Raw genomic sequence first — 288,358 nt, 5'->3', positions numbered from 1 at the left:
ACCATTGGCGGACTTGTTACAATACCGGCAGCAACCATGGTGCTAATAGCGCCATTGGTTACCGCCAGTGTTGTAATGAGGGCCATTGTGTGTATTGTGGGTCTTGTTTGAAAAGTATGATGTTACTGCTCAGGGTTTAGGCATTGCCGAAAATTGATGTTATTTACTGTCGGATGCCACCAGTGACAGAGGGGTGGGTAGTGGGACTGGAGGATTGTTCCCACCCCCCAAATAAAGATTTGCCTCTCAGACGATTGATCATGAAACCTTGAAAATAACACAAGAATATTGCATTTCCTATTATGTTGCTGGCAAAGTATAAGCGGTTCACATCTGTAAAAACCTAAACAAGGGCATTGAAATATGTCTTGCACAGTGCAATCAGAGGCGGATTTAACAGTCAGACAAGAGACATATTTCCATGGGGCACCCTTGCTCGGCATTTCTCCTCTCAAAGTCAGCCAGGTCTGCACAGGCCCTGCCAGTGAGGCCTTATCTTTTTAATATGTTTCAGCAGCAGATTATTTAAAACAGGAAGTGAATGGTGATGGGAAAATGTAACTGGTACTTTTTTCTTCAAATGATATAAGCTTTTAATACGCTAGTTTTGAAATTATGGGGTGTAGAAGAAGCTGTGTGAAACAATTGCTTGGTTATGCATTTCATTTCCCTTTGTGTCAGTATGAGGCTTTTTGTACCTTCTCATTAATTTGCATTATGGAGCTTGTAGGCTTCCATTCAGGATGGGGAAAGTAAAGCTACAATGAAATCATGTTACTGCCATTTTGTCCACTCCACAGGATTTGGGAAATGACCACCTTTGATTGTACCTTTATTGGTAAAGGCAAGTGGATTCCAAATCGTTAATTGTGGGAGAGATTGACACTTTTCCAGACACGTAGTTCAAAAGTGAAGAGAAAAGGTGATTTTGCCTGTGTTTTGCTATCTACTCTTCCAGTACTTGATGGAAAGAATTCAAATTGCCTGTAGGGGTCCATTTTCAAAGAAGTGCAAACAGGAGTGGTACCCTCAATGCAATTTTGGATTCAAAACAAAATGACCTCAATACTTGTTTTCATCAACCCGTTTCTACAATGATGTACACATTGACCGGTTGTTTTATCATATGACTTGTGCATTTTTAAAGTAATCTGTATAAAATTTAATATTCTTTTATTATTGTTTATTATTTATTATAAACCTTTACAAAAGAGGTTAGCAAAGTAAGAAAAAGAAACAAAATAAACAGAAAAAGAAAAGTAAAGAGAAACATTGAATACAGAAACTTACAATATTAAACATCATTCAATTTTCATAGCTTACAATAATTGGTATAGAAGTATACAATTCATAACAATAACATTTGTTTTCCTATAAATCATCCCCATTACTCAACATTTATTTTAAATACAGAGTATCAGCAGGGTATAAGTACCATTTAAAATTCTGTACATAAAGTGACTTGTGTGCAAAGTCTCAGAATTGTATTATTTTAGGTATGTAAAACCAAACTTCAATTCATATTTGTACCAACTTGAGCTGGGTAGATGTCTAGTCAAGAACCTACATTTCAGGACACGCTCAAATTCTGGCTTTCCCTCTAAACCAAAGTGAGTAATCCTGGCAAATCATTTAATCCCACTGTGTGTTTGCTGCCAAAATTAGTTGCCCTAGTAGGCAGTATTATCCACTCTCTCTCCTGCATGCTAGTACTTCCACACAACCTCAAGTCAATTAAAATGATAAAATATGTTTTCAAAAGTCGTTTTGTAAGAAACAAAATGTCCTATTACTTGCTTCAATATTTATCAAGGAGGAGGAGGGCTGTCTTTTACAACATGATGGCTGGACCACAATCACCTCCTCTGTGGCCTGCTGAGAGTAGCCCCAGTATTCAGGGAGGTGTTGTTGAGCGCACACCATCTTAGATGGAATAAGGAATGGGGGCTTCTTTGCTCAGCCTCTGCAGATGAGGAGGTGGCATCATCATCGATTCTCCCCAGCCAGGCCAAGAAGACATGCTGCGGCTGGTGGGAATGGTTGTAAATGGGAATGGTGGCTAGGGGGAGCTGATGGAAGGTGACAGGGGGTGAAAGGTGAATGAGGAGTGGATAGAATAGAAACAGGAGGGCAGGTGGGAAAAGGAAGATATGTAGATTGATATTTCCACACTATTTTTTCTGCTTCTCTTTTGCTGTGGGCTGTTGTACAGCTCAATTATGACATTATGTTGAAAAAAGGTACACAACATGAGTCTGAGGAAATGATTAATTGGGATTCGTCTCCCAGACTCTTGCTAAGGGTTCTTCAGTATACAGCTTTCATTTTTCATGCTTTGGCAATAGTTTTCCTTATGGATATAGGGGAGCGTATTGAAGATGAAGGAAGGTCAAAGTAGTGAGGGAGCTTATTAAAGGAAAAAAAGGAGCAAATATAAGAAGAAAGCAGAAGACTTTGGAAGGGATAAGCAGGTGGAAGGAAATAGCAGATTTCCCATTTAAACAAATTGAGTAAACCTGGGCTAATCACTTTGTCAGCAAAACCTGATGAGGTGAACATGCCTTTTCCCAGCCAGAGTCAGACCCCTAAACACACATCTCCAATAGTAGAAAAAGACAACTTAAAGAGCATGTAACATTTGCTGCACTTGTGACAACCGTTCACTACTCCCCCATAAGCTCCACACCCATGCCCCACCGAGCCTTGCCCAAGAATCCCTTTTACTTAAATCTGCCATAGAGTACAATCCTAACAAGCATCTTTATCAGACATTCATGTAGTCATGCAGGTAAATGTGTCAACCATGGTCCTAACAACCTGTGTGTGAATCCCGGCTTTTGCATCATATAAAGCAATCTAATAGACTAAACTAATTTAAGGGTGCAAAAGGAACCTCTGAGGAAGAGACGTCCAGGAGAGCGAGCTTAACGCTAGCTGAATGCTGCAAGGTTGGAGTCTATCTGACTGAGAAACCAGGGTCAGACAGAGAGCCGGAAACCGGGCAGCACCACAAGAGAGCTGTAGTAGGCCTGGGGCCTAGCAACAGCTGCTGAGACCAGATTGCCAGGGAGAGCCGAAGTCCCTGATCTTCTGAGAGAAGCAGCATCAGGGAAGTGAATGCTACCACGAAGATACTACCACTGGAAGGTACCAATACTGCGAACCAGGGCTGGGCAAGCCTGTGAGGTTAAAGGAGCCTGAGAAACCCGAGTAGGCAAGCACCCTGTATGAATCAGAGCAAGAGAAATACAAACAATGTGTATAACAGTTCAGAGAACCTATATGGTTATGGCAGCCTGAGAAATCCGAATGGGCAAGCACCTTGTGAACTGAATCGACAGAGATATGAACTCTTTGCATGCAAGTTCGGAGAACTGACAAGGTTATGGGCGCCTGAGAAACATGAACGGGCACGCGCCCTATGTAAATCTAATCCAGTTGAATACAAACACTTTGCATTCAAGCTAGGGAAGCAGGCGAGGTTACAGGATCCTGAGAAACCCGAATGGGCCAACACCCTATGTAAAGCATGATGATGAGACTGAACAAGTCTGGCAGAGAGCCATAGGACTTCGGAGAGTCCAAGTACCTCACAATTGGTATCAAGAGACTTGGTGTAAGAGGAAACGTACTGAGAAACCTTTCTGTTGAAGAAACATCTACAAGAAAGATATGAACTGTTGTTGAACTTTATGAACTATCGAGAGTATTCAAGTGTTGTGCCAGGCAGAAGTTCAACCCAGATGCCATCTCCTGGTCTCATTCTCTGGTTGTTTGCCAGTTAGTTGGTTAGGATTCAGATGGAAGACTTTTATATTTAGACTTTGATGAGCCCCCTTAGTTTTCGTTTTGATAGGTCAGAACTTCCCTCATAGAAATAGGGCCAACCAGGAGTTCTTATTTTATTTTAATAAAACCCCTTTTTACCATGTCATTCTGTCATCCGACTGCTTCTTCGTGTTTGTCACAGCTGCCATGATTGCTATAGGTTAAAAATGCACAAAGGAAAGGGGTGTTTTTTGTCTGGCACATGTAAAACGGGAATTGTTGGTGATACTTGAGTTTTTGGAACTTTGGGCCTGGCTGAACTGAAGACGATGATTTCTGCCTGATTCCTGTTGCATTGCCTTTCCAACAGTGGCTGAGTGATGGGTAGCTGTTCTACGTCATGTATCCCTGATAATGATTCTGTCATTCTCAGAACATATCTGTCTCCAGAGCATTCCTTCCGGTCAGGGGTTGCTGACTGGTGCAGTGAGCGGCTGGCGATAAAGGCCCTTGCAAACCACAAATAGTGTACAATGAAAAAAAACATTACTACATTTTAATTTGACATCTGAAAGTTTATAATTCACCAGCCGGAAAACGTTCTTGTTTGCTACTTTTGCATGCTTTGGGCCACAAGAAAAGTAGGAATTATCTTAAAAGCAGGATATTTTTGGAGTAAATGTGTTGAGCAGACATAACCATTAGCCACACGTCCAAACTACTGAAGGCAAGAGCTCTGCAAACATGAGTCTATGGGCATAATTTACAAAAATAGCGCTAACGGCGCGCTAAAGTAGTAGGCCGTGTACTAGGATTGTGTGGCCCAAATGTACAGTGCGTTAAGCTGATTCTCAGAAAAAACAGCGCGCAGAAGCCAGCAGCTCAAAGTAAAACTTTTTACGGTCAACATTTCTACAACATGCCCCAAGTGCAAAACAAGTTCACACTGTTGAAGATATTTGCGCCAAAATCTTTGGTCACGCTAATGTTAAAAAAGTAAGTTTGAATTTCCGACTCATCTTCTTCACAGTGCCTCCACTAATCTGCATCCCTAAATGCACATTACGCCAACACCCACCTTTTCTCGTCCCAGTAGCTCCAAAATCTGCGCACCTCAAATTTACATTAAGCTTACACCCACTCTTCTTCGTCCCAATACCATCACCAAACTGCACCTCATAAATGCACATTATACAAACACCCAGCATTCCTCATCCCACTAACTCCCCAAATCGGTGCACCTTAAATCTACATTAATCCTACATCCATTCTTTTTTGTCCCAGTACCAGCACCAATCTGCAACAATTTGCACTCTGTGAAAAACCAGAGAGTGTTTCACACACTAGTCCCCAGAGAACCCGTACTCAGGTGGCCAGGGAAAGGCCACTGCTTTTGGATCCCGACCCTGGGGCCGGACAAGCGAGGCAGGATCACCTGGCTAGTTGATCCTCTGGGAGTGAGGGAGTAACACCCGATGGCGAGACATGGAATCCCCCTATTTTCAGAACCCATCTAACCCCCCATCCCTGCTAATTTTATGGGGAACTACAGATCACATAATTCCTCCACACATTATATTGGCAACCCTGCTGAGCCGGGGAAGATGAGGAATTAGGTCAGGCAGATAACCTCCACTGACTTGCACTGGCTATGTCCCTGTAATGATGCCAGGCAGTGTCAGGCAAGTAATCCTAACTATATACACCTGCCACTTGTTAACACTCCTGCTCAGACGAATAAAAGGTGGTGCACACAGGCACACTTTGAGCGAGGCTGGGTACGAGAAGGAACAGTTCTTTTGGGGTTGATGCAATCCAGGTGATGGAAGTCGGAAAGCCAAGGTATTGATCTGCAGTTGCGAAGATAGAGAGAGAGCCAGGCAAGAATCCCCCACTTTCGGGAAGCCATAAGCGTTCCAAGACTGAAACCTAGAGAGCGGAAGAAAGAAACCATCAAGGTACTTGAAAGCAGCACGTTACCCTCTCGGGTGAACGACAGAGTTGGGGAGGAGCAGAGCAGGCATTGGAAATGGCCTTGACTGCTGCATGAAGAACGTTGATGAAAGAAGGCTAATTAACACAACCAGTGAGTTATTGAAGGCAACAAAAGTCTGGTTTGCATTGAAAGCAAAAGTAACTGTAATTCAAAAGTTGAAGGTTGTGCGTATGCCGATAAAAAGTGTAATAGAAAGGGCAATTGTTGAATTGTAAGAGGAATGGATGAAAAGTAACAGCGTGGTCCTGTGAGGGGAAATCACACATTCAAAGGTCTCTGTGAAATGTTCTGAGCTGATTTAGATATGAATACCAAGTGATGTTAGATATGAATTTTGGAAAAGGCCAAGAAGGCAAACCAAAGCGAATAGGAAACTACAAGTACCAAGAGGCATTGGTGTTGTAAGAGGAGGAAGATTGTGGATTGTAGAATTATTGAGAGAGATGTCGAAGTGGTCATGCATAGGTCTATGTAAAATCCTTGCAGTTTCAAATGTCTTTGACAGTGTAAAGACACCTGAGACAAAACGTGTGGAAGGGAACCTCTATGAAGTGAAAGACAGGCTAGAGCCCGGCAGCGGGAAGCCTATGCAGAACTGTGTTGTAAAGCAAAAAGTGAAAGACAGGCTCGAGCCTGGCAGAGGGAAGCCTGTGCAGAACTGTGTGATAAATTGAAAGGTTAAAGACAGGCTTGAGCCCGGCAGAGGGAAGCCTGTGCAGAACTGTGTGATAAAGTGAAAGATGAAGGATAAGCTTGAGCCTGACAGAGGGAAGCCTGTACAGTAAAGGTCCAAAGTGGAACTGTATGTTTATGACAAGGCAGACAAAGCCTAAGGAAGTGATTGAACTACAAGAAGCTTGAAGCTGAAGTCTGAACTGTTAAATTGTCCCTGTAAGCCAAAGTGTGCAAGACTGAAAGAACTGTGCCATCCACCTATACTTTTTAGGAAACTCTTTAGACCCTGTGGAACTGAACGTGGGGAAGGGAGTTGTTATATAAAGCCATTCTGAGATTTCTTTGGAGACACTATTTTCCTTTTGAATTCCCTTAACACATTTTTCATTTTAAGGAGCACAGGGTTAGGTTTTCTTAGTATTGCCCTTTTTATGTTGACAAGACAGACTGGGACTCCTTTTTTATTTAAGGGTCGAGATTACTCCCATTGTAGAGTTAGGGCCAGTTAGAAATTCTACCAACCCAACCAAACTACCAAATTAAGGTTTTCGGAACTTGTATCCATTGTGCCAGTGACTACTATCGATACCATGGCTTTCTTACAACCCCCTAAATGCACATTACACCCATCATTCCTTTTCCCAGTAAATCCCCAAATCTGTGTACCGCAAATCTACATTTAGCCTCCACCTACTCATCTTTGTCCCAGAACTAGCACCAATCTGCACCCCCTAAATGTACATTACACCGAACACCCACCATTCCTCATCCCAGTAACTCCCAAAATCATTGCACCTCAAAACTACATTAAGCCTACACCCACTCTTCTTCGTCCCAGTACCAGCACCAATCTGCGTCCAATAAATGTACATTATACCAACACCCACCATTGCTCATCCCAGTAACTCCCCAAATCTGCACACCTCACATCTACATTAAGCCTATACCCACTCTTCTTTACCCCAGTACCAGCACCAATCTGCAACCCTAATCGCACATTACATCCATCATTCCTTGTTCCAGTAACTCCCCAAATCTGTGTACCTCAAATCTACATTAAGCCTACACCCACACGTCTTCGTCCCAGTACCTGCACCAATCTGCACCCCCTAAATGCACATTAAGGAAACATAATCCATTCCTCGTCCAAGTAACTCCCCAAATCAACGCACCTCAAATATACATTAAGCCTACACCGACTTTACCGTGTCCCAGCACTAGTCTGCACACCCCCAATACTTCATTAAGCCTACACCCACTCATACACATCACAGTATTTACTTAAGGTGTCTCAATAACTGACAGTACTCAGAGCAACACTCTTTGTACACAGCTTGGCTCTGATGTTCTTGAGGAAGTTGTAGACCGCCTCAGTAGGTATCCCGAAATCCTTCAGAATCTCATAACACTGCTATCTTGCCACCTGGCGAAAGCATGTCTCCTTGTGTTCCCTTGCACTCTGGAACACAACTGTTTTCATGCAAATCAAGTACAGCAGTAGCTTGCTGCTGAGCACCTATAACTCTTACCTGGCATAGCAACATGACAATTGTGGTTCAGTACCAAATGCAACAGTAAGGGAAGTCAGGAACATCACACATTCCCAAACAGGTGAAGAGCATTCTGTTCAGCTTCCTCACTAGGACGGATGCATCATTGCTACGATGTCAGTATGTGCAAGGATACTTGGAAGCTATGTCCATTCCAGTCCCATGTGCTCACTTTACACTGGCATAAACTTGTTCTCATACCCTGATTTCATGGCCTTGGTCCCCATGATGTACACTATTGGAAAAATTAAGCTCTTACTTCATCATGAGGTACCTGTGTCATCATGACCATCAGCTGCTGCATGTGGCCAGGTTACAGGACCTTCAACAATTTATCAACAATAGAAATGTGGGATTGATGGTTTGTGGTGGTAGACTTGCATCCTTTATTTATTATATTTATATCGCGCAACCACTGACCCAGAGGCTTAAGGGCGCCCAAGGACAAAAAGACGCCAAAATGGTCAGAAGCGAGCAAGTCTATTTAAACAAATAGGTCTTAAGTCTATCCGTAAACAGGAAAGTAGAACTTTCTTCCCTAATATCTAAGGGGATTGACTTCCATGCAAGAGGGGCTGCTACAAAGAACACCCCTTTTTTTACCTGGGACATCCTAAAAACTGGGATTCTTTTTCAGTGTTATTATTCGTTCTGAGATTATGCACATTTGATTGTAATTCCAACACTTCACTCTGATACAGTGGTGATGAGCCTGTCAAGCACTTGTGGGTATTCAGAAGAAGGTGGAAATCAAGTTTAGCCCCCACCGGGAGCCAATGCAGGCTCCTTCATGCCTCTGAAACATGGTTGCTCCTTTTAAGCTCCATGACGGTTCTAACGGCATTGTGCTGTACAAACTGCAGATGGACCATGTCAAATTTAGAGAGGCCAGCTGGCAGACTACTTCAATAATCCTTTGCCATTCATGTGAAATAGTCCCCCTGTGAGGAGAACAAGAGCCCATTGAATCCCAGCAGATATACATGAAGTCTGAACCCGACCATTGCTTGGAAGACCCATCTCTTATTGAAGGCCAATGTCCAAGAAAACAGAGCAGAGACACCAAAATCCCACATGCCAGCATTAATTTACAGTCAGCACTACATCCTACTATCTAGGTAAGTCAATGTGCTGAGGTACAACTGTAACCCCAATCCACCTGTACCCCTGCCACGAGGAACACCTTGGAAAACACATCCACAAGTGTGCTCATATCCTCATCTGCCAATGGCAGAAGGGTACTTGTGTAATTGCATGTCTGCTCACAACATCATCAAGGATCATCCACAATGCCATATAGGCTCAGTACTCCGTACTCAAAGATTTATTATTCAAACAAGATGGTTAACTTTACTTTCATAAGACTTTCTTGTCATCAGATCCAAACATAAGGTGTTGTTGCTGAGTGATGTGTGAACAATGAAGGCAGTGGACAAGTAGTGGAGGTACCAATTCAAGGGGAATGGAAGGAGGCAGGATGTTATACACCTGATGCGCAAAGTGAATGTGTATGCACAGGTTCACCAGCATCATTACAGATGACATGCCTTAGCTATACTCTGTGTAACACTGTTACAGTGTGCACACGTCATGCAGTTAGTCATGTCATCCAGTGAAACACACCTTGGTTGTACTGTCACACAAATCTGCCTTCCTTGACACATCACTTTCCACTGGTCATCAAATGAATGTGTTGGCCAGTGCTTACCTGAGGTGCCCAGGTATGGTCATCCCACCTCTGCCTTTGTCTGCACATCTGAGGAAGCACCATCCTTAAATTCAATCAATGCCAATTGAATTGTGCATGGTGTGTATACACACAGGTGGAGGAAGGAGCAGAAGTAGCACACATTGTGGAACATGTCCAAGGAGTGAATTTGACTTTCATTAAATGGCCTTGAAAGGCAATGCATGAGAGGACAATGGGCCTCATTACGAGTTTGGCTGTGCAGCCAAAAATTGGAGTAATGCAGTGGTACCGCCACATTACTTCATCGCTGAACTACGGGTTTGGAGTTAAGGTGGCGGTTTTCCTCTGCTTTACCACCAAAAAACAGCAAAATCTGCAGAATTACCGCCAGTAGTAATTCTGCAGAAATCCCAATGAAGTCCTATGGACTCTAATTAATGGAAACTAACACTGCCTACCACCATTTATAATCTGGCTGTAATTCCACCAGACCAAGCGGTTGTAATGGTAAATCTGTTTTGTGGTATTTAGAGGATTTACCACCAAAATACCATCAAACTCGCAATGAGTCCCAATGCCTCTTACCAACAAAACCACATCCTACTCTTTAAAGACTAACATTTGTGTGAAATAAAGTTACTCAACAGATTTGTGGTAGTTGGTGATGTGCAAGGTGGAATGGATGCAGATGGAGTTCAAAACATGCATTGCTACAACAATCACATCAGTGCCTAAGTGTGTCCATGAATATGAGGGGGATGGAAATACCGACTGCCTTGCAGTAACAATGCACTGTCAGTGGTTGCAGTGTGCGCAATGCATCTAACTAGCCCCAAAAGGTCAAATCTGACTGTAAACACATAGAACACACAGAGAGGCTCTGTTCAATAAATTAGGAATTTGACGGCGAAGAGCCTTTACGTTTGCACAGAAATGTAAATGGCTCCCCACTGCCATATGTTCATTATTTGCACTGCGGGCTGAAAATGTAAAGGGTAAAAGGTGGTGTAGAAACGTGTATGCCGCCTTTTGTTGTCCACATATGAAACGTGCAGTGAAAAGTGAGTAAACGCTGCCAAGCATGCTAGGCAATGTTCACATTTGCTTGTGATCACCACTTGCCAGCATGGCAAGCAGTGCTCACAAATTAAATTAAACCGTCCCTGACATGCTCACACGTCAGGAAGGGGTTTAATGTCAACTGGGAACACCGCTTACCATGCACACATGGAATGCAATGTAAGACAATCTTGAATGCCACAAAGAGGATCCACAATGACAAACGCGACCCTTTAACACACACTGTAAACAAGGAAAGATCATCACAGTCCGCATACAACAAAAAGACTCCCACCTATTCGATACAAATCTGTCAACTCCATGAATGGACACAGAAGTTCAGATGGTTCAACATTACATATGTGTAGCCTAAAGTGCATCACTGTGAGACTTGTATTATTAATATTATTATTGTGGTATTTATTGAGCGCGGACCTAGCTTCGAGAATCAACAGAGCACTTTACAGAGCTATACAAAAATACAGATACACAATTGAGTGCTTTACAGAGGTATACAACAGTACAGATGCATAACGAAGCGCCTTTCAGAGGTAAAAACAGAACAGACATACAGTGGGAGTAGGATACAGAGGGGCACAGAGTAGGGGTACAGCTGTACAGGGTGGCAGGGTGGTCTGGGCGGATGGTGTCTAGTGAGTCAGATGGTGCGCGGCCAACATGATGGCCTAGCCGTTGAGGAGGAGAGACTCCTTTAAGAGGTGGGTCTTGAGTTATTTTCTGAATTATAGGAGCATGGGGGTGTGGGGGCGAGTCTGATGCTGATGAGGAGGAGGTTCCATAGTCTTGAGCCTGGATTCAGAACACACAGCCCATATTGGTAATATGCATATGTAACACAGAATCATGCCTTCACAAAGACCCGATGCATGGACACATGGTGCGCAGGAACTTGTCAACTGTAAGCTATGAGCTTCTGAGTGAGCCATCCAAACTCCTGAAATGCATGGCACATAAGTAAGCAAAAGTCATTGGGGGTCATTCCGAGGTTGGAGGTAAGGGATTACCGGCGCCTGTAAGGGCACCGATGGCGGTAATCCCTTACCTCCGTATTCCGAGTTCCCTTTGCGGGTCCCTCTTTACCTCCTGCTTTTAGCAGGAGTAAATTACGGGACCCGCAAAGTGACCTTGGAGTAAATTACGGCACCGTAATTTACGGTGCCGTAATTACCTCCTTCCCCATTCCCATTGAGCCCTATGGGGGCAGAAATAGGGATGGGGAAGGTCTATGGTGAATGGGGAATTACCGGTCCATCCAACCTTGGAATGGACCGGAAATTACTCCATTCACCATGCCGGTATTCCATGGAGTAAATAGCTCCATGGTTGCCAACCATGGAGCTATTTACTCCATGGTGTAGTCCTAACTCGGAATGAGGGCCATTAACTCAACCACCCTAGATTATCATGCATATCAAACAACAAATGCACACAGACATCAGCAACTGAGAATCGAGTGCGCGTGGCAACATGAAAAACCAACTTCAAGTAGGCTAACGTTGAAATATAACTGTGTTATAAACAGAATCAACAAAATTTAAATAGTACCAACATAAATAACAGGACAATTCTTTTAGAAAAATAATAGATTCAATAGAAAACAAAAATAAACAAACTCATTTTTCTGAGTCAGCATGCTACTGTCTCTGAATCTCTGCCAAGGCTGCTCGTCCCTCACACTCCACATGCCACAGACAGGCTTCGGTGGTCACCAGAAGGGCCTGCAGGTCCTCCCTTGTTATTGCCACAATATCCTCTCGAACCCTGCCAGACTCTTCCAAGATTGAAGCCTGCACCTGCTCCATCCTCTCCTGTGCTGCAGCTCTGGCCCAGGCAGCTGACTCCTCCATTGCTTGGTGCCTCTGCTCCCTCTGCTGCCTCATGCTTTGGAGCTTGTCTGACACTGTGGCCCAGATTCTTTGCCTTGCCTCCTGCCTTTCATGGATGATGGTATCTGCCATTTGCCTCCTTCTTGCCATCAATTTCCTGTATGCCTGCCTTCACTGGTGCACCAACTTCCACCGCCTCGCAACCCGCCATTGACGCTGGTACTCCTTACGATATGATGAATGACTTCTGTAGGGGAGTACCACACCACCTGTTGTCTCTTGCGCCATATTGTCCTCCAGTGCCTGCTCCTCTGACTGTTAGATGGCAGACTCAGGGATCACCTCTGTCTGGACTTCTACCTCCACCAAGGGCAAAGGAACATGAAAACATCCTGATGGATGGACTGGGGCAGAGGATCCTGTGTTTTTAGATAACATGGAGGTCCAACTTGTGGTTGCCAGGGGCACAGATGTGGAGGAGGAAGAGGGGGCCATTGTTGTCACCTAAGAGGCCTCTGCAGAGCTTTGTTGTTGCCAGGTGTGCAGATAGGTGGCAGATCTACCCATGATGGCTATGAAACTGGCCACGAATGGCCACAACTGCCTCATGGGCTTGCCACCTAAATCCAACCAACAGCAGTGGCAGCATTGCATCATGGATGGCCTCATCAGCCGTCACTGTGCGTCTTATTTCGGTGGAGGCATCACAGAAGGTTGGTAGACCTGGCGCAGATGGGCCTGGGACCGAATGATGTGCTGAGTCCACTACGGTTTCCTGTTCATCCTCCTGTTCAGGCCCAAGTGTGTAGCCTACCGAGCCACCTCTGATACCCCACCTGCCAGGCACAACAACCTCCTCTTCCACCTCCACACCCAACCACATGAAGAGGTGTATGATAGTGGGCGTGGTCTGGGTTTGCGTAGGCATTTGGAGGCCAAGTAGCGTGTGGTCATGAAAATTCACAACACCAAAACCTCACACACACACATCCATACACACACACAACAAATTATTTAAAGTCTGTGTAAGGACTGTCCAAGATGTCCTTGTAAATTGTCAACTTTCCATGATAGGTCCTAAACATAGGCACATGCTACCTTTACCTGTGACCACATGACCATGACAAGTACTCTTTACACATACATTTCGCACTGATACTGTGGCACAAGATCATTGTGTAGGCAGTGTAACATAAAGTGCACATGCCACCATGTGTCCCTGACTTCAGAGTGATAGCTTAATCACACCACACCACACCAACATGCAGTCTGCATAGGACGTGCCTCCACTACATCATGTACACATGATTTTTCAATGTGTACACATGACTTCTGTTGTATGTTGCATCTTCTTTAGACATGTGCAAAAACACTTCAAAATTGTGTTTAAGTTGTGCATGGGCATAAAAGGCACATGGCGATGAATATTAATCTGCTGCAGGTGCAAACCACCTAAACCTTTTGTGATGAAATGCCATGAATGCATCCTCTCCCAGTTGTAAGGGAAGCATCGTATCAAAAGCAAGACAGACACACTTTGAAACATTTGGAAAACCTTTACTGCTCTCGAAACAAGGGGTTGGAAGAATGCCTATCTTTCCCTACGTCTAGGATGGGAGCACGCGACCAGTAAATTATGAATTACACAGTCCTAGTAGAGTCTATCAAAACAAGATGGCCTGTGCTAACACAATCTAATGCCAGCCCTTGCTCTAATGTAACAAAATGTGTGTGGGAAAAATGTGTATGCAAAAGGAATAATGTGTAAAACTATAAAGAATCAATGTGGCCAGCCCTCCTCCCCACGTTGAACAGCACAGGGAAAGGCGCCCCCCATAGACAGAATGACACGCTCTGGCTCAGGTTCTTCAAAATTAAAGGCAGTTCAAAACATGGATTGCGGCCCGCATGGCCTTCCACGCTAGTCTTTTTTTAAAGCATAAATATATAGTTAAAGGGGCGTGGCTAGGAAGCCATGTGAAAGGACGTGTCTGTACGGGGGCTCCCGAAGATCCGTACATTATCCGACTGAAAACCATGCAAGGACCGATGTATTTTGGCTGAGACTGATATGACTGCGTACATGAATCTCAGGTGAACGTGTGGACACGTTTCGATACGGGCCTGCACCGTGAAAGCGCAACAAGAAGCTAAGAGAAGACTTGGAGGCGAGAGTGCGATGAACGAGAAAATGGCCGCCGCCGCTTAACGAAGGAACAAAGGAGTGATTGATCTGGGCGCCTGACGATCGCACTGGAGCGTGGTGGTGGTGAAGGAGCATGACTCGGGTGCATCGTGGTCATTAAGGACACCCGGTCCCGCGAGGCCGACGGCGTGGACCTGGGAAGGGAGCAGGGCCTGGCCGAAGGTACTTTGTAACCGGACGTGCGGATAGCAGGGGAGCGTGCGGTGTGACCTGAAACTGTGCCCCTGACTCTTCATGGCCTAAAGTGCGCTTCAAAGGGTGAGACGCGACCTGGCCTAGCTAGGTAGTAGACAAGATGGCCGGGGGAGCCGGAGGACAAAGGAACTTTGTGTCGGAGATGTGGCGATAGCGATGGGACACCCGAAGAGCGCACTGTGACACCCTGCCCCAGATCCGAGCGGGGATAGAAGGACGGGAGACATGTCTAATAAGCTCCTGAGAGCGAAGAACAAACAGCCCACGCTCGACGAATACGCTAAGACGCCTCCCGGCCCAGACGGAGCCAAAAGCAAAGATAAAACTCAGGCTAAGGAAATGGCTGCCGGGGGTGCGAACCAGGAGGTCCTAGCTGCGATCGCAGACCTGAAAGCGACCTGGGAGACTAAGCTCCAGCTCGCTGTGGCTGAACTGAAGACCGCAATGGAACTCCAGGTTGGGGCGGTGCAGGAGGACGTGAACCTCCTAAGGCAGGACGTGCGTACTCTGGCAGAGCGCACAGAGACTTTGGAAAAAGAAATGGGCCCTACCGCGGCGGACTGCGCTGTGCATAAGCGTGAACTCCATGCCCTGGTGCAACGTGTGGGCAATTTGGAGAGTAGGGCGGAGGAGGCAGAAGGACGCGCCCGGAGGAACAACATCCGTATCGTGGGCCTGCCGAAGGGAACTGAGGGCCATAATCCAACGGAATTTATCGAGAACATGCTACTGCAGGAGATCACGGGAGGCACCCTGTTGCAGGGTTTTGCGGTGGAGAGAGCGCACAGGGCCTTGACTAGGAAGCCACCGCCGGGAAACCCGCCCAGGCCGGTGATAGCCAAGATCCTTAATTCCCGGGACCGAGAAAGGATCCTTGAACACTTCCGCAAGGGAGGCACAATACAACGAGGAGCGGCGAACATAACTGCCTATCCCGATTATACCCTGCAGGTACAGCGCAGTCGTATGAACTTTGGATCGGTGAAGAGAGATTGCGGGAAGCGGGGTTTAAATACATGTTGCTCTACCCGGCCAAACTGAAGGTTTTCTTTCAGAGCAAGCTGCTGTTCTTTGTCACTCCGGAGGATGCCATGGAGTGGCTGGATGCACAAAACTGCCCTCAGGAGCCAGATGTTCAGACGGCTGGTGGAAAATAAAAGATGAGATAAGTAACGCTGTAGGCCCGGTCGGGTCACGAACATTGGGACTTGAATATAGTCATTGAACTCGCTGGAGAACATGCGCGTGTCAGTGGTTATGAAACATGGTCCGTGAGCACGGACATGGTTGCGAAGGAAAGGAGCCTCCAGAGGCCGCTCTTTACACCCCTTTTTTGTGTTTAGTTTAGTCACTGTTAGTGGGGTGACACCCTGTCGGGTTCTCTATTTGGGTTTCCCAAGGAGGACCGAACACAGGGATGCCTGAGATCCAGGGATGGAGCTGGGCAGTTGTTTGGGGTAGGGGTTTGGGGGGGTGTTCTAGTTTTTGTATGAGCCTGGGGGTGAAATCGGGATTGGGTGTCCGCAAAGTGGGGAGGGATTGCCTCGGATGGGGGGAGGAAACTACTGATAGGCCATGGGAGACCTCAGGATATTAACGTGGAACGTTAGAGGGCTTAACAGTTATCTTAAGCGAAATAAAGTCATGTTGTATCTTAAGAGGCAGAAGATAGACGTAGCCCTGCTACAGGAGACACATCTAAAGCGAGAGAAACTGGAGCTGGTAGGGAGGAAGTGGAAGGGGACAGTGGTAGGATCAACGTACTCCGCCTATGCCAGAGGAGTGCTGGTGTGGGTGGCGCCACACGTCCCATTTAAGCTAATTGAGGAGGTAGTGGAGGAGGATGGGAGGTTGGTTATGGTGAGGGGGCTGGTAGAGAACAAAGTAGTGTGCATTGTAAACACATATGCGCCTAACCAGGACACTGCGACATATTTTAGGACGCTGTGCACCAAGCTCAGTGTCGGGATGGGGGTACGGTGATATGGGGTGGCGACTTTAATTGCGTGTTGAATCCCAGGGAGGATAGGTCGGATGACAAGATGGCTAAGCCCAGTCCGGCGGCTAAGGTATTGCAGACGCTGCTGGCGGATTTTGGCCTGGGAGATGTGTGGAGAGCGAAACACCCGGGCAGGAGGCAATACTCGCATTATTCGGCCCCGCATCTACTGCACACGAGGCTTGATTACTTATTCGCCACGCCAGACATAGTCGCGGAGTGCGACCATATAGACTACAGGGCGAGAGTCCTCTCTGACCACTCGCCCCTGGTCATGCGATGGCAGCTGTATCCCCCACGAGCGCGTATACCAACATGGCGCCTCAGGGCGGAGGCGCTCAAGGACCCTGCCTTCAGAGAGGATATGAGGGAAGAGATAACTGCTTATTTTGAGGTGAATACAGGGAGCATTAAGTCGGCTGGCACCTTATGGGAGGCCTTTAAGGTCGTAATGCGGGGGATCGCCATTGCGAAGTCTAAGGGATTGATGGGGGGAGTCCTGGCGGATCTGCATAGAGCTGAGACTGAGCTGGAGGAGGAGCTGGAAGGTGGTGGGATAGATGCGGAGGCGGTCTCCAAATTGCAACAGAAGTGTGCGGAACATTGGGATAGGCTCTGTAATCTGAACTATAGAAAGTATATTGAGAGACTGCATGCGGGGGGAGATAAAACGGGCCGACTCCTAGCTTGGCTGTACAAGAGCGAGACCCCACGATCCCCGATCAGATTGGTAATCAATGAAGAGGGTGAGGAGGTAGACACCCAGGAAGGCGTAAACAGGGCATTCGTAGAATACTATAAGGTCTTATACGAAGATTGTGAGGGGGGCAGCCAGGAGGAGATAGACGAAGTGCTGGAAGATGTAGGCTTGCCCAGGGTCAGTGATGAGGAGCGAGAGGAGCTGGATGCTCCGATCACCCTGGAAGAGTTGAAGGAGATTGTGAGGCAGTTGCCCACTAGCAAGGCCCCAGGGGCGGATGGGTTCCCCAGTGAATTTTATAAAGTATATGCGGAGGAAGTGCTCCCGCCCATGCTGGAAATGCTCAACGAAGCGTACGAGGTGGGACGGCTGCCGGAGTCACTTAGGGAGGCGATTATAATACTGCTCCCCAAGCCAAATAAACCGGGACATGATTGTGGCTCCTACAGGCCCCTGTCGATGCTGAACCAGGATAGCAAGATCCTGACAGCTGTCCTGGCTACTAGAATGCGTAGAGTGATCAGCAAGTTGATCCACCCTGACCAGACGGGCTATGTCCCTAACAGGAACATTACTCACAACCACAGACGCCTCCACAGGGTGGTCGAATGGGGATGTAGTGATGACGGCGAAATGGCGATAGTGGCATTGGACGAGGTTAAAGCGTTCGACTCTGTTCGGTGGCCTTGGCTGCTGGCGGCTCTGAGATGGTACGGGATGGGACCAGGTTACGTTAGGTGGGCTGAGATGCTATACAGTGCACCACTGGCCAGGGTCCGCACGGGTGCAGTGGTGTCAGAGAGATGGCAGTTGGGCAGAGGCACTAGGCAGGGGTGTCCCTGGTCCCCAATGTTGTACATCCTGGCCCTAGAACCCTTGGCAATTTACCTCCGGCAGCAATATGACCCGGTCGGCATCGATGTAGGAGGAGAGTGTCACCTTATATCCCTGTATGCAGATGATATGCTGCTTTACCTAAGATACCCAGAAGAAAATTTGCAGTATGTTTTAGAGGTGATGGGGAGGTATGCCTGGTTGTCCGGTATAGCGGTAAACCCCCAGAAATCCACTCTATTTCCGCTGGGAGGCTATGTGGGGACTCCGGTGGAGAGGTTGCCAGTGTTGCAGATCCCGTGGGCGACGAGTTCCTTTCGATACTTGGGAATTGACGTGTATCACACGACTGAGGAAGAGCACAAGCACAACACTGAACTTGCTGTGGGGAAGATCGAGAAATGCATGAGGTTCTGGGAAAGATTGCCATTAGCGATGATGGGCCGGGGAGCTATGCTTAAAATGGTGGTACTGCCCAGGCTTTTGCATTATTTTAACAACATCCCTTACATGATTCCTAAGAAGTTTTTTGTGAGGCTACATGGTGTTTGCAGGGAATTCCTGTGGCACGGCACGCGTAACAGAGTCGCACTGTGGAAGCTGCAGAACTTCTACGAGAAGGGCGGAGTTAAACTGCCGAACTTTGAGGCATATTATGTGGCAGCGCAGCTGCAATATGTGTCCAGGTGGCTCTCTGATGACGAGACCCCTGAACACAGGCTGTTTGGGAGGGATTGTTCCCCTTTTTATCTGCGAGAGGTGATCTGGGTGACTAATGCATGCATGAGGGAGCGGCCTGGAATGCTAGCTTTGGGACGGAACATGTGGAGACGGGCCTGCCGGATGATGGGTAACCCTTTGCCGTGTGTGTCGCAGTTCCCATTGGTCGCACTGGCGAAGGGAGACGGGCAGCTCAGAGCAATCATCCGGACATACTGGGAGTCAGTGGGGTTGGTCACCATGGGAGATATTTGGCAGGATGGGACCATCATGGAGTTCGAAGAACTAGAGGCAAGGTCGGGATTGCACAGGGGTCAATATGTGACATATCACAGTATAGTGCAGGAGATCCGGAATAGGTGGCCTGAAACTACCCTGGCCGATGAACCGGACGCCACGGTGGAGATACTATACGACACATCGGAGGGTGGGCATGAGGTCTCTAGGTTGTATGAGATGTTGATGACAAAGGTTGGGAGTGATTTAGTGCACTTGAGACTGGAATGGGAAATGGAGATGGGGGCCCCGATGGCAGATGGGTTGTGGGAGCGTGCCTTGGGGTATCATAAAAAAGTATCGAGGAATGCCAGGTTTAAGCAAATACAGCTTTATATAACGCACAGGGCATACATGACCCCCTTGAGAATATCCAAATTTCGGGATGTTGGACGCCAGGCGTGCCCCAAGTGTGACGAGGAGAATGCAGACATGATACACATGTTCTGGGCGTGCTCAGTAATTGCAGGCTACTGGGGTGAAGTGGCGCAGAAACTGGCAGGGAAGGGTATCACGCACAAAGTGGATTCAGCCTGGGCCTGCTTACTGGGGGGATATCCCAGAGCGCGTAAACTCAGACATGTTGAGAAATTGAAAGATCTGGCTTATGTGCTTGCTAAACATAGGATTGCAATGGGATGGAAGGAGTGTCATAAGCCACGAGTGGAGGTCTGGTGGAGGGATCTCCAAAAATGGGCGGAGGCCGAGACGGCGGTGTGGCGGGATACCAGTATTGCAGGGGAGGAGGAGGAAATGTGCTCCCTCGCGGCATGGAAATTGATGATAGCCGAACTGTTTGGAACGGGGTTGGCTCCAATTGAATCTGAGAGCGATGACGCCCCTCCGTTCACAGCGGATGCCGATGGCGGACACCATACAGGCTCATAGGGGGGAGGGATGGGGATTGCAGTGCTTTTTGTTGGTATATGTGTTTATTTATGTTCTGCTGTATTGTCGTTTGGTTTATATATAAAATAAAAATATATTTTAAAAAAAAAATATATATATATAGTGAAACAAAAGGTTCACACCAGTCTCTCTCAGTCAGGCTCGGATGTCTCAAAAAACAGAGTTCACGCCAGTCTCCCTCAGTCGGGCTCGGCCCGTTTCAAAACACAAAGTTCAGGTAGGTCTCACTCTGTTGGGCTCAGAACTTTGAAAGCACAAAAGTTCACATTGGTACTCCTCTATCGGGCTCAGACCTCAAAACGAAAATCACCTAGGTCCCCCTTTTTCGGGCTCAGACCTCTTCAAACAATGTTCAACAAGACTTGCAAGGGGTTTTCCTTCCGCAAGCTTATTACACTTCGGGTCTCCCTCAGTCGGGCTCAGCCTGCTTTTGGATGTCGAAGATTTTCAAATGGCCGTGGCTTGCTTTACAGACCTCTGCAGGAACACTTCGACTGACAGTTCATTCGTTTTCTCATTACAAACAATGCACCTTTCACAGAGACTTTCGAGTGGGCAACTTACTTTCACCGAACCACTCTGTAACTCAGTACCGCTTAGCAACACTTATTTCACAGCTATAGTTTTACTTCAAAGTTCATTCACAGGTCTGCCAATTCAATCTTTAACATACACCAGTCTCTCACGTCGTTTTCCAAAACTCACTGGCTGTGTGTGCCTCTTTCTTGTTTCTCTCCAGAGGTCTCCCTCATTTGGGCTCAGACCCCCTACAAAGGTCACAGATGGGTCTCCCTCAGTTGGGCTCAGACCCCCTCCAAATTTCACAGATGGGTCTCCCTCAGTCAGGCTCAGTCCCCCCTCCAAAGGTCACAGATGGGTCTGCCTCATTCAGGCTCAGACCCCCTCCAAAGGTCAAATATGGGTCTCCCTTAGTCTGGCTCGGACCCCTTCAAAAGTTCACAGATGGGTCTACCTCAGCCGGGCTTGGACCCCACTTAAAGTTCACAAAATAAAGGTCCCAGAATCCTTAATTCTGATTTTGCTCCCACTTCGCTAGCTCCCCCTTTGCCCTTTGGCACTCTGGTGGTTTGGGTAGTTGCAGGAGGTTATGGGGATTCCTGTTAAGGTAAAGGTCTCACCACCTGTCCCTCAAAGGCCTGGGCTCACCTGTTCTGCCCTGGGGAGGAGATCTGATGTGGGCACCGCCAAGTAATCCCAGCTCCCCTTTTTTAGGCTACATGGATGTACAGTTCCCTTTCCACAATGCAGCCTCCCCTGTACTCACAGTCCCAGCAATCAGGGAGTCCTTCTTCCTTATAGCGGAGAAGAGAAAGAGAGGGCACATGTTAAGGAGGATTCCTAGGAGGGAGGTGAGGTGCTCTTTGTCGATGGTTCTTTTGACAATTAATCAAGACACTGGTGAGAGGCATACAGGTGCGGCCATTGTGGGCCTTGTGGATAGGGAATACCAGGTCAGGATGAAGTAACGGTTTCCTTCACATTATTTCGCACAAGTGTAAGAACTACTGGCACTCATAGAGGTGCTGAAAATGAGCAAGGGGAAGATAGTCACTAATTATTTGTACTCTGCGTGTGTAAACTGCATGGTACATTCAGGCTTGTCAAGATGGCACAGAAGAGGGTTTAGGAGATCTGATAGGACCCCTGTCCAGCATGCTGTGCTGTTATCCAGACTAATCAAAGCGTTAATAATGTCAACAGAGATGAGAATAGTTAAATGTGCTGCGCATACTAACCGTACTGACCCAATTGTGCATGGAAATGATGCCGTGGACAGAGCGGATAAAGAAGCAACGTGTTTGCCATTTACAGATCCTTGGAAAATGGAAACCAATCCCCAGCAGGTGCAGTTGCCAGCCTTGTATACTGCAGTCCCTTTGCTTCAAATTGTAGAGGTATAGGAAAGAACACTAACGGATGAGAAGGAGCCGTGGGCAAATATGGTATGTACCCTCTCTCCCACTGATTTTCTGTGGAGACACGAATTTACAGGAAAGGTAGTGGTACCTGTAGAGCTGCTTCTTGTGGCTCTAAAGCAACTACATTACCCGTTGCACACTCCTCAGCGACAAATCGCAGCAGAGCTCCAGGAGGAATGTTTCATACCAAACCTGCAAGAACAGGTGAGTACATTAGTAGGGAACTTTATATAATACAGAGAATGTAATCCTGGAAATACAATGAAAACGTTTAATGGAAATTTGCCTCACCCTTTGGGGCCTTTTCAGAAGCTGCATATAGTTTATATGATTATGCTACAAAGATGCAATAATTTCCAGTATCTCATTGTAGTGGTTTGTCAATTTTCCTGATGACTTGAGGCTTGTCCCTGCATAAACCCTGATGCTAAATCTGCAGCAACATTTTTGGTGAGTGAGGTATTTGCACAGGTCCTGAATTCTGTTAATAGAACCCACTTCTTGAATGCCTTGTTTTCAGAGATCACTTTGCTGTTGGCAATCAAGCACAGGTTGTGTTCGGTGTATCATCCTCAGGTTAATGGGATTCTGGAGCAGTTAAATGGAATTCTTAAAGTGCGGTTGTCAAAGCTTTGCAATGATCTAAGAAAGAATTAGATGTCAGGTTTACCACTGGCCTTGTTTTATTTAAGAAATCAGCCTGGGGAGGAACATCATCTCAGTCCTCATGAGATAGTGACAGGGTGCAGACTACACCCACCACTTTCGCCTGCACGCACAGTATCAGATGTCCACAAGTCAGCAGAAATTCTTGATGAGGAGGTTAGGGAATACTTTAAGGTGTTAACCAAAAGTGTCAGACTTGTATCTTCACAAGTTGTGTTTTCTCATCAGCAGTCAATAGGAGGAAACGTCCAAATACCCAAAGATCTACATTCGTTGCAGTTGCTCCCTGGGAACCAGGTCTTCATTCGCTCCTTCGTACAACGCTGGAAAGAGAGGCATTTCCATGGGCCATACCATGTGATATACGCAACTCTGACGGCTGTGAAGGCGGAGAACAACAAGAGCTGGATTCATATCGGTGATGTGCATAGGGATACCAGTGCCTCTCTACTGGCGCAGGAGCAAAAGCAGGTTCAAAGTTAAGTATGCACTAAGATTCACATTTTGTTCCAAGTGGAGAAGGGGGGACGGATAAAGCAAGGGACTGTTATTGTAAATACTAAGCAGAAATGTGGACTTAAAATGAACGTTGGGATGTTTGATTGTATGGTTTTCTCACTTTCCTTGATATTCTGGTCAGGCGCGACAAATAGTGTATGTGTGAATATTTTGTACGTGTCTATGGAAGATGTCACAAAGTGTTATTTAGACCACAAAGACGTATCGACTCTGAGCTCATGAAGATTACAGCAAAATAAATTTGGATCAAACAGTGGATGCACATGGCTTTGCAGCTGATAATGTCTGGTATAGCCATATGAGGAGGGTGGTGCCAGTGAGATCTATAGAGTCATGCTACACTTACTCTCTTATCCACCATGCTTCAGGTGTCCCTAGACTGCTTATTCCTGAAGAAATAGAGTTAACAGAAGCACTGTGTCTGGTGCACCTCACCTTGTGCAGGGTTGAGGTCAGTTTCAAGGGCAATCAGGGACAGCTTCTGTCCTATCTATTGACGAGGAGTGTCGACCAAAGATCATAAAGAGCAGGAGAATGTACGCTGTACACAGAGAGTCCACTTGAATTTGAAAGGCTATATTGTTGTAAATAACGGATGGGAGTAAGGGGTGAAGAGTTGCAGGGGTGGAGGAATGAGGGGATTATCGGAAGAAGGGGTGGCACAGATCAATCAGGATTGTGGAAATATTTGTAATAAGTACCTGAAATGTCTGACATTGGTTAAGGAGCCAGAGAAACCTGTTAAAATCCAGTTACTTACAAATTTTTCTCTGTGTTTTAAGGGCATTGGCACTGTGCCTGTTGGCACAAATGGGAACTGCAGCCACAAGCTTCGTATTGCTGTTCTGGCTTGAGGTACATCAGCACTCCTAGATGTGTTTTGGTCTTGTTGACAGTTTTCTTATCAACAATTAACTCCAGCCTGGCGAGGTATGTGCAGTCTCACTATACTGCATGTGCCTATTTTCATTGTACCCCAGAAACATTTGATAGTTTCCAGCCCAACGCCTAAAGCCACATCTGTACCCATTGTATCCCCTATGCCCCTTGCGTCTCTTCTTTCATTAGACATGGACAACCTATTGACTTTGTCTGGATGTGAAGAAGCCGAATTGTTGAATCTCACTAAAAGATCAAACTATATCTCTCTGGCATCCACAGAAGCCCTGATGAGAATACCGGAGCAGTACAGATTGTTCAGTAGTACTGAGATGGTCTTTGCTACTCTTTTAGCCCCAGTGTTCAGGCTATCGCTAATGTGAAGTGGCTTCTTACTGTTTATGAACTCTTCAGAATCAGCTTTCAGTGATATAAAGGAAGAACTGCGAGCCTTGGGTGCTTATTGGCCTTAAACAGGTACAGCCTTGACATCTTGACAGATATGGAGGGGGTGTTTGTCAAATATAGGGAGCATGTGCTGCACCTACGGGCCTCCTAATGATTCAGAAAATGGAACTCTGACACAGACAATTTCCACAGTGCAAAAGCTTAGGGTGGTCATGGAGCAAGATGCATGAATTACAAAAGAACCTTCAGTGGACTCGCTTTTCTCTTGGGCATCTTCTTGGATGAGCATAGCTGTGAAGATCCTCATGCTGACTTCTGTCTTTCTGCGTATTATCTTTTGTACCTGTCAGATGCTCTTACGATGCTGTTCCGATAAGATACTGGAAGCAGGTGCCATGATGACTGTGAAACTGTCCAAGACTATGACCACAGCCATTTCATATCACATGGGTGTTCATACTGAGTTAGATGTGGATCCAAGCTTGGTTGGTATTCCAGGTGTTGTTCTTTGTCCTCCACCAAATTGGGATGATTGTGTGGAAGAGTGGGTAGATTGCGGGAAAGGGTGATGGACAAGTTGGCTTTGTTATTATTTTGTGTATGATTGATACATTTTAGATTCGCATACATGTAGCAACATAATGAAAAGTCTCCCGATACAATATGAACACAATGTAGTTGTGTGGCATCCCACGTAGCACTCAAAGATTGGAAGTTAGGCGCTTTATATGCTCACACGAGAAAAGAGATTTGCACATAGGGAAGCCACAGTGATGGGAAACAGTAGTCTTGAACACACATGCACAGCCATATATACATGGGGCCTTTCAGGGAAATGTTTTTGGGACAGTTGGGGTACATGGTGATTACACAAATACGTAGGAAGGCTGTATACCGCAGTTCCCTCATAGTTGGGATTTGGGTAGGCCCAGGAACCTGTGTTGGCAAAATAAACGCTGTGCGACCTGGGACGTTGGCTGATTGAGGTCAAAGTATGGGGGAAGGTGGCTAACTGCATTCAGGCAGCTGTGATATTGTCAAATGGGCAGTTGTGGCTGGGTCGAAATGAAGTGCTAGACGCTTATGGGTTTATGACTTGGTGCTATTGTGGATAGGAGATTGTGAGGTTGACATCATGGAAGGAGACGCAGACAACATATTCAATGTAAGGAAAATACCTTTATTAACTTAAATGTCAGGATGGTGTACGGCCTAACTTGCCCTAGGCTAAGGTGGGATTTCCCTACCTAAACCTAAAAAAACTAAGGATAGTCTATGTCAGTAAGTTAAATCTAAAACTCTGTCTGTGTCCAAAAACCTATGCTTGCCCTCACAACTAAAATCAAAATAAATGTGCACCGATGTGAACCATAAATTAAACAGTGTTCCAAAAGTAACGTTCTGAGCTATTTCCAGCTCAAGCTTATTCTTCATCTTCTCCTCCTTAAACATCAAAAGATTAACCACAATATTCAAGTTACCTTTTCTTGAATTTAAGGTTATATAGTTCCACATCTTTTCAAATGTCAGAAAACCCTTCCCCAAGTTCAGTACAGTTTCTTGGCAGCAAGTCTCAGGGTTCCCTTCTCCAGGTTCAATACAGTTTCTTAGCAGTGAGTCTCAGGGTTCTCTTCTCCAAGTTCAATCTCAAAAGATGTCACAAAAAGAAGTACCTTGAAGCTTTGTCTTTGAGCTCAGTTCCAACAATTCTTCACAGCTCAGGGTTCCCTTCCCCAAGCCTTATAAGCATCAATAGTAGTTTTCCTCTTGACACAATAGTAGGTTTCCTTGTTAGCATGGAAGGAACATCTGGTATTGGCGCAGTCGTCAGACCACACGGTCCACCCTTTATAGTTCACGCAACCAGGAACCTGGAATTGTCTTTTAGCAGTTCAATATTCAACATATAGTAATTCTTTGGTCTTGGTGCAGTTGTCGGATCACAGGATCCACCCATTACAGGTCACACAACCATTCTCTTTGTGCAGCTCAGTATTCAATAAACAAGTGGTTTCTCAAAGGCAGCTTCCAAAATCAAAGTGTTCTTCAGACTTTACTTCAATTCTGCAGTCAGAGTCCTTCATTCGATTTAGTTTCCTATTTTCTTTCAGTATATGATTAAGCATTAGCAGGTTTGCTATTTTCATTCAGTTCATTAATTAAGATTAGCAGATTTACTGCTTTCATTTAATTTGGTATTCAATATTCGCAGTTTTGCTCTTTTCATTCAATTCTGTATTCAATATTATTATTTTTTTTTCTCATTTTTGCATTCATGGTAAAAAAAATCTTACACAACAGTTTCCATTAAATACACATATCAAGATATTTAAAAATAGAATTCTTCAGTAACATGTAAATACCTGCTAATAAAACTACATTAAAAAACACCACTTCGCTTAAAAGAAATTTCTCCCTGAGTTATGACAGCTGAAATTTCTTCAAATATATGTTTAAAAAAATGGACTAAGGCTAAAATTAAAGACATTTGTGTGCTTGTCATTAATCTGTTGCATAAAGAAACTCCTATGACTTTTTAGATCGAATTGACATTTTATTAATCCAGTGCAGTCAATAACTAAGTGGAAAATTGTCTCTGTGCATTGTTCTGCGCAAAGCCTGCAAGATATAAGTTGATAAGGAATGTTCAGTTGGGTGTCCTATTATTTCAAGGGTTGGCAGGCAATTTAATCTAAATTTCATATACCATTGGCGAACCACGGAAAATGGACATTTTCTCAAACATAGTCTCAGGTTTCTGCTTGGGATATAAATTATGCTCTGAGTTTTTAATCGTTTCAGTCTCTGCAGATGTTCCATATCCCAGATTTTAACCCATTTTTTAACAATTATTTTCAGGTCTGTATGAGATGGCATTTTGTCTATATCCATTACTAGCATAACATTCTGCAACCTCTCTTCTTGACTATTGGAGTCACCTTGAGTAAGAAAAATTCAATAGAAGGAACAAGAGAGTAAGTGCAGAAGCGATTGTGTATAATCCTGATCATAGAGGTACATGTTCTTACTTTTTCATCTGACCTTTTTCTTCGTATATATGGAAAAAAGCCTAAGTAATATAATTAATCAGTTTCCGCAATTCTGGTCTGATTTACTGTCCAAACATAGCTTTTTTTCTCTTTTGTTGGAAATCACCATTGTCTTAGAGTTGAGCAGATTGAGTGTTCATGTATTCACCTCTTAGTACTTTGCCACTCCATCCAAAGCACACTGAAGAGCTGTGAGTTTAAGATCAAGGAGGAGCAGATCGTTAGCATATGCAATGAAATTAGTAGTAAGCCGCCACATCTATGGGTAAACAGGGTCCACTCTGTGCTGCATTCCCATAGGTCTGACATATAACAGTGTCGGGGCTAGCACACATCCTTGTCGTACTCCTTTATTTATTGCAATATCTCTAGAAAGATCTCCCTCAGCACTTAATCTTATTCTAACGCTCTTATCATGAAGGAGTAGCCGTAGTATGTTTAGTAAATCATATTACATTCCCTGCCTCTCCAGTTTTCTCCATAGTATGGCATGATCTGCATTGTCGAAGGCAGCTGAGAGGTCCAAAACGGCAACATATAATGTCTTCCCTGTCTTTCCTCCTGCCTGAGCTAGATATGATGAAAGAGTAAACCCACTGAGAACAGTGTTCAAACCGTTTCTGAAACCCATCTGTAAGACTTTCCTCCATTGCAATCCATTTGGTGATTTCCCTAAAGAGGATATTAGCAAAAATCTTCGAGAATGTGTCAGTTAGGGATATTAGACGATAACGCAAAGGATTGCTCATATCACCTCTTTTAAAAATTGGAACTACAATGGCTATCTTTCAAGATGGAAATATGAGTCCAGTCTTCACAATATGAGAGAAAAGTAGGAATAGGATTTCAGACCATAGAGAGGGGTTTAGTTTCAATGGATTGTTCATAAATCTGTCTGCTCCAGAAGCCCTGGAGTTTTTCAGTCTACTGATAACCAGTGTAATTAGATCCTTATCAAGATCAAATTTCCAACTAGATTTGTTCTTATTAACAACTTTAGAACTGTGGCTTAAAGTGTTTCTACTGTTGTCCCCAAATTTGGTCTTGTAGAAAGCCTCCCAATCATTCTCCAATATGGTTGAAGAATGTTTACAGATCTGATTATTTTTTGTAGATTCTCGGCCCATTCCAGACCAAGTGGGCACCGGTTTAGAACAGAATAGTGAATTCAATTGCCAAAAGCCACACCTAGCCAAAAGGTGGACCAAATTCACCCATTGCTTCTTTTGAACTCCTGTGATTTCTATCTTAGACCAGCAAAGTTATCTATCCACTCATCTATGTTTTCTTTATTCAGGTCAATATAGGGGCAAAAAGAATTAAAGTCTCCTACCATAAGTTCTAATTGCTTCGAAAGAAGCAATAGTAGAATGAACCAACACAATATATATGGCATTTTTTAGAGCCTCTAAATCGTCACTAGCTGGATTATAGTAAACATTAATCACTAGAGTCGAGACACAGATTTCACTTCATTTGTCTAAGATTGTAATACATAATAAAAAGTATGGAATAGTTATCAAGCACACAAAAACCATCGATAATAGGAGTAACACACAACCAAGTTTCCGGTAGACATACAAAATCCTGCTCACCAAAGAGTATGCTCATTTCCCCATCTAGGAAATTTTTTTTGACCCCTTGTGTTCCATGAAATCATTTTTTACTTACATTTGTTTTCATCATGACACTGGTTCGAATTTGAGCATTGTTTTGGCAGAGCCCATCCAGCTGGTTCCAAGTCAATAGTGACTTGCCTCCCTCCACCTTTACTTTCTAAACATTTTATGTTTAGTTTATCTATTATGGCTTTTCACTTATCCGAGCAGGGACAGATAACTTTTTCTCATAACCATCATAGCCTCTTTTTAAAAACTCAGCTTTACAATTCATAACAATATTTTTAACCATAAGTGAATGAAAGTGTACTTCATATTTTCCTAATTCCTTGTGATCAAACAAATGCTCAAACCTTCATTCTGTGGACAATATGTTGGATAGTTCTGGTAACAGAGATAAAAGGGAAACAATTCTTGACCTATTTAATGGCATTTTTTCTTCACTAATGATTCAAAAACAATAGATAACGACTCAGCAGACTGCTGCCTTAATGGGCTTCTTTCACTATGCATTCAATTCTTGTTTCATTTATTATATTATTGCATGCATTCTTTTCTCCATGAACCGAACTATCTATCAAATTCAAACCATCCTTGTCATTTGAGCCATTTAGATGGACTCTTTTCCCAACTGCAACACACACTTCTCTTCCCTCATTTTTGCTGTTATTACCTGTGTTGGAATTCACTTTTTCCCCTTCTGCCCCCTCTCCAATATTCTCAATTAATTCTTCAATTACATGATCATCGTCATCATTCCTTATTGTTGTACAAAACCATCTTTTCAACTCTTGTTTTTTGTGTGCATGTTTCTTTCGTAAGTTGTTTGTTGTTTTACCCAAGCCCTTATCTTTTCCACCTAATAACAACTCATCATGTCTACCTGAGACATCAATACTCTTATTTCCTACTTCATCACTCTTCAGACATTCATCATTCAGTTGGACTTCATTTATTACGATTACCTCAGCTATCAGGTGTGTATTTTGGGGCTGCTTGGTAACAATTCTTGTCTTAGGGGTGTTCAGTCATTTTCTCAAGAACTTTCTAGATCCTCGATTTTTATATTTAATGTGTCCCTTAATATTCTTTTTTTTGCTCTCCACTAGCAGTCTGATTGCTGCCTATTTTTAATATGGTACTAGGGTCTGGCGTCTTAACCCTGATTGGGGGATCTAACACAGTGGCTCCTAATGGTATGGGAATAACTTCTTTGTTAGCCTCTTTCGTTAGTACATTAGTGGTAGAGGATGATTTCATAGTCAGTAGGAGTGATTTAATTTCATTAGGAGAATTTGTGTTCGTTTTGACCTCCAAGACTACAGTATTATAAAGTCTAATAAAAGATTGTAATAGCAAATTCAGTGCAATGAGTGGACTACTGTCTGCTTCCAGTGTGCCTTTTAATGTTGGTATATTTCCCATAGCAGAAGGCCAGGTGATCCTTCTAATCTTAGATTGATTGTGGGAAGTAATGAAGCTTTGGGCATAGATTTCTTCACTGAAATGATTAGAATTCACAGATTTGTCACTGTTATCAGCCCTGTCATGACTAACAGGCAAATCAAAGAGTGTTGGCGATGCACTCATACAGGTGGAAGGTATATCCAGAACCTGAATTTATCTTCCAAACTCACACATATATCTATAAGGGACATACTTGCACGCCTTTCTACATCACTTAGGACAGGTCCAGAAATGTCACAGCTATCACCATACTCATTTCCATTAGCTAACATTTCTGAGCCATTTACTGCATGCCTGGCAGAGAAAGCTTGACTGAAAGTTTTCCTTAGCACCTATGGGAAAAAATATGTCATTTTTTTACGATCCTGTTGGAGCTTCATATTTTCCCTTTCAATAATTTGCACCACTTTCTTTTCCAATAGGGTCTTATCCGTGGACCTCAGATTATGTATTTTTTGCCACACATCATTTTAGACAATGTGGGCCTCATTACATGGTAGGCGGTAAACCATGGCGCTATTAGCGCCATGGTTCATGCCGGTAATTTACCAGTACCGCCTCGGAGGAAAGGGGAATTACTGCCCTATTCCAAGGTTGGGAAGGCGGTAATTCCTCCTTCCTCCATTGCCCTTCCCCATTCCCATTTTTGCCCCATAGGGCATAATGGGAATGGGGAAGGTGCTAATTATGGTACCGCAAATTGCGGTACCGTAATTAGCACCCCGGTCTCTTCGCGGGTTCGTTTTTTAACGCCTGCGAAAAGCAGGCGTTAATGTACCAACCCGCAAAGGGACCTCGTAGTAAGGAGGTAAGGGTTTACCGGTACCAGTAAAATACCGGTACCGGTAAACCCTTACCGCCTACCGTGTAATCAGGCCCATTGACTCTTTAAATTAGAACAGTATATTATATCTGTGTAGAGCTCACTCAAAGGGAGCCCTCTGTCACTATTGTACAAGGAGCTTGAACCAAGTTATTCAAAGCCGTTGACAGATGTATTCAATAAGCTATTAACTTGCAGAGTTCAAAGGCTCAAGGCCCGCAGTCGCTCTGCAAAAAGTAATGTACTTCAAACTGGCCGTAATCAACGGACAAACGTATCAACTCTTCTTTAGAGTAAACATTGTTCTTCAATTAGCATTTCAAGTAAAATCAATGAATTAACGTGCACAGCTCAAAGGCACCAGGCCTGCAGTCGCTCTGAAAAAACCAAGGTAATGGATTTAGCCATGGCGTCAGATTGTTTTGTTAATTGGTGTATTTCTCCTCAGAGCTCTAAGATTTGAACCCGCAGACATTCTTTGAAGATAAAATGGAAGCACAGTGGACTGGATAGCCACTAATTAGTTCACCACCATCAAGTAATAATACTGGTACACAGAGTTCAAATTCTTCATAGATTGATAAACATATGAAGGAGTATTTCCATACCAATGCAAAGAGTCCTCCGCTCACAATGCCATAGATCCACTGTAACACTGTAACATTCTCACCACACTCCCGCTATGCTTTGCGTCTGCAGGAGATGTTTTTAGCAGCGAGATCCCTCCTTCAAAAGGCAGTAAGAACAGACTCAATCAGGGTCTACGAAACAGAAAACAGTATAGCACACTGTCCCACACTGAAACACTCTCGCCACACTCCCGCTATGCTCCGCATCAGCAGGAGGTGTATTTAGCAGTGAGATCCCTCCTCCTTCAATAGGCAGTACGAACAGACTCAGTCAGGGTCTAAGAAACTGAAAACATTGACGTGCACTGTCCCGAACTAAAACACTCTCGCACACTCCTATTCAATATTAGAAGTTTTGCTGTTTTCAGTTGATTCAGTATTCAATATTAACAGTTTTGCTGTTTTCATTCAATTCGCTATTCAATATTAGCAGTGTTGTTTTCATTCGATTCGGTATTTAATATTAGCAGTGTTGCTGTTTTCATTTAATTCAATATTCAATATTAGCAGTTTTTCTGTTTTCATTTGATTCGGTATTCAATATTAGCAGTTTATGCTTTTCCTGCCACTTGCCTTTAGCTCATTCATTTAAGTTCACCGTTCCACTTGTAATATAAGTATTTATTCCCTCGGTGCTGTGTGCAACCTGTGTAGCCTGCCTGGAGTGCCTGGTCTCTGGGTAACTTCCCCAGCACTTACTGGTTGTAAGCGTCTTCCACTAGTGGTCCTCTCTGCCTACTGCTTCAGCTTCTACAAGCCCTGATCATGTGGGGACAGGAGTCTGGTCAGGTTCTAGGTCATTTGGTCAAAAATAAATGGTCGACAGGACAAATGGTCGACACCAAAAGGTCGACAGGTCAAATGGTCGAAATTTTTATTTTTTCACTTTCCCTCCCAACCCCGTTTTTTTTTTGCTAAAAACCCCTTTGTTTCCCTAAACGAAACCTAAAAAATATATATATAAATAAATAAAAAATTCGACCATTTGACCTGTCGACCAAATTGTGTCGACCATTTGTCTGTCGACCATTTGTCTGTCGACCATTTGACTAGACACCGTTTGGTCAGTGTAGGCAGCTGTAATGCCTCTGCAAGGTCAGGTGCAGCATGCTTGGCGTTTGTGCCTTGCTACAGCTCTTTTTGCTCCGACTTCACACGGGAGGCTTCCTTCTGCGTAAGGGAGGCTTCCCTTGGTTTTGGGATGTCGGCCCCAGCATTTCGTCTCATCCTCGGGTCCCACCATGGCTGCCTCTGAATTCCCTGGGTTTCATAACAATCTCGATCCAAGTCCCCTAGGTCTCTCTCTCTCACTCCTTCATGGCTTTGCCTTTTATACACCTGTGGTCCTTCAATGGACTGCAGGTGTATTCCATCATTAAATTCTGCCTGACTCTGATAAAGAGGCCATGCTTAACCTTCATACCATCTTCTTTGTCCCAGTACCTAAGTGCTGAAAGTGAATGGTGTTCATTACTCCTAGCTGTCTCTTCCTCGTCCCAGTACTGTTACAATAACCCATACAAGTCAGGGGAGGGCTAGATTGGTCGACATTAGGATATGGGGGATACCATGTCTTGCCTGAAGGCGTCCCCCTCTCAGTCCCCAAGGATCCTCGACCCAGATGATCCTCCTTCACTTGTCACCGTCCAAGGGGCAAGATGCAAAAGCAATGGCCATTCACTGGCCACCGGCTTGGAGGATTCCAGGGATGTAGGAATGGGAATACCGTCAGGTTTCTCACAAGATGAAATGTTCCTGAGAACATGGGCATTTGTTATTCAGTGACCAGGGAAGTAACGGCACCTGGTAGGATCGATTTGAGGGCAGAGTTGGCAAATTATTTATGGGTTCAATCAGGTTCTCAGCAATGACCAGGATGTGGCCAGAGGCCATGCATGCTGACATTTATTTATTGTGCATTTGTTAGGCGCTTATACAAGAAGGAAATTGTGTTTCAATGCACCCACATGATAACAGGGAACAGGGGATTGAAAAACAAAATATACACTGGAGAATAAAGAGAAACCTACTGTGCCTTATCAGTATTCAGAAGGTGCAAGTGCAGAGAGAGCAGAGGAGAAGATGGAGTGGGGGTAGGTGCTGCTGTGTCCATGCTTGTGGGTGAGTAGCAGATGTTAGTGCCAAGCATAGTAAGTGGTAGGGAGCGTTGAGCTGCAATAATCGGGTATGTGCAGGCCTCAATAGCATTGGCCAGTGCATGCCGAGGCAGGTGCTGTGTGTACGCAGAAGCTGAGGCCATTGGGTTTGGGAGGCCAGGGCCCCGAGGACACAGAAGGGACCTGGTCACCAATCACAGCAACTGTGAGGTTAGCAGAGGAGGGAAGAAGGGAGAGAGGAAATGAAAAGAAAGTGTTGAGGAGCTTCTGGAATTTGAGGAGGTTTGTCTCAAGACGAAGAGGAAGGGGGAGGTTGTTCCACAAGAGGGAGCCAGCAGAAGCAAGAGATTGGCCTCCTGCCCTCTGTTTTGGCGAAATGCTTCCCATACAGAGAGTTGGTTCCAGAGGAATGTAGAGCTCTAGAGGGAGAATATTTAGTAATAGCAAGTTGTAGGTAACGTGGTCCCTGACCCCAGACAGCCTTGTCGATGAGGCAGAGGGACTGGAATTTAATCTGTGCAGCAACCGGGAGCCAGTGAAGAATTTTAGGGCAGGAGAGCTGTGGTCCCTGGGCTTGAGGCCAAGGATAAGTCTTGCTGCCCTATTCTGGATTAGCTGGAGGGGTCGTAGGGAGGAAGAGGGTAGATTCAAAATAAGGCTGTTGCAATAGTCAAGCCTAGAGAGAACCAGAGCTCTGGTAACATTGAGCTTCTGGGGGAAAGTGAGAAAAGGAAGAATTCCTTTGACAAGGAAGAATTGAAAGTTGGAGTTCTTTGCAATGTCCTGGATGCAAGGGAGGAAAGATAGAGAGGAATTGAAGATGAATCCAAGGTTTCTGGCTTCACATGAAGGGGCAGAGCCCCTAGCGGATGGTCAGAGTGAAGGGAAGAGGGGAGCAGGCGTCCCAATAGAAAGGATATCAGTCTTGCTGGCATTGAGACAGAGATCATTGGACGTGTACCAGGACTGAATGGCCGATGGGCAGTCTGGGATGATGGAAAAAGCAAGAGAGTGAGCAGGAAATTTGAAGAAGAGTTGAGTGTTGTCTGCATCGCACTGGTAATTGCGGGAGAAGAGGAAATGATGCATGCCAGCGGAGCAAGGTATGTTTTAAAGAGCCAAGGGTAAAGGTTGGAGCCCTGGCGGACCCCACAGGTGCAGAAGGAGGTAGGTGAGGAGAAGGTGCCCAGAATAACCTGGGATGGACAATCACTTAGGAAAGAGTTCAGTCAGTCCAGTGCCCGCTCCGAGATACCCAGGGCATCATGGAGTCGTTTTATGAGGATAGAGTGGTTGACTGTGTCAAAGGCAGATGAGGGATCAAGTAGAATGAGGACAGCTGGAGATTTGGAATCAAGGGATGCAAGCAGTTCTTCATTGGTGTTCAGAAGAGCAGTTTCCGTGCAGATTGATGGCTGTGGAGAACGCCAACAAGTTCGGTGTGAGAGGTAAAATGGGGGAAGGCCAGCTTCTCCAGGAGTTTCCCGAAGAAGGGGGTGATTGAAATAGGGTGGTAGTTTGCTGGACAAGTAGGACCTGCTGAAGGTTTTTTCAGGAGGGGGTGCACAAGGGAGTGCTTGAGGAAGGAGGGGAAGGATTCTGTAGCAAAAGAGTGGTTGCAGAAATCCACAAGAGTGGGGGCAAGAGAGCCAATGTTGTCTTTGATGGTTCTGGAGGAGCAAGGGCAAACCTGTTTGGAGGGAAATTTCATAGAGCAGACAACTCTAGTAACCTCATCGGTGTGACAGGGGAGAAGGAGGAGAGAGAGGAAGACGTGAGAGACCATGGGAGGCAGGGGGGTGGGAGAGGGGTTGGGGGGGTGGCAAGGGTGCTCAGGATGCCAGTGGGTTGTAGAGGGCCTGGGAAGGCAGAGGGAAGGAGGAGACTGCAGAAGGGTTGGCTAGTTCCCTGCAGATTTTAAAGAGTTCCACCGTGTTGTTGGGAAGCACCAGATACCTGAGCCTGGATGTGGGCCCTTTTCTTGGTGCAGATGGAGAGTCTGTATTGCCTTTGGAGCAAGCGGCATGCCAGTTTGTCAGAGGGTAGCCTGAGATTTGCCATTTCCATTCCACAGCGCTGGACCTGCGTTTCAGGGCTGCAAGTTCAGAGTCATACCAAGTATTATGCTTAGGCAGGTTTCAAGCGGATCCTCATGACTGGGGCAAGAGTGTCCAGAGTGTTGGTAATGGCCAGATGAAGTTTGCTCAGAGCAGAGTCAGAAGTAGAGTCTGGGGTGGGGGGGAAAGGGGGAATGAAGGTGGATGCGAAGGCAGCAGCAGACACTTGTTTCATCGGACGGATGTTCATGAACGAGGTTGGCAGGGCTGGAGGAGGTTCAGTCAGAGGGCCAAGGGGACCCAGGTAGTCAGTAGTCATTATAGATTAGCATGAAACAAGAGATACCTGGGGTACCAGAAAGTCTGGGTGGATAAGATGTTTATCACTGGTTCAACGGAAATGTGTTTATTTCCCACCCTCCTCATTTTGATGAAGTGTCCTTGTAAAAGCCATGTGCATCACGCCCAGGGTTAGAGGTCCCTGACCAGATGGAACATATAATAAATTAGGATTGTTCTACGTGAATATGTAACCATATGATGATGTCACGACCGACTATGGAAAGATCCCAAAATAGGGTGTGCTATAAATATGAATTCATGCATATGTATATTGAAAGTGGTGGTGCTTAATTGAATGTATCCAATGACAGTGTGGGAACTGAGGGAGATTAGATATGCTTGTATATGGTTATGTTTGGGTAGTGACTTTGTAATGGAATATGTAAGAGTGTGTTAAGTGTTGCAATAAGGTATATAAGGTGTAATCATTGTGTTGATTGGAAGGAATGTGGCTAGTTCTGTCTCTAAGGAGTCTTTTAGCCCCTCCTGGAGGTGGGCTTATTTTGAGTAAGGCAATTGGAGGTCCGGCCCCACATAAGCTATTGGATAAGGTAAGTGGCCAATCCTGGGAGGGGGTTGGTCAAAGACCTGGGCATGAAGCACTGGATTGACCCTCTTCAGGATCTTGAGCTGACATGGTGTTATGCGATGGCGGCCTGCAGAGAGCACCTCCACGGTGGCTCCAGCCTCAATGGCCAACCTTGCTTTCATCTGGCTCCAGATTTTCATGTCATCCCAGCACTTCTTGATGTTGTCACTGGTACAGACATCCACCTCCTCCATATTGACCGCAGCCGTTATGTCTTCCCAGATCCTACGACATCCAGAGGCCCCATGCTGCTTCTCCAGATGGAAGAGGGATTATTGCCAAATTCTGTTGCAGAGAAGTTGGCAGCCCTGATCCTTGCCTCCTTGGGTATGCTGGATGAAGTGGCAGACATGGTGGCAGTTGAGGCTGGTGGGGTGAAACTGGGTCCTGACTGTACCTGTAAGAAGGAGCTGCGATGGTACAATGGAGGTGTGTTAGTCCAAATGAGGCTGATGAGGTGGTCACAGAGTCTGCCATGGTACACGCAGAAGAACATGCTTCGGAGGACAGTCAGGCACTGCAAGCCAATGGCAATAGTCAGCACCCAATCACAGGATACCAGGCAGAAGGAGTTGTCCAGGAGGAGGCACAAAAAGGCTGAAGGCACGTGGACAAGCAAGGCACAGGTCTCTCCAGGAGCACCACGAGGCAGCAGTGTGAGTTAAGTAGAAGAAAGGCCCATAGCATGTGCGTTCTGTGCATTAATCAGTGGCGGAGCCATGAGGTTGTAGGAGGTGCAGTTGTCCCCTCTGGCTCCACCCTGGTGCCCGGTGCGCCCTCCACCATCGGGGCCGGTTTCCGTAGGGCTGGCGGGCACCCCACTCGGAGCGTCCGACAGGAATTTACAAAATTTGCAAATGCATAAAAAAAGAAAAAATGGGGCCCACTAACAGGTGCTGCCCCTGCTGCAGCCCTTTTGGATGTTTGGTGCTACTTTAACTTAGGTGTTCAGTGCTGAAAACATTTGTGTCAGACTTCCCAGGTCCCCAGACTACCTGGAGCCAGCCCGTCTAAGCGTTCTGTGTGTGCGCACGCAGTCAGGAGTTGTTCAAATCCAGCTGAGTCAGAGCCACTGCCACCCGTAGTCACAGCAGCAACGCCTCGATTCTCCTGTGGCCTGGCCTGCCTGCAGACCCACCGTAAGTTCTCATTGCATGTCTCATTGCATGCACAGAATTAACCTCTTGTGCTGAGGTGTAAAAGACAAGTGAAATGACTTTGTGAAGTGGGTGCCAAGAGAGATTAAACACCTGCACTGGCAACTCCGGGCACAGCGCAGGCTTTCTGGCCTATGTCCCTTCCCTCTGGCGCAGCTTAAAAAGGACGACTGCTGCAGGTGCGTGTACATGGCCGCGAGCACAGGCGACAGAGAGCAGGAGGAGCGCATGCCACCCCCTCTTATCTGCATCCTTGATTTTAAAAAAAGGATATAATGCGTTATGTTAAATGTTAAATGTTAAAGGTATTTGTACCACGCACCGTCACCAACGGAATTGGTCCCCAGGCGCTCTGGCGGATCTGTAAACGATAAGGTGGGATGGGTTAGTAAGGTGAAGTAGGGAGTAGGATAGTGAGAGGAGTGGTGTTCTGTTGGCAGCTTCAACTCGGTATACACCGGGTGCTGATCTTTGGTGCACGTATATTGGATCGGTGTCAGTCCACGTGTGCTGTTGCTCCGGCTTATGTGTTGTTGCAGTGTTGTGAAGTGCGTGCGGCTTGTTGTGCGAGAGATGGTTGTGTGAGTTTTTTGAGTGAGATAGGTATGCAGAGTTTGAGCTTATATTGGTTAGTAAGTTACCTGACCTTTAGTTTGCTAACATTCACAATTTTGTTTAAGTGTGGCACTTCACAATCCTATCTAGATGCGGCGCAGGCCAGCGTTTAGAAATCTGTCTAAATGTGGGCATGCCAACATTCACAATTCTATCTAGATGCTACGCAGGCTCGTGTTCACAATTCTAAGTGTGGCACATGCTGACATTCATGTTTCATCTAGGTGCGGGCATGCCATCCTTCAATCAATCCCATCCAAATGCGATGCAGGCTAATGTTCACAATTCTAAGTGTGTCATATGCTAGTCTTCAGGTTTCGCATAGGTGCAGGCATGCTAACACTCAAAGTTCCATCCAGACGCGACGCAGGCCAACATTCACAACTCTATCCAAGTGTGGACATGCTGACATTCAGGTTTCACCCAAGTGCGGGCATGCTAACATTCAAAGTCCTGTCTAGATGCGACGCTGGCCAATATCCACAGTTCCAGCCAAGCATGGGCATGCTAACATTCAAAGTCCTATCTAGATGCGACGCAGTCTAATATTCACAATTCTTTCTAAGTGCTTTTGCCGGTATGGATATGGTTCGTCCGGTACATACGAGTAGATGAGTCACTTGAGGGCTTTCGTCTGGGTCTATGTATGTGATCAGTCGCTGGAGCCTTCCTTTAGTGGCTATTTTCCATGATATCTTATGCTCTGTCGAGTGGTTGGTTCTTTGGGTTCAGTGTTTGTCCAATTTGAGGGTGGCCGAGGTTGGAGTTATTTTCAGCGTTGTTTTAATGTCTGGACATTCTAGTGCCTCTCTGTTGTGGTTACGCTGTGAAGAGCCATGATTTGAGGAGTTTCCTGAATGCTAGGTGGTTTGTTGTGTTCCGTATATTCTTAGGTAGGTCATTCCAGGTTTTGGGTGCCTGGTGAGAGAAAGAGGATCCTCCGAGTTTTTTTCTGTTGTAGGGTTTTGGTTCCAGGTGTATGTCGGTGCTTGATCTTAGTGTTCTAGTCGGTTGATGTAGGCGTAGTTTGTCGCTTGGAATTCTGCGCCTTGTTTGTGTATTGCTCTGTGCGTGATGCACGTGGACTTGAACTTTATTCGCTGTTTTAGTGGTAGCCAGTGTAGTATTTTTAGCGCGGGTGTGATGTGTTCTCTTCTGGGTAGCTTGAGGAGGAGTCTGGCTGCTACATTTTGGATGCGTTGCAGTTTTTCAGAAGTCGTCCGGGCATGCCCAGGTATAGGCTATTGACATAGTCTACTCTGGACATGATAAGAGCGATGATGTTAAGTGTTTTGTTGGCGAACGACAGGAACGGTAGGATCCTTTTTGCTGCTCGCAGGAGGAAGAAACATTTCTTGATTACCGAGTTTACTTGTGGCTCTAGAGTGAGGTTGTTATCCATCAGGACCCCTCGTTTTTTACAGTTGATGATGGTTCTGGTGTGGTGCCGAGCTCTCTTGGCCAGGGGATGTAGTTGATGTCTCCTCCCTTTTTTGAGACAATCATTATCTCTGTTTTGCCTGGGTTGATTTTGAGATGGTTGAGGTTCATCCAGTTGAATATGTCACAAAGGCAGTTCTCTAGTGTGGTGTTTTCTTCTCGGGTGTCTTGTATGTTGAAGATTATTTGAGTATCGTCGGCATAGTTGTAGCATGTGAGGCCGTGTTGTTTGATGAGTTTGATTAATAGGTACATGTAGATGTTGAATAGAAGCGCTTTTATGTGGAAGAAATGGTTTCAGACTCGCAAACTCTGCTTCCAAACAGGAGCAGTGGTTTAAAAAAGCATTGAAGTGTAATTTTTGGTAGCAGTACGAACATGTGTTTTTTTCTATTTTATGATTTAGCATGACAAGCCCTTTATAGCCATCATGGTGAACTGTGCACTCACCGTCCCAGGTGGGACTATCCATCCATTATTATACTATAGCATAATATACTATATATTATACCATACACACTTTAGTTTTCAAATGTATTTATTTATTTATTTATTGTCTCATTTATTTCAGCGCACAAAACCTGTGTGCATCTAGGCGCTAATTAGCTAATTGGCTCGGATGCACATTATTTACAGTAACGCAAGGCCCCATGAAATAGGCATGTCAGACTCCCTGCTTGAAGCGCTCATTCTGGATTATTGTCTCTGCGCCCTTTGCCTTCGTGCAATGTGCACTATATTTTCTCTGCACCCGCTTTCACCATTTGTACTAAAGTGGAATTGTTAAACTCTGTTGGCGACTTCCCGCGCTCACTGCATTTTGTCCTCAGAGTGGCTGTTGGCGCCTGAATTTGAACTGGCCGGTGTCTGCACAGGTACACTACACTGTATAGGTGCTTCCACAGCTTTCCTCCTCCCACTGTGTCCCAGGTAGCTTGACACTCGGCTCGAGCAGTCAACAGCAGCGCTGGATAACAGGTCTGCTTTCAGAGAATGAGGATTCTGTCTAGTCTAATTTTAGCTCACAGCAGGCAGGGCATGAGTGCCATCAATACATAACTGGTTTGGCACAACAGCAGCAGCAACAACTTTCCTTATTGTGGCCCATGTTTAGTTTGAGAGAGGGTAAAGTGCTAAACCGAATTGCTATGGGGTCACTAAGAATCAAGAAGTCTGCTCTGCACTGTAATGTGTGGATCCCAAACACTTGCGTTTGCAGATTAATTGCAGTTGAGAAAATGAATGCCTTTGGGTCATATTTTGAAAGTGTTTTCTATGTGGGAGACTGTGAGCGTGAGTTAAACTGAGTAAGGTGGTACATTGCACCATGAGATCTGCAATAGTGACAAAAGGTGAAGCCTTCAGGAGTAACTTATATGTGCATAACATATTTACAAATTGTGCAGCAAACAATCTTAACTTGTATTCAGATGTGCATAAGAAGGAATGTTATGAAAGGGGTAAGAGTGCAGGCATTGCTAATGTTTTTGAACATCCAGTTGTAATTAACAGGGATATTTGCAAACATTGTCAAATACATTCCCAACATACATATGCACAGGTTGTGGGAATTTTGCCAAATAAATGTTTCATTTCTGCATATTAGACATGTGTTCGTCTAGTCTTTATTTACAACTAGCTTAATTTAATAGTTGTGTAAATTGCACTTGTAAACACTTAATTTCTTTAAATATAAGGCACTTACAAATTTACATCCCTACATTAAGATTATGTAAGGAAGATATTAACGTGTAATGTGACAGCAGTATTGGTTTAGCACCCTGGAAATAATAGTTCTGTTATTTGATATTTGTATAGCGCCTGCTGCTTATTGTTATGGCTTAGAAGAGCTTTGCTGGATCAAGGCCCTTTGGAAGTCTGTGCAAACATGAAAATGAAAAGAGCATTACATTGATTGCATGCAAATAGTAATTAGAATTCGATGACTATTCAATTACATGCAGAGCCAGAGATGACTAGTTCAAAACATTTTGAGAATCATGCAGCGCATTGTCTTCAGGCGCAGTTATGACTGCATTTCAGGGACGATGTTGCAGCTGGACCTCATTTTTCATGGGGCATCGGTTGTATTCTATGGGTATATCAGGTATAAAACCCTGCCAGTTTTGCCTTGAATATGAAGCATCCCAATTAGCAGTTTGCAGACAGTGAAGGAGAAAAATAATGCTGAAAATTATAGTAATTGTTTTAATGTATAATTGAACACCAAATAAAAGCTGCAACATACAGATATAATGGGCAAAAAGTATGCCTCCCTATCAACATTTCCTAGTTATACCCGCAAAAGTAAGGAAATGCTAGTGACCCAGCCCCACTCAGACCCCAGCGCCCTCTGAGGAGCACTTCGCCCCAACCTGGCATCTAATCCTGGCTCCGCCACTGGCGTTAATCTGTACACACTGCGCACGCTATGCAAAAGCAATGCAAACACGGAATACTACGAATAGGGGGAAAATGCAACGCTTAATTCTAATGTCCACAGTAGCAGAACACTTTACATTTCGGACATGCAATGGCAGGACGGCACACTTTGCATTTCAGACACGCAAGGGCAGGATCACTGGAATTGTGCAAATTCATTGTGCACATTGCTTTTCAACCAATACCTGGCAACTCTCGCCCATTACATTGCCATTTTCTGCTCAGATTTCCAGTGCTATGCTGACGACACTCAACTCATTTTCAGACTGCCCTCCCGCACTGCCTCCAGGCCACCCCTTGCACTGGGGTCTGTATCTGTACCCATAGAACCCCTCTCCCCTTTTTCTTCCTGCACTTATCAGACCTACCCTGTCAACTGCCTTAAACCCAGCACTTGCCACTTGCTTATTTATTTATTATTATTTATCTGTTTCTCCTTTGCTCCGCACTTTCCACTTCACCCCCTTCCATGCACTTTTCCCCTCACCGTCTCCCATGCACTTGCGCATTCTCAATGTCACTTGGCCTAGTAAAATCGCTGCTTTGTTCTCCCCTGTTCCCCTCCCTTGCCTTGTCACGCTCTGAAACATTTGTGTAAGAGCGCAATAGAAATTCAATATCAATATCAATTCCTTCTATCATGAGTGATAGTGGGGATGAGGGAAAAAGAATGGCCCACCGGCCAAATGTGGGAAGAAGACACGAGTACCACCACATGGGAAAAAGGCACCAGTACCACCTAAGGCCATAGAGCTAGAAGTGTAGAGCACACTGAACCTCCCAGTACCCAGGAACAGCCACAGGTTCGTGAGAAGGGGCTACCCAGGAAGAAATGCTTCTCCAAAGAGGAGTTGCAGATCCTCACTGATTATGTAGATGAAGATCATGAAGACATGTACCCTTGGGCTGGCATTACTCTTTCTGTGACCCAGAGGTAGAGGATGAGGCAGGAGGTCACATATAAAATTAATTCCTGTGGGGTGCACTTTGGAAGAGTTCAACAAATGGATGGGTGAATTCACTAGGCTGTAGAGGAGGTCCCAGATATGACCTGCACCCCTGCCCCCCATTGCGAGTTGCCAGTAAGGTACTCGCCAAGGTATGTGACGTACAAGGAGCAGCTGAACCAACAAAGGGCTGCAATGGGCCCCTGCCCTGTTAGAAGATCAATACCTGTTGAAATGCCCATAACCAGGCAACCCTGGGCAGCACAGTACCGAATCAGACAACCATACCTGCCATTGGTACGAAACGACGAGTATTTATTACAGACTTAATGGAAGGCCAATGGAAATAGACTAAGGGCCTGGGCAGCCCCGAGAATAACAAGAAGTGGCTACTGAAAGCTATGCATGCCAGTACCGACAACTGCGAGGATAATTGTAATGGACGGAGGGGAAAGACACTGTGAAAAAACGTGAAAAAACGTACGAGAATGGCGCCATGAGACAAGATGGAAGCAACCGCCTTATTGAACGTGTGTGAATAAGCTTGAAGTGCAAGATGCTAAGTAATTGAGTCTGCTTGCAATGCTTAGTAGAAGTTAGAGCGGCAAGCGCTGACGGTATACATCTACCTCAATACAGCACAATGTACACGTGCAACTCCATTTTGTATAAACAGAAGTACTCCCAGGCGGCCAAGGCCTGACTGACCAAGTTTCATATCCAGCCCAGCGGAGGAAAAGAGCGGGATCGAAACTTAACAAAGGATGGCTCATGCCGGGGAAATGAAGGTCAACCAGAGAAGGGGAGGTGAGCATGAGCTCACGAGGCTCCAACTTCAGAGCATGCCAGCCCGCCCGTGAAGGTCAAGATAAGAGAGGCCTATGCAGGTGGCCAAGCACATACAGAATTAAATGCACAAAAGGTTGGAAACTGAAGCAGATTCACTGTGAACCAACACCTGACCAGACAGGCGCGAAGATGTACCACCGCCTGATGTCATCCAGAACCAGAGGGTGCCATAACCTTTCCTGATAAGAGACTGCAGATCTGAGGCCATACCCAGCCAACTAATTGACACATAGCCCTAAACCACTGATTGATGGAAGGGAGGCAGGGTGAATCTTGGGACACCAGGCACCAGGGTGTCTATTCTGCATGCTGCTAATTAAAAGTGGAGATTTATGTTTAGGGGTGTAACTCGCCCAATCACAAGAGACCATGGCCCTCATTACGACCCTGGCGGAAATAGAAAAACAATGGCGGAAATGCAATACCGCCATCGAATAGCGCTCGGTGCGATTATGACCCGTCACCGTAAAGTACGATGCCATTAGCGACACCGTAGTGAACGCCAACGCTAACTGCACCAAGTACGCGCACGCGCGCCATGCAAAACCGTAATTACCACCATGGCGCAACGGTACGCGAATTCTGACCCTAGCGGACATTTACCTAACGCCATCAAGCATGGCGGAAAGTACCATTCCGCCATGGTGAGAATTACGGCATCGTGAACCAACCGTAAATGGCCCTACTGAGTGCCTGTACACCACTCCCTGCCCACATTGCACAACTCCTCGTAGGTGCAATGAAGTCACACAATGCAACCAGTGAAATGTACAAGTCACCCATGCATGCCAACGAACAAATGAATGTAGGGGCTCCAAGTGCCTTGTGAGTGGCCATCCATATTTGGCATGTCACCATTGCCGTACTGATGCAGCACAGGCATGTGAAGGTTCAAGTACAGCAATATGAACTGAAATATGAGACAAAACAACAACAGGCCCCCATCGCTTGACACCAGTGTAAGGCAACATTCAAAGCAGTATCCTGAGGGAGACTGCACCAGCCCTGTACTCTTGCCAGTAAACAAACCAACCATCAGCATAAGCATGTACCACACAAGTTGGCAGAGTGACTGAGCAGCCAGGCTCATCTCAAGAGGGGCCAATGGGAGCTGCAGGGCACGAATACAGAAGCTATTCCAATGGACATGACCTCAGTCTCCCTCCAAGAAACGCACGCAAACACAGGCACCTGTGACCAGCCATATTCTGATAATCACATCATTCCACCAATCCACCTGGCTGACCGGCATCTGTTACACAAAAGCTAATCCCCCGCCCCTGAGCATGACATCATTAAAACAGTCATAATGGCAGCCCCTATCCCTGACCTCACTGGGCTTCGTAGGCAAACGCGGCCAGTACAGTACCACGCAACTATACTCAGAAGCCGGAACCCAATGCAGATCTTCTCACAATACATCGCTCCACAAATAGGAATATGCTACATTACTTGCAAAGAATAACGCTACACGGTTAATATCAGAATAAAATTTTAATGCACATCAAAATCACCAAGCCCATACAGCTATTAGGTCATAAACTCCAAAATATATTTCATCAATGTGGGCTGCATCTGCAATAAATGACCAGCTTCTTCTTGTGTGACGCCCTGTTCCTTCATGGTACACAGGGGCTACATTCACGTTCAAAAAGGCAACATGGAAGCGCCTAGAACCGCAGGGCCGTCCCATTAGGTAGGCACTAGTCCAGCTGAAAGGTCGATATGTTGCTCTTAGCCACTAGTACTGCGTAAGGGCATGTGGCCCATTGGCGATCGTCCCATAAGATCGTAATGGTGCTCCACTGATTAACTCGAAGCAGCAGGTGTCGGGAGTAAAAGCCATCTGCAGGAGTGGCATACAGATGGCAGCGGCAAAAGGGGAGGAGATACCTGTCACCCAAATGAAATGAAAAAGAATAGTATGGGCATCAGAACTTCATTTGAATTACTCACTTCAATGATCACACTAAATCTACAGCCATATGCATGCTAGCCCACTCAAAAGGATTATTTCCACCCAAAAATCACTTGCGAATCATAACTATATAAATCGAGGTGAAAACACTATTACAAACGAGTCTTTGTGTGCATGCGTCTGTTAAAACAGAATCCATTAGATGGGATTAGTAACGTGCATAGACACAAGTGTTTGAAGGCGCGTCGAGACAGGGAGGGTTCAACAAGGGCAGATAGACGATGGTCCCACTATGGCAGCTCTGCATCACATAGCGCAGGGGAAGTGGATAGATTCCAAAAAGCCATGTACATGGCAAACTCTCAATTAAATCATCTGTCCATGCATCCATACATCATTCCCTCATCCCGGTATAAAAACGCCTGATTATTTACTCACATAACATGTGAAATTTCCATTGAGTCTGTGCGTAATGCAGTCTGCAAAATCCACTGTGCTCCAGCCCGGAATTCTAGTGTTGTGAAGTAACATGTATTTGGGAACGTCCTGCCTTATCGTCCACTACGCTATTGCGCATCCCATACTATTCATATCAATCATTGCATTCTCGCCATGGCCCTTGTCCGAAGGACATTAAACAATAGAACGTTATATTTGCAGTCAGACCTGTGGGCGTCTCCTCGCCGCTAGCTGAAAACCGAAAGCGCTGTCCTTCGAATTCCTCATTTGCAACATCACGTCGAAAAGGCATCTGTGACCGCTTGAAATCACAAATTCATCCATGTAGTGCGGCAGTGTGTGAAAATGGCAACTGGCTTCACTCACAAATGGGACGCCCCGCCCGTCGGTGAACCTCGGTACAGTGCTGCATGAGGGTCCACCGTTAATCGAGTACTACATTCCACTGACCCTTCACAAGTTTGTTCGCGACTGCAAAGATAGTATGTGAAACAATGGGACCATAGCAGAATGAACATATAAACCAATATTTCACTGCCATCGGGATTAAATACATGATTGTAATAGCAAGATGCCATGCGTCAAATTGCAGCGTTGTGTGCGGGACGTGCTCGCCCAAAGGGGATTGCAGCTGGCACAGGTGGAATGAATCACCACAGGTGGAGGCTATACAGCCTGAAAACACATAAATTGCACACCCAACCCCCTCCCACAACCACACCCACTCCAAAATGCTACCGGCAGGACTAGCGATGTTGGCCCTGGGGGACCTGATAGCACTGCAAGTACTCCAACTTCAAGAAGAAGACGAACACTAACTACTACAACAACCGGCCGCACAGAGGAGACGCAGGAGGAGGAGGAGGAGGGCAAGGCAGGGCCAGCAAGGCCCACCAGCACAGCCACTACCACCACGCAGGCAGCCCGCAATCCCACGCCTCCGAGCTCATCCGTTCAACCTCACTGATGAGCAGATCCACACCCTCTACCGTTTGGACCGGGACACCATAACCGCCATTGTGGACATGACACACGCTGACCTTGTCAGCATGATAGATAGCCCAACCGCCATCCCACCCCTACTGAAGGTGGTGTCTGTACTCCACTTCCTGGCCACAGGCACCTACCAGCACACAGTCGGACAGTTGCATGGCATTTCACAGCCACTGTTGTCACGGACACTATTGCAAGTGCTCGATGCCCTCCTGAAGCACGCAGACGACTACATCTCTTTACCACGCTCGGAGCAGGAGATTACAAACACAAAAGTGGGATTCCATGCACTTGCCGGCATACCGGGTTGCATTGGTGCCATCGACTGCACCCATGTGGAATTGGTTGTCCCACATGCCATGGAGGTCCAGTACCGCAACCGGAAACAATATCATTCTCTTAATGTACAAATGGTGTGTGACTCCAACAGGATCATTACACATTGTTGTGCCCGATTTCCTGGATCAACCCATGATTCTATGGTCTTGAGGAACTCTACAATACCACGCTACATGGAGCGACACGCAGGGAACAGATCCTGGCTACTCGGTGAGTCTCATTTCATGCATGATAATGTGGGGTATGTGATGCGGCAATGACCTGTCAGGAAGGGGGGGGGATGCGTACGTAGCAATGTCATTCCACAAACATCCTTTATTGTCCACATACAGATGATCCCGGGTATCCACTGAAGAGATGGCTCCTTACACCACTCCGGAACCCACAGAACCAGCATGAGGAGGACTACAACCATGCCCACTCACGTACCCGTGTAGTCATAGAACAGGCATTCGGCCTACTGAAGGCTCGTTTCCGCTGCCTCAGCAGGTCTGGCGGGGCACTCCTGTACCGCCATGAGAAGGTTGCAAAGATGGTCATGGCATGTGTCATGCTACACAACATGTGCGTACGTAGAAATGTGCCCATGCCCCCTGACGCAGAACTGCAAGCACCTGAAGATGGTCATGATGAGGGTGGGGATGTGGCAGCACCTCAAGGAGTCCGCGAGGCACAGGAGGCCCGTGAAATCCGTCAGTATATCATAGATTCATGCTTCTAGCACTCACGCCTGGTGGCTGATACATGGACACGGGACTTGTGGCACTGTGTGTGTCTGGAACATGCACAATATGGACTGTACGCCTATAAAGGCCTCGTACATAAAGATCAATGTCCACACATCTCATTGGATGATTGTGAAATGTTTATAGCATATGTGAAATTATGTTACACACCCCATCGACCCGCCACCCAAGAAAGCCCAACACACCCCCTCCACCCTCCTACCTCCCCCCCGAACACCAGTGTCCAAAGATGCTCATTGTCAGTGGGCAGACGCTATTGCAAGCCCCCTCTCCGGGTATCAGGGGCACCCCTGCCTGTGGAGCGCAGGTTCCTCCCAGATCTACGTTGGGGGCTGCCCTGGACGGAACTTGCAACGGATGATGTCTCTGCCTGCTCACGTCCATGCATGTCCCTAAGGGTTTGTGAGAGCTCAGTGAGCACACGGCGCACAGCGGCAAGTTCAGCACATACGTCTTTGGACGTCGCATGCAGTTCCCCCCTCAGGCTCTCGGTGCTTCTCTCCATTTGTACCCTCAGGCTCTCGGTGCTTCTCTCCATTTGTGCCCTTAGTGTCTCTGTACTTCTCTCCATTTCTGCCCTAAGTGTCTCAGTAGATGTTTCTATGGCTGCCTTAGTACCCCCACATTCATCAGCATGCTCCTTGAGGAGCGTGGCCAGTTGCTGCTGTTGCACGATCACCTGGTCGAGGGACTGTTGCCTCTGCTGGGCCATGCCCATTTGCGGTGGTGTCACAGAGGGGCTGATCACCTCATGTTGCCTTGCCACAGGGCTTGTGGGGGATGGCCAGTCGTCGTCTTGTGGGTGCCCCTGCGTGGTATCCTCATGGTGTACGGGATGAAACAAACAGGGGGATTGAGACAGGTCATGGATGGATCCTACATCGACAGCACCGTTTTCTGTGTCGGAGCATGCTGCCATTAATGCAGTGTCACCTATGGTGCTGCTGCCACCAGAAGCAGTGCCTTCTGTGGCATCCATTGGGGGGACCTGTGGTGCTGCTGTTGTGGGCATGCTGGCTGCTGGGGTGCCTGTTGAAGTCCCCTCCTGTGTGCTGCCACTTGATTTGTGCTGCTGCCGTGTCTTGATCCGTGCAGCTGAGGTGGAGGGTCTTTGGCCGTTGGTCTTGGCCCTCTTTGCAGGTGTGCTGGTAGGGGTGTCCTGAAGCTTGTCGTTTGAATCGGACCCTGTGGTGGAGTAAAGGAGGGCGAGCGTTATTTATGGGTCTGTGGAAATTGGAATGGCAATGTATCACATGCATTGGGGTGGTACCTGAGGGTGATTTGGGTCAGGGCCTTGGAGGTGGTTTCATTTTTGTGTGGATTGAGGATGCAGTTGTTTTGCAGCCTGCAGTTAGGGTGTGCATGCTGCACGTGTAGAGGGTGTTTTTAGGATTTTTGATTATTTATGTATTTAATGTGACTTTTAAAGTGCGCTATCAGGCCAATGTATGTGGACGTTTTCCTGGACATGTGTTTCTGTTGCACTATGTGGACACATGGTACTTCACATGATTGGACATTGTGGATTTAGCATTGTTTTATTTGGCCCACCTACCTGATTCTTCGGATGTCTGCACTCCTTTCTCCATCCCTCCGACTCCCTCTATACTCTCCATTCCAATGGTGGAGGCACAGATTTCTTCCCAGGGGGTCAACTTGATGGGTGATTCCGATCCTCCCCCGGTAGCTGTGGCAATGTTACGGTTGGCTGATAGTATGCTCCGTACGCGTATCCGCAAGTCGTCCCATCGCTTTCTGCATTGCTGTGGGTTGCGGGGTGCGGTCCCCACCGCACTTACCCGCTGTGCCACCAGGGCCCATATGGCCTTCTTGTTCGCAAGTGCCGTCCTGGTCATTTGCGTCGAGAAGACGACGGCAGCATTCTCCTGGAGGGTCTCTGTGAGCACGGTGAGTTCCTCATGGGAGAAGTGGACCTGCCGCATGCGGTCGCACGCTTTTTTCGCAACTTTTCCCATTTTGATTGTTTTCACTAGGGTGGCTAACGGGTTGGGATGTGTCTAAGGGTAGGATTTTTAATGGTTGTGTTGGGATTCTGATTTTATAGGTGTACGGCGTGCTGTTTCCCGTTCCGGCCCCATGTTTTTGCTTCCGTTTCCGTATATTTACGGTCACCGTATTTTGCGATTACCGCTCATTACGGTGACCGCTATGATGGGTGGCGGAATTGCACCTAGGGCGCCGTACGACGGCGGTGAGGGGGGTTTTGGGGACATTTCCGCCATCGCGGACTTTGCACTTCCGCCATGGCGTAGTGCTCGTGCCCGATGGGTCAGAATTAGCCGCACTTTACTCTGTCGTGCAATGGCGGAAACGCTATTTACGCTATGGCGGTCAGGTCAGTTACTTTCCGCCAGGGTCGTAATGAGGGCCCATGTAATCTAGGGTCCTATAGACATTGTAACCAAAGAGACGTCGTACTTATAGTGACGTCAATCACATGTGGTGTAGAGGGATGGGCATAGACGCCCACCCGATAAGAGTTATCCAATCAGTATGCCTTATTTTCATATACAGATATAACACCTACACTCAAGTTACCTTTCCCAACCAATTATATTGCATGATGATTTTTTATAGAAGTGTACATCATTGATGATGGAATTTGCCAATAAAAAAGGCTGTTTGACTGAAGTTCGGGGAAGTCGGGGCGAGACAGTTGTTCGTGATGCTCGCTGATATCCATAAACTGAGGTCTGTATTATTAAACTGACTTCCCTTTGCCAATTTACTGAGTCCCTAGTATTGATTTGTGCTGGAGTATGTAAGTCCTGCACCCTGTCCTCACACGGTGCAGCTATCTTGTATTACAAGTTTTTGGGGGTCGAGTACTGACCAATGGGCCCGTCAGTAATTTCCTCTCCCCGAGATCACTTGGTAGCGTGAGGATGGTTTCGGCCATCGATTATTGATAATCGATTAATATAGTTATAAGACACATTTAAACCGACGGCACGAAGTAACTCTGGGCCTCCGGTTACATCGCGAGTCCTTTCGCTATTCCGGTTGAGTAGGCCGAGAAGCTTCCCGTGGACAGTGATAGTGTATTTACTCCAAAAAATCTGCAGTGGTTCTAAAGTAACCCGCTTTTCCAAGCATAACCATTTTCATTCCCACGGGAAGCGGATCGGACGAAAACCATAAAGCAGGAAGAGGAAGGGGCGGTGATCCAGGAGATCCAGAGAGGAAAAGAGACAATCGGTGAGTGAAACAACGAAACTCGTTACCTTGGCAAATTACTTATGGGCATTAGAGCAAGTGGGGGAAAGGTAACGGAGGGTGGCAGAGAAAGATAAAATAGTAAGAGGTAGAGAATACAGTATATATATATATAGTGGGTTAATGACTCCAGTATAAAAGGAAGACAGATATAGCAGAATACCGGGGGGGCACCCGAGATTAAAAACTGTAAGGAATACCGGAGGGGCACCCGAGATTAAAAACTGTAAGGAATACCGGGGGGCACCCGAGATTAAAACTGTAAGGAATACCGGGGGGCACCCGAGATTAAAAACTGTAAGGGATACCGGGGGGGGGCACCTGAGAGAAAAACTGTAAATTTGCCTTGTTCCTGCGCTTTAAAGAGTGGTCAGAAGGAACTTGAACCCAGAGCCCACAGAGAGGGGGACGCTAGGCTACGATGACGTTTAAAGACGTCATAAAGGGGTAGTTCAAATCCCATGATGGGGTAATAATTAGAAGGCAGGTACACGTTGACCAGCTGGTGTCTGTCTAGTCTGTCAAGCGTCCGTCCTACATGTTCTGTGTATACTGAATGGATTATTGTGATATTAAATGATGGCAATGCATTTTGGTTTTCGCGATTCGGTAAATGAGAGCGAATCGCCACTGAATTGATGTGTCTCGAGTAAAACTGTTGGTGTAAAAAGTTTGTGGAAAAGTTGGATTGGAGCTTGCGTATGTGGTGCTCGCTCATAGTAGTGTAAAAATTGAAACACTGTGTGGTCATTGTTGGTGAAAAAATTAAGAATGGAAGAAGTTACCCCATTTGCACACTTGTGCAAGCAATTGCCAAAACATGCAGCAAAGCTGAAGAAATACAGCCAGGAGTGGGTTAAGGGCACCGCAAATAAAATTTTTATGCCGTGACCCCAGAATGGGTCATTGTCTAAGGCTGTCTTACAGCACATGACCACGTTCCTACATGCCACATATAGTGGGAAGAAACTCGAGAAACGCCTTGCCGTTCTCGAGCTTTGGAAAATGTTTGAACAAGTAAAGGAAGAAGAACCTCCTTCAGACTGGATATTAAATGTATGTACGGAGGGGGGTGAGATGCCTACCACGCCACCTGCCCTGCCGGAACCAGTTGTGGAGGGAAGTAAGTCGAAAGGCTTTTACCCACTATGAAAACTTAACGCAGCCACGGGTTATAGCAACCCTGCATATGAGTGACCTGTGTGTAGCAGTGACGAGACGAAAGAGAAGGAACAGGAAATTGACTCGGCCTCCACGATCCCGTGGGACAAAGAGAGGCGAGATAAGGAAAGGAAGACCAGGCACAAACGAGCGCACCTCTCGATAGAGAGAGAGAGGGAAAGAAGCGGAAAGGAACCGATGAGATAACATTTGCAAAGGACGAACGGATGGGAGGGCAGATACTATTGAAATTAGATGGAAAAGGAAGTGATGACGCAAGGCCGAGTGAACGGTCTGTTGAGGCGCAAAGTAAGGAAAAGAAGAAAGAAATGGCTATGAGAGATGAGAGGGCAAGAAAAAAGGATAGGTTGAGGCGAGACCAACTATATCGCGAAGAGCAGGGTATAACGCTCAGTCGCACGCAATATGCAGCCTATGAAAAGTGCAGGCAGAACATGCTAAAGTTGGAGGAAGAAAGGAGGGTGCACGAAAGGAAAGTGAAGAAGAGAGAAGATGAGGAAAGTAGAAGGGCAAAAGATCGTAGAAAAGAATGGATGAGGGAAGTAGATAAGGCTAGAGAGGAGGCGAAGAAGCGAAGAGAAATGGATGAGGAAGCAGAGCGTAAGTGCAGGCAAAGGGCGCGAGATTTAGAATATTTGCAGCAGGAAGTGAAAAAACCCAATCCTGTTGTAGACTGGGAAGACATTGAAGAGTTTTTTCCAGCAAGTGATGCAGTACCAGGCACAGGCGGGACAATTATTGATGATGACACCAGAAGCATCGGGGAAGCGATTGATAAAATATATGATGAAATGGGACTGGAACGAATCTCCCAAGAGGGAAGGGAAGATGAGCGCTTAGAGAGCACTCAGTTATATGACACTGAGGTTGTCACCCAAAGTAGTGGGAGTAGGGGACGTTCCCTAGATAGACTCGAAGTCGAGCAGAATGAAGATGATACAAGACGCTGTGTCAACTGGGAGTATTCAGAGTCTGACTCCGAAGGGGAAACGGAAGAAACTGTGTGTGACGAAGGGAGACGGTGCGAAAAGCAGCACCCAGGGAACCAAGAGGTACGATGGTCAGATGCTAGAGGGTCCACAAGTAGGACATCAAAGTCCGCTGGACACTCCAGCCGACACAACGAGACACCCCATGGTCAGAGGGGGGCATCAGCCCCTGCCTATGCGGACAGGCTAAGAGCATTAACAGGCAGGTGGCAAGGCGGAAACGCCACCCTGGAAAAAGACCAGAAAGATAGAGAGGACTGCACGTTCCAATTCCCACTGCTAGAGAAAGGGGGAGTAAGACCGCAATATATTCCATGGCCACACATGGACCGAGAGAATCTCAAAAATAAGCTTCCAATGTTGACATCGGGAGCCGGGAAGAGGATACATGAGCTAGAAAAAATGACGGGGGTGTCACCCTAGCCAGAGGGGACATCAAGGGTCTCCTAATTGCTATACTCGGAGAAAGAGCAGACAATGTGTGGAAAAGAGCAGGCTACCCCAGGGTAACAATAACTAACACCTCTCATGACGGAGCACCGTTTAATAACTGTAGAGCAGCAGTATGGAAAGCGCTACGTACGCTATATCCAGACACATCCGATATGGGTGCTATCATGACTCCAAAATGAAGGAGTCAGAGGATCCGTTGCTTTATATCCAGAATTTTCAAGACGCGTGGGTGCTTGAAACGCATGAGTCTTGGACGAAATCTATCTCTGTATTCTATCATATATTGTGCCAAGGGTTACCAGAACCGGTGCAAAAACAACTAAAAAAATTGGTAGGAATAGAAGCTAAACTGTGGGCTGAAATCCAGTTCACAATTGCCCATTATTGTAGACTGTTGCAAGAAAAGAATTGAAAGAAAGAGGCAACGCGTAAGGGAGAAGAGGCGAAGCTAGTGCAGAGAAAGCTCTCGAAGTATGCGCTCGAGGGAGCCATGCTAACAAGCCCAGCTGATTCGAGTGCGCAATGTGCCACTAACCCGCCGCAGAACAATCAGGGTAACGCGGGATATTATCCGAGAGGAAGGGGATTTCGAGGAAGAGGATGTCAGGGTAATCAGGGAGGCTTTAGAGGTAACCAAGGAGGTTTTCAAAATGTTCATGGTGGTATCCAGAGCGCACCAATGGGCAGTCCATCTATGCCAGATGGACAGATGGCCCGACCACCACCAGTGTGTTGGCTGTGTGGAGTGACAGGACATGTGGCACGCATGTGCAGAAGCCAAGGCATGTGGCAGAACAATCAAGGGATGGGGGCAGGCACAGTGAATCAACCGGCTACCTCACAACAGGGCAATGCACAAAACTATACCGTGCAGCAGCAGGCAGCTGGCTTGCAGCAAGGTGCACAGCAAGTGGTCCAACCACTGAACATGGGGAATGTACCACAGGGACAACCCCAGCAGACACTGACGCAAGTGGATCCGAGCACTAGCACTAGTGGGGGAAACCCACAGGTATACAGTGGACCGAACCTATACATGAAATAGAACGGCTCACAGGGATCTCTGATGTGCTCTATCCTATCGGTGACACCAGACCCTAATAGGGAACCGAGGGTAAATGTCACCATAGGGGGAAAAGAGTATTCCTTCTTAGTTGACACAGGCGCGACGCATTCGTGCACAAGAGAAGGCAAGTTTTCCTTGTCCGGCGAGGCAATAGACACGCAGAGTTTCACTGGAGCTCATAGTAGAGTTCCCTTTACAGACACTCTCCCGGTCTCAGCGGGTGAGCATGAAATGAATGTGCCTTTACTGTACTCCCGTCAGTCCCCAGTAAACATCATGGGTCGAGATCTAATGACAAAGCTGAATATGTCAATCTCATTTACTGAGGATGGAATAGTGTGCTCCATGCCAGGAATGCATTATTCCAACGTATGCAAAATGATCAGAGCATACTCGAGACGTGCAGCTATGAGAGCTTTACCGCTTTGAAGAGGTCTTCGAATATGGCGTGCGAGTGCTTATGGCGGGATTTCCGGGCCTCACAGGCAAAACTATGAGGACCCCTGACGAGTTTCTTTTCAGACCAAGGATACCCATGCATCAAGAAGAGGGGCAAATATTTCCTTTGGAGATACAGTTTGCCACAGTAAAGGGAAAGGTGGTTTTAGTGGAAGGATATGATGACAAAGGAAGGTTATGGTGCGCTGTTATCGCCATTGAAGAAGGGTATCGAGTGACTGACGTCACAGATGATGATCTGTTCGAAGAGCACCCTGACTTAGAGGAGACACAGGTGGAAGTAAGTCTCATATTCTGGGTCAAAATGATCAAACAAGAAGTGCCACAGTGAATGATGCGAGTGATGGTACGACCAGAATACTTTGAGGAGGACATGGCCCAGTTGCCAGTCACAGTATGGACAAAAGGGCCTTATGACGTAGGACTCCTGAAGGGGGCAGGAGAGGTGAAGATTAAACTCAAGCCTGGAGAGATCCTACCAAAAGCGCAACAATACCCCATGTCCAGAGAAGCGGAGGAGGGGATTGCAAAGACAATCTCTGCCATGATGGAACAGGGCATTCTGGTAACGTCAGAATCACCTTGTAACACAGTGATCTATCCTGTGAAGAAATCGAAGGGAGGATCTTGGTGTTTAATCCAGGATTTACGAGCATTGAATGACATAGTCGAAGCCGAGTTCCCTCTACTCCCTAATCCATCCACCATTTTGTGCAACATACCCACGGACGCAAAATATTTCACGGTAATCGATTTGAAGAATGCATTTTTCTTGATTCCATTGCACCGTGACTCACAAGACCTGACGTCATTTACTTTCAGACAAATGCGCCTGAAAAGTACAAGGCTGCCACAGGGGTATTGTGAATCTCCGTCCATTTTTAACAGAGTCCTGCAAATGGACCTAAGCAACATTGTGGTAGACAGTGTTGTATTGCAGTATGTAGATGACATTCTGATCTGCAGCAACACTGAAGAGCAATGCCGACACGACTCTGTTCAGTTATTGACTATATTAACTGAGAGGGGATACAAGGTGGACAAGGACAAGTTGCAATACTGCCAACAGGACGTGTTATACATAGGTCAACTAATCTCACATGAAGGGAAAAAGGTAACAACAGAAAGGGCTGAAGCTATCATGAACACGGCTAAGCCGCTCACGGTAAAACAAATGCAGAGCTTCTTAGGTCTATGCAATTATGTCAGAGCATGGGTCTTCGATTACAGCTCGTACACCAAGCCCTTGATCCAGGCCTTAAAGAAAGCCCAGGCAACAGAGGGAAACATTGAATGTACTGAAGAAATGGAAAAGGGGTTTACAGAGCTAACGGGGCCAATTTGTAAGGCCCCAGTTCTCGGAATCCCCAATTATGCAGAGGAATTCTATCTCTTCTCTCATACCGATGGCAATTTTATGACAGCAGTGCTTGCTCAGCGAACATCGCTGGGGTACAAGCCCCTAGCGTACTACAGTGGGAGCTTGGATCCAGTCATGAGGGGCCACTTCCCATGCGAGCAGAATTTAGCAGCTGCCGCGTTTGCCATTGAGAAAGCGTCATCCATTGTGATGGGATGCTCCATGACATTATATGTTGAGCACTCATTATTTGCCATATTGGAGAAGCCAAAAGGCACCTTGACTTCACAGAGAGCATCCGCATATGAGGTGATTATCTCAAATCCATCGATCAAAATAGTGCGATGCAAAACTGTGAACCCTGCTATGTTTATTGCTGAGCCAGTCACAGAGGGAGAACCTGTGCATGACTGCGCCAATTATGAAGAGTTTTATGATGAAACCCCCAGAGTAAGAGAGAATGCTCTGCCAAGCGTAGAAGTCGTCTTCATTGACGGGTCATCGAGAATTGACCAAGAAGACGGGCAATGGTATACAGGCGTGGCCGTGATCAAACACATGGCAAATAGAGAGTTCCAAGTACTTGTCAGTGCACGAATACCATCCCGCTATTCGGCACAGGATGCAGAACTAGTGGCATTGATACTCGCCATTGAGAATCACGCAGACCAGGAAGTAACAGTGTGCAGTGACTCTGCCTATGTGACGCCCACCGGGCACGCAGGCCTGGCACGATGGAAAAGGAGGGGCTACCTCCGAGCGGACGGCACGCCAGTGCAACATGCAGCCTTGTTGGACAGGCTGGTAAAAGGACTACAGCTCCCAGCGTGCATAGCGATCGTTAAGTGCGCCGCTCACACCAAGGGAACAGATTTTGTGACACGTGGAAACCATGAAGCGGGCATGGAAGCCAAGTGCATGGCATCCAAGGGTGAGACAATCATGGACGTGGAGGTAGCACGTACCCATGAACGAATGATGATAACCCGAGCCACTCCAGAAGCCTATAGCACTATGGGGCAGACACAGTTAATGGAACTCCAGAGGGAGGCACCTCAGGATGAGAAGAATTTATGGAAGCGTTGAGGGTGTTCTTTAAACCCCTCTGATGGGTTATGGAGGCAGGAGAGCACTGGTAAATCAGTAATGCCTGTCACCCTTCTAAAGGTAGCGTTAGAACAGCTCCACTACCCTTTCCATATGTCAAAAGAAAATCTTGCGGTAACGCTCTCAGAAGACTGGTTCACGCCGAATCTAGCGGAGCATGTTGCATTCTTTATGGTCAATTGCATAATTTGCCAGCAATTCACCTCTGGGCACACATTGAAGGTGATGAGAGGAATCATTCCCAGACCTGAAGGGCCTTTCCAGCACCTGCATATCGACTATGTCGATATGATTCAGGTTTGTAATGGGTACAGGTATTTAATTGTCGTAGTGTGTCCATTCTCTAGATGGATAGAAGCAGGGCCCTGTACACACCCTGCTGCTGCCTGTGCTGCAAAATTCCTGCTGAGGGAGATTTTCCCCAGGTGGGGGTGTGTGAGGTTATGAGGTCAGACAACGGGCCCCATTTTGTAAACTCAGTATTTGAGCAGATTAGCTAGTTGCTTGGTATAAAGCACAAGTTCTCGTCGGCGTATCACCCAGAAGGAAATGGCATATGTAAACGGCTCAACGGCCTGTTGAAAGAAAGGATAGCCAAATTGAAGCTCACATTAAAGAAGGGATGGCTGCACTGCCTACCACTGGCATTATATGTGCTTCGTAACCAGGCAGGCTCCGACCATCACCTCACGCCGCACAAAATTATCACTGGTAGAAGAATGAGAACCCCTCTTACTGCCCGAGATAGGGCTAGATGTGATGCCCAGTCTTCTAGGGAGGTTCTGGGAGAAGAAATGAAGAATTACCTTGACTGCCTTACCTCTAGTACATCTGTAATTTCAGGCCAGCTGCAGCGACGGCGTAAAGGGAACAGCACACCACAAACCACAACAGACAGTGCTGAGACAGGCGCAGCACAGTCTTTGTGCGCCACTCATCTTTCCTGGTGACAGCGTTTTGGTGAGGAACTTTACGAGGAAGAAATGGGATGAACAACAATTTAATGGCCCTTTCATCGTAGAGGACTGCACCCCATCCACTGTCAAGCTCCAAGGAAGGAGAGCCTGGATCTTCCTGAATGACGTCAAGCCCTTTATAGGAGAAGGCACTCCTACTACATCTACTGCCGAGGAATCCGCAGACAACGGAGAAGAACCTCAGCACGTGCAGACAAGATCTATGGCGAGGAAGAAGGACGCATGAGCAGACAAGTTACAAGAACGAGGACAAAAAATATAAAAGTGAGACTTTCAAAACAAGACAGCTCTTCAAACCAAGTGAAAGGTGATAAAGGGACAATTAAATAAACATCAATGTAGCCAACAAAGAACTTTTGTGAAAATCTTGTCCACACTGAACCTTTTCTATAGGCATAAAAAGACAATGGCCCTCATTACGACTCCGGCGTTAACCAATGGCGCTAATAGCGCCATGGTTAATGCCGGTAACTTACCGATTCCGCCAATGGTAAATGGGGAATTACCACCCCATTCCAAGGTTGGCGGGGCGGTAATTCCCCATTTACCATTGGCCCTTCCCCATTCCCATTTTGGCCCCATAGGGCTCAATGGGACTGGGGAAGGCGGTAATTACGATACCGCAAATTGCGGTACCGTAATTACCTCGAAAGTCCCTTTGCGGGTCCCTACTTTAACGGCTGGTCCAGACCAGCCGTTAAGGTCGGGAGCCGCAAAGGGACCACGTAATCAGGCGTTTAGGGTTTAACAGCGCCGACATCTTTTACGGCGCCTTTAACCCCTTAACGCCAGGGTCGCAATGAGGGCCAATAAGAAGCGAGCAAACAACCTGTGCAGCCAAAGGTGCAGGGTAAATGAAGAAAAACACGTATTCATATCAGCAAAAGCGTTAAGCTCATGAACATTTAAAAGCCACACAAAGCATTGAAAAACCTAAGACTCTGGTAAGCAGTAAAGGCAGGACACTCTCATAAGCTAAAGCTCTTATCCTGAAAGCATCCAGTATCTAGACTTTGTTCACAAATTTATGGTACACCCCAGCAGAAGCCTTAAGTGGGATGTACTCACCTGCTTCCAATTAGTGACATTGACTTATCCATCACTCATAGGGAGAGAAACAAGTGTCACAGAATTCATCCAAGATCCAGAAAATAAGAAAGTAATCAGGCAACTATTGACTGGCATCGCAGAGGTCTTCGCCGAGTTGCCTGAGCACAGTGACTCAAAGGCCAATGCTCCCGCCTCAAGCAGTCATTGACGAAGTGACCTACACGATATTCTTTCGAATCATTGAGGAGTGCCCAGAACTTGTCGGGAGGACCACAGATACACTGACGTTCATCAGAGATCCCCGAAACAATCATTTTCTAAACCAGATATGGAGTAAACTAAATAACGTGGTAGCGATCCACGCAGCAGGCAAGTGCAAAGACTGCTCAAAGCAAAAGCGAGGTGTGTGATTGAGACTCTGCAAAATGAATAAATGTCCTTCTCCCCTGAGGACAGCCTAATAGCCCACAATGTCCTCTTCGGCTTAACAAATGACTTTCCGGAAATGGTAGGGAGACCTGCCGAGGTTGACGCCCTCACCTTCCTCAGAGACCCTGCCAACACGAGAAAGATAGCAAGACATTTCTATAGCATAAAGCTACAAATGGAACTGTCCAGCTTTCAGAGGGAGTTTCTGGAAGAATTCCAGTGAAATTAGTCGGCAAGGGACAGATCGAGGAGGTAAAAACAGATTGCACTGCATGGAAGACCTGTGACCTAAGAGCCAAAGAGTCAGAGCAAATGTCGTTAACACCCAAAGACAGCAGAATTGCCTTCACAATCTTCTTTCACCTCATCGAGAACTTTCCTCATCGAGAACTTTCACCTCATCGAGAACCTCATCTAGACCCATCACTGTCGATATGCCCACTTTTCTTAATGATCCAGCAAAGAATGCCCAATTTAACAGGCTCCTAAGAGCTATTGCATCACAATAAAGAAGCAATTATGGACATCCGCTGCTGAGGCGAGCCTTAGAAAGGAGAGATCCAAGATAAAACCCTTTAGAAGCCCCAGCCGGGGGCAGAGCAAGGAAACAAAGACATAGTTCTTCATGTTCCCAATGTAGAGCGAATCAAAGGGGGATAACTACATCTTGAACTTCTTTTCCTATTTTTCTTATTTTTTTTCTATTTTTCATCATCATCCCGCAGTGGAGTAAATGGGGGGGAGAGAGACTGTTCAGCAACTCGACCTCGAAGAACCAAGCGAAAGGAGCAGAGCCACGAACTTCACTGCCATGTTTACCTTTTTAAACCTTTTTCTTATTTTTTCCTACCTACTCATATGTTCACTGTTATTTTTATTTTTGTTTTTATTTTCTCAATGGTTTATCTGTGTGTGATGTGCAGCGAAGCCATCCTTTTATGGTGTCACTGCAAACAAATTCCTGCATGTCCTCAGGGCCAAGAAAAATTGGGAAGGTGCCCTGGGAATGCGTTGTATACACAAATGCAAGAAAAATGTTGTGTGCAAAAAACGGTAGTCTAACCTTTTTCCATAGTCTAGCAAAGGATCTGTACTCCATAACTAGAGACTTCCGCCATCACTCACAAGAGGGGGGACATTAAGCTGCACCCGCCACTTTAGTGTTTGCTGAACTTTTTAAGTAACTAAATCAAGATAAGAAAAGAAATAAACTATTGACTATGGACTTATTCGAGATGGGGGCCCAAAACAGTAACTTAGTTGTGCCACCAGTGGATGGGTGCCCCCGCGTTCCAGGAAGGAGGTGCTGCAAACTGTCCTTCAAGGCAATCATATGTATATGTATAGTGATTATTGTAACATTTTTGACGTTAACGATCAGAACTGCATTTTTTATTGATGCACGAAGCATCCCAATGTCCGTGCATCCACCAGGTAATGAGCGTCTGGGCCCCAAAAAGGCACCCAGACATTATATTGTCATCCCTGTTCCAAGAAAACCTGATGATAAAGCAGACGATTTACAGTTGAATGTAATTAGCAGTAATACGTACACACTTGAAGTAATGAATGGTAAGAAATGCTGGAGACAGCGTCAGCACAGAATGAATGATAACATAGCACTGTCCACGGCACGCACCCATACACTGAATGCACACAAGCAAGTGTCAATGGCTACGCAACCACAAGCCAAAGCAACTGAAGAAGAGAAGTCACCCGTGGAGCAGACAGCACCAGAAAAAAGAGAACCAAGCGAGAAACCGAACAAAGCTGACATAGCAACATCCCTCAATAAAACGGAGGAAACTACGAAAGAACTTACTGAGAAAACACAAGTGGTAGTCGAGTATGTGTTTCCACTCATACTTAGAGCAAAGAAGCTACACGAAGAGCTGAGGAAGAAAACTGCAGCAACTGTAATAATGAGCACACCTGCTCCAACACCAGAGATAACGACCGAGCTTACGACACCACCACATGTTGGAAGGATGATGAGCCACATGTGGAAGGAGGTCTACGAGAGAATGCACGAGGGAAGGAGAAGAAACACAAGACCTCCCCATAGTACTGCAGGGCAGGAAATGAAACCTGCCCCTCCAAGGATAATACCTGAGAAACTGCCTGAGCGAAAGAGCAGTACAGACGCATTCAGAGACATAGTGTTGGCCAACTACAGAAAAACGTTAAGAATCAAGAGAAGCCCATATGAAACGGACAATGAACTAAATGACTACTTGGACAGCACAGCTCATCTTGGAAACAACATATGGTACCAGCACATGAAGGAAGATGGACGAAGGCAATCAGAAGGAGAATGTTTCGTCTGTGCACTCCTGCCATACAGCATGGGAAAGTCCAAGATCTTCGTGGCTGTAGAAGAAGATGTCCCCACAGCACACTATATGTCACACGTAGCTATGTGCAACATCAGAGGAGAATTCATGGGAAGAGATGCCTCATTGATATGGGCCAACAAAAAGGACTACCCTGATGAAGACGGGTTTGTCCAGGACATCAAAACAAGAAACAGGCCGCACACCAAGAATCACGTTATTAGATATGAAAACCCTGACATTAAAGGGTCAGGAATAAACTCAAGACTGAACGTCCAAGGGAAAACGGCAGAAGAATCTCAAATTTGGAAAAACCGAGGACAAATGCAGATCTGGGGATCAGTAGTTTCCCCTTACGGATGGGAGGAAGGAATCGTAATCTGCCGAGCTTGGATGATCCTTGGAGCCTGCAAAGAAGTAGTACAAAACTCACAGAGGTTATGTAAACCTCTATGGCCGAAATTGGTGAAGCTGTTAACATGGGTCGAAGACAGAGGAGGACCCTTGCAAATAGTGCCACTGGAAAACCCGAAACTGTGCTTCAGAAGTAATGGCACAAGGAAAATGGGCGAGACTAAAAACTGTGGACGAATATATGAGGCACCAGGAATGGCACAAGGAACCACAGTCCTGATGGACCGCTATTGGGCGCGTGGATCCAAAGCATACATAAAACTGCCAAGAAATTGAGGGGGCATATGTACATTGGTCACTGTCCATGTTCCCGCACTGGTGATTCCAAAAAACGATCTGAATCTGGACAGCTTCCCGAAAGCAGATGCTCATCTGAGGAGGAGATCTGCAGAACTGATATCCAGAATGAAGAGAGAAAACTACTTTTCTGCCAAATCAGAAGAAGCATTCTATGCGATTCCATACGAACACAGGCTGTTCAGCCTCACTTCAAAAGTATTCACCACAATGCTCCTGCCACACATCCAAATTGGAGTGAATTCTAAATGGTTGCAGATAACCAGATGGGAGTTACTGCAGACCATCAACATCACAATAAAAGGATTCAATGCGATCAAAGAAGAGCTGAGAGCGGTTAGACTGATGACCCTCCAGAACAGAAATGTGCTTGACATGATCACAGCAATGGATGGAGGTGTTTGTGCAAAAATCGGAGAATCATGTTGCACTTTTAAACCATCACACGACGAAGAAAATGGAACCCTCACAAAGGCCATAAGCATGTTAACGACCCTGAAAAACCGGAAGACTGAGGAAACAGATGAAGTAGATGATGACAGCTGGTTTGGGAACCTATTCTCATGGGTCCCGCAATGGATGGCTGACATATTCAAGTTTCTGGGAGCATTGCTAGCAATGGTGCTGCTAGGATTCTGTGTTATCAAGATAATCATCACACAGTGCCAGAAAACTGCAAAGAAGGCCATTGGGATGAAAGTAATGATCGATGTTAAGCCAGGGTGGAAGCCCAGAGACCTAACAGATGAGGAGATAGGGAATTTTGTGAAGGCCAGTAAATTTGCAACTGAGGGAACGAAATTCACTTATCCCAAGAAACAAAGAAGGTATGAAGGCAAATGGATTTACTGCAGTCCAAATGGACAATGCCAATTGATGACCTGGAACAAAGATGAGCATGTGAAAACAGCAGAAGCTTGAAAGGGGTGATAAAGATGGACACCAAAATTGAATACTTTCACACCATCTTGTGTAAACCCAGGAGACGATGAGCAAGAAGCTGAGGAATCAAAGAAATTGAATATAAAGGAGGAAGTAGGAGTGGTCGATGAACTGACCAGAGGGGGGAGTGTAGAGGAGGTCCCAGATACAACCTGCACCCCTGCCCCCATTGCGAGTTGCCAGTAAGGTACTCGCCAAGGTATGTGGCATACGAGGAGCAGCTGAACCAACAAAGGGCTGCAATGGGCCCCTGCCCTGTGTACATTAAAAGATCAATACCTGTTGAAATGCCCATAACCAGGCAACCCTGAGCAGCACAGTACCAAATCAGACAACCGTACCTGCCATTGGTACGAAACGACGAGTATTTACAGACTGTCCACGAGGAAACCCCGAAGGCCTTAATGGAAGGCCAATGGAAATAGACTAAGGGCCTGGGCAGCCCCGAGAACAACCAGAAGTGGCTACTGAAAGCTATGCATGCCAGTACCGACAACTACAAGGATAATTGTAATGGACGGAGGGGAAAGACACTGAAAAACGTATGAGAATGGTGCCATGAGACAAGATGGAAGCAACCGCCTTATTGAACGTGTGTAAATAAGCTTGAAACGCAAGATGCTAAGTAATCGAGTCTGCTTGCAATGCTTAGTAGAAGTTAGAACGGCAAGCGCCAACGGTATACATCTACCTCAATACAGCACAATGTACACGTGCGACTCCATTTTGTATAAACAGAAGTACTCCCAGGCGGCCAAGGCCTGACTGGCCAAGTTTCATATCCGGGCCCAGCGGAGGAAAAGATCGGGATCGGAACTTAACAAAGGATGGGTCATGCCGGGGAAATCGAGGTCAACCAGAGAAGGGGAGGTGAGCATAAGCTCACAAGGCTCCAACTTCAGAGCATGCCAGCCCGCCCGTGAAGGTCAAGATAAGAGAGGCCCATGCAGGTGGCCAAGCGCATACAGAATTAAATGCATAAAAGGTTTGAAACTGAAGCAGATTCACGGTGGACCAACACGTGACCAGACAGGCGTGAAGATTTACCACCGCCTGATGTCATCCAGAACCAGAGGGTGCCATAACTTTTCCTGATAAGAGACTGCAGATCTGAGGCCATACCCAGCCAACTAATTGACACATAGCCCTAAACCACTGATTGATGGAAGGGAGGCAGGGTGAATCTTGGGACACCAGGCACCAGGGTGTCTATTCTGCATGCTGCTAATTAAAAGTGGAGATTTATGTTTAGGGGTGTAACTCACCCAGTTACAAGGGACCATGTAATCTAGGGTCCTATAGACATTGTAACCAATGAGACGTCGTACTTGTAGTGATGTCAATCGCGTGTGGTGTAGAGGGATGGGCATAGACACCCACCCGATAAGAGTTATCCAATCCGTATGCCTTATTTTCATATACAGATATAACACAAGTGAACCAATGGTTGGCGTGAGAGGCATGGACAACTATGCTGCCACATCAGGTGAGTGACATGTGTGTCTGATATATGCAATTTCAACATCACAATACATGCAAAACAATAGTGCTGTAATGTTGACCGGGGTCATTCTCTTTCAGCCCTATTCAATCCTGTAAAATATCCAGGGAAATTTAGATCACATGATTTGAACTGTCAAAGGTGGTTGCTTTATGACTGGTTACATCTTTTTATTGATGTTTCACCACTCATTACTGTGTACTTAAATAATGGTAATGGCGATACACCAATATGTGGCTATTGCATGAATGACACATGTAACTGCACACAATTTCATGCATGTAGATAGTGCACTTTTAATGCTTGAGTTGACTCACATGACCTCACACTTAGCAGTGGATGATGCCAGAGTAATTAATTTGCTGGGTCAGACAGCCAGTGAACTTGGATGAGGTACAATGTCAGTGACAAGTTGCACGGAGGGAGGGTTCTTGTTGTAGTCTCCTCAGACATGATCAAGATGCATGTGAGCATGTCAAACTAGAACTATGTCCATAGCCAATCTGGAGAAAGGGGTGCTGGGTGATGTTGTCAGCACAGGTTCCTGCATACATGTCATGCCGGTAGGAGAATATGTGATACCTTAAGTTTTTGAAAGTATGCATGAGTGAAGTGCAGAATGGGCTCAGAAATATCGTACAGAATGCCAGTATTCCCCTATCACATGTTCCAATCATATAAGTGCATGCATGTTCACATACTCCTGCAAGCCGTGTCTTGATGCAGGACCTAATGTCCACTGACATGATGTCACTTAGTATTCCGTGTTATGTACCCATGCCTTCCACATCTGAAGCTCCCATTTGTGTGTGCTTTGTAAGAAGGGAATATCTTGCGCACACACATAACCACAATGTGCATGTGAAATCATGTACGCTCCTTTCAGGGTGTATGGTGTTATCAGCCAATGAAAGGCACAGTGTGGTCTGTGATGTGCCCGTAGTCAGAGCCGACCTTTCACAGGGTGCAGTGCCCCAAAGCTCCCATACTGAAATGCCATACCCACTACAGTGTCAAGGCCGTGTGCAGCACGTCAGGTGTGTTGTGAGTAAACAATCCTAATTTTCCTGCAGTGTCTGTGAGTGGCTAATGCTCAGGTTCCACACACCTTTTTAGAAGAGCCAAAGGGACTCACAGGGAATGTTACATAGAAAGGAACAAAAGAAAAGAGTCAGTAGCCTCCTAATCATCGTACAGCCTTTCCAGACATGTTCAAGCGCAATGAATACCTTATTTCATGGTTAAAAGGATTACACAACCAACATGAAAGTTACATGTAGTGTGTAAGAGGTAGCATTGTGCTTCTTCTAACGGTGACATAGATGTGAAGCATGACTGAATGGACAGTTTTAATGTTTGATGCTTGATGTTTATATCGGCAGAAGTAGCAATGTGTTGTCTGTTCTCTGTCATATGAACAATTAACATATTATTTAACTAAACGTGTGCCAATTCCCAATTAGTGGGTAAGTATGTTCTGTTTCTACATAACATGCTACCATTTGCATTGCCCAGGCTCCCATGAGCTGGAAACAAGCAAAGCACATTTTTTTTAAAATCTATTTATAGTGCTTATGGTTTAAACCAAAAATAAACCTTAGACAATGTCATGCTAAATTCATGTTCTATGATGTCATCATATATAAATAGGTTAAAATCTATCTATTACATGAAAATCTAAAATGCAGATCCCATACTGTGTTAGATAATAAACCTTAAAACCTACAGATTCCAATGCATACCAAATTAAATAGTATGTCCTACTCAAAATGTAATCAAATTCATGCTTGCCCTTTGGTTTAAGGATAGTGATTAGCTGAGCAGCAGTGACACACTGGAGCCCCAGTCATTATATAATTAATGTTACCCTCTGCCCTTTCAGTACCCCCATGCCTGACCATGCTTGTGTATAGTGGGTTCTAGAAGGGCCAAGCCACATGATGCAGGGCGTGAGGAGGTCTGGCGAGGATTCTCTGGTTGTATGCATCATGCCTCATATAGGAGGCAGGGGCTTGTCACATTGCAGCCTTAGAAACTCTTCTAACTTTTTTTTTAACGTGCTTTAGTAAAGCACTTTGTATCGCATCATGAATAAACAAAACAGAAATATCATAGAAGTCATACATGGAAACAGGAGGGCAATTGATATCAGGCACATAACACAGGGAGACACGAGAATGTACAAGAAACAATGGTAATATCAGGCAAAACCAAACAACGAGCGGGGGCAATATAGCACGGAGCACACAATAGCCACCTATGAATCAAGGGGATCATCCACATCTGTGCGCCGTAAGTAGGACTTTCCAAATGTGTATGGGCGGTTCCCACCCAACTGCACAAAGGCCCAGTGATCTTCAGTATCACTGGCCCAGGTAATGGTACGCAACCACTGCCCAGTCGTCGGTGCGGTAGGTCTTAGCCAGAGTAGCAGTATGCATCGCACCCCCAGTTGAAAGCATAGGCTAGCAAGTTTATGCATATGCCCCGCTAAGTCTTCAAACACATGGAAATGGAATTGCAAGGGGGTGGCATCCAGTTTACAGGCACACATTTCAGAAAGGGTAGCACAAACATATTTCCATTACCCATCTAGCTTGGGACAACTCCACACCATGTACAAGTAACAGCATTATCTTCCCCACACCTTGGACATAGACCCGCAATTGATTAGGAGAAGCGCTTCAACCTGGCCGGGGTGTAGTGATATCTATGAAGCATTTTAAGATGTATTAGGTGGAACCCGGAGTTATAAGAGACCGCGCGGGTTTGCATGCACATTTTGCCCCAGATCTCATCAGGGATATCTAAATTCATGTCTTGCACCAATTTGGACCAGATTTTCGTGAGGGCCAGTTGATTGTGTCCTTGAACTAGCCCATGTAGCGTAGCGACAACAACCCAGGTACCACATGCATCCATAATAAATTCGAGCATAGAGTCATTGGTAGGCATAGCCAGAAACTCTGTCCACAACCCTGTGATTGCCATGTGTAAACCAATGTAGCAAAGCCATTGCGAGGATTTGTGGTGTGTGAGCACGGGTATATCCGCAGCAGTAATCTATCTACATGTGTCCCAACTATCAAATCCATGTTATACCCACTTCTACTCTGTAGCAGCATCTACCCTGGGAAGGGATGGAATGCAGTTCCACAAAGGGAAGCCACCAATGAAGGGGTGGCCCACACCTAGGAGTTTCCACATTTTACACCAGTCAAAAGCAGTGAAGGTTGCAGGGTCGAAAGGGCAGGAGTCTGCAAACAGCGTGGTAAGCACCAGAGATCTAATCTTCCGTTCTACCGCAGAATATCTTTCGAGCTTAACATGCGGATTAGGTGCATTGTTTGCGAGACAGAAAGCCAGGTACTGTACTGAGCTTGTGCTGCCAGCCAGTATATCGTGAAATCAGGAGTGGCAAACCCCACCTCCGCACAGGGCTTAGTGTCCCATTTGAGACGCACCACACCAGAGTGCCACAGAAAACTATTAATGCTGACTTTGAGCTCTTTTAAAAAACTTTGCACCAGGCCATAGCGGAACATTTTGAAAAAAGTACAGAAGCTTTGGGAAGACTACCATTTTGAGCAAGGCTATTTTAGCTGCAATAGTTAGCGGCAATCCCGCCCAAGCCTTGAGCTTAAGTATAATTTATGTAGTGGAATTGCAATCAAACAAGGTGGTGTGGTGTCTGGTTACTTTGATCCCTGAGTACTTCAACTCCCATGGAGAGCAGGAGAACCCAAGTAAGTTGTGCAGCTCAGTCACCGCATTCGGACAACGGGAAGATTTCAGACTTGGTGCAGTTCATTCGGAAACCAGTTAGCTCCCCAAAAACAAGAACGTTCTGCATAATCGGGACTAGGTGGAGTTGAGGGTCCCTCACATAGAGGATCGCATTGTCTGCATAAAGGGATACAATTTCAGGCTCGCCAGACAGTCAGACACCTCTGTGTCTGTGCTTATCTCTAAGTAAGTCTGCTAGTGGCTCTATAATTATGGCAAAAAGAAGGGGCAATAAGGGGCAGCCTTGACAAGTGCACCTAGCTAAGGGAATTGGGGTTTGCGAGCATCCCATTTGAACTAACCATGGCAGAGGGAGAAGCATAATGACACAAAATTGGGGCCAAAATTACATTTGAGCAAAACAGCATACATGAATTGCCACAAAACCGGGTCAAACGCCTTTTGTATGTCAAGTGTGGCTACGACCGCCTGAACTGTCGGATCTATCTGAGCAAGAATAATAAAAAGACGGCATAAGCTAAGCACTGCGGGGCGTCCAGGGATAAAGCCCGATTGGTCAGGGTGAATTATGTGAGGTATGTATGGTGTCAAGCAAGTGGCCAGAGAATAAGTAAAGATTTTGACATCAGAGTTTATCAGTGATAGGGGCGGGCGGAGATGCAGTGTTCGGCAGGCTAGTTGTTCTTTAGCAGCACCATGATGACCACTTCCCTCATTGTGGGAGGGAGTATTTGTGACTCAAGGGCCTAAACACATATCTTATGGAGATAGGGAACCAGAGGTACCTCAAAAAGCTTTTAGAATTCAGTGGTAAGGCCGTCTTGACCAGGAGCTTTCCCAGAGGGTAGGGTGTCAATAGCACGAGCAATTTCATCAAGAGAAATGGGAAGATCTAGCTGGAACCTAGCCTATGCTGACACCTTTGTGAGTAGAATATATTCTAAGAATCTATTGATTTCCGTGTGTGAGCAAGTGTCTTTGTTTGAATATAAATCTGAATAGAATATTTTTAAATACCTGATTCTCCTCGGTGAGTGTGTGCACTAGGGTGCCCGAATCATCCCGAATGAGCAGGATACAGCAACTACCCCCCGCCTGATGAACCACTCGAGCAAATTATCTGCCCGGCTGCTCGCTCTTCCCACAGTTCTTCTCCGCCAACGGGGCGCTGAGGAACTGCAGCTCCCTTGCCACATTATCCCTGAATTCATTTAATGCTTCCTTAACTTGCTGTTGTTCCAGGTGGGAGAGGTTGTCCTCACTATTCCTAATATCTCACCTAATAGTTGTAAGGACCCCATGTTCAGTGGGCATTGCAATACCCTGGAAATAGCCTTTGAAGGACTCCCACTGCATACCACTCAAAGACACAGACCCATCATGTGTCTCAAAGTAACGTTTTACATGATCCCTGAGATTAGTCTCAAAAGCCATATCCAACAGTGCTTGGGATTTAAAACGCCAATTAGGGCAGGGTTTAGGGTGTTCATCAAGCTGAAGAGTGACTAAAACAGGGGAATGGTTTGAGTATGTTCTCGGCAATATATACACCTGGGTGACACCACTAAGCACAGTGTCTGAAACCAGCCACAGGTCAATTCAGGAAAAGGAGTCATGTTCTGAGGAGTGAAAGGAGTATGCATGGTCCCCTGGGTTAAGGGCCCATCATGCATCCACCATGCACAGTTCAACCATTCTATGGCACACAATTTGAGCGGCCTTTGTAAGTGCCCTATAGCTTTGACCGACCTGTCCAGGTTTACATTTAAAATAGTGTTGAAGTTACTGCCCCACAGTATAGTTACAAGGGGGTAGAGAGTGCGCATGTCTGTGATTTCAACATAGAACACTGAGTCATCCATGTAATAGCGGTATGTATTCAACAGCATCCTTTCACTCCCAACCAACACCCTGTGGACCATGACATATTGCCCCAGAGGGTCCGTGTTGACCTTCCTATGCTGGAATGGTAGAGAGCTATGAAGCAGGATCATCACCGTCCTAGACTGCATGGAATATGTGATGAAGAACCTATTTTTACCCCAGCTATGGAGTGGGTCTCCTGCAGAAACAAGAGCTTGGCCTTGTGATGATGAACATTAAGCATGAGCTCATGCATTTTAATGGGATTCCCCAATGCTCGCACATTCCAGCTGAAGCAGGTAAGTTCGCCCATCCCTGTCACGCCGAGCATACCTCCTCCCCCGATAAAGAAGCACTGTCCAAGAAGCGCAGTCCATAGAACATCCATAGCAAAACCAAGTGCATTTTGAAACACACACATAACCCCTCTACCTACCACCCTCATCCACCCCTAATCAGGAAGATGTATCCCCCAAAATACTCAACCCCCAAAACTTTGCAACATTGCATGGGGAGGCAATGCACGGGTAGTAATCCGGGCTCTACTACAACCATTGAAATACAATAACAATAGTCAACAATCTTTCTCCTGAGGTAAATTGAAGATGTTAATACAGCACAATGAAGAGCCCCGTGGATTTGGTGCTGCCCCACCCCTCAATAGCATTCAAACTATGACAGAGCACTATCAACGGAAACCACCAGCAATGGGAGTCTAAGCACATTATGACTAAGTCTCAAGCCGAAATGAGGAACGTCACGACCCAACAGAATGTTCATCCAGAAATTTCACAGCCTCCTCCAGAAGTGTAAAGAAGTATGCCTTGCCGCCATTCTCAATATGCAATTTGGCTAGGTTCAACATTATTTCATACCCTGCTCACAGAGCCTCTTCTTTACTGCCATAAATGATTTCTTCACCTGCTGCGCAGCCACAGAGAAATGTGGATAGATATGCAGCCTGATGTAGCCCAGGAACAGCTCCCCTTCTCACGGGCCACCCGCAGGATAACATCCCTGTCTCAGTAGTTTAATAATCAGGCAATAATTGGAGAGGTGGTGCTCCTAGTTTGGGTTTAGACACCAAGGATCGGTGGGCCCGCTCCACCACAAACTAAAATGACAGTTTAGGATTGTCGAGTAGGGTTAGGATGGTACGTTCCACAAAAACTTCCATGGAACCATCAAGGTTGTTTTCAGGTACCCCGATAATCCAGATATTGTTATAGCGCAATCTGAATGCAAGTTTGTCGTTCTTCCTGATGACCATTTGGGTTTTTTTAGTCAAGGAGGTGACATCAGACTTCAGTTGATAGACGTCCTCTTCTACTGCCCCACTCTAGTCTCTTCCTCAGTCAATCATAGGTCAGTTTTCTAATGGAGCTAATCATGCCACGCATGTCATCCAATTCAGTAAGTATAGCTGAGAAGCCCTTCTTCATGCAAGCCATCCTGCATTGCGTTTCTGTGGACTCACTTGACTCCATGTTTTCTTCGGTCGCTGTAGTGCCGCCCGCAACTCTAGGTGGCCTTAGTAAACATATTCATGGAGCTCTGTTTACTCCCATCCCCCTTTGTCATCTACAGTTCCTGAGTGCACCGTTCTGCTGTATTCAATCCTTCCATGAGAAAAAGCACCCCTCCAACACAGAGGGAGCTATAGAGCAATACGACAAGGAGGAATGAATCAGTAGTGCCAACGTTTGTATCAGGCTGAGGGGATACAGCAACAGCAAAGACGTAGAAACATATGGTACACTTATGAGGGAGCTGGCCTCAAAGGTTACAGATCGTGCACCCCAGGATTCCAGCAACCCACTTTCAACGAGCGCAGAGCAACACCCAGGACCTCACACAGGGCACCTCCCTGGGTAATAGTGCAGTAGTCAGTGCAGGCACCCCACAGCGCTCATGCCCCAGTCAGCCAACATATTAGAGACAGCATCCGAGGCAGGGGGCGAGAGGCCGGGTGCAACCAGGGACGCACAATGCGCATCACAGTATGAGCCCCAACATGAGTCAGGAAACAGCCAGTTTGCAAGAGCCCTGCATAAGGTCTCTGGCGGCAATCTCCTACAGGGGCCAGGAGGCTGCAGGCATGCAATGTCTTTTCATCCCCTCCATGGGTGTATTCACGCTGAATCGGAGGGTCTGTCCATTTCAGGAAATACTGGGCACTGGGCAAGTCCAAGCAGGAAGGAGCAAAAAGAGCAGAAGATCCTGCGCCCAGGACATGCAGTGCACCAGATGGGCTCCGATAAGGGTGAGTCCTGACAGCTGGCGAGGCTTGAAGGATCAGGATGCCCTCACACAGGGGCAGCGATGTTGGGTGCATGCAGCCCAGCGCAGCGCTGTGGAGGCAGCACAGATCAGCTGCAAGTCTTCTCCGTCCCCCGATCAGCGGGTCCGTCCTCAGCAAGTGGAGCATGATGCCAGTAGGCAAGGAGGGGGCTGTGCTTTCAAAGCACCAATGCGCACTGTTTTGGGCTCTCCCAGGCTCCGGGGGTTGGTATGCAAGCTGGCCCTCTTCCCTGACCGGGCTAACATTGCAGGCGTCATCTTTTGGCATGGCAGGGCGCCTAGGGCATCTGGAGCAGGCTGGGGACACAGTTCTGATGAATATCAGGTGCCGCGGGTGAGTGCCCACACAATAAGGTATCAGATGCATCGTGCGGGTGGCAGGGTGAGCTGGTATCAGGAGATGGTGGCAGCCGTTGGGAGCTCTAGCTTGAAGTGGCCATCTTGGTCCACGCGCAACAGCACACCCTAAACACTCTTGTACCTTTAATGTAATCGAGTAGAGCCGCAAGTGTCTGCATGCTTACTCATCTCGCACAGGTACAAAAATCGTATATCAAACTATATGGGGATCTGAGTTAGGGTGGGAAAATCGAGCACTAGACCAGTCAATCAGCCACTTGGTTAACTTTCCACACTCATACACTTAAGATTGGTTTGGCTAAGTGAGTCCTCCCCAAGGGTGGGTTTACGATTTGGCAAGTAAAGAGAGAACCATTTAAAGGGAAGGAATAGCCTTCCCCAAGCTCCACATGAACATTATTATCCATTCCCAAGGAAGGGGCATTAGCCAATCACCATACATGCTTCATAGGGTGACACACCTGAGCTCTCTTAGGCCAGAGATGCTGAAAGGTGGGCTCAAGGCCCTATACAGGGAATGACAAGTTGCAGAAGATAGAGAGCAGACGAAGTAAGAGCAGGAAGGACTCAGGGAAAGATCCTGGGGAAAGGAATACCCAGGAGACTGTGGATAAGAAGATAAATAGGACTAGGGAGAGGAAGACTCATGGGTCTAGAGAGAGAAAACCTCAGTGGACTGGGAAAGGAAGCCCTACGAATATGGAGAGAGGAGGACTCAGGAGTCTGGTTAAAGAAAGACCAACAGGGCTGGGAAAGGAAAGGGAGAGATGCACCAAAGGGGATGGGGAGAGAGAGACCCAGACTTTGGAGAAAGAGGTTGATGAGTAAGAAACAGAGGTTGGGGGCTGAAGAGAGAAGGAGAAGACACCGAAGCTGGCACTGAATGAAGAGGCATCTAAGTTGAAGGTGGTTAAGTAGTAGTTAAGCAGATGGTGGTGAGCAAAGCTAAGTGAGGAGGTGATAAGAGAAGTTCAGCAGTGGGTAGTGAGAGGAGTCACAATAAATAGGGTGAGACAATCTAAGGAGGAGGTGATGAGGGGAGGGGCCAAAAGGCAGTGGTGAAGAATCAAGCATTGTAGGTTTCCAACAAAGTGCAAGGGGAGAAGGAGGCACATAGGAAATCTAATGAGGAGGAGAAGACAAAAGCTGAAGATGAGGAGGTAGAAAGAAGAGTTTGAGAGAAGGACAGTGTGAGATCCTCTACTCTTATTTATAAGATGTTTGAGCAAAGTGGGTGGAGGAACAAGCATGTGGCATAGCAGCAAGAAGGGATGCGAACCGCCAGAATAGAGGGAGGACAGTGGAGATAGGCTTTGAAAAGGCATATTAGGGACATGCTAGGATAGTTATCAGGAAAAGCATCTTCAGTTGGGCAGCAATGGACCTAGGACCCTGAGAGATCAAGACCACAAGAGAGACAGTAAGAACTACAAAGATAGCCTAAGATGCATCCCAACTTCCTATGACTCCAGACCTTGATTGTAGGCCCGCTCCCCTGTGGCCCGATCTGCAGAGCCAGGCAACAGACTCTTGGGCAAACTTGAGACCTGGGAGAGGTCTCACTACCGTACTCTTAACTGGACAAGAATACCACCAAGAAAGAGAGACTGTGATTGTTAAAGACTGTGCTGGACGAGGAGAAACCTGGAGTATTGACAAGAATGAGCGTGAGACACATTTTACTTGGAAGTCTTTGTTTTGCATAAACCCACCTCTACAGACCCCACAAATGGTCATTATATTTCTTTGACATTGTGATGTTTAAAGCTGTATTGCTGGCCATAACCAATGCTCGTTCTCCTTCTCCAGAGCTACAGAAAGGTCTGAAGGTGTGGAGTGCTCTGCAACCCCCCTGCACCCAGAGTACTCGTCACTAGGGGTGGGTGAAATTGTTAGATTCCGCTCTGCCAGCCGTGAAAACGGAATCTGTCTGATTTTGATCCATTTCGCCTCGCTCCGCCATACCACTGTTCTGCTGTACACAAGGATTTGACTGACATTTGTTCCCTTGTCCACGGGCCACAGTGGCGTCTCTGGGGGAGGGCCTGGGGGGGCCCTGGCCCCCCTATGAAACCCTGTGCCCCCCCATGTACCCCCCTACCTGAGATGAGCAGTGACCATGTTCTCCCCTTACTTTTGTCTGTGCCCCCCTACTTTTGTCCCCCACTGTGCCCCTCCTAAATTTGATTCCTGGCGACGCCACTGGCCACCAAATGTGAAATGTTTGCTATCGCGGACCAGCTTCCCTTATCCCTACAACGAACCCCGCTGAAGCAAAGCCTCTGCAGTTTCGCAACACATTTTGTTTTTGTTTCAGACACAATGTTTCTCATTTGTCCCGTATTTTGCAACGGGATGGACGGTTCCCTTTTGCACGCACGTGTTCTTCCGCCCATTTTGGTGTCAGGCCACGTGGGACATTCATTCGTGAACACGTACATGTGCTTTGCTTAGGTTTCGGACGTGTTGTTTCTCAAACGTGTTTGTCCAGTATTTTGCACAGGATGCACTATTTTCTTTTACGCACATGTGCACCTCTGTCGATTTAGGTTTTCAGTTTCCTGCGACCGGCACATCCATGAGTGCCCACATGCGCATTGCTTCGGGCTTCACCACCAATGACTCAAACTCCGAATATCTGTTTCGTGTAGCAGCGCACTATGCCATGAGTAATGCGACCCGTGCCAGCAAATCCTTCCCTCTACGTTTCGCAGCAGGGCTGAGTGAGAATGCGAAACATCGGTTTTGCATGCAACATTGTGTCCCACGCTTGGCTACCTTGTTTGTAGCACTGCCTATATAAAAGCAACCTTACCGCTTACCAACTACTATATTTGAGAGAGGAGTTTTGGCAGCAACAGCACCAGCAGCCAGGACCTTACACAACATGACCACAACCAGCAAGACCAGCAGCAAGCAGGAGGAGCAGTGGCAGCAGGCATCAACTCATGATGGCAACAGGACGAGAATCCCCACCACATGCAGCAGCACAACACCATAGGAGGAGCAGGACCTGTTTCCTGGAAGTAGAGCAAAATCATCAGATGACACTTTGGGCCTCATTACGACTCAGGCGGTAAGGGGTTAACGGCAGCGTTAACAGCGCCGCCCCTTACCGCCTGATTACGAGGTCCCCTAGTGCCATGGTGCTTTTAACACCTGCTTTTAGCAGGTGTTAAAATCCATGGCGCTAAGGGACCATGGAGTTAATTACGCCACCGTAATTTACGGTGGCGTAATTAACGCCTTCCCCACTCCCATTATGCCCTATGGGGCAAAAATGGGAATGGGGAAGGGTAAATGAGGATTGGGGACTTACCGCCCCGCCTAGGTCGGAATGGGGCGGTAAGTCCGCCAACCACCATGGCGTAAACATAGTTTACGCCATGGTGGTAAAGTCACGGCCCAGGCGGTAACTTACCGCCTGGGTCGTAATGAGGCCCAAAGTTGTCTGCCTACTGTCTAATGTGGGCTTCAACAAGAGCATGTTTGGCAGCCCATCACCTGTGCCATATCCCCCCCACCATCATGGAATCAGACTCTGATCAGGTGGCCATCATCATGGACTGCAAGATAAAGCAGAGGAGGAGGAAAAGGAGTAGAAGAGGCTGGTACCAGGGCGCCACTCCTTCAACTTCCTACTTTGCAGTCCTCAAACTTCCATTGTCTGTCAAGGAGGACTTACAACACCCACCACCAGTAAAGACGGGGAAGAGGGAAGCCACCACCACCACCAGTGCACCAACAACCATCTCTGCCACCACTGCACCAGCAGACAACATCACCACCACTACTGAACAGTAGCCACCCCCACTGCACCAGCAGATGACACAACCACCAAATCAGACTCTGAAGAAGCAACCATCATCGTTCTGGAGGATAATTAGGAGGAGTCATCTTTCACAGAGCATGACATTGCTTCACCAGTCAAGAGACCGGGTAAGCAGTGCCTGCATCACTGACAGCGAGCAAGAGGAGGAAGAGGAGGACCCAATGTCACCACCAGCACAGAAGCAGAGAGGGGCAGCAACCACCACCACCACTAGTCCAGAAGACGGCACCAGCACAATGGCACCAATGTTTGCCAAACACGCAGTCACCCTCCATACCACAGGACCACCGCCGTCAAACCATCAGCTACCACCACCACTGCCTGACCATCAGCTCCCACCACCATTGCCTGACCATCAGCTCCCACCACCATTGCCAGGGCATCAACTCCCAGCACCTCTGCTGCACCATCAGATCACACCACCACCACTGCTGGATCATCAGCCACTGCAAAACCACTGGTCCCCGGCACTGGTGCTGGAGGTAAGTCAAGAACCTGGAACCACTTTGCCCTTCCACCTGGAGTCGACATGATCAAAGCTGCTGCAACTGTCATCTGCCTCCACTGCGGCCAAGAAGTTCAAAGGAGAGAAGTTTCTGGGACATTTACATTTGGCATATCAGACATGTCCCTAAACCTGCAGAGATGTCACAGGATCTCCAGAAATTCCAAGGGCCCAGCAGCACCACCAGTGACAATGACCTCAGGCAGCGCAGCCACCTCCAATGCAAGAATGATGACCTCCACCACAATCAATGGCACAGCAGCAACAAGTGACAGGGCTTCTCAAAGTGCCTCAGCAAGGAGCCTAAAGCCCCCAGATATGACCACAAGCATGTTTCTGAAACACGCTGATCAGGTTCCTGATGATCCTACTCTATTGTGTTATGGGATCCCAGAAGGGCCAACACAGGGCGGCAAGCCATTCCTTGGTGGATTAGTTCAATCATGCCAGTTCTGTGGGTTGCTATTGGTATGTGGCGAAATGGTGCTTCAAAATATGTTGACAATTGCTCATGAACATATCAAGAAGCACTACCATAAAGAACACCAGGCTATGCGGAGTGATGAGTGACTCATCAAGCAGACGAGTGCTCCACTCCCGGCCGACACTCAACAGAGCAGAGGAGAAGAACAGGACCAGCAGGAGACAGATGATTGAGGAGTGAAGCAGACAAGTGCCCCACCCCTGGCTAACACTCAGGAGAGCAGAGGAGAATAGCAGGACAAGCACACGCCAGATGATACCTAGGCGCGCGCGCACACACACACACACACACACACACACACACACACACACACACACACACACACACACACACACACACACACACACACACACACCTATGCTTCGTGACCCACTGCATTACACACACAACAAATTAACATTATGGTGGGTGGTGGCTGGTCCGCACAGGTTAAATCGTTCACTTGTGCACAAAAATCCCAAAGCTCCTTGTGAAGCCTAAAAAAATGGATGAAAATATTTTGGTTGTTTTGCTTGTTGCATGGCATTTCCTGCTAGCAAAACCTCAGTGCTGGTGGAACCGTAATGCTGATTTCACTGAACGGGTGGAAGCAGAATCCAGTGCTAACTCTGCACTTTTTACTTTGTGGGTGGATGTTTTGGCTAGCACTACTGTTAAGGATTCTAATCGGGTGTCACACACCAGACCAGGACTCTTGCCACTAACCTAAGATGCAGCGCACAGTTAAAACACTTTTACTTTATTTCCTAAGAAGTCAGATTGAGCTGGTACCCAACCCGTCTCACAACCCCTTTTACAAATACCCTGGGCCACAATGGACTATGAACCAGGCCGGTGGCAATACAATATTTATTTATTTTGAAATTCCAAATGAAACCACACACATTTAATATGGGGCAGCAATCACCAGTGGGTTGCTAATGACACTGTAAAATGATAGTATACACTTAGTTTGACCTTCTAATATAACGTATACGAAGCACAAGGGCCCAAGAGTAATATTACTTTTCGGGTAGTTAGCGCCCAGTTAAGATTCCCCCCTGCAACGCTCCTTCAAACCCTGATTAACTGAATTTTGGTTAGATAGAGGGGAGTAGCAAAGAATCAGGTATACTAGGCAGCAAACAGAATTAAAATCCAACCTTCCCCAATGAAATGGGAGGCAAAAACCTTTGCAATTGCACAAAATAGGATTCGGAATGAGCAAATATTTGTTTTCATGTGTGGTTGAAAAAATGAGGTAAATATAAGTATGCAGTATCACAGATGTAAGAAAACTAGCAGACTACAAACAATGTCCTAACAACAGGCATTCAATTCAGAAAATCAACTTGAAAATGAAAAACAGAGTGCAGTCAAATCACACGAATAGAAATTGCATTTGCTAATTTACACAGGTTTAAATTTCAAAACGGTTTGAAAAACGGGTGAAATAGACAAAGTCAGAATGCGTCATTTATCGTGAGGGACAAATGCACTTCACAGGGATAATGTGAAAGTGAAAAGGGAACTTTAAATGAATGACTGGATGATATTCTTAACAACACACTTATAATGTTCCCGTTGTTACCTCCATCCCCATTCCCATTGAGCCCTATGGAGGAATGGTTCCTGCGAGCCCTATGGGGAATGATTCCTGCAAGGAGGATTTACCGGGTCCTCCTATGTCGGAATGACCCAGTAAGTCCCCATTGCAGGAACCCGGTAAAGGAGCCCGGTTTGGAGGCAGCCATGGAGCTAATAGCTAATAGCTCCATGGCTGCCTCCAAACTCGTAATGAGGCCCTGTGTGTGCATGCTTGCTGTGAATGAAATGTCTGTATGTTGAATGTGTGATGTGTGAGTGACTGAGTGCATGTATGTGAGTGACTAAGTGAGCTCGGGAGATGCATGTGCATGTTGGGGGAGAGGGCATAAATTGGGACAAGGCAGATTGAAGGAATGTTCTGACAGTGGCATACTGAAAGTACTGAGAACAGCCAGCATAAACATATTTAAGGTGTCAATACTGGAATATATTTGCACAGGCAGAAATGAAATGTGTCTTACAAGGCAATGATAGCATAGATTATCAAGATATACCTTATTTTGCTTTTCAAACAGCAATCCTGAAAATGTGTTGCTGAAAATGCTCCGGTGTACTTATTGTGACCTAGCATGTAATGCTGTTTCCTCCCACCTTCACTCGCTCTGTCACGCTCACATTCTCTCATTGACACCCATGAATGCATCCCTTCTTGCTTTCTCTTAAGATCTTTTCTCAGTCATACCTTCACTCGTAACCTTACCTGGTCTCTCACACTCCCCTTATCAAACCCTCACTCTCTTTCTTACTTTGCCACTATGACCCTATGTTGCTTCTCACCTCTTCATGAACAACCTGGCTGACATCCACTTTCACCGACATCAACCTTTGGTCACACCATTACTCTCTCCCTCTCAGTTCTCTTCCTCTTGGTCACCTGCTACTCTTCTCACATCCTTCCTTCAACCTTTACCCCCCCCTTATCACCAGATGCTATAAATGCAAACCTCAATTGGCAACACAAAATGCCACAATGCAATAGTCAATACCTGCAGCTCTCCAATGTTCTATGCTATGACTCCTGTGCTCCCTCTGTGAGGAATTGCCATCTGGCAAGGGAGAAAAAGCCCTGGCTTTATTATTTGTATTAAATAATAACATGATGTGGGTAATTTCATCTTAGAAAGGGTGGTCTGTTCAAATGTTCAAAAGACCTACTTTCAGAAAAGTCTCCTGCTCTGCAGCTCCTGCTCTCCAGTGCAGTGGCACAAAGCAGGTTCAGAAGTCACAGGTGCCCTGATTGACAGCTGCAGCTGACAGCAAAGTAAATGCAGAGATTGAATTTAAATCTGCACGACTGATCCCAAACCATAATAAATATGAAAAGCGATCTCCTGATGGCACGATAATACGAAAATATAAGCCATACCAAAGTTTAGATGTGGTGGCTGGTAGATCACATAATTATTTAAAGCCACATATTAGTTGTAATTAGTTGTAACATGTCAACAATGTGAGCCGAGATCAGCAAAGGAAGCGCTGGGGTTATTCTAAACAGACTGCCTGGCTGTACTCACTAGCAAAACAATGGACAGGAACACTGTACCTCCTTTTTAATCCTTTGTGACATGGTCGGGGAACACATCTCTCCAGCAGTGCAGATTACAGCAGCAGCATCCTCGGGACAGGCTTCAAATGGAACACTACAAACGGAAGAGCCAGCCTCACAAAAGGGTATTGCATAACAAAATACCTTTGAAGTGCAGATTTAGAGAAGGGGCGGGTTTAGGCAGTCAGGCAGAACAGAGCACAAGGGAGGAAGGTTCCCTTGGTTTTCTGTGGGCTTCTCTCTCCACAAGCAAAGCACTTTGGGTATGCTTCCAAAAAGGCAAGATTCATTTATTAATTTGACAGTAATTTTACAGGGATTTTACCCCCTTAAAGCAGAGTTATTTTTGTCTAATGCTGGGTGGTCTTTTGCATCTATGAGGAAGGGGTCTCCTACCCCTTCCAATTCATATGGACCATACTGGGAGAGCAGTCCTTTCCAAATCGCTATGCCAGAAGTGAAGACAAGTGTTCCAGGCAGAGTAAAGCTTTTCTCCCATCCCCAGGGGACATTACGGGTAACTTTGCCTTCCAACACCAAGGCCTTCCTAGCAAATCTCCATAGGCTAGGAGAACAGCGATTGAAAATGACTCACCTTGTCCTCAAGCTCCCCGAAGTGGGACTAACATCATCCAGAGGGCCAAAACAGTGAAGTTTCCTGTTTTCATCGCTTGAAGTGCTTCGAACTGCATTTGGACTTTGTATACCACCTTAAAACTTTCTGAACATATGGTGCGTTCTTTGCTACTCACCTCTGAACTGTTGTTGCTGCATCATTCTCGACAGTTCATCAACTCAGCAGAGCCTTGTCACCTGTCCGGCTCAAGCAGCAACGCACCACACAGATGACTTTGAACTGCAATGTCATTGAACCAAGCATCAAACTGCCAGGACTTTGCATTGCAGCTGGATTTTAACTGCTGAATCATCATGTCACTCATTGCCCTGCACCAACGGTGCTCATCATTTCGAGTTATACTCAATTGGCAAACCGTTTTTGGTGGTCAATTGACTTACATCCCTCAACACCACCTTCGAAGCACATGGAGAACTGCTCAAACCCGACACTGACTCACCACATGGTATCATCATGACTTGCAGCAGCCGAACCTGGTTCCACCTACAAACATCACATCTCAAAGCCTGGTGCGACCCCGTCAAACCATCTAAGAACTGGAAGGAGGCAGTATTGAGACCCCACATCCCTGTGGTCCAATTCTGGCCCCACAATGACAGGTCAATGCCCTAGTTGCATCTTTTTCCTAAGGAAGATATCCTTTTGAGTGACATTATTGCAATTCCTGCCTTTGTCCTCGCTGCTAAAGTATCTTGAGTGCCTACATACAGTTCCTCTGCATTTTCTGTATTCTTTTTACAGGGGTGGTTTTTATAGTGTTTTTTTTAATATTTAGTTGTATAATTGATTTAGTTAAAGTATATTGTGATGAATCCTGCAGAATACTCAAAGAATCCCAGCCTAAAGACTCCTCGAGGTGGCCTGAGGAAGGCGGTTGCTACCTGATACTAACCCGGGGGTGGTATTAGCCTGGTGGATCACCTGGAAGGAGAAGGCTCCCAATGGAACAGGATGATTCCGTTAGGAGAGATGCAATATGTATCCTCTTCAGAGAGGGAGATTGCTATGTGCCAGAATATTTAATGGCATGTTGCAAGAGTAAAAATTCCCTTCACAAAGCTACCTGCCTTTATAGTAGTGAAAACTCTTGTGATCAGCAGAGGACCAATATTTGTGGAAATCAGAACCTTAATGCTCTGACTTCTGATTAATATAATTCTCCCTTAAATCTGGACCAGTCATTAACCCCTTTAAAACCCTTCTTTGAAGATCTATTCACTACCCAGAGTAAATCCAATAAAGTTGAGTTTTGCATTAATTTAGGAAAAGGTAATCAGAACATTGGGGACTTTAAGTCTCACAATGCCCTGAGTACTGGGATGAGGAAGTGGGACGTGACTCAGAAGCACTAAACTGCAAGGTGCAGTCAAGTGGTTCTAATGACCCACCCTGAGTGGGACTTTTGAATATATAAGGCCCTCTCAGGTGCAAGCCATTAGAAGATCAAGGAGTTGGAGTAGTTGTAGAGGCTGCCAGCGACAGTTGATTGGAAGCGGAAGCGAGACACTGGAGACGCCAGTATCTTTGATGCAGGTGTTGGTCCTGAGAGGGTCTCCAAGATAGATGGACTTAATTGCAGAGGCTGTGCAGCAGTTGTTGTAGCAAGCTTTCTCCCTGGAGGGGGAAGCTCTCTGTATAGTGTGCTGTGTCCTGGTGGCTGGCGAGCACCAGAGTCCACTGGCGTGCTGTGTCCTGATTGCTGGCGAGCAAGTGCACTGGGAGCGAGAGAAGCTCCTTTCCCGGTCGCTGCAGGACACAGGAAATCTGAAACAGGTTCCCATGCAAGAGGCAGACTAGGGAGCCGAATGAAGAGTGGTAGCGGATCGAACAGACACGTTTGCAGACACCACTGAGTTTACCATTGACATGTGTGCTCCATAATCGACCGCTGGCCACAGATAGCAGTTTTGAATATCAAACTAATATAAAGAAGTCACATTGGCATAATATGAACTTTATAATAAGACAAGAAAAGAAAGGTTATAATCATTGCCATAAAAGGCAATATTATTGCCAAGAAAATGAGGGGGCAATATTGAAGCAAGCAAACAATAACCACCACTACCAAAGTAAAGAGGGAGCAAAACTGCAGTAAGCTAACAGTACCCATCATTGCCAAAGTAAAGAGGGGGCAATTCTTCCAAGAGCATATAACCGATATTGACTAAATAACAAGAGAACATTATTACAGAAAGATTATAACCATTATTGCCAGAGTGAGGAAGAGGCAATAGTTGAACAAGACATCAACAAGCATTACCAAAGCCAAAGAAGGGCAAGTGTATTAAAAAACATTGTCAGCAGATACTTGATGTGAGAGCAGGAAAACAAGAGTTGCAGGAGAGAAGCCATCATGGTAGATTGTATCAAGGAGGAGAGGCGCATAACCTGTATTGCAAGTGGAAAATACAACACTGGAACAAACAGCAGCACCAATGTGTCTTCTGTCTTCCCAAAAATAGTTGTGAATTTCGATGTTGTTGAAAGGAAACGCCGAAAGAAGGCAGCACACAGAGTTCATGATAAAAAAAAAACGACATATAAAGGCAGCATAAACTAAACCACCTATGGTTGCTGTGCTGTTTCAATAGGCATTGCAGAATCTGCAGCATTTCAATGGAGAAAATAGAAAGTTTGACTTTAGGACGTTTTTGTTTTTTTGGTAGTATTAATACACTGATTTGAAAAATAAGACCATATTTAAGTTAATTTTGTCTTACTCATGTCTTTGTTTCCTATTTTTGAAATCTGGAAATAGTAATATTTAGATTGTTATCAAGTACATTTTCATTCTTCTGTTATTTTATTGTACAGTGGCATAGCAACTAATGCCTGTGGTTCAAGCATAGCCTTTGCTCTTCAATCCACCACAGCTTCCAACAGGGCTCCTACCCCTGGTGTAGACCAACAGTTTGGTCCTCTGTGGGAATAGTCAACCCCACCCCACAACTGGTTACTTTACCAAATCCCCGTTTATAAGCCAGCATATAAATATCAGACTAGTGACACCCTTCTTTTAGATACAGCTCACAAGTATATGTCTGCTTTGAATTAATAGGAGGTAATATGTACTTAACCAAAGTGCGCACTGGGTGCACTACTGTATCTTTATTTGTGAACATTGTCTCTTTGTTTTTTGCTTTTCACAAAATGGTTTAAATATGATGTAATATTTACCACACAACCAGTACTAACACACCATTGATTCAGACGTTGAAAGTGTGCTGAAGTACTGTAAAAAACACTATGTTATCTATAACCTGTTCATTTGCTGAAACATGAATATGATAGATGCATGCCCAGTTAGAGGGCAGTACCTGCGAAATAAAGCATTTTTTTAGCACAACACTATTGCTTCAACATATGTGCCTGGAAAAAATCGAGAGTAAACTATTCGACTATAGGATACTTAGCTGACTGTTGAAGCTTTAAAACAAAATAATAACTGATACAGCGCAGTAGACACCCTAACTTAATAGTGGTGTTAACCAATTGACATGTGGTTGGAGCCCCCCCCCTTTTTATTTTTTCATCTTTGATTATCTCCTTTTTTGCCCCTATCTCTTTTTGTCCTTCAAATCATTGAGGTGCACTGCTGCAATGAATGGCATTTTTGGAATTCACAGCATGTCTCTATGAAATGTTTCTATTTCCATGGTGGATGAAGGTGAAAAAAGTGACTAATTCAAGTCACGCATTGTATACAAAAATAAATATACATCGCTAACAGCAAGATGGTAACTCGAGCGCTTTTGTGACTTTTGTATTGTATTATATGCCAGGCTTTGGTGCTACTTTATAATTCAGTTTATGGTACTGAGAACATGTACTGCTGTGGGAACTCTTTAGACACTTGTTCACATGGTTTATGTATGCTAATTGCCCATAATTGTATTTATTTACTTTGCAACGCTTTACTAGATACTTTTCACAGAGCAGTTAACACCATTAAATTATATATAGGAACATAATATATCAAATTTGCAAATAATCAACAACATGAAAAGTCTGGCAATATTTCATTCAAAAATCATTATTTTTAGAGTTAATTGCAGAAAGTTATCAAGGCAACAATGAGTGCAGTCTGGTAACATTGCAAGAGACAAGCCCAACAGCATCTTTAGAGATCATAACACGGTTAAGAAGAAAGTGGCAAAAGTATTAACGCGTAAACTCAGCATTGCCAATGCAGGCAATAAATGTATGTTTTAAAGTTTCTAATATTCCATCATTTGAATCACAATCTAGAATTCTGCATCATTCTACATGTTGCTCCCTTCCTTGCTTCAATTATCTCATTAGTCTTCTGAAGATTAAAATAAAATCTCATAAAATTATATTGAATATCAGTGTCAGAAAATACAGCTATTTATTTAAACGTTGGGCTCAACGGCGGTAAACAACACATTTTGACATTATATTCAAAGTGCTTAAGTGATGTACTGGGATGCATGTTCAGGTCCCATGTCCCCCCAAATGATTTAGAGTGAGAAAAATATAATAGTGCACAAGGAAATGCATGTGTTCAACTGTCTGGGGGTGGGGCACGCAACACGGGAATACCAAATGTGGTGTTTTCAAATAGTCATTGAAATATAGGTAGGCTCGAGCATAAGGAATGAGTGATATTAGAGAATACAAGGTGAAATGTAGTGAACAACAACATAAACATAGGTCCTAGTCCCTGCCGTGAGAAACACAAGGGTACCACCATATTTAAAGCAAGGCCTAGGTTTTGCCACAAGCCATAGCAAAAGTAGCTGCTTGACATGGCAATCACTTTCCAATCACTTTCCCATCCCAAGCAGGGAAACCTCACGTAGATGCCGACAGGCCAGTCACATACATGGTAATTGTCTCATGTTACAGGCCTACGAAACCCAAAAGGAATGTGGATGACCGCGCATGGACAGGGCTGCGTCATTCCAGGAACAACTAGCCCATGAGAGCCCGGGCAGAGGTTTCAAGCTGCCAAAGGTTCTGACTAGACTTAGGACTCTAGCACCCCCCCAAATAATGACCATCCCTTTTAAACTGCCAGATGGCCACAAACAAGATACCTAAATTCTTCAGAATATAGCTCATTAGTGGGGTCTCCAAGAGGCCCAGGAGGAGCTCCAAAGAGGGGCAGCCGATAAGGGGGGAGCAAGGAGTGAAACATCTTGTGATTTATACTACGAGGAGCACAAGGTGAGGCCAACAAATGTAGTCCTGCGACAGGGAAGCATGATGGGGACACCCGTGCGTCTGGGATCAAGAGAAGCCCTTATTTATTCTAAAGGCCCAATTTCACCTCGAGAGCATCTGCTGAGCTCATGTTAATGATCAGGTGCACGCCATGAGACTATGCCCACGGGGAGGATACCATACCAAGTAACCCTCTAATCAAGTAGCGGGGCACCAATGCGATGGAGTAGAAGGCAAGGTGTTAGAGGGCCGGGGTAGTTCTACATGTGACCAATTGGTCAAGGGACTGTAGGAGACCGGTAGTATGTATATAGGTGGTAGCTAATAAGGGTGGTGGGATAACACTGTATACTGGTTAACAAAATAAATATTGTTTTCCTAGCAAATTGGTGCACCAATCCTTTTTCCTTAGAGGATTGTTTTTCCTTAGTCTGGTTGTCTGGAGGTTTATCTTACAGGTGCCATCCCAACATAATTTTAGAACCAATAAATACAGTATGGCAGTTGATTTCAATCAAAACATCTACTCAGTCATAAAATCAACTAGAATGTTTCCTTCCACGCAAGGGCCATACAAGATAGAGGATCTATATAACGAGTCCCCTTCAGCCTCACTCATTTTCTCATAAATATGGAGTTTCTTCAACACTGCAGACTTTTTAGGGATATCAATCACAATATTTCTTTGTGGCTTCAACACTCCAACAATTGGGGACACTTAACCATGTTCTCTAAAGTTTGCCCTCCATTTTGTATAAGAAGGCAAAGTTAAATGAAAGAGAAATGGTATTACCGTATACAAAAGAGGGCACAACATTTTTCGTTTACTTAGTTACATTTCTAACTCATTGGTGAAACCCCCCATAGTTTAAAGCAAATCATTTACTATAGGCCATATTAGCTTTATTGCATAATCTTAGAATTGTGTGTTGCTCTGACCCACAATTTGTTATGAAAAAAACCCAAATAGTTTGCCTCATCGATTTCTTCTAAATAAGAAGAATCCATAAGCCAACCAACTAAAGCATGACTTTTACGCCTAGTTACTTCATGCATTATTTTGGATTTATTAATGATGACTTCAAAGTAGTTGATGATGTATGAGTCTAAAACAATAATTTGTAACCACTGAAAGTTTTAAATAAAAGTTTACAAAAAAATGAAAAAAGATGAAGCTGTGAGCCAATAGGTGTATGATCAAGTACAAGGACGTCTGTGTAGGCTAAGCAATAGGTTTGTGTGCACCCAACCTTGATGGGTAAGTTCTGGGACCAGCTAAAAATACAAATAAATTAGCCACATAAAGATAAAGAAGAGAGGGAGCAATGTGGTTTGGCTTCACTGCCAACAGTTACAAAAAAAAGGAGAACAATTCAGCAATAAAGTCGTTCGGCAATAATTTGCTCATGGTACCCTCCAAATTAAAGACTGTAACAATCCCACTTATATTTACAGATACCTTTCTCTTTTTGTATACAAATGCACAAAAATGTAGACAAAAATCATTACCATATTTAGAACATCAAGTGGAAAAATGAGGTGCTTCCAGACTTCTTAATATAAAAAAACAGACAAATGAATGTAAGGGATTCAGCCTGCAAGTGGAAAAACACATCATTAACACAATTCCCTCATGTATTAACAAAGGCAATTATTTTATGAAATGAATGTATAAGGATTCAAATAGTTCAATACAAAATATGTCACAATCAGCAATGTTAAAAATGTTTCCTTATTTATTATTGGAATTGAGACCTCAAACTAAGGTAAGTAGTTTTCGTACTATTTTCAGCATTTTGCGAGTTATCTCACCCCTTTCCATAACACATTTACTGGGTAGAAAAAGTACATCTGTCTGCATATGTTTCAATGATGAACAGGCAGCCAATATAATGTTCCATATCCCGTTAGGACATATTCCTAATGTTACAATCCCAGCTACAATTGTCTCCCATAGTTTAGATCAGCCGTTATTCAAATCACTGTCCACTATGCCCTGTTTGAGTTTTTTAGTGTTTCCTTTCTATAAGGATGCCATCTGCAAGAGCTGACTAATTTCATCTACACAGTTAATGATTGGTGTACCAAAGAAGTTGATATATGGATGAGATGTTTGAATCCTTCCTTATTCATAGTACTCAGACCCCAAAATTGAAAACTTAGTTGTGTTATTATTTCAGCTCCACAACATCTCCCAACATGCAGCCTGAAGCCAGATTGGTCTATCATCTAGTCACGTCACTGTGCTAAAGTGGCATAATGGAATCTGGTCTTACTGCCAACTGAGCTTATTGAAATGAACCACTGCTGTGTTTACTGGGCATATGGAAATCTGGCCTTACTTGACTAATTAAGCATAATGGACTAGCACTGCTGGGGTACCTGGAATCTTTTATGACTGTGCTACTCAACCTATGTAATGTTGATCTAACGTGCCTGGGACATAGACGAATCTGCACTTTATTTTCTAAAGCTGCTGCATTCAGACACTGAGGTACAGATTCACCTTTCACAATCTGACAGCCTGGGTACTTTTATTCCCACCAATAGAGGATTAAAGCAGGGCTGTGTTTAGGCCCCTACCCTTTACAATCTGTATGTCTCTGATTTTGAAAAATGCTTAAGAGCTCTGAATAACCATCCACCTAGATATGGCACTGAGGCCATCCATTGTCTCACCTACACTGATGACACTGTCATTTTTGATCATGCAGCCGTGGGCTGCAACGTTATTTGGAGGAAATGGCTGTCTATGCAAGAGAAAATGGTCTCAAGGTTAATATCTCCAAGACAAAAATTATGACTATAGGGAAGCAAAAGCGTACACACTCCCAGGTGTGTCTGGAAAATAGATGGTCAGCCCCTGGAACAAGTTGCTAAATACAACTACTTGGGCATGACAATCAAAGCCTCAAAAGATCAGTCTCACATTGGAGAGATAGTTACCAGCAAGGCATGGAGCAAACGGTTATCTGTGAGTAGACTAGTTGGGGGGGTCTATAGAGGCCAAATTGAGGGTCTATAAGCAGTCTATTATCCCAGGGAATATGTATACCCTCGAGGTACTCCCGGAGAGCTCTGTTTGTTGACTGGTACGGTTTGCAGCGAAAATCCTTCGCTCATTGCTGGGATTGCCAAGCTCAGTACCAGTGCAGGCAGCCAGGTTGGAGCTTGGTCTACAGTCACTGACCTCATTGTGGAAACTTGCTGTGTGTCAGCTGTGGGCTCAGATCACCCTGGATGCTAATTGTGAACTAAATCTTCTGATTCAATCAGTGGAACACTCTCAGAGGGTGTCCCGGAGTACGTGATTCCGGGGAGTATGTGGTTCCGGGGGCTTGAGAAAACTGTGCTGTCGCATTTTTCGGCCATTGGGCTGAGCATCGTCCCTACGACAATGATTGAATTTCATCTGGCCAGAATTGAGAAGACACGAGCCTATGACCGGGCCCTGTCTAACTGGGCATAATGGACCATGCATATTCTTTGCTTGGTGGTCATAATTAATTCTGGCACTGCTGTGATACCTGGGCTTTAAATCTGGCCTTGCAGGGTTAAGAAAATAGAATCTGGCACTATTATACTAACACGACGATCTGGAATCTAATATGCCATGGAATCTGTACACACACTGCTAAGGTTGCATAATGGAAATTAGTACCCGACGAGGGACAATCAGATAGTTACATGCAATCTGATTGTCCCTCGCTGGGGCTTTAACCGACCGGGAATCCCTCTCTCGGAGTTCCTTTACTTTGTCCCTGGCGGGAGGGGGGGGTTGTGGCAGCCCCTCAACCAATGAGGCTCGGAACGGGGTAATCCCTGCTCCGAGCCACCACTTGGCTGGTGGCTGCCATCTTCCCCCGCTGGGGATTCAGGTAAGGGTTTTCTCCCTCCCACCCCCTATCCAAACAGTCCCCTCCCTTCCCTTCCAACCCCAACCACCTTCTTTTTGGTCCTTTTTTGGGAGCAAACACACTGGGAACACTTCTGTCCCCAGCGTGTCCGCTTCCGATACCCGACAGGCCATCATGGAAAGGAAGAAGGGACTACCTGTAGTCCCTTCCCTCCTTTCCATAGCGGCCATTTTTTTTGTTTAAATTTTTACAATGATTTTGAATGGCCGCCATGGAAAGGGAAAACCGACTCTGTTTTCCCTTCCCCAGTGGCCATTTTTTAAAAACTTTTTTTTCTTTTCCGAAATACCACAGCGTTTCGGAACAGAAAAACAATGCTCTTAGTACCCCAGTCTTGCAGGGCGGGGTACTAATAGCAATAGGCCCCTCATTACTGGGGCATTACCGAGTCAGGTATAGCCACGGCGGCCCATAGTTACAGGCCCGAGTGATGCGACTCAGTAATGCCCACTGCGGTTCATGGCTTATTGCTTAACTAGAACTGCTGTGTTAATGAGTCACAATGGAGCCAAACACTGCTGTGCTACATAGATAGGTAAGGTTGACTCTGGCAATGCTGTTTTTAAACGGCAACATTATCCTTGCTATAACTGTGCTAAGCACCACTAATGAAATAAGTCACCGAGTAGCTAAGTGAACATAACAGAAACTGCTGCTTCTGTGCTAAATGGGGATAAAGGAAACCACCCTCACTGTGATAAGTGGGGATAATGATAGTACCATGCTAAGTGGTCATAATGCAATATGGCACTGCTGTGCTAATCACAATGGAATCTTGCCTCTCTATGTAAACTCTGCATATACAATCGGGCACTGAAGTAGTAATTGCTGGTTGTGTTTTGAGCCAGTGTTGGATCTCCAGTAACCACTTGCATTTTTGTCTTTTTCAAAGAGGACATGCTAGTGTGTTTGTTTCTTGCTACTTTCCACCACTATATTCAACCCTACATCCACAAGACAATTCTTGAGTGATAAGTGTTCCCCTGCATCCACCCCATCATGAAAACTGGGCATGATGGAATCTGGAACAGCTGCACTCGCGTAGTATAACAGTAACTGTCCTTACTGTGCTAACCTGGCATAAGGAAGCGTAAAACGTCTCTGGTGAGTGGGTATAATAGAATCTAGCTATGTTTTGCTAATGGAGCATAATGAAATCGGACACTGCCATGCTAATTAGACACTATAAAATCCGACCATGTTGTGCTAACTGAATATCATGCATCCACACACCGTGGTATCCCTACTATGCGTTTCCCTGACAATGGTGTCAGTACCCCATCATTAAATGGCAATGGTGTGGGAAACCAGACTTTTGCCTGATGGCAATCCCTGGCATGGGCTGGAGTAACAAAACTGTTCATGTCAGATACAGTACCTGCACATTACATGGCAGGCATTGCTAATGTGTGCAATAACTGCCATATCATGTGGAAAATGAAGACTATCATATCAACACCTGAACATGACGGGGTTCCCTCTACATATGATACCAACGCCTTACAAATAGCTACTCTATACCTGCATATCTTTCAAAATGATTGGCTTTGTCAATGCATGTTTGCATGTCATCGGGGAGCATGAGCTCAGAGAATATGCAATATCAATTCCACCTCACCTGTGTTGAAATGACACCAGTGTGACTCAACGTTCCTAATGAAAGCGTAGGCCAGGGGTCTGCCACCTGCAGTTCTCCAGATGTTTTAGACTACATGATCCCTCCTCACTGACAATGCTGTCTACAACTGATGAGATCTGAAGTGCAAAACACCTGGATAGGATATGGTTGCAGACCCGTGGTGTAGGCAATATCCAAAACACATCTGTTTTGAATGATTATACAACCCTCATTCAAGAGCCCTTCATCAGAATGTAGACATTACATTGAAGCTCGACAGCCTTTGGCATCTAAAGTACGCTGTAAGCAGGGTTGGATTGGCCCATCAGCCTTTCGAAATCGTCCCTGGGGATGGGGGCCGGTTGCTGCCTACGCCTGGGCCGGTTTGGAGAAAAAAAAGTGAAAAAAATATATTTTTATTTTAAAATCTTTTTATTTTTATTTTTTCTTTTTTCAAAAAGACTTTCATCCTTCTTAGGTCAATAAATGAGTACCGACAGGTTGGGCGATATTGTATGCATATTTGTTCTATAAAAAAGAGCTTAGGTGTAAGTGCTATTCAATAACATATTATCATTTGGCCATGGGCGTCTGCTTGGATTCACAGTAATTTTACAATATGGATCTATACACAAAGATATTAATGATACATATGGTGATCCATTCTTGTATGAAATTTATATCACAGTGAAAATATAACCGCATTTTTCGTAGTGTACTTAGGAACAATTTTATTTGATGCCACTTCCTGTTTTGTCAAGTGGTGAAAGGTCGTGTTTCATCGCTTCCGGGATGTCACTTTGGGGTGGGGTCAAATGGCATCACGATGTCATCAGAGGTCAAGGGTCGTCAGGAGACGAATGGGCTACTTTTTAGAGGCGAAGGGTGGGCCACTTTTTTTGGGTGACCGGGCATATTGCTTGTCCCAGTCCGACCCTGGCTGTAAGCGTGGTTTCATGTATTTGTTATTCACTTGGTAGACTTAAATTCAAATAGACATACTCACTATACAACTACACGACCCTTTCACTGCCCATGGTTTGTGGTGTGGTTTCCACTGGTTGGTGTTTTCCTTCTGTGTCCTAGTACATACTGTATTATCCATTTTGTTTGGTAAATGTCTTCCCACAAAGTACTTGTGGTTTTTCTCCATTTATTTTTCTACTTTCAATGTTTGAGTTCATCTCTTGTTGGTTTGCAGTTTCCAAATGCCCAGGATAACCTGGAGTTGGAATCTATTTTCTAGTTTTCAGTCTATTGACTTTTGTGTATGCCTGGGGATAGTGTATTTAGAACTTGTATATGCTCGTCTTCTAGCACCTACGTTACTGCCTTTTGGAATGTTTCTGTGTGCCAATCTCTGAGTTGGTTTTAGAAGTTCCTGGAGTCCTTTTGCGAGCGTTTCCTCTTCATAAAAAAAGTGTTGGCCTGGCAACGTGTTCACGTAGTTTGGAGCCAGTCGCATGAATAATGCTGTGGTCGTGCTGGTCTTATTTTTCTTGTTTTACTTTCCGCCGTTGCTTGCGTGGATTCAGTATTTCCGGTGGGACTGAGGAATTTTTACCAGGTATGTGGGCATGTCCTGTGGTGAGTGGGTTAGACACACTGTTGTTTGTCTCATTGCTACTCAGCATAGAAAGTTGTAGATAAATTGTAATGTGCAAATGGTAAAAAGTTCAGAAAATATGTCTGCCGCCTACTAGGCAGGAAGCTCGAAAAATGACTTGCCCAGGTATGAGGTCACAGGGTACATTACTGAACTTTCACAACTTGTGTGCTTAGCAACAGACACGGTTTGGAGGCGGCGACATCAGGGGTGTTCTGGGAGCCAAAACATTATTTTGAAAGTGGCCCTATATTACACAATTTCAGCAAGGCCAACCCTTTTCTTATGAGAAAATTTAGAAATAAAATAGGTTACAACACAAAAGAGGCCCGGGGTGCAGAGGCCTACCGGGAAATCTCCAGATTTCCCTATAGGCCAGTCCACCTCTGGCCACCATGGCCCTACATGAGCGGTGCCATTAGGGGCTGCCTCATGGGCCTTATAATGGGGCCTTTGTTGCTGTTAGGGGAACTTCCAGGGGGAAAGTGTAAAGGGGCACAGCTGTTAGGAAAGATTTCGTAATTGTAGGTAATTTTCCTTCCATGTGGCAACCCCTAAACTTTTTGCTGTTGTTTTTCACCTTGTTCTTGACTTCGCCAGAGAAGTGCAGCCTTCTGCCGCACTCCTCTGGGCTTTCGCTCTTTTCTTACGGGGAAACTGACATGCCCTTAAGACAGTCAGTACCGGGGAACGCTGTTTCCCGTAGTTTCTTTTATCATGTTGCGGCTTTAGTGCAACATGACACAAGAGGGCACTGTAAGCTAAGTTAAAGCTCTCTTGGGTCTCTAGCCTTCTACAGGCCCTAGATACTCGTTTAGGATGGTATTTGATTGGTGCAAGTCATTCAGGGACTGGAATGGTGGCAGCGATCGATTTGTGTATTTTGAGCTCCTTTTGGCGTTCTGAGCGCGGTTTTCGCACTGAACCCAAAATGGTGGCCTGGCTCCCAAAATGGCCAGACCACGAGGCTCCTTTGTCCTGTCCACTGACCGTCTTGCTCCCTTCACCTTCCCCAGGTCGAGCGACCCGGGGCCTTCCTTATTTGGGCATGTACTTTCCCGCGAAACCTGGTTGCTTTCGCGGGCTTCTACATGTCTTTTGTGTGCCTCCAGGGTGTGGGCTGGGATGTCTGGTCCCAATACACATCCTGGGTGCCAGAGAGTCTAGGCTGGTGTGAATGCCTGGGACCACCGTAGTCCGTGATTGGTCCACGTATGGTATGTGTGTTGATGAGCGGATCTCCCATTGGCTCCCCTCCGTTTTGGCGCGAAGGGAACCGTGGTTAAGAGGGGGCTGGAAACACCACTACCATGTCGATCTCCTGAGTTCTCACGAACGAAGGAATACAGGAGCCAAGTATCCTGCAACCAAGAGGCTGGACCGAGGAATCGCTGGTGACCCGCTGAAGGACTCCTCCTTTGCACTGCTGTCGTCCTGTGAAACCCTTTCCTCCTTTGATCGAACCAGAAGGCCTGTACTGGTACTTCGACCTTTGGAATAGCAGGAACAGCTATTCTCGGGGACTTCATCATCTCCTGCCAGTAAGCCTTCGGAAGCGTCTCTGGGCCATCCAGTTGCCTGACCAGCTTACACGGGAGTCCTGCTCTGTAACCGCCGCCAGGTTGTGTTGTATTTCGAGTCCTTGTCACTCTCACACGCTTAGTACACTTGGCGTTCCCAAGTCTGAAGTGAGTAGTGTACATTTGGCTCGGATACACACGGCCGCTCCGTTGCCCTGCGGTGGTGACAAAACTGTGCAGGTTTCTTCGATTGGGACGTCTTTTTTCTCAACACGACGACGAGGCGTTCCCTGCTCTTCTGAACCTGCCAGCTGCTGAAACTAACGTGGAGAAGCCTGGGTCTGCTTGCATCGGGGACCGGTGAGTAGTATAGCTAGGATCTGGTCGCCCTCCTGCAGTAGCCCATTGCTTTTCCCCGCTGTGTAAAAACAGCACCCTTTTGTCCGTACTCGCGCTCTGCTTCTGCTCACTGTGGAGGCTGCGCTTGAGTCGCAGAACCTGTTCTTCTGTTGTGCACTAACCCGAACTGCCTGACTTCCTCCGAAGAGCTTCTCCTTTTGCCCGTTGGCACCAGCGTGTGCAGGTACTTTGAGCACAAGGCTCCACTCTTCGCAGGGCTCGGACTTCCATCTAGTTAGGTGCCTCTGAAGGCGAACTGAGTCTAAAGCATTATCGTACTGCCTGTTTTCCTTCCCTTTCAGGTGGACTACACATTTCGTGCATATAACGCTTGCGACTGTCGTATTTGTACATATATTGTGTTGATATGGTATGTGTTGGCTTAATATTGTGATATTGTGATTTTCTCGCTACGGTCGTTGTTTTAAAGGCCTTACAATAAATGTGTATATATTTTTGATATAACAACTGTTTGGAGTAGTTTGTAAGCGCTCTTGCTTTGTGTGCTCATTGCGGGCTTTCAGTCACCCTCACCCCTCTTGAGACCTAGTCTTGACCGCCGCGATCGCTACCTTGATTGGTCTGGCTCATCCAGAGGTTACCCTGTTCCAAGTAATTAGGTTGGCCTTCTGAACTTCTGCGCCACCAGGACAGAGTTCAGAAAGTCGTCTTAACAAATTGGTGTACAGCGGTGGGATACGACTGAAGGTATCCAGTGTTGCGCATGAACTAGGGCATTTCAGGTTATTCCAACCAGTACACGTAGTGAATTGTTGTAGTATAACTGTAAAAAGGCCATAGTCCTATCAAACAGTATGGAAACAAATACCTTGTTAACTTTAAATGCTTCCAAATCAGAAACGCTGAAAAAGATGTGTGCGGAGAGAGGTGTTTCCTCTCAAGGCACTAAATTGGAAATGATCCAAAGAATCGTGGCGTGGCAAGAAGCGCAGCTTGACGCTATAACTTCTGAGGACAGTGCGGAAGGTGGTGGGGCTGCTCTCACTGGTAGAACCGACGGTTCTGCCGCTGCACTGATCCATCGCGACCACGAGGACGGGGAGGACGAGATGTCTAATGTTTCCTCTGCCAGTGTTGACGGGGAGGCTATGCTTGAATTCAAGAAGCAAGAGCTGCGGTTTAGGCAGCAGGAGCTTGAATTCAGCATAGCCAAACTAAAAATCAAACAGGCAGAAAAACAGAAAGACAGGGATCACCAGTTGGAACTGGCCAAGCTTCAAGTTGCAAATGGGTCCAAGGGTCCTGGACATGGGTCTGGGGCCTCCTCTCATCCACGGTTTCCGAAAGATCTGCTCAGTGTGTATGAAGAAAGGAATTACATTATGGACTGGCTGAATGCGTTTGAGTATGCATGCGAAGTTCAACAAGTTGACAATGCTGATAAGATTGCATGGTTACTCAGCAGACTGCCCCATTCTGGCTGTAGTGCCATTATGGAAATGTCGAAGGCTGAGCGAGCTGATTTCGCAATGTTAAAGCAAACTCTCATTTTAAAGTTTGGGAAGACTCCGGCCCAATATTTGAAACGTTTCAGAGAGTATAAGAAAAAGGAAGGTGGTACTTGGGTATCTTATGTCGCTGAGTCCTTGAAAAACTTAACTGGCTGGGTCGAAGGTTATAAGGTTTCTACCTTCGAAGGCATGAAAAATCTTGTCATGCTGGAACACATTTTTGCTTCTTCTTCCCCGGAGCTTAAGCAGCATTTGGCCGATTCGAAGGAGATATATCCTAAGAAGCTGGCCATTGCAGCAGACTTATGGGTGTCACATCGAGTGTCCCATAAGGACAAAACTCATCCTGGTAAGCAGGAGCAAGGGAAAAAGTCCAAAGATATGGAGGGTGGGGAATCTGCTAAATCTTCTTCCCATGAGGGCCACAAAAACAAAAACAAGGGTAAGACACAAGAGAACTCACAGGGTAGTGGAGGTCAGCCTCCGAAACAGAACTCTGGTTATAATAAGCCTCCCTACGTAAACAGACCCAATGGGGCTTGTTTTTCTTGTGGAGCAACTGACCACGTGAAGGGGGATCCCCGTTGTAAGGTTAGACCTTTGGGGGTCCACTCTGCTAATCTGGCCTTCTCCTCCTACGAGGAAGAAGAGATTACAGGAGCATCCTTCTCCTCAGACTCATTTCCCAGCGGGATAGAGGCTGAGGTAGTTTTAGTGTCCCTGGGTTCCTGGGAGCCTAAAGTCGCAGAGGCTTATGCTAGGATTCCGGATAATACCAAGCACTACTTTAAAGACAGTGTGCTGATCAATGGAGTGGATACTCCAGCTCTTAGGGATAGTGGGTGCAGTCGCACTGTAGTGGATTCTACCTTGGAAGACTCAGAGGAAGTTGCCAGAGCTACTCTGATGCCCACTAAGTTGGCTGACGGCCCCCTCCGTATGTTTCCAGTAATACCTGTAAACCTTACTTTAAATGGTACAGCAGTCAGGATTCCAGTGAGCATTCAGAGAAACGTCCCGGGAAAGGTCTTGTTAGGTAATGATCTCAGAGCTTTAGGGCTCGTAGGAGACACTGCCGAAAGACCCTACCCACGGTCTCAAGCACGGGCAGAATTGGCCAAGTCCAATACGCCGCCCCAGCCGAAGGGGAAACCCAAGGCGAAAGGAGTCAACAAGTCACGACGAGGGAAAGAGAATATTCCCCCGAGCTCGCCTACCACTGCGGTGGAGGAAGTTGGTCAATCGCCCGGGCCTGACGAGGAAGTGGCGATGCCTGAAGTATTCGACCCCAACGATCATCCTGAACTAAAAGACTTGTTAGTTGAAGGAGGTCCTGATAGGGACGAATTCAGTAAAGGCCAACGTGAGTGCCCATCTCTGGAAGGCCTAAGGAGACAGGCCTGCTCCCAGCTTGAGGGTGAACCTCCTGGGACGCATAGGATTTATTGGGAAGGTGGACTCCTGTATAGTGAGCCCACAGAGTCTACAGAAGGAGACCATAGGAGGTTGGTGGTTCCCCTTGCTGTTAGGCCCTTCCTCCTGCAGTTGGCGCATGAAGTTCCCCTTGCTGGTCACCTTGGTATGAAGAGGACCAAGCAAAGGTTATCCATGCACTTCTACTGGCCCAAGATGGGGGTGCAAGTAGAAAGTCACTGCAGGAGTTGTGCCTCCTGCCAGTTGTCTGGTAAGGTTGGCGCGACAATCCAAGCTCCGTTGGTACCGCTCCCAGTTGTGGGGGTACCATTTGAAAGGGTAGGGATCGACATCGTTGGTCCCCTTGACCCGCAAACATCCTCGGGCAATAGGTTTATCCTGGTGCTGGTCGACCATGCAACCAGGTATCCTGAGGCCATCCCATTGAAAACTGTAACTGCCAAGTCAGTTGCAAAAGCTTTACTCGGCATATTTACTAGGGTTGGCTTCCCTAAAGAAGTTGTGTCAGATCGTGGCAGCAACTTTATGTCGAAGTATATGTAGGCTATGTGGAAAGAATGTGGGGTCACCTACAAGTTCTCTTCTGCATATCACCCCCAGACCAATGGTCTGGTGGAACGTTTCAACAGAACGTTAAAGAGCATGATTGGGGCTCTGGAGGAGCCTCAGAGAAGAAAATGGGATCTTCTTTTACCATGCTTACTGTTTGCCTACCGAGAGGTACCACAGGAGGGTGTTGGCTTCAGCCCCTTCGAACTTCTGTTCGGTCATCCCGTACGGGGACCCTTAGCCATCGTCAAAGAGGGATGGGAGATGCCCACTCCCCCTGTTACTACCAACGTAGTTGATTATGTGCTAGGGCTCAGAAAACGGATGGTACTTCTGATGGGCTTGGCTAGTGATAAATTGAAGGCAGGACAAGCGCTGGTGAAACATTGGTACGACCAGAAAGCTTCCCTCATCAACTTTACACCTGGTCAGCAAGTCCTGATCATGAATCCCATAAGGCCTCGAGCTTTACAGGACAAATGGTCAGGCCCTTACACAGTGGTGGAGCCCCTGGGTGAGGTTAACTATTTAGTGGACCTTGGAAGGCCTGGACAGGCTCCAAAAGTGTTTCACATGAATAGGCTGAAGGCTTTCGTCCCAAGAGTCGAAATCGCAGCACTGCTACTGGCTTCAGACGTTGAGGAAGAGGAGTCTGAACCTCTCCCCGACCTGCTCCAGAGCGGTCCTTCAGATAGCTCCTTTGAGGGTGTCCGAGTGGCCCCTCACCTGACTTCTGATCAGCAGGCTAAGGTGAAAAGTTTGCTTAGGCAGTTTTCCCCCCTGTTTTCACAGTCGCCTGGTTTGACACCTTGGTGCAAACATAACATTGACACAGGAGACAGTGTACCTACCAAAAGTAGGGGATACAGGATGTCAGACAAAGTACGGTCTTATATTAAGACCGAGGTCAACAAGATGTTAGACCTTGGGGTGATTGAACCCTCTAGTAGTCCTTGGACCAGCCCTGTGGTCTTGGTTCCAAAGGCAGGCACTTCTGAATTGAGGTTCTGCGTGGATTACAGGGCTCTGAATGCTGTCACCAAGACAGATGCACACCCCTTGCCTCGAACAGATGAGCTGGTGGATACTTTGGGTGCCTCCAAGTACCTCAGCACGTTTGACCTCACTGCTGGCTATTGGCAAATAGCTTTAGCAGAACATGCCAAGGAGAAGACAGCATTTTCTACTCCAGACGGCCTTTACCAATTCCGGGTAATGCCGTTCGGGTTGAAGAATGCACCTGCCACTTTCCAGAGGCTTGTGAATCATGTGTTGAATGGGTTGGATGAATTCTGTCTTGCATATCTGGACGATATAGCAGTTTTCAGTGCCACCTGGGAAGACCATGTGAAACACCTCGGGATTGTGCTCCAGGCTCTTCAGAAAGCCCACTTGACCATAAAGGCTAGTAAATGCCAGATTGGACAAGGCTCAGTGGTTTACCTTGGACATGAAGTAGGTGGAGGGAGGATACAGCCTCTAACCAGTAAAGTACAAGCAGTACAAGACTGGCCTACCCCCACTACGCAAACCCAAGTGAGAGCCTTCTTAGGACTCACGGGGTATTACCGCAATTTTGTGGCAGACTATGGCACCATAGCTGCTCCTCTGACTGCCCTCACAACTCCGAAGAAACCCAAGAAGGTAACTTGGACCGACGAGTGTGAGAAGGCCTTCAATGGCTTAAAAGACTCCTTGTGCCAGGCCCCTGTCCTCAGGGCACCTGATTATCAAAGACCTTTTATCGTGCAGACGGACGCCTCTGACACTGGGATAGGAGCTGTAATATCACAAGTAGATGAGAAGGGTAAGGAACACCCTATCGGTTTTATTAGTCGCCAGCTTAAGGACAGAGAGCTCAGATGGTCCACGGTAGAGAAAGAATGTTTCTCTGTTGTGTGGGCCCTAAGGAAGCTGAGGCCCTACCTCTATGGGACCCACTTCACTGTGCAAACTGACCATAAGCCGTTAAAGTGGCTAATGAACATGAAGGGGGAGAATCCAAAGTTGCTTAGGTGGTCCATAAGTCTACAAGGCTTCGACTTCACTATTGAGCATAGGCCAGGTGTCCAACATAGCAATGCTGATGGGTTGCCCAGAATGTTTAACCGACCTGATCAAGAGACTCATCCAGGGGTGGATTAGTTCCCCCTGTCCATAGTCTGGGAGGGGCGAGTGTTAGGAAAGATTTCGTAATTGTAGGTAATTTTCCTTCCATGTGGCAACCCCTAAACTTTTTGCTGTTGTTTTTCACCTTGTTCTTGACTTTGCCAGAGAAGTGCAGCCTTCTGCCGCACTCCTCTGGGCTTTCGCTCTTTTCTTACGGGGAAACTGACATGCCCTTAAGACAGTCAGTACCGGGGAACGCTGTTTCCCGTAGTTTCTTTTATCATGTTGCGGCTTTAGTGCAACATGACACAAGAGGGCACTGTAAGCTAAGTTACAGCTCTCTTGGGTCTCTAGCCTTCTACATGCCCTAGATACTCGTTTAGGATGGTATTTGATCGGTGCAAGTCATTCAGGGACTGGAATGGTGGCAGCGATCGATTTGTGTATTTTGAGCTCCTTTTGGTGTTCTGAGCGCGGTTTTCGCACTGAACCCAAAATGGTGGCCTGGCTCCCAAAATGGCCAGACCACGAGGCTCCTTTGTCCTGTCCACTGACCGTCTTGCTCCCTTCACCTTCCCCAGGTCGAGCGACCCGGGGCCTTCCTTATTTGGGCATGTACTTTCCCGCGAAACCTGGTTGCTTTCGCGGGCTTCTACATGTCTTTTGTGTGCCTCCAGGGTGTGGGCTGGGATGTCTGGTCCCAATACACACCCTGGGTGCCAGAGAGTCTAGGGTGGTGTGAATGCCTGGGACCACCGTGGTCCGTGATTGGTCCACGTATGGTATGTGTGTTGATGAGCGGATCTCCCATTGGCTCCCCTCCGTTTTGGCGCGAAGGGAACCGTGGATAAGAGGGGGCTGGAAACACCACTACCATGTCGATCTCCTGAGTTCTCACGAACGAAGGAATACAGGAGCCAAGTATCCTGCAACCAAGAGGCTGGACCGAGGAATCGCTGGTGACCCGCTGAAGGACTCCTCCTTTGCACTGCTGTCGTCCTGTGAAACCCTTTCCTCCTTTGATCGAACCAGAAGGCCTGTACTGGTACTTCGACCTTTGGAATAGCAGGAACAGCTATTCTCGGCGACTTCATCATCTCCTGCCAGTAAGCCTTCGGAACCGTCTCTGGGCCATCCAGTTGACTGAACAGCTTACACGGGAGTCCTGCTCTGTAACCGCCGCCAGGTTGTGTTGTATTTCGAGTCCTTGTCACTCTCACACGCTTAGTACACTTGGCGTTCCCAAGTCTGAAGTGAGTAGTGTACATTTGGCTCGGATACACACGGCCGCTCCGTTGCCCTGCGGTGGTGACAAAACTGTGCAGGTTTCTTCGATTGGGACGTCTTTTTTCTCAACACGACGACGAGGCGTTCCCTGCTCTTCTGAACCTGCCAGCTGCTGAAACTAACGTGGAGAAGCCTGGGTCTGCTTGCATCGGGGACCGGTGAGTAGTATAGCTAGGATCTGGTCGCCCTCCTGCAGTAGCCCATTGCTTTTCCCTGCTGTGTAAAAACAGCACCCTTTTGTCCGTACTCGCGCTCTGCTTCTGCTCACTGTGGAGGCTGCGCTTGAGTCGCGGAACCTGTTCTTCTGTTGTGCACTAACCCGAACTGCCTGACTTCCTCCGAAGAGCTTCTCCTTTTGCCCGTTGGCACCAGCGTGTGCAGGTACTTTGAGCACAAGGCTCCACTCTTCGCAGGGCTCGGACTTCCATCTAGTTAGGTGCCTCTGAAGGCGAACTGAGTCTAAAGCATTATCGCACTGCCTGTTTTCCTTCCCTTTCAGGTGGACTACACATTTCGTGCATATAACGCTTGCGACTGTCGTATTTGTATATATATTGTGTTGATATGGTATGTGTTGGCTTAATATTGTGATATTGTGATTTTCTCGCTACGGTTGTTGTTTTAAAGGCCTTAAAATAAATGTGTATATATTTTTGATATAACAACTGTTTGGAGTAGTTTGTAAGCGCTCTTGCTTTGTGTGCTCATTGCGGGCTTTCAGTCACCCTCACCCCTCTTGAGACCTAGTCTTGACCGCCGCGATCGCTACCTTGATTGGTCTGGCTCGTCCAGAGGTTACCCTGTTCCAAGTAATTAGGTTGGCCTTCTGAACTTCTGCGCCACCAGGACAGAGTTCAGAAATCCATCTTAACAAATTGGTGTACAGCGGTGGGATACGACTGAAGGTATCCAGTGTTGCGCATGAACTAGGGCATTTCAGGTTATTCCAACCAGTACACGTAGTGAATTGTTGTAGTATAACTGTAAAAAGGCCATAGTCCTATCAAACAGTATGGAAACAAATACCTTGTTAACTTTAAATGCTTCCAAATCAGAAACGCTGAAAAAGATGTGTGCGGAGAGAGGTGTTTCCTCTCAAGGCACTAAATTGGAAATGATCCAAAGAATCGTGGCGTGGCAAGAAGCGCAGCTTGACGCTATAACTTCTGAGGACAGTGCGGAAGGTGGTGGGGCTGCTCTCACTGGTAGAACCAACGGTTCTGCCGCTGCACTGATCCATCGCGACCACGAGGACAGGGAGGACGAGATGTCTAATGTTTCCTCTGCCAGTGTTGACGGGGAGGCTATGCTTGAATTCAAGAAGCAAGACCTGCGGTTTAGGCAGCAGGAGCTTGAATTCAGCATAGCCAAACTAAAAATCGAACAGGCAGAAAAACAGAAAGACAGGGATCACCAGTTGGAACTGGCCAAGCTTCAGGTTGCAAATGGGTCCAAGGGTCCTGGACATGGGTCTGGGGCCTCCTCTCATCCACGGTTTCCGAAAGATCTGCTCAGTGTGTATGAAGAAAGGAATGACATTATGGACTGGCTGAATGCGTTTGAGTATGCATGCGAAGTTCAACAAGTTGACAATGCTGATAAGATTGCATGGTTACTCAGCAGACTGCCCCATTCTGGCTGTAGTGCCATTATGGAAATGTCGAAGGCTGAGCGAGCTGATTTCGCAATGTTAAAGCAAACTCTCATTTTAAAGTTTGGGAAGACTCCGGCCCAATATTTGAAACGTTTCAGAGAGTATAAGAAAAAGGAAGGTGGTACTTGGGTATCTTATGTCGCTGAATCCTTGAAAAACTTAACTGGCTGGGTCGAAGGTTATAAGGTTTCTACCTTCGAAGGCATGAAAAATCTTGTCATGCTGGAACACATTTTTGCTTCTTCTTCCCCGGAGCTTAAGCAGCATTTGGCCGATTCGAAGGAGATAGATCCTAAGAAGCTGGCCATTGCAGCAGACTTATGGGTGTCACATCGAGTGTCCCATAAGGACAAAACTCATCCTGGTAAGCAGGAGGAAGGGAAAAAGTCCAAAGATATGGAGGGTGGGGAATCTGCTAAATCTTCTTCCCATAAGGGCCACAAAAAGAAAAACAAGGGTAAGACACAAGAGAACTCACAGGGTAGTGGAGGTCAGCCTCCGAAACAGAACTCTGGTTACAATAAGCCTCCCTACGTAAACAGTCCCAATGGGGCTTGTTTTTCTTGTGGGGCAACTGACCACGTGAAGGGGGATCCCCGTTGTAAGGTTAGACCTTTGGGGGTCCACTCCGCTAATCTGGCCTTCTCCTCCTACGAGGAAGAAGAGATTACAGGAGCATCCTTCTCCTCAGACTCATTTCCCAGCGGGATAGAGGCTGAGGTAGTTTTAGTGTCCCTGGGTTCCTGGGAGCCTAAAGTCGCAGAGGCTTATGCTAGGATTCCGGATAATACCAAGCACTACTTTAAAGACAGTGTGCTGATCAATGGAGTGGATAATGCAGCTCTTAGGGATAGTGGGTGCAGTCGCACTGTAGTGGATTCTACCTTGGTAGACTAAGAGGAAGTTGCCAGAGCTACTCTGATGCCCACTAAGTTGGCTGACGGCCCCCTCCGTATGTTTCCAGTAATACCTGTAAACCTTACTTTAAATGGTACAGCAGTCAGGATTCCAGTGAGCATTCAGAGAAACGTCCCGGGAAAGGTCTTGTTAGGTAATGATCTCAGAGCTTTAGGGCTCGTAGGAGACACTGCCGAAAGACCCTACCCACGGTGTCAAGTTTGGGCAGCATTGGCCAAGTCCAATACGCCGCCCCAGCCGAAGGGGAAACCCAAGGCGAAAGGAGTCAACAAGTCACGACGAGGGAAAGAGAATATTCCCCCGAGCTCGCCTACCACTGCGGTGGAGGAAGTTGGTCAATCGCCCGGGCCTGACGAGGAAGTGGCGATGCCTGAAGTATTCGACCCCAACGATCATCCTGAACTAAAAGACTTGTTAGTTGAAGGAGGTCCTGATAGGGACGAATTCAGTAAAGGCCAACGTGAGTGCCCATCTCTGGAAGGCCTAAGGAGACAGGCCTGCTCCCAGCTTGAGGGTGAACCTCCTGGGACGCATAGGATTTATTGGGAAGGTGGACTCCTGTATAGTGAGCCCACAGAGTCTACAGAAGGAGACCATAGGAGGTTGGTGGTTCCCCTTGCTGTTAGGCCCTTCCTCCTGCAGTTGGCGCATGAAGTTCCCCTTGCTGGTCACCTTGGTATGAAGAGGACCAAGCAAAGGTTATCCATGCACTTCTACTGGCCCAAGATGGGGGTGCAAGTAGAAAGTCACTGCAGGAGTTGTGCCTCCTGCCAGTTGTCTGGTAAGGTTGGCGCGACAATCCAAGCTCCGTTGGTACCGCTCCCAGTTGTGGGGGTACCATTTGAAAGGGTAGGGATCGACATCGTTGGTCCCCTTGACCCGCAAACATCCTCGGGCAATAAGTTTATCCTGGTGCTGGTCGACCATGCAACCAGGTATCCTGAGGCCATCCCATTGAAAACTGTAACTGCCAAGTCAGTTGCAAAAGCTTTACTCGGCATATTTACTAGGGTTGGCTTCCCTAAAGAAGTTGTGTCAGATTGTGGCAGCAACTTTATGTCGAAGTATATGTAGGCTATGTGGAAAGAATGTGGGGTCACCTACAAGTTCTCTTCTGCATACCACCCCCAGACCAATGGTCTGGTGGAACGTTTCAACAGAACGTTAAATAGCATGATTGGGGCTCTGGAGGAGCCTCAGAGAAGAAAATGGGATCTTCTTTTACCATGCTTACTGTTTTCCTACCGAGAGGTACCACAGGAGGGTGTTGGCTTCAGCCCCTTCGAACTTCTGTTCGGTCATCCCGTACGGGGACCCTTAGCCATCGTCAAAGAGGGATGGGAGATGCCCACTCCCCCTGTTACTACCAACGTAGTTGATTATGTGCTAGGGCTCAGAAAACGGATGGTACTTCTGATGGGCTTGGCTAGTGATAAATTGAAGGCAGGACAAGCGCTGGTGAAACATTGGTACGACCAGAAAGCTTCCCTCATCAACTTTACACCTGGTCAGCAAGTCCTGATCATGAATCCCATAAGGCCTCGAGCTTTACAGGACAAATGGTCAGGCCCTTACACAGTGGTGGAGCCCCTGGGTGAGGTTAACTATTTAGTGGACCTTGGAAGGCCTGGACAGGCTCCAAAAGTGTTTCACGTGAACAGGCTGAAGGCTTTCGTCCCAAGAGTCGAAATCGCAGCACTGCTACTGGCTTCAGACGTTGAGGAAGAGGAGTCTGAACCTCTCCCCGACCTGTTCCAGAGCGGTCCTTCAGATAGCTCCTTTGAGGGTGTCCGAGTGTCCCCTCACCTGACTTCTGATCAGCAGGCTGAGGTGAAAAGTTTGCTTAGGCAGTTTTCCCCCCTGTTTTCACAGTCGCCTGGTTTGACACCTTGGTGCAAACATAACATTGACACAGGAGACAGTGTACCTACCAAAAGTAGGGGATACAGGATGTCAGACAAAGTACGGTCTTATATTAAGACCGAGGTCAACAAGATGTTAGACCTTGGGGTGATTGAACCCTCTAGTAGTCCTTGGTCCAGCCCTGTGGTCTTGGTTCCAAAGGCAGGCACTTCTGAATTGAGGTTCTGCGTGGATTACAGGGCTCTGAATGCTGTCACCAAGACAGATGCACACCCCTTGCCTCGAACAGATGAGCTGGTGGATACTTTGGGTGCCTCCAAGTACCTCAGCACGTTTGACCTCACTGCTGGCTATTGGCAAATAGCTTTAGCAGAACATGCCAAGGAGAAGACAGCATTTTCTACTCCAGACGGCCTTTACCAATTCCGGGTAATGCCGTTCGGGTTGAAGAATGCACCTGCCACTTTCCAGAGGCTTGTGAATCATGTGTTGAATGGCTTGGACGAATTCTGTCTTGCATATCTGGACGATATAGCAGTTTTCAGTGCCACCTGGGAAGACCATGTGAAACACCTCGGGATTGTGCTCCAGGCTCTTCAGAAAGCCCACTTGACCATAAAGGCTAGTAAATGCCAGATTGGACAAGGCTCAGTGGTTTACCTTGGACATGAAGTAGGTGGAGGGAGGATACAGCCTCTACCCAGTAAAGTACAAGCAGTACAAGACTGGCCTACCCCCACTACGCAAACCCAAGTGAGAGCCTTCTTAGGACTCACGGGGTATTACCGCAATTTTGTGGCAGACTATGGCACCATAGCTGCTCCTCTGACTGCCCTCACAACTCCGAAGAAACCCAAGAAGGTAACTTGGACCGACGAGTGTGAGAAGGCCTTCAATGGCTTAAAAGACTCCTTGTGCCAGGCCCCTGTCCTCAGGGACCCTGATTATCAAAGACCTTTTATCGTGCAGACGGACGCCTCTGACACTGGGATAGGAGCTGTAATATCACAAGTAGATGAGAAGGGTAAGGAACACCCTATCGGTTTTATTAGTCGCCAGCTTAAGGACAGAGAGCTCAGATGGTCCACGGTAGAGAAAGAATGTTTCTCTGTTGTGTGGGCCCTAAGGAAGCTGAGGCCCTACCTCTATGGGACCCACTTCACTGTGCAAACTGACCATAAGCCGTTAAAGTGGCTAATGAACATGAAGGGGGAGAATCCAAAGTTGCTTAGGTGGTCCATAAGTCTACAAGGCTTCGACTTCACTATTGAGCATAGGCCAGGTGTCCAACATAGCAATGCTGATGGGTTGTCCAGATTGTTTAACCGACCTGAACAAGAGACTCATCCAGGGGTGGATTAGTTCCCCCTGTCCATAGTCTGGGAGGGGCGAGTGTTAGGAAAGATTTCGTAATTGTAGGTAATTTTCCTTCCATGTGGCAACCCCTAAACTTTTTGCTGTTGTTTTTCACCTTGTTCTTGACTTTGCCAGAGAAGTGCAGCCTTCTGCCGCACTCCTCTGGGCTTTCGCTCTTTTCTTACGGGGAAACTGACATGCCCTTAAGACAGTCAGTACCGGGGAACGCTGTTTCCCGTAGTTTCTTTTATCATGTTGCGGCTTTAGTGCAACATGACACAAGAGGGCACTGTAAGCTAAGTTACAGCTCTCTTGGGTCTCTAGCCTTCTACAGGCCCTAGATACCCGTTTAGGATGGTATTTGATCGGTGCAAGTCATTCAGGGACTGGAATGGTGGCAGCGATCGATTTGTGTATTTTGAGCTCCTTTTGGCGTTCTGAGCGCGGTTTTCGCACTGAACCCAAAATGGTGGCCTGGCTCCCAAAATGGCCAGACCACGAGGCTCCTTTGTCCTGTCCACTGACCGTCTTGCTTCCTTCACCTTCCCCAGGTCGAGCGACCCGGGGCCTTTCTTATTTGGGCATGTACTTTCCCGCGAAACCTGGTTGCTTTCGCGGGCTTCTACATGTCTTTTGTGTGCCTCCAGGGTGTGGGCTGGGATGTCTGGTCCCAATACACATCCTGGGTGCCAGAGAGTCTAGGGTGGTGTGAATGCCTGGGACCACCGTGGTCCGTGATTGGTCCACGTACGGTATGTGTGTTGATGAGCGGATCTCCCATTGGCTCCCCTCCGTTTTGGCGCGATGGTAACCGTGGATAAGAGGGGGCTGGAAACACCACTACCATGTCGATCTCCTGAGTTCTCACGAACGAAGGAATACAGGAGCCAAGTATCCTGCAACCAAGAGGCTGGACCGAGGAATCGCTGGTGACCCGCTGAAGGACTCCTCCTTTGCACTGCTGTCGTCCTGTGAAACCCTTTCCTCCTTTGATCGAACCAGAAGGCCTGTACTGGTACTTCGACCTTTGGAATAGCAGGAACAGCTATTCTCGGCGACTTCATCATCTCCTGCCAGTAAGCCTTCGGAAGCGTCTCTGGGCCATCCAGTTGCCTGACCAGCTTACACGGGAGTCCTGCTCTGTAACCGCCGCCAGGTTGTGTTGTATTTCGAGTCCTTGTCACTCTCACACGCTTAGTACACTTGGCGTTCCCAAGTCTGAAGTGAGTAGTGTACATTTGGCTCGGATACACACGGCCGCTCCGTTGCCCTGCGGTGGTGACAAAACTGTGCAGGTTTCTTCGATTGGGACGTCTTTTTTCTCAACACGACGACGAGGCGTTCCCTGCTCTTCTGAACCTGCCAGCTGCTGAAACTAACGTGGAGAAGCCTGGGTCTGCTTGCATCGGGGACCGGTGAGTAGTATAGCTAGGATCTGGTCGCCCTCCTGCAGTAGCCCATTGCTTTTCCCCGCTGTGTAAAAACAGCACCCTTTTGTCCGTACTCGCGCTCTGCTTCTGCTCACTGTGGAGGCTGCGCTTGAGTCGCGGAACCTGTTCTTCTGTTGTGCACTAACCCGAACTGCCTGACTTCCTCCGAAGAGCTTCTCCTTTTGCCCGTTGGCACCAGCGTGTGCAGGTACTTTGAGCACAAGGCTCCACTCTTCGCAGGGCTCGGACTTCCATCTAGTTAGGTGCCTCTGAAGGCGAACTGAGTCTAAAGCATTATCGCACTGCCTGTTTTCCTTCCCTTTCAGGTGGACTTCACATTTCGTGCATATAACGCTTGCGACTGTCGTATTTGTACATATATTGTGTTGATATGGTATGTGTTGGCTTAATATTGTGATATTGTGATTTTCTCGCTACGGTCGTTGTTTTAAAGGCCTTACAATAAATGTGTATATATTTTTGATATAACAACTATTTGGAGTAGTTTGTAAGCGCTCTTGCTTTGTGTGCTCATTGCGGGCTTTCAGTCACCCTCACCCCTCTTGAGACCTAGTCTTGACCGCCGCGATCGCTACCTTGATTGGTCTGGCTCATCCAGAGGTTACCCTGTTCCAAGTAATTAGGTTGGCCTTCTGAACTTCTGCGCCACCAGGACAGAGTTCAGAAAGTCGTCTTAACAAATTGGTGTACAGCGGTGGGATACGACTGAAGGTATCCAGTGTTGCGCATGAACTAGGGCATTTCAGGTTATTCCAACCAGTGCACGTAGTGAATTGTTGTAGTATAACTGTAAAAAGGCCATAGTCCTATCAAACAGTATGGAAACAAATACCTTGTTAACTTTAAATGCTTCCAAATCAGAAACGCTGAAAAAGATGTGTGCGGAGAGAGGTGTTTCCTCTCAAGGCACTAAATTGGAAATGATCCAAAGAATCGTGGCGTGGCAAGAAGCGCAGCTTGACGCTATAACTTCTGAGGACAGTGCGGAAGGTGGTGGGGCTGCTCTCACTGGTAGAACCGACGGTTCTGCCGCTGCACTGATCCATCGCGACCACGAGGACGGGGAGGACGAGATGTCTAATGTTTCCTCTGCCAGTGTTGACGGGGAGGCTATGCTTGAATTCAAGAAGCAAGAGCTGCGGTTTAGGCAGCAGGAGCTTGAATTCAGCATAGCCAAACTAAAAATCAAACAGGCAGAAAAACAGAAAGACAAGGATCACCAGTTGGAACTGGCCAAGCTTCAGGTTGCAAATGGGTCCAAGGGTCCTGGACATGGGTCTGGGGCCTCCTCTCATCCACGGTTTCCGAAAGATCTGCTCAGTGTGTATGAAGAATGGAATGACATTATGGACTGGCTGAATGCGTTTGAGTATGCATGCGAAGTTCAACAAGTTGACAATGCTGATAAGATTGCATGGTTACTCAGCAGACTGCCCCATTCTGGCTGTAGTGCCATTATGGAAATGTCGAAGGCTGAGCGAGCTGATTTCGCAATGTTAAAGCAAACTCTCATTTTAAAGTTTGGGAAGACTCCGGCCCAATATTTGAAACGTTTCAGAGAGTATAAGAAAAAGGAAGGTGGTACTTGGGTATCTTATGTCGCTGAGTCCTTGAAAAACTTAACTGGCTGGGTCGAAGGTTATAAGGTTTCTACCTTCGAAGGCATGAAAAATCTTGTCATGCTGGAACACATTTTTGCTTCTTCTTCCCCGGAGCTTAAGCAGCATTTGGCCGATTCGAAGGAGATAGATCCTAAGAAGCTGGCCATTGCAGCAGACTTATGGGTGTCACATCGAGTGTCCCATAAGGACAAAACTCATCCTGGTAAGCAGGAGGAAGGGAAAAAGTCCAAAGATATGGAGGGTGGGGAATCTGCTAAATCTTCTTCCCATAAGGGCCACAAAAAGAAAAACAAGGGTAAGACACAAGAGAACTCACAGGGTAGTGGAGGTCAGCCTCCGAAACAGAACTCTGGTTATAATAAGCCTCCCTACGTAAACAGACCCAATGGGGCTTGTTTTTCTTGTGGAGCAACTGACCACGTGAAGGGGGATCCCCGTTGTAAGGTTAGACCTTTGGGGGTCCACTCCGCTAATCTGGCCTTCTCCTCCTACGAGGAAGAAGAGATTACAGGAGCATCCTTCTCCTCAGACTCATTTCCCAGCGGGATAGAGGCTGAGGTAGTTTTAGTGTCCCTGGGTTCCTGGGAGCCTAAAGTCGCAGAGGCTTATGCTAGGATTCCGGATAATACCAAGCACTACTTTAAAGACAGTGTGCTGATCAATGGAGTGGATACTCCAGCTCTTAGGGATAGTGGGTGCAGTCGCACTGTAGTAGATTCTACCTTGGAAGACTCAGAGGAAGTTGCCAGAGCTACTCTGATGCCCACTAAGTTGGCTGACGGCCCCCTCCGTATGTTTCCAGTAATACCTGTAAACCTTACTTTAAATGGTACAGCAGTCAGGATTCCAGTGAGCATTCAGAGAAACGTCCCGGGAAAGGTCTTGTTAGGTAATGATCTCAGAGCTTTAGGGCTCGTAGGAGACACTGCCGAAAGACCCTACCCACGGTCTCAAGCACGGGCAGAATTGGCCAAGTCCAATACGCCGCCCCAGCCGAAGGGGAAACCCAAGGCGAAAGGAGTCAACAAGTCACGACGAGGGAAAGAGAATATTCCCCCAAGCTCGCCTACCACTGCGGTGGAGGAAGTTGGTCAATCGCCCGGGCCTGACGAGGAAGTGGCGATGCCTGAAGTATTCGACCCCAACGATCATCCTGAACTAAAAGACTTGTTAGTTGAAGGAGGTCCTGATTGGGACGAATTCAGTAAAGGCCAACGTGAGTGCCCATCTCTGGAAGGCCTAAGGAGACAGGCCTGCTCCCAGCTTGAGGGTGAACCTCCTGGGACGCATAGGATTTATTGGGAAGGTGGACTCCTGTATAGTGAGCCCACAGAGTCTACAGAAGGAGACCATAGGAGGTTGGTGGTTCCCAATGCTGTTAGGCCCTTCCTCCTGCAGTTGGCGCATGAAGTTCCCCTTGCTGGTCACCTTGGTATGAAGAGGACCGAGCAAAGGTTATCCATGCACTTCTACTGGCCCAAGATGGGGGTGCAAGTAGAAAGTCACTGCAGGAGTTGTGCCTCCTGCCAGTTGTCTGGTAAGGTTGGCGCGACAATCCAAGCTCCGTTGGTACCGCTCCCAGTTGTGGGGGTACCATTTGAAAGGGTAGGGATCGACATCGTTGGTCCCCTTGACCCGCAAACATCCTCGGGCAATAGGTTTATCCTGGTGCTGGTCGACCATGCAACCAGGTATCCTGAGGCCATCCCATTGAAAACTGTAACTGCCAAGTCAGTTGCAAAAGCTTTACTCGGCATATTTACTAGGGTTGGCTTCCCTAAAGAAGTTGTGTCAGAGCGTGGCAGCAACTTTATGTCGAAGTATATGTAGGCTATGTGGAAAGAATGTGGGGTCACCTACAAGTTCTCTACTGCATACCACCGCCAGACCAATGGTCTGGTGGAACGTTTCAACAGAACGTTAAAGAGCATGATTGGGGCTCTGGAGGAGCCTCAGAGAAGAAAATGGGATCTTCTTTTACCATGCTTACTGTTTGCCTACCGAGAGGTACCACAGGAGGGTGTTGGCTTCAGCCCCTTAGAACTTCTGTTCGGTCACCCCGTACGGGGACCCTTAGCCATCGTCAAAGAGGGATGGGAGATGCCCACTCCCCCTGTTACTACCAACGTAGTTGATTATGTGCTAGGGCTCAGAAAACGGATGGTACTTCTGATGGGCTTGGCTAGTGATAAATTGAAGGCAGGACAAGCGCTGGTGAAACATTGGTACGACCAGAAAGCTTCCCTCATCAACTTTACACCTGGTCAGCAAGTCCTGATCATGAATCCCATAAGGCCTCGAGCTTTACAGGACAAATGGTCAGGCCCTTACACAGTGGTGGAGCCCCTGGGTGAGGTTAACTATTTAGTGGACCTTGGAAGGCCTGGACAGGCTCCAAAAGTGTTTCACGTGAATAGGCTGAAGGCTTTCGTCCCAAGAGTCGAAATCGCAGCACTGCTACTGTCTTCAGACGTTGAGGAAGAGGAGTCTGAACCTCTCCCCGACCTGCTCCAGAGCGGTCCTTCAGATAGCTCCTTTGAGGGTGTCCGAGTGGCCCCTCACCTGACTTCTGATCAGCAGGCTAAGGTGAAAAGTTTGCTTAGGCAGTTTTCCCCCCTGTTTTCACAGTCGCCTGGTTTGACACCTTGGTGCAAACATAACATTGACACAGGAGACAGTGTACCTACCAAAAGTAGGGGATACAGGATGTCAGACAAAGTACGGTCTTATATTAAGACCGAGGTCAACAAGATGTTAGACCTTGGGGTGATTGAACCCTCTAGTAGTCCTTGGTCCAGCCCTGTGGTCTTGGTTCCAAAGGCAGGCACTTCTGAATTGAGGTTCTGCATGGATTACAGGGCTCTGAATGCTGTCACCAAGACAGATGCACACCCCTTGCCTCGAAAAGATGAGCTGGTGGATACTTTGGGTGCCTCCAAGTACCTCAGCACGTTTGACCTCACTGCTGGCTATTGGCAAATAGCTTTAGCAGAACATGCCAAGGAGAAGACAGCATTTTCTACTCCAAACGGCCTTTACCAATTCCGGGTAATGCCGTTCGGGTTGAAGAATGCACCTGCCACTTTCCAGAGGCTTGTGAATCATGTGTTGAATGGGTTGGACGAATTCTGTCTTGCATATCTGGACGATATAGCAGTTTTCAGTGCCACCTGGGAAGACCATGTGAAACACCTCGGGATTGTGCTCCAGGCTCTTCAGAAAGCCCACTTGACCATAAAGGCTAGTAAATGCCAGATTGGACAAGGCTCAGTGGTTTACCTTGGACATGAAGTAGGTGGAGGGAGGATACAGCCTCTACCCAGTAAAGTACAAGCAGTACAAGACTGGCCTACCCCCACTACGCAAACCCAAGTGAGAGCCTTCTTAGGACTCACGGGGTATTACCGCAATTTTGTGGCAGACTATGGCACCATAGCTGCTCCTCTGACTGCCCTCACAACTCCGAAGAAACCCAAGAAGGTAACTTGGACCGACGAGTGTGAGAAGGCCTTCAATGGCTTAAAAGACTCCTTGTGCCAGGCCCCTGTCCTCAGGGACCCTGATTATCAAAGACCTTTTATCGTGCAGACGGACGCCTCTGACACTGGGATAGGAGCTGTAATATCACAAGTAGATGAGAAGGGTAAGGAACACCCTATCGGTTTTATTAGTCGCCAGCTTAAGGACAGAGAGCTCAGATGGTCCACGGTAGAGAAAGAATGTTTCTCTGTTGTGTGGGCCCTAAGGAAGCTGAGGCCCTACCTCTATGGGACCCACTTCACTGTGCAAACTGACCATAAGCCGTTAAAGTGGCTAATGAACATGAAGGGGGAGAATCCAAAGTTGCTTAGGTGGTCCATAAGTCTACAAGGCTTCGACTTCACTATTGATTATAGGCCAGGTGTCCAACATAGCAATGCTGATGGGTTGTCCAGATTGTTTAACCGACCTGAACAAGAGACTCATCCAGGGGTGGATTAGTTCCCCCTGTCCATAGTCTGGGAGGGGCGAGTGTTAGGAAAGATTTCGTAATTGTAGGTAATTTTCCTTCCATGTGGCAACCCCTAAACTTTTTGCTGTTGTTTTTCACCTTGTTCTTGACTTTGCCAGAGAAGTGCAGCCTTCTGCCGCACTCCTCTGGGCTTTCGCTCTTTTCTTACGGGGAAACTGACATGCCCTTAAGACAGTCAGTACCGGGGAACGGTGTTTCCCGTAGTTTCTTTTATCATGTTGCGGCTTTAGTGCAACATGACACAAGAGGGCACTGTAAGCTAAGTTACAGCTCTCTTGGGTCTCTAGCCTTCTACAGGCCCTAGATACCCGTTTAGGATGGTATTTGATCGGTGCAAGTCATTCAGGGACTGGAATGGTGGCAGCGATCGATTTGTGTATTTTGAGCTCCTTTTGGCGTTCTGAGCGCGGTTTTCGCACTGAACCCAAAATGGTGGCCTGGCTCCCAAAATGGCCAGACCACGAGGCTCCTTTGTCCTGTCCACTGACCGTCTTGCTTCCTTCACCTTCCCCAGGTCGAGCGACCCGGGGCCTTCCTTATTTGGGCATGTACTTTCCCGCGAAACCTGGTTGCTTTCGCGGGCTTCTACATGTCTTTTGTGTGCCTCCAGGGTGTGGGCTGGGATGTCTGGTCCCAATACACATCCTGGGTGCCAGAGAGTCTAGGGTGGTGTGAATGCCTGGGACCACCGTGGTCCGTGATTGGTCCACGTATGGTATGTGTGTTGATGAGCGGATCTCCCATTGGCTCCCCTCCGTTTTGGCGCGATGGTAACCGTGGATAAGAGGGGGCTGGAAACACCACTACCATGTCGATCTCCTGAGTTCTCACGAACGAAGGAATACAGGAGCCAAGTATCCTGCAACCAAGAGGCTGGACCGAGGAATCGCTGGTGACCCGCTGAAGGACTCCTCCTTTGCACTGCTGTCGTCCTGTGAAACCCTTTCCTCCTTTGATCGAACCAGAAGGCCTGTACTGGTACTTCGACCTTTGGAATAGCAGGAACAGCTATTCTCGGCGACTTCATCATCTCCTGCCAGTAAGCCTTCGGAAGCGTCTCTGGGCCATCCAGTTGCCTGACCAGCTTACACGGGAGTCCTGCTCTGTAACCGCCGCCAGGTTGTGTTGTATTTCGAGTCCTTGTCACTCTCACACGCTTAGTACACTTGGCGTTCCCAAGTCTGAAGTGAGTAGTGATAATTTTTGGCTCGGATACACACGGCCGCTCCGTTGCCCTGCGGTGGTGACAAAACTGTGCAGGTTTCTTCGATTGGGACGTCTTTTTTCTCAACACGACGACGAGGCGTTCCCTGCTCTTCTGAACCTGCCAGCTGCTGAAACTAACGTGGAGAAGCCTGGGTCTGCTTGCATCGGGGACCGGTGAGTAGTATAGCTAGGATCTGGTCGCCCTCCTGCAGTAGCCCATTGCTTTTCCCCGCTGTGTAAAAACAGCACCCTTTTGTCCGTACTCGCGCTCTGCTTCTGCTCACTGTGGAGGCTGCGCTTGAGTCGCGGAACCTGTTCTTCTGTTGTGCACTAACCCGAACTGCCTGACTTCCTCCGAAGAGCTTCTCCTTTTGCCCGTTGGCACCAGCGTGTGCAGGTACTTTGAGCACAAGGCTCCACTCTTCGCAGGGCTCGGACTTCCATCTAGTTAGGTGCCTCTGAAGGCGAACTGAGTCTAAAGCATTATCGCACTGCCTGTTTTCCTTCCCTTTCAGGTGGACTACACATTTCGTGCATATAACGCTTGCGACTGTCGTATTTGTACATATATTGTGTTGATATGGTATGTGTTGGCTTAATATTGTGATATTGTGATTTTCTCGCTACGGTCGTTGTTTTAAAGGCCTTACAATAAATGTGTATATATTTTTGATATAACAACTGTTTGGAGTAGTTTGTAAGCGCTCTTGCTTTGTGTGCTCATTGCGGGCTTTCAGTCACCCTCACCCCTCTTGAGACCTAGTCTTGACCGCCGCGATCGCTACCTTGATTGGTCTGGCTCATCCAGAGGTTACCCTGTTCCAAGTAATTAGGTTGGCCTTCTGAACTTCTGCGCCACCAGGACAGAGTTCAGAAAGTCGTCTTAACAAATTGGTGTACAGCGGTGGGATACGACTGAAGGTATCCAGTGTTGCGCATGAACTAGGGCATTTCAGGTTATTCCAACCAGTGCACGTAGTGAATTGTTGTAGTATAACTGTAAAAAGGCCATAGTCCTATCAAACAGTATGAAAACAAATACCTTGTTAACTTTAAATGCTTCCAAATCAGAAACGCTGAAAAAGATGTGTGCGGAGAGAGGTGTTTCCTCTCAAGGCACTAAATTGGAAATGATCCAAAGAATCGTGGCGTGGCAAGAAGCGCAGCTTGACGCTATAACTTCTGAGGACAGTGCGGAAGGTGGTGGGGCTGCTCTCACTGGTAGAACCGACGGTTCTGCCGCTGCACTGATCCATCGCGACCACGAGGACGGGGAGGACGAGATGTCTAATGTTTCCTCTGCCAGTGTTGACGGGGAGGCTATGCTTGAATTCAAGAAGCAAGAGCTGCGGTTTAGGCAGCAGGAGCTTGAATTCAGCATAGCCAAACTAAAAATCAAACAGGCAGAAAAACAGAAAGACAAGGATCACCAGTTGGAACTGGCCAAGCTTCAGGTTGCAAATGGGTCCAAGGGTCCTGGACATGGGTCTGGGGCCTCCTCTCATCCACGGTTTCCGAAAGATCTGCTCAGTGTGTATGAAGAAAGGAATGACATTATGGACTGGCTGAATGCGTTTGAGTATGCATGCGAAGTTCAACAAGTTGACAATGCTGATAAGATTGCATGGTTACTCAGCAGACTGCCCCATTCTGGCTGTAGTGCCATTATGGAAATGTCGAAGGCTGAGCGAGCTGATTTCGCAATGTTAAAGCAAACTCTCATTTTAAAGTTTGGGAAGACTCCGGCCCAATATTTGAAACGTTTCAGAGAGTATAAGAAAAAGGAAGGTGGTACTTGGGTATCTTATGTCGCTGAGTCCTTGAAAAACTTAACTGGCTGGGTCGAAGGTTATAAGGTTTCTACCTTCGAAGGCATGAAAAATCTTGTCATGCTGGAACACATTTTTGCTTCTTCTTCCCCGGAGCTTAAGCAGCATTTGGCCGATTCGAAGGAGATAGATCCTAAGAAGCTGGCCATTGCAGCAGACTTATGGGTGTCACATCGAGTGTCCCATAAGGACAAAACTCATCCTGGTAAGCAGGAGGAAGGGAAAAAGTCCAAAGATATGGAGGGTGGGGAATCTGCTAAATCTTCTTCCCATAAGGGCCACAAAAAGAAAAACAAGGGTAAGACACAAGAGAACTCACAGGGTAGTGGAGGTCAGCCTCCGAAACAGAACTCTGGTTATAATAAGCCTCCCTACGTAAACAGACCCAATGGGGCTTGTTTTTCTTGTGGAGCAACTGACCACGTGAAGGGGGATCCCCGTTGTAAGGTTAGACCTTTGGGGGTCCACTCCGCTAATCTGGCCTTCTCCTCCTACGAGGAAGAAGAGATTACAGGAGCATCCTTCTCCTCAGACTCATTTCCCAGCGGGATAGAGGCTGAGGTAGTTTTAGTGTCCCTGGGTTCCTGGGAGCCTAAAGTCGCAGAGGCTTATGCTAGGATTCCGGATAATACCAAGCACTACTTTAAAGACAGTGTGCTGATCAATGGAGTGGATACTCCAGCTCTTAGGGATAGTGGGTGCAGTCGCACTGTAGTAGATTCTACCTTGGAAGACTCAGAGGAAGTTGCCAGAGCTACTCTGATGCCCACTAAGTTGGCTGACGGCCCCCTCCGTATGTTTCCAGTAATACCTGTAAACCTTACTTTAAATGGTACAGCAGTCAGGATTCCAGTGAGCATTCAGAGAAACGTCCCGGGAAAGGTCTTGTTAGGTAATGATCTCAGAGCTTTAGGGCTCGTAGGAGACACTGCCGAAAGACCCTACCCACGGTCTCAAGCACGGGCAGAATTGGCCAAGTCCAATACGCCGCCCCAGCCGAAGGGGAAACCCAAGGCGAAAGGAGTCAACAAGTCACGACGAGGGAAAGAGAATATTCCCCCGAGCTCGCCTACCACTGCGGTGGAGGAAGTTGGTCAATCGCCCGGGCCTGACGAGGAAGTGGCGATGCCTGAAGTATTCGACCCCAACGATCATCCTGAACTAAAAGACTTGTTAGTTGAAGGAGGTCCTGATTGGGACGAATTCAGTAAAGGCCAACGTGAGTGCCCATCTCTGGAAGGCCTAAGGAGACAGGCCTGCTCCCAGCTTGAGGGTGAACCTCCTGGGACGCATAGGATTTATTGGGAAGGTGGACTCCTGTATAGTGAGCCCACAGAGTCTACAGAAGGAGACCATAGGAGGTTGGTGGTTCCCAATGCTGTTAGGCCCTTCCTCCTGCAGTTGGCGCATGAAGTTCCCCTTGCTGGTCACCTTGGTATGAAGAGGACCGAGCAAAGGTTATCCATGCACTTCTACTGGCCCAAGATGGGGGTGCAAGTAGAAAGTCACTGCAGGAGTTGTGCCTCCTGCCAGTTGTCTGGTAAGGTTGGCGCGACAATCCAAGCTCCGTTGGTACCGCTCCCAGTTGTGGGGGTACCATTTGAAAGGGTAGGGATCGACATCGTTGGTCCCCTTGACCCGCAAACATCCTCGGGCAATAGGTTTATCCTGGTGCTGGTCGACCATGCAACCAGGTATCCTGAGGCCATCCCATTGAAAACTGTAACTGCCAAGTCAGTTGCAAAAGCTTTACTCGGCATATTTACTAGGGTTGGCTTCCCTAAAGAAGTTGTGTCAGATCGTGGCAGCAACTTTTTGTCGAAGTATATGTAGGCTATGTGGAAAGAATGTGGGGTCACCTACAAGTTCTCTTCTGCATACCACCCCCAGACCAATGGTCTGGTGGAACGTTTCAACAGAACGTTAAAGAGCATGATTGGGGCTCTGGAGGAGCCTCAGAGAAGAAAATGGGATCTTCTTTTACCATGCTTACTGTTTGCCTACCGAGAGGTACCACAGGAGGGTGTTGGCTTCAGCCCCTTCGAACTTCTGTTCGGTCACCCCGTACGGGGACCCTTAGCCATCATCAAAGAGGGATGGGAGATGCCCACTCCCCCTGTTACTACCAACGTAGTTGATTATGTGCTAGGGCTCAGAAAAAGGATGGTACTTCTGATGGGCTTGGCTAGTGATAAATTGAAGGCAGGACAAGCGCTGGTGAAACATTGGTACGACCAGAAAGCTTCCCTCATCAACTTTACACCTGGTCAGCAAGTCCTGATCATGAATCCCATAAGGCCTCGAGCTTTACAGGACAAATGGTCAGGCCCTTACACAGTGGTGGAGCCCCTGGGTGAGGTTAACTATTTAGTGGACCTTGGAAGGCCTGGACAGGCTCCAAAAGTGTTTCACGTGAATAGGCTGAAGGCTTTCGTCCCAAGAGTCGAAATCGCAGCACTGCTACTGTCTTCAGACGTTGAGGAAGAGGAGTCTGAACCTCTCCCCGACCTGCTCCAGAGCGGTCCTTCAGATAGCTCCTTTGAGGGTGTCCGAGTGGCCCCTCACCTGACTTCTGATCAGCAGGCTAAGGTGAAAAGTTTGCTTAGGCAGTTTTCCCCCCTGTTTTCACAGTCGCCTGGTTTGACACCTTGGTGCAAACATAACATTGACACAGGAGACAGTGTACCTACCAAAAGTAGGGGATACAGGATGTCAGACAAAGTACGGTCTTATATTAAGACCGAGGTCAACAAGATGTTAGACCTTGGGGTGATTGAACCCTCTAGTAGTCCTTGGTCCAGCCCTGTGGTCTTGGTTCCAAAGGCAGGCACTTCTGAATTGAGGTTCTGCATGGATTACAGGGCTCTGAATGCTGTCACCAAGACAGATGCACACCCCTTGCCTCGAAAAGATGAGCTGGTGGATACTTTGGGTGCCTCCAAGTACCTCAGCACGTTTGACCTCACTGCTGGCTATTGGCAAATAGCTTTAGCAGAACATGCCAAGGAGAAGACAGCATTTTCTACTCCAAACGGCCTTTACCAATTCCGGGTAATGCCGTTCGGGTTGAAGAATGCACCTGCCACTTTCCAGAGGCTTGTGAATCATGTGTTGAATGGGTTGGACGAATTCTGTCTTGCATATCTGGACGATATAGCAGTTTTCAGTGCCACCTGGGAAGACCATGTGAAACACCTCGGGATTGTGCTCCAGGCTCTTCAGAAAGCCCACTTGACCATAAAGGCTAGTAAATGCCAGATTGGACAAGGCTCAGTGGTTTACCTTGGACATGAAGTAGGTGGAGGGAGGATACAGCCTCTACCCAGTAAAGTACAAGCAGTACAAGACTGGCCTACCCCCACTACGCAAACCCAAGTGAGAACCTTCTTAGGACTCACGGGGTATTACCGCAATTTTGTGGCAGACTATGGCACCATAGCTGCTCCTCTGACTGCCCTCACAACTCCGAAGAAACCCAAGAAGGTAACTTGGACCGACGAGTGTGAGAAGGCCTTCAATGGCTTAAAAGACTCCTTGTGCCAGGCCCCTGTCCTCAGGGACCCTGATTATCAAAGACCTTTTATCGTGCAGACGGACGCCTCTGACACTGGGATAGGAGCTGTAATATCACAAGTAGATGAGAAGGGTAAGGAATACCCTATCGGTTTTATTAGTCGCCAGCTTAAGGACAGAGAGCTCAGATGGTCCACGGTAGAGAAAGAATGTTTCTCTGTTGTGTGGGCCCTAAGGAAGCTGAGGCCCTACCTCTATGGGACCCACTTCACTGTGCAAACTGACCATAAGCCGTTAAAGTGGCTAATGAACATGAAGGGGGAGAATCCAAAGTTGCTTAGGTGGTCCATAAGTCTACAAGGCTTCGACTTCACTATTGAGCATAGGCCAGGTGTCCAACATAGCAATGCTGATGGGTTGTCCAGATTGTTTAACCGACCTGAACAAGAGACTCATCCAGGGGTGGATTAGTTCCCCCTGTCCATAGTCTGGGAGGGGCGAGTGTTAGGAAAGATTTCGTAATTGTAGGTAATTTTCCTTCCATGTGGCAACCCCTAAACTTTTTGCTGTTGTTTTTCACCTTGTTCTTGACTTTGCCAGAGAAGTGCAGCCTTCTGCCGCACTCCTCTGGGCTTTCGCTCTTTTCTTACGGGGAAACTGACATGCCCTTAAGACAGTCAGTACCGGGGAACGCTGTTTCCCGTAGTTTCTTTTATCATGTTGCGGCTTTAGTGCAACATGACACAAGAGGGCACTGTAAGCTAAATTACAGCTCTCTTGGGTCTCTAGCCTTCTACAGGCCCTAGATACCCGTTTAGGATGGTATTTGATCGGTGCAAGTCATTCAGGGACTGGAATGGTGGCAGCGATCGATTTGTGTATTTTGAGCTCCTTTTGGCGTTCTGAGCGCGGTTTTCGCACTGAACCCAAAATGGTGGCCTGGCTCCCAAAATGGCCAGACCACGAGGCTCCTTTGTCCTGTCCACTGACCGTCTTGCTTCCTTCACCTTCCCCAGGTCGAGCGACCCGGGGCCTTCCTTATTTGGGCATGTACTTTCCCGCGAAACCTGGTTGCTTTTGCGGGCTTCTACATGTCTTTTGTGTGCCTCCAGGGTGTGGGCTGGGATGTCTGGTCCCAATACACATCCTGGGTGCCAGAGAGTCTAGGGTGGTGTGAATGCCTGGGACCACCGTGGTCCGTGATTGGTCCACGTATGGTATGTGTGTTGATGAGCGGATCTCCCATTGGCTCCCCTCCGTTTTGGCGCGATGGTAACCGTGGATAAGAGGGGGCTGGAAACACCACTACCATGTCGATCTCCTGAGTTCTCACGAACGAAGGAATACAGGAGCCAAGTATCCTGCAACCAAGAGGCTGGACCGAGGAATCGCTGGTGACCCGCTGAAGGACTCCTCCTTTGCACTGCTGTCGTCCTGTGAAACCCTTTCCTCCTTTGATCGAACCAGAAGGCCTGTACTGGTACTTCGACCTTTGGAATAGCAGGAACAGCTATTCTCGGCGACTTCATCATCTCCTGCCAGTAAGCCTTCGGAAGCGTCTCTGGGCCATCCAGTTGCCTGACCAGCTTACACGGGAGTCCTGCTCTGTAACCGCCGCCAGGTTGTGTTGTATTTCGAGTCCTTGTCACTCTCACACGCTTAGTACACTTGGCGTTCCCAAGTCTGAAGTGAGTAGTGTACATTTGGCTCGGATACACACGGCCGCTCCGTTGCCCTGCGGTGGTGACAAAACTGTGCAGGTTTCTTCGATTGGGACGTCTTTTTTCTCAACACGACGACGAGGCGTTCCCTGCTCTTCTGAACCTGCCAGCTGCTGAAACTAACGTGGAGAAGCCTGGGTCTGCTTGCATCGGGGACCGGTGAGTAGTATAGCTAGGATCTGGTCGCCCTCCTGCAGTAGCCCATTGCTTTTCCCCGCTGTGTAAAAACAGCACCCTTTTGTCCGTACTCGCGCTCTGCTTCTGCTCACTGTGGAGGCTGCGCTTGAGTCGCGGAACCTGTTCTTCTGTTGTGCACTAACCCGAACTGCCTGACTTCCTCCGAAGAGCTTCTCCTTTTGCCCGTTGGCACCAGCGTGTGCAGGTACTTTGAGCACAAGGCTCCACTCTTCGCAGGGCTCGGACTTCCATCTAGTTAGGTGCCTCTGAAGGCGAACTGAGTCTAAAGCATTATCGCACTGCCTGTTTTCCTTCCCTTTCAGGTGGACTACACATTTCGTGCATATAACGCTTGCGACTGTCGTATTTGTACATATATTGTGTTGATATGGTATGTGTTGGCTTAATATTGTGATATTGTGATTTTCTCGCTACGGTCGTTGTTTTAAAGGCCTTACAATAAATGTGTATATATTTTTGATATAACAACTGTTTGGAGTAGTTTGTAAGCGCTCTTGCTTTGTGTGCTCATTGCGGGCTTTCAGTCACCCTCACCCCTCTTGAGACCTAGTCTTGACCGCCGCGATCGCTACCTTGATTGGTCTGGCTCATCCAGAGGTTACCCTGTTCCAAGTAATTAGGTTGGCCTTCTGAACTTCTGCGCCACCAGGACAGAGTTCAGAAAGTCGTCTTAACAAATTGGTGTACAGCGGTGGGATACGACTGAAGGTATCCAGTGTTGCGCATGAACTAGGGCATTTCAGGTTATTCCAACCAGTGCACGTAGTGAATTGTTGTAGTATAACTGTAAAAAGGCCATAGTCCTATCAAACAGTATGAAAACAAATACCTTGTTAACTTTAAATGCTTCCAAATCAGAAACGCTGAAAAAGATGTGTGCGGAGAGAGGTGTTTCCTCTCAAGGCACTAAATTGGAAATGATCCAAAGAATCGTGGCGTGGCAAGAAGCGCAGCTTGACGCTATAACTTCTGAGGACAGTGCGGAAGGTGGTGGGGCTGCTCTCACTGGTAGAACCGACGGTTCTGCCGCTGCACTGATCCATCGCGACCACGAGGACGGGGAGGACGAGATGTCTAATGTTTCCTCTGCCAGTGTTGACGGGGAGGCTATGCTTGAATTCAAGAAGCAAGAGCTGCGGTTTAGGCAGCAGGAGCTTGAATTCAGCATAGCCAAACTAAAAATCAAACAGGCAGAAAAACAGAAAGACAAGGATCACCAGTTGGAACTGGCCAAGCTTCAGGTTGCAAATGGGTCCAAGGGTCCTGGACATGGGTCTGGGGCCTCCTCTCATCCACGGTTTCCGAAAGATCTGCTCAGTGTGTATGAAGAAAGGAATGACATTATGGACTGGCTGAATGCGTTTGAGTATGCATGCGAAGTTCAACAAGTTGACAATGCTGATAAGATTGCATGGTTACTCAGCAGACTGCCCCATTCTGGCTGTAGTGCCATTATGGAAATGTCGAAGGCTGAGCGAGCTGATTTCGCAATGTTAAAGCAAACTCTCATTTTAAAGTTTGGGAAGACTCCGGCCCAATATTTGAAACGTTTCAGACAGTATAAGAAAAAGGAAGGTGGTACTTGGGTATCTTATGTCGCTGAGTCCTTGAAAAACTTAACTGGCTGGGTCGAAGGTTATAAGGTTTCTACCTTCGAAGGCATGAAAAATCTTGTCATGCTGGAACACATTTTTGCTTCTTCTTCCCCGGAGCTTAAGCAGCATTTGGCCGATTCGAAGGAGATAGATCCTAAGAAGCTGGCCATTGCAGCAGACTTATGGGTGTCACATCGAGTGTCCCATAAGGACAAAACTCATCCTGGTAAGCAGGAGGAAGGGAAAAAGTCCAAAGATATGGAGGGTGGGGAATCTGCTAAATCTTCTTCCCATAAGGGCCACAAAAAGAAAAACAAGGGTAAGACACAAGAGAACTCACAGGGTAGTGGAGGTCAGCCTCCGAAACAGAACTCTGGTTATAATAAGCCTCCCTACGTAAACAGACCCAATGGGGCTTGTTTTTCTTGTGGAGCAACTGACCACGTGAAGGGGGATCCCCGTTGTAAGGTTAGACCTTTGGGGGTCCACTCCGCTAATCTGGCCTTCTCCTCCTACGAGGAAGAAGAGATTACAGGAGCATCCTTCTCCTCAGACTCATTTCCCAGCGGGATAGAGGCTGAGGTAGTTTTAGTGTCCCTGGGTTCCTGGGAGCCTAAAGTCGCAGAGGCTTATGCTAGGATTCCGGATAATACCAAGCACTACTTTAAAGACAGTGTGCTGATCAATGGAGTGGATACTCCAGCTCTTAGGGATAGTGGGTGCAGTCGCACTGTAGTAGATTCTACCTTGGAAGACTCAGAGGAAGTTGCCAGAGCTACTCTGATGCCCACTAAGTTGGCTGACGGCCCCCTCCGTATGTTTCCAGTAATACCTGTAAACCTTACTTTAAATGGTACAGCAGTCAGGATTCCAGTGAGCATTCAGAGAAACGTCCCGGGAAAGGTCTTGTTAGGTAATGATCTCAGAGCTTTAGGGCTCGTAGGAGACACTGCCGAAAGACCCTACCCACGGTCTCAAGCACGGGCAGAATTGGCCAAGTCCAATACGCCGCCCCAGCCGAAGGGGAAACCCAAGGCGAAAGGAGTCAACAAGTCACGACGAGGGAAAGAGAATATTCCCCCGAGCTCGCCTACCACTGCGGTGGAGGAAGTTGGTCAATCGCCCGGGCCTGACGAGGAAGTGGCGATGCCTGAAGTATTCGACCCCAACGATCATCCTGAACTAAAAGACTTGTTAGTTGAAGGAGGTCCTGATTGGGACGAATTCAGTAAAGGCCAACGTGAGTGCCCATCTCTGGAAGGCCTAAGGAGACAGGCCTGCTCCCAGCTTGAGGGTGAACCTCCTGGGACGCATAGGATTTATTGGGAAGGTGGACTCCTGTATAGTGAGCCCACAGAGTCTACAGAAGGAGACCATAGGAGGTTGGTGGTTCCCAATGCTGTTAGGCCCTTCCTCCTGCAGTTGGCGCATGAAGTTCCCCTTGCTGGTCACCTTGGTATGAAGAGGACCGAGCAAAGGTTATCCATGCACTTCTACTGGCCCAAGATGGGGGTGCAAGTAGAAAGTCACTGCAGGAGTTGTGCCTCCTGCCAGTTGTCTGGTAAGGTTGGCGCGACAATCCAAGCTCCGTTGGTACCGCTCCCAGTTGTGGGGGTACCATTTGAAAGGGTAGGGATCGACATCGTTGGTCCCCTTGACCCGCAAACATCCTCGGGCAATAGGTTTATCCTGGTGCTGGTCGACCATGCAACCAGGTATCCTGAGGCCATCCCATTGAAAACTGTAACTGCCAAGTCAGTTGCAAAAGCTTTACTCGGCATATTTACTAGGGTTGGCTTCCCTAAAGAAGTTGTGTCAGATCGTGGCAGCAACTTTATGTCGAAGTATATGTAGGCTATGTGGAAAGAATGTGGGGTCACCTACAAGTTCTCTTCTGCATACCACCCCCAGACCAATGGTCTGGTGGAACGTTTCAACAGAACGTTAAAGAGCATGATTGGGGCTCTGGAGGAGCCTCAGAGAAGAAAATGGGATCTTCTTTTACCATGCTTACTGTTTGCCTACCGAGAGGTACCACAGGAGGGTGTTGGCTTCAGCCCCTTCGAACTTCTGTTCGGTCACCCCGTACGGGGACCCTTAGCCATCGTCAAAGAGGGATGGGAGATGCCCACTCCCCCTGTTACAACCAACGTAGTTGATTATGTGCTAGGGCTCAGAAAACGGATGGTACTTCTGATGGGCTTGGCTAGTGATAAATTGAAGGCAGGACAAGCGCTGGTGAAACATTGGTACGACCAGAAAGCTTCCCTCATCAACTTTACACCTGGTCAGCAAGTCCTGATCATGAATCCCATAAGGCCTCGAGCTTTACAGGACAAATGGTCAGGCCCTTACACAGTGGTGGAGCCCCTGGGTGAGGTTAACTATTTAGTGGACCTTGGAAGGCCTGGACAGGCTCCAAAAGTGTTTCACGTGAATAGGCTGAAGGCTTTCGTCCCAAGAGTCGAAATCGCAGCACTGCTACTGTCTTCAGACGTTGAGGAAGAGGAGTCTGAACCTCTCCCCGACCTGCTCCAGAGCGGTCCTTCAGATAGCTCCTTTGAGGGTGTCCGAGTGGCCCCTCACCTGACTTCTGATCAGCAGGCTAAGGTGAAAAGTTTGCTTAGGCAGTTTTCCCCCCTGTTTTCACAGTCGCCTGGTTTGACACCTTGGTGCAAACATAACATTGACACAGGAGACAGTGTACCTACCAAAAGTAGGGGATACAGGATGTCAGACAAAGTACGGTCTTATATTAAGACCGAGGTCAACAAGATGTTAGACCTTGGGGTGATTGAACCCTCTAGTAGTCCTTGGTCCAGCCCTGTGGTCTTGGTTCCAAAGGCAGGCACTTCTGAATTGAGGTTCTGCATGGATTACAGGGCTCTGAATGCTGTCACCAAGACAGATGCACACCCCTTGCCTCGAAAAGATGAGCTGGTGGATACTTTGGGTGCCTCCAAGTACCTCAGCACGTTTGACCTCACTGCTGGCTATTGGCAAATAGCTTTAGCAGAACATGCCAAGGAGAAGACAGCATTTTCTACTCCAAACGGCCTTTACCAATTCCGGGTAATGCCGTTCGGGTTGAAGAATGCACCTGCCACTTTCCAGAGGCTTGTGAATCATGTGTTGAATGGGTTGGACGAATTCTGTCTTGCATATCTGGACGATATAGCAGTTTTCAGTGCCACCTGGGAAGACCATGTGAAACACCTCGGGATTGTGCTCCAGGCTCTTCAGAAAGCCCACTTGACCATAAAGGCTAGTAAATGCCAGATTGGACAAGGCTCAGTGGTTTACCTTGGACATGAAGTAGGTGGAGGGAGGATACAGCCTCTAACCAGTAAAGTACAAGCAGTACAAGACTGGCCTACCCCCACTACGCAAACCCAAGTGAGAGCCTTCTTAGGACTCACGGGGTATTACCGCAATTTTGTGGCAGACTATGGCACCATAGCTGCTCCTCTGACTGCCCTCACAACTCCGAAGAAACCCAAGAAGGTAACTTGGACCGACGAGTGTGAGAAGGCCTTCAATGGCTTAAAAGACTCCTTGTGCCAGGCCCCTGTCCTCAGGGCACCTGATTATCAAAGACCTTTTATCGTGCAGACGGACGCCTCTGACACTGGGATAGGAGCTGTACTATCACAAGTAGATGAGAAGGGTAAGGAACACCCTATCGGTTTTATTAGTCGCCAGCTTAAGGACAGAGAGCTCAGATGGTCCACGGTAGAGAAAGAATGTTTCTCTGTTGTGTGGGCCCTAAGGAAGCTGAGGCCCTACCTCTATGGGACCCACTTCACTGTGCAAACTGACCATAAGCCGTTAAAGTGGCTAATGAACATGAAGGGGGAGAATCCAAAGTTGCTTAGGTGGTCCATAAGTCTACAAGGCTTCGACTTCACTATTGAGCATAGGCCAGGTGTCCAACATAGCAATGCTGATGGGTTGTCCAGAATGTTTAACCGACCTGAACAAGAGACTCATCCAGGGGTGGATTAGTTCCCCCTGTCCATAGTCTGGGAGGGGCGAGTGTTAGGAAAGATTTCGTAATTGTAGGTAATTTTCCTTCCATGTGGCAACCCCTAAACTTTTTGCTGTTGTTTTTCACCTTGTTCTTGACTTTGCCAGAGAAGTGCAGACTTCTGCCGCACTCCTCTGGGCTTTCGCTCTTTTCTTACGGGGAAACTGACATGCCCTTAAGACAGTCAGTACCGGGGAACGCTGTTTCCCGTAGTTTCTTTTATCATGTTGCGGCTTTAGTGCAACATGACGCAAGAGGGCACTGTAAGCTAAGTTACAGCTCTCTTGGGTCTCTAGCCTTCTACATGCCCTAGATACTCGTTTAGGATGGTATTTGATCGGTGCAAGTCATTCAGGGACTGGAATGGTGGCAGCGATCGATTTGTGTATTTTGAGCTCCTTTTGGCGTTCTGAGCGCGGTTTTCGCACTGAACCCAAAATGGTGGCCTGGCTCCCAAAATGGCCAGACCACGAGGCTCCTTTGTCCTGTCCACTGACCGTCTTGCTTCCTTCACCTTCCCCAGGTCGAGCGACCCGGGGCCTTCCTTATTTGGGCATGTACTTTCCCGCGAAACCTGGTTGCTTTTGCGGGCTTCTACATGTCTTTTGTGTGCCTCCAGGGTGTGGGCTGGGATGTCTGGTCCCAATACTCATCCTGGGTGCCAGAGAGTCTAGGGTGGTGTGAATGCCTGGGACCACCGTGGTCCGTGATTGGTCCACGTATGGTATGTGTGTTGATGAGCGGATCTCCCATTGGCTCCCCTCCGTTTTGGCGCGAAGGGAACCGTGGATAAGAGGGGGCTGGAAACACCACTACCATGTCGATCTCCTGAGTTCTCACGAACGAAGGAATACAGGAGCCAAGTATCCTGCAACCAAGAGGCTGGACCGAGAAATCGCTGGTGACCCGCTGAAGGACTCCTCCTTTGCACTTCTGTCGTCCTGTGAAACCCTTTCCTCCTTTGATCGAACCAGAAGGCCTGTACTGGTACTTCGACCTTTGGAATAGCAGGAACAGCTATTCTCGGCGACTTCATCATCTCCTGCCAGTAAGCCTTCGGAAGCGTCTCTGGGCCATCCAGTTGACTGACCAGCTTACACGGGAGTCCTGCTCTGTAACCGCCGCCAGGTTGTGTTGTATTTCGAGTCCTTGTCACTCTCACATGCTTAGTCCACTTGGCGTTCCCAAGTCTGAAGTGAGTAGTGTACATTTGGCTCGGATACACACGGCCGCTCCGTTGCCCTGCAGTGGTGACAAAACTGTGCAGGTTTCTTCGATTGGGACGTCTTTTTTCTCAACACGACGACGAGGCGTTCCCTGCTCTTCTGAACCTGCCAGCTGCTGAAACTAACGTGGAGAAGCCTGGGTCTGCTTGCATCGGGGACCGGTGAGTAGTATAGCTAGGATCTGGTCGCCCTCCTGCAGTAGCCCATTGCTTTTCCCTGCTGTGTAAAAACAGCACCCTTTTGTCCGTACTCGCGCTCTGCTTCTGCTCACTGTGGAGGCTGCGCTTGAGTCGCGGAACCTGTTCTTCTGTTGTGCACTAACCCGAACTGCCTGACTTCCTCCGAAGAGCTTCTCCTTTTGCCCGTTGGCACCAGCGTGTGCAGGTACTTTGAGCACAAGGCTCCACTCTTCGCAGGGCTCGGACTTCCATCTAGTTAGGTGCCTCTGAAGGCGAACTGAGTCTAAAGCATTATCGCACTGCCTGTTTTCCTTCCCTTTCAGGTGGACTACACATTTCGTGCATATAACGCTTGCGACTGTCGTATTTGTATATATATTGTGTTGATATGGTATGTGTTGGCTTAATATTGTGATATTGTGATTTTCTCGCTACGGTCGTTGTTTTAAAGGCCTTAAAATAAATGTGTATATATTTTTGATATAACAACTGTTTGGAGTAGTTTGTAAGCGCTCTTGCTTTGTGTGCTCATTGCGGGCTTTCAGTCACCCTCACCCCTCTTGAGACCTAGTCTTGACCGCCGCGATCGCTACCTTGATTGGTCTGGCTCGTCCAGAGGTTACCCTGTTCCAAGTAATTAGGTTGGCCTTCTGAACTTCTGCGCCACCAGGACAGAGTTCAGAAATCCATCTTAACAAATTGGTGTACAGCGGTGGGATACGACTGAAGGTATCCAGTGTTGCGCATGAACTAGGGCATTTCAGGTTATTCCAACCAGTACACGTAGTGAATTGTTGTAGTATAACTGTAAAAAGGCCATAGTCCTATCAAACAGTATGGAAACAAATACCTTGTTAACTTTAAATGCTTCCAAATCAGAAACGCTGAAAAAGATGTGTGCGGAGAGAGGTGTTTCCTCTCAAGGCACTAAATTGGAAATGATCCAAAGAATCGTGGCGTGGCAAGAAGCGCAGCTTGACGCTATAACTTCTGAGGACAGTGCGGAAGGTGGTGGGGCTGCTCTCACTGGTAGAACCGACGGTTCTGCCGCTGCACTGATCCATCGCGACCACGAGGACGGGGAGGACGAGATGTCTAATGTTTCCTCTGCCAGTGTTGACGGGGAGGCTATGCTTGAATTCAAGAAGCAAGAGCTGCGGTTTAGGCAGCAGGAGCTTGAATTCAGCATAGCCAAACTAAAAATCAAACAGGCAGAAAAACAGAAAGACAGGGATCACCAGTTGGAACTGGCCAAGCTTCAGGTTGCAAATGGGTCCAAGGGTCCTGGACATGGGTCTGGGGCCTCCTCTCATCCACGGTTTCCGAAAGATCTGCTCAGTGTGTATGAAGAAAGGAATGACATTATGGACTGGCTGAATGCGTTTGAGTATGCATGCGAAGTTCAACAAGTTGACAATGCTGATAAGATTGCATGGTTACTCAGCAGACTGCCCCATTCTGGCTGTAGTGCCATTATGGAAATGTCGAAGGCTGAGCGAGCTGATTTCGCAATGTTAAAGCAAACTCTCATTTTAAAGTTTGGGAAGACTCCGGCCCAATATTTGAAACGTTTCAGAGAGTATAAGAAAAAGGAAGGTGGTACTTGGGTATCTTATGTCGCTGAGTCCTTGAAAAACTTAACTGGCTGGGTCGAAGGTTATAAGGTTTCTACCTTCGAAGGCATGAAAAATCTTGTCATGCTGGAACACATTTTTGCTTCTTCTTCCCCGGAGCTTAAGCAGCATTTGGCCGATTCGAAGGAGATAGATCCTAAGAAGCTGGCCATTGCAGCAGACTTATGGGTGTCACATCGAGTGTCCCATAAGGACAAAACTCATCCTGGTAAGCAGGAGGAAGGGAAAAAGTCCAAAGATATGGAGGGTGGGGAATCTGCTAAATCTTCTTCCCATAAGGGCCACAAAAAGAAAAACAAGGGTAAGACACAAGAGAACTCACAGGGTAGTGGAGGTCAGCCTCCGAAACAGAACTCTGGTTATAATAAGCCTCCCTACGTAAACAGACCCAATGGGGCTTGTTTTTCTTGTGGAGCAACTGACCACGTGAAGGGGGATCCCCGTTGTAAGGTTAGACCTTTGGGGGTCCACTCCGCTAATCTGGCCTTCTCCTCCTACGAGGAAGAAGAGATTACAGGAGCATCCTTCTCCTCAGACTCATTTCCCAGCGGGATAGAGGCTGAGGTAGTTTTAGTGTCCCTGGGTTCCTGGGAGCCTAAAGTCGCAGAGGCTTATGCTAGGATTCCGGATAATACCAAGCACTACTTTAAAGACAGTGTGCTGATCAATGGAGTGGATAATGCAGCTCTTAGGGATAGTGGGTGCAGTCGCACTGTAGTGGATTCTACCTTGGTAGACTCAGAGGAAGTTGCCAGAGCTACTCTGATGCCCACTAAGTTGGCTGACGGCCCCCTCCGTATGTTTCCAGTAATACCTGTAAACCTTACTTTAAATGGTACAGCAGTCAGGATTCCAGTGAGCATTCAGAGAAACGTCCCGGGAAAGGTCTTGTTAGGTAATGATCTCAGAGCTTTAGGGCTCGTAGGAGACACTGCCGAAAGACCCTACCCACGGTCTCAAGTTTGGGCAGCATTGGCCAAGTCCAATACGCCGCCCCAGCCGAAGGGGAAACCCAAGGCGAAAGGAGTCAACAAGTCACGACGAGGGAAAGAGAATATTCCCCCGAGCTCGCCTACCACTGCGGTGGAGGAAGTTGGTCAATCGCCCGGGCCTGACGAGGAAGTGGCGATGCCTGAAGTATTCGACCCCAACGATCATCCTGAACTAAAAGACTTGTTAGTTGAAGGAGGTCCTGATAGGGACGAATTCAGTAAAGGCCAACGTGAGTGCCCATCTCTGGAAGGCCTAAGGAGACAGGCCTGCTCCCAGCTTGAGGGTGAACCTCCTGGGACGCATAGGATTTATTGGGAAGGTGGACTCCTGTATAGTGAGCCCACAGAGTCTACAGAAGGAGACCATAGGAGGTTGGTGGTTCCCCTTGCTGTTAGGCCCTTCCTCCTGCAGTTGGCGCATGAAGTTCCCCTTGCTGGTCACCTTGGTATGAAGAGGACCAAGCAAAGGTTATCCATGCACTTCTACTGGCCCAAGATGGGGGTGCAAGTAGAAAGTCACTGCAGGAGTTGTGCCTCCTGCCAGTTGTCTGGTAAGGTTGGCGCGACAATCCAAGCTCCGTTGGTACCGCTCCCAGTTGTGGGGGTACCATTTGAAAGGGTAGGGATCGACATCGTTGGTCCCCTTGACCCGCAAACATCCTCGGGCAATAAGTTTATCCTGGTGCTGGTCGACCATGCAACCAGGTATCCTGAGGCCATCCCATTGAAAACTGTAACTGCCAAGTCAGTTGCAAAAGCTTTACTCGGCATATTTACTAGGGTTGGCTTCCCTAAAGAAGTTGTGTCAGATTGTGGCAGCAACTTTATGTCGAAGTATATGTAGGCTATGTGGAAAGAATGTGGGGTCACCTACAAGTTCTCTTCTGCATACCACCCCCAGACCAATGGTCTGGTGGAACGTTTCAAACGAACGTTAAAGAGCATGATTGGGGCTCTGGAGGAGCCTCAGAGAAGAAAATGGGATCTTCTTTTACCATGCTTACTGTTTGCCTACCGAGAGGTACCACAGGAGGGTGTTGGCTTCAGCCCCTTCGAACTTCTGTTTGGTCATCCCGTACGGGGACCCTTAGCCATCGTCAAAGAGGGATGGGAGATGCCCACTCCCCCTGTTACTACCAACGTAGTTGATTATGTGCTAGGGCTCAGAAAACGGATGGTACTTCTGATGGGCTTGGCTAGTGATAAATTGAAGGCAGGACAAGCGCTGGTGAAACATTGGTACGACCAGAAAGCTTCCCTTTCTTTTCTTTACACCTGGTCAGCAAGTCCTGATCATGAATCCCATAAGGCCTCGAGCTTTACAGGACAAATGGTCAGGCCCTTACACAGTGGTGGAGCCCCTGGGTGAGGTTAACTATTTAGTGGACCTTGGAAGGCCTGGACAGGCTCCAAAAGTGTTTCACGTGAACAGGCTGAAGGCTTTCGTCCCAAGAGTCGAAATCGCAGCACTGCTACTGGCTTCAGACGTTGAGGAAGAGGAGTCTGAACCTCTCCCCGACCTGTTCCAGAGCGGTCCTTCAGATAGCTCCTTTGAGGGTGTCCGAGTGGCCCCTCACCTGACTTCTGATCAGCAGGCTGAGGTCAAAAGTTTGCTTAGGCAGTTTTCCCCCCTGTTTTCACAGTCGCCTGGTTTGACACCTTGGTGCAAACATAACATTGACACAGGAGACAGTGTACCTACCAAAAGTAGGGGATACAGGATGTCAGACAAAGTACGGTCTTATATTAAGACCGAGGTCAACAAGATGTTAGACCTTGGGGTGATTGAACCCTCTAGTAGTCCTTGGTCCAGCCCTGTGGTCTTGGTTCCAAAGGCAGGCACTTCTGAATTGAGGTTCTGCGTGGATTACAGGGCTCTGAATGCTGTCACCAAGACAGATGCACACCCCTTGCCTCGAACAGATGAGCTGGTGGATACTTTGGGTGCCTCCAAGTACCTCAGCACGTTTGACCTCACTGCTGGCTATTGGCAAATAGCTTTAGCAGAACATGCCAAGGAGAAGACAGCATTTTCTACTCCAGACAGCCTTTACCAATTCCGGGTAATGCCGTTCGGGTTGAAGAATGCACCTGCCACTTTCCAGAGGCTTGTGAATCATGTGTTGAATGGCTTGGACGAATTCTGTCTTGCATATCTGGACGATATAGCAGTTTTCAGTGCCACCTGGGAAGACCATGTGAAACACCTCGGGATTGTGCTCCAGGCTCTTCAGAAAGCCCACTTGACCATAAAGGCTAGTAAATGCCAGATTGGACAAGGCTCAGTGGTTTACCTTGGACATGAAGTAGGTGGAGGGAGGATACAGCCTCTACCCAGTAAAGTACAAGCAGTACAAGACTGGCCTACCCCCACTACGCAAACCCAAGTGAGAGCCTTCTTAGGACTCACGGGGTATTACCGCAATTTTGTGGCAGACTATGGCACCATAGCTGCTCCTCTGACTGCCCTCACAACTCCGAAGAAACCCAAGAAGGTAACTTGGACCGACGAGTGTGAGAAGGCCTTCAATGGCTTAAAAGACTCCTTGTGCCAGGCCCCTGTCCTCAGGGACCCTGATTATCAAAGACCTTTTATCGTGCAGACGGACGCCTCTGACACTGGGATAGGAGCTGTAATATCACAAGTAGATGAGAAGGGTAAGGAACACCCTATCGGTTTTATTAGTCGCCAGCTTAAGGACAGAGAGCTCAGATGGTCCACGGTAGAGAAAGAATGTTTCTCTGTTGTGTGGGCCCTAAGGAAGCTGAGGCCCTACCTCTATGGGACCCACTTCACTGTGCAAACTGACCATAAGCCGTTAAAGTGGCTAATGAACATGAAGGGGGAGAATCCAAAGTTGCTTAGGTGGTCCATAAGTCTACAAGGCTTCGACTTCACTATTGAGCATAGGCCAGGTGTCCAACATAGCAATGCTGATGGGTTGTCCAGATTGTTTAACCGACCTGAACAAGAGACTCATCCAGGGGTGGATTAGTTCCCCCTGTCCATAGTCTGGGAGGGGCGAGTGTTAGGAAAGATTTCGTAATTGTAGGTAATTTTCCTTCCATGTGGCAACCCCTAAACTTTTTGCTGTTGTTTTTCACCTTGTTCTTGACTTTGCCAGAGAAGTGCAGCCTTCTGCCGCACTCCTCTGGGCTTTCGCTCTTTTCTTACGGGGAAACTGACATGCCCTTAAGACAGTCAGTACCGGGGAACGCTGTTTCCCGTAGTTTCTTTTATCATGTTGCGGCTTTAGTGCAACATGACACAAGAGGGCACTGTAAGCTAAGTTACAGCTCTCTTGGGTCTCTAGCCTTCTACAGGCCCTAGATACCCGTTTAGGATGGTATTTGATCGGTGCAAGTTATTCAGGGACTGGAATGGTGGCAGCGATCGATTTGTGTATTTTGAGCTCCTTTTGGCGTTCTGAGCGCGGTTTTCGCACTGAACCCAAAATGGTGGCCTGGCTCCCAAAATGGCCAGACCACGAGGCTCCTTTGTCCTGTCCACTGACCGTCTTGCTTCCTTCACCTTCCCCAGGTCGAGCGACCCGGGGCCTTCCTTATTTGGGCATGTACTTTCCCGCGAAACCTGGTTGCTTTCGCGGGCTTCTACATGTCTTTTGTGTGCCTCCAGGGTGTGGGCTGGGATGTCTGGTCCCAATACACATCCTGGGTGCCAGAGAGTCTAGGGTGGTGTGAATGCCTGGGACCACCGTGGTCCGTGATTGGTCCACGTATGGTATGTGTGTTGATGAGCGGATCTCCCATTGGCTCCCCTCCGTTTTGGCGCGAAGGTAACCGTGGATAAGAGGGGGCTGGAAACACCACTACCATGTCGATCTCCTGAGTTCTCACGAACGAAGGAATACAGGAGCCAAGTATCCTGCAACCAAGAGGCTGGACCGAGGAATCGCTGGTGACCCGCTGAAGGACTCCTCCTTTGCACTGCTGTCGTCCTGTGAAACCCTTTCCTCCTTTGATCGAACCAGAAGGCCTGTACTGGTACTTCGACCTTTGGAATAGCAGGAACAGCTATTCTCGGCGACTTCATCATCTCCTGCCAGTAAGCCTTCGGAAGCGTCTCTGGGCCATCCAGTTGCCTGACCAGCTTACACGGGAGTCCTGCTCTGTAACCGCCGCCAGGTTGTGTTGTATTTCGAGTCCTTGTCACTCTCACACGCTTAGTACACTTGGCGTTCTCAAGTCTGAAGTGAGTAGTGTACATTTGGCTCGGATACACACGGCCGCTCCGTTGCCCTGCGGTGGTGACAAAACTGTGCAGGTTTCTTCGATTGGGACGTCTTTTTTCTCAACACGACGATGAGGCGTTCCCTGCTCTTCTGAACCTGCCAGCTGCTGAAACTAACGTGGAGAAGCCTGGGTCTGCTTGCATCGGGGACCGGTGAGTAGTATAGCTAGGATCTGGTCGCCCTCCTGCAGTAGCCCATTGCTTTTCCCCGCTGTGTAAAAACAGCACCCTTTTGTCCGTACTCGCGCTCTGCTTCTGCTCACTGTGGAGGCTGCGCTTGAGTCGCGGAACCTGTTCTTCTGTTGTGCACTAACCCGAACTGCCTGACTTCCTCCGAAGAGCTTCTCCTTTTGCCCGTTGGCACCAGCGTGTGCAGGTACTTTGAGCACAAGGCTCCACTCTTCGCAGGGCTCGGACTTCCATCTAGTTAGGTGCCTCTGAAGGCGAACTGAGTCTAAAGCATTATCGCACTGCCTGTTTTCCTTCCCTTTCAGGTGGACTACACATTTCGTGCATATAACGCTTGCGACTGTCGTATTTGTACATATATTGTGTTGATATGGTATGTGTTGGCTTAATATTGTGATATTGTGATTTTCTCGCTACGGTCGTTGTTTTAAAGGCCTTACAATAAATGTGTATATATTTTTGATATAACAACTGTTTGGAGTAGTTTGTAAGCGCTCTTGCTTTGTGTGCTCATTGCGGGCTTTCAGTCACCCTCACCCCTCTTGAGACCTAGTCTTGACCGCCGCGATCGCTACCTTGATTGGTCTGGCTCATCCAGAGGTTACCCTGTTCCAAGTAATTAGGTTGGCCTTCTGAACTTCTGCGCCACCAGGACAGAGTTCAGAAAGTCGTCTTAACAAATTGGTGTACAGCGGTGGGATACGACTGAAGGTATCCAGTGTTGCGCATGAACTAGGGCATTTCAGGTTATTCCAACCAGTACACGTAGTGAATTGTTGTAGTATAACTGTAAAAAGGCCATAGTCCTATCAAACAGTATGGAAACAAATACCTTGTTAACTTTAAATGCTTCCAAATCAGAAACGCTGAAAAAGATGTGTGCGGAGAGAGGTGTTTCCTCTCAAGGCACTAAATTGGAAATGATCCAAAGAATCGTGGCGTGGCAAGAAGCGCAGCTTGACGCTATAACTTCTGAGGACAGTGCGGAAGGTGGTGGGGCTGCTCTCACTGGTAGAACCGACGGTTCTGCCGCTGCACTGATCCATCGCGACCACGAGGACGGGGAGGACGAGATGTCTAATGTTTCCTCTGCCAGTGTTGACGGGGAGGCTATGCTTGAATTCAAGAAGCAAGAGCTGCGGTTTAGGCAGCAGGAGCTTGAATTCAGCATAGCCAAACTAAAAATCAAACAGGCAGAAAAACAGAAAGACAGGGATCACCAGTTGGAACTGGCCAAGCTTCAGGTTGCAAATGGGTCCAAGGGTCCTGGACATGGGTCTGGGGCCTCCTCTCATCCACGGTTTCCGAAAGATCTGCTCAGTGTGTATGAAGAAAGGAATGACATTATGGACTGGCTGAATGCGTTTGAGTATGCATGCGAAGTTCAACAAGTTGACAATGCTGATAAGATTGCATGGTTACTCAGCAGACTGCCCCATTCTGGCTGTAGTGCCATTATGGAAATGTCGAAGGCTGAGCGAGCTGATTTCGCAATGTTAAAGCAAACTCTCATTTTAAAGTTTGGGAAGACTCCGGCCCAATATTTGAAACGTTTCAGAGAGTATAAGAAAAAGGAAGGTGGTACTTGGGTATCTTATGTCGCTGAGTCCTTGAAAAACTTAACTGGCTGGGTCGAAGGTTATAAGGTTTCTACCTTCGAAGGCATGAAAAATCTTGTCATGCTGGAACACATTTTTGCTTCTTCTTCCCCGGAGCTTAAGCAGCATTTGGCCGATTCGAAGGAGATAGATCCTAAGAAGCTGGCCATTGCAGCAGACTTATGGGTGTCACATCGAGTGTCCCATAAGGACAAAACTCATCCTGGTAAGCAGGAGGAAGGGAAAAAGTCCAAAGATATGGAGGGTGGGGAATCTGCTAAATCTTCTTCCCATAAGGGCCACAAAAAGAAAAACAAGGGTAAGACACAAGAGAACTCACAGGGTAGTGGAGGTCAGCCTCCGAAACAGAACTCTGGTTATAATAAGCCTCCCTACGTAAACAGACCCAATGGGGCTTGTTTTTCTTGTGGAGCAACTGACCACGTGAAGGGGGATCCCCGTTGTAAGGTTAGACCTTTGGGGGTCCACTCCGCTAATCTGGCCTTCTCCTCCTACGAGGAAGAAGAGATTACAGGAGCATCCTTCTCCTCAGACTCATTTCCCAGCGGGATAGAGGCTGAGGTAGTTTTAGTGTCCCTGGGTTCCTGGGAGCCTAAAGTCGCAGAGGCTTATGCTAGGATTCCGGATAATACCAAGCACTACTTTAAAGACAGTGTGCTGATCAATGGAGTGGATACTCCAGCTCTTAGGGATAGTGGGTGCAGTCGCACTGTAGTGGATTCTACCTTGGAAGACTCAGAGGAAGTTGCCAGAGCTACTCTGATGCCCACTAAGTTGGCTGACGGCCCCCTCCGTATGTTTCCAGTAATACCTGTAAACCTTACTTTAAATGGTACAGCAGTCAGGATTCCAGTGAGCATTCAGAGAAACGTCCCGGGAAAGGTCTTGTTAGGTAATGATCTCAGAGCTTTAGGGCTCGTAGGAGACACTGCCGAAAGACCCTACCCACGGTCTCAAGCACGGGCAGAATTGGCCAAGTCCAATACGCCGCCCCAGCCGAAGGGGAAACCCAAGGCGAAAGGAGTCAACAAGTCACGACGAGGGAAAGAGAATATTCCCCCGAGCTCGCCTACCACTGCGGTGGAGGAAGGTGGTCAATCGCCCGGGCCTGACGAGGAAGTGGCGATGCCTGAAGTATTCGACCCCAACGATCATCCTGAACTAAAAGACTTGTTAGTTGAAGGAGGTCCTGATTGGGACGAATTCAGTAAAGGCCAACGTGAGTGCCCATCTCTGGAAGGCCTAAGGAGACAGGCCTGCTCCCAGCTTGAGGGTGAACCTCCTGGGACGCATAGGATTTATTGGGAAGGTGGACTCCTGTATAGTGAGCCCACAGAGTCTACAGAAGGAGACCATAGGAGGTTGGTGGTTCCCAATGCTGTTAGGCCCTTCCTCCTGCAGTTGGCGCATGAAGTTCCCCTTGCTGGTCACCTTGGTATGAAGAGGACCGAGCAAAGGTTATCCATGCACTTCTACTGGCCCAAGATGGGGGTGCAAGTAGAAAGTCACTGCAGGAGTTGTGCCTCCTGCCAGTTGTCTGGTAAGGTTGGCGCGACAATCCAAGCTCCGTTGGTACCGCTCCCAGTTGTGGGGGTACCATTTGAAAGGGTAGGGATCGACATCGTTGGTCCCCTTGACCCGCAAACATCCTCGGGCAATAGGTTTATCCTGGTGCTGGTCGACCATGCAACCAGGTATCCTGAGGCCATCCCATTGAAAACTGTAACTGCCAAGTCAGTTGCAAAAGCTTTACTCGGCATATTTACTAGGGTTGGCTTCCCTAAAGAAGTTGTGTCAGATCGTGGCAGCAACTTTATGTCGAAGTATATGTAGGCTATGTGGAAAGAATGTGGGGTCACCTACAAGTTCTCTTCTGCATACCACCCCCAGACCAATGGTCTGGTGGAACGTTTCAACAGAACGTTAAAGAGCATGATTGGGGCTCTGGAGGAGCCTCAGAGAAGAAAATGGGATCTTCTTTTACCATGCTTACTGTTTGCCTACCGAGAGGTACCACAGGAGGGTGTTGGCTTCAGCCCCTTCGAACTTCTGTTCGGTCACCCCGTACGGGGACCCTTAGCCATCGTCAAAGAGGGATGGGAGATGCCCACTCCCCCTGTTACTACTAACGTAGTTGATTATGTGCTAGGGCTCAGAAAACGGATGGTACTTCTGATGGGCTTGGCTAGTGATAAATTGAAGGCAGGACAAGCGCTGGTGAAACATTGGTACGACCAGAAAGCTTCCCTCATCAACTTTACACCTGGTCAGCAAGTCCTGATCATGAATCCCATAAGGCCTCGAGCTTTACAGGACAAATGGTCAGGCCCTTACACAGTGGTGGAGCCCCTGGGTGAGGTTAACTATTTAGTGGACCTTGGAAGGCCTGGACAGGCTCCAAAAGTGTTTCACGTGAATAGGCTGAAGGCTTTCGTCCCAAGAGTCGAAATCGCAGCACTGCTACTGTCTTCAGACGTTGAGGAAGAGGAGTCTGAACCTCTCCCCGACCTGCTCCAGAGCGGTCCTTCAGATAGCTCCTTTGAGGGTGTCCGAGTGGCCCCTCACCTGACTTCTGATCAGCAGGCTAAGGTGAAAAGTTTGCTTAGGCAGTTTTCCCCCCTGTTTTCACAGTCGCCTGGTTTGACACCTTGGTGCAAACATAACATTGACACAGGAGACAGTGTACCTACCAAAAGTAGGGGATACAGGATGTCAGACAAAGTACGGTCTTATATTAAGACCGAGGTCAACAAGATGTTAGACCTTGGGGTGATTGAACCCTCTAGTAGTCCTTGGTCCAGCCCTGTGGTCTTGGTTCCAAAGGCAGGCACTTCTGAATTGAGGTTCTGCATGGATTACAGGGCTCTGAATGCTGTCACCAAGACAGATGCACACCCCTTGCCTCGAAAAGATGAGCTGGTGGATACTTTGGGTGCCTCCAAGTACCTCAGCACGTTTGACCTCACTGCTGGCTATTGGCAAATAGCTTTAGCAGAACATGCCAAGGAGAAGACAGCATTTTCTACTCCAAACGGCCTTTACCAATTCCGGGTAATGCCGTTCGGGTTGAAGAATGCACCTGCCACTTTCCAGAGGCTTGTGAATCATGTGTTGAATGGGTTGGACGAATTCTGTCTTGCATATCTGGACGATATAGCAGTTTTCAGTGCCACCTGGGAAGACCATGTGAAACACCTCGGGATTGTGCTCCAGGCTCTTCAGAAAGCCCACTTGACCATAAAGGCTAGTAAATGCCAGATTGGACAAGGCTCAGTGGTTTACCTTGGACATGAAGTAGGTGGAGGGAGGATGCAGCCTCTAACCAGTAAAGTACAAGCAGTACAAGACTGGCCTACCCCCACTACGCAAACCCAAGTGAGAGCCTTCTTAGGACTCACGGGGTATTACCGCAATTTTGTGGCAGACTATGGCACCATAGCTGCTCCTCTGACTGCCCTCACAACTCCGAAGAAACCCAAGAAGGTAACTTGGACCGACGAGTGTGAGAAGGCCTTCAATGGCTTAAAAGACTCCTTGTGCCAGGCCCCTGTCCTCAGGGCACCTGATTATCAAAGACCTTTTATTGTGCAGACGGACGCCTCTGACACTGGGATAGGAGCTGTACTATCACAAGTAGATGAGAAGGGTAAGGAACACCCTATCGGTTTTATTAGTCGCCAGCTTAAGGACAGAGAGCTCAGATGGTCCACGGTAGAGAAAGAATGTTTCTCTGTTGTGTGGGCCCTAAGGAAGCTGAGGCCCTACCTCTATGGGACCCACTTCACTGTGCAAACTGACCATAAGCCGTTAAAGTGGCTAATGAACATGAAGGGGGAGAATCCAAAGTTGCTTAGGTGGTCCATAAGTCTACAAGGCTTCGACTTCACTATTGAGCATAGGCCAGGTGTCCAACATAGCAATGCTGATGGGTTGTCCAGAATGTTTAACCGACCTGAACAAGAGACTCATCCAGGGGTGGATTAGTTCCCCCTGTCCATAGTCTGGGAGGGGCGAGTGTTAGGAAAGATTTCGTAATTGTAGGTAATTTTCCTTCCATGTGGCAACCCCTAAACTTTTTGCTGTTGTTTTTCACCTTGTTCTTGACTTTGCCAGAGAAGTGCAGACTTCTGCCGCACTCCTCTGGGCTTTCGCTCTTTTCTTACGGGGAAACTGACATGCCCTTAAAACAGTCAGTACCGGGGAACGCTGTTTCCCGTAGTTTCTTTTATCATGTTGCGGCTTTAGTGCAACATGACACAAGAGGGCACTGTAAGCTAAGTTACAGCTCTCTTGGGTCTCTAGCCTTCTACATGCCCTAGATACTCGTTTAGGATGGTATTTGATCGGTGCAAGTCATTCAGGGACTGGAATGGTGGCAGCGATCGATTTGTGTATTTTGAGCTCCTTTTGGCGTTCTGAGCGCGGTTTTCGCACTGAACCCAAAATGGTGGCCTGGCTCCCAAAATGGCCAGACCACGAGGCTCCTTTGTCCTGTCCACTGACCGTCTTGCTCCCTTCACCTTCCCCAGGTCGAGCGACCCGGGGCCTTCCTTATTTGGGCATGTACTTTCCCGCGAAACCTGGTTGCTTTCGCGGGCTTCTACATGTCTTTTGTGTGCCTCCAGGGTGTGGGCTGGGATGTCTGGTCCCAATACTCATCCTGGGTGCCAGAGAGTCTAGGGTGGTGTGAATGCCTGGGACCACCGTGGTCCGTGATTGGTCCACGTATGGTATGTGTGTTGATGAGCGGATCTCCCATTGGCTCCCCTCCGTTTTGGCGCGAAGGGAACCGTGGATAAGAGGGGGCTGGAAACACCACTACCATGTCGATCTCCTGAGTTCTCACGAACGAAGGAATACAGGAGCCAAGTATCCTGCAACCAAGAGGCTGGACCGAGAAATCGCTGGTGACCCGCTGAAGGACTCCTCCTTTGCACTGCTGTCGTCCTGTGAAACCCTTTCCTCCTTTGATCGAACCAGAAGGCCTGTACTGGTACTTCGACCTTTGGAATAGCAGGAACAGCTATTCTCGGCGACTTCATCATCTCCTGCCAGTAAGCCTTCGGAAGCGTCTCTGGGCCATCCAGTTGACTGACCAGCTTACACGGGAGTCCTGCTCTGTAACCGCCGCCAGGTTGTGTTGTATTTCGAGTCCTTGTCACTCTCACATGCTTAGTCCACTTGGCGTTCCCAAGTCTGAAGTGAGTAGTGTACATTTGGCTCGGATACACACGGCCGCTCCGTTGCCCTGCAGTGGTGACAAAACTGTGCAGGTTTCTTCGATTGGGACGTCTTTTTTCTCAACACGACGACGAGGCGTTCCCTGCTCTTCTGAACCTGCCAGCTGCTGAAACTAACGTGGAGAAGCCTGGGTCTGCTTGCATCGGGGACCGGTGAGTAGTATAGCTAGGATCTGGTCGCCCTCCTGCAGTAGCCCATTGCTTTTCCCTGCTGTGTAAAAACAGCACCCTTTTGTCCGTACTCGCGCTCTGCTTCTGCTCACTGTGGAGGCTGCGCTTGAGTCGCGGAACCTGTTCTTCTGTTGTGCACTAACCCGAACTGCCTGACTTCCTCCGAAGAGCTTCTCCTTTTGCCCGTTGGCACCAGCGTGTGCAGGTACTTTGAGCACAAGGCTCCACTCTTCGCAGGGCTCGGACTTCCATCTAGTTAGGTGCCTCTGAAGGCGAACTGAGTCTAAAGCATTATCGCACTGCCTGTTTTCCTTCCCTTTCAGGTGGACTACACATTTCGTGCATATAACGCTTGCGACTGTCGTATTTGTATATATATTGTGTTGATATGGTATGTGTTGGCTTAATATTGTGATATTGTGATTTTCTCGCTACGGTCGTTGTTTTAAAGGCCTTAAAATAAATGTGTATATATTTTTGATATAACAACTGTTTGGAGTAGTTTGTAAGCGCTCTTGCTTTGTGTGCTCATTGCGGGCTTTCAGTCACCCTCACCCCTCTTGAGACCTAGTCTTGACCGCCGCGATCGCTACCTTGATTGGTCTGGCTCGTCCAGAGGTTACCCTGTTCCAAGTAATTAGGTTGGCCTTCTGAACTTCTGCGCCACCAGGACAGAGTTCAGAAATCCGTCTTAACAAATTGGTGTACAGCGGTGGGATACGACTGAAGGTATCCAGTGTTGCGCATGAACTAGGGCATTTCAGGTTATTCCAACCAGTACACGTAGTGAATTGTTGTAGTATAACTGTAAAAAGGCCATAGTCCTATCAAACAGTATGGAAACAAATACCTTGTTAACTTTAAATGCTTCCAAATCAGAAACGCTGAAAAAGATGTGTGCGGAGAGAGGTGTTTCCTCTCAAGGCACTAAATTGGAAATGATCCAAAGAATCGTGGCATGGCAAGAAGCGCAGCTTGACGCTATAACTTCTGAGGACAGTGCGGAAGGTGGTGGGGCTGCTCTCACTGGTAGAACCAACGGTTCTGCTGCTGCACTGATCCATCACGACCACGAGGACAGGGAGGACGAGATGTCTAATGTTTCCTCTGCCAGTGTTGACGGGGAGGCTATGCTTGAATTCAAGAAGCAAGACCTGCGGTTTAGGCAGCAGGAGCTTGAATTCAGCATAGCCAAACTAAAAATCGAACAGGCAGAAAAACAGAAAGACAGGGATCACCAGTTGGAACTGGCCAAGCTTCAGGTTGCAAATGGGTCCAAGGGTCCTGGACATGGGTCTGGGGCCTCCTCTCATCCACGGTTTCCGAAAGATCTGCTCAGTGTGTATGAAGAAAGGAATGACATTATGGACTGGCTGAATGCGTTTGAGTATGCATGCGAAGTTCAACAAGTTGACAATGCTGATAAGATTGCATGGTTACTCAGCAGACTGCCCCATTCTGGCTGTAGTGCCATTATGGAAATGTCGAAGGCTGAGCGAGCTGATTTCGCAATGTTAAAGCAAACTCTCATTTTAAAGTTTGGGAAGACTCCGGCCCAATATTTGAAACGTTTCAGAGAGTATAAGAAAAAGGAAGGTGGTACTTGGGTATCTTATGTCGCTGAGTCCTTGAAAAACTTAACTGGCTGGGTCGAAGGTTATAAGGTTTCTACCTTCGAAGGCATGAAAAATCTTGTCATGCTGGAACACATTTTTGCTTCTTCTTCCCCGGAGCTTAAGCAGCATTTGGCCGATTCGAAGGAGATAGATCCTAAGAAGCTGGCCATTGCAGCAGACTTATGGGTGTCACATCGAGTGTCCCATAAGGACAAAACTCATCCTGGTAAGCAGGAGGAAGGGAAAAAGTCCAAAGATATGGAGGGTGGGGAATCTGCTAAATCTTCTTCCCATAAGGGCCACAAAAAGAAAAACAAGGGTAAGACACAAGAGAACTCACAGGGTAGTGGAGGTCAGCCTCCGAAACAGAACTCTGGTTATAATAAGCCTCCCTACGTAAACAGACCCAATTGGGCTTGTTTTTCTTGTGGAGCAACTGACCACGTGAAGGGGGATCCCCGTTGTAAGGTTAGACCTTTGGGGGTCCACTCCGCTAATCTGGCCTTCTCCTCCTACGAGGAAGAAGAGATTACAGGAGCATCCTTCTCCTCAGACTCATTTCCCAGCGGGATAGAGGCTGAGGTAGTTTTAGTGTCCGTGGGTTCCTGGGAGCCTAAAGTCGCAGAGGCTTATGCTAGGATTCCGGATAATACCAAGCACTACTTTAAAGACAGTGTGCTGATCAATGGAGTGGATAATGCAGCTCTTAGGGATAGTGGGTGCAGTCGCACTGTAGTGGATTCTACCTTGGTAGACTCAGAGGAAGTTGCCAGAGCTACTCTGATGCCCACTAAGTTGGCTGACGGCCCCCTCCGTATGTTTCCAGTAATACCTGTAAACCTTACTTTAAATGGTACAGCAGTCAGGATTCCAGTGAGCATTCAGAGAAACGTCCCGGGAAAGGTCTTGTTAGGTAATGATCTCAGAGCTTTAGGGCTCGTAGGAGACACTGCCGAAAGACCCTACCCACGGTCTCAAGTTTGGGCAGCATTGGCCAAGTCCAATACGCCGCCCCAGCCGAAGGGGAAACCCAAGGCGAAAGGAGTCAACAAGTCACGACGAGGGAAAGAGAATATTCCCCCGAGCTCGCCTACCACTGCGGTGGAGGAAGTTGGTCAATCGCCCGGGCCTGACGAGGAAGTGGCGATGCCTGAAGTATTCGACCCCAACGATCATCCTGAACTAAAAGACTTGTTAGTTGAAGGAGGACCTGATAGGGACGAATTCAGTAAAGGCCAACGTGAGTGCCCATCTCTGGAAGGCCTAAGGAGACAGGCCTGCTCCCAGCTTGAGGGTGAACCTCCTGGGACGCATAGGATTTATTGGGAAGGTGGACTCCTGTATAGTGAGCCCACAGAGTCTACAGAATGAGACCATAGGAGGTTGGTGGTTCCCCTTGCTGTTAGGCCCTTCCTCCTGCAGTTGGCGCATGAAGTTCCCCTTGCTGGTCACCTTGGTATGAAGAGGACCAAGCAAAGGTTATCCATGCACTTCTACTGGCCCAAGATGGGGGTGCAAGTAGAAAGTCACTGCAGGAGTTGTGCCTCCTGCCAGTTGTCTGGTAAGGTTGGCGCGACAATCCAAGCTCCGTTGGTACCGCTCCCAGTTGTGGGGGTACCATTTGAAAGGGTAGGGATCGACATCGTTGGTCCCCTTGACCCGCAAACATCCTCGGGCAATAAGTTTATCCTGGTGCTGGTCGACCATGCAACCAGGTATCCTGAGGCCATCCCATTGAAAACTGTAACTGCCAAGTCAGTTGCAAAAGCTTTACTCGGCATATTTACTAGGGTTGGCTTCCCTAAAGAAGTTGTGTCAGATTGTGGCAGCAACTTTATGTCGAAGTATATGTAGGCTATGTGGAAAGAATGTGGGGTCACCTACAAGTTCTCTTCTGCATACCACCCCCAGACCAATGGTCTGGTGGAACGTTTCAACAGAACGTTAAAGAGCATGATTGGGGCTCTGGAGGAGCCTCAGAGAAGAAAATGGGATCTTCTTTTACCATGCTTACTGTTTGCCTACCGAGAGGTACCACAGGAGGGTGTTGGCTTCAGCCCCTTCGAACTTCTGTTCGGTCATCCCTTACGGGGACCCTTAGCCATCGTCAAAGAGGGATGGGAGATGCCCACTCCCCCTGTTACTACCAACGTAGTTGATTATGTGCTAGGGCTCAGAAAACGGATGGTACTTCTGATGGGCTTGGCTAGTGATAAATTGAAGGCAGGACAAGCGCTGGTGAAACATTGGTACGACCAGAAAGCTTCCCTCATCAACTTTACACCTGGTCAGCAAGTCCTGATCATGAATCCCATAAGGCCTCGAGCTTTACAGGACAAATGGTCAGGCCCTTACACAGTGGTGGAGCCCCTGGGTGAGGTTAACTATTTAGTGGACCTTGGAAGGCCTGGACAGGCTCCAAAAGTGTTTCACGTGAATAGGCTGAAGGCTTTCGTCCCAAGAGTCGAAATCGCAGCACTGCTACTGGCTTCAGACGTTGAGGAAGAGGAGTCTGAACCTCTCCCCGACCTGTTCCAGAGCGGTCCTTCAGATAGCTCCTTTGAGGGTGTCCGAGTGGCCCCTCACCTGACTTCTGATCAGCAGGCTGAGGTGAAAAGCTTAGGCAGTTTTCCCCCCTGTTTTCACAGTCGCCTGGTTTGACACCTTGGTGCAAACATAACATTGACACAGGAGACAGTGTACCTACCAAAAGTAGGGGATACAGGATGTCAGACAAAGTACGGTCTTATATTAAGACCGAGGTCAACAAGATGTTAGACCTTGGGGTGATTGAACCCTCTAGTAGTCCTTGGTCCAGCCCTGTGGTCTTGGTTCCAAAGGCAGGCACTTCTGAATTGAGGTTCTGCGTGGATTACAGGGCTCTGAATGCTGTCACCAAGACAGATGCACACCCCTTGCCTCGAACAGATGAGCTGGTGGATACTTTGGGTGCCTCCAAGTACCTCAGCACGTTTGACCTCACTGCTGGCTATTGGCAAATAGCTTTAGCAGAACATGCCAAGGAGAAGACAGCATTTTCTACTCCAGACGGCCTTTACCAATTCCGGGTAATGCCGTTCGGGTTGAAGAATGCACCTGCCACTTTCCAGAGGCTTGTGAATCATGTGTTGAATGGCTTGGACGAATTCTGTCTTGCATATCTGGACGATATAGCAGTTTTCAGTGCCACCTGGGAAGACCATGTGAAACACCTCGGGATTGTGCTCCAGGCTCTTCAGAAAGCCCACTTGACCATAAAGGCTAGTAAATGCCAGATTGGACAAGGCTCAGTGGTTTACCTTGGACATGAAGTAGGTGGAGGGAGGATACAGCCTCTCCCCAGTAAAGTACAAGCAGTACAAGACTGGCCTACCCCCACTACGCAAACCCAAGTGAGAGCCTTCTTAGGACTCACGGGGTATTACCGCAATTTTGTGGCAGACTATGGCACCATAGCTGCTCCTCTGACTGCCCTCACAACTCCGAAGAAACCCAAGAAGGTAACTTGGACCGACGAGTGTGAGAAGGCCTTCAATGGCTTAAAAGACTCCTTGTGCCAGGCCCCTGTCCTCAGGGCCCCTGATTATCAAAGACCTTTTATCGTGCAGACGGACGCCTCTGACACTGGGATAGGAGCTGTAATATCACAAGTAGATGAGAAGGGTAAGGAACACCCTATCGGTTTTATTAGTCGCCAGCTTAAGGACAGAGAGCTCAGATGGTCCACGGTAGAGAAAGAATGTTTCTCTGTTGTGTGGGCCCTAAGGAAGCTGAGGCCCTACCTCTATGGGACCCACTTCACTGTGCAAACTGACCATAAGCCGTTAAAGTGGCTAATGAACATGAAGGGGGAGAATCCAAAGTTGCTTAGGTGGTCCATAAGTCTACAAGGCTTCGACTTCACTATTGAGCATAGGCCAGGTGTCCAACATAGCAATGCTGATGGGTTGTCCAGATTGTTTAACCGACCTGAACAAGAGACTCATCCAGGGGTGGATTAGTTCCCCCTGTCCATAGTCTGGGAGGGGCGAGTGTTAGGAAAGATTTCGTAATTGTAGGTAATTTTCCTTCCATGTGGCAACCCCTAAACTTTTTGCTGTTGTTTTTCACCTTGTTCTTGACTTTGCCAGAGAAGTGCAGCCTTCTGCCGCACTCCTCTGGGCTTTCGGTCTTTTCTTACGGGGAAACTGACATGCCCTTAAGACAGTCAGTACCGGGGAACGCTGTTTCCCGTAGTTTCTTTTATCATGTTGCGGCTTTAGTGCAACATGACACAAGAGGGCACTGTAAGCTAAGTTACAGCTCTCTTGGGTCTCTAGCCTTCTACAGGCCCTAGATACTCGTTTAGGATGGTATTTGATCGGTGCAAGTCATTCAGGGACTGGAATGGTGGCAGCGATCGATTTGTGTATTTTGAGCTCCTTTTGGCGTTCTGAGCGCGGTTTTCGCACTGAACCCAAAATGGTGGCCTGGCTCCCAAAATGGCCAGACCACGAGGCTCCTTTGTCCTGTCCACTGACCGTCTTGCTTCCTTCACCTTCCCCAGGTCGAGCGACCCGGGGCCTTCCTTATTTGGGCATGTACTTTCCCGCGAAACCTGGTTGCTTTCGCGGGCTACTACATGTCTTTTGTGTGCCTCCAGGGTGTGGGCTGGGATGTCTGGTCCCAATACACATCCTGGGTGTCAGAGAGTCTAGGTTGGTGTGAATGCCTGGGACCACCGTGGTCCGTGATTGGTCCACGTATGGTATGTGTGTTGATGAGCGGATCTCCCATTGGCTCCCCTCCGTTTTGGCGCGAAGGGAACCGTGGATAAGAGGGGGCTGGAAACACCACTACCATGTCGATCTCCTGAGTTCTCACGAACGAAGGAATACAGGAGCCAAGTATCCTGCAACCAAGAGGCTGGACCGAGGAATCGCTGGTGACCCGCTGAAGGACTCCTCCTTTGCACTGCTGTCGTCCTGTGAAACCCTTTCCTCCTTTGATCGAACCAGAAGGCCTGTACTGGTACTTCGACCTTTGGAATAGCAGGAACAGCTATTCTCGGCGACTTCATCATCTCCTGCCAGTAAGCCTTCGGAAGCGTCTCTGGGCCATCCAGTTGACTGACCAGCTTACACGGGAGTCCTGCTCTGTAACCGCCGCCAGGTTGTGTTGTATTTCGAGTCCTTGTCACTCTCACACGCTTAGTACACTTGGCGTTCCCAAGTCTTAAGTGAGTAGTGTACATTTGGCTCGGATACACACGGCCGCTCCGTTGCCCTGCGGTGGTGACAAAACTGTGCAGGTTTCTTCGATTGGGACGTCTTTTTTCTCAACACGACGACGAGGCGTTCCCTGCTCTTCTGAACCTGCCAGCTGCTGAAACTAACGTGGAGAAGCCTGGGTCTGCTTGCATCGGGGACCGGTGAGTAGTATAGCTAGGATCTGGTCGCCCTCCTGCAGTAGCCCATTGCTTTTCCCCGCTGTGTAAAAACAGCACCCTTTTGTCCGTACTCGCGCTCTGCTTCTGCTCACTGTGGAGGCTGCGCTTGAGTCGCGGAACCTGTTCTTCTGTTGTACACTAACCCGAACTGCCTGACTTCCTCCGAAGAGCTTCTCCTTTTGCCCGTTGGCACCAGCGTGTGCAGGTACTTTGAGCACAAGGCTCCACTCTTCGCAGGGCTCGGACTTCCATCTAGTTAGGTGCCTCTGAAGGCGAACTGAGTCTAAAGCATTATCGCACTGCCTGTTTTCCTTCCCTTTCAGGTGGACTACACATTTCGTGCATATAACGCTTGCGACTGTCGTAATTGTATATATATTGTGTTGATATGGTATGTGTTGGCTTAATATTGTGATATTGTGATTTTCTCGCTACGGTTGTTGTTTTAAAGGCCTTAAAATAAATGTGTATATATTTTTGATATAACAACTGTTTGGAGTAGTTTGTAAGCGCTCTTGCTTTGTGTGCTCATTGCGGGCTTTCAGTCACCCTCACCCCTCTTGAGACCTAGTCTTGACCGCCGCGATCGCTACCTTGATTGGTCTGGCTCGTCCAGAGGTTACCCTGTTCCAAGTAATTAGGTTGGCCTTCTGAACTTCTGCGCCACCAGGACAGAGTTCAGAAATCCGTCTTAACAACAGCGACAGAAGGTGTGGGTCGTACCTTACCTGCATCGGTGGGTCCCCTCAAATCAAGGGGTACTCAGACTCAACACAGATTATGGTTCTCAGATGTTGGGTCTGATTCATTGAGGTTGGTGATTACTGGTCTCATCGGTTGGACTAGGTACTGAAGCGAAGCTCGATTTAGCCAGCGCTCTATGCTGCTGCGCACACTGATGTTCCTTTCTGTGGTCCATGACCTCTTCCATTCCTCGGCGGAATTCACAGTGAACCTGAGAGGGGTCTTTCTCAGCCGCAGCTGCATGGGCATTTCAGATGTCTCTTCCTCCATCTAGAGGCAGCAAGTGCCACTTTTCAAGCCCACTTCCACGCATTGAGCAGCTGTTTTATTTCTCGTCGTTTTCATGGTGTAGAGGAGGCCTCAAATACGGCCTGCCCTCCAACCGACCATTTTGAAGTTCCAGGAAAAAAAGAAGCTTTTGCCATAAGAGCAATGAAGATATGCAACCAGTTTACACGTGTACATATGCTTGGAAACGCAAGAAAGCTGAGGAAATTGTGTGTCTTGCTATGTTTAATAGGAAATTAGATGCAGCAAGTGCCACATATACATATGTACCTCAAAAGGAGCCCTTTATATGATGTATATGTCCACTTTGCAAAAGGGCAGAACCAACCGCAAGTTACCAGAGGCCCCAGGAGAGATGGCCCTCAAACACAGGAATCAAAAGCCAAAGACAGAAATGAAACTCAGATGCATGAGACCCATGCAAAGAAACCAAGATCATATTAGCTGACACAGGCTAATACAATTTATGATGCCAAGAGCAGAGTATCCTATTCAAAGGAGTCGCGATAAGCAGCAGAAGGCATTTGGTGGACAGAAAGCTCAAATCAAATACACAAATTACATGGAGACGGAGACAATTTCACGGTGCCTAAAGCACATGACCTGCCAAGCAAGAAGAGTTGGGGCCTTTCACACCTACGCGCAGCCTTGGGCCATGCACAGATATGCAAGTTCTCCCAGACAGAGAGGCAGCATTGAGGCCTAAAAATTCGAAACTAATTGACACATGTCCAGTGGGTCAGTGATGGATGGTGGTACTGGTTGGTGGGAGGCTAGGGGAGCTGACGGGCACCCCGCACCTGGCCGACCATTTTGCATGCTGCTAAGCAAAGTGGAAAAGTACAAGATGACATGGTATCAACCCAATCACAATGTATCAAGTAATCTAGGATCCTGTATTCCGTAGAACCAATTAGACGTTGTACTTTTAGTGACGTCCACAGTAGTCATTCTGAAGGAAGGCTTAGATGACTCACCTGACACTAGTTATCCAATTATTTTACTTCACTATCATATACAGATATAGTACCTCTAGTAAAGTTACCTTCCTATAACCAATAGAATTGCATGCAACATTTTTAGCGTTTCAAGTCAGCAATCACGAGTTTTTAGTATAAAGGATGTGATTCTTGTGAAGTTCATCGGAGTTGAAGTGAGAAGGAAGATCGAGCAACTGCTGATATTCATAACTCCCCGTTTTTTGTACTTGTCATTAAACGGAGTCCCTTTGCCAAACCATTGAGCTGTCATTATTGATTTGATGCTTGAGTACTAATCTGCATCCCCATCCATCTCACGGGTGCTTCTATTCCATCTTAAAGTGCCGAGGGGTCCCTCCTGCACACTTGGTAGCAGAGGATGGTTATCGATTATTTATTAGATCAGACACCCATTGACCGTCGACATAAAGTAACTCTAGGTCTTCGGCAATATCACAAATCCTTTGCCATCCGGCTAAGTAGACCGTGAAGCTACCCATAGATAGTGGTTAGAATGAAGAGCAAAACCTGCAGGTGAAGGTCTGAAGGGACCTGTACTTTCCCCTACAAGCCCCTTCCCATTTCTACGAGCAGCTGAGCGGGTCGAACGGCATGAGTGGCGGTGATGAAGGCAGTGATCCCGAGCAGCCAGAGAGGAAATATGCGACCGGTGAGTGAAAAGAACTGAATACTTTGGCAAAAGTTCATGCCTTAGAACAAGTAAGGGGAGGTGACAGAAGGAGGATATATATATATACAAATATATATGGGGAAGGAAATAGAGAATCAAGGGGTGACCAAGTAGTGGATAAGAATACCGGGGAGGACACCCGAGAAGAGGCGGATACCAGGAGGATACCTGGGAAAAGAGGGGAATACCGGGGAGGACACACGAGAAGAGAAAGGATACGGCCAAATTCCTGTGCTTAATATAGCGGCTAGAAGAAGCATGCATCCTTAGTCCTGAATAAAATTGGAATAAATTGTAGACCACATCGGTTAAAGACACCTGTGAAAAGGATGGGCTTACACCCCATGTCGGGGTAAAATCTAGGGGCAGAAGATCTGTGTAGCCAGCTGGAGTTTGTCTAGTCTGTTAACGCTTGTTTTATGTGTTTTGTGTTGTGATGTCATAGGATGCCATTTTTCCTTTAAGGAACAAGCATAACAAATTACACGATTAAGTAACTGAGATATTGTAGAATACGAATTGATATTTGTCGGTTGAAAAAGGAAGTATAAGCTTTGTGGAAAAAATGGGATTGGTATTTGCGACGATTGGTGCTCTCTCATATTGTTGGAGTTGTTTAAAGAAACAGAAGGGCATAACAAGTGTTATATGAAGAAAAGTGGAACAGATTTAAGCATGGAGGATATAACTCCATTAGTAAACCTGTGCAAACAGTTGCCAAAACATACACCCAAGCTGAAAAGGTACAGTGCAGAATGGGTTAAAGGAACCGCAAACAAAATGTTTATGCCGCAGCCCCCGGGTCGAACGCTGTCTAAAGCGGTCCTACAGCACATGACGATATATGTGCATGCCACATACAAAGGTAAAAAGTTAGTTAAATGCCTATCTAGTTTAGAGCTTTGGAAGATGTACCAAGAGGATAAGGAGGAGGAGCCGCGGTTAGAGTAGAGTAGATGCTCTCTGTTTATGATCTTGTTGTCTTTTTTGCTGTTTGCGATATAACTGCTCTCGTCTCTGCCTATTTTTTTCCCCAATTTTTTCATCTCTCAATCCTTTTCCTGTTACTTCTCTGTTCTCCGTACATCGTCTAACTTCTCTTTTCGATTCGCATCATCAATGCTTTTACCATCGAGTTTCAATACAATACAAGCGTGTGATCAAGACAGACAGGAACGAAGGCAAATAGAAGATGAGCAAAAGATACGGGAGATAAGAATAAAGAGACAAAGGGATGAGGAAATATGAAGGGTAAATGAACTTAGAAATGCAAAGGAAGAGGAAGAAGATAGGGTCAGAAAGGAAGTGAGGAGGTGCACAGAATTCAATAACGACATAGAATGTAAGCGAGACAGAGGGCACACGATCTTCAATATCTGAGAGAGGTTAAAAAACCTGATCCAGTAGTAGAGTTGGAAGACATCGAAGAATTCTTTCCTGAGTACGATTCAGTACCACGCATGTCTAGGGCAAATATCGAGGATTACTTTGACACCAGAAGCATTGGAGAGACGATCAATAGACTATATGACGAAATGGGGCTAGAACAAGTACCCCAAGGGGAAGCGGAGGATGAGCACCTGGAGAGCACTCAGCTTTATGACGCTGAAATAGTCTCCCTAAATAGTAAGAATAGAGAGCTATCCCTAGATAGGTTGGAAATCAGTAAAAACAAGGAGGATGCGAGAAGTTGCACAAGTTGGGCACAGATAATGTCATATGCAGAAAGAGAGGAATATGAGGAAAAGGAATACCAGAGAAGATGCGAAAGACGCTTCTCAAGGGGAAAGGGAATAAGATGGTCGGATTGTAGTGTGTCTGCACTGAGGGCATCAGAATCAGCCACACAGTCAGGCCGACGCGAAGAAATATTGTACGGTCAGAGGGGCGTGTCTCCACCACCCTATGTGAGCCGACTGAGGACATTACCAGGTAGGCAGCGATGCAAGAATATCACCCCTGCAGTAGATAGAAAAACAATGAGAGAAGAGAGGGAGAGGACTATGCATCCCAATTTCCGCTGCTCGGGAAAGGAGGAGCGAGACCACAGTATATTCCATGGCCACACATGGATCGGGAAAACCTGAAAAACAAGCTTTCAATGCTGACTTCGGGAGCCGGAAAGTGGATACATGAGTTAGAAAAAATGACAGGAGGGAACACGTTAGATATAGAGGATATCAAGGGTCTTTTAATCGCCATACTTGGTGATAGAGCTGATGATGTGTGGACACGCGCAGGTTACTCTGGTGTGACTACAGTTACTACCATTAGGGAGCACCGTTTAACAATTGCAGAGCCGCAATATGGAAAGCATTACGATCACTCTATCCGGATACCTCTGACATGGGGCTATAATGTCACTAAAAATAAAGGAGTCAGAAGACTCTTTGCTTTACATTCAGAAGCGTGGGTACTTGAAACGCGGGAATCTTGTGGAAGATCTATGCCTGTGTTCTAACATATATTATGCCAAGCGCTGCCAAGATCCGGTACAGAAGCAGCTTGAGAAATTAATAGGAATCAAGGCCAAACCGTGGTCTGAAATACAGTTGACCATAGCTCACTATTGCAGGCTGCAGGCTGCTGCAAGAGAAGAATCGCAAAAAAGAGGCAATATTATTGCAGAAGGGGCAATGATAACTAACACAGACAGATCAAACATGCAGCAGGCCAATAATCAACAGCATATAATGGGTTTTACCCCAGAGGGAGAGGCTTTCGAGGAAGAGGACGGAAGAGTAATCAGGGAAGTTTCCAAAACATGCAACATGGAAGTCAGGATATGTCAAAAGCACACATGATCAGACCACCGCCAATATGTTGGGTGTGTGGGATGACTGGGCACCTAGCACGCACATGCAGAAGTCAAGGCATGGTGCAAAATGACCAAGGAACCAGAGCAGGTATGGTGAATCCACCTGTGTTATTGCAACAGGGAGGAAATGGACTTGCGCAAAATCACATGATGTAACTGCAAACGCCAGGAGCACAGCAAAGCTCGCAACCTCAGAATTTGATAAATTGTCCACAGGGACAGTCCCAATAGTAACTGATGCAAATGTCGCAAACACCTAGTATAGGTCAGGCGGTGAACTATGCGATAAGAGTTAACAATGGTGATGGGGAAGACCATTCACGCAAAATGGGACAACATTGTATATGGACTAGGACAGCTCACTGGGAAACCTGATGTGTTCTATCAGTGACACCAGACCCTCACCAGGAATATTCCTTCTTAGTTGACATGGGTGCGAAACGCTTGTGCATACGTGAAGGTAAGTTTTCCTTGTCCGGCGATGCTATAAACACTCAGGGCTTTACAGGAGCAACAAGTCGTGTTCCTTTTACAGACATACTTCCAATCTCTATGGGAGAATGTGACATGAATGTGCCACTGTTATATTCAAGGCAAACCCCAGTAAATATATTGGGACAAGACTTAATAACAAAGTTAAACATGACAATCTTGTTCATGGAGAATTGCATAGTATGCTCGACTCCAGGAATGCACTATTTGAACGTATGCAAGATGATTAAAGCATACTCAGGACACACAGCCATGAGAGCTATCCAATTTGAGCCAGAAATATTTGCGTACGGGTGCTGATGGCATGGCTACCAGGCCTTGCAGACAAAACCATGAGGACCCCAAATGAGTTTCTATTTAGTCCAAGAATGCCTATGCACCAGGAGAAGGGACAAGTATTTCCCTTGATGATGCACACAGCCATAGTGTGAGGGAAAATAGCTTTGATCGATGGTTGTGATGATGAAGGCCGACAATGGTGCAGAGTGATTGCCCTTGAAGAAGGGTACAGTCTGACTGATGTCACGGATGACAATCTGTTCGACGAACGAACAGACGCTGAGGAAATAACAGTTGAAGTGAATCTCACTTTTTGGGCAAAGATGATCAAAAGAGAAGTGCCCCAGAGAATGATGTTGGCACAGAACCGTCCTGAATATTTTGAGGTCGATATGGCCCAGGTGCCTGTCTCCAGGGCCGGTCTTACACCAGATTGCACCGTAGGTGGGAAGCATCGTTTGCGCCCCACCTACAAAATTGACAAGCCAAAAAATGGTATGTTACCAAGGTTGTATGTGACAGAGCGGCTGTCATCCTGTAATACACATCCCCCTTCACACCTGGGTACTGAATCATCAAAGCCTCGCTCCTAATCGAGTCTCCCATGCCACGTTCCACTTCTACATTCAGCAATGGTCCCTTTGAAAATCTGGCCCAAGGACAAGCTCACTCTGCAGTTGGGATGTGTTTAAGGGGCTCCTTTCATCAGAAGCAGCATCAGTGGAATGTCTCTGATAAACAGATGTATTAATGCTAAGGAGACATTATGAGTACATTCCAAATTCAACACAGTGTGTCCCTCACACCATAGTACCTGCATGGCATGTGCTTTCTCATCCTTATGTTTTTTAATCATACATCTAGATGGCTTGAGCGGACGCTGGGGCCCATGGATTTTTCACTAAGGCTACCAACCCCGACAGCCAATCGAAGGGAACCTGGTTGGGATTGGCCTTCAACCCCAAAGGTAGGCAGCACATAATGGTCCACGAGAGTTTCCCGCCATCCACACCACTTTATGAAGGAGGTAGGTCGAGGCATAAGAAGCATGAAGTCAGATGACTAAGGCAGACTTGCCTGTGAAGACAGAAATAGTAGTAGTAATAAAAAGGAAAAAGGAATGATGATGCAGACAATCCAACGTTTGGAAAATGTATACTGGACCATCATGCTAGAAGACAATCAGAATATCATTAACAGTGTGTATGTATCCCGAAAGGCCCCTGTTTAGGGATTACATCATTATAGATTGAGGAGAAGTAGACTCAATGGGCCTCATCACAAGTGCACCGGTCCGGAGTTAACACCGCAGTTAAAACCATACCGGCAGCGTTTCCACGTCCGCCCAATCATGACCCGTGTCCCCAGAAATAGCACCTCCCCAAACCGCCACCGCGGAGTAAAGGTCCCCGGAAAATCCGCCTGCACGGAAACCGCCCTGTTACCGGCGATACGAAACACTGCAAGCATCACAACTAGCGCGGACACGGAAACACCGCCAGAAAAATTGCATTAAAACCGGGATCACGGAGGCGGTACCGCTGCCACCGCGAACAAGACGTTAAACAGTGCCTGCTGAACTGAATCAGGGCACAAGTGCACTGAGCAGCCCAGCTGGACCCAGCAGCACACTGGGAGCCTACAAAAGGGCCACACCCAGCCAAACACAACACAGAAACATGCAGGCAGCAGCTCTAGTAGCACTGGGACTGGGCCTACTCAACCAACAGGCACACTGCACATGATGGCAGTAATGGTGCAGAGGAGGAGGCAGAGGCGGAAGAGCCGTAGGCGCCAACCAGCCAACCCTACACCCATGGCCAACCCCATTGTCCACCCGGCACAACCCTGCAGGCAGCCAGCAATACCACGCATCAGGGCCTCACCCTGGAACCTTACCCCTGGACAGATCCACACACTATACCGGCTGGACCGTCCCACTATCCTGTACATCACTGCCATGATTGAGGACAACATCAGCAGCCACATAGACACCCCCACCGCCACCCCCCCTCCTGAAGGTAGTGTCTGTGCTGCATTTCCTTGGCACTGGCACCTATCAACACACGGTCGGTGAGCTGCACGGCATATCACAACCCTGTTTTACGGAAATCCTGGTCCAGATACTCGATGCCCTGTTGCGCCATGTGTCCGAACACATAGCCCTCCCCCGTACCCTCCCCGCGGTCATTACCACCAAGTTTGCCTTCCATGCCATAGCAGCCATGCCAAAATGCATAGGTGCAGTCGACTGCACCCACATCGAGCTGAGAGTACCACGTGCAATTGAGATAGTCTTCCGCAATAGGAAACAGTACCACTCACTGAATGTACAGATGGGATGTGATGCCATGCAACTGATTACACACTGCTGCGCACGTTTACCAGGCTCAACCCATGACTCAATGGTACTGCGCAATTCCACGTTGCCACGGTACATGGAACGCTATGCTGGACAAAACACCTGGCTATTAGGTGAGTACAGCTGACAATGCTCTGACCAGGTTGAAGTGGTGTGTGTGTATCCAGGACAATGTGGCAATGTGAGTGTGGCGCTGTGACCGCACATGCATCACAGCACCTGCCATCAACCAAATAGATTGCGTATCACAAACATCACGAAGTAAGACATGACAGGTCACCACTGTGTGCCCGTTCACACCCTGCCACATGACACACACAGCCGATACTTCCACTGTCCCATACACCTTGTGCCACTGCTAACACCCACCCACAAATGGGACACTGACCTCCCAATGCACATGATGCCTGTAAATGAGACGTCCTGCATTAACTACTTCTACACAATGGAGTGACTCTGCCATGTGTGCACAACACTGCACTATGCCATAATCACAATCAAATGTCACCCACAGGTCAGAGTACACGTGCACGTACATGTGTAGGCCAATATCCAGTTGGCTGCATCCACTGTGATGGCCAATAATCACTTCCAACCACTGCATGGCATATATGCATGAAAGAACAATGAAACAAGATAGCACAGCATCAGGCGAAGACATGATACCACAAACACTGACATGTCCCCCCATCTCCATCCCATGTAGGTGATGCTGGATATGCACTCACACCATGGCTGATGACACCTGTACGGAGACCAAGGAACAGGCATGAAGAGGCGTACAATAGGGCACATATCCGCACACGTGGAATGATTGAGAGGACTTTTGGACTGCTGAAGGCCCGGTTCTGCTGCTTGAGCAGATCTGGTGGGCCACTGCCCAGTGAAGACGGGTAAAATCACACTGGTATGTGCCATGCTGCACAATATCTGCCTGCGCAGGAACATCCCAATGCCACCAGACGGAGATGAAGAAGATGGAGACGGAGATGGGGATGGGATGGCACCACCTCCCCCTGGGGGGCCACATGATGGCCAAAGAGCACGGGATGAACTGATTCGCATCTACTTCTGAGACACAGCACATTCACAGCAATGCATGCACATGATGATGACAATAAATGATTTGTAGTACTGCAAATGAAATGATAGATGTCCACACATGTATGTTTAGATTTAAAATGAAGATGTATTGAAGGATTGACAACATGGAAGGAGGTGCAATGGTAATGGAAACTGTACACCCGTGCCCACCCACCACCCAAACGTACCCACTCCCACCTATGCCCCAATGTCCAAACACCCAAAACGACCTCCCCCACCACCCAAACATATCCTCCCCTCACATCCTTCAAGTCCACATGTGTCCTGCAGTGCCCCGCACACATGCAATCACTTCCGTGTGCGCTTCTGGGCTTTTGTATCCTTGCCCGAGAGCCCTGTTAGGTGACTCGAGCGCCTCCTTGGACTGTCAGTAGTGGAGCTGGATGGGGTGGTGGTATTTGATGGCACCGAATCAGGTATGGATTGCATACGGGCAATATTTGCCTGTTGCCCAATCAACAGGCTCTCTCTGATCCTGGAGGTGTTAACATTGCCCTCCAGCACATGGCGTGCCAGTGTGACAATAGTGCTGGCAAATCGTCCTATTGACCTTGACAGTCGATGCACTGACGTGCTGTAGCACTCCCTTTGCAGCCGAGATTCCTCAAGCTGCCTCTCCACCAGCTGTGTGAGGGTAGCCTGCTGCTCCTCCATCCGCTGCATGCGGGAATTGAGCTCTGCCATAGATGGGGTGGGTGACCTCAGGGGACTTCTGAATGATGTGGGGCTAAACTCAAGCTGGTGAAAGGATCCCAGGTCATCAAATGTGGCCATCTCCCACTGAGGGCCAGTATCAGGGTGCTCTGCCTGGGCACTGTTGTCGCTACAGGCCGCCTCAACTGCAGTGCAGCTGCCTTCTGTGTTGGTTCTGGTGACCAAGATGGGTTCTTGTGGCACCTGTGTTGTCTCAGGCAGCGTCGAGACGCTGGGGGTTTCGGTGGTGGTTGCCGGCACATTTGTTGCTGTTGTTACTGGGTGCAGTGATGCCGAACTGCTGGCAGCATCCTCTTGTGCAGGTGCGGTGGCTTGGACACGTGCCGGTGCAGTCTGGCTGGCGGGTTGTGCCGTGTCACTGTCACTTGATTCAGCTGTTGGTACACAGAGGACATGTAATTAGTGTTATGGTGTTGCCTGCTGGGTGCATCACATGCATCATACAGGCTGATCATTCAATAGTGTTAGTTTCATGCATCTGATTGTTGGGGGTATGCATTGATGTGATGTTGGTGGCCATACGGATCTTGATGGGTCCTTTGGCCCTGTCATGCACTGCCCGGGGGGGGGTTGTTAATGGGTCTTTTGGCCCTGTCATGCACTGCCCGGGGGGGGGGGGGGTTGTTAATGGTGTTAATGGGTCCTTTGGCCCTGTCATGCACTGCCCGGGGGGGAGGGGGAGGGTTTGTTAATGGGTCCTTTGGCCCTGTCATGCCATCAACTTATTCTCATATGGCATTCATGTTTGCGCACTTACCAGCATCTGCAGGTGGGCTCACTCCTGCCTCAGCCTCCCCGATCCCATGGATGCCCTCCAGGTGGAGGACACTGCTGCAACGCTCCTCCCATGCTTGCAGCCTCAGTGGGGAAGGGGGTCCTCCACCTGTCCCACTGCTGCGTTGGCGGTGTCTGGAGATCAGGTTCCGGACCCTCAGCCTGAGGTCGTCCCAACTCTTGTGGCAGTCCTTGACGCTCCTCGTAGTCACGCCCACACCAGTGCACTTGCGTGCTGCTTCAGCCCACACTTCCTTCCTCCGCTGCTGTGTGGCACGCCGTTGATCGGCGCTGAACAGCATCTCGGCATGCTCAACGATATGCTCCACCAAAACAGTAAGCTCCGCCTCACTGAAGCACTGTTTGCGCTGCCTCTGAGCTGGAATCCTGGCAGACATGCTGGTGTTCCCTTTTGCTTCTCACTGTGTGGATTGAGCTTGTGCTGACTCTGGATGGCAATGGATTGTGCTTTATATGGTCACCGCCTCTCTGTTTCCGGTTTCGGCGATCATGGTATTTCCGGTTCCGTGTCCGTGGCGACGGAGGTGGACACGAGTTTTGCGCTGCTCGTGGCAGCGCTATGTACGTTTCTGTGGCTTTTTCCGTGACGGCGGTAACAACGTTTCCGCGTCCCAGTGGTGCGCGTGACCGACAACACGTAATCGGACAGTTTTTCCGCAACCTTGCGGACACGGAAACTTTGTTTCCGCCGTCAAGGAATCTCTGCGGCCCGGACCTGACAGGTTGTAATGAGGCCCAATTTGTTGTATTTAGAGCAAGAGAAGGCAGTCGTATCTGCGAGGCAGTTTTATAAGAGGAGTTTAAATGTAACGCATGGGCAGAGTTAGAGGCTACTACATAGTCAGCAACAATGTGTTTGCATAAAGGGAAACCAAATTAAACAGGTGCCTTCTGAAATGGCTTTGGTGTCATGGAACGCAGTACAAAACACACACGTAAATCCATAAGCACTGATTAGCAGAGCTGAAACGTGTTTGGTTTTCAAACTGGTGATGTTGTGGTGTACTTCCCTGGGATTTTGTATTAGGCCAGTCCAAATGGTGGTACTGCAAGCATTTTATGAAAATGGCATGTGTTAAAGTCACTCATAGACAGCGAGAGCACAGGCCGTTTGAGTAATGAGTATGACTCCTGTAGGCACAGAATGGACCCAGCCAAAACGTCTGATGTTTAGATGCATCGGCTATTAACGCTCGCGAACAAACACAAGCACTTGAAAGTCATTTTTACACGGCATTAAGTATTTCGCACCGCCTTCCCACTCGTTCCCTCTCTGTTGTCCGGTGCCCAAGCCTTCTCCTTAGCCTGTCAGACATGCCCTATGATGCCCATTGCTTTCCATTCAATGTGCTTGTTTCCAATGACCTGTGCGCAGGAGAAAAAGGGGCGTCTGAGGCGCAGGGATGTAGCAAAAGGCCAAGCATTCATTACTGTCCAAAACACGTACAGGCACAGCATGGGCAAAGGAGGCTTCCCATCAAGCCAACAGCAGGCTACATAGGTTGACCTATCACATGCTAAGGCAGCGCAGTGGGTTGCATGCTCTTGGCAGAGAGCTATGTAGTGGCTCAAAGCCAAGCATTGGTTACCAAAACATGGGTATCCAATACGCTGCCACCTAAGGCTTCCCTCCTAGCCAACAAGTTACCTTGGCCGACCTAGCATATGGTAAGGTAGCTGCTCAGTGTGCTGCTACTTGCTCTATACAGAGGGCTGTGTGTAGCCTAGTGGCTCAAAGCCAAGTGTTGATACTCAATACAAGTATCAAGTATAATCACGGGAGCCATCACTGCAGGTTTCCCAGCCAACAACAGGTTACCTTGGCTGATCTATCACTGGGTATTCGCCTGTGTGTGACCTAGTGGTCAATGTGTGGGCCCATCACATGGTAAGGCAGCTCAGTGGGTTGTGTGCTCTGAGCATTGAGCTGTGTGTAACCTAGTGGTTCAAAGCCAAGCATTGGTAGCCAAACAAGTACAGGCATGGGAGCTGACACCACAGGTTTCCTGCCAAGACAACAACTGGCTACCTTGGTCAGCCTTACACGTGGTAAGGGAGCTCAGTGGGTTGTTCTCTGCGCACAGAGCTGTGTATAACCTAGTGGCACAGGGCCAAGCATTGGTACCCAAAACACATACAGCGAGTGCGCCAACACCGCAAGCTTCCCTCCCAGCCAACAACAGAATTCCTCAACTGACCTACACATGGTAAAGCAGTTTAGTGAGCTGTGTGCTCTAAGCAAAGACTTGGCTGATAAATCTAAAATGCAAATGTTCAATGTTACACACATTAGAGTCCAAAACAAGTGCATATGGAATGGGGTGCAGGCACTGCAGGCTTCCCTCCCAGCCAACAACAGGCTACCTCAGCCAATTTATCACATGGTAAGGCAGCTCAGTGGGTTGCATGCTCGGTGCACAGAGCTGCTTGTAACTTAGTGGCTTTTATCCAAGCACTGTTACCCAAAACAAGTACAGTGTGCAGGTAAACACATCAACTGTGAGACCACCACTCCACATTTCCGCCCACCATGATACAAATCGGCGTGTGTGGGGAGGTTTGGCTATTCCTAACCCAAATTGAATTTCTTTAGAGAGAAGTGCTGGGGCAGACCAAGTTATATGCTAATGTCAAGACATTGTATTCTCCATTTTCGGGGAAAGACACTCCCTCGTGTTCTAGGGCTCTGGGGTATGGTGCAAAAAAACTCCATATAAGAATAATTAACCCAACATTTGAAAAATAGGGAAATAATACTAGACCAAGTTTTTTTTAACTATGAACGGGACTAGATTTTGATAATTGAGAGGCCCCTCCTTTATTTTCTTTTAATTTATCAATGAAACCACAGAATATTTGATGGCAACAGGAAGGGGACAGCAAAATGAGGAAATGGTGATAATTATTGCCAAAGATTGTATCCACTTTCTGGGGACATTTTTCAAGGTAAAACTACCGCTTTAATGTTAATGCTTTTGTGAAGGTCAATAGGGCTGGGACTGACGTGTGCTAGGAGCTACTGCCAGAGCCCTCCTTCAGCTATACTGGTCCCTTGTCTGTTCATGTGCAGGGAAGAAGAGCGAGGAGGAGGGAAAAAGCAAAGGGAAGGTAGTAAGGGAGAAAAGGAGGGGACAACGTGAAGTAGTAACAAAGGTTATATGGAGACTGTGCATAGCCTGTTTCTATCAAGCCTATCTTCTAACTACTTTGTGCTCTCCCTTCTCTGCACACGCAGGCAGCATGCTGGTCTGACACGATGGTAATACCTGCCGTGCTGGGCCTGCGGGTAATGGAGGGATGGGTACTGGAGGATATACATTAATGATCTTTAAGTTACTTACCAAGAATAATGGTTAAAACCATTATGGCAATCGTGGCAGTGACATCCACCACAAGGATGTCTTCTGGGCTCTGTACTCCACCTGGCTTGGCCCCTGCATACGTCCTGCCTGGCTGGGCCTTCATCCCAATTCCTATGGCAATTTCAGCGCCAACTGACACAGGGTCAGAGCAGGGCAGGCTGCCCAATCAATCCACCCCTTTGTTAGTGCAGCGCATGCTGGGGAAGGGAAAACAACAAATGTTGCTATTTGCTGCCCGAGGCTGCTTAGCGCTAGCATAAAAAAAATTAACGTGGTGCGGTGCCTGGCTTTGCAGGAGCACCGCAAGCACAAAATTGGATTGCAGAAACTGCTTGCATGCATTCAATCAAACTGGCTTGGGTCAATTAATGAAAACGTACACAAGTGAAACCGTATTCATTTATTTTTTCACTAACTTTCTTTTTTGATGAGATACTGGATGGACTCTCGGACTGCTGTTTTGGCGCCCCCTATAGGCTGACATGTCAGGCTGCTGCCTGCACTGCCTGACACAAAGACCGGCCCTGCCTGTCTCAGTATGGACCACAGGCCCCTATGACATTGGCCTATTGAAAGGAGTAGGAGAAGTCAAAATTAAACTGAAGCCAGGAGCTATTTTACCAAAGGTAAGACAGTATCCCATGTCTAGGGAGGCCGATGAGGGAATTTTCAAGACAATTTCGGCTATGATAACAGGGCATCTAAGTGATGTCAGAGTCGTCATGCAATAACGCAGTTTATCCTGTCAAGAAATCAAAGGGAGGGTCTTGGAGATTAATTCAAGATCTACGCTCGATTAACGATATTGTAGAAGCCGAGTTCCCTTTAGTCCCGAACACAGCCACAATCCTATGTAATATACCCGTTGAGGCAAAATATTTCACCGTGATTGACTTGAAAAATGTGTTTTTCTCAATCTCATTGCATCGAGACTCACAATATCTGACATCATTCACTTTCAGACAGATGCGTCTGAAAAGCACGAAGTTATCCCAGGGGTACTGTGAGTCTCCCTCAATTTTGAATAGAGTTCTACAGATGGACTTAAGCAAAGAGTGTTGTCTTGCAATGACATCTTAATTTGCAGCACCACAGAGGAAAAGTGCAGACACGATTCTATTCAGCTATTGACTACACTGGCTGAGAAAGGATATAAAGTGGACAAAGAAAAGTTACAATACTGTCAGCAAGGAGTGTTGTATATAGGCCAGCTGATCTCACACGAGGTGAAAAGAGTTACCCCGGAAAGGGCTGAAGCCATACTGAACACAGCCAAGCCACACACGATAAAACAGATGCAGAGCTTTCTAGTTCTTTGCAATTATGTCAGAGCTTGGGTCTTTGACCACAGCTCATATACCATGCCCTTATTACAGACCCTAAAGAAGGCACAGGTGATGAAAGAAAAAATTGTGTGGTCCGAGATCATGGAGGAAGGGTTTACAGAACTTAAGAAAGCCATTTGCACGGCACCAGTTTTAGGGATTCACAACTATGCAGAGGAATTCTACCTGTTCTCACACATGAATGGCAGTGTCATGACGCCAGTACTCACACAGAGAACCACATTGGGGTACAAGCCCCTGGCATATTAGAGTGGGAATTTGGACCCAGTGATGAGAGGCCACTTCCCATGCGAACAAAGTGTAGCTGCCGCAGTGTTCGCCATAGACAAAGCGACAACCATTGTGATGGGATGCTTAATGACTTTTTATGTCGAGCACATGCTATTTGCAATTCTCGAGAAGCCAAAGGGCACGTTGACATCTCAGAGAGCTTCTGCTTATGAAGTGATCATATCAAACCCACCGATTAAGATCGTTCGATGCAAGATAGTGAAGCCAGCTACGTTTATAGCAGAGCCAGTCACTGAAGGAGAGCCAATACATGACTGCGCAAACTATGAAGAATTTTATGATGAGATTCCCAGAGTGAAAGAAAATGCATTGGCAGGAGGAGAATTTGTCTTCGTTGACGGTTCCTCGAGAATCGATCAAAACAATGGGCAAAGATATACAGGTGCTGCTGTGATGAAGCACGCAGCAAATGGAGAGTTTTGAGTGCTCCTTAGTGCACAATCACCCTCTCACTATTCGGCACAGGCTGCAGAATTATTGGTGCTGATACTCACGATTGAGAATCACGCAGACCAGAAAGTGACAGTCTACAGTGTCTCTTCCTGTGCAACATCAACAGTGCACGCAGGCCTAGGGTGCTGGAAGAGGAGGGGTTACATCCAAGTGGACGGCATGCTAGTGCAGCATGCAGGCTTATTGGACATGCTCATCAAGGCACTATAGCTCCCAATGGGCATAGCGGTCGTGAATTGGGCCGCCCACATGAAGGGGACAGATTTGATCTCACGAGAAAATCAAGCAGCAGACACAGAGGACAAGCGTATGGCGTCCAAGAGTGAACCCATAATGGACGTAGAAATAAATGATGTAAACGAGAAGATGATTGTTGCACGAAATTAACCTGACAGCTATAATAACATGGGGAAAACCCAGTTAATGGAACCCCAAGGGAAGGCACCACAGGAAGAGAAGAATCTCTGGAAGCGGTGAGGGTGTTCTTTAAACCCCTCTGAAAGCTTGCGGTGACAAGACAGCACTGGTAAACCAGTAATGCCTATAGCCCTGTTCAAATGAGCACTGGAGCAGTTATCCAGCACACATGACAACAGAGAATCTTGCGCCAATGAAGACTGGTTTATACCGGACTTAACAGAGCATGTTGCATTTTTTACGTTAAACTGCATGATATGCCAGCAGTTCTCGGCAGGGCACACACTAAAAGTAATTAGAGGAGTCATCCAAGGCCCAATGGGCCTTTTCAGCACTTGCATGTTGATTATATCGATATGATTCAAGTATGTAATGGGTACAGGTATCTAATTGTTGTGGTGCGTCCATTCTCTAGATGGATAGAAGCAGGTCCATGTACACACCCAGACTCTACCTGTGTGGCCACATTTCTGGTGAGAGAGGTATTTCCCAGGTGGGGAGTATGTGAATTCATGAGATCAGATAATGGGCCTCACTTTGTCAACAAAGTTTTTGAACAGATTAGCTTGTTGCTTGGTATAAAGCACAAGTTCTCATTGGCGTATCACCCGCAAGGTAATGGATTCCGTGAGAAGCTCAACGGCTTGTTAAAGGAAAGGATAGCCAAGTTGAAGCTTAATCTAAAGAAAGGATGGCTGCACCGTATGCACTCAGAAACCAACCTGGTTCAGACCATCACCTTATGCCTCACGAAATAGCAACAGGAAGAAGGATGCACACTCCCCTGACACCCCGAGGCAGAGCTAGGTGTGATGCCCAGCTGACAAGTGAAATGTTAGGATCTGAAATGCAAAATTACTTGAACTGCATGACATCTTGTCTTACTGTAATTGCAAGCCAGCTGCAGGGATGACGAAAAGGGTTCAGGGCAGCACAGAGCAGAGAAGGAGATGATACTGCAGACACAGCTCAGAGTCTATGGGGGTCATTACGAGGTTGGAGGTAAGTAACAGTCCTTACAGGCATGGAGCAAATACTGTGGCCCTCATTCCAACCCAGGCGTTAAGGGTTTAACGGCGCCGTCAGCGCCGTTAACCCTTAACGCCTGATTTCCACCTTAACGCCTGCTTTTAGCAGGCGTTAAGTACCAAGGCGCTAAGCGTCCTTGGCGCTAATTACGGCACCGTAATTTACGGTGCCGTAATTAGCGCCTTCCCCACTCCCATTATGCCCTATGGGGCAAAAATGGGAATGGGGAAGGGTAAATGGGGATTGGGGATTTACCACCCCACTCACCTTGGAATGGGGCGGTAAATCCGCCATCCACAATGGTGTAAACAGAGTTTACACCATGGTGGTAAAGTAGGGAACTTACCACCTGGGTTGGAATGAGGGCCTGTGTCTGTGTAGTAAAGAGCCCGCTAATAGAGGGCAATTACGAGTTTACGTGCACAAGCTTTGCGCCATGCCAGTAACGACATTACCGGCATGCCGCTAAAGTCCAAAAAATTGCCCTTAGCGGCATTATGGAAACCGCAGACAGCACCACCGGCAACAATGGAAACGGCATTAGCGGGCACCGCTATCAGCAGTGACCGCTAATAGCGGTGACCACTGATAGCCGTGACCGCTAATAAGCGAAACCGGAAGTAGCGTCATCGTACAGGAATGGGAAAGAGGACGGCGGCCATCTTGAAAAACAAAATCCATTGCCATCCTCATCACACAGGATCTGGATCCTTTTTCCAACTACAGAAATCAACCCTCAGCACCAGCATCATGCCCAAGGCAGTAAAAAAAAAGAGCTTCCCGGCAGCGCAAAGAGCGCTTCAATGAGGATGAACTAACTATGCTGGCAGAGACACTTGCAGACAATGCAGAGGTTGCTTTTGTAAGCAGCCTCAAGAGGGAGACACAGATAAAGAAGAAAGAGATCTGGCAACTTGTTGTCCAAAAAGTCAGTGCCGTAGGCAACACCCCCCGCACGATCAAGGATGTCCGCAAGCGATGGGATGGCCTGCGCCTGAGAGTCAGGAACATCCTGTCCGCAAACCGGAGCCATGCCATGGCTACTAGCGGTGGTCCTAACTCACCCATCAAGCTGAGCCGGTGGGAGGAGATCTGCGCCAGTACGATTGGCATCGAGGCCATAGAAGGAGTCTGTGAGATGGAACATGGTGCCACCTCATTGGCGGATGGAGGTGAGTGTCCTAAGAAAACACTGTAATGCAAAGTATGATGATAATCCACCAATTTTCCCATCCAAAGAGGCAATGCATGGCCCAATACATACACATTTGACACATCCCTGCCTAGATGCCGTCCGCAGCACAGACACATGCACATGCATGCAGCATGGCAATGCCATACCTGACAAACACCACATAAATATGAAAATGGCATAACTCACACTGCACGCATTGCACAACAGAAATGCATGTCACATAGCATACGTCAGCTCCAACATGAGTGACCCTGACAGATGCCTGCATGCCCCATCCATATAGCAAGCAGCGTGATCACCAAAACTCCACTGCCTAATCCCCTCTAATGTGTGGAAGAGCAATAATACCAATGTAAGCATGATGCTTGTCAAACCATCACTCATGTTGTCCTTCTCTTGGTTCCCCACAGGCTCAGATCCTGACAGCGAGGCCCGGGACTCACCCCCACAGGCAACAACTCCCCAGAAGAGGGCCAGGGAAGAAGGCAACAGGCCTTCCACATCCAAAGCCCCAGCCAAGCCACGAAAGGCAATGAAGTTGCAAACATCACAGGATGCCACGGCACTGGTGCAGCTAAGGCCCATTGCCACAGTCCCCACAAAACCTGTGTCACCTGCACAGGAGACAGTGGGTGATGGGGCACATTTGGCAGACAACAGCTCTGTTGGGAGGCGGCAGCTACGGCACCCCAGACAGACAATGATGCGCAGGTGCAGGTGTGTGTTCCTATCGAGGACGACTCCTCGGACCTCCCTGCAACACCCAGTCCCACACCATCCCCCCAGGTCACACCTGTGTACTCCGACCATGACACCACACCGGAGCAGTGTGGAGGGGAGGACGTATAAGGGAACATGAGTCCCACAGAGGAGCCACATGGATTTGGCGATGTCACACATGCACCCTCCACCTCCATTGGTGTACAGGCGGGGGTGCAGCCGATAGGACATGCAGTGCAGCGCCAGGAGTAGAGCTCACTGCCCTAGTGAGGCAGTTTGTTGCAGACAGTGCCCAGACAAGGCAGGAGGGGCACGACAACACTGCTTCCGAGGCAAGCACCACAAGAATATGTGAGGAGGTGTCTGCACTGAGGCAGGTCCTCTCCCGCATAGCGGATTCCTTGGAGGCTGAGCATCCGGCCCCCAGACTGTAGCAAGTATCCATCCCTTCCTCATCCAGCTCCACCCAAACCAGCCCCCTATGCAGGTCGGCGCACACCTCGAGCAGATCGGAAATGCTGCCACCAGGTGCAGGAAGTGGAAAGATGTAGATGGGGCAGCCTGATTAAGGCAATAGACGCTGACACATGAAGCATTTGCTTGGACACCACGTGTGGGGGAGTTGTGGGGAGAGGGGAAGGTGGAGAGGGTGTGTGGGAGAGTTGTGGGGGGAGAAGGAACGGGGAGAGGGTGTGTGCGGGAGTTGTGCAGGGAGGGGGAGGGGGAAGAGGATGTGTGAGGTGGGGGTTTGAGCACTTAATTCCATTGGACAGTTTAATACACCCATTGCGTAAAAGGAAAAATCTTGAGTGGACATTCCTTATTGCATATGTGTCATTTATTGATATCCAGTGCATAGTGTACATGTAATCCCACACCCAGTGCCCTCTGTCCCACATTCATGTCACCCTCACCACCCATGTGTTTTAGAAATATTGTGCAATCACTGACTGACGCACAGCACGTCCCTCCTGTGCATCGGCACTGCGATGATGTGCGCCCACATCTTCTTCATCCCCTTCATCATCACCAGGTGGTTGCAGTTCAATGTCAGGGGGCAGGGGCACGTTTTGTCGGATACACATATTGTGCAGCATGACACATGCCATAATGATCTTGGCCACCTTTTCATGGCTGTAGAGGAGTGCCCCACCTGACCGGCTGAGGCAGCGAAACCGTGCCTTCAACAGGCCAAAGGTCTGCTCGATGACCACAGGGTATGGGTATGGGAACAATTGTAGTCCTCCTCGTGCCTGTTCTGCAGGTTTCGGACAGGGGTTAGGAGCCACGGCTTCACGGGATAGCCACTATCACCTGCATGAGAGGAAATTTAAGATATATCTTAGTCGATTGGTGATGGACAGCTGTACTTGTCACACATGCTTGCTGATAATTGATGGTCACAGGCACATGTCCCAAGTTGTATGCACATATTTCTCATGCCCTCAATGTGTTCTGTGAAATGGACTTATGGTGTGGGTTGCATCTTCAAGATGATACACAGTGTACACTGCCTTGATGTTGCTCATACATTATGGACGCATACCGCTGTGTTTATGTTGAATATGTAATGTGTAGTGTTCTGTATGATTTTCTGACTGCCAGCGTTGGCAGTACTCTCTGCATTATTTTCCATTCAGTGCTGATTATTCCAATGGTGACATGCTGCACTTCTGTGGTGGTGGCGGCCCTGTGACAAGCAGTGGATTGCCTTGGTGGTTTTCTTCAGTGCACTGCCATGGATACTTGTCCTGTGTGGTGATTTGCTGCAGACATTTACATAGTGTATATGCACAGCATGTTGCTGGATTGTGTTACAGAGGGTGAGGTACAATGATGGATGTGCACGTGTTGTGGGATGTGGGGTGGTTTCACGTTTGGCATGTTGTGATAGGTGTGTATCTTACTTCATTGCTATGGGATCTGGTTGTCATGTTCAGTTTAGGATGCTTTGGGGCCCAGTGTTTTGGGATGTGCACATCGTGCTGTCACATCAACAATGACACCATGGTGGTGTGTGCATCTATCCCCCCATTTCACTGCCATGTACCTGTAATGCAACTTACCAAGAAGCCAGGCACGTCGTCCTGCATGTCGCTCCATGTAGCATGGTAGCGTGGAGTTCCGCAGGACCATTGAGTCATGAGTTGATCCGGGATATCGGGCACAACAATATGTGATGATCTTGCTGACGTCACACACCATCTGCACATTGATGGAGTGGTATTGCTTGCGATTGCAATACGCCAACTCCATGGCATGCGGGACCACCAACTCCACGTGGGTGCAGTCGAGGGCACCAATACAATTTGGCATGCCTGCCAGTGCATGGAAGCCAACTTTTGTATCAAAAATCTCCTGGGGAGTCCGTGGTAGGGATATGTAGTCCATTGTGTGCTTCAGGAGGGCATCCAGCACTTGGTTCAGCATGCGAGAAAATATGGGTTGTGATATGCCATGCATGTGCCCCACTGTGTGCTGGTAGGTGCCTGTGGCAAGGAAGTGGAGCACCGACACTACCTTCAGTAGAGGGGGGATGGCGGTGCGTATTTCAATGAGGCTGACAATGTCGTTGTGTATCATGTCCACAATGGTGGTGATAGTGTCCCGGTCCAGACGGTACAGGGTGTGAATCTGCTCAGAGGATAGGTTGAATGCACTGGCTCTGATGCGAAGGATTGGGGGCTGCCTGTGTGGTACCACTGGCTGCACTGGTGGGGGATGCTGGACCTGTCTCACTCTCCTCCTGTGTCTCCTCTGCGGTACCTGCTGTTGTTGTTGTTTCTGGAGTAGCAATGCAAGCATGTCCTCCAGCCCTAGTATTGCTACTACTAGTGGTATCATTTTGGTGCGGGAAGGGGTTTGGTGTGTGGGTGAGCTCCTTTTGTGCTGGCCCATACTCCATTGCCTCCACCTGTGCTGATTGTGTGCACCTGTGGCAATTGGGAACACTGCACATAGCAGTTTACGGGTGCTTTGCGATGCCGGTATTGCCGGCATGCCGGTATCCCATATTAGCGCCTTCATGAAGCCGGTATTTGCATGTCTGCCTGACTTGTGATGTCCTCCTGTTAGCGGCATCCTGGTATTGCTGGCCTGAAGGGCCGCGTGCCCACGCCCATGCCGCTATTAGCAGCACCGTTGTTAGCGGCGCCTCTAATACCGGGTTCTTGGGTCGAAATAGCCCGGAGCCATATGCAATGCCAGTAATCCTTTACCGGCATCGCTTTTCCATTAACTCCAACCTCATAATGACCCCCTATGTGTTCCTTCAATCTTCCTTGGAGACACTGTCCTGGTGAGGAATCACACAAGGAAAAAGTGGGACGAGCCTAGGTTCAACAGACCATTCACAGTTGAAGAAGTTACTCCATCTGCAGTCAAGCTACAAGGAAGAAGAGCTTGGATCTTCCTGGGTGATATCATGCCATACGACAGAGAAATCCCCCTGCCTGCACCCCGCTGCAAAGAGACTACAGACAACGGGGAAGAACCACAGCACGTGCAGAAGAGAGCCATGACGAGGAAGAAGGATGCATGACCAGCAGCAAATCAAGGACAAAGTACTTTTGTGCAAATTTGTGGCTTAAAAATGGACATTCATCTGAGCAAAAAGAGAAGAGGATAAGGACATAAAAAATACAGACACTCTGTGCATCCTAGTTGCAGGGTGAAGGAAAGAAGTGCATATGTAAGCCACAACGCAGGTTATTGACTTTGAACTTTAGACTGAGGCACACTGAAGCCTTGATAAGAAAATAATATGTAAAATTTAAAACGCAGACACACAAGTTGGAAGAAAATACAGTATCCAGACTCGTTCAAGACAGGAACATTGTTTGGACTCACATATGACGTCCCACATTCACAACATCACTAAGGACATTTTGAACTACTTTGACCTAGTCTTGAGGTCACACCCACCACTAGTGGGAAGGCTCACTAGCACCCCCGAATTTCTGCAAGATCCTGAAAACAACAAGACAATAAGAAGGCTGCTCACCGTGATAGCTGAGCAGTTCTTCCTACTTCCCGAATACAGAGATAAAAAAACAAATGTCCAAAGCGGAAGAAGAAGTGAATACACTCATCAACGTGATATTTTTTCATCTATTTGCAGAGCACTCAAACTTTGTCAGAAGACACACTGATGTATTAACATTTCTTCAAGATCTGGCAAACAGAACACTTGAGCGTAATTTTGAATGGCATCATAATCCAGGTCACTCTCCACACTAACCTAGATCATAGAAGCCACTTACAGTGAGTACCGTCGTGTTCCAGAATTCAGCAAGGAAAAAACAAATGTCCCTATCACCAGAAGATAGCAGATTGGCGAACAATGTCTTCTTTCCCTAAATGAGGAACTTCCAGAACTTTTAAGGAGACCTGCCGGTTTTGACGTCCTCACTAGAAAGCATTGCCAGAGACTTCACTCTCGTTACACTGACAAAGACGCGACATGTCATCTGGGATGAAGCAGCTTCAACTGGGAACTCGTGTACTTTGAACATGCACAGTACAAGAGACGTGCTGACCGCATTACCCGATTTTGACATTTCCTCATACGTAGAACTGTATCCAGAGATAACAGACAATCCAGTGTCAAGGCAGGAGGGACAATTGATTCCATACATGCAACCCGCAAGAGGAACCAGCAGAATCCAGAAATAATATTGTCTAACATTGTATTAAAACGTTAGCCTTTTCCCTTAAAATGTTTGAGATGAGAAATCAAAATAGCAACCATGTTCTCTCCCAGGAGGAGAGACACCCTTGTTTTTTCTAAAGTAAATGTTGCAGTCTAACCTATAAGGGTATCATGTACTTATGCATTTTATTCATCATTGTTTTATTGTCACTGACGATTAGAACTGCATTTTTGATTGGTAGACAAAGTGTTCAGAGTACAGTGCACCCACCTAACGATACACCCATGAAGCACACAAAGGCACCCAGACCCTATGTAGTCATTCCAGTCCCTAGAATGTCTGACAGTGGAGTGAGTGAACTTGAGATGGATGTGAGTAAGTAGTAATGACACACACACAGTTGCAGTAACAAGCACATTAACAAGCCTGAGACAGGCTCGGCAAAATGTGAATGAAAACAGGTTACTGACACCCACATGCATGCAAACGACAAGCACACATACACCAGATCTAATTTCAATAACTAGAGAACCACAGGCCAAAGAAGGGGAGAAGTTAGGGCAACCAACTGTGAGAAGCTACACCACAAGTGAAAAAAAAGACAAAGGGGGAAAAGCTGAACTTTTAAAAAGACAAAGAGAGCTGAAGAATGAAGCAACAGAGACAGCACTGACAAGCAGACCTGATACAATGAAAAGAACAAGCACAAGTCCCTCAAAACTATCACGTGCAGAGATAGTGGCAGAATCAATTTGGCCATTCATAACCAGAGCCAGGGAAAAACAGTAGATGAGGGAAAGATTTGCAAGACTTTTGCCTACCTCATTGGTACAGATGAAGAGGCCTGAACCATGGATGGAAGTGTCTGCGAATCCCTCAGTGAGAAGAAGCTACATGGATGTTATTAAGGATGTGATGATAGCAAACTACATGAAAACCTTGAGAATCAAGAGAAGCATACAAGGAGATGACAGTGAACTAAAATTACCTGCACAGCACAGCACATTTGGGAAACAACATATGGTACCAACACATGAAAGAAGTTGGAAGATGGAGTTCAGAGGGGAAATGCTTTGTTTGCGCACTCCTACCCTACAGCATGGGGAAATCAAAGATCTTTGTAGCTGTAGAAATTGAAGTCCAGACAGCACATTGTCTATCGCATGTACCAATGTGCAAAACAAGAGGCCAGTTCATGGGAAAAGATGCCTCACTGAAATGGGCAATTGAAGCAACTGATCCAAACAAAGACGATTATTTCCAGGACATAAAGACAAGAAACAATGGAAAGACGAAGCACATCGTGATCAGGTGCGAGAAGCCTGGAGTTAAAGGGGCAGAGATCAGAAGAGAAGAACTCCAGAAGAGGCCAGAAAATGGAAGAACAGAGGCCAAATGCAACTATGGGGAACAGTGCTTTCACCAGACGGATGGGAGAAAGGAGTAGTGATTTGCAGAGCATGGATGGTCACTGGAACCTGCAAAGAAGCAATTGAAAATGTGCAGAAGATATGCAAGCCACTATGGCCAAAACTTGCAAAACTATTGACATGGGTCGAAGACAGAGGAGGACCCCTACAGATAGTGCCATTGGAGAATCTGAAACTGTGCTTCAGAAACAATGGTACAAGAAAAATGGGAGAAAATCATAACTGTGGACAAATCTTTGATGCTCCAGGAATGGTACACAGTACTGCAGTGACCATGTATCATTATTGGGCATGTGGATCCAAAGCATATATCAGACTGCCGAAAAACTGGGGAGGTATATGCATATTAGTACATGTCCATGTTCCAGCGCTGGTAATTCCAAAAAGTGATTTGAATATTGACAGTTTTCCAAAAGCAGATGCTCACATGAGGAAGAAGAGATCTGTAGAAGAAGTGGAATGAAAAGAGAAAATTATTTCTCTGTCAAATCAATAGCAGCTTTTGATGTGATTCCATATGAACAAAGGCTGTTCTGTCAGACCTCATCAGTGTTCACGACAATCTTCATGCCGAGAATCCAAGTTAGAGCAAATACTAAATGGTTACAGATAACCAGATGGGAGTTACTGCAGACAATCAATACAACCATAAAGGGATTCAACACAATCAAGGAAGAATTAAGGGTGATTCGACTATTGATTCTCCAGAACTGATACATCCTTGACATGATCACATCCATGGATGGAGGAGTTTGTGCAAAAATCGGAGAATCATGTTGCGCATTTATACCTTCTCATGATGAAGAGAATGGAACTCTTAACAAAAGCCTTTGGTATGCTGCCGAAACTCCAGAATCAAATGATTGACGAAACCGACGAAGTAGACGATGACAGTTGGATTGTATCACTGTTTTCATGGGTTCCACAATGGATGGCAGACACATTCAAATTCCTAGGAGCCCAGCTAGTGATGATATTGCTCGGATTTTGTGTTATCAAGATAATATTCTCTCATTGCCAGAAAACTGCGAAAAAAGCCATAGGGATGAATATCATTATTGATGTCAAGTCAGAATGAAAACCCAAAGACCTGACTGATGAAGACATAAGAGACTTTGTGAAAGCTAGCATTCACGCACCAGAAGGAACAAAGATTCGGTATCCAAGGAGACACAGAAATTATGTGGGGAAATTGATTTATGGCAGCCCAAATGGACAATGTCAACGTATGACATGGAACAAAGATGCAATAATATACTATAAAGGGGGAAACCCAATTTTTACTACTTGTGTAGTAACTCTACCTTTTATCGGGAGTGCTATATTATAGGACAGGAGAGGTAGTTAGTCAATTTATCAACAGTTTACAGTCGAACTTCATTAAATTGGCGTTGTAAAATATATAATTCATTCAAATTTCAATATTCATATCAATGAAAAAACACATTATAATCTTAAAAAAGCGATAGGAAAATCCCATTCACTTTACAAAAAACAATCGTATATTGTTAAAAAACAAACAAAATTGTTAATGGCTTCTGTCTAAGTGACAGAAGTATGGTTCAGTGATAAGTGTGGGAAGCTGTAGCTGTCTCACAACAGTCACAGGACCTTAATTAGGGTTGTTAGATCGTCATTCTAGTTTCAATGCTAGATAGCAAAACTCGACATGTTTCAGTTCTTATAGTTATTCATAGAACTTTCTTCAGGAGAAGTGTCATATTCTAAAAAACAACATCAACTTAGACAACTAATTTAGAGTTTGCTATTGTTGCCCATCTCTTTGGTTGGTGATTACAGTTGCCCGTGTTAGGTAGTAAACTTGATTGTTCTTGTTGAAGCCAGTCTGGTCAGTGACGAGTGGTTCGTGATGAGAAGTTTTCCTGAGGTAAATGCAGGCTTTAGTCCTCTAGGTCCGTAGTGGATATTGAAATATGTCCACTGGGATCTTGAATGAGGGAGCAATTCTCAAAGATATAAGCTGAGTATGAGCCAGAGTTTATCAAATGAAGCTCTTCTAATGTAGAACAAGTGTTTAGCATACGAACGGTCAGGTCAGTCTTAATACTGTAATTGCTGGTGCTCGGTGTGGTCCAACAATGCTAGTAATATCTCTATGTAGAGTCTTCTTTAGATTCAAAGTCGTGTAAACCATACACAGATTTCTTAGTATGTTCCACTTGGAAACAACGCTGCGAGGAGGTTCAGGATCAAGAGAGCTACTTCCAACTCACAGAGCCGGCTCATCATCAAGGATAAGCGACATCCTGATTTGAAGTAAAAGGAGGATGTCAACTATAAGAGGCTTATGCCATAAGAGCGATGAAGATATGCAACCAGTTTACACGTGTACATATGCTTGGAAATGCAAGAAAGCTGAGGAAATCGTTTCGGCTTGCTATGCTTAATAGGAAATTAGATGCAGCAAGCCCCACAAATACATATCTACCTCAAAAGGAGCACTTTATATGACATATATGTCCACTTTCCGAAAGGGCAGAACCAACCGCAAGTTACCAGAGGCCCCAGGAGCGAAGGCCCTCAAACACAGGAATCGAAAGCCAAAGACAGAAACAATACTCAGATGCATGAGGCCAATGCAAAGAAACCAAGGTCAGCTTAGCCGACACAAGCTAATACAATTCATGACGCCAAGAGCGGAGTATCCTGTTCAAAGGACTCGAGATAAGCAGCAGAAGGCATTTGGTGGACAGAAAGCTAAAATCAGATACACAAATTACATGGAGACGGAGACGATTTCACATTGCCTAAAACACGTGGCCTGCCAAGCAAGAAGAGTTGGGGCCTTCACACCTACGCGCAGCCTTGAGTCATTCACAGAAATCCGAGTTCTCCCAGACAGAGAGGCAGCATCGAGGCCTACAAATTAGAAACACATGGCCAGTGGGTCAGTGATGAATGGTGATACTGGTTGGTGGGAGGCTAAGGGAGCTGACGGGAACCCTGCACCTTGCCGATCATTCTGCATGCTGCTAAGCAAAGTGGAAAAGTACCAGGTGACGTGGTATCAACTCAATCACAATGTACCAAGTGATCTAGGATCCTATAGTGAGTAGAACCAATGAGACGTCGTACTTTTAGTGACGTCCACAGTAGTCATTATGAAGGAAGGGCTTAGGTGCCTCACCTGACACTGGTTATCCAATCCTTTTACCCCACTATCATATACAGATATAGTACCTACAGTAAAGTTACCTTCCTATAACCAATAGAATTGCATGCAACATTTTTAGCATTTTACATCAGCGATGACAAGTTTTTAGTATAAAGGATGTGATTCTTGTGAAGTTAATCAGAGTTGAAGCGAGAAGATCGAGCAACTACTGATATTCATAACTCCCTGTTTTTTTGTACTTGTCATTAAATTGACTCCCTTTGCGAAACCATTGAGTTGTCATTATTGATTTAATGCTTGAGTACTAATCTGCATCCCCATCCATCTCACGGGTGCTGCTATTCCATTTTAAAGTGCCGTTTGGGAAAACCCCAGTCCTATGGGCCGGCTAGGTTCCCTCCTGCACAAGGGCACCCAAAGTCCTTGATTGTGGCCTCAGCAGAGTTCTGGGAGCCTGCTTTGGACTGCTGCAAAGAGCTTCTGAACACTGTTTGCACACCTCCCAACTGTCCTTTTCAGGGCACTCAAGAGCTACCTAAATGCCTGGCTCTGATAGGAACAAGTAAAAGCCCCTACAAACTGCAGCAAAAGAGCACTCTACCTCTTCCCTTTGTCTCCTTCTATGTCCCTCCTGACCTTCCTCCCTCTGTCTCCCATCTTCTAACTGACTCCTCTCTCTCCTGCTTTCCACTCCTCTCTTTCCCACTTTTATATCCCTTCTCTCAACTCTTCTCTTTCTTTCCCTAGATTAAGCATGGCTGCAGAGAGAACCGAGAATCCCCACCTCCAGAACACTGAAGAAGATATTGACAAAGTCTGACGTAAGAATCGAGAGCGGAGGACTTCTGCCAATACAACACCAGCAGCCCACAGACCACAAAAGCAGAAGAAGTTGGAAGGACCATCAGCTGTGGGCCTGCGCACTAGCAACCGGTAAGCTGCTTTGGAGTAGGAAGAACCCAGCACAGAATCAGGCCATGGGACAGACAAGCAGACGCCCCTCCCACCCAACAAGATCTGAATCACGACAGTCTTTGTGAAGAGCCTGAAGACTCACAAGGACCTGGTTGACTTGCTCCATGAGCTGTGCGCCACAGCAACTTTCACGAACAAGCTTCATGGTGAGCATGTGAATGTATCACTTACCACAGTGGAGGACTACAGGAGAGTGACATACACCCTCACCAAGCAGGGCCTGCAGTACTACACCTTCCCATTGAAAGGATTCAGGTCCCAGAGGTTTGTGATACATGGCCTTCTGGCAAATACCAGCATTGAATACATCTCAGAGGAGCTTGCGAACACAGCCTTTGAGTGAAGAGTGTCATACTGCTGACATCACTGGCGGACAAGAGAAATTACCCTCTTTTTGTTGCCACCCTAGAATCAACCAGTGAGGGAAGACCCATCAACCTTACAAAGGTCACACAGCTATGCAGCTGTGCAGTTACCAAGGAAGTACCAAATGTATGTGATTCAACTGCCAGTGCATAGGCCACACATTTATCTTCTCCCAGCATGAGCCACACTGCGTGCAATGTGGGGAGAACCACACATCACAACACTGCCCCCGATATCGAAGCGAGCCGACAACCTGCGTCAACTGCAATGGACCTCATCCTGCCAGCTACTGAGGATGTCAGGCCCTTACCAGCACCAAACAAGATGAGCAGCAGAGGAAGGCACCACAACCACTGCAGACAGCATGGAACCCAGCAGCCACTGCACAGGACTAAAAGAAGAAAACACATGCACAGAGGAGCAGCGAATCCACCTACCACACCAAGGCACCACAATCACTAGGACTCCGAACAGACAACTGGCACGTAAAGTAACAACCCACCTCACCCGCCAACAGGCTAAGGCCCAGCAAAGACCCAGAGGACAACCACCATAACCACCACATCTGGGCTAAGCCTAATGATGCCACCCAACCCGCCACAAGCTGCCATCCCAGTGCAGGAAGAGGGAGCAGCAAGCTCCATCAACTGGAATGCCATCATTGCGAAGATTGCATCTGTTGTCACAGAGCTGAACATCGACCCCACCATAATGACAGTGGCAACGCTTGTCCAATTGTTACCCTATTCCAGGAAGAAGAAACTCAGCTATGCCATTATGATGTGGAATGCCAAGGGTATCCAGAAGAAGACAAACTCCTTCACCTAATGGAAACAAGGAACATGAGTGCTGCCTTGCTATCAGAGACCCACCTGCAAGAAAACCAGAAGCTGAGCCTGGCGAACATCCGATTGTACCGGACCGACCGACCAGAGGGAGCCAAAGGAGGGGGGGCAGCAGTAATAGTGAAGACATTGATCGACCACCATGAGATTACACTCACTCCCCTCAGAAGCATCAAATCCACTGGAGTGCAAATCGAAGAGGTGACCGTTCAGTTAGCTAAGCTTAAAACAGCAACAGAAATACAAACCATACTTGAAGACACCAATAATAAGTTGGACAATTATAAAAAAGACATTGAACAGCGAAAAATAAGAAAATGCAGCCGCGATACGCTTGACTACGCCCGTGACATTGTTTATTCCTAGCAAGAATTCTACAGCAATAAACAAACTAATTTCACTCCAAGACAACCCAAACCGCGACCTATGAATAACAATAAGGATAGCAGCGAGGTGACCAGTGGAGAGACCGAGGAAATCCCATCAACCAGTGGTACCACACTACCCATACCTACTGAAGGTCAAAGAACCATCCCAGCTACAGTGAACATACCAACACCAGTACCGGAAGGTTTTTTAGGAGGAAGAGAAAAGCCAGAAGAGGGAAAAAGAAAACCTTGCCAGAAGAACAAGCATTAAAAGATCCTATAATAGTTAATATCTCTTTGAAACCACTCACGCAATCTCAATTGAATACTCTCAATTTAGGAATATCCTTTATACCCACTAACAATACGAGTTTCTTTGAAGAAGAAGTGAACCTTTTCAAGCTTGTTCGAAAAATGGAGTTGAAAATCTTCTTTGATAATCTAACGATTGAAACAAGGGAAAAAGACAAATGTCCATATCTTGAAATGAAAGACAGAAGTCACTTTCATCCTCAAATTAATCACCCTCTAGTTAACTTGTTTAAAACCAAAACCACTACAGTCTTGAAATGCCTCAAATATAGCACTCGCAATAAACAAAACATCAAGAAACATCAGCTAAAAATCATCAAGGACCTAGCAGTGGACAACAGTATCACTATCAAAAAATCTGATAAAGGGGGTGCCCTAGTCATCATGGACACTACGACATACAATGAAGGTTGCCTGAAACTACTATCTGATGAAGGCACTTACCTTAAACTAGATCAGGACCCTATTAGTAACATCAAAGAGATTATCAAGAAGACTATTTCCAAAGCAGAAGATTTGGACTGGATTTCTGAAAACACGAGTACATTTCTGATTAACAAAAATCCTGTGACACCGGTCTTTTACAGCCTTCCAAAAATACATAAAAACAAAACAGACCCTCCATTTAGACCGACGATTGTTGCTGGCACAGAAAGCATTTTTCATCCCCTGGCAGTTTATCTCGACACCGCACTCCAACCTTTGATTCAAAAAACCGAAACTTATCTAAAGGATACCACACACTTTTTACAAAACATCAGGAATTTAAAAATGGATAAACTCAACCTGCTACTCTTTACAATGGATGTAAGCAGCCTATACACCTAAATTCTCCACAACCAAGGTATTGAAGCACTAGAATGGTTTTTATTAAAACATGGGGAAATAAATATTCAAAAAGTATTGGCAATAGAATTTATCAACATCATTCTTTTTAACAACTACTTCAGATTCAACAGACAATTCTTTTTGCAAACCTCAGGTACCGCTATGGGGTCATCAGTCACACCCTCCGACGCTAACATATTTATGTATTGTTTCGAGTGCACTCATGTTCTGAATGAACCAATGTGGAAAGATAAAATCAAAAGTTGGTATAGATATATCGACAATATTTTTGGTATTTGGAGAGGAACTGAACAAGAACTTTGAACATTTTGGGAATACATAAACAATTGTAATGAGAGAATTCAGTTTACAATGGACATTGGCAAACCAAGCGTGAATTTCCTTGATGTCACAATTGACATAACCAGTACAGGACTTAAAACCCAAATCTATAGGAAACCAATTGATGTGAACAGCACCCTTCATTTTCAAAGTTTCCACCCAAAACATCTAAAAGAAAACCTCCCATACAGCTAACTACTCAGGGTCAAAAGAATGACATTAGAACAGAAGTAGACAGATTACAGGATAGGTAGACCACTATGAAGTCCAAATTCAAAGATAGGAGTTTTCCAGAGGATCTGATCAACAAAGCCATACTAAGAACGGAAGCACAAAGCTGCAAAGACCTATTAGAGCCAAAGATCAAAATTGAAAGAACCACCTTAATTCATTCACTGAAGTACTCTAGTCAGAGTTTTCAGATCAAGCGGATTATACACAAAAACTGGGATATAATCAAAACAGACCCACAATTGAACCGCCTCTACCCGGAACCCCGATGCTAGCATACAAACGAGGAAAAAACTTTCATGACAAACTGATCAAAGCAGAAAAATGGAAACCAAATAATCAACCACTCATGTCCAAACCCAAAAATGGTACTTACCCTTGTCTCAATTGCCAACATTGCTCTAATGTAATAAAAGGAGATCATATTCGACATGGCAATACCGGGAAGAGAATCCATCTTAAACAATTTGTAACTTGTGATTCCAAAACTGTAATTTATGTTCTACGATGTCCCGGTGGGAAATATTACGTAGGGAAGTCTACCAGAAAGGCCAAGGAACAATGGACTGAGCACAAGTCTAATATTCACACCAAAAACATCAAATCCCCAGTGTATAGACATTTTAGAGACGACCAACATACAGTGGCTCAAATGAGGATGGTAATACTAGAAGTAGTACACCCACTTCCCAGAGGTGGAGATCTACAAAGACTGATTTCACAGAGAGAACTTTTTTGGACATTGCCTAGACTCACTCACTCCCCTTGGTGTGAACGAGGACTACTATCTAGGACCCTACCTGTGATAAATATTCCCTTTTTTTCCCATGATCACTCATTAGGATTACATAACCCTCTGCTATTGTGAAACTTCGGTGTCAAACTCACCTTCATATGTTTTATAAAATACACCTCGTTTAGCGGATGATGTTGTTTAGGATTGCATTCCCTTTGCTATGACCAAATCCCTGTGTAATCTGCACACACATTTGTTTTACAAATTACACCTAAGATGGTGGAGGTTGTTATTGTTTTGACAAAAATTGTTAACATTAAGGTCACCTTGTGGAGATATGTTATATCTGATTTGGAAATGTTTAAAAATGTTACCACATACGGTGGAATATATTTGTGAACAAGGAGTCATTTGTTTTTTGCATGTAAGATAAGTTTTAATTATGCAAACAGACGTCTGTTACTCTAAAGCCAACGTACACCTAGTGGACTGGTAGTTTCTACGGACTAGTCTCAACCACATCTCCTCTCACGCAAATTTTCTTCACACCCATATGAGTATGGGTGTCATGCCACGACACAGGTGGCGGCTATGGGACCGCTGGCACTATGGCCCGCCATAGCCTTTCCCATTATGTTTCCTTTTTGCCGGTCTAGTCGTTGCACGCAGACGCAGCCGAGGGTTCTTATACCCCCACTTCCGGGTTGCGGACGCGTCGCAACGCTTCCGGTTTCCTATCCGCATTGTTGCTGTTCGCTACACTGTGTTTTTTCCAAGCCTTGTATTCTTGTTCGCCAGTCCTAACATTTCTGCCCTTCCCTGTTCCATTACTGTCTCCTATAGCCTTCATCTCTTCTTGTCCTTCCAGTCCTTCTTTTCCCTTTGCCTGCTATGGTTACTTTCCTTTGCTCTTCTTTTGCCTTCCTCTTCCCCCTTGTCCTTCCCTCTCGAGTACCTACTCTCGATGAGTCTTTATATTGGACTCTGCCTCGCCCTGTTTCTTACTGCTTCCACGTGTACCAGTTATCAGCCTGTCTTATGGATTGATTTCTCTTACTATCTACCACCACTGTTTGTCTGTGCCACCCGTCTTCCGAATTGCTTCGGCCTCACGAGGATCCTCTCTCTCTAGGGACATTCTGCCATCTCTCCTTGGATTGAGTTCCACCTTGACCCGCACTTGCCTCCAGAACTGTTCCATCTACAGAACCTCTCCATTTGGACACCAAGGTCTCTCAGGTGTTTTTTGTGCCTTTGGGCTTTTTCACCTTCTCGACGCTCCCGGGGGTTTGCCCTTTGTCACCCCTACAGGTGGCACAGTGGCATCCTTCCGTGGTCGTCCTTATCTCCTCAAAAAAAAGGAAAGACCCAGAAGAAAAGAAGGGTTCCAGGAAGAAGGACGAAGGTGAGGAGCTAGGGGAGGGGCGTGATTCGGAGTCTACTCTTTAAGACGAGGATATCACTGATTCCAGTGACAGTTTGCGACGCCTAACAGAAATCGAGATGGCTACACCGGAACAAGTACAGGAACTTGTAGCTGCAGTACAGAATTTGAGTTTGGAAGTGCAAAGCCTTAAAGCCGCGAATACCACCTTGCAACAACGCATGGCAGAGAGGGAATGACCCTCTGCAGATCTACCTCCGCTTCCTTTGGTGTCAGGCAAGTTTGATGGCTCTCCGAAGAGAGTCAAAGAATTCCTGGATGCCTGCAATTTACACTTCTCTTTCCGTCCCCAAACCTTTGCCTCCGATCATGCCAAGGTGGGGTTTATGATTACCCATATGACGGGTAATGCCCTGGCATGGGCCACCCCTCTAGTTAACCAGCCGGACCCAGTACTGCAGGACTATTGCGCATTTAAGGCCCTGATGCAGCAGACCTTTTTGCGTACTGAAAGTACCTTTATGGCATCAGGAGACCTTCTTGATATTCGACAAGGGAATTCTGACCTGCTGACGTACATAACAACCTTTAAACAAGTAGCAGCTGAAGCAGGTTGGCAGGAACAGGCTCAGTATGCCATCTTTCGGCGTGGGTTGAGAGAAGACCTTAAAGATGAACTGGCCCGGATTGAAAGACCCACATCTTTTGCCGATCTCCTCGCAGCCACCCTCCGAATAGACTTCAGAATAACAGAACAACGCTACGGGCCCCCTCCCTTGGAAGCTCAACCGTCCACATCGGTGCCTTCCTCACGTCAGAGCAAAGAAGAACCTATGCAGATAGGCACAACTCGAGCTCCGCTCACCCCGGAGGAATGTAAGAGACGTAGAGATGGCTGCCTGTGCATGTATTGTGGGGCGTCCACACATTTGTTAAGAGACTGTCCAGAAGTACCGCCCAGATGATCGGGAAATGATCGCTCTTGGTAAGTGTTGGGACTCACTTCCGAGGGGCCAATCCAAGTCCTTATGCAACTCTATCGGTATCCTCATCAGGTACATCTGAAGATTCACGTCTGATGGTGCTTACAGTAACCCTCAAATTAGAGAAGACTGAAGTAACAACTCTGGCTTTACTTGATTGTGGTGCAGCTGGCAACTTCATAGATACTCATTGGGCCGAACAGAAGGGTGACAAGCGAATAGCCAAACAAGAAGACCAGAAGGTGGAAGGAGTAGATGGCGAACCGTTGAGTTCTGGCATGATCACCCACACCACTGAAGAACTCACCTTGTTGATCCAGCAACACTCAGAAAGGATCGTCTTTGATATCATCAGGGCAGCCCACTTCCCTCTTATCGTGGGGATATGCAGGCTATGCAAACACAACCCTAACATTGATTGGTCGAAGAACTTACTGAGTTTCCAGTCCACCTTCTGTAAGTCAGAATGTCTGCCAGAACCCAAATTTGAAACAGTCAAAACTGCACACAGTTGCGAGACTAAGGCCGTTCATTGCTTGCCACATTACCTCAAGGAGTTTACTGAGGTAGTGACTGAAAAGTTACCCATCGAATTACCCCCACATCGACCGGAGGTCTGTTGTATAGATCTTACTCCAGGAGCCTTGGTGCCCTTCTGTCGGATGTTTCCACTTTCTTTGGAGGAAATAAATTTTCTCAGGGAATATCTGGACAACAACTTGGCAAATGGTCTTATAAGACCTTCGAAGTCCCCAGCGGGGCCTCCTTGTTTTTCATTCCAAAAAAGGAAACAAAAAAATTGGGGCCATGTATCGACTATCGGGGCTTAAACAAGGTGACCGTTAAGGATCGATATCCTATGCCGTTGATAACGGAGATCTTACAAGCGGTCCAAGGAGCTACGGTATTTACCAAACTTGACTTAAGGAATGCGTACCATCTGCTCCACGTACAGACAGGAGACGAATGGAAGACCGCCTTCAGGACTCCGTTTGGGCTATTTGAGTATCAGGTAATTCCCTTTGGGTTAGTCAACGCCCCACCCATTTTCCAACGTTTCATGGACCGTCTATTCTCAGACCTACTGTGTCAAACCACTTTAGTTTATCTCAACGATATCCTGGTGTTCTCCCATAATCCAGAAGAACACGAAGGACACGTCAAGGAAGTCTTCCGAAGACTTAGAGACAACCATCTCTCAGTCAAACTCACTAAATCTGTGTTCTCTGCCTCGTCCATTCCTTATTTAGGGTTTATCCTCTCCAGTCAAGGTATCGCCATGGACCCCCGCAAGGTGACTTCTATTCTTGATTGGCCATCACCTACCTCGGTCAAGGAAATCCAAAAATTCCTGGGCTTGGTGAACTTTTATCGGAGATTTATACCAAATTTTTCCCAGAAGATCGTTCCCATTACGACTCTTCTCAAGAAGTCATCGGACCCATTCCAATGGACGGCTAAAGCCGAACACAGTGTTGGTAGTCTCAAAGAGGCCTTTTGTACGGCTCCCATTCTTCAACAACCGGATCAAAGCATACCCTTTATCCTGGAGACAGACGCCTCGGCAGCCACCATTGGAGCTGTCCTTTTACAGGAACATCAAGGGGTGGAACACCCTGTCTCCTATTTTTCGAAAACCCTCAATGCTAGCCAAAGAAACTACTCGGTCATAGAACGCGAATTACTAGCCATGAAATCGGCTTGTTTGGAATGGCGCCATCTCCTACAGGGAGGTAAACATCCATTTATCATCCAGACCGATCACAAGAATCTGCAGGTATTGAGGCAATTTGAGTGCTTCAACACACGTCAGGCCCGATGGGCTCACTTTTTCACCCAATTCGATTTCAACATAACATACATACCAGGAAATCTGAATGTTGTGGCAGACCATCTTTCCCGTCGATGCGACTACCTGACAGAATCAGAAACCCCTCCAGAACGGATGTTTCCCCTAACCAAGCATATCGGAGTGGTTTCTACATTTTTGAGGCAAATAAAAGAGGCTTCTGGAGGACAATTTGAGTCAGACAACCATCCTAAGAAAGTGGCATATGAGATCAGAGACTGCCTTTATTTTGTAAAAGGTAGGCTGTATCTACCCACTGCAGCCTTTCGGAAGATGGCATTGACCTGGTGCCATGACTCCAAAATAGCAGGCCATAGAGGCGGAACGGGCACTCTAGAGTACCAACAAAGACATTTTTACTGGCCTGGGATGAGAGAAGATGTAAACCGCTATGTCCGGTCTTGCATAGTCTAACTTCGTAACAAGGATTCACATGAAAGACCGGTAGGATTGCTGGAATCCTGTGCCATCCCAGACGGTCCTTGGGGCACTATTTCCACTGACTTCATAGTTGAGTTGCCCCTATCTCATGGATGTACGTGTATAATGGTGGTGGTAGATTCATTTACCAAACTGGCTCACTTCTCCCCTTTGCCTGGTGTTCCATCCAGAGCAGAAATGGCTAAGGTTTTCCTTAAAGATGTCTTCAGGATACATGGGATGCCAACTAAAATAATATCAGACAGGGGCAGCCAATACATTTCCCGATTTTGGAAAACCCTCCGTGACAGGTTGGGAATAGAAAGAGCCCTGACTTCTGGATTCCACCCGCAAACAAACGGGCAGACAGAACGCCTTAACGGTACCCTCGAACAATACCTGAGATGTTTCACTAACTCCCAACAGGACAATTGGTGCTCACTATTGTCTTTGGCTGAATTCTCTTATAATAACTCTGTGCACTCTGCTCTTGGGATAAGTCCGTTTTTCTGCACTTATGGCTACCATCCCCTTTCTGTCTTACCTGTCCCTGAGCTTACCACTAACTTGCCCTCTATTGATTCCTCACTGTCCCTCCTCAGAGAAATCCACAAGAAAACTAGGGAAAGCCTTAGGACAGCACAAAAGCGTTATAAGACCCAAGCCGATAAACACCGTCAACCAGTCCCTGGGTGGGAAGCGGGCTCTAGAGTGATGCTGTCCACAAGATACTTACCTCGATGGACTCACCCCTCCAAGCTGTCCCCTAAATTTCTAGGGCCTTATAAGATCATCCAGAAGATCTACCCATTGGCCTTTCGTTTACCGCTTCCTCAAAGCCTTCGCAGGGTACATCCTGTCTTCCATGCTTCACAATTGAAACCTTTTCACAAAGATTCTTGGTCTCGTCATCCCAAGATAGCCACATTACCACTGGACTCTACCTTGGAGGAATTTGAAGTAGCCCAAATCTGCGACTCTAGATATCGCAGAGGGAGGTTGGAGTATTTGGTATGGTGGAAAGGCGTTCCATCGTCCGAGAACTCCTGGGAACCCAGCTCACATATTACAGTCCCTTTCCTGCTACGCAAGTTTCATTACTTCCATCCGGGTAAACCTGGGGAGGAAATTTTAAGAGGGGGCATACTGTCATGCCACGACGCAGGTGGCGGATATTGGACCGCTGGCGCTATGGCCCACCATAGCCTTTCCCGTCACGTTTCCTTTTTGCCGGTCTAGTCGTTGCATGCAGACGCAGCCGGGGGTTCTTATTCCACCACGTTTGGGTAGCGGACGCGTCGCAACGCTTCCGGTTTCCTATCCGTATTGATGCTGTTCGCTACGCTGTGTTTTTTCCCAGCCTTTTACTCTTGTTCCCCAGTCCGCACTTTTCTGCCCTTCCCTGTTCCATTACTGTCTTCTATAGACTTCATCTCTTCTTGTCCTTCCAGTCCTTCTTTTCCCTTTGCCTGCTGTGGTTACTTTCCTTTGCTCTTCTTTTGCCTTCCTCTTCCCCCTTGTCCTTCCCTCTCGAGTACCTACTCTCGACGAGTCTTTATATTGGACTCCACCTCGCCCTGTTTCTTACTCTCCTTTGCGTTACTCCTCTCACTACTTAGGGTTTTACACATGTTTCATTTCTTTAGCGTTGAGACGAAAGATCATTCCAGAGCTTCCACTTTATGTTCCAATGGATACTTCATTTCAACTATGTGACCACCATAGTTGGTAAGTTACGTTGTTCAATCTTTCCTCCATTTTGTCAAAACTGCTCTTTCTGCCTTCCTAGGACCTCCCTTTTTACAGACTAGATTGGTTAGAAGCTATGTCTAAAATCCTCTTAACAAGATTATCTAATCCTAATGTAGTTTGAAATAGCTGACTATATCTCACTAGCCTGACTATACTTGTTGAATACATCTGACATTTAATTAGTTGTTGTTTTGTATTGAATGAATAATGATCGTAATGAAATTGTAATGCATACTACATATGCAGCTATACTAAGATGCACTTTTTTCTATCTTTTTCTAGAATTTTGTGAAATATGATTCTGCCCCTGAAGAAGAGTTTATACTCGAAACGCGTTGGGCCTAAAAACACTGTATAAATAAATTTGTGAATTGTTTTTTACATGAAATCTTGTGAGCTGGGTATTTACTCCTACTGCCCCACCAACTGAACTATGGACTGCATTTAACGCATCAAATTGTTAATGTGAAATTATATATAAATTACACTAAATTACTGATCTGCTCCACAGATATTAGATAGTGTGCAGGGGACGGGAGTTCCTACATCTCTAGGAACAACCACTTTTTGTTCTCTCATTTATCCAACCTAGTTGCCAAGGTTGAGTTTTGCTCCCCCGCACCTCAAACAAACCTTAATCTCTAAAAGGTTACCATAAACCCATCTTGTGTTTTTTTCCAAAACATAGGTGTGCCCTGGAGTTTGAGCTTATTTGCTTATTGCACTCACACCCCTCAGAAGCATCAAATCCACTGGAGTGCAAGTCAAGAGTGAGACAAGATCACTCTCGCTGATTGCAACTTACTGCTGTCTGAAAGCAAAGCTGAGCCTTGGAGACCTGGATGGTTTACTAGACTCCACTGACCCAACAATCATCAGAGGAGACCTCAACACCTAACATTGATGCTGGAACTCAAGAACCGCCAACCAAAGGGGACGAACACTTCTGGCTTACTCCAGCAAGAACGACTGTGTGGTAGCAGGTCCCACTGAGCCCATGCACTATCCAGCTGCAGCAAGACACAAGCAGATGTGCTGGACATCGTGCTACCGAAGAACCTGCAACACTCCATGGAACTGAAAACACTGGCAGATCTGACCTCGGACCACAACCCATTTGCAATCACTGTGGCAGATGGATGGAACCCGAGAGGTAAAACTTAAGGAGAGCTGACTGGGGCTACTACAAGGAAGATCTGAACAGCACAGTCACGCCTAATCCACTGAGCACCAAGGATGACATCAACAAGGATGTGGAAGACTTCAGGATAGCAGTCCAGCAGGTAGATGAGAGCAGCATCCTTAAGCAGTAGTCAAAGCGATGCTCCATCTACAACCTACCGATAGGCATCCAGCATTCACTCGCTGACAAGAACTGGGCCCGATGCCAGTGGCAGAAGTTCTGCATGTCTGATCTCTTGCAAAAGTACAACATGCTCACAAGGCTCCTGTGGGAGCAATTCAGATAGCACCATGGAGAGATGTGGAAGGTCTCATCAGCCAAGTTGAAGGAGGCGGACAACTAAGTGTGGAGAATTACTTTTTGGCTGACTGGCAGAAGGAGCCAAGCCCACCAATCCAGGGACATACCCACTGTGCATGCAGCAACAAGGACAGGGCTGAGGTCCTTGTGACACACTGGAGGCTATGTTCAACCTGAACGAAGCAAGCAAGCTTTCAGACAGAGTGGGGGAAGAAGTTGACAAGCATCTCAAAGAAGACCAAACTGGGATGGGAGCAGAACACATTGAAGAGTGGGCAAGCTCTGAGGTAGCCGGATTTGCATACAAACTGGTGAGTGGCAAGGCACCAGGGAGTGACAGAATAACCAATCTGGCAATCAAGAATATCCCACCAACATCAATGGAACACCTCACAGAGATCTTCAATACATGCATGAGACTTCAGCACTTCTCGAGATCCTGGAAGGAAGCAAGGGCCACTGTACTCCCAAAGGCGGGCAAACCACTGAGGGATCATGAAAACTATCACCTCATCAGCCAGCTCTCTGGATTATCAGACCTCTTGGAGAAGCTTCTCCTTACCCGCCTCAGCGACTTTGCATCCGAAAGAAATCTACTACCAAAGGAACAGTTTGGATTACGAATGGAGCATGCAATGACACAACAGCTGCTGAGAGTGGTGGACACCATGAGCCATAGATTCAACATCAAGTCCACGCGAATGATCTTCTTGGATGTCGCCAAAGCATTCGCCTGAGTCTGGCACAGGGGACTGCTGCACAAGATGATCGGCCTGGGATTTCTGAACTATCTGGTGAAGACGGTTGCATGATACCTGGGTGACTGCACCTTCCATTTCGCCATGTGGTCTGAGATGTGCTCATCATCTCCCATACAAGCAGATGTGACACAGGGATCAAAGCTCGGACCCTTCCTGTTTAACATCTTCACCAAGGACATCCCGATGAATCTCCACAAGACCTGGTACTGTATGCAGATGAAATACCTTTCTCAGCAAGGTAGATGTTGCAGTCATCTACCTTGCAGAGAAACTCAGCATCTCCGGCAGACAGTGCACCACCAGAAGCTAGGACACATTCATACTTGAAATCCGCTGCTGCAAAAAGGAAAAGATCAGAAAAAAGCCTTCTCTCCTACGCCCCAAGACTATGGAACCTCCTCCACCCGCTGCTCCTACAATTCATAAAAGAACTCAATATCAACGTCTTCAAGGAATATCTCTTCCTCAATATCTAGCCCATCACATCGCCTCTTGCGCCACCTGACTCACTAGATGCCATCCGCCCCTTCATCTCCACCACACGGTACTGCTGAACCCCTTCTCTGTGCCCCTCTGTATCCCACCCGCGCTGTATATCTGTTCTATTGTTACCTCTCTAAAGCACTCTGTTATGTATCTGTATTGTTGTATACCTCTGTAAAGCACTCCGTTGCTTCTCAAAGCTAGGTCTGCATGCAAAAAATACCATAACAATAATAATAATCTCCCAGTCATTCGGCAAAAAGAAGTGGCAAAGAACCTGTAAGCTTTATTGGAGGCCATCTCCACGTAGTACAGCAATTGGTGGATAGAACTCAACACCAGCAACAAGACAACTGCTACACTGTTCACCAGAAAGAAGATCAAGGAGCACCCGCACCTCAGCCTCAATGGGGAGACTATCTAGTGGTAGAGCAACAGTCACTACCTAGGTGTGACCGTGGACAGCAAACACAACTGGTGAAGCCATATTGAGAAGACTCAGCAGAATGCATAAGGAAAGCTGGCAGAGCTGTACCCACTCCTGAAGACCAAGTCTATGCCCCTCAGGAAAAAAGATCAACATCTACAAGGCGATCATCAGACCTACCCTGATGTATGCCTCCCCAGCATGGATGACCTGCCAGGATCAACACTGGATGAGTCTTCAGATAGTCCAGAACAAAGCCCTGCGGATGGTGGCTGGAGCTCCACTCTTCACGAGGACAGCTTACCTTCACAGAGAACTGGACATCGAGATGTTGGACGAACCTCTAACATAGCTGAGCAATAACGTCTGCCAAGGACTGGATCAGAATGCAAACCAGGAGACTCACTGCCACCACTGCAACCCTTTTGACTGCTACACATGTCCTGTCATGGTGAAGACCCTGTGAAACCCGCCTTATTTTGACAAATCTACACAGGCTATGAAGACGGATAAATCCAACCCACGACTACACACAATCCAAGAGGATGGAGGAATGAGGCTTAAACCTCGGTATCCAATATTCACTGCTCAATGCTCCCAGCACCTTAACTTAACAGTGCAGCTGTTTTGATGCACTCATCTGCAGTGAATTTGCAGGGGTAGGCTGTAGCAAGGTAAAGTTTACATTATGTGGCACAGGAAGGTTGGAGGAAGGGGAGAGCAGGGACAAAACCAAAACCGAAACTGCCGGGTAATTGTGCGGACGTAAATAGCTAAGGTTGCTTAAAAGCAGAAAAGGGGAAGGGTATCGGGAGGAGCAGGAATTTGTTATTGTGTTCTTATGCAAGCCGGTGAGAAAGTGTGCCTGATCCGATCGGAGCACCGAAGCTCAGCAGGATAGGGCTGGGTTAGTACTTTGATGGGAGGCCACCCGTGTAGAACTGCAACAGGGATCGTGGGAAAACCGAGTTGCAAGCAATATGATGTTAGAGGTTACTATTGTGCTTGCAAGCCTTGCCACTTAGAAGGTTACAAGAAAATAGTTTGTAAGTTCATAACATACAATCTTAACATGCACCTCTAGTTCTCAGGGGCGAAACAGGGGCGGGCGGTTTTAGTAGGTTGCAAGCCAGCAGCAAAGTATCTGGATGGTGCAGCGAATACCTGGGGCAGCGAGCAAGTTAAATTCAAAAGCACAAAGAGGGCCCATGTCCTACCATGCTTAAGAGTGCAGAGTATAATACGGAAATACAAAACTATGATTTTAACAAATCCCGCTAGATCTTGGGAGCTGTGCAAGTGCACGTCTGGTTTCGTAATTGTATGGGAGACTGCCTGGGAATACCTGGCTGCAAGCTAGCTACAAAGGGCCTGCCGGGCATGACAAATAATTAATAGCACAAGCGGGGTGCGTGCTTGGGAGAACAGGGTTAATTTCATGTCAGGAAGGTTGTTTTATCACTTACCAAGATATCAGGAGAATGGGGCGTCACCTGTTAGGAGTGCCTTGTTATGGGGACATCATTTATTTAATTTGTTCTTCAGGATTAAGAGCGTGTGGGGAGCGGAGATTGTAAACGGAAATGTACTCCTGAAAGGCATTACAAAATTTTGTTAAGTGCAGGGATATTATTATAATTTGTTTTATTTATTAAATTTAATTTGTGACAGTGCACCAAGCCCGTGCGCATCTAGGCACTAGTCAAAGTGGAATAAACAGATACAGATGATAAGGTAGGTGCACATTGGGGGGTTGAATGTCAGAGAAATGTGAGAGTGTCAATTAAAGAGAGGAGTTTTGAGCTTCTGCCAAAGCGGTTGTGCCATGCCGGGGTATGCTTTTTGCGCTTTTGAACCATGTAGGAAGGGGTGTTGTTGCTCAAGCAGCGTTGAGTGATGGCTAAGATCTTGAAGTTGATTATGTCTTTTATAGGGACCCAGTGGGCAGCTTTTCTTGCCTCGGTGATGTGATCATGCTTCCCAATGTCTAGAGCTGCCAGCAAAGTGTTATTCTGGGTGATTTGAAGTTTTTGGATGAGGTGCCACAGAAGAATGAGTTGCAATAGTCTGGTTTTGAGCAGACAAGTGCTTCAAGTCGGTTATGGGTGGACAAAAAGTGTTTGCTGGCAGTGATATTAATGGCTACAGCCTTTACGCACAGTGTTCGCAATGCCTTTGGGAGACATTGGTGGCGCAAGCAGTGAGTGCTGTGCCTTTGATTCTGGAGTGAAGTATTTTATATTTTAATCTGTTGTTCGGTTTAGGATGGTACATTTAGTTGTATCGTGGTGGCAGGTTACACAGGAGATCAGCCTTGATGGATGCGTTTTTCTTATTATGCTGATAGAGAGAGTTTAAAGGAGGTATGCTGTTGCTTTTCCAAGCAAGTTAAATAAATAGAAGTCTTGTTTGACTTCAAAGACAGCTGTCGCAAGGTCACAAATGCATCTCAGAGATCCTATTATGATCTCCACTCATGACTGCCATTCAGACAGCTAAACTCCACGTGCACATATTGATTGCCTGCTTCAACTGAGTGGACAGGGGCCCTCCGTGTGACATTGTTTCATTGTTATATTTTTGCGTGCATGCAACTCTACAAATGTATCACCTGTACACAAAATAACACAAAGTAACAAGGACCATAAATGCAAAACTTATCCTATTTACCATAAATATTGCAATATTTGTAGCAATTTGCGAAAGTGACAGAAATGACGATGATGACATATCCACCCACCAGTCAGTCGTATGGCGCGCAGAGTTCAAACCTTTCTAATTTCCCAACTTTCCCCCCTTAAGTTAATCCATTAACTAATAAACCAATATCCAAATCATCAATCTCACTATCTTTATGGGACCACAATTTTTCCCATACTCCTCCGCTAGACAACCCCAATTTGACTCATCATTAGTTACACAATCTACCCATTGTTCTACACATTCACTCCAACCTGCAGAAGGATGGATACCCCCTCTTCAATCATTCCAAAATCAGTTTGCATGCCCATGTGAAGAGAATTGGACTACTACCTAGCCTTAGATAGGGTTACAAGAAACATGCCAGTACTCCTAGGCATCTGAGTCAAGCAGCATCGAAGACATACATGACAAGAACAAAAAAGTACTAGAAAAAAAATCAAAATAGATGAAAGTACTTTTAAGATTATGTTCACCCACTACGGCATCCAAGATAAAAGAGAGCCCCAAAAAGTATTATCAGTAATTCCCGCCTCCCTCTCCATGACTCCCTTCATACTATGCAATTCAGTAATTGTCTGAGCCAAAGTTCCGTTATCCAAGTCATTATGGGGCACATATGACATACCCCACCCTCCATATCTGTTAGCGATTCTGCAGGGCTACAAGAGCCAAAGCCCTAAGTTCTTCTTTGATGGCACTGAACGCTAACACAGAGGAATAGACAAACAATAGCAACTTGTATCTAGTTATTTGAAGCCATTTTGAATGGACAGAGGATCGCATACCTGGGGCCAATAGAGAGGAGAAAAAAGTTTCAGTATGGCTAAACAGTCGTAAATGATCAAGAATGTTCCTTAGAGCCTCAGAAGATGCTGCTGACAAATAGTTGGATTTTTTCAATCGCCTCAGAAAGTCTGTTTCTCCAGAGTCCTGCAAAGTTCATAGATTGTCCATGTCCGATGACACAAGGGATGCAAGGGGCACAGGGAACAAAGGGGGCACAGATGTGGACTGAGACAGTGTCAGATAGAACTCTGGAACCACAAGGATGGGCATGTGCAAAGTTGTGATGCTGCATACAGGCTGGAGGTAATTGTTTGAAAGAAAAGGGCCCATGTGACCAGAATAAATAGAGAATCGCCGCCGTACCTCCAGCCAAATCAGGAAAAAGCAGAGTGGTGCTGCAGTTTTGATGTGTACTCACAGGCACTGTGACATCGCTCTTCAAAAACACAAAAATATATGTAAGTAACTGGATCTTAACATGTTGCTCAGGCTCCTTGAGTCACGTCAAGAAATTCACATAGTTTCTCCAAACCTTTCCACATGCCAAATTAGTTTGCGCTACCCTGTCCTCAGAGAGTCCCACCATCCCTCCAGCCTTGCAACTCATTACCACTTGCTCCTATTTGTTAGTCATGATAATCAGACCCTCAAGGTTAAGCTGCACTCTTTGCGTACAACAAACATCTTTGCAATCTTCCCCATGTGAAACTGAACATTCTTCTTCGATCGGAAGGACAGAAGCTGCTACAGATTGCCCTGAAACTGCACTTGAACTCTTCATAGGGCTAGGTTCACCAAACAACATGCATCTGCCACTGCTACCTCATTAGGAATAAATAATCTGGGGACACCAGAGGCATGGAGTATGAGGGAACAAATGTAACATGACTCAGTTATTCTCTCTCTTCCCACTCTCTTCATGTGCTGATACCATACATTATCAGCTGCAAAACTGGGTGTGCCATTTACAATTTCTAAAGTCCCATCAGAATCATCAGATGCAAAATCAATTTTAAAACTTTGTTGCCTTTCTGATAATGTGTCCATTGTACCAAATAACCCAATGTTCCCTCTCATGTACACATCTTTTGTCCAACACACATGACCCAAAAAGAAAAATGAAAAAATATCTATAAATTGCTAAATACATTGTCAATTTCATTCCTTATGTTTGTCGTGAAAAACAAAAAAGTCCTAAATAATCCTTCTACAACCAATTCCTATTATTCTAAATTTTAAGACAATATTTTAAAACAATGATCATACTAAAATGTTAAGACAATCTTTTAAAACAATTTTCCTGCTAAAACAATGCTAAATTTTAAGACAATCCTTTAAAACAATTCTCAGGTTTCGTACTCTCTCCTCCCCCCTGTCAGCTAGAACGAACTGTGAGTCTGTAGATTCCACTTAACTTAATTATTAGTAGACTGCTGTTCCTCAGGTGTCAGTGGGGGTGTACCGGTGTCCCTCCGAACATTGTGGAGATGCACCCATGCTTTAATGCCTCCCACTTTCACAGCCGTAGGAGTAGAGAAGATGACCCAATACCGTCCATGAAATCGACTGTCGTTCCAGCGACGGACAAAAGAGTGGACAAAGACCCTCTCCCCAGGGAGTAACAACAGATGCTGATGCTTGTTTGGTCCCATACCACCTTCCATCTTGTTCTGCTGATGAGATGCAATAACCTTCAGGACACAATTCTGACACTCTTGGTTAAAGCATTAAGATAGTCCCCAAATTCTTTTCCCAGAATTTCTGCTGACGTATGTGCATCAGTACCTATGCATATGGGTGAGAGAGGTGTAAACATTCTAAGACCCGTCACCACCTCATGGGGACTAAGGTGGTGATCCTTTCCAGGCTTATTCCACAAACAAAACAACCCCAAGGGAAGGCATTATAGCCATGACCTATGCAAATCAGAACACATTTTTGACAATTGAGTTTTCAACAATCCATTGAGATGCTACACAATTCCGTTAGTCTGAGGGTGGTACACTGAGCACAACCTGTGCTGTATCCCCAAAAGTGAAGTAATTTCAGTGGAAAAAGCATTAAAGAAGTGAGTCCTATTATCGGACCTTAACACTTCACAAATATCCCACTGTGGAAATACCTCCCCGAACTATAACCTGGCAGCGGATTTGGCATCAGGGTGTGCTCAGGGTCCAGCCTCAAGCCATCGGGAAAATGGACAGACAACCACAATTAGAAAATGATAGGTTCTGCACCTTTGTACCATATCATATCAAGGAAATCAACATGCAATTCCTTAAAAGGACCTGAACGTCGGGGTATACCCCCTCTTACCTTCCTCATAGTATTTCCTTGATTTAATTCATTACAGAGTGTGCAATTGCCAATACACCTACTCACCTGCTCAGAGAGTTTGGGTACAAACCAATCCGCCTGAAGTTCTGCTGCAATTTGTCACTGAGGAGTATGTGCAGGGAAATGTAGTTGCTCCAAAGCCACAAGAAGCAACTCTACGGGCATCACTACCTTCCCCGTCACGTTCTGCCTCAACAACAAGTCTGTGGGTGAAAGCATACGCCCCCTCTTGGCCCAAACCTCCTTTTCCTCCTCTGTTGCTTTTCAACAATTTGTAACAAGGGTACTGCAGTATACTGGATGAGCAACTGTGCCTGTTGGGACATTATTTCAATGTTTGCGATATCTGGGAGGAGCAAATAAGCTGCAGCCTTTGCTGATCGGTCAGCAGCATCGTTACCAAGTGCTACAAAGTCCGGGTTTTTTTGTATGCGCAGCAATGTCAATGCATCTATTAATCATGAAAGCAGCAAAGCATGCTGGGCAGGGGTCCCATCAGAGCTTCTAAACCCTCTCTCTGCCATCAAGATAACCCATAATGTATTGTTGTGGTAACATATGCAGAGTCAAAGTAGATAGTGACTGTCTTCCCCTTACTCATTTCCAGCTCCTCAATAAGCACCACCAATTTGGCTGCTTGCGCAGAGTAATGTGACAGCAACCACTTCTCCACCTCTACCCAGTACTTACCACTCACAAGACTTGCAACTGAGCAAACATTCTAGGGGTATCTGCTATGTCCGATCTCTTATTCCAGGTACCCAACTTAAGACTATCACTACCACATACAAGAATAATGCAGAATGTCATGGCAACCACTAATCATGATGTTGCTGCAAAGAGCAGGGAAAAGCACTGCTTCTATTAATGGGTACAATCCTCGAGTTGAGCACACTATGCCGTTCTTTGAAAAAGTGATCTACATATTAAGCTTGCTCAGGAGGTGCCTTCCCAAAAGGTTTGCCGGGGTATCTTTTCAGTTTAACAAGGAAGCAGGTAAAGTTTGATTATCTACCTTAATACACAAATCTTCAGTGTATGGAACCGATGGGACAGCCCCACGTGTCCATTACTTTGCCTGATAGGGGAAATCCACTGTCTTTAATGCAGGATTTCATGGCCCCTGTGTCAACCATGAAAGAGAATGTGTGTTTACCTACCTTTACACCTATCCCGGGTTCCTCTCCCGGATCTGTAGTAACCGAGAGAATTGGACACATCAGAGATACCTGTGGGCTAGCCTATCCCTGATGCATTTGAGCACCAGGATGCGAAAAAGGGTTTCCTCCGAGCGCACTTGCTCCAGTATAATGGGTAACTGTCCCATTCAGTAGAGGATTCTTCTCCCAAGCTTGTACTGACACCTGGGCTGACATGATCGGGCATGGCATGAGTCTTTATCATTCCAGTTCCCAGGTTCTGATCAACCTGGACTTGCTGCAATGGCACATAGTCCAGCACAATGGGCAATATTTGGGTATTGATCTGGAGGGGACCTGTGTTAAAATACTGCAGTTGACTTCGAAATCCCACGACACATGCCCCATTCTTCCACACACCCAACACAGCACTCCATACATTCCTCCATACAGCCCTCCCATAGACCCATTGAACCGGGGCCCCATTCCTCGGTCTTGGTCCAGGTACATACCCATCCGTCCATGCTTGTCCCATTCCAGAGTCTATTTGTCTTTGTTGTCACAACTGTCCCTGATGTCCCTGTATGGGGCTGGTTATCATTGCCCCCTATAAACATATGTTCATTCGTTTTTTTCTGGACCAGCTTGGCCTCAGGCTTTTTAACCTGGACCATACTCTCCTTTTCCTTTTCCTGTCACCTCTTACAAAAATGCACAATGTGCGCCTGTATCTCCTGCCAACTCTTCGCCTATATCCATATGACCTTGACTAAGTCATGGTGTACTTCTTTAGGAAGTCCCTTTTTCAACATATGATAAAAAATAGCCACATTGTTGTCCCATGCTTCTCTTGTCTCTTCCCTCCACATCTCCCTAATCAACTCAATGTCGGCAGTGGGATCTTCGTCTAACTTTATTGTTTTTGCCAAAATGGAATTTATGTCTGGCGTATCAGGATACATTATCCCCAGTGCTCCCCAAACTTGTGCCCTATAATTATTGAAAGCCGCTCCATCGTAGGAGTTTGTGTCTAATTGAATTCCCCGATATCCCGCTTTCTTCCACTACTCCAGTTCCCCCATCAAGGCCATACAAAGGTTTTCATGTCTCCAATTACCAACATGATACCAAATGTTTGTTTTTCTAGAGCATAAATCCACTTCCCCACTGCTGCAGTGAGTGAGGAAAGTGTCTTCATTAAGTTATTCCGATCCATGGGTGACCACGGACATAATACTCCCTTCCCTGACCCTTCTGGAGTAGTGGGTATTGAGTCATTTTTGCCTTTACGAGGGCTTCCCCTATCTGTCCTTGCCCTCTCCCTATAGCCATGCAGGCTTCACAGCATATCCGAAGACCCCATTGCATACTTTGCAGAGTCCTTACTAGAGAGGGAGGCATTGCTTCCTGTCCTCCTTGCTGTTGTCTGTCTCCAAGCCATCCTCCTCTTCCTCCTCTGTCCCTTCTATAATATCCCCTGATCCTTCTGTGGGGATGACCACACCCTCAGGTCTGTTGTAGCAAGCTGCCTCTCTTCCCCTTCATTTAATTCCACATCTATAGCAGTGCTTTCTTTTTCCATGTACACACTTACTCTCTGTATGACAGATTTATCTAGCCATATGAGAATCTGACCATGTCTCCATCTTCCTTCCTTCACTTCCTGTGTTTCCCTGTTCTCGTCTTCCTGCTTTTTACTCCTATCCTGTGTACCCATGTCACTTCCCTCTCTACTAACCCTGCTGCTTCTTCCTGATTCCGCCTTTCTTGACTTTCTACTATTCTCCATGATCTATCCTCTATCCTGGAAGCAGGGGGGCTAATTCTCCCCTCACTGACACATCTACTCCTTATAACCCTCTCTCGTTCTGGCTCTTCTAGTCCCAAGGTTAATGCTGATTTATCCTTAAGATAGACTTTTCGTCTTATCTCTTCCATTCAGGGTCCACCAACAAACTTTACTAAAGAAGGCATTACCCTTCTGCTTCACTAATACTCCTGTCATTTGTATACCCTTCCGCGTGTGACCAAGGATAGCACCCATGTGGGGGCAGTGCAGAAAGAATTCCTACACGTTCCTTGTCCCTTCTTCCAGAGCCACAACTTTCTGGGCCTTCCCACCCTTTTCATATAACCTCCATAGCTCCAAGATATTCAGTTTATTGTCCAATATTGACCCCTTATGTTTGGTCCCTAAGAAAGTACACAGATTTTCCAATGTATCCATATGATAGGACCCTTCAACATTTTTATTTTATGTCCCGGGAGCACTTGGCATAAAGGACTCAATGGAGTTTCCATGTTTCAACAAAAATCCCAGAAAATCCTGATATTATTAAAGAAAACCCCAACTCATCAATACAAAAAGGACCATGCAAAAATTCAATTTCTGTCCCTTAAAAGATTTTCCCCGCACTCACTCTCTGCACTCAATTATTTATCATAACCATATCAATAACTATGTATTCCTCAACTGCACAAAAAAGACAACATCTTATTAAAACACACCGGGTCAAATCCTTTCCATTCCTTTGCGATTTCATCTTCAAGCTAGCATATGAGGAGCGCAGTGTTTTCCACTACAAAACTGCTGTATCACTTCCTCTTTTCAATAGTATGCCACTTTCTACTACAGATCCATCTTCCCCCGAAACTACTGGAGGAGACCCACAGTATGTTAGACTAACCAAGAAACTCGAGGTGCTAGGTCTGCCTGCGCAATTAGTACAAGTAAGACCTTACCAAAATATGCCCCAGAAAGGTATCTATGGATGGTTTTACCATAAGATGCCACCTCACTAAAGTGAGGGCTCCAGCCAACAAGACAAGCAACCGGAAGAGCATTGAGACTATCCCCACAAATAACACACTGCGCTGAAAGACTACACCTCTAAAATAACAAACTAGATAATACAAAATTTAACAAAATACACGATTCAAACACTTCCTGAACACATTCACTCTTCAGCCTGCTTAGTCCCTTCTATTCCCACAAACACATTTCTTGCCCTACCTAAAAAACATGTTTCCTTTTTCTCTTATTACACCCCACTTGGTTTACCTGACAAAAATACACTTACATGGACGTCGAAACCTCAGAGCGCTCCAAACTGGTGCTCCCAGTCGGTTCTGCTTCACAGCTGGGCTGCAGAACTTCCTCATCGGGGACCAGACAGGCCTCCTGGTGCCTGCAAACCACTTCTTTTTTGTGCACAAGCTGGTCCCTCAAGAGAAGAACCACAGTTGAGCTGGATGAACAGGAGAGCCCCAAGATTTTCAGAGAGACCTAAGGTACCTATCTGGCTTGCCAAATTGTATGCACGGACCTTTAGCTCCTCCACTTTATCCAAATTAGGCCCACCCCTAGAATTAATAAGTGTGCCTTTTGTCCATAAAGTAAGTTTACTGTACAAATAGCCGGGAGGGGGCTTAGATGACATCTAACAGTCACACTAACCCTGGTCTCTCTGAACCACACAAAGAACACATATTATATACAGTTTGCAAAGATTAATACACACCCTCAGATACTGTTACAAAGGCATCCTCCCAAACTTGATTGGTGGCCCTGTACAGAGAAATCTAAAACCCACACAGTTTATTGGGCACAGACATTATAACACAATCCCCTAAAAACATATCATTACAAGGTTTACATTTTCAACACACCCCTTCCTAAAAACCCCTCCATATTTGGTGGCAGCCTTACCTCTTAGTTACACAATAGCACAATTCTTATTAATGATGCACACGGACCTGCCCTAAAATACCTAAGCACATGAAGAGGAGAGAAAGACACGTAGATTCCCTTTTGGCCTATTTGTGTTTGCTAACCGCATTGCCCAAAGCTGTCCGGTGTCAGATATTTATGACTACTGACTTTTCAGATTCACATGAGTTCTGCCTACTCTCTGACAACACAATCACTCTACTGAAATATACTACTACTGATCTCTGTAAGTGTCCTGGGAGAAGCCACCTATTAAAAAAACCCTGCAAGTTTCACAAATTCCTATCGCTTACAACAATGATCTCTCCTGTTTACCATAGATAGACCGATTTACAAAACCTGCTCTCTGTCTGCTGACGGGCCTGTGCAATGATTGCGAAAAAAACTCTTCTAATTAATCCACAATATGGTGACCCATGATACACAAAGCAACCACACCTCATATATTTCATATCTTTTACTAAATTCAAAAAAATACTTCCCATGCTTCTGTACCATTATGTGTGTGTGTTTTAAACCTATTATGATCTCCTCTCATGACCGCCATTCATACAGCTACACTCCACGTGAACATATTGATTACCTGCCTCACCTGACTGTGGAGGGTCCTTCCGTGTGACAATGTTTCATTGTTATGTTTCTGCGGGCATGCAAATCTACAAATGTATCACCTCTACACAAAATAACACAAAGTAACCTAAATGTAACACGTATCCCATTTACCACAAATATTGCAATATTTGTAGCAATTTGCGAAAGTGACAGAAATGACGATGATGATGTGTCCACCCACCAGTCAGTGGTATGACGCACAGAGTTCAACCTTTTCCAATTTACCATCAGTATAAACAGTGAGTGGTTTCCTAGCACATCCCCATGGATATTGGGTAATAGGACTACTGCAATCTCCGGTTATCCCCGTTTTACAACGTTGCGGATGTAGGTGGATTTATAACTAATGCAGGCAAATTGGGTTGTCAGTTTGCGACCTGTAGGATCAGAGCATGTGCTGAAGGTGATTGATGTTTTTTCTGCTGTTAGTGGTCTCCGTTTATCTCGGATTGGTGATGGGTTTTTAAAATGGCAAATGAGGCTTCAAATACAAAAAAAGAGGTCAGATCTGGCTTTCTTTTACATTAAATCAAAAATTAGTCATGGGCGATCCTCTATGAGAACGAACTGTCAGGAAACTGCGTCGGACCGGGAAAACCAGAACTCGGATTCCAGCAAAGTCTGTACTCCCTAGTTCCTCCTCACCTTCACACTCTCAGGTAACTGTGCCACGTAATCCTAAGGCCGTGAATATCTGCCATGTATCAGTTAGACAGCATTGGAAGTTACCATGGAAACGAGCTCCTTCTGCATTCCTCCAGTCACGTGTCTTTTCAAGTTAAGCCTTGTTTCATCTGGTCACATGATCTATGGATCCTATTAATGCGTTTTTGAATCGCTGCTTCTAAATTAGTTTCCTACAGCCTTTGAAACTTTGACTGAACTTGCTTTCTTGGTTACCTACATCCAACGGAATCTCCTTGTCTTGCTCCTTGTCTGTTTGTTCATGAAAACCACGTTACAACTCTTGGAACGCTCTTGACCTGCTACTCTGGCCGATTTTGCACTTCATTCTGTCTGCATGGATATTGACCCGGAACCCTCGACAGTTCTTCCTGTTCACACAATTGGGTGTTGATCACACGCATTCAAACTTTATCCCTGCACTGCCCTAGGAGTCCTTGCTCCCTTACCTTGAAACTCTTTCCCTCGCGTGTACACGGACTACCTTCAGGAACCTCATTAGACGTCCTCGTGTCGGTGGGTGTTAGGAGGAGCATTTCTTCTTCAGTTGAACTTGGACTGCTTCCTGGGAACTCTACTAGGCGTCCTCGTGCCATCGGGTGTTAGGAGGAGTCTTCTTCACATTGTTTGACCTGGGACTGACTTCTGGGAACTTTGCTAGGTGTCCGTTTGACGGCGGGTGTTAGGAGGAACAATTCTTCACCCCAGTTGGACAAGGATCATGTTACAGCTGGTAGGTCATCCCAACATCATTCCCTCCCTAATCCTTGTCCGGATCCTTCAATCTGCAGAACCCCACTCTTGGACATCTGGTAAGAGGGTTGTCCTGTTTTGTTATACTGTTCATGATACGGCTATTCTTCTTGGTAATCTAACCCAATTCAATTATACTGTTGTCCACTTCATAGGATGCGCCTGTTTACATATCATCAGGATCACTGATCTTAGTACTGGGACCTTATCTGCTAGTCCAAAGGTACTATTCCTTGATCTTGCCTTGTAATTTGTTCACATGCATACATTTTGTACTAACCTTGACTTTCCTTTGCAGGTCAGTGGAATCCTGTGGCGTCCATCCATCTTTGGGTCAATTAACTCCTCAGGCGATTGTTATACATCCCTGAGAGGTACATTGGCAGAAAGAACTCGACTACACGGCGGGTTCAACTGCCGGAGCAGAACTCCAACCAATAATACTCGATAGTTCTGACACGAACATGGCAAAAATGGCCTGTTCTTTGGGAAGGTACCCACTCTAGAGTCTGCAGCCACACTTTAGCTCACTGCACCTCTCACAGATGGGAAATATCCATTTGCATATCATTCTTTGTACCGCGCACATGGGCAGTCCAGCACCGAAATGCTCTGGCAATTCCTCTCTGAACAAGAGTACAGTACCAACAGCAACCCCATACACGTGTTTCAGTCTTTTTGGGCATCATCAGTGAGGTGGAGCTGTGCCTCTCTGAGAAAAGCGAGCAAGGGGTCCACTTCTGGATTCCCCTGGTAACACAGAGAATTGCCTAGCATTTCGGTGCTGGACTGCCGCTGGGCAGGGCAAAGACTGATATGCAGGGATATTTCTTCTCCGTAAAAGGGACAGTGAGCTAAAGACTTGGTTGAGACTCTCCCAGGGGCCATCCACCCAAGAACAGGTCAATGGGCTGTGTTCGTGCTGGTAGAGAGACTCCCAGAACCCCCTTTGTTTTGCATATTAAGTAACTTTGAGTCTCACCAATCCAGATATGGACCCCTTGCTCACTGTTCTCAGAGTTGCTCACTATGTGGCAGCCCTGAGGCTTAGAATGTGAACAAAATAGCATTAATACAGTCGCAAAGGATACAATCAAGCAGGGGGTGATCTTCAAAGCTATAGTCCTTGTCCAAATATCCCTAAACAGTTGTGCACTAGTCTAATCATGAAATCTGCTCGAAAAGTGCCATAATTGTGTCCTAAAAAAAATACAAGTATTTGTGGGTGGGGGATAAAAAGGGGGTGGAAGCGTTTGGGGTATGGGCAGTAAGGAAGGGGAAAGTGGTTAAAAAGAAATCAAACTACCATAGGTGAAGTGACATGGAACCCCTCACAACTTATTATGATTAAGAGCGAGGTCATCCTCCTAGTCATTATGTTGCAGGAGAGGAAAAGGCCCCCCCAAAAGTGCCCCAAGAACATCTAGTAAATGATGTGTTTCGGGAGGCTAGGACTGATTGTCATGGACCAGAATTCTGACAGTGGCTAGGGTGTGGGTTTATTTTTCGCGAGCGTTAACCAGAAGGCAGCTGGGGTGAGATATGTGTTGCTGGATGATGGTCTAGTCCACCTTGAAGGTCCCTTGCGGTGTTGTCAGAAGGTGGAAAAGGCAAGCATCAAGACTGAACACTGCCGTAGGAAAACTCCTTCTAAGTGTAGCCTATGGCTTTTCCCTGTTCCACAGCCGCTTCCTCTGGCATAATAGATGCAGCAAGAACTCAGAGACAAGCCAAGCAGTGCTAAAGCTGTTGGGGATTGGGCCAGAATGTTGTCCAAGACAGGCGAGCAATGCGTAATGTGTGTGTGTGTTTGAACATGTCTTCCTGGGCAGGCAGATTTGTCACTGACACTGCCTACCTGCGTGCTTATCTATTTATGTGTGCATTATATGGGTACATGTGTGCATGGCCTTGTGTCAATGAATGAATGTCTGTTTTCAGGTTTCCTGCCCTGTGCACGTATGTGCCTTGTATGCACATGGCGTGAGCATCTTGGCTTGCAATGGCATACCATATATGTGCTTGGAGAGTCACACCACATAGCAGATAATATGAAATGTGCATGGCAATTCGGAAAATTGGACATACATAGCCCTGGGGCAATATGTGAAATGGCATGACAATATGTTCTGAACCTGATCCTTGCATGGCCATGTGAAAACTGGTATGATATTTTTCTTGCAGCTATGACAAATGTACAGTGCGGATTTCTTAGTGCAATAAAGACACGTGTTTGCCAATTTGTCCTTAACAGGGACGACGTGTATGTGGCTAGCAATTCTCTCGAGGCAAGGAAGAAACCGGTATGAACATATGTGCTTAATGGGGCATTTTGTACTTAGCATGATCATATGAAAACTAGCAGAGTAGTGTTGTGGGCCCAATGTAGAAGTCATAGTCCGCTTAGATGGGGCAAGGTCGAACTAGAATTTTAGTGTGGAAATTAGCCTTACGTTCTTCTGCCAATAATAAAGAAACCTTCATGCTAATGTCAGAGCAGGAATAAACGTCCTTTCAGTGCTATGTAGAAACTGTTCTGACCATGTGTGGTAAACAGAATAATATGAACATGACAGAAAAATATGCCTAATGAGGAGTACGCGAAGCCGGATACGCAGGGTGTCTGCGATCTATCAAGACCTAGTCAGTAAGGATAGGATTAGTGCTGTTTAACAACACACTGCCAGCAGAGGTCTAAGTCCCTAACAGCAGTGGGCTAACCTTTTTCCGGAGTACTCCATTCCATTATTCTAATGATCTTTTCAAGATCGAGCACTCACTCCTATTGGGAGTAGTGTTGACAATTACTGTATTGAAACTGTGATCATGAACTCACAGGGGCCCAGGGAGACTAAATGTACATAATCCTAAACTCCATTAGTGTTGGTTAATATAGTTGTCACTATGTTAATACCAATAGATACCGTACAGGGTGTGTGTAGTGGTTTGAGTGTAATTGATCTACATGGTGTTTCTCCACACCTACGAGATGTGATGAGATGTAGGGAGAATTGTTTAGCAAGCAACGGGAGCCGCATTTGTATTTCTTTTCTACCTCGATATGAATAGGTTTTCAGTGGAAACTTGAATCTTGTAGGGATATTGGTGTGTTTGAATACAGTGTGTGCAAATGTGCACCCAATACCAGGGGCGTTGCTAGGGGGGGGCCTAAGGGGGCTATAGCCCCTGATCTTCTGGTTGTAGCCCCGGATAGTATCTCAGGAGCTATAGCCAAAAGACTAGCTAGCCCCCAGTCCCAACAGTTCTGACATCAGCATAGCCCCGGGTCTTTTCCAGACCTAACAACTCCCCTGCCCAATACCAAGGGCACACAAAGTCTTGGCACACTACTTTTCTTATATAGTGTTGCTTTACCATTTTCGTGGGTGCCTCGATGTATTGTGATTAAGAGGCTCCATGCAATTGCGCATGATGGCTAAGGACTGCACTCCAGATGCACTTGACGACATTTCATTCGTTTTTTTTAGCATCGCTGTAGTGGCAGTAGGGTCCGAATATGAAATTCACAAGCGACCTACAGACAGTATGGCATTGGCCAACCATGTTCTTACGTATGGCCATTACATTGGCAAGCTAGGAGTCTTGTTCTATGAAGGGGCATTGAAAACTGCCATGGCACCTCTTCCGTGTCAAAAAATGAAATAGTAGCTTGCTGGCACATTGTTATGGCAGTGGAGTTAGTCGTGATTACCCGGCAGCCACTCCGCAGTTTGTTAAAGGAAACTCAATCTGCTGGGGTGCTTATAAAGACTATTGCCGGTACACTGGTAAACATGTACATTTTCACACAAATAATGGGCCCAAAGGACTGCATCAATACATTTCTGATTGTGGCTTAAAATGTTTTGTGAAGATCTGGCACTAAAACTGTGGAAACATGTGTGGCTGGGCACTATTCTGGACAAAGAACTTTGACAAATTCCTTTAATCCTTCAGACTCCACCACAGCATGTACCAGAGTTGAACTGCCAATGTGTTGGTCAACTATTGTACAAGTGCACCAAAGGAATGGTGTCTGTGGTACTTTGTAGTGTTGGAGATGCTGTGTGTTTAATAGACTGCGATTGGGATAGTGTCCTTGCCTGGCTAACTATTAAATGATGACCGGGAGAGGACCGGGTTCTTTGCTTTGTGTCACCTGGAGGTCGGTGTAGAGAGCATGGGGCTTAATGCACTGCTCACTGAGTCCAGATATGTTCCAGCATCTCCTGCACTGTCATCATCTTCTTCCTCAGCTGTAAGAACTGTTCCTTCTGAAGAAGTTCCAGGAGCCAGCTCTCTTTTCCTCTTTTCCTGGTGATCACATGTTTCTTCCTGGTGATGGCATGTTAGGTGGCTCCACGTCCCCTCAGCGCCATAAAAGGTGTGTCTGGCTTCCTATGATGCACTTGAATGTTGCACAGTGTGCAGATGGAAAGTTTGTATTATTCTTATCAACTTTGAAAAAGTTCCAGGACAGTGAACTAGCCTTTTTTTCGCAGTGGAAAAGGCATGGACACAGCCTCCTTTTTCCGGCTGGATCTGTACAATAGTAGAACAGTAATGCACGATAGAAGAACCCAGTACCCTAGGGTTGTTATACTGCTGCCCTTTGGTGCGAGTGTTTGGAGTAGCACTTTCACTACTTTTCCTACTGTGGCTTCATTTCTTTTTCTTGGGCAAATAATGAAACGGATGTGTGCCAAATAAGCTATTTGCTGCATTGTGTTGTGTTTCTGCCCCTTCTAAATCACACTCGCACTCACATCTCGAGGTCTAACACCAGAAGCATTATCATTGTTGGCATTAGAGTGTATCATTGATTATTGAGTCTCCCTTGCACCAGGTACCTGAGTGGTCCATAGAGGGCCAATAGCGTCATCACCTGAAAGGTGTAATGGTATGACATGGCTATCATTGGGCCTCATTACGACCCAGGCGGTAAGTTACCGCCTGGGCTGTGACTTTACCACCATGGCGTAAACTACGTTTACGCCATGGTGGTTGGCGGACTTACCGCCCCATTCCGACCTTGGCGGGGCGGTAAGTCCCCAATCCCCATTTACCCTTCCCCATTCCCATTTTTGCCCCATAGGGCATAATGGGAGTGGGGAAGGCGTTAATTACGCCACCGTAAATTACGGTGGCGTAATTAACTCCATGGTCCCTTAGCGCCATGGATTTTAACACCTGCTAAAAGCAGGTGTTAAAAGCGCCATGGCGCTAAGGGACCTCGTACTCAGGCGGTAAGGGTCGGCGCTGTTAACGCTGCCGTAAACCCCTTACCGCCTGAGTCGTAATGAGGCCCATTGACCTTTTCCTACCTTTCACCACCATTTCCACCTTTCTCTGAAGCATTATTATTATTATATTTAATTTCTTAAATAGCGCATCAGTGCACAACAAAAAACAAGACAAAATGGACGGACAGACATAAAAAGCACTAGACCAGGTACTGTGAGCCAAATGAAGAAAGGGAAGTCAACTAGTCCTTAGAATTAAAAAGGTGGGCTTTTACTGCCTTCTTAAGGCTGGCTAGCCATGGAATCTTACTTGTACTGTTCGGGATTAAATATCAAAGAGTGGGTGCACACACATAGAAGCTCGTGCCACTGGAGAAGCGTTTTAGCTTGTTGGAATAGTAAGTGTATAGAGTCCATTGGAGAATAGGGTTCTCAGTGTGGAGGCTTTGAGTATACGCTTTATTGGGTACTCAGGCGCTTTTTCTGATATACATTTCCGCGTGAGCGTAAGAATTTTGTGAGTTAAACGGTGAGAGACAGGGAGCCAGGGCAGAGATCGTCTAGCCTCTGTTATGTGGTCCCTTCTGTCTTTGCCACATGCGGCTCTCACGGCTCCATTCTGAGCCACCTGGAGGATTTTAACATTATTTTTTGTGGTGGCAACTAAAAGGTTGTTGCAGTAGTCAATACGTGTATCGACCAATGCAGAGGCCACTGATGGCAGGTTAGTGGTAGAGAGGAGGGCTTGATTTGCTTCAAAAGCTTGCTTACTTAGGCACAGGAGGCCTTCAACTGCAGAAACGTGTTTTTTCATATCAAGCCTAGAATTAAGGAGGACTCCAAGTGTTTTCACATCGGAGCTTATTTGAATAGAACAGTTGGCTATTCAAAGATGTCTGTTTTTACATCCATTTTTTGTAGCCGTTGGTCAGCACCTACGAGCATCAGCTCGAATTTGTTGTCATTAAGGGTGAGATAATGAACAATCATCCAATTTTGGATGAGATCGTAAACTCTATTGACATTAGCAGTACCAAGAACATAATGACCTGTAAGTTCAAAGACGAGCTGAGTGTCGTCAGCATAGGCAATGTATTTTATCCAGCAGGTCAAAGAGTGGACGTATGTAATCATGACAAAGCACTGGTGAAAGGCAGGCGTGCTGGGAAACACCACATGTCAATATTTCAGGCTGGGCCTGGAAACCCCCAGTGGTGACCCTAGCTGATCCTAGTCTCAGGAAAGAAGCCACCCATGCAATGGAATGATCAGAGAAGTTAGTAAGTTTACCAGCCTCTGAAGCATTAGAGAGTGATCTACTAAATCAAAAGCTGCTGAGAGATCTAACAGCATAAGCAACGTAGATGCATTGCCTGCAAACACCGCTCGATGTTCTTGCTTGACACGGATCCTGTGTCTTTACCTCACCACCTGAGATTATCTCCAGCACAACAGCACCAGTCAGAAGAGGCAACGAGTTTCTCCCAGAATACCAAATGAATCATGATGTAAGCTCACCAGTAATACCTTATTCACTTTAATTCTATTACTAGTGGTTGCACCAGGTAAAGCAGGTGATGACAACTATTCTTTTTATGAAGAATTAGGATGGTTTGATCTGAGACTATGTCACACTGCTTTTTTTTTGGTTTTATTTGCTTGCTCTAGTTTGCTTCTTTTGGGATCATCTGTTGGGTCGGGTTCTAGGAAAATTGAATCTTGATTGATTGATCCACCTGCACAGAAGAGAATTAAATATATAAGAATGTATGTCGTATGCATCATGTAGTATTCAGATTTCATTAGCAAAATGTTGACCGGCATACATTCATTTTATAATTGGCTGACCTACTGGAACTGGCTGGAGCAAAGGTAGGTGAAAGCTGAATGGAGAAATTAGTGATTCAGCCAATTCTGTAAATTGGTTCACTACTTTAAAGTTTATAAAATTTGCTAAGTCTTACAATATTTTTTCTTTCACACTTTTGATTTGAAGACTATATTCTCTTACCATTTTCCTCTGCCACCCTCCCCTGTATATCCGTTCATGATATTGGGCCTCATTACAAATGAGACGGTCCGGAAATAACGGTGGCGGTAAACCCGCCGCCACCGTTGTTTCCGGACCGCCTGATCCCGACTCCTGCAGGCGGGAGGTGATGTTCCCACCAGGTTTGACCTGGCAGGTTTAACACCGCCCGCCTGCAGGCGGACGAGGAAACACCGGCAGCATTACGAGATGTTTCCGGTGTTTCCATGATCCCCATTCCCATTGAGTCCCATAGGACTCAATGGGAATGGGGATTAACACCATTCCACCTCCGTGATTCCCGGAAAACCGGGGGTTGTAATGCCCCAGTAATTCCAGGTTAACGCCGAACTCGTAATGAGGCCCATTGACTTCTCTCCTAATTATGTAACCATTAATTAATATTGTCAGAACTAAAGAACTTAAGACAAATCACAGCAAAGCACCAACCACCCTATTGTCTGTAGCTGCGGCCTTGGGCTGACCTGTGCCTGACTTATGCTTGTGATCCATGCTGCCTTGTGCCGTGGTGCTTACCATCAGACTTCTGTCATCTGCGGCTGCCTCAGTCCCTTTTTCCATCATACGGGTTTACGGGGTTCAGCCCTTGCCTGCCATGGCACTCTGTGCCTCCAGTTCCTAATGGCCACACCCAGTGCCAGCCCCAGGCCTACCAGCGCCTTGTGCGAGATTTGTGGGTGCCCCCCTGTTTTGACAGTACTGGTGGGCATTCTAAGTGCCTGACATTGTTTGTTCAAAGCAGTCTTCTGAGAGTTAAGGACTTAATTGGAGTTTTACGCATGCTAATAGTGTAACAAAATCTCTTATCAGGCCTGCCTTCAGCCATTAGATTTATAAGCTCTCTGCATGTCCTTCACGGAGGTCCTGTTCAAGACAAGCATCGGCAAAGCCAACATATTCGGCTTGTGACTACTTTTTAAACTTTTGCCAGACACTGCTATTGGATGCCGAGGTGCTCGCACCATGTTGCACCTGATACCAATAATGGGTAGTTAATACCACTACAGCAGTGCCTGGCAAGTGACTTTTCCATGCCTACAGTAAAGCCTAAAATGTTGCCATTTCCAGTGCTTGTTCTCTAACTTGCATCTTTCTATCGCCAAAACTCTGGACATCCTTACCCCTGTCTTGAGAATCCATCTGAAGTCTACCTCCAAGTGTAACTCTTGGTATGACTCTGACCTCGCAGCCCTGAAACGCAAGTGCAGGGTGGCTAAGAAATGGAGGGCTTTGGGTGAATCCTCTAAGAAACTGGCCTGCTGCTTGCTCCAAAGGCAATACAGACCCTCTGTCCTGTCCAAGAAGAGGGACCACATCCAAGCCAGCATCTCTGTGGCCTCTAACAACACGACCAAACTGCAAGGAGTTGACCAATCCTTCTGCAGTCTCCACCTCTCCTGTTCCCTCCCAGGTCCTCTGTATGGCTCTGGCTTCTCATTTCATCACTAGAACTCAGGACACCCTGTCCTCGTCTCTCCTCTTCCTCTGCCTCTACCTCTCACGTCCCCCCGGCCGCCTCTCCCTCTCCTCCTCCTGTCTCCTCTTTCTCTCTGACAACACCTGACTAGGTTTCTAGACAAGTCCGATCTATGAAAGTGTCATCCAAACAGATGTTCCACCGCTCCTCCAGAACCATCAAGGATCACATTGAAATCCTCGCTCCAGCCTTGGCCAATTTCTGCAATCACTCCTTCATCACTGGATCCTTCCCATTTCTCCTCAAGCATTCCCTTGTGCACACACTCCTTATAAAGCCTTCTGTCAATCCTACCTGTCCAACAAACTATCGCCCAATCTCTATCACTCTTTTCCTGGGCAAACTCATGGAAAGGCTAGCCATCGCTCAGCTTACTCTCCACACTGATTCTGTTGGTTGTCTACATGACCATCAGTCTGGCTTCAGAGCCACCAGAGACACGGAAACTGCTCTGAACACCCGTGAAGATCTACTCTCTAATCTGTACTTACCTTCCTTCTGTCCTCATCCTCCTTGACATTTCCTCTGCTTTTGACTTGGTCAACCACTCCATTCTGATCAGGCAATTGAGAACCTAGGCATCATGAATCAGGCACTGGAGTAGTTGACCTCCTTCCTCCTGGACCAACCTCCCAAGTCCAACGTGGGTCCTTTCTCTCCACCACCTCTCTTTCCACAAATGGTGTTCACCATGGATCTACACCCTCACCCTGGCTCTTCAATGTCTACTTGGCCCTTTGGCCCACCTGATCTCTACTTTCTCCTCTAACTTTCAATGTTATGCGGATAACACTCAGCTCTCCTTCAGGCTCCCCTCAGCCTCCTCTCCTCTCGTGGTCATTCCTGACTGTCCATACACGATTCAGGATTAGTGCGCCTCCCACAACCTCTGCTTTAATGCCAGTAAGAATGAGATCCTACTCATTGGGACCTCTGCTCCCGCTTTCCCCCTCTCACTTTGGCCGCCCCCTTTCTTCACCTTCCTGTGTTGCAAAACATCTTGATGTTATCTTCAGTTCCAGCCTCTCCTTCTCTCCGCACATCACAAACCTTGCCAAGAAGGCCCAGTACTGGCTGCACCTCTACATTTTGCTCTACGCTGGACTACTGCAACAGCCTCTTTCGCAATTGGACTTTCTCTGCAGCTAATCCAGAAAAGGACTGTGAGACGTATCCTTGGCCTCAAGCTCAGGGGCCCTATCTCTCCTGCCCTAAAATCTGTCCACTGGCTCCTGGTGGCTGCAAGTATCAAGTTCAAGACCCTCTGCATCGTCCACAAGGCTTTCTGTGGCTGGGGCCCGCACTACATCGAACTCTCTCTTCCAAAATACCTTCCTTCTTGAGTCCTTTGCACAGCTGCGTCCAACTCTCTGATGTGCAGACACTTCTACAGGCAGGGAGTGGGGGTAGATCTCTCCTTTGCATGTGCCTCCCTCTGGAGTGGCCTCCCTGCTCCTCTCAAACTTGAGCCAGACCACCTGAAGTTCTGGAAGCAGCTGAGAAGCATCCTTTTCTCCTCTGCTTTATCTTTCTCCCTCCCCTGCTGACCACCTGTCTGTGGTGCTGACTGGTTGCTTGGCTACCCTCAGAGTCTCACTGGGTACCAGGTTCTTCCATGATCAGTCTCCCCTGCTCTGCCTCCAGTCCTACCACACACTTAGCGGCTGTACTTAGGGGCTGTAACTGTAACCTCTACAATCGTCTGCCTTGTTGCCCTTACACAGAGCCGCGCTGCCCTGGCTGCACTTACTCAGAGCAATGCTGCCCTGATTTCACATCCACCTTCCTTTATCCTGACACATCCACCTCTCCCTTACCCCTGCACTTGCCGTTGTCACACTTGCACGATCTGAATGACACTAGTAAGATGGTTTGTTTTGTCTTCCCTCCCTTGTCTTGTCGCTCCTAGAAACACTTGTGTACAGGCGTGTTATAAATTACATATCTTATCAAATCATATCATTATTTTATGTGGGATTACATTAGGATTCATTTAAAAGCCTTCCATCCATCAATGTTTAGTTTTTTTTTGGAAAGAGGTGTCTGCTTGGGATTCAGTGATGCCTACCGAAAGGAAGTAGTTATATAAATAAGGAAATCCAATGGGTAAAGTGTGGCGGGGAGCACGAACATAGAAATTTACATTTTCTATAGGATGAAGTGCGGCGGGAAGCGTGATCACAGAAATGTACACTTTTCATAACATACTCATTTGCACACACTGCGAAATAGAACGAGTGGCAAGTGAGCATCCTTCAGAACAGGAGAGACGTCCTGCTCCTGTCTTCCATCTTATATTTCTAGCATTGATTCTCAGGGCTGTATATATAAACTTAGTTTTTGTATTCATTTATTGAAATTAAAATTGCTTTTCTAGCAAGCACTGTACAAAGGGCAAAGCTATATCCAGAGCAGTCCCATCGCTGGGTGCTTTACATGGTCATGCTAGAAGTCAGTGGTGTGCTAAGGGCGGGAACAAATAAATATGGATAGCACAAGACAGGCGTCATGCAAACTAACAACACGAGTTGGAGATGAACACTTGAGAGACCAAAATCAAATGCAGCAACAGCGGATGTCCTAGCAGCAAAATCAAGCACAGGCAACACATTGTTTGAATGCTGGTAAATCTTGTGAAATTGGCTTTCTGGAGGACGAGAGCCAGGCTAGCACTGTTAAAAGTGAACTTTAATTAGTTTTGAAACTCGGTCTGGCGGAATGAAAGGCACCCGCAAGCACAGCATGCCTGTAGCACAGGCACGGTAATGACCTGTGCCAGTGCTACAGGCATCCCCATTCCCATTGAGGATCACCGGATCCGGCACCCGCGAAAGAGCAATTACCGGGTCCAGCAGGGCCGGAATACTCCGGTAATTGCCCATTCACAGGTGCCAGATTTTTTCAGAAGTTTGGCGGCAGCCTGCGGGTTTTACCGGCAAGGCTACCGCCAAACTTATAATGAGGCCCATAGAGTTGTAGTGAGGAAAACTGTTTAAGAATTAGTCAGTGAACGACTATCACACCCTTCTTCTAAATATCCCAGCAAAGGTGTCACAAAATTCACCACTGTCAGTCAACCATGGAAGATCAAGCAACGGTATAGGAAGCATCCACCATGCGTTCAGCATTGCCCAAAAGCTCTGCGCTCTCATCCAGCACCTTGCCAGCCCTATCAACTGTCATCATGCCCATAAGAAAGGTCTTCAAGAGAATTGTTTTTTGACACCAGCTGGAGGTACACATGGGAGACTAGCATAGCCTGAAGGAAAGGAGCCGGGAACTTGGCTACCAAAAGAGTATAATTCCTTACGTTAACTGAAAAGTCCTATGCAGAGGAGCTTGTTAGCGCCATAATTAGAAGTGGTTCAAAGTCTTAGGACTTACTTCAGTGAGGAGATTTTTCCACAATCACTAGAGCTGTGAAAGGCAAATTCTGGCAATTCACGGTTATCTAGCATGGCATGACCTTCTATGAGAATGTTTGCATTAAGCGCAGTCAGTGAACTACATCCCTTTATGATCAATACTCAAGCAGATCACTCTGAAATACGGAAAGCAGTATCATAGTAATTGCTTACATGGCGTAATACTTCCTACATATCACCCGTTAAGGAACCCTAAAAGTTGTAGACATGTTTGTCATCAGTCATGCAAGAGGAAGGCATCATACTATAGAACTAGGGTACTGTTATGCTCCAGTGCCCATGCCACAGAGCCTGCTCTCAGCGCCGGATCCAGCAGGGGGGGTCACCACCACAGGGCTCACTCATTGCCAGTGAAATGATGACGGTGCCATGCTCTGGAAAAAATATTTTTTTTCTATTTATTGAAGATAACTCACAGCATACCTCATCTTTAGTCAGCTCTTGCTACAACTCGTAACTAATTCAGATAAGATAAACATTCCACCATGGGATTCCAGTAACCTAGATTCCATGGCCTGGGAGTGCTCAACATAACATAGAGAATGCACAACAGACCACACAGAATATAATATTAATTAAAAATCTAATTTGTAATCTTCAGCAACAAAAAAACGATTACTTAATAAAGCACCACACTGCAAAAAAACCTTTTAATATTTACTGACACTTAATTCCACATCAGCCACAGTCTCAGCATGTGCACACTGTGAGTTCTGCAATGAGAATGGCAAAAGTCTACAAAATAGTGCCTCAAATACTTTTTCAAAATCAATGGCACAAAAAGATGACAGTAGTAAGCAAAGTACAAAAATGACTGACACTTTTTCACTGCAACCTATCACAGGCAAGTGCACAATTGCAACACTAACACCAAATACCAAAACATACACAAAACGTTTTTTTAATCCTCTTTTTATAACTGTGGCTATTCCACCAGCGGCTATAAAGACCCTCACATTTAAAAAAACTCAAAAGCACACATTGCCAAACTTTCAAATGACACAAGGGTAGAGGTAAGGTCATGGAATCAGAAATACATCTACATTTGTGTGGTCTAACATCCACAGAATAATATGATTATTGCACAGAAGTGTATGACTCAATACCCGTGGCTACATAGCCACATCTACAGTTGCAACTAATCAATTGTTGTAATACGTTCACGTGACTACCTACTCCCTGGCGCCACACTGTATACCGATATACAAACGCCTAATCAAACTGTATTTTTCTGTTTGTCAAAAGCCATGGCTATGAGGAAAAATGGCAAAAGAAATAACACACTTTCCTGCTTTCTCAAGCACTCTTCAACTGCCCCACAAGCTATACAAGCTTCCCCACCCCCCTGATGTCCTACTCACCTCCACTGCCCTCTCCCATTCCCCCTATAAGACTTGTCATTTATGTGATGCAGTTTCGGTCAAAATGTCAGCTTACCATGGGTATACATGAGACCATAGCTGGCACATTGCTCCATACCCGGGTGTGTGACAACACCCAATAATGTTGTTTGTTTTTGTTTGCTATAGCCGCAGCTATTGGAAAAAAAGGCAGGAAAGAAAATGCTTTTTTGCTCTCGCAATCCCTCACCAAGTGCCCCCAAAATATATACCAGCTCCCCGCACTTGCCAGATGGCCTCCTCAGCTCCAAGTCCTCTCCCATTTCCCATATATCATTCGTAGTTTCTGTGACGCACCTTCAGTTGAGATGTCAGGTAGCCGCGGCTATTCCGTGCGATAGCTGTGGCCACAGAAATGCTGTGTGTTGCAAACTCAGTCCCTAGACCAGTCTCCAATTCCCAAATTTCACCTGGTGTCCTCTTGCCTACACTCCACCTCTAGCCTCATGGCATTTGCATGTTTGTTAACCTGCAAATGGCTTTCTTCTACGTTTCATTGTCCAATACCCTCGACAATTGCTGCGGCTATATCTCGCATTGAGAAAAAAAAAGATGGCAGCTGTTTTATTTATAAACACCCGGTTTCTTGGTAATTTATATGAGATATAGCAATCTATTTTGGAGAAGGGGGCACCCATTCTCCATCAAACATTTTAAAAACTACTGGACGGAACTACCCCAAACAACAAAAAGGCCTCAAGTCATCACTTCATGCCGAATTGGTTTCACACCTGGTCCAAATCCGCCCAGCAGTTTGGACTGTACGGTCTGGCAAAAATGTACCCTTTTGTCTATGGGACAATGAATGCAGACTAGGTTGTAACTCTTTTTTTGAATACATTTTCTATTTTTTAACAAATCATTCCCAAAATATACAGTCAGCGAGGGCCCGAGTTATCCTGTCCAGTCGTTTTTTTAAATATTTGGCGGGGAAGTGGGAGTCCTGTTCTCCTAAAATTACAGCTATTTCTCTCATGGTGCTTTGCAGCAGAGAGACGTTTCAGAAATTACAACCTGCATTTTTGTTGGCTCGATGCAAGTGATTACCCCAGTAATATCAGGGGAAGGCAAAAATTAAAAGTTCCACCAAAGCTGTTTGAAGGAGAAACAATGGTGAAATCATATCAGGCTAGAGGCAGGAAGGGGAAAAGAGTACAGTGTGTGCAGTTGGGGAGTTGGCAGTGATCTGGGGTGCCAGTTACAGTTTGGACATTTTAGCATTCTAGAGGGAATTTAGGGGAATCTTGCAAGATTACTGCTGTAATAACGGAAGATGCGGTCAGCAATGAACATGCATCACACGAAGCAAAGAGAGAAAGGGAGTAATAGGAGGGATCCAGGGAGGTAAACATCAACTGAGGTGGTTGGGAGGACCTAAGGAAAAGGATGGACCCACATGGGGGTACTACTGTGAGAACTTTATTCTAGTGTTATTGCAGTAATTGCTGGGAGATTACTGCAAGATTACGACAGTAATTATGGGAGGAATGGAAACTGAGGAATAAAAGATAAATGGGGGATATCCGTTGAGATCACATCTACTAGGCAGGTGGAAATGGGTCTTTGTGCCAGTGGTCCTGGTCAGTGGACCGCAAAGAAACCTATTTTAAAGGCCATGATGAGTGAGCTTGAATGAAATCTAGTGTATTAAAACATACAGTGGACATGACAATAGGCTCTGCTCACTGGCCAGGGATGAAGACCATGGCTAGTGGGCTGCAACAAAACCTGTAAGTGGAACATGTACCATATCTACCACCATGGCCATAAAGAAGCCTATTGGTGGAACATGTACAGTGCCCCTTGAATATACTATCGTATAACAAAACCCTAGTTAAGGGATAGTTAAGGTGATCAGATTTAATGAAACAAATCCCTTGAAACTCAGTAGATTTGGGAAAAGATGATCATTTTAACTTTGCTTCCACCCCACCAATGAGCACATATATCACAGATGAGGTTTGCTTTGATAAACACAACTAGAGACCTGCAAGATAGATCAGTGGGTTGATCGCTCACTGCTGCAATCTGTGTGTGTGATCTGCAGGTCACAGGCTCGATGTCTGGCAAGACCAACTCAGCCTTTCATCTCTCTTAGGTCAATAAATGAGTACCAACCGCGTTTGGGTGATGTTGTATGCATATTTGTTATATGTAAAACACTTAGGTGTAAGTGCTATATACATAACACATCATTAGATATCGGGGGTCATGAATGGGGGATGCAGAGCTAAGATGATCATCACATCTGCTGCATTTCAAGGGTTTTGTTGCGTTAAATCACGTTAACTGGTCCATAACTAAAGTTTTTTTTCAATTAATATATATATATATATATATATATATATATATATATTGCCATCTCGCTTGCACAGGGCTTCAGGAAATACCTTTTCTTAATAACATTTGAACCCTTGCATGAGAAAATCTTAATAAATGCACCTCTGCATTCAAAATGTCACAATTTTTGGCTTTAGAGTTTAAAAAATGTTTACTCTGAACACGTTTTGAACAGCTTTTACAGCTTTTAACATTTTTCTTTATTTTATTAACTGCTTTTTCCATAGGAAAAAAAATGTGTTTTCAGCCCACATATCTTGACATTGGCTACTTCAATTTTCCCAATGTTTTGCATTCACATAGATTTCATCAGGAATTGTGCAGTAAAAGAATTTAGATAATCGACTCGGCCATTTTTAAGATATTAACGTTTTAAGATTTATCTATATATTGTGCATGCCCTGAATGAATGTGCATCTTTCATACGAACAGTAGTAAGATGTGTATGAGTTTCACAGTTCACACATTATGCCATTACATCTCCTAAAAATGATATCGTAGTCAAGACTGACTATGATGTCAGTTTTCAGGGGGATGTACCTAGCGTGTACAAATAGGCATATGAGTTTTACAGTTCATACATTATGACACATGCCCCTATGACAAGTGCTGCAATGACACATATTCCTATTATACATGCAGTTGTGACAAACGCTGTTTCGACAAGCACTCCTATGACACATGCACCTATGACAACCGCACCTACGACAAGGGCCCTTACTGCATAGGCTCTTGTAACACACGCTCAGTCGATGCATGCTCTTAGGGTACATGTTCCTACTGAACACAACTTTCTGATACACATTCCTATGACACATCACACACACGCTTACCACGCATACTCATACAACACACATTTATGACACAATTACACCATGTGCTATATGCTATTACAACAATTGCTTAGGATCAATGTATATTTGCTATACAAAATGTACAGGTAAATGCAGGAGATGTACATTTCATACACGTACGATACTATACATATAAAAACTACTGCATAGATGTAGGACATGTAAAGCATATGAATCATTAGGTTAATGTAACAAAAAGTAGTGTACAAAGTGTTTGAATAACATTAGGGTACTGTTACGTCTCCTACACCTAACAACCCCTCTGCGGGTGCCACGCCCCCACCCTCGGCCTCTTGCCGTCCCACTCGCTCACATACACATCCGATTGCACGCAGGTTCAGGCGCCCATTCAATCGTCATACCCGGGGGTTTACTCATACACCTGGCACTTACCTTCCCTCCCGCTCCTGGCAGCTACACTGGAGGCTTCCATGTCACCAGGGTGCCCTGAATGGACCTCGGAGGATCCGCGCGTCACGTGACTCTCCAGTGCAGCAATACTCCCGTATCACGTGATTTCTGTCATTCCCCATCACGTGATATGCCGTCATTGGATAAAGGAGTCCGGAAGTCAATGAGCGTCGCTTCACAACTGTTTCCACCTGGATTTCGTGACGCTCGTTCTGCTACTGACTCTACGGATTTTCTCGACCACGTTTTTGGTACCACGGATTGCCTTTGCCTTGCCCAAGTATTGACATTGGATCACCAGTTGCCGGACTACCTTTGCTACATTGGATTCCTAGTGCCTTTGCCTCTTGTTACCTCGTTTTGGAACTGTTTTTTCGCTGCCTGACCCGTGGACTGTCCCTGGTTTGCCTTACGGATTTCGTTTCTTGCCCTGGATTCTTGGCCTCTGGCCTTCATGCTGAGCGCTTGCCTGTCTGCATACCCAACATCCGCCCTCCACCACTTAGGGAACCCCAACGCCTTTCTGCTGTCATTGAACATCTTTGCCAACACATTAGGTAAGCCATTTAGGATCATTTTCCTGGGGTTCTACTCTTGCCAACTGCTCTGTGCTTATCCTATAACCTATTGCCTTACAGCGTTCGAGGGGTCCTTTTCCGGCTGTTCCCGAATCCAGGCCTACGAACCACTTCACCTGTGGCCTCAAAGACCACACAGGCAGTATTTCTGGTGTTGTCTGTGCGGTACTTGGGGACGGAGGTATCCTTACTCTGCACGACCATCAAGTCTGTAACAGATTGTGAAGCCTTTGGCGTCGGAGTATGGATTCCTCCGCCGGGGACCCCGTGACCGCTTTAATGCAGGCCGTAGCGGCTCTTAGGACTGACATGGCCACAGCCACAGCCGCCATTCACCACCGCCTAGACCTCCTACAAAGCGCACATCATTCCCCGTCTGCGGACATCGAGTTTAGGGATGCCACCCCTCCAGTCCAGGCCACACCTGCTCCCGCTCCTGCCCCTGTACTGATCCCAACCTCCTCTCCTCTTGCTGCCCCAGAACGCTTTCAGGGAGACCCACGGACCTACCGCACCTTCATAAATCAATGCAGACTCCATTTCTTGTGCAGACCTCAGGCCTTCCCTGATTCAGTTACGAAAGCCGCTTTTCTCTTATCTCATCTATCAGGCATAGCGGCCACTTGGGCAAATCCGTTCTTGGAGGGCAACCATCCTGTATTGTATGATTTTGAGCTTCTGGTCACGGAGATGGCTAAAGTGTTTGATACCCGCTACAAGGCCCAGGCAAGGGACCTGGAACTATTGGACCTTACACAGGGTAAACAAACATTGATTGAGTACATCACCCGGTATAACCAACTCGCCGCTGAAACCTCTTGGCCTGAGGAAAAGAAGGCGATCGTGTTCTACCGAGGACTCAGTGGTGCTATGAAGGACGCCCTTTCAGTGGTCCCTGCCCTTCCTTCTGTTTTCACAGACCTTGTAGACCTTGCCCTACAGGTGGACGCCCGCAAATCCGAACGAAGGATGGAATCCACGTTTGGGCAGCCATCTCCAGCGCCAACTTCTGGCGGTTCCGAACCCATGCAAATAGGCGGAATCCGCAGTCCCATAACACAGTCAGAACGTGAACGTCGAAGAACCAACAATGCTTGTTTTTATTGTGGTCTGAACGGACATTATGTAAAAGAATGCCCCCGCCGACCGAGAAACAGGCCGGGTTTTCAGAAGGCTCGCCCATGATACCGGGGGCACCGGCGAGCCCTTTCACGACCCCCGCTGTCCCTGCATTTGGTCCTATCAGACCTGTTACAGTACAAGCCCTATTGAAACCCACTAGAGACATCATTCACGCTGTTCAGATAGTGATAGATTCCGGAGCCACGGGTTGTTTTATGGACATTGCGCTAGCGCATCGTCTTAACCTACCTCTGATCCAAAAGGATCATCCCGAACCGGTACAGGCTGTTGATGGCACTTCTTTAGCCTCCGGCCCGATTAAGCATCAAACCGCACCTTTGGAGGTGGTCATACAAGGTACCCACAAGGAAAACTTGTCGTTCGACCTCATTACCACACCCCAGTTCGGGGTCATATTGGGAATACCCTGGTTGAAACACCATAACCCATTAATCAACTGGGGTACGGGACAAGTGCTATTTGAGTCAGAAGAATGCCAACATTTCTGCCTCATAGAACCCGAGTCACCCTCATCTCCTGCCTCTGTTCTCGGCGCCATGGCTTCCTCCCACATCAGCGACACGGCAGCTGACGGTACGTCAGCACACACCGTGGGAGCCGTTATGGCAGGAATTCCCAAGGAATACCAAGATTACCACATGGTTTTTGATAAGACCGTAGCGGAAGGCCTACCTCCACATAGGCCCTATGATTGCCCTATCGACCTCCTTCCAGAAGCTCCCATACCCAAGGGAAGGGTTTACTCGCTATCACCATGCGAGGAACAAACCCTAAAGGACTATATACAACAGGCATTGCGTTTGGGTCATATCCAACCGTCCTGCTCTCCGGCTGCTAGTCCTATATTCTTTGTACCAAAGAAAGAGGGGGATTTGCGCCCATGCGTGGATTACAGGCGATTGAATTCCATCACAATAAAGAACAGATATCCTATCCCTCTTATTTCCACGCTCCTGGATAGGCTGACGAAGGCATCGATCTATACCAAACTAGACCTAAGAGGGGCATATAACCTGGTCCGAATACGACGCGGTGACGAATGGAAAACCGCGTTTTGTTCCCGACAGGGGTTGTTCGAGTACACCGTGATGCCCTTCGGGCTTTGCAATGCACCTGCAACGTTCCAACGTTTCATCGATGACATCTTTTCTGATATCTTGGATACGTATGTGGTGGTCTATCTAGACGACATCCTGATTTTTTCTTCCTCTTTGGAGGACCATGTCTCTCATGTCAGGGAAGTCCTATCACGCCTAAAGAAGAATGCATTGTTTGCTAAACCCGAAAAATGATCGTTCCATGTGAGAGAGGAAGACTTCCTGGGTTTCCACATTTCTCCTGGGGGGCTATCGATGAATCAATCCAAGGTCCGTGCTGTCACGGAATGGCCAATCCCTGGCAACACCAAACAATTACAATCTTTTATCGGCTTTGCTAATTTTTACCGACGATTTATAATTGGGTTTTCTTCCATTGTATCTCCCTTGACAGCGTTAACTAGCCCTCTTGTCCCCTTTGTCTGGACCTCCATACACCAGATGGCGTTTGACACACTCAAATCTAGGTTTGTCTCAGCCCCTGTGTTGCAGCACCCCGACCCAGATCTACCATATGTACTAGAAGCAGATGCCTCTTCGTTTGCCCTAGGTGCTGTGCTGTCCCAACCATGCCCTGCCACGGGCTGTTTACATCCGGTTGCTTACCATTCACGGAAGTTCTCCGCAGCCGAATCGCACTACACGGTGACCGAGAAGGAACTCTTGGCCATAAAGGATGCCCTCCAGGTATGGCGGCACCACCTCATGGGGGCAAGACACCAGACGATAGTGTACACAGACCATAAGAACCTCCAGGACTTGGCCTCGCTTAAATGCGCAAATAGCAGACAGGTGCGTTGGCACTTGTTCTTTGCTGCTTTTGACTTTGTGGTTAAGCACAGGCCGGGTTCAGTCCATGGCAAAGCTGACGCTCTTTCACGCTCCCCTGGGGGGGAAACGCTGCCTCTGTTCCCAGACACGGTTTTAGGAAAGGGCCATGTCATATGTCTATGTACACCATCCCCACCCATGCTTACGGCCATCAAGCAATGGGTTTCCCAACATCCACACATACTCAATGAATGGGATATCGTACTTCAGGAGGGGTTGCCATTCGTCCAGGGTAGATTGTACCTTCCCACGAGCGACGTCCGCAATCAGGCGCTTGCTTGGTCCCACGACGCGGCTACCAACGGCCACCCAGGACAGCAACGTACCCATGAGTTGTTACACCGATGGTGTTGGTGGCCATCCATGAGACGAGACATAGATAACTATGTTAACACCTGCTCAGTATGTGCTCAATGTAAGGCTCGTAGAGGACGTCCCTTGGGGTTACTCCAACCACTACCTGTTCCCCCCAGGCCTTGGCATACCATCTCCATGGATCTTATCACAGACCTACCACGCAGACAGGGCTATGATACCATTTGGGTTATAGTAGATTCCTACACCAAAATGGGCCGCTTCATCCCTTGTACCGGCATTCCCTCAGCCCCGACCCTTGCCCGTCTGTTCTTTAAGGCTGTTTTTTGTCTTTTCGGTCTTCCGCAGGTCATTGTATCGGATCGTGGATCACAGTTTACTTCCTGCTTCTGGCGTGCCCTCACCAAGCTCTTAGGCATTGATGCTCACTTTTCTTCTGCCTATCACCCAGAAAGCGATGGGCAGACGGAGAGAGTAAACCAGGCCCTGGAACAGTACCTGCGTTGTTTGACCCTCCAGTATCAGGATTCCTGGTTTAACCTACTCCATCTCGCTGAGTTTGCATATAATAATGCCCGACATTCTGCTACGGGTTTCTCTCCCTTTTATTCTATGTACGGTAAGCATCCCCGCACTCTCCCATTACCTGACTTCACTTCTGCCACTCCTGCTGCTAATGCCTGTGTTCGCGATCTGGCCGATGTCCATGCTCAAACCCTTGTCCATCTTCATGAGGCACAGGCAGTTATGAAATCAAAGGCTGATAGGAAGCGGACAGCGGCCCCTGTTTATCACGTGGGTGATCGGGTATGGTTGTAGACCCGGCATTTACGCATCCCCGGTTGTCGCAAACTGTTGCCTCGCTTTATTGGTCCCTACAGAATTACTCGCGTCCTGAACCCTGTTGCTTTTCGCCTTGGGGTCCCTTCTGCCTGGCGGCTCCACCCGGTTTTTCATACTTCCCTTCTCAAGCCCTGCCTTGCTCCTACCCGTATCACTACTCCTCCTGCTCCCGTTTCACTGTCCACTCCTGATGAGTTCGAGGTCAATGCCATCATGGGTTCTCGCCTTCACAGGGGGCACCTTCAGTATCTCGTTGACTGGGTGGGTTATAGCCCTGAGGATCGCTCCTGGGTTCCCTCCTCTGATGTCCATGCCCCTCTCCTTGTTGCTCGATTTCATAGGGACTGCCCTGCCTGCCCACGAGGTCGTGGGCCGTTGAGGGGGGACTCTGTTACGTCTCCTACACCTAACAACCCCTCTGCGGGTGCCACGCCCCCACCCTCGGCCTCTTGCCGTCCCACTCGCTCACATACACATCCGATTGCACGCAGGTTCAGGCGCCCATTCAATCGTCATACCCGGGGGTTTACTCATACACCTGGCACTTACCTTCCCTCCCGCTCCTGGCAGCTACACTGGAGGCTTCCATGTCACCAGGGTGCCCTGAATGGACCTCGGAGGATCCGCGCGTCACGTGACTCTCCAGTGCAGCAATACTCCCGTATCACGTGATTTCTGTCATTCCCCATCACGTGATATGCCGTCATTGGATAAAGGAGTCCGGAAGTCAATGAGCGTCGCTTCACAACTGTTTCCACCTGGATTTCGTGACGCTCGTTCTGCTACTGACTCTACGGATTTTCTCGACCACGTTTTTGGTACCACGGATTGCCTTTGCCTTGCCCAAGTATTGACATTGGATCACCAGTTGCCGGACTACCTTTGCTACATTGGATTCCTAGTGCCTTTGCCTCTTGTTACCTCGTTTTGGAACTGTTTTTTCGCTGCCTGACCCTTGGACTGTCCCTGGTTTGCCTTACGGATTTCGTTTCTTGCCCTGGATTCTTGGCCTCTGGCCTTCATGCTGAGCGCTTGCCTGTCTGCATACCCAACATCCGCCCTCCACCACTTGGGGAACCCCAACGCCTTTCTGCTGTCATTGAACATCTTTGCCAACACATTAGGTAAGCCATTTAGGATAATTTTCCTGGGGTTCTACTCTTGCCAACTGCTCTGTGCTTATCCTATAACCTATTGCCTTACAGCGTTCGAGGGGTCCTTTTCCGGCTGTTCCCGAATCCAGGCCTACGAACCACTTCACCTGTGGCCTCAAAGACCACACAGGCAGTATTTCTGGTGTTGTCTGTGCGGTACTTGGGGACGGAGGTATCCTTACTCTGCACGACCATCAAGTCTGTAACAGGTACCAACATTCCCTGTAAACCACTACAAATTCAAACATAAAACTCAAGGTATAAGCACTCACTCCATACCACTACAAATCAAAACAAAAACAATTACATTACTGTAAAAAAAAGTTGAAATTACTTTTTATTACAAAAGAGTTATGGTTAAAACAAAAAAATCCAAAAGTCTCCAAACATTAGAAATAATAACTTTAAGATAACAACATGATAAACCTTATCAGTACATTTAAAACAATATTATATCAAAAAAATATTGTGGCAATCTTAAACCCACACACTTTAAACAATACAATGTTATGATAAAATAATAACTATATGCATTCAAACAAGTAATTATATAAAAAGTGAAAACATTAAAAGTAGACTAAATGTACACTTATAATAATGTTAAAACAAAGTATAAAATGCTTTTGTAATAGAAAATTAGTACATAATATACTTCTAAATGTGCAATTACAAAGAGTGAAATACACAGAACATGTTGTAAATATTAAACGAAAATGTTACCATATATTTAAAATAACAAAACATACATAAACATTTCAATATTAGACATTACATATAAAAAATAACAAACTACTTTCAATCATTGCAAATATATAATTTAGGAAACAATACATATATCATAAAATGAAAAATACTTAAACCGTAAACCATTCAAAACTACTAAAATATTAAATACAGTAAACATGTAGTAACATTTACAGAAAATAATAACAACAATAAATACACAACATTTGTAACTTACAAAAGGCCTGAAGGATAGCTCTGTGGCAATGTGCTTGTCTTGGAATCAAGACAACACTGAGCAGCATGACTTTAAAGCCCAGTCCTCCACTTAGATGATGGACTCCTGCAGGAAGCGCAGTATAAAAGCCCAAGTTAAAGTTAGTAATGTTTAAAGGACATTAGTCATTATACTATGCTTAAAAAATGCAAACGTGTTAAAAGTGTGCTAAATTAAATTTAGTAAATCAGTCAAAATGTAAATACTAAGATAAACAGTACAAATGTAATACACATCACAAAATATATAATTAAATAGAAACACTTTGACATTTGTAATATGAACAAAATGTTCACAGAACAAATGACATCACTTTCACTATAAAACATTTTATAGCAAAATCAAAATATTACACATCAAAAGCAGGTTGAGTGAAGGTTACCATGATATTTGATTTTAGTAGTTTAGTTTTTAATGTATTAATAAAGTGTATTATATTGTTACCTTAACAGTGCTATTTCTAATGTCTGTAGACTTTACATTTTTGTGGGTTTAACCTTAGCACTGTTTTGTAATAATTTTTTCAAATATTGTAATGGGTCGGTACACTGGACTTTCAGCAGAGGGGAAAACCATACAAGAAATGCATTAATTACTTTGAAAATGACATGGTCTAAGTGGAAAATGGTGTAAAAGTGACTTAACCAGACTGAAGGGCCCCAAATGGTCAACCATGCGGACACGGCCAGTTTGAAGTACCTTAGTCCAATGTTTGGTGGTTCAACAGTGTTGAACCAGGCTTCAAGCTGTACCGGTTTGCGAGTCAAACCAGGTCCCCATGCAGTGAGTTGTGCTGGGCCAAATGGCGAGCTGGCATCTATTCGGTTCAAAGCGGGAGCTCGGTGCAGTCGAGTGAGTTGTTCAGGTTGTGCAGTTTGGATGGCTCACCAGGGTCGGTTTGAGGGTCGAGTCAATTTGAGATGTTGGTAACCACTGGTTTGGGTCAACAGGTGATGCTCCAGTGGTTTGAGCACGTCGGTTTGAAGCATTGACGTCGGCAATCTGATGCAAGGTTCAAAGAGGCAGCAGTTCAAGAATGTTTGCAACAGCAGTGAGCCAGTTCGAAGGATGTGAAGCAGCAGTTACTTAAAGTGTGATGAATTCACAAAAGCATCACTGGTGGGTCCCTGTGTTTCGGGTGCAGTGAACACAATTCAAATGCAGCTTGATCGGTTTGCTGTGGTAGAACAGGGATTTTGGCTGTTCTGATATTCCAGATGCTGTAAGACACACTGCGGAAGCTCTAGGATGGATGGGTCCTTTTGAGTTCTTATCCTCTAGCCTAGGGGGGTGTGGTGCAGTGTGGCAGGTCCTGGTCCTCAGCAAGAGTCACCCACAATGTGTGCTAGGAGTGGGTAGGGAACATAGCTTGCCTCTCCCTTTGAACATCCCTTCTTCCCCTTATTGGCTGAGGGATTTTGAAAGATCAACTCCAACCAAAAAAGGTCCAAACTAATTCTTCCTTAATTCCTGGATGGTCAAAGGTGATCAAGGAATGAGCAGGAGACCCCCTCTTTTAAAGGCAAAAGCTCAATTCTGACTTATGGGGTCCAATCAATGTCCTTTTGACAACGGGTCATTGTTTTCTTGCATCATATACAAAGTGCTATGTGCTAAAGGAAGTAGATTGGATACTTCTATGTAGGGTGTTCTCTATGATTCCTGTTTCTGAGGATTGCTCCTCCTCAGAGACATCAGTCTAGTCCAGTTAGAATACACATAGTCTGTCCGTGGCTGTATTATCTGACAAGTGTTAACACAAGTAGAAGCAGATCAGGTGTTGCTTTAATAATTATATGAAATACTAGCCACATACCCAAAACCCATGGCGTATGTTTTAAGATTAAACTGCCACTAGGATGGCGATTTCTAATAATTAACATTATGTAGGATGGGAACAGAGGTGCCTACTTTAAATGCAGCCTGTGTGCTGAAGTGATTATGCTGTCACCCCAGCTGTCAAGAAGGCACATATGACTTCTGAAACTGCTCTGTGCCATTGCACAGCAGATGCTGCAGATCAGGATACTGATACAGCAGAGTACAGGTGCACACTATGCTTTTGGCATTGTTTTTGCTGAAAGGGTGGTGTGGTTAGAATTAACCACATAATTGTATTATTCATAGAAAATCAATAAAAGCTCTAAACACTTTCCAGATGGCAATCCTTCACACGTGGAAATGGTATTCAGCAATCCTGTCTCCAAGAGACAATGACATTGTATGTCTCTGCTTTGACAAGCATAAGCAAGTTCCACATTTAATACATTATACATGTATACATTATAAATATTACATTATTTAAATATAAAGGTTCTTTATCAGAGAAAAAAGGGGGAATCACATTTTCCATCATGCAAGACAAAGTTACAAAAGCAACACCATATGGTGTATATGTGGGAGAGGAATGTGTGATAAATTGCAGTTTGAAAATAAACATTTGAATCAGAAGACTGCTGCTCTGTCACACATTCTTATGCATGAGTGCCTTATAGAAAGGCAGGTCTTATAAGGTGTCTTAACTTCAGAAAAGTTAAGACACATACATGAGCTTCAGATTGCTGTTAGCTTAACATTACATTCAGAAACATGCATCAAATTCTTAGCAAAGTTTATGGATTCCTTGAGTTCCATGACTGACTATAAAAAAAGATGCTCCTGGTTGAGACAGCTTTTGCTAAAGTGGCTCTACATCAGATGGAAGATAATTGAGGAGTTGTGTACCATTGAACTTTGTGAAAGAAAGGTTCATAAAATATGCTGCCGCTAATTTGGATTTCTTAGGAACGTACCTGATGGAAGGGAAATCATTCATGCAACTGTAATGTCCATTTATCAAAAAGGTAATGACAAAGATGAATCACAGACCATAACATTATTCAAAAGAAGTATGCTGAATCATTAATTAGTGAAACTACCTGGTACATGACAGGCTGTCATCTCCATCAATGGCCCGAGGGACCTGATGTTAACAGAAGAACTAAGGATTCGGAATCCTTTCATAAAGTAAACCTGGCAAGGTTTCTCTGCAAAACGGGAACTATATAACATTCTACTCCTTTGTATGTTGAGGGCACATAGTCTGCTAGCAGGACAGATGATGATGCAATGCTCATGAACTCAACAAACAAGAAAATCTAGATATCTCAAGATAAGAAAACAAGTTCTTATCTTGAGAATGTTCCTGGAGGGCTTGTAATGCAACATTGCACGAAGTGCCAATGAAAAAAAAACTTGCATAGGTGTTCTGCCAATCATATCATGCCTGCTACTCCTATAGTTTGTTTAATTCATTTGACATTCTTGAACTATCTGGAAAAGTTAATAAAAAATGTGTGAAACAGAATCAAAATATGCTGTGACATTAGACATTAGATTTGGGTCTCTACCATCCTGTGCAACAACTAACAGGGTCTGCATGTTTGATTTGTATTAGAGCCCAGTGAACTGTTTAGTATTGCTTTCTGATTTTAGGTCTTTTATTGATGGATATGGTATCCCTGAAATGTAGGAAGTCTGGTAAAGTCAGAGCACTGTAGAACAAATCTGTACGGACAAACATATTCAGTGTGCTGAAGATGCACATAAAATGCGCACTTCTAGTGCTGTATGCCTGCCATCTGGAAGTGTTCTTCAAAATACATCCAAATGCAGAACTTCTTCATAAAATAGAAGAATTAGACACTAAAGTTCAAGAGCTGAGACGTTCAAGACTTACTAGCAACCATGGAGAATTGTAATATGGCTGAATATTGAAGGTGCTTGACAATGTTCATTGACACTCTTACCCAACATTTACCATCATCAGTCCTCGAAACTCTGCTCTTCACCCATTATACCTTTTCCCTAGGAAGATCCATGTCATCCTTTGGCTTTCACTATCACCTTTTTGCTGTTGAAACTCAAATATCTTTTTCATTTCCCTCATTCACCCCAGCCAATTCGTCACTGGATTGCTCTCTGCTGCATCTTGAAGAACATTTTAAAAATGGAAATCCTTTCTACCAGCTTGAAATACCATCTCTACTGATGTCTTCTATCTCCTTCCCGCCTGACATTCTTGCTACCTCACCCAAGGCCCACAATCATGGGGACCTCTTTGATAGCACCCTAAAACTGCAACAATTCATAACTACCACTGCTTCTCATAAAAACCTCATCATTTCAAAAAGGTGCCCTTTTCTCCATAACCAAGCTACAAACACTATAATTTCCACTCTCATGCTATGCAAACTCGACTACTGATCAAGTCCACTAATTGGCCTTCCTCTGTACTCATTCCTCCTTCTAGACAAAGACCTCATTTTTTTCTACCGCACTCTCTACAACCTAGATCCTCACACACTCCACCTACGGACAACATGCAGGTACTTAGTCATATAGCTGAACAGGCATCAAGCATGGCGGGAGTACCAAGGCATTGCACAAACCTCATTATTGTTCTAGAAAAGCTGTATACAGTGAGTATATAGCGATAAACAAATAGCTTTTTGAACTTTGATGGGTTGAACATCCATTTCCATATGATCTACCTGAACTTGGCAGCATTGCAATCAAGGCAGTTATTAGTGAGAATGTTACAAAACAAAGTGATCAGGCCCATCCCCTTTGTGTTACATTTTATGATGAGTTCATGAACATGACTTTTTGTGATCATATTAAGCAGTACAAACTACATCTGTATTCAGTCTCTTAGATAAAAATAAAAATAATAGTGACTGGTCCTGTTACATAGATCAAAGAGGGCAGACCACAATGTGCCTGACTACTTGTTGTAAACAGATCCCCATGTCAAGTAGATTTACGTGGGGCTTTAGGGTGCTATGAATTCTCTGCTCATCCACAATCACAATTTAATAATAATGCAACTGTTGCACTTTTGAATCTATGCATCTCTTCCAGCAGAAAAAGCAAACCTATTGAAATCTTGACGTAAATAGCAGCAGCACAAACAGCAAACAAACAACTCTAAAAATAGCAATTACCAATAGACAGCATGAAACAATCTTATCTGTTATAATTGTTGATAGCATGGCAGCATGGCAAGTTGGTATAAAAGGATGTTGTTGGTTGCAATTGTTGATGCAATGGTAGAGGGACAAGCTTTTGAGAAGTCAAAAGGCATTCAGATCTGCCAAGATCTCTCTGAAGCATTCAACAAAAGAATTCAAAGGAAGCACAGAGACTATAATACCATACACTTATACTTCATTTCAAAGTGGCTGAAGTGCAAAGAGAAAGCACTAAAGCAAGGTGTAATGCATTTCTGCATTAATTTTGCCATCCAACCCATTTTCATGCTAACACAGGGTCGAGGTGGGACATGGACCAGAGCTCTTACGCTGTGCTTTCCTCCTCCATTTTATATGATAACTTGTCTTTTTGTCTACATGATGCAGATACAAAACAAATTTACACCTGCTAATGAGCATCCAGAATCCATAGGAATCCAATTGTAAAAGCTGCCTCTTTACCTTTGCACTAAGCATTGCAAAAGTTGGAAATTTCATGGAGGGGACCCAACAGCACGAAAGTGCTTACATTGGCAGTACTAGGCATACAATTTTTATTTTTTATTTAAAATGTACCCCTTCAGTGTTTGACATAAAAAAAGAAAACTCATTCAAGAATATACCAAGCTATAAGAAGTTCCAGGGAATTGTGCCAAACCTTTACAATATCATAAGCATTACAATCATAGTGTCACGGCTATTCGCTTTACCCACAGTGCGATGCCTGACTTCAACATGGCGGTTTGCACTGACATGCCTGATTCCAACATGGCGGGCCTCGCGACCGATACAGTGTGTGTAACGGTCTAGTCGTTGCGCCCCATCATGCTTTGCGATGTTTCCGGGACGGAACGCCGACGGCTTATCAACCTGCACATCCCGGACAAGGACGCGTTGCTACTCTCCAAGGAGCTGGCGAACGCTACGTGAGTTCGTGTTAGGGAATCTCTTACTCCCTCTCTCCAGACTTGCCTTTGTTAATTTCTAATAATTGTGACTTTGCTCCTTTGATCCTTACAGAACTTTGTTGTTGATGTGTGTTTGTTGTTTTAGGACGTCTCGGTGCCTTTCAGTCTCGTGGGTTCTCTGAGCTTTTCTAAGCTACCCGCCTTTGAAGAATTTGTTTCCTGCTACCGTCTCCTACCGGCTTGGTTTCCTAGTGGTAGGCATTTGTTTAGTTTGGAGCATGGAGAGGGGTTTTGGTCTCTTTATCTGTGGATTCTTAGTTTAGTTTTTATTTATAACACAGATCCACCACCCTTTGCCTTCATTCTTTCTGGACATCTGTTACCCCTAAATATTGAGAGGGTTTCTGGCCATTCTCGGTAAGATTGCCTTCAGTTCTTCTCCTTGATTATAGGTGGCACCTAGTTTTCATTTCATTTGTTTGTTTACTATTCTTGTGCCTTGCTCCGCTTTGTCTAGTGTGCCCAGTCCCTTAGTCCATCCCTGGTCTTCTACTATTCTCATTTCAAGGCCGTGTTACCAACTGATCCTTTGGTAAGATTCCTGCTTCAGGGGTAATCTATCTGATTTCTAGGCAACTTTAAGACTAATCACTCTGTCTCTCTATCTTTTATCAGCCGGCCTGGCATTACTGCTTAGGCCCCGATCTTCTAAAGACACGACCAGTCATCTCCAAAAACTCCCGGGATAGCGTAACCTACATCCACGGGACTTCTCAAGGAGTCTACGTTCCCTAGCAGCTCCACAGGGTTTTATTCCCCAAGAGGGTTTCCCTGGGAACCTTCCTCTGCCCTGGCCTTTTGTGCCGGTTCACTGGGAGTTTCTTGGGGGGAATTCTAATTGTCATCTGAAGATCGAAAGAGACATCAATCTCCACCTGGATATTCGTTGTCTTCTAATCCTCATCAATCCTTGTTCCATTTCCCAGGTGAGAGACCTTTTTGTTTCTATGTAATCCTCACACGGGGTCCTTCTGAATGAGATACAGTGAAGTTTTGTTTAAAGTCATAACAGTTAGCAACGCCCGAAAGAAGAAGAGTCTCTGTTTTCACTTTCAGTTGCCCCTGGTGGGGAATACATTTTGACTATAAGGCTAGGATGGATCCACAGCAGCAACAGATTCAACAATTGATTGCTGCAGTTCAATCCCTAACTAATGAAGTTCAGCAATTGAAACAAGACAACACCTCCTTGAGACAGCAGCAGCAGCATGCGTCCCAACAGATTGCACAACAAGCTAATATATCTCGCATTCCCCATTGTTCCGAGGTCCCTCCCGGACCTCTTCCGGGTGGGCAATTTGATGGGAACCCACATAGGGTGAAGGAGTTTCTTGAGGCATGTGCTGTGCAATTCGCATTTAAAGCACATTTTTTTCATACGGACCGGGATCGGGTTGGCTACATGGTATCTCAGATGGTAGGACCCGCATTGGCTTGGGTTACTCCTTTAGTTACAAATAATAACCCATTATTGGACTCCTACACAGCCTTCTGCAATAGCATTCATACTATGTTTGGGCGACAGGAGATTAAGGTTGCTTCACAAGAACATCTCTTGGATCTCAAGCAGGGCAATCTAGACATACTGGCATACATCACAAAATTTAAACAAATGGCCAGTGAGACCACATGGTCGGATGATGCGCAGGTCACAATATTTAGGAGGGGTTTATCAGAAGATCTCAAGGATGAGGTCTCCAGAGTTCCACGCCCCACCACTCTCACAGAGTTCATCGCCCTAGTTATGCAGATCGATTATCGTATGAAGGAGAGGATGGCTGAAAAGAGGAAGGGTAGGATCACAAGAACATCCTTTGGCCCTTCAACCTCTAAACCCCCGCCAACAGATGAACCTATGCAACTGGGATCTGCATCTCGTGGACCTTTGAGTCCCGAGGAGAGAAATCACAGACGAAGCCTGGGACTGTGTATGTACTGTGGCGCCAACTTCCACTCTGTCGAAGAATGTCCTATTGCTCCAGTTCGGCGGTCGGGAAACGCCAACGCCCGGTCGTAAGAGGAACCACGATCCGGGAACCTAAGTCTGATCAAGGTTCCTCACATACTTCACATTCTTTCTATTGCACCAACCTTTCAACCACCAATATGTTGGTATTAAAGGTCTCCTTCACCATAGGAAGTCTCATCTTACAAGATGTTCCGGCCCTAATTGATAGTGGGGCTGTGGGAAATTTCGTGGACGACCACTGGGCTGCTTCTTTAAAGATTCCACGTTCCCCTAAAGAGGAACCTATTCCTGTTGAAAGTGTGGATGGAAGCCCTCTGATCTCGGGTCCCATCAAAGATCAGACCGCAGCAATCCGAATGTCCATTTCTACCCATCAGGAGATTCTAACTCTAGATATAATACGAGCAGCTCACCATCTGGTAATCTTAGGATTACCTTGGCTCAGGAAACATAATCCGTTTATCAACTGGACCGCTGGGTCCTTCTTTCTTGGTTCGGAGTTCTGTCTGACACACTGCATAGGAAATCACCAAAGGGTCGCCATAGAATCTTCTCCTTCCTCAAATAATACTAAAGGGGTACATTCTCTCAATCAGATCGCGGGCCTCCCTGAAGTTTACGAGAGTTTTCAGGACGTATTTTTGTCTTCGGAGTTTAACCAGTTGCCTCCCCACAGGAGAGACGACTGTGCTATCGATTTGATACCTGATCAACCGCTTCCCTTTGGACGAATGTATATTCTGTCTAACATGGAAAAAGAGGTGCTGCGTGAATATCTCGCTCCAATTTGATGAATGGGCTGATAACAGAATCTACATCCCCAGCTGCCGCCTCTTTGTTCTTTGTAGCCAAGAAGAATTCTAAGGAATTACGTCCCTGTATAGACTTCCGCGGTTTGAACAAGATCACTGTGCCCGACAAATAACCCATGCCACTTATCCCTGACATTCTTGAAGCAGTAAAAGGGGCTACTATATATACAAAGTTGGACTTAAAAGGAGCATACCACCTGATACGGATAAAGCCCGGGGACGAATGGAAGACGGCTTTTAGAACGCCGTTTGGGCATTATCAGTACAGGGTCATGCCTTTTGGGCTATCTAACGCCCCTGCTATTTTCCAACGCTTTATGGACCACCTTTTTTCTGACCTTCTCTTACACAGTATGGTGGTGTACTTAGATGACATTTTGATTTTTTCCTCCTCCATACAAGACCACATACCACACGTTCAAGAGGTGCTTCGACGTCTACAACAAAATCATTTGTTCTGCAACCCCGAGAAGTGTTCATTTCATCAATCCAAAGTTACTTACTTGGGATACGTTTTATCCGCCAAGGGGATAGCAATGGACCCAGAAAAGGTCTTGGCTGTATGAGACTGGCCTACACCCACGTCTGTTAAAGAAATTCAACGCTTTATAGGGTTCGCAAATTTCTATCGGAGATTCATACCTGAATTCTCAAAACTTACTCAGCCACTTACCAATCTTCTTAAGAAAGGAGTCATGTTTGTCTGGTCGGCAGCTACTGATCAAGCCTTTGACAGACTTAAGAAGTTATTTACATCAGCACCGATTCTTCTAACGCCAAATCAGAACCGAAGATTCATCGTGGAGACTGATGCCTCCCAACATGCTTTAGGCGCCGTCCTACTACAACCGGACGACCTTGATCAGGAGAGGCCTGTTGCATTTCTTTCCAAAACTCTTTTGCCCTCTGAGATCAACTACACGGTCCTGGAGAAGGAACTTCTCGCCATCAAGCGTGCCTTTGAGGAATGGCGGCATTTACTTTTAGGAGCTAAATTCTCGGTCGAAGTAAGGACAGACCATCATAATCTCCGAATTCTTCAATATGCTCAAACTTGTAACAGCCGTCAGGCAAGATGGGCTCACTTTTTCTCTCCCTTCAGGATTACGTTTTCATTTATTCCTGGAAGGGAGAATCTAAGAGCAGATGCCCTGTCTCGCAAGGACCATCCTATTGACAATCCTTTCAGATCAGAACCTATATTTCCACCATTAACCATGGGATTGGTGGCAGCTCCAGATTTTCTGTCTCACCTTAGAGCTCAATCTGATTGCATCGCAAAGAAGTCACTTTCATTATCTAACCGATCAGTTCTGGTAGAGGAGGATGGATGTTATTTCATGGGACAAAGGGCATACATTCCGACTCGTCCTCTTCAGAAGGAGGTTTTGGATATATGCCATAAATCCAAGATAGCAGGACATCAAGGCTTCACCTCCACGTTGGATCTTGTTTCACGTTTCTTTTGGTGGCCTGCTGTTCGAAGGGACACCAAGGAATATGTGAGTTCATGTCCCACGTGCTTACAAAATAAGATACCTAGACAAGCACCATTGGGAGAACTGGTCAGAATGCCCTTGCCTTACCGTCCATGGCAAATAATATCCACGGACTTCATCGTAGATCTGCCCCAATCTCAGGGCTATTCTACTATTATGGTCACAATTGACACCTTGACAAAACTGGCACATTTTGTTCCTTTGGTTGGGATACCCTCTGCATCTCAAATGGCACGTATTTTCATCAGACATGTTTTTACCCTTCATGGCTTACCTGAAACAATCATTTCGGACAGAGGGCCACAGTACACGTCCCAATATTGGAAACTAGTTTGTCGATTTCTGGGGGTATCCAGGGCTCTTAGTTCTGGCTACCACCCCCAATCAAATGGTCAAACAGAAAGGCTAAATCAAACATTAGAAGGATACCTCAGAAGTTACATCTCGGCGGCTCAGGACGATTGGAAGGACCTCCTGCCCCTAGCTGAGTTTGCGTATAATAACTCTTACCATTCGGCCATTCATACATCTCCTTTTCAGTGCACTTTTGGGTTCAGTCCAGCATCTTTTCCCACTATGAAGAGGTCTGACACTAAATTCCCAGACCTAAATAAACTAACGGAACAAATCCGTCAAGGACACCGCTCCGCGGTTATCGCTCTACGACATTCCCAGGACAGGAGAAAACACTTCGCTGATCGTCATCGTACACCAGCACCTGTCATCAAACCCGGAGATTGGGTATGGCTTTCTTCAAGGTTTCTACCTAGACATCTTGTTCCGTCTAAACTCTCTCCTCGATATTTTGGCCCCTTCCGAGTAATTGCCACCATAGGATCCGCGGCTTTCAAACTGTGTTTACCTAATTCCTGGTCAAGAATACACCCAGTATTTCATGTGTCACAATTGAAGCCCGATAATCGCAGTACATTCCATCCCACGGTTACAGACTGTCCTGCGCCCATAATTTCCGATTCAGGGCCATAATTTGAAGTCAAAGAAATTTGCGACTGCCGATATCACCGGGGTCGTCTTCAGTACTTAATTGATTGGAAGGGGTACTCTCCTGCTGATCGTACCTGGGAACCAGTATCTGCCATCCACGCTCCTCGGCTGATTAAAAGATTTCATACGAGACATCCAGGCAAGCCGGGAGGTGCCAACCCTAAGGGGGGGCATACTGTCACTGCTATTCGCTTTACCCACAGTGCGATGCCTGACTTCAACATGGCGGTTTGCACTGACATGCCTGATTCCAACATGGCGGGCCTCGCGGACCGATACAGTGTGTGTAACGGTCTAGTCGTTGCACACCCATCATGCTTTGCGATGTTTCCGGGACGGAACGCCGACGGCTTATCAACCTGCACATCCCGGACAAGGACGCGTTGCTACTCTCCAAGGAGCTGGCGAACGCTACGTGAGTTCGTGTTAGGGAATCTCTTACTCCCTCTCTCCAGACTTGCCTTTGTTAATTTCTAATAATTGTGACTTTGCTCCTTTGATCCTTACAGAACTTTGTTGTTGATGTGTGTTTGTTGTTTTAGGACATCTCGGTGCCTTTCAGTCTCGTGGGTTCTCTGAGCTTTTCTAAGCTACCCGCCTTTGAAGAATTTGTTTCCTGCTACCGTCTCCTACCGGCTTGGTTTCCTAGTGGTAGGCATTTGTTTAGTTTGGAGCATTGAGAGGGGTTTTGGTCTCTTTACCTGTGGATTCCTAGTTTAGTTTTTATTTATAACACAGATCCACCACCCTTTGCCTTCATTCTTTCTGGACATCTGTTACCCCTAAATATTGAGAGGGTTTCTGGCCATTCTCGGTAAGATTGCCTTCAGTTCTTCTCCTTGATTATAGGTGGCTCCTAGTTTTCATTTCATTTGTTTGTTTACTATTCTTGTGCCTTGCTCCGCTTTGTCTAGTGTGCCCAGTCCCTTAGTCCATCCCTGGTCTTCTACTACTCTCATTTCAAGGCCGTGTTACCAACTGATCCTTTGGTAAGATTCCTGCTTCAGGGGTAATCTATCTGATTTCTAGGCAACTTTAAGACTAATCACTCTGTCTCTCTATCTTTTTCAGCCGGCCTGGCATTACTGCTTAGGCCCCGATCTTCTAAAGACACGACCAGTCATCTCCAAAAACTCCCGGGATAGCGTAACCTACATCCACGGGACTTCTCAAGGAGTCTACGTTCCCTAGCAGCTCCACAGGGTTTTATTCCCCAAGAGGGTTTCCCTGGGAACCTTCCTCTGCCCTGGCCTTTTGTGCCGGTTCACTGGGAGTTTCTCGGGGGGAATTCTAATTGTCATCTGAAGATCGAAAGAGACATCAATCTCCACCTGGATATTCGTTGTCTTCTAATCCTCATCAATCCTTGTTCCATTTCCCAGGTGAGAGACCTTTTTGTTTCTATGTAATCCTCACACGGGGTCCTTCTGAATGAGATACAGTGAAGTTTTGTTTAAAGTCATAACACATAGCTAATGTTACTATGAATAAGCTACTGTAACACATCAACACCAAAGATGAATTAAGTGCTTCCTAGGTCACAAAATGCTTCAGCATGAACACCTCTCCCAAAACGTTGTTATATTGGCATGGCATACTGACATTTCCAACTCACATTTATTTTATTGTTTATGGTACATATCATACCTTTTCAATATTACATATATATTAAAAAAAAATCAATCATCTAAAATTGAACAAAAGGAAAAATAAATACAAATCATGAAAAAAGGAAAGAAATCTCCTCACTAAAAGATACATATCATCTCAGAGTGTGTTGGAGTGTTTCCTGTGTGGGGGAGAAGCGAGCAGTCTGTCTTCCCTGTTGAGTTCATTGGAGGTGTTTAACAACAGTTAAAACCTTACCCCGGACACAGAGCATAGCAGAGTGTGTTGGAGTATTTCCCTGGTTCCCGGTTGTGCTGGGGGGCCGGGATCGCAATACATCGTCTACGAGAATGGATGAGAAAGGAAGCAAAAGAAGCATATGGAACTCTGTCACTGAAGCTCAGTCTACTGAGCCGCGCATCCACCAGTAAGTAATATCTCTGGTGAGCAGGTTGGCAGCCAAAGCTCATAAACCCTCTAAAGTCACTCCATTATCTCTATTGTCTATAATGTGTGTACCTCAAAATGTTGTTTTGCAGCCATGTTTGAAAGATGCAAAAACATTGACTAATGTAATGACTCGAGGAGCGTACTGGAATGTATGAGCCTTGCTAAAGCTCTGAAAGGGAAGAAATCGCTGATAAGTGCTGAGGCAAAGTGTGTCAGGGTGGCCGAACTAATTAATGATCAACCCTTGATAAATTAAACAAATGTATTTCTGGGGCCTATGGTGGGAGAAACTGCAATGGTCCCAAGAATTAATGACCTAGACTTGACTGAAATCTTGGAAGTAGTGGTCAGGCCCGTCGCCCTTTCCCAAGGCAATGATCTTCTGACCGTGAATCAGCCGTGAGGTCAATCTTGGTTGATGGAGAGGCTGTTTTTCCTTGCAGAACAGCCACTAACTATTTAATGTTAGACAATTCATAGATGAATGTGGGTGCAGTAACTGCAGTGATTTCCGATGATATGCAGCTTCAGGCATGAATTTTACCTGCTTCATGTAAACCTGTACATCAAGCTGCATTTTCAATTTCACAAAATGGTAATGGGGACTTTCCTGTATCCCTGCTTGCTGCAAGACTGTGTCCGCTTTGGCCGATTCCGCTAACTCCCGTTGCTCCCCGCTCTCCTCACCTGATTCAAAGTCCTCCGGTTGCAGTTGCCTGTGAGAGAGATAGCCCTTCTCCTTTTTGTGTTGAAAGTATCTGTCTCGAGAGGAAGCCACAGTGAGTGCTAAAGTATAGCAAGCCTGGGACCCCCTTCCCGAGGCGAGACAGTACGAAGGGAAAAAGCCGGTTCAGGCAGAAAAAACCCTCCGAGGAGTGCAGCGGTTTGAGAGGATCTGGAGCAAGCAGTTGTAGTTCTTGAGGCAGTTAGCTGATGGGAGCAGGCAAAGCCGGACATCCGAAGCAAAGAAGGTTCCGGAGAGAAAGTTAGCCACCGGAAAGGGTACCAGCAGAGAAAACAACTCCGGAACAACAGGAACCAGGGCGGCTGAATGACAGCGCAGCCGAAAGGTAAGGCAGAGGAGGCGGGCGTGGAGAACAGCGCACCGTAGAGCTGAGGGAAGGAAGGGAGAGAGAGATAGTCCGGAGAGGGCGGACCGAAAGTACAGAAAGTGACCGAGGAGGTCAAGGCTGGAAAATGAGCGTGTAAACCCAAAGCAGCGAGTTAGCGCAGTGAAGGGGGTTGCAACGCCGCGCTCGCTGGGAGAGGAGGAAAGAAATACTACCAGCGACGCCATGTTGGAAAACCACTAGACCGTAGGGTGAGTAACAGAGAAATCACGTAGTGGAACCTCCGCACGCCCTTCCAGCGCGTAATCGCCAACGCGGATACAAACGCCAAACAGGACGGCGAATGACAGACTGACAAGGCCCTCATTCCAAGGTGGGCGGTAAGGGATACCAGGCACCGGTAAGGAGATCGGTGCCGGTAATCCCTTACCGCCCTACTACAAGGTCAATTAGCAGGTCCCACCATTAACGGCAGGTCTGACTAGCGTTGTGGACGGGACCCGTTAAGGGACCAGGGCGCAAATAATGGCTTGCAAGTCGCGAGCCCGTTATTAGCGCCCTGCCCATTCCCATTGAGCCCTATTAGGGCTCAATGGGAATGGGGAATGGCATTTTCAATGGGGACATACCGGTCCCGCAAAGGTCGGACTACACCGGTAAATCCCCATTGAACTATACCAGTGCCGGACCCTTTATTGGTGGCAGTCATGGTGCAAATTGCGCCATGACTACCACCAACTTCGGAGTAAGGGCCTAAATCTTTAAAAGATGCATCTAAGTGTGAGCTGTGGCAGGAACTCATACCTCAATTTAAGGATGAGAGGAAGCAAATTCCTCCCTTAGTCAATTCACAGACTACAACTCCCGAGGTTAAAGGTAGTGGATACTTTTAACAAACAAGTGGTCCCACTTAGTTAACAAGAAAAAGTAATCTAATTGTCAGTGGAACCGTGTTTAGGCCCAGCTGTGCGTCAAGATATAGGGACTCATTACAAGGTTGGGGGTAAGTGGTTAACGGCGCCGGTAAAGGTGTCGGTGCCGTTAACCCCTTACCTCTGCATTATGGGGTCCTTTAGCAGGTCCCGCTAAGGACGGCTGGTTTTACCAGGTGCCCTTAGTGGGAGCCGCTAAAGGACCAGCATGCTAATAACAGGTCTGTTTTTAACGGGCCTTTTATTAGCATGTTCCCCATTCCCATAGAGCCCTATGGGGGCTCGAATGGGAATGGGGATGGGTTCCCTGAATGGAGAAATACCAGGTCCACCAAGGTTGTAATGGCCCGGTAATTCCCCATTCAGGGGAATTATAAAATACCGGTACCGGTAAATCCCTACCGCCTTACTACGAGGTCCCTTAGCGGGTTGGGGGATTTAACGCCTGCTTTTTGCAGGCATTAAAATCCAACCCGCTAAGGGACCTCGGAGCTAATTACGGCACCGCAAAATTGCGGTGCCGTAATTAGCGCCTTCCCCATTCCCATAGAGCCCTATGGGGCAGAAATGGGAATGGGGAAGGGCAATGGCGGAAGGGGGACTTACCGCCCCTCCAACCTTGGAATGGGGCGGTAAATCCCCTTTCCGCCAAGGCGGTGCCGGTATTTTACCGGCATGAGCCATGGCGCTATTAGCGCCATGGCTCACCGCCTTCCGTGTAATGAGGCCCTCTGTCTTTTCTCCCAAAAATATTAGACATCCATTTTATGCTTTAAATTCGGCAGCCTTTAAGTCTCCATGAAGTGTGATGCCAGTGTTAACCATTTCACTGTCGCCTTTTTTAAAGCTTTATTAATCTATGATTGACAGCTTCAAAGATTAGGCTACCCTTTTGGTGATGATTTAATCCAAAATGATATACATGGAATTATTCATCACTTCCTTGTAATCTAGAGTTGGTCATGAGGACGAATGCTCTAAGCAGTTGCAAAAGAAATTCTAAGAGTCACTCGATCTGGAGCAGGCTGATAAAAAATGATTGGGATCATTGCTGGAGCTATTACACGTGAAGTCAACAGTCCAGATTCAGAGTCTGGATGTGTTATTTGTTATGTGAGTTTAGCTGAGGACACTAACTGGCCGATTCATGGAATAATTAGCACGGCGCAAGTGGCCAAAAACGTGCGATTCGCAGTGGAATAGCGAAAATCGCAGTGCAAGTGCAAAAATCGCACGAAAAGCAGCGCACATCGATTCATGGAAGGCCGTGCACGAGAAAACCATCGGATGTGCGCTAAAAAAGTGCACGGTGCACGTTGGCGCACAGGCCGTCTAACGGCGTGCGCCAGGTCACAGCGAAAATCGCACAGGCCCCAGCGAAAATCGCACATAGCGCGGCACACACAACAAAAGTAGGCGGAACACGGGGCGTAACACTCGGAATGGGGAACAACTTGCCAAAATGTGGGCGTCACAGGGGAAGTACAGGGTGCAAGTGCGCGGAACGCCCACACGCTCGCCTACAACACGTATTCATGGAATCGAATAGGGCAAAAAAGCGCACGGTCAAACCAGCGCACAGGCACAAACACGACCGCCACAAGAAAGCAGGCGGTAGCGTCTCTGCGCCTGTAATAAATGTGCGCCAAAAGGTGCGCCAACAAATAGCACCTATATACAGCTATGATGAATGTCCTATACTGTGGCCCTCCAGGACAAATGATGTGCAAAGGGGTACCCACAAACACGGACACCCGCTGACTGAAAAATAACATGTGCGTGTATTCCGGGGTGCGCGGGAAGTTTCACACGCGATTTGGCAGGGTACGTGGATTTCAGGGGTGAGTGGGAAGTTCCACACGCGATTTGGCCGGGTACGTGCATGGGAATTTCCACACGCAATTTGGCTGGGTACGTGGATCTCAGGGGTGCGCGGGAAGTTTCACACGCGATTTGGCAGGGTACGTGGATTTCAGGGGTGCACGGGAAGTTCCACACACGATTTGGCTGGGTGCTCCCAGGTATTCCCTGTACACCCTCCACGGCCCCTGCAGGCAGCCGACACCACAGGGGACTACCCTGCACACCTGCTCATGTCACCCAGCACCCCCACCCCCCAGCACTGTGGGGCACCCTCCACCAGGCCCCCACTCATGTCCCCTATCACCCCCACCCCCCAGCAGTGCAGGGGCAGCCTCCACCAGGCCCCCACTCATGTCTCCCACCCATCCCACCCCCCAGCCACCATGGGCAGCCCCCACCGGGCTCCCACACATGTCTACCACCACCCCCACCCCCCCAGCAGTGCAGGGGCACCCTCCACCAGGCCCCCACTCATGTCCCCTATCACCCCCACCCCCAGCAGTGCAGGGGCAGCCTCCACTAGGCCCCCACTCATGTCCCCTATCACCCCCACCCCCAGCAGTGCAGGGGCAGCCTCCACCAGGCCCCCACTCATGTCTCCCACCCATCCCACCCCCCAGCCACCATGGGCAGCCCCCACCGGGCTCCCACACATGTCTACCACCACCCCCACCCCCCCAGCAGTGCAGGGGCACCCTCCACCAGGCCCCCACTCATGTCCCCTATCACCCCCACCCCCAGCAGTGCAGGGGCAGCCTCCACTAGGCCCCCACTCATGTCACCCAGCACCCCCACCCCCCAGCACTGTGGGGCACCCTCCACCAGGCCCCCACTCATGTCCCCTATCACCCCCACCCCCCAGCAGTGCAGGGGCAGCCTCCACCAGGCCCCCACTCATGTCTCCCACCCATCCCACCCCCCAGCCACCATGGGCAGCCCCCACCGGGCTCCCACACATGTCTACCACCACCCCCACCCCCCCAGCAGTGCAGGGGCACCCTCCACCAGGCCCCCACTCATGTCCCCTATCACCCCCACCCCCAGCAGTGCAGGGGCAGCCTCCACTAGGCCCCCACTCATGTCCCCTATCACCCCCACCCCCAGCAGTGCAGGGGCAGCCTCCACCAGGCCCCCACTCATGTCTCCCACCACCCCCACCCCCCAGCCACCATGGGCAGCCCCCAACAGGCTCCCACCCATGTCTACCACCACCCCCACCCCCCAGCACTGTGGGGCAGCCTCCACCAGGCCCCCACTCATGTCTCCCACCACCCCCACCCCCAGCCACCAGGGGCAGCCTCCACCAGGCCCCCACTCATGTCTCCCACCCCCCCCACCCCCCAGCCACCGGGGGCACCCTCCACCAGGCCCCCACTCATGTCCCCTATCACCCCCACCCCCAGCAGTGCAGGGGCAGCCTCCACCAGGCCCCCACTCATGTCCCCTCTCACCCCCACCCCCAGCAGTGCAGGGGCAGCCTCCACCAGGCCCCCACTCATGTCCCCTATCACCACCACCCCCAGCAGTGCAGGGGGAGCCTCCACCAGGCCCCCACTCATGTCCCCTATCACCCCCACCCCCAGCAGTGCAGGGGCAGCCTCCACTAGGCCCCCACTCATGTCCCCTATCACCCCCACCCCCCAGCAGTGCAGGGGCAGCTCCACCAGGCCCCCACTCATGTCCCCTATCACCCCCACCCCCAGCAGTGCAGGGGCAGCCTCCACCAGGCCCCCACTCATGTCCCCTATCACCCCCACCCCCAGCAGTGCAGGGGCAGCCTCCACCAGGCCCCCACTCATGTCCCCTATCGCCCCCACCCCCAGCAGTGCAGGGGCAGCCTCCACTAGGCCCCCACTCATGTCCCCTATCACTCCCACCCCCCAGCAGTGCAGGGGCAGCTCCACCAGGCCCCCACTCATGTCTCCCACCCACCCCACCCCCCAGCCACCATGGGCAGCACCCACCAGGCTACCACCCATGTCTACCACCACCCCACCCCACAGCAGTGCAGGTGCACCCTCCACCAGGCCCACACACATGTCTCCCACCACCCCCACCCCCCAGCAGTGCAGGGACAGCACCACCAGGCCCCTACTCATGTCCCCTATCACCCCCACCCCCCAGCAGTGCAGGGGCAGCCTCCACCAGGCCCCCACTCATGTCCCCTATCACCCCCACCCCCAGCAGTGCAGGGGCAGCCCCACCAGGCTCCCACCCATGTCTACCACCACCCCCACCCCCCCAGCCACCATGGGCAGCCCCCACCAGGCTCCCACCCATGTCTACCACCACCCCACCCCCCAGCCACCATGGGCAGCCCCCACCAGGCTCCCACCCATGTCTACCACCACCCTCACCCCCCAGCAGTGCAGGGGCACCTTCCACCAGGCCCCCACTCATGTCTCCTATCACCCCCACCCCCAGCAGTGCAGGGGCAGCCTCCACCAGGCCCCCACTCATGTCCCCTATCACCCCCACCCCCCAGCAGTGCAGGGGCAGCCTCCACCAGGCCCCCACTCATGTCCCCTATCACCCCCACCCCCAGCAGTGCAGGGGCAGCCTCCACCAGGCCCCCACTCATGTCTCCCACCACCCCCACCCCCCAGCCACCATGGGCAGCCCCCACCAGGCTCCCACCCATGTCTACCACCACCCCCACCCCCAGAAGTGCAGTGGCACCCTCCACCAGGCCCCCACTCACGTACCCTATCACCCCCACCCCCAGCAGTGCAGGGGCAGCCTCCACCAGGCCCCCACTCATGTCCCCTATCACCACCACCCCCAGCAGTGCAGGGGCAGCCTCCACCAGGCCTCCACTCATGTCCCCTATCACCCCCACCCCCAGCAGTGCAGGGGCAGCCTCCACTAGGCCCCCACTCATGTCCCCTATTAACCCCACACCCCAGCAGTGCAGGGGCAGCTCCACCAGGCCCCCACTCATGTCCCCTATCACCCCCACCCCCAGCAGTGCAGGGGCAGCCTCCACCAGGCCCCCACTCATGTCTCCCACCACCCCCACCCCCCAGCCACCATGGGCAGCCCCCAACAGGCTCCCACCCATGTCTACCACCACCCCCACCCCCCAGCACTGTGGGGCAGCCTCCACCAGGCCCCCACTCATGTCTCCCACCACCCCCACCCCCAGCCACCAGGGGCAGCCTCCACCAGGCCCCCACTCATGTCTCCCACCCCCCCCACCCCCCAGCCACCGGGGGCACCCTCCACCAGGCCCCCACTCATGTCCCCTATCACCCCCACCCCCAGCAGTGCAGGGGCAGCCTCCACGAGGCCCCCACTCATGTCCCCTCTCACCCCCACCCCCAGCAGTGCAGGGGCAGCCTCCACCAGGCCCCCACTCATGTCCCCTATCACCACCACCCCCAGCAGTGCAGGGGGAGCCTCCACCAGGCCCCCACTCATGTCCCCTATCACCCCCACCCCCAGCAGTGCAGGGGCAGCCTCCACTAGGCCCCCACTCATGTCCCCTATCACCCCCACCCCCCAGCAGTGCAGGGGCAGCTCCACCAGGCCCCCACTCATGTCCCCTATCACCCCCACCCCCAGCAGTGCAGGGGCAGCCTCCACCAGGCCCCCACTCATGTCCCCTATCACCCCCACCCCCAGCAGTGCAGGGGCAGCCTCCACCAGGCCCCCACTCATGTCCCCTATCGCCCCCACCCCCAGCAGTGCAGGGGCAGCCTCCACTAGGCCCCCACTCATGTCCCCTATCACTCCCACCCCCCAGCAGTGCAGGGGCAGCTCCACCAGGCCCCCACTCATGTCTCCCACCCACCCCACCCCCCAGCCACCATGGGCAGCACCCACCAGGCTACCACCCATGTCTACCACCACCCCCACCCCACAGCAGTGCAGGTGCACCCTCCACCAGGCCCACACACATGTCTCCCACCACCCCCACCCCCCAGCAGTGCAGGGACAGCACCACCAGGCCCCTACTCATGTCCCCTATCACCCCCACCCCCCAGCAGTGCAGGGGCAGCCTCCACCAGGCCCCCACTCATGTCCCCTATCACCCCCACCCCCCAGCAGTGCAGGGGCAGCCTCCACCAGGCCCCCACTCATGTCCCCTATCACCCCCACCCCCAGCAGTGCAGGGGCAGCCTCCACCAGGCCCCCACTCATGTCTCCCACCACCCCCACCCCCCAGCCACCATGGGCAGCCCCCACCAGGCTCCCACCCATGTCTACCACCACCCCCACCCCCCAGAAGTGCAGGGGCACCCTCCACCAGGCCCCCACTCACGTACCCTATCACCCCCACCCCCAGCAGTGCAGGGGCAGCCTCCACCAGGCCCCCACTCATGTCCCCTATCACCACCACCCCCAGCAGTGCAGGGGCAGCCTCCACCAGGCCTCCACTCATGTCCCCTATCACCCCCACCCCCAGCAGTGCAGGGGCAGCCTCCACTAGGCCCCCACTCATGTCCCCTATTAACCCCACACCCCAGCAGTGCAGGGGCAGCTCCACCAGGCCCCCACTCATGTCCCCTATCACCCCCACCCCCAGCAGTGCAGGGGCAGCCTCCACCAGGCCCCCACTCATGTCCCCTATCATCCCCACCCCCAGCAGTGCAGGGGCAGCCTCCACCAGGCCCCCACTCATGTCCCCTATCACCCCCACCCCCAGCAGTGCAGGGGCAGCCTCCACTAGGCCCCCACGCATGTCCCCTATCACTCCCACCCCCCAGCAGTGCAGGGGCAGCTCCACCAGGCCCCCACTCATGTCTCCCACCAACCCCACCCCCCAGCCACCATGGGCAGCACCCACCAGGCTCCCACCCATGTCTACCACCACCCCCACCCCCCAGCAGTGCAGGGGCACCCTCCACCAGGCCCACACTCATGTCTCCCACCACCCCCAACCCCCAGCAGTGCAGGGGCAGCACCACCAGGCCCCTACTCATGTCGCCTATCACCCCCACCCCCCAGCACTGCGGGGGCAGCCTCCACCAGGCCCCCACTCATGTCCCCTATCACCCCCACCCCCAGCAGTGCAGGGGCATCCCCCACCAGGCTCCCACACATGTCTACCACCACCCCCACCCCCCAGCCACCATGGGCAGCCCCCACCAGGCTCCCACCCATGTCTACCACCACCCCCACCCCCCAGCCACCATGGGCAGCCCCCACCAGGCTCCCACCCATGTCTACCACCACCCTCACCCCCCAGCAGTGCAGGGGCACCCTCCACCAGGCCCCCACTCATGTCTCCTATCACCCCCACCCCCAGCAGTGCAGGGGCAGCCTCCACCAGGCCCCCACTCATGTCCCCTATCACCCCCACCCCCAGCAGTGCAGGGGCAGCCTCCACCAGGCCCCCACTCATGTCCCCTATCACCCCCACCCCCAGCAGTGCAGGGGCAGCCTCCACCAGGCCCCCACTCATGTCCCCTATCACCCCCACCCACCAGCAGTGCAGGGGCAGCTTCCACCAGGCCCCCACTCATGTCTCCCACCCACCCCACCCCCCAGCCACCATGGGCAGCACCCACCAGGCTCCCACCCATGTCTACCACCACTCCACCCCCCAGCAGTGCAGGGGCACCCTCCACCAGGCCCACACTCATGTCTCCCACCACCCCCACCCCCCAGCAGTGCAGGGGCAGCACCACCAGGCCCCCACTCATGTCCCCTATCACCACCACCCCCCAGCAGTGCAGGGGCAGCCTCCACCAGGCTCCCACTCATGTCCCCTATCACCCCCACCCCCAGCAGTGCAGGGGCAGCCCCCACCAGGCTCCCACCCATGTCTACCACCACCCCCACCCCCCAGCAGTGCAGGGGCACCCTCCACCAGGCCCCCACTCATGTCCCCTATCACCCCCTCCCCCAGCAGTGCAGGGGCAGCCTCCACCAGGCCCCCACTCATGTCCCCCTGCACCCAGGTCCTCACAATCCCCAATCATGTGCGTTATGGTCAGCCTCCACAGCCAAATGGCCCTACCAAGTAACCCATTCACCCACATGGAAATGGAAATTACATGTTACACCCCCAATGTTCATAAAGCAAATGAACCCATGTCCGTCACACACAATGGTTGCAATTGAATGGGAAAACACCCAACATGACATGCATGAAACCAATGAGATGATACCACACAGTGAAGTATGAAAACAAAATTGCATTAAAAAAATAGAATGCAAATGAAATGAAACAAACTACAATGGCAATAAAAAAAAGATAAGCTGCATAAACGTCAAAAAAATTCAAAACTACAAATCCAAATTCAAAAAAATGTTCTCCAAAGTCACATTAAAAATAAAATCAATCCAAGAGAGAAAAATAAACACAAAGACCATTGCTCCATGGTGAATAAATTAAAACAAAAAAAATAAAACAATCCAATGAAGAACTATGTACAAAACATCCAAGGGTCCATGAGCCCAACTGAACAAAGGAAACCTACAAAAAACCCTAACTAAAATGCAACTATATACAAAAAGTGGAGCAGTGTCTGTCGACTCCAAATCATAAGAAGAAACAAAGGAAACCTAAAACTAAAGAACTATATACAAAGGCGGCGGGCAAGTCCAGTGGCTCACTCCGTGGTGTTCCGGGCCAGGGCATCATCAAACTCCTCTTCGATGTCCCGGAGGCGGTCCTGTTCCATGGCCCCGAGGGTCCGCAGGGACGACGCCATCTGCTCCTCCAACCCCCTGCGGATTGCCTCGAGGCACTCGGCCCGCCTCAGGGCCCTCAGCATGGAGTTCTCCGCCCTGACCGTCGTGAGCCGCGCCTCTTCCGCCCGCCGCTGCTCCGCACCTATCTGCTGGCCCAACCGCAGCCACACGGAAGACACTTCCCGTCCTGGGTCCTCCTGCCCTCTGGCCGATGCCTGCCCCTCCGATGTTGATGGCCCCCAGCCATGATGCCTCCCACGTTGACTCTGCTGCTGCCTCCGATGAAACCGCCCCTGCCAGCACGACGGCATCCAGGCTGATGGAATCCACCAACGCCGTCGTGCACGTGCCCTGCCTGATGATGCCGACACATCCTCCATCTGCTGGGGTACAGTTGCTGTGGTGTCCACCCCTGCTGGACCTCCGACTCCCGACTGTGGCAGGGATGGGATCCCCACCGAGCTGGCTGCATTGGTCAGGGCAGGTCCACAGCGGGCCCTGGTGGCATCTGGGCCGGAAGACGGCAAGGAGAACGACCGGCGTATAGCCTCCACAGAGGAGGAGAGGGCCGCCAGATTGGCCGACACATGCAGGAAACCCCCGAACATGGAAGATCCCAATTGGGCCACGTCGGCACGGTGCTCTTCGTGATGATGTGCGTGCTCCTCCCGGGAAGCACGCAAGTCATCACGAATTGCACCCGCGCGCATCGCAGCCCAAATCAGGACCTTTTCCATACGGCCGCGGGTCCCCTCGTCCACAGGTGGAGGGGAGTCAGGTGACATGGACATCCCCTCTACCTGCGGACGGGCCTGGGACGGGGCATCCCTGCTGGTGCATGGTGGTGCACTCACAGGGTCAGGGACAGCGACATGCACAGGCCCCTCCACGGTGACCTGTGCTGCCTCCTGCCCCTGCCCCTGGACTGCACCACTTGCACCAGCAGGGATGCCCCCACCAGGACCCATGTGTGCCTCAGTGGCGGCCTCCTCCTCCTCTGTGGAAACCACCAACCTGGATGGCTCCTCACCGTCTTCCGCCGTAGCAGGCCCCTGTGGGGGCTCACCCACCCATTCCGCTGCAGCCGTGGGGGCATCCCCGCCGCCTTGCTCCACAGCGCCGTCTCCGCCCTCTTCTTCACTAGCCGCTGCGTAGAGGGAGACATAGAACACAAGCATCAGGGTACTGTACAATGGTCCCCTAGACAGGAAGCAATAGCAGATGAGTACCACTGTCAAAGTACACTTCCATCATGCCCCTCCACAACACATGGGTCAGTCCAGGCAAAACACAGCCAGTAACAGACATAGTGCATGCCATGGACATTTCCATACATGTCCAATGGACTCTTGAAACATACAATGATATGGAACTCACATGCATCATGGGTCATGCCTATCACATGCACACACTTCACCTCAGCCACATCCATCTGGCCTCATACACCCCAAACACAGCGGATACAAGGATAACTAGGCTGCATCAGTGAATCTGTGCATTGTCACAGACATGTGTCATGCATCCATGGCATTCACAAGTCACAGACACGCAGGTCAGGCACACAGACATGGCTAACATATATGTACCTGGCATCAGCGCCCATCCCTCTCCCCCACCCATGTCCAGGAACAGAGACTGGCATGCTCTCATGTGTAAAATCTGCATAGGGCTCCCCATGTCGCATTTAAACACATGCAACGACCATGTGGTTCACACATCACTGGTCGCACATGCATTACCATGATGTCCCTGCACACATACATGCGTACATGGCCTATGTCACACATACAGGCAAGTATCAGACAACCAGCACACCGCAACATACCCTGTCTCACACAGCAATGCTTGGCCACTTACCGCTCAACTCCAGACGGGTCTCCCTCTCAAGGATCTGGGCGTGGAGCGCTGGGCGTACGCGTTCCAGGACCCTCATCTGGATGGAACTCATGTGGCCCCGGCTCCCCTCCACGAGTCGCGAGGCCTTCACGAGGGTCCTGGACCTCAAGTCCTCCCAGCGCTTCTTGATCTTCTGGACGTCGCGGGTTGCCACCCCCTCCGCGTTGATGGCAACCACACAGTCGGCCCAGATCCTCTCCCGTCCTTCCTTGCTGGCGCGGGACGATCCAAAGAGGGCATCATACTGCCCCAGGACATGCTCTACCAGGACACCAACTTCGGTGGCAGTGAAGCTGGTGCCCCTCTGCCCCTCTGGCGTGGGATTGACACTGGTGCCAGATGTCGAAGTGCCCGACATGGCAACCCCAGAGGCAGGAATGGGTGGGCAACTGGGTCCTGGGGCTGGGCTGTGGAGCGATGTTATCCCAGTCGGGAATCTTCTGTTCCAGCAGGGGTGGACACAGCAACTGGACCCCTGCAGATGGCTGATGTGCAGGCACCAAATGGCAGGGCACGGTGGCAGCAGGCAGGCAGGCAGGCAGGCAGCAGCAGATGGCACGTGGGAGGCTGCTCGGGGCACTGGGGGGCAGTAATTCGGCCTTCTGGGCAGAAGCGTGGTCTTCCGTGTGTTTTCGCGTGGCCAGCTTGATACGGAGTGATTTGGCACGTGAAAATCCTGCACGTCAGCGTGAAATTCGAGGAAAGGCCCTTAGCGCATAAGCGCGTCAGCACGCATACGCGATTCTATTGGACCAAAGGCCCTCAGCGCGTAAGCGCGTCTGTGACGTGACCCGCACGGGTGTTTCCCTCATAGCACGTGAAGACGGAGCACACGTGGAAAGACTGCACATCAGAGTGTCATCGCGTGTAATTGGACCAAAGTGCGCGTACACGCGATTGGCCTATGTACGTGTACTTCAGGGGTGCGCGGGAATTTCCAGACGCTATTGGCCTGGGTACGTGGATTTCAGGGGTGCGCGGGAAGTTTCACACTCTCGCCTACAACACGCGCAAAGAAACACGTACGCCAGTAGGAAGCAGGCATACGTCGACCCGCGACGCATACATTTGCGCGCAAAAAACTAACAAGCTCAGACGCCAGGATGAATATACCGTTCCTAGCAGCAGTGGCCGTGGGCTACCAAAGGAGGAGGAGGAGGATAGTCAGGCCCAGAATTTTCACACCCAGAACCAGCCTTTTTGGAATGCCTGATGACCAGGTGTATGGGAAGTACAGGTTTCCACCACACATAATACTGGACCTGGTGAGTGAGTGGGAGGATGACCTCACATCACCCACCATGTGCTCCCAAGCACTCAGCCCCCTGGAGAAGGTCCTCAATGTACTGCACTTCTTAGCCACTGGATCATTTCAGTGGACAAGTGCCATAGTGGGTGGGGTGTCACAGGCCACGCAGTCACGCTGCCTACACCAGGTCTTGAACATAATCACTGCACGCCCATCAGTCCGCAGGCACATATACCTGCTCAGAACACCTGCAGAAAGGCATGCTGCCGCCCTGGATTTTTACTGTGTGGCACGATTCCCCAAAGTGCTAGGTGCCATCGACTGCACCCATGTGGCTCTACGTCCCCCCAGGGCATCTGAGCACATCTATAGGAACCGCAAGCACTGGCATTCCATCAACGTGCAGGTAGTATGTAATGCCAAGGGAATCATCACCTCAGTATATGCCAACTATCCCGGGTCCACCCACGACAGCTTCATTTACCGAATGTCCACCATAAGCCGGGACCTAGAAGCTGGGCGGCATGGCGATACATGGCTGCTTGGTGAGTATGAATGCCACGGCACATGCATGCATGTCAGATAGTGAGCAAGGTCACAACCCCACCAATGATACCCATCACCACCTCCACAGGGGACAGTGCCTACCCTCTCAGCCCCCACATGATGACGCCAATTCGGAACCCCACCACGCCACCCGAGGTAAGATATAACACAGCCCACATTGCAACCCGGGGCATAGTGGAGCGCACGTTCAGAGTGCTTAAGTCACGCTTTCGCTCCCTTGACCGTTCTGGCGGGCAGCTTTTATACGCTCCCCCAGTAGTGTGCAGGATCATAGTGGCAGCATGTGCCCTGCACAACGTTGCAACACGCCGGGGCCTGGCCGTGGACATGGTGGTGCCCCCACATCCCCAACCACATGCCCGCCCGCTGCGCATGGGAGGGGAAAGGGCACGGGGGGAGGCAGCCCGTACACAGCTAGTGGCTAATTACTTCACATAGAAATCACACCCCGGTGGAGTGCACACTGCCCTGGCACATACCATCTGACAATCAATGATGACTCAACCTGACAATGATCCTGAATGTCTGGAGAATCAACCGTCAAAACCATATCAGCCTAAGATTGTTCACCTGGAAGTGTTACAATGTGTGCATCCCTACCTACACAGACAGCACCAATGCAGTTTCGTGAAAAAACACATTCATGCAGCTAAAATGAATACCCACTTGCAAAATGCAACATGAGGACAGTGCCATGTCACCCAACCCATCCCCAGCACCGCCACACGACACACCATGCCATGTCATGCTATGTGCGGGTAAACAAAGTAATCCCCACAACATGACACAAGTGTCACAAAGTACAGTGTCCCTAATTGAAACTCGCGACACCTGAAATGCTCACAGTAATGCAGGACCAATAACACACTTGAGCAGGTATTTAGCAATAACACTTATCAGCTACTGACCCTCAAAACTACCATTAACATGACATTATGAATGTAAGAAATTGGTAGTCTCACCACCTGAAAATGCCTGCACTCCCACCACTTCCAACTGTACAGTATTGCCGCCATGTAGAGTTGTAGGTGCACTGCTGCCAACATGGACTCCATCTCCAAAGTAGAGGGCCTTGTGTAGACATGAGGAAAGGACCTGCAAATTAGGAGGTAGACATGGATGATGAGTTACACATCAATGCAACATGCAGTGTACAACACAACAGCAATATGCACTAGGAATGTATACACAGTATTGACTAGACTACCCACACATGTACTGGGAGTCCAATGTCACCATGTACGTCAATGTCACATGGGCACACCCTTTGCAAGCCCATGGAAACGGGAAGCAGGAGGGGTGTGTGTGACAAAAACCCAAGCATCTGAACCAAATACATGACAAGCCTGCATGTGCCCAGCCACAATGCAGCGTATGCCCACCGGAGCCACACAAGGCAACACACTGTCCCCAAAAAAATAAAAAATAAATAATAAAAAAAAATAATAATAATCAAAAATGGCCATTAATGGGCCCGGGGGTTGGGGAGGCCACCCAGGAGGTCCGAGGACAGGGTGCACACCGAAACCCACCTGTGTGGATCTTGCGAAAAAAAACACCTCCATGGGCTCATGGCCCACACGGCTACCCTATTGTGGGAGTATCACTGCTGTTGCTATTCTCACCCTGTGCAGCTGCATCCGGAGGTGGTGGCACTATGGGAGGCAGCCCACGCAAGGCCCTAGTCTGTTCCTCCATGGCTGCAAGCATGCGGGTGTGGTAGGTCTCGTTCTGGAGGATGAGTGTGCGGAGGTCCCCATGCAACAACTCACGGGATGCCCGGACCTCCGCCCTAGTTGCCTGCATCTCAGCTGAGAGCGTACGGGTGAGACGCTCCAGCTGCTGTTCTGTCCTTCGGTTTGTTGAAGCCTCAAGCTCAACAAGAGTCGTCCTGAGGTGAAGGAGTTCCAGCCTCAGGGCTTCCCTGTGGCCCTGGGACTCTATGGAGATGGCTTCCTGCAGAGTCGCCAGTGCCGCCCGCCTGTCCCTGTTGGACGCCAACATGTCCTCCCTGTGTGACTGGCAGATGGAGTCGGTTGCCTGCTGTAGTCGCTCCATCAGCCTTTCGGGGGGGACAATGGATGTGGCCACCCTATCCATGGCCTGAGCCATCATCTCTGATGATGCTGCCTGTTGGGTTGCCATACCGTAAATGGATTGCTCCCATGCGGTATTGCCAGGTGGCGTACGGCCACCACGTCGGCGGGACCCACACCTGTCTGGGGCAAGGCGAACTGCGCCTTGCTGTGCCGGCATTGCCTGAGGCTGCAGGACTGCATTCCCCCTCTGATCTGCTGGCCCAGGAACAGGATCAGATGTCGCGGAGTGTGACCCTGCATCCATAACCACCAAAGGCATAGCTGCCAACACTGACATCCCCATTGAGGGTTCTAACCCTGGTGCAGGTGGGTCGGACAGAACAGAATCCCTCCCAGGAACACTCACCTGCGACGGCACGTAGGTCTCATCATCCAAATCAACACCTGAGTACAGCTCGGGGGAGGTGCAGCCAGAGACACCCCTTGAGAGCACAACCTGCAGCAGTTGTGGGTTCTCACCCACCACCACACCACGTCCCTCACTGGTGGTCGGTCGGCCCTCAGACCCCTCCTGGGTCTGCACCATCTCCACAACCCCAGCAGTATCAGGTGCGTCTTCCCCTGCAAAGACATAAAAGAAAACAAATGGAAACAGGCATTAGCACCATGGCACACAATGAGGGCTGAGAAGCAACAGAACCAGTACTTGATTGACACATGTCCCACATGACTAAAACCCTCCCATGCATGCACCCTCACTGCGTATGAAGGGGAGGCAAATGGCACACATTGATGACACCAAGATGGAAGATGAACACATTTGCTGCATGCTGCCTAGCAGTGGCATCACACATTGGCCTGTGATTGCCAGGTGAAATACACATGCCATCACACAGATGGCATGTACCATTGCTATTGAGTGAAGATGGAGAGGAGGGCAGCACTTATTCATTCAGTCCAGTTCCCTCGTGTAATAGCTTTTCTAATTCAAACAGGTCTGATTTTTCACCTGGAGCTGCCAGTCCAAAATGGTCCGATTGCACAGGGACATGTCTAAACAAATGATATCCAGGTAACAAAGTCACTCCACTTTACCATAGCCATGTCAGACATGTGACTAGAGGACTGAGAAATGCCTAGTAAAAGTGGCGGAATGCAAACAATCTGCCTGAATGAACAGAGAAAAATAAGCAACAATGTTGTGGCAAGATGACACTTCAAGGGCAACTGGCGTGCTGTTGGGCTAGATGTCTACTGTTGGCAGAAGGGATACTGCTATGGTCAAATGCTGCTGCGCAGAATGTATTGCATGAAGCACATGGGTGGCCCAAACAACTCAGACGCACACACCCTCACCTGGCACACAAACAGAAGCCCTCAAACACACACCATGCACATGGATGACACACACATGCATATGCACTCACCGGACAATGCCTCATAATCAGGCAGATCTCCCACGCCTTGGATCTGTTCCTCCGTGACGTAGGTCCCAGCGACTGACTCATGTGGAGTGAGTTCCATGTCTTCTACTGGAGACCCACCTCCAGTCACTATAGTTGCTGCATGACTTGAGGCCAGTTTATTCTTTGCCCTGCGCTTTAGGTCATTCCAGCGCTTATAGCAATCATCGCCTCACGATTGCAAGGGCACTTACGATGTCCGCAACGGTCTGCCAGTGTGCCTGGCGTTGTGCAGGTGTTGTCTTGCATCCTGCAACAATGACCATTTCGTTATCATGTGCGGACACATACTCGACAAGTGTATTCAGTTCGGCATCCGTGAAGCTGGGCTTCCTCGACGGGCCGGACTGTGTAGCCGTGTCTGGGGCATCAGCCTGTGCCGGACGTGCACTCTTCCTCTTCCGCTTGGAAGGTGGTGGTGATCCTGAGTGTCCTACGCCGCTCTGGACACTAGGGGCAGGAGCCGTGGTGGACTCTGTATCAGGAGTGTGGGATTGCACACTCAGCATGGGAGTTGGTGCAGGCATTGGCTCAAGTGTAATGGTGTCAGGGGGAATGTCAGCAGGATGGACTAGGACCAACAATGTCCTGGCTGGGTGTGCGAGAGCTGGGGTGGATGGAGCCGCAGCTGCCCCTGCAGCCTCTCCACCCTGCCTACTTGGGGCAGCAGATGACCTTGCTGCCCCTGATCCACGTGGCCTGATGACATCAACGTGCACCAGCGCACGTGTCATAGGCCTGCTGACCTGGAAGTCAGCCATGGAGTCAGCCAGGTCTGGTGCCACAATGGGCTGGTCCAACAAGGGCTGAGCATGGATGGTGTCAGCCACATCACCCTCAACCACGGGGGGCGGGGGGGATTATGGGTGCCCTTGACTGGTCCTCCACACATGGGGGGACAGGGTTACCCTGCAAGTAACGACCACGTCCCCTACCAGATCCACCACGGCCACCACTTGTGGCTCGTCCACCTTTGCCACCCTTACGGATTCCTCGCCTCCCAACCATGGCACTGATGTTAATGTGCGTATGGGAGTGGCTGTAAACTATTGTCCTGGGCAATTGGGGGTCAAAGGGGTTGGGTACCAGATGGTAATCGTACCCTAGTGCTCTAGCAAGGCTGAATGTGACCCCTGGGGAAAGATGACGGGTCATGCAACGCACAGGAAGCCCAAAAAAGGGAGATAACGTGCACGCAACACCTCCTAGACCACGTGTGCGGAAAAAAAAACCTGCACTACGCTGTGGCACCCAGTAACACAAGAATGAACGTATACATGTCACACGCAGCCTAGAATGACCTCTGAAGGGGTAGGCTACACACGGGGCAAGCACAGATGTTAGATACCTGCGTGACTCACTGTCTGCCAGGAAAAAGAGCGTGAAAAAGAAACGCGTGTGCGCGTTGGCAACACCCCTGCCAAAAGAAGAATTGTACGCTGTCTGAGGAGACAGGACAACAGTAGAAGGGAACGCTGTTTGAGGGAACAGGCCCAGGAAAACCAGAAAAAGAGAAAAAAGAGAAAAAGCTGTCAGAGGAAACAGGGAGTACGAACTTGAAACGCCGTGAAGTAAATCGCGTGTGAAACGTCAAGAAGTACAGATTTCACCCACTCGCTCTCCACGAAAAGCACGTACAAGGAAATGGTGTTCTACATGTACCTTTTATGCAGGCCCACACGTCCAGCGTCACTTCCACGTGTATGCGCTAGGGCCATTTCCACCAATTACACGCTTTGTCACTTCCACGTGTATGCGCTAGGGCCATTTCCACCAATTACACGCTTTGTCACTTCCGTGTGTACGCGCTAGGGCCATTTCCACCAATTACATGCTTTGTCACTTCCGCGTGTACGTGCTCAGGCCATTTCCACCAATTACACGCTTTGACACTCGGACGTGTCTTTCATTTTTTTAACACGCAACATTTCAAACGTGTGCCATATTCAACGTGCACGTGACTTCATAGACGCGCATACGCTGGTGGTCTTTGGGCCAATGAATGTACAGACGTGTGCTGACGCGCTTACGCGCTAAGGGCCTTTCCTCGATTTACACGCAGACGTGCTGGATTTTCACGTGCAAAATCACTCCGTATCAAGCTGGCCACGCGTTCACACACGGAAGACCACACTCCTGCCCAGAAGGCCGAATTACTGCCCCCCAGAGCCCTGAGCACGCTCCCACCTGCCATCTGCTGCTGCCTGACTGCCTGCTGCCCACGTGCCCTGCCATTTGCTGCCTGCACATCAGCCAGGGTGCTGTTGCTGTGACCACCCCTGCTGGAACCGAAGACTCCCGACTGCTTTTCCATCGCCCCACTGCCCAGCCCCAGGACCCAGTTGCCCACTCACTCCTGCCTCTGGGGTTGCCATGTCGGGCACTGCAACATCTGGCACCAGTGGCAACCCCCGGCCAAGGAGGCAGAGGGGCACCAGCTTCACTGCCACCGAAGTTGGTGTCCTGGTGGAGCATGTCCTGGGGCAGTATGATGCCCTCTTCGGAAGTTTGCGCGCCGACAAGGAAGGACGGACTCGGATCTGGATGGACATCGTGACTGCCATCAATGCGGAGGAGGTGGCAGTCCGCGACTACGAATGTGTCAGGAAATACTGGGAGGACTTCAGGTCCAGGACCCTCAACAAGGCCCGACGCCTCCTGAAGGCAGCGGATGCTAAGGGGCGCCGGGGCCACTTGTCGGAAGATCAGATGAGGGTCCTGGAACACATATCCCCAGCGCTCCACGTCCAGGTCCTTGAGAGGCAGACCCGTCTGGAGTCGAGCGGTAAGTGTACATGCATACTGATTGTAAACTGTGCGTGTGGTGTGCCAGGAGTGTGCAGGTTGAACATGTATTTTTATGTGGGCAAGTAGGGGCGGGTGTACAGGGCCGTGAGGGTGACACATGCGAGGGGTCTCATGTGTGACACATGGATGGTGCTTGTGTGTGTGGGCTTGCATGGCACAGGATGTGGAGGAATGATTGTCAGGTGTGACATGGATGTCGATCGGAACACTGCGACAGTTGGCGGAGGTGTACACATGCATGCAAGTTTGGTGGTGTGTGTGCATGTGTAGTGTACTCCCTATGTTGCATGTGATGTGTGGATGACCTTTGGCTGCTCATGCTGTTGTATGTGAATGGATGGTGCTGGCTGTTGCAATATGGCTGTGGTATGGCTCATGTGTGCAAGTTGAAATGACATGTGTGTTGGGGATTGTGATGCCATGTCTGAGGTTTACCAATGCCACTCATGTATAACTGTCATGTGTGTATGAGTCCATTGTACAGTGCCCTGTTGCCTGCGTTTTCTTTCTCCCTGTCTGCAGCGTCATCTGATGAAGAGGGCGGAGAAGGTGCTGTGGAGCACAGCGGCAGGGGTTGCACCACCAGCCGGAGACGCAAGGCCCGGATCCCCCCCCAGGTTCTGATCTCGTCAGGGAGTGAGGAGTCTGGTGCCGTGTCCCAGGCCGCAGCTGCCGAGGGGAGGTCCAAGAGGCGGAGGTTGGAGTTGGACTCCTCGGAAGCAGAAGGGGCAGCTGGGACCCCACAGGGCCCAACGGAGGAAGATGGCACGGCGTCATCCAGGTTGGTGGGGGGTTTGGAGGAGGAGGAGGCCGTGCAAGCGACAGAGGCGGGGTCTGGAGGTGGGGATTCCACTGGTGCTAGTGGTGCAGTGCAGGATCAGGGACAGGAGGCAGCACAGGCCGCCGCAGAGGTGCCTGTGTGCAATCCTGTCCCTGCTCCTGTCACTGCATCATCTTGCACCAGCGGGGATGCCTACCTCCAGACCCGTTCTCAGGGAGGGGATTGGCTTACAACACCTGGCCTTCCTCTCCCTGCGGATGTGGCTACCCTGCACCAGGTTGAGCCTGTCCAGGGTGGGCTGGCGTTGCGTCAACGGGCCATGCAAGCTGACCTGCAGTCTTTTCATGATGAGTCTGCACGTCTTCTCGCATGGCTCGTTGACCGCGTTGACCCACTGGGACAGCTCACCAGGGCTGGATTCCTCCGTTTCCTGGACCTTGTTCCGACCCCCTCATCCACGGAACCCCCTATGCCCCAGTCGTCCTCCATGCCATCTTCCCACCCATGTGTCACCATGTGGGTGCCCTGTGGAGCTGCCTCCGACCGTGCGACCAGGCTGGTGGACAACAGATCCCTGCCACAGTCGGGAGTCGGACGTCCAGCAGGGGTGGCCACATCAACGACTGCACCCCAGCTGGAGGAGGATGTGCAGGCACCATCGGACAGGGCACATGGACAGCAGCAGCTGCAGCAGCAGGAGGCTGTAGGTGGGAGCCACGATAGCTCGGGGCCTTCAACATCGGAGGGGCAGGCATCGGCCGGAGGGCAGGAGGACCCTGGATGGGAAGTGTCTTCCGTGTGGCAGCGGTTGGGCCACGCCATAGATGCGGAGCGGCGGCGGGCGGAAGAGGCGCGGCTCACGATGGTAAGGGCGGAGAACTCCATGCGGAGGGCCCTGAGGCGGGCCGAGTGCCTCGAGGCAATCCGCAGGGAGTTGGAGGTGAACATGTCGGCGTCCCAGCAGACCCTCGGGGCCATGGAACAGGACCGCCTCCGGGACATAGACGAGGAGTTCGATGATGCCCTGGCCCGGGACACCACTGAGTGAGCCGCTGGACTGGCCCGCCGCCATTGTATATAGTTATTTAGTGATAGGTTTCCTTTATAGTTTATTTTTATTTGGAGTCGACGGACACTGCTCCACCTTTTGTATATAGTTCCATTTTAGATAGGTTTTTTGGTAGGTTTCATTTCTTCTGTTGGGATGATGGACCCTGAATACTTTGTACATAGTTGGACTTTGCATTTGGATATTTTTTTTACTATGAATTTTTTTTTCCATGGAGCAATGGTTTTCTATTTCTTTTTTCCCTTCATTTCCTTTTTATGGACTTGAACTTTGGATGAAATTTTTTTGGATTATCATTTATTGATTTTAATTTGAAAAGGGACAGCCAGCTTAATTTTTTAATTTTTTTACTTGTGTATTTTGTTTAATTTTGCTTGCCATTACTGTTGTTTTTAATACATTATTTTGATTTTTTCATTCTTCAATGTGTGGTTTCATCTCATTGTTTTCATGCATGTCATGATATGGGTTTTCAGGTTCACTTGCAACCATTGTGTGTGTGTGAGACACATGTGTTGATTTACATTTTTTCCATTGGAGTAGTATCATGGGCGCATGTAATACTTGGTTGTGTCTTTGGGCTGTGGTGGCTGGCCATGAGGCCCATGCTTGAGGATTGTCAGGGCCTGTGGGCAGGGGGACATGAGTGGGGGCCTGGTGGAGGCTGCCCCTGCACTGCTGGGGGGTGGGGGTGGGTGGTAGACATGAGTGGGGGCCTGGTGGAGGCTGCCCATGGTGGCTGGGGGGTGGGGTGGGTGGTAGACATGAGTGGGGGCCTGGTGGAGGGTGCCCCACACTACTGGGGGGGGTGGGGGTGATAGACATGAGTGGGAGCCTGGTGGGGGCTGCCCATGGTGGCTGGGGGGTGGGGTTATTGGGAGACATGAGTGGGGGCCTGGTGGAGGCTGCCCATGGTGGCTGGGGGGTGGGGTGGGTGGTAGACATGAGTGGGGGCCTGGTGGGGGCTGCCCATGGTGGCTGGGGGGTGGGGTGGGTGGGAGACATGAGTGGGGGCCTGGTGAAGGCTGCCCATGGTGGCTGGGGGGTGAGGGTGGTGGGAGACATGGGTGGGGGCCTGGTGGAGGGTGCCCCACAGTGCTGGGGGGTGGGGTGGGTTGTTTGACATGAGTGGAGGCCTGGTGGAGGCTGCCCATGGTGGCTGGGGGGTGGGGTGGTGGGAGACATGGGTGGGGGCGTGGTGGAGGGTGCCCCACAGTGCTGGGGGGTGGGGTGGGTGGGAGACATGAGTGGGGGCCTGGTGGAGGCTGCCCATGGTGGCTCGGGGGGTGGGGGTGGTGGGAGACATGAGTGGGAGCCTGGTGGGGGCTGCCCATGGTGGCTGGGGGGTGGGGGTGGGTGGTAGACATGAGTGGGGGCCTGGTGGAGGCTGCCCCTGCACTGCTGGGGGTGGGGGGGGTGGGAGACATGAGTGGGGGCCTGGTGGAGGCTGCCCATGGTGGCTCGGGGGGTGGGGGTGGTGGGAGACATGAGTGGGAGCCTGGTGGGGGCTGCCCATGGTGGCTGGGGGGTGGGGGTGGGTGGTAGACATGAGTGGGAGCCTGGTGGGGGCTGCCCATGGTGGCTGGGGGGTGGGGTGGGTGGGAGACATGAGTGGGGGCCTGGTGAAGGCTGCCCATGGTGGCTGGGGGGTGAGGGTGGTGGGAGACATGGGTGGGGGCCTGGTGGAGGGTGCCCCACAGTGCTGGGGGGTGGGGTGGGTGGGAGACATGAGTGGAGGCCTGGTGGAGGCTGCCCATGGTGGCTGGGGGGTGGGGTGGTGGGAGACATGAGTGGGGGCCTGGTGGAGGCTGCCCATGGTGGCTCGGGGGGTGGGGGTGGTGGGAGACATGAGTGGGAGCCTGGTGGGGGCTTCCCATGGTGGCTGGGGGGTGGGGGTGGGTGGTAGACATGAGTGGGGGCCTGGTGGAGGCTGCCCCTGCACTGCTGGGGGTGGGGGTGATAGGGGACATGAGTGGGAGCCTGGTGGGGGCTGCCCATGGTGGCTGGGGGTGGGGTGGGTGGGAGACATGAGTGGGGGCCTGGTGGAGGCTGCCCATGGTGGCTGGGGGGTGGGGGTGGTGGGAGACATGGGTGGGGGCCTGGTGGAGGGTGCCCCACAGTGCTGGGGGGTGGGGTGGGTGGGAGACATGAGTGGGGGCCTGGTGGAGGCTGCCCATGGTGGCTGGGGGGTGGGGGTGGTGGGAGACATGGGTGGGGGCCTGGTGGAGGGTGCCCCACACTGCTGGGGGGTGGGGGGTGGTAGACATGAGTGGGGGCCTGGTGGAGGCTGCCCCTGCACTGCTGGGGGTTGGGGTGATAGGGGACATGAGTGGGAGCCTGGTGGGGGATGCCCATGGTGGCTGGGGGGTGGGGGGGTGGGATACATGAGTGGGAGCCTGGTGGAGGCTGCCCCTGCACTGCTGGGGGTGGGGGTGATAGGGGACATTAGTGGGAGCCTGGTGGGGGCTGCCAGGGTGGCTGGGGGGTGGGGTGGGTGGGAGACATGAGTGGGGGCCTGGTGGAGGCTGCCCCTGCACTGCTGGGGGTGGGGGTGATAGGGGACATGAGTGGGAGCCTGGTGGAGGCTGCCCCTGCACTGCTGGAGGAGTGGGGGTGGGTGGGAGACATGAGTGGGGGCCTGGTGGGGGCTGCCCATGGTGGCTGGGGGGTGGGGTGGATGGGAGACATGAGTGGGGGCCTGGTGGAGGCTGCCCATGGTGGCTGGGGGGTGGGGGTGGTGGGAGACATGGGTGGGGGCCTGGTGGAGGCTGCCCATGGTGGCTGGGGGGTGGGGGTGGTGTGAGACATGGGTGGTAGCCTGGTGGGGGCTGCCCATGGTGGCTGGGGGGTGGGGGTGGTGGGAGACATGAGTGGGGGCCTGGTGGAGGCTGCACCACAGTGCTGGGGGGTGGGGGTGGTGGTAGACATGGGTGGGAGCCTGGTGGGGGCTGCCCATGGTGGCTGGGGGGTGGGGGTGATAGAGGACATGAGTGGGGGCCTGGTGGAGGGTGCCCCACACTGCTGGGGGGCGTGGGGGGTGGGAGACATGAGCAGGTGTGCAGGGGAGTCCCCTGTTTTGTGGGCTGCCTGCAGGGGCCGTGGAGGGTGTACAGGGAACAACTGTGAGGACCCACCCAGCCTAATCGCGTGTGATTATTCTTGCGCACCCCTGTAATACACGTACCCAGCCAAATCGCGTGTGATAATTTCTGCGCACCCCTGTAATACACGTACCCAGCCAAATCGCGTGTGATTATTCCCGCGCACCCCTGTAATACACGTACCCAGCCAAATCGCGTGTGATAATTCCCGCACACCCCTGTAATACACGTACCCAGCCAAATCGCGTGTGATAATTCCCGCGTACCCCTGTAATACACGTACCCTGGCTAATCGCGTGTAAAACTTCACACGTACCCCTGTCATGCACGTACCCTGGCTAATCGCGTGTCAAACTTCCCGCGTACCCCTGTAATACACTTACCATGGCTAATCGCATGTAAAACTTCCCGCGTACCCCTGATATGAACGTTACCCGCTTTGCGTTCCTTGTTTGGCAGCCCTGTAAACTGGTCCAGGGTTAGCGCAGCCCTTTGTGATGATTTAGCGATTTTGATGGCTTTTCCTTGCGCGAGGGCGTTCTTGGGGGCGTTACTGGCACTGCTGCAGGTTTGCTGCGATACTCTGCGCCACGGCTGGTTTGGGAGCCTAAAATCCATCAATACGCTGTGTGCGGAAATCGGTTTTGGCGCACGCGCCTGGCGCAGACAATCGCACGCGGACACTCTGCGGCAGCCGCTTGCGACACTTTTCTGCGAAATTCTATGAATTACCCTGTTAATCTAAGGACATCAGAGCTGAAAATAGGGAAAATCGGGATTGAGGGAATCTCGCTGTTAAAGGCCTGGATCTGTCGACCTTTATTGAGGGTAGGGGAAATATTCAAGCTTTATCTGCTCCGCTGTCTACTGCAACAAGTAACCCTCCTGAAATTGTGACGGATAAGAATTATATCTTTAAACCAGAGGCAGTAATGGTACTAACTCCTGAGAACTTTGATAATATTCCTTTAGTGGTAACAAAACCTCAGAAGGAGAAGTATACTCCGGACCTTTCGTTCCCGATATTTCAGAGAACAAAGAAAAGAAAATTCAGTAATGAAACTATGAAACAGGTCTCTCAAATAAGTAAGTCGAAAAATCTCCAAATGCAGAAAAGCAGGAAATTGAACAGTGCTGTAAATTTCCTACGAAATATATTGAGTCTTTTACCTGCCCAAGCTCTGATACTGAAAAAGAAAATGTGCTCCCACACAGGTCTTGGACAGGGTTAGACTAGTCATAAAGAGCAGTCTAGTTCAAAATCAGCATCGGCTCCATTGGATGATAGTCGATCTTTTGAGGAGGAAGAGATTATGAATTTATCTGTACGATTCATGAGGGTCAGGGTGACATGGTGGTTATGGGTGGCTCCTTGTAAATGTCCCCAGAACCTTCTCCATTAGTTTCCCTAAAATGGTTAAGGCATTTCAGATGACAATTGCATTACTTTGTCACCAACCTACACTCCAAAGTTCAAATAATGCCAAACTTGTGCGCGCACAGAATGGTGATTTTCCCTTATTTTTATTTAATTTTATTTAGTTGCAATGCAACTTTACAAATAAGACAGTTAGAAAAATTTATAAAAATACAATTTTAAAAAGGGAAAAATATAAAATGTGCCCATACATATTAGCACAGATTGTACTTTAACATGATGTTTTTCTGCCTTATAGAGCATATTGGTCCATTTCTCTTACAGAACAGTTCATAGTTACTCTTAGGTTTGGCTGATGCTAAAGGGTCAGAAACTGTCTCTAAACACACAATTATCTAGAAATTAGCATGTGTTCTGAAAGGATATATCTAGTATAATTCTCTTTAAGTATCTAATAACAGCGAAATTCATTGATATGTGCTGAGAGTTACACATCTGAATCCATACATTTTTCTGAGTAATCGTTTTGTATTCATCAAAGAATTTCAAGAATTAATAAGAGCATTACATTTACACATTATGTGCTCAAATGATTCTTGTTTAGTTCTGCAAAATCTGCAGCTCGTGTCAAGCCTCTTATCCTTACACCATCTGGCCTGTATCACTCTAGTCGGCCATAAATCGAATCAAAACCTCATGATGTTCGATCAATATAATAAATCAGGGTATCTGGTTAGATATTTCGGAATCTCATTTAATTTCTTCCATCCCAAATTTTCCATCTTAAACAACCGCTGGTATTTTTTGCATTCTGTTGTTTTTATCCAGTCCATCATCCAAAGCATTTTCTTAGCTCTATTTGGGTTAATTAACAATAGATCATCACTTATTTCAGCTTCCTGCATCATAGATCTACACTCGGATTTCCAAACATTTATCATATCTTTTCTATCCTCGGCAAAAGCCTGTGAGATAATATAAATAACTGTGGATTCAAACCTAGCTTTGTCGTTGCATTTGACGTATAAAAGAAGAGCCTTCCAGTTTACAACAGCTCTCAACGATACAAGACCCAATTCATAGCGGATGATATGCATAGGAAAGCTTTTTGGAAGTCCTAGAATAATTTTCCAGAATAGTCCCTCCAAATATAACCAATTAGGATGGTCTGCGGTTATTTTACTCGAGGCGCCATATGCAACAGTTGGAACAACTTTTTGCCTGTAGTATGTTAAGATAGGCATGCACGTAAATTTGCCATATTTTTTCTGTATGTATATTGCTTGAGAACACAGTGAACGCATCTTTAGCTTCACTTCATCTTTATATAATGTATCCATCTTTTTATCATTGATATTTGTTCCCAGGTATTTATACATTCTTGTTGCTTCTGTTCGATTACTGCCAATGGACCATAATCTGATCTTATTTTTTCTGATAGTTTGTTTTTGGCCAATTATCAATATATTCGATTTATCAGTTTTCCCTTTTTAACTTTGGAGGGGAAAGAGTTAGCTGTGAATACCAAATTGGGGGGGGGGCAGAACTATCATTCCTCACTGGTGGCGACTGATGATAAAAAAACTGCAACATCTAAATGTGGTACTTCTCACAAAAAGTCAGATGCATTTTTGAATTTTGTGAAATTAGATAAAAGCACTATCCAGCAAAGGAACGACAAACTAACCCGTGAGACACATTTTTTATGTTTGGAGCGTTTACTGTCAGTGGATGATGCGTGATTCTAAACCGCTCCAATTTAATGAGATTGTTCCATCATATTCCGATGCTGTTTTATTCACTCAGATGACATTAAAATAGAAGAGTGTCTAAAGGTGAATTTGCATTTGAAATATAATGGGGTAAAATCTTCCATACTTGAAATGGCCCATTTAATTCTCCCTTTGGGATTTGAGTTAAGGGAATGGGTAGTGAAACAAAGTCCGGTAGAGACTGAATGCTCAGGGGTTGTTGACTAGACTAGACAGATCTATACCAACAGAGGCTTGAAACAGGGCAGCTCTCTTGCTCTAACCTTTTTCAATATATTTCTGTCTGATTTGTGTGAAACCTTAGATTCTGGTCAAATCATTTCCTCCTAAGATCGGTGAACAAAAACTAGCTTGGATTTGTGTTGATCGACCAGACTCCGATAGGTTTGCATCAGAGTCGCTGACGGTCCTCCTGATTACATGAGTAAGAACAGGCTTAACGCCTGGAAAACTAATATTTTAGTGCTGGGTTCCAGGAGGGGATGGCAGAAATCGACTTTTAAATGGTATTTGGAACGTGAGTCCTTTGAACAGGGATCAGTAATTATTTACTTGGGTACTCACTTAAATACCAGCATAGACGATAGCCCTGATTATTGGCGCTAAAAAGGAAAGTCAGAATGATATCATGGCAAGGAGTGATGAGCCACAAAAAATTGGCTACATTTTCAATTTTTACAGTATAGACATTTTACAACATGGAAAATCTGGGCTTCTCTGGAAGGTAGTTTTTGGAGAAGGATTTTGGTGCCTCTTAATTTAGTTTCTACATTGGTTATTAGATCTGAATTGGGATTGATGTCTATGCATGCGAGAATGGTTTGGAAAGCACTGGCTTTATTTAAAAAAATGTGTGATACCTTTTCCTGTTGCTCCACTCCGAATTTTAAGTCTGGAAATGGAGAAGGTAGGGTCTGGTATCTTGAGTCAATGGATCGTGGCTTGTCGGGTGACTCTAGAAAAACTGAGAGTGGAACTACACATGTTGCTTAGAAATCTGGAGAAGGTTTAATGGACACTCTGGGAACAAGATTGGATCTTGATACTTGAGAATAAAAATAGCCATCATCTGCAGACCACTTTAAAGATGAATGCAAAGCATATGATTGTTTGCCAAAATACCTAAAGCAATTTCCTAACCTGTGGTATAAATGCCACTTCATGAGATTTCAAAAGAATATTCATCCAACAAAGCAAATCTTAAGGATTTATGAAAGAGAGACAAATGTGGGCTGCAGATTCAGTGGTTCATTAGAGAAGACAGAAACGGTAAAACATGTTACATTGTTTTGTCCAGGATTGACGATACTAAGAACTAGGCGTATGAGAAAATTAATTATGGACAGACAATGTTATGATGCAGAAGAAATTCAGAAGTTTCTTGTAATGGGTGAACATTATGGGGGGCGTGGCTTGGCGCCGATGGCGAGCGGTAGCTGATCCGCCGAGCTCCGGCCGAGACGCCGTTTCCTGATCCTTTTTCTCCGGCTCGCGTGCGACCCCGACTTCTGAGAAGGAACGAGCGGTTGGGCGAAGCAGCCCTGCACCTGAATAGTTGTTGGGCCCACCAAATTGGACCCCCCTGAGACTCCGGTGGCCCTGAATCGGTTCTCCCCCCCTCCCGTTCTTACTGGATCCAAGATGGCGCCCCGCACAGCATAGCGGTGCCTGCGAGGGGTACCCCCTCCCCCAACGGATTCCAGGGCCCGGCGGGGAGAGGCAGCAGCAAAAGAGAGGCTCCGCTCTTCTAGAGACCACCTCTACGGACCACACCATCACACACGGGGGCAGACCACAGCTCACGGCCCGATATTTGGCCAGGTGAAGGGCCCCACCAGTGATCTCACAAGTGAACTAACTTTTGAGGCCTAAAAACACCCGCAACCATCGCTCCAAGATGGCCGCCAAGAACAAGACCAGAGCCGCCACCATGGACTCCTTTGTTTCCACCAGGGCGAAGACCCCCACTCAATCCAAGGCCAGCTCCTCTGAAGTTGCCCAGTCGAGCGAAGAGGTGGCGGCCGATAACCACTCTCAGATACTTGATGCTATAGCCTCGCTAAAGACGCATATAGACTCCAAGATCGACGAATTCAAAGTCGATATTCAACTGATCCGCCAGGACGCTCGCAACTTAACGGAGAGGGTCGCGACCGTTGAACAGTCGGCAGAGGAAGCCTCCACGGCCATCACAGCCATAAAGTCCGAAGTTGTCCTCCTGAAGAGGAAAGTCACCTTTTTGGAGGAAAAGGCGGAGGAGGCCGAAGGTCGGGCCAGACGGAGCAATATCAGGATCCTGGGGGTCCCGGAGGGGAACGAGGGAGTAAATACCACATCCTTCGTCGAAACCCTTCTGCTACAAGAAATAGGGGCCGGCAAATTGACCCAGGGATTCTCTGTCGAAAGGGCCCACAGATCCCTTCAGAGGCGCCCTCCCCCCGGATCGCACCCCAGACCCATAATCGCTAAGATACTGAACTTTCAGGACAGAGAAACTATCTTACGGCGATCCAGGGAGGGGGGCCCCATCGAGCGAGGAGACTCCAAAATCTCCATTTATCCGGACTACACGCAGAAGGTACAAAGAGAGCGGAACTCATTTGTCCCGATAAAAGCCCGGCTCCGACAACTGAACCTAAAATATAGACTACTTTATCCATCGCGCCTAAGGGTTGTCTACAAGGAGAGAGTGGTATTTCTCGAGAACCCAGATGCGGCCAACATGTGGCTTGAGGATAATAACCTGGCGGATGGCAAGGACAACTCACAGACTGAGACCTAACCCCCCAGCGACCCCCATGTAAGAAACATCGCACGTGAGACCGGAATACAGAAGGTAATCCAACTACAGTTTTTTCATTTGGAAACGGCCTCGTTCGGCTCTGCCGCCAGGCCCTTGCCCCACCCCCAGCGTAGTATTTACCCGGTCTGGGCACCCGCCTGACCCAGCTCGCGCCCGACTCCCGGATGGGCTCCGACGGCTCGAGAGCGCCTGAGCACCGCGACAATGTTGTAGTTGCTGGGCGCACCAGTTTAAGTTTTGTTGTTAGTTTTATTAGTTGTACAGTCTTCATGCCTCTTTTGCCAACGCAGACCGAGATGGGTCTGGGACATGACACCGATGAACGAAATGCAGTGGTATCCCCCCTGCAGCCCACCCGAACAAGACTAAAGTGGAGTCGGACCCCAGAGTCCCACACCAAATCTGAAACTCGAACCGGATGGCGGCACAGCTTACTGTAATGACCTGGAATGTGCGGGGCATGGGCTCATACCTCAGGCGCAATCGTATACAGTCCTACCTCAGGAGGAAGAAAATCTCCATTGCACTCCTTCAAGAGACTCACCTCACGACGGAGGCCATGTCTAAAATTGCAGACCGATGGGCTGGGACTGTTAGAGGGTCCCCCTACTCTAAATACGCCAGAGGGGTGCTAATATGGATAAGCCCGGACGTCCCCTTCCAGATGGAGGGAAGTGAACAAGATAAAGAAGGGAGATTCACAGCGATTTGGGGCACATTGGAACAAACCCCAGTCTGCTTCATCAACTCTTACTTCCCTCATCACGGGATATCGGCGTACCTCGCCACATTGATAACGAAGCTGACTCGGTACCGGGACCGCACCTTCATATGGGGAGGGGACTTCAACTGTGTTGCTGACACGAGTGCAGACAGATCGCTGCCCCCCCCACGCCCGAGCAGCCTCACATCCGGTGCCTTGAGGGAAACTCTGGAGCAACTCAACTTAGTGGACATCTGGAGGGAACACCATCCGACCGACAGGTCCTACTCCCACTACTCAGCTCCACACGGAGTCCACACAAGAATTGACTATCTGTTCATCAATAAGGAACTTACCCCACACATAGCAACCACAGAATACCTGGGGCGGACGATCTCCGACCACTCCCCACTGACCATGTTATGGCAAATGAGAGGCCCCAGACCCCCGATCCCCATGTGGAGGATGCCGACCGCGGCACTTGCGGACCTCGAGTTCAGGGAAACCCTTGCCGAAAAATTGGAAGAATACTTGGAGAACAACATCGGTTCGGTCCCCTCCTGGGGCACATTATGGGAAGCAATGAAGGTGGTGACCAGAGGCGAAATCATATCGAGAGCCGGCGGAACTCGCAGGCAGTTGCGGAGAACCCTGGAAGCACAGGAAGCTGAGATCTCCCGACTGGAGTCCACATGCGACAACTCTATGGAGACAGAGACCAAGCTGAAGGAAGCCCGCACAGAATGTCAGCAGGCATGGGAAAGACTGGAAAAATTTGATTTCGCCACGCACACCGCCAGATCTCATAAAGAATCGGACAAACCGGGAAGACTACTAGCATGGCTCTGCAAACGGGAACACCCCAAACATCTCCCAGTGGAGATACGGGACGCTAATGGGTCATCCCACTCGACTCAGCTAGGGATCAATGAAGCCTTTGCTAAATTCTACACAGAACTGTATACCCACAAGACCCAGATTCCTGCTGCAGACATCATAGACACACTCGAGGAGATAGAACTTCCCCACATTTCGCTCGAGCAGAGAGAGGAGCTGGAAACCGAGATCACTCTTGAGGACGTTCAAGGGGCAATCAGGTCCCTCTCCAACAACAAAGCCCCTGGCAGTGACGGCCTCCCACCTGAGTTCTATAAAGCGTATGAGTCCATCCTTGCCCCAGTTCTCCACGAGGTCTACCAGGAGGCACACACGGATGGGATTCTCCCCAACACCATGAAGGAAACCATAATAGTCCCCATGCTCAAGCCACACAAATCGCCCACCGACTGTGAGTCCTATCGCCCTCTGGCTATGCTAAACTACGATGCCAAGATCCTCACATCCATATTGGCCCGCAAGCTAGCCAGGGTGGTGGGTTCCATCGTTCACGAAGATCAGAACGGATTCGTTCCTGGGCGCAACACCACTGCTAACCTCCGGAGGTTGCAGCATGTAATGGCCGAAACATATGACAGGGACGAGGACCTGGCGGTGTTGTCGCTCGACGCCATCAAGGCCTTCGACTCCATATACTGGGAGTGGATCAGGGAGGTCCTGAGAAGATTTGGCTTTGGAGGGGGCTTCATCAGGTGGGTTGAGGTCCTCTACAATTCCCCGACGGCGAGAGTAAGAACGGGAAGAGTGGTTTCAGCGGCTTGGGATATACAAAGGGGAACAAGGCAGGGCTGCCCGTTATCACCCATGCTGTACATACTGGGCCTGGAACCGATTGCATTATACTTCAGGCAGCAGCTTTTCGATGCTGGCATTAAGGTGGGCAATGCACACCACATAATATCCTTGTATGCAGACGACGTCCTTCTTTACCTAAGCTCCCCCGAAGTTAACGCGCCAACCGCGTTGGAGATACTGGACAACTATGCGAAGTACTCAGGGATCCGCTTTAGTAGGAATAAGTCCTCTGCCTTCCCCTTGGCGGGCTTACGCAACATTCCGGAAAACAATCTCCCAGAGATAGGAATAAGCTGGCAACTGGTCCAGTTCCGTTATTTGGGGATCAACATAAGCCACACCCCGCTACTCATGCATGAACACAACACCGAGGCCGCCATCACGAGTCTCCGAAGTTCTATAAAGTTTTGGTCCAAGCTCCCATTGGCCATGGTGGGCAGGGCAGCGATTGTCAAGATGATCGTACTCCCCCGATTCCTGTATTTCTTCGTAAACATTTGCCATTACATTAGACCGTCCTTCTTCAAGAAGCTGGAGGCCATCATCAGGGACTTCCTTTGGGGCCCACACAGGCATAAACTGTCGCTGTCCGTCCTCTCTCTTCCACACAAAGAAGGCGGAATAAAGTTACCGGATCTCCAGTTGTACTACCTGGCTGCCCAGCTGAGTCACATAACGAGATGGCTCTCGGATGAGCCTTCAGCAGAGACCGAACTGCTGAGGCAACCCTCGGACAATGTGATCCCCAAGGAGATCCTATGGCACCCTACATGGCAACCCCCGGTCCCCTCCATGGTGATTGACCTGGGAAGAAAGATATGGGCCAGGTCCTGCTGCATCAGGCGAATACGACACCCATACTCTCCGGACAATCCCATCCTAGCAGACACCTGTCGAACGGCTGCAGACATCTCTACGGCAAGGAGGTGGGAAGAGGCCGGCATTTACACATGGAGCGACATGTATGAGGAGGGAGAATTCAGGGATTTCGAATCTCTTAAGGCTGCCGATGGAATTCCCCCGGGCCAGTTCCTCTGGTACCATCGCCTCAAACAAACTGCTAAGAAACAATGGACCGGATGGCCGGAGGAGCCCTCTCCTGACCCTCTGCTACAAGAGATGCATGACCTCTCGGACGGCTGGAGACCTGTCTCCAGGCTTTACAGCAGACTATGTGATAAAACCAACCCTAAATGCGAAGATCTGAGGACAAAATGGGAGGCGGACCTTGAGACCCCGATTTCAGATAAAGAATGGGAAAGAGCGCTGATATTTCCCAAAAAAGTATCCAGGAACACCAGGTTTGGCCAGATCCAATTGAACGTTCTTTACAGGACATACATGACCCCACATAGGGTTGCCTCCTTCAATAAGACATCCTCCCCTGCATGCCCCTGGTGCGGGAATGATAAAGCAGATGTGATTCACATGTTCTGGACCTGCACCAAGGCGATGGCACTGTGGTCCAAGGCCAAACAGACCTGCATGGACGCCGGAATGACAAGATACGAATGGACTCCTGGCGAGTGCCTCCTGGGGACCTACCCCAGACCTAGCAAATCCAAGCACGCTGTTAAATTAATGGACATCTCATGTATCCTGGCTAAAAGAACAATAGCGATGGCCTGGAAGACGCCGTCGGGCCCCAGGCAAGAGAGATGGCTCAAAGAACTCGAGAGATGGACAACAGCTGAAACCAGGGCCTGGCAGGAAGGAATCACGAACAGTGGCGAAACCGAAGGTGGCACTTTGGAATCATGGAAGGCCCTCCTCAGAGACATACGCTTCAGCGCTGACTACAAACCCCCCTGAAGTCCCACACCACTGCATTGACACTGCTCGGATGCCGGCATTGGTGGAACCACCCCTGTGTTTGACCCCTCTTGCTTCCTGAAACTTTGGGTCATTGCCCCTAACCCACCCGTCCACTGTAAGTTTGCTACAACATGAAGACTGTTGTTGATTTGTTTGTTCCCCCCCCCTTGTTTCCCCCTCACCGTCTCCTCCCCAGTTCAAACCAATGTTGATTTCTTGTTGTATTGCACGTTTTCTTTTTCTTTTTTCTATCAAAACCAATAAAATACGTTTTAAAAAAATGGGTGAACATTATCTGGCATTTCTTTTCCTGTTAAAGTTTTTAAATGACATTTTTGAGTTGAAGTATGGTCTGAACCAGGTCTTAAATTTATAGCATTTTAAAAGTTCAAAACCGAAGAAATTCCAATGTTTGAGTGACCACACAATAAATAAGACCATTAAACCTCGCAACCTATAAAATCAGGACCATAAATAATGTGTCTAAAACATAACATTTGTTCAAAGTGCAGCATAGGACAAATTATGACACAGTACTTTAGTATTTCCACACTATTGGAATAACAAAATCTACAATTTATAAATTCCTTTGCTAATAATCTACTAACTAAAACTCCCCTTGTTAAAAGAATACTTAAACAGGCCCCTAGAAAGAAAGCATACCTTTTCTTGTTTGGAAATTTACTTAAATATTTCGGAAGAGTGCTGTAAGACTATTTTATTTGGCATTTTTATGCAGCGCCACTGCATGGGTTAAATGCATTGCTATAATGTGGTACAGCAAGGCATGTGTTGCCAGTGTGACATGGATATGTATATGAAGACAGGCTATTCAGTCAAAAACGATTTCTACATCTAAAATGCCCAAAAACATTTTTTTATGTAAAATGCACATTTTTTTTTCTTTTCTCATCTGAATTGCCTCTGTTGCAGGAGACACATTAGAGAATTAATGAATTAACACAATTAACAGTACTAACATAATTCTAACTTTTAATATTGTAATGTGTTCTCCAGTGCAAAATGAGGCAGGCTGAAACTTACACTAGACTGTGTGCAGATTTTTTTTTCTCTCTCTGTGCTCTGTCCACAGTATTTGCAGGAGGCAAAATATGCGCCAGGAAATGAGTAGATACAGTTTCTAAACTGTATAAGCCAAGCCATTGTTCAAGAGAAGGAGGGTAGGACATGATAGAATTTTATTGGTTGAACTCATTTTGTAGGCTGTAACAGAGTTTTCCTGAAGAATCTCGGGGGGGAAAGAAAGTTAGAAGACATTTTGCACAGCTCGTAGAAAGACTTGGCTGGTGGGGCTGGGGAGTTTCCTGATTGAGAAGAAGGTCCCAGTGCACTGCTGCACAGGCTGGGAAATTCCAGTCAACAAGCCCTGGCTTGAGTGACGGCAGATGTACGTCCTCGCTGGGGTGCTTTAAGAGGGAGCACTGAGCCTTTTCCAGAAGGCGACCAGCCTGAAGAATTCGCATGCAGAACAAGCTCGGTAATTATCTTGCAGAGTGCGGGGGCGGTGTGTGTGTGTGCGAAACCTATTCAGGCAGAGTAGAAGAGGAAATTCCTGGATTTAATCAACATGTTTAATGTTGCAAATTGAATATTCTCTTGCCGCATCTCTTCTCATTTTGTTACAGATAATGCTGTTGCTGTGCAATTTCCATTAATTTCTGTAAAAAGGGTAAGATGGTGTTGAAATGCAATTTTTTATAATACACAAAAATATATGAAATCAGATGTGTAGTGTATTTTTGTTTTTCTCTTTTCTTAGTGCATCTACCATTATAGCACTGGTAATATGGGGAAGAGTGTTAAGCAGTGCATGTGTCATTTTTAATGGCGATACAACAACAGAGAGAATAAGATAGCTAAAAAAAAATAAGACTTGGCGGTAGCTGTGTGCACGGTTCCATTCAGTGTAGAAGTGTGTGTGTGGCTTCTGAATGGAACATAACAATATAGTCTGCTGGAGGTAAATGAGTCAGCAGAAAGAGAGACTTCTGGATATAGTTCACTAATGTAAATAAATTAGTGATATACCACATGTTAGCTCAATGGTGTTGATAAATCAGTGAGAACAGCCCAAGGTGGCACTCCATATGAAAACGTGGTGCTTCTGAAATGTAGGCCTGAGGTCTCTCTAGTGATCACACGAACAATCTAAACAAAAATAAGGGGTTCTAGATATTGGGGCCACATATAAAACAAAGGAATTATGCTCACCAGAAATACCACCAACAACGCATACCACCAACAAAAGATATACTAACTAAATATATCTGTGTACTGAAATAATGCATATCCACTATATTTCTATAATACCAAACACAATCTGAATGCAGTGAGTGATTATTACTGAATTATTTTATTTTTGGCGGTAAGAAAATACCGCTACGTCCCAAATCTACACAAAATACCGAACAGTACCCACCTTTTCATTTTGATATCTAAGATGTTCCATGGAAGAATAATTGTGTAACGTCTGTATTGTTTCACTCCAATCCATAACAAACAGGGCTTTTTTTAATCAACATTAATCTTAATCACATTGTTTTTCTTAGAAACAAAGTCATTTGTAAAAAACATCATTGCCACAGAAGGAGGGGGTACACACATTGGTATTCATATAGGACACACATTTCTTCATATTTGCTGTAAGAAGCTACCCAAAACTCATCCAGATTCTTAAGTTGTGCCTATTTCAAAACACATTAGTTCAATTGTAGAGATTTCCTAGGGACCATATTTCCCAACTTGTCTGGATCTGATTGCAAAGGTACTTTATCAGGAAAAGGTAATTCTATACTGGAAATTGTCCACCACAGTGACTAAAGGCAACTTTGAGGCACTAAATTCACTAAAACCTATGAAACAATTCCTAAGCAAACATTAATTTGCCAAATCTATTAGCAAATAACCAATATAACAACCTGCAAAGTTGTCTTCACTATTGAGTTTGGAAAGCCTACAAGAAGTACTTTCAAACCTGCAATAAAGAGAGTTAACGGCCAAGTGATGAATCTGGAAACCAATATGACTAATCATGGACAACAAGTACACCTCCCATTGGCAATGGATCAATATGGGGAATGTAGAAATAAATGTGAGATGCCAGACTCCATTTTGCAGTTGATACAATGTTTGTATGTGAAGAGTTGATGCAGTCCACCGTATAAATTTGTAGCAAACGGGCAGACTACTACATACATGTGTAGTTGTGGAGGAAGCAATGAACTTTGTAATAATGTTTCTCACACTGCCCTGAACTCAGACTCTGACAGTTAAGATATTTAGGTGGTAATTCATAGAATTTAGCGCACAAGTGGCACACGCGGCTGTCTGCACCAGCCGCGTTCGCTAAAATCCATTTCCGCGCACAGCGTATTCATGGATTGTCGCCTCCAAAACCAGCCGTGGCACAGAGTGGCGCAGCGACTCTACAGCAGCACCAGTTACACCCCCAAGAACACCCCTAGCACAAGTAGAACTGGGGTTCGCGTGAAGTTGCACACGCGAAAGGGCCTGTGCAAGTGGGGTACGTGTATAACTGGGGTTTGCGGGAGGTTTCACACGCGAAAGGGCCTGTGCGAGTGGGGTACGTGTATAACTGGGGTTTGCAGGAAGTTTCCCATGCAATTTCAGCAGGGTACGTGTATTTCGGGGGTTCGCATGAAGTTTCACACGCGAAAGGGCCTGTGCGAGTGGGTTACGTGTATAACTGGGGTTTGCGGGAAGTTTCACACATGATTTCAGCAGGGTATGTGTATTTCGGGGGTTCGCATGAAGTTGCACACGCGAAAGGGCCTGTGCAAGTGGGGTACGTGTATAACTGGGGTTTGTGGGAGGTTTCACACGCGAAAGGGCCTGTGCGAGTGGGGTACGTGTATAACTGGGGTTTGCAGGAAGTTTCCCATGCAATTTCAGCAGGGTACGT

This window comes from Ambystoma mexicanum, chromosome 3q, assembly GCF_040938575.1.
Source record: "Ambystoma mexicanum isolate Mex_15411 chromosome 3q, UKY_AmexF1_1, whole genome shotgun sequence".
Classification (NCBI taxonomy): domain Eukaryota; kingdom Metazoa; phylum Chordata; class Amphibia; order Caudata; family Ambystomatidae; genus Ambystoma; species Ambystoma mexicanum.
Note: the sequence above shows the minus strand (reverse complement) of the source record.